Raw genomic sequence first — 253,030 nt, 5'->3', positions numbered from 1 at the left:
TCAGACAAGGGATTGAGGAATTCAAGGAGAATTTACAGGAGTGTTCCAATTAAATACTTGGGTTGAATAGCATTCTGCACTTGAACTACAGGACTGGGCAAAGACTTTGGAAGAGGAGAGGAGTCCACCAGCACTCCTGCAGCTACCATCGCTAGTCACAAGTCTGCTCCACCTGATGGTTCTGGATTTGTCCAACTTCTGCCAGACACCAATTCTGCATAACTGACTAGACCACTGATATTTCTGACTGATGCTCAGATGGTTTTTGAGGCAGGTTCCTTGGGCTTGGTAGCAGTGTCAATTCCAGTCAATACTGAGCTGAATGCACAATAGGACAAAACAATCCTTGCCACTGAAGAAGGAGTAAGACATTGATCAAGATGCCTTCATTGTCATGTCTTTGGCCACACAGACCCTCTTGCAGCATATGACTAGCTTTGTTAAATAGCTGCCACAGTGTCTCCAGTTGCTGCAGCAGTTCCCAGCTGTAGCATTAGCAAAGGACAGATGTGTTTCAGCATCAGCTGAAATAATTACCATCACTATTTGTGCAAAGCTTCCATTTCTCTTAATAAAGGAATCTAAACCGTTGGGGGAGTGCGAATTGTGTGAGACATTTTGCAAATGTTGATGCATCTATTTTTAGGTGTATTGAGTGAAGTTTCTACAGAAGCAAACTATCCAGATTGGTACTGCTATTGCACACGTCCTTCCCTCAGTCAGGGATAAGATGTAGAGGAACATATGAACTACTGCTCATGATCAAATTTCTGCTGCAGTCCACTGTTGATGCCCTTGATACTAAAAATGTGACAGTGACTTGAATAATCATACTCTGCAGATGTGTGCAGTTGAAGATATCTAGTTTTCCCAAAGAGCCTCAAAAGCAACTCTTGGGGTTAAGCTTTTAAAAATAACAATTAGGAAAGCACGTTAAGGACCCATCAGAATAATGTAAGAGCTCCCCCAATGACTTTATTAGACAAATGCATTAAACAGTGTTACTGAGCCTCACATACCAGGAAAGTCCCTGTTGACTGCTAATTTAGTTGATAACAGCCAGGGCAGAAGCATAAGTACTACATTTGGCCTCAGTGTGATTGCGGTGGTCTAAACTAACCCTCAGTTGCTAAATTGAGAAGTCCCAAAAGCTCCAGAAAATTCAGTCCAAATTGGTTCTTATGGAGCTCGAAGAGTTTTCAATTTGTTGTTGACATTTAGCCACTGTTTCCATTACTTTACTTCTCAGTCAAGTACTTTTTCCTCCATCTCCAGAAAAACTGTTCTCCCATCTGGGAAATGGCATTATAATTCGTCTCTAAAGGCAATTGCAAGCTTATCTTTCATTTGATTCCACTCCTGTAGCTATCTACGATCAATGGCCAGCTTCCTTGCTGTGGCCAAATAGATTCAACCAGTATTTCCAATTTCTCATTTGATCATTTGTGAGAACTGTAAAGGTATATTGGTTATACATCATGATGATTTCAAAAATCTGTCTTGTATTCTATTGTCTTCACTGCTCATCAATCCTGGACACTAACTGGTCATTCTAAATTTAAGACTTCTATATTTGGTACTAAAAACTTGTTTTTATTTGACAGTATATTAAACCAGTGCATCTGTTGCAGTATTTAGGAATGAGGCAAGTATTCTTGATACCTGCAAATTTTATTTTGTCTTTATGATTAAATATATCACCATTATTATGATAGTCTGCAAAAGAAATATACTGGGTCCCTCTGCCCCTTCAAGTAAGCTTATATATTATTTGTAATTATTTTTGTGGCAGTGATTTGTACCTTTGTTGGTCATACTAGTTTTTAGTACCTGCTTCTAATTTGTGACCTTTTCCTACCACTAGTGAGTCACAGGCTGTTTCTTTCTCTCCACTCCAGTCAACCTACACCAGGTCAGCTTTTGAGTTACCAAAATTTCCTTTTCACCGAGAACTGCGGAGATAAATGATTCACAGCTGGATTCACTCCTAGCTCAGCTAGATTTGGTTGAGGTAACTTCCCTTGTTCCTTAGGGTTCTGAAGATTCGTGATACCAACAAATCTGTAGAATCAATCCCTTTTTTTTGCAAATCTTTTTACATCAAAGTAGTGCGACAGCAATAAAATTCATACTGATACTCCAAGCATCAAAATCCCATGAAATGGACAATGACTGCTTGTAGATGTTAAAAGAGCTCCTCGTAATTGTAGCCTCCATCTTTTCTGACACCAGCCACTTCCCACATATTCCGACTGTCAGACCCAGGTACCTGAAGCACTAATTCAGCTCGTGGTTGTAATGCACTGGTGTTCAATTTGTAAAAATTAGCCTCCAGAACCTGCTGGGACCTCAATCTTTTGAGCAAGAGGGTCTTCATTCTTTTCTCATCAACTGCCATATATGGATACACGATATTGCTGCTCACCTTTTCCAGATATTTTACTCCTAAATTATGACTCTTGTCTCTAATTTATAATATGTTAATAGTTATATAAACTGTCCTGTGTTCTGGAATAATAGTTTCATCTTCTGCACTGACCACTCTGAAAAGAATGGCTCAGATTGGCTATGCTGATGAATACACCACTTGGTGTGGCTCAGGGCTCCAGAAACCAGAGCGAGAATTTAACCCCTGGTGGGAATGGTGCAGGCGGGTGGGATTGGCGTGGTATTTCCGCTCCCACTATTTTAACTAGCCTGAAATCAGGCATGGAACAGCTGCCTGCCTCAGAGGAGAGGGGGCCTAACTTCAATGTTGAAGTCGCGACCTGATGACATCATCAGGACATGCATGCCATTTTAACTGCGGACCCGATTAAGGCCCACACGGTCTTAACAACCCCCAGCAAAAGTTGCCGGAAACCAGGATCCTAGCCACAGGCCTCAGGTAAGCGTAAGTTTTAGTTTTTAAAGGTTTCTTGTGGGCGAGGAGGAGCAGGAGTCCTCGACGGCGGACTGACACATCACAAATTTTGACTCGCGTCCACCAGCGGTGTGTTCATTCCCATCGGCTTCAGGCAGGAGTCAGTGTCGGTATGCAAATGAGGCCCAGGAGATTTTAAACTCCCGGGCCTCATGTTCTTGGGGGGTTGCCAACTCTGGTTGAATGTATTCCTGGAGGTTTCATCACATGACCTCTTGCCTCCAACTGCCCTATCTCCCACACTCCCGCCATTGGTCGACCAACACGTCCATCCTCACTGCGCTCCGCCTTCCCATATCAATTGGACGATTCATTACCCAATTTGAATGATTCTTGACTGTCAGTCAAATGTTTTTTTTTAAAAATCGATCTCCAATATTATTATAACTAATAAACAAAAGTGTTCAAAGAAAATGAAAAAAAATTTTTTTTTTTAAATGAGATTAATCTTCAATTCCTGGAGAATCCAGGACAATCCTAAAGGATTGGCAATCCTATTTATTCGCTGCTCACTTCTGCCTTTGCACCCCCGATTCCTGCCCACAGATATAATCAGGATTCAGGAATCTGTTGAGATGCACAAAACACTTACTCAGACATGCAATGTAATTTTGACAAAAAGATGAAGTAGTTCTGAATTTTTTTAGCTTTGCACAAATTTCATAAATTCAAACATTGGTTATGTAAAAAAACTGGCTACTGTCAGAGTCATGTGCCAACTTTAACTTGCTACAAATGTTTCGTCAGTTACAAAGTTTGAGGCAGGAGCCTCGATACATTTGAGCTGACACAGACTCTGATTTGTTCAATGAAAACAGAAAAAGCTGGAAACACTCAGCAGGTCAGGCAGCATCTGTGGAGCGAGAAACAAGAGTTAACGTTTCAGGTTGACGACTGATTTGGCCAGTTGTTTTTGAATGTAGTTGGCACTTATTCGAACCTAGGCAAGTCTCAGTAACTGTTTTGGGGGATAGTCAAGGAGCTGTAGCTGTTCAAATCAGAGACAGTTAGTTTGTAACTTCCAATAGGTATAGTTCATATTAGCACATGATTTGCATTAGTAAGAAATCCAAAAGGAAACACTGCGTAAATAAAAGTTATTTACAAAAGAATATCTTAGCATTAGATTGTGATCTTTTATTGCTTTCCTTTTGAACTTGATAGGATTTCTCCTATTTGTGATATTACTGTATTTATTCATTTGTTCATCTTTTTGGTTAAATAAATTCATTTAGCAGTTTAAACTTAAAACAAAGTCTGATGCTCTATCATTTATTGAAGAGAGACCTTATGGAGGCATTGAATAAATTAGTGGCTAAAATAATGAATGGAAAGCTTGTTCTGTTTATAATCCTCAGTGGTAGCGCTTTCACCTCAGAGGTCATGGGTTCAAGCCCGACACGAGAGACTTGAGCACATAATCTAGGTTGACATTAGGCTGACGGTGAGTGCTGCACTGTCAGAGGTGCCATCTTACGAATGGAACGTTAAACTGAGGTGCCCTCAAGGTGGACGTAGAAGATCTTATGAATCTATTCGAAGAAGAGCAGCAGAGTTCCCCCTGTAACCTGACCAACATTTTGCTCTCACCAACATCACAAACCGATTATTTGGTCATTTATCACATTGCTGTTTGTGGGATCTTGCTGTACGCAAATTGGCTGCCACATTTCTCTACAATTACAACAATGACGACACTTCAAAAGTACATCATTGACTGTGAAGCATTGTGGGATGTCCTATGGTCTTGAAAGAGTCAATATAAAGCAAGTTTATTCTGTCCTTTTCACTGAAAGCTTGGTGAAGATACTCTCAAAGGTATGGGGAGTAGGGAATCACCTCAGAGTGATCTAAAATACAGAATTTAGAAATCTACAGGGGGGTCAACTTTAACTGTTTCTGCTGGGCGGGAAATGGGCGGCAGCAGGTCGGTGGCCGTTTTACACCTCACCCGATATTCCTGTCCAATGTGGTCCCCGTTTCCCACCTGGCGGGCACAGTTAAAATCAACCCCCTATGGTAAGAAGATAGAAAAGGCCTAAAGACATAACATTCATCACAAATTAAATAGCACATGATTCTTCTGGCACTTATCACTCCTCAAAATGGAGGAAGACGGTGTCTGTTTATAGCTGAAACACAATCTCTATCATATACAATCATGCGACTAGTATCTTCCCTTATGTATTTGTAACATGAAAGGATTGTTCACGTTTTTGGCCCTAGACATCATAGAAGGTAATACAGTAATAGGCTCCTGAGTGAATTGGCAATTTACTGTGGGACATCTGAAACAACCTCTGGGAATCCAGACTGTTCATACTAAAAGACCCTCTGCAGTGAGAAACAAACATGACAGTTGCTTGCGAGTGTTTTCACTGAAGGTCAGAATTTCAAATGTTTTCTTGATTGTGTTTATTTCTGTGATGTTGACTTACATGTGGCTACATTTGCTTCTTGTGGATTTGAAGCCTTAGGAGCAGGTTATAATAGCCAATCAAAAAATACAGGAGCAAGCAGAAATTGACTGTTATCTCTGTAGAATCCACTTAATCCCAACCTTCAACAAATATATAATGGAATTACCATTTGATAGGTGTGTCCAATTGTGAAGTGAACTTTTAAAATAGCCACCACCACACACAAAATAGCACTCAATCCTACCTGCGTCAATAAGCATAACGAAATGTTTGTATACTCTGTCTGTAAAAATGAAAAGCAAGGGTAAAAGCTAGCTATACAAACCATTCAATTGGTAAAAAAAACCTTTTAATCTGTCATTGTATCTGAGACTGCACCAATGGAAACAAGAATTGTCACACAACTGAATTAATACATTAATATAATGTGATTCTTTATAAAAGTCTTAAAATGTATGCACAATTGTCTCTGTGCTATTTTTTAAATTAGAAAATCTATGTTTATAGTGCTTTTATTTTTAATGTGTCCAAAATCCTGCATATTTCATAAAAATTCGCTACAGCTCTTATGTGAATTATTTTATATTCAGTTTTGTGGAGAGACTAGAAAAGCTGGGATTGTTCTATTTGGAGCAGAAAAGGTTAAGGGGAGATTTAATTGAGGCGTTCAAAATGATGACTGGTTTTGATAGAGTAATTAAGGAGAAACTTGCCACTCGCAAGAGGGTCGGTAACCAAAAGACACAGATTTAAGATAATTGGCAAAAAACAGAGGGATATGAAGAGAAATTTATTTACGCAGCAAGTTGTTAATGGCCTCCTTCTGTGCTTTATGATTCTATGAGCATTAATTTTAGTGTGAATCCAAGTGGGCTTCACTTCTGCCATTGGATGGGCTGCTTTGCCTGGTCCCACCCGGTGTACTGGCCTGTTGTTGTTCTGTCAGGTGGCACACAGGAACCCTTAGTCTACGAGTCACTGCCCCTGGCCACACTACCCACTATGCCACTGGCCTCTTTTGGGGCAGATGGAAACTCCCATGGAAGGCTGTGACCCAGTGTATTTGGATCCTGCTCTAATTTTCAGCTTTTCCACCCCACTCCCACCAGAGAATCTCATTTCACTTCACTTTCCTTCAGAGTCAAGTAAAGCCTTGACACCCAATTAATGCTCCACTGGGTAGATTTTCATCTTCACCACCTGGGTGGTAATCTGATGGGGCAGATTGCACGCCCTTTATAGAACCTGCCTGATTTTCATTCCATTGAAATTAATGTCAGTGAAAAGCCTCAAATGCTTTATACTAATGTTAAACTTGTGGTTTGAATGCACCATTGTGTAATTGAATAAATGTTATGAGGTTTCATACATTATACCACCCCTGATGACGCCTCCTCCATTATATATTTGTTGAATTTCATGTAGATGGCAACGTGGTTGAGCCAATGAAATAGCACTGTGGAAAAATATATCCCAAGTGGCATCAGAAAATTCACTTCATAGTCTGTGCATCAATTTAGGTCCCACTTAAAATGTAAATTTACATCTTAATTTTTAAAATCATCATTATTTACTTAACACGTGGCATACACAAAACACAGATAATGAGTCATATCTGATTCATGACACTGCCCGAACTCATTCAAAATTTCTTCACCGGTGAGTTATCCAGACAATCAACTACTCAAGAGCTGTATCCCTCACCTCCTTAGAATGCTTAATATTTTTCCACTTTATAACACCAATGTTAATAGTAAATGTCATGTGACAACAAATGTGTATTTCTGGAAAATGGATGCGTGAGTTAGTATTTCAGGCCTGCGAGCTGTTCTCAATCAAGTCAGATTTCTTCATAAATTCAGGCCAACCTCATCGCAAATCATATCAAATTGCTTTTCATGTAGTGAAGGTGTATTAATAATGTACATTGATTACTTATCAATATGCACATTCTAATGGAGAAAGGTAGTGGTAGATTATTGAATAGGATAGTATTAGCTAACCCGAGTCACTTCATGGCTGCATATAAAAAGTATTGCTCGACCCTTCATTAATGCATCATTTGTCAAAACTCATCTATTTAATTATGGAGAACTATAAGTTATTTATGCAGTTTAGCATTTTAGTATTTTTTTCTGCTAAGGTGTTGGATTTGCTGGCACATCTTGTATTTTAAAAGGTTTTTTTTTAGTGCAGGATAGTATAGAGTCAAATCTTATTAACAACTCATGGGCATCAACAAAATAATCCTTATCATAACTTCATCTTATCAGAGTTATACAGGCAATAATGGAACTTCAATACTGACAAAGGAAGAATTTGCTTGTCAGTAAGTTTTGTAAGCTCTTGCAATATTATGGTTTCATTTTAATTCACTGTACTTTGTGCTAGACTAAACCTCTATTGAATTTGAAAACATGAAAAATAACACTGTTTATTAATACATTGTTCTTGCATAACAGTTTAAAGTACTGGCAAAAGGTCATCGGCCTGAAACGTTAACTCTCTTTCTCTCACCGCAGATGCTGCCTGACCTGCTGAGTATTTCCAGCATTTTCTGTTTTTATTTCATATTTCCAGCATCCACAGAATTTTGCTTTTGTTAAAATATCTGTTATACTTTGGGAAAATAACTATATATTGTCTGATGGCTAGGGATCTCCTCAGAAAGTATCAGTAGGGCATCTTTGTTAAAAGTATCCAATATTGATACCTTGCTGTGAAAACAATGAAGTATTTTAGAATTAAATTTTGCAAATTATGATGTGTTGCAACAAACTTTCTGATTTTTAAAAAAAAATGTTATGTACCGTGTAAAGAACAAATTATAACTAGGTAATCATTTTCACCTAGTGTGCCAAAATTTCAAATGTTTCTTCAAAGCTTATCTATGTTGAAAAACTGCTAGTTTATTGTACTCATCTAATGATAGTCCTGGCAATATATTAATGATTAAGACCAAAACTTAGCTTAAGAGAATTAGAGAAAGAAAACCGTATCAGGTCCAAATCAGAAACTAAAACGGTGACAATTATTAACATTGATTCCAATAGTTGCAGTAATGTACATTTATCAATATCATATCCAGGACCAGTAATCACTGACGCTAATATGAAGACTATAACCAGCAGGACATTTATAATAAAACAAGATATCAAGGTTATTCATCATCAATAGAAATCGCTTCACACAGGAATGTTATCGTATGGTGGATGTCTGTTAAAACAGATAATGAATCAACAGTAGGACTGAAGTCTATTAAAAGGCTAAAGAAGCGACTGAGGAATTTCTGAAAAAATTTTATGCAGCACTGAAAATGGGGAAAAAAGACAGAAAAGTCTTTTCATTCATTCTCTGTCAATGTTTATATCTTCAGTATGTGCAATCATATGGGAATTTCTTTGGACTTCATTATTTCCAGATTTTGTTTTTCTTTTTGCATTATCTAATTACTTCAAGGTGTCTTCATCCACTATCTTGGATCATCTGTAGTTCACTTGAGAATCCACCGATTTGATGAGGACTCTTGTACTGAATTGGGACAGAAGTTAAACATTAGGAGTTATGGGTAAGAAGAGAAGTCAGGTGGAATTTTATCACCGAGAAGGTAACAGACTTCTGGAAGGCCATTAAAGCAGACAGCATGATCAGGCTGAAGGATTCACTGGAAGCATTTCTCGAGAGAGAAAGGATTGAGGGACTATGATGAGAAGGTGGGTAGATGAGGTTGATGTATGATAAATGCATAAGCTAGTTTGGACTTTCCTGTTTCTAATAGTTTTATATTATTCCATTACATGTTAGGGCTGTAAAAAAATAAATCACTGTGCTAGTATGTTAACATATTATGATGGGACTCTGTCCCTCCCACAGTGTATAGTAACTGATGGGACTCTGTCTCTCCCACAGATTGATGACTGGAATACTGTTTGTTTACCAAATATAATTATTACCACAAGTCTATATTTTCCTGAGTAGAACAATATTTTAATGCTGTTCTATTTGTAGTGCTTGATATACATTTATTCCTTCTTTCAAGTGCCTGTATAGGCCATCTGTTACAAATGATTTATTCCAAGCATGATCTAAACATCCAGTATGAAATATTGAAGTTATTCATGAGAGGTCAATTTCAGGAATGTGTGACTGGTGTCATGGTGCATTTGACCTCTATTCTTCGCTCTTGGGTCCCTGGTAATCAGGAGCCAGAACACAGGGTCAAAGATCGTAGATCTGGTGTCAGCCTTGGTTCAGTGGTAGCACTTGCCTCTAAGTCAGAAGGTTGTCAGTTCAAGCCTCACTCCAGCGACTTGAGCACATAATCTAGGCTAACACCTCAGTGCAGTACTGAGGCAGTGCTGCATTGTTGGAGGTGCTGTCTTTCGGCTGAGACGCTGGCCTGAGGCCCAATCTGCCCTCTCAGGTAGATATAAAAGACCCGTGGCACTATTTCAAAGAAGAGCTGGTGAGTTCTCCCCATTGTCCTGGCCAATATTTATCTGTATTGTTAGCACATAAAGTTTGCAGTGTTGATTTAAATTGCCACAGTGTAAGCTTGAATTGAACATAAGAACATAAAAAATAGGAGCAGGAGTAGGCCATACGGCCCCTCGAGCCTGTTCTGCCATTCAATCAGATCTTCAACTGATGGCTGATCTTCAACCTTAACTCCACTTTCCTGCCCGATCCCCATATCCCTTGATTCCCCTAGAGTCCAAAAATCTATCTATCTCAGCCTTGAATATTCTCGATGACTCATCATCCACAGCCCTCTGGGGTAGAGAATTCCAAAGATTCACAACCCTCTGAGTGAAGAAATGCCTCCTCATCTCAGTCTTAAATGGCCGACCCCAAATCCTGCGACTAAGCCCTCTAGTTCTAGACTCTCCAGCCAGGGGAAACAACCTCTCAGCCTCTACCCTGTTAAGCTCCCTCAGAATCTTGTATGTTTCAATGAGATCACCTCTCATTCTTCTAAACTCCAGAGAGTATTGGCCCATTCTACTCAATCTCTCCTTGTAGGACAACCCTCTCATCCCAGGAACTAATCTAGTGAACCTTTTGTTGCACCGCCACTAAGGCAAGTATTTCCTTCCTTACATAAGGAGACTAAAACTGTTCCTAGTACTCCAGGTATGGTCTCACCAAAGCTCTGTACAATTGTAGTAAGACTTCCTTACTCTTGTACTCCAACCCCCTTGCAATAAAGACCAATATGCCATTTGCCTTCTTAATTCCTTGCTGTACCTGCATGCTAACTTTTTGTGTTTCTTGTACCAGGACACCCAAGTCTCTCTGGACACCAACATTTAATAGTTTCTCACGATTTAAAAAATATTCTGTTTTTCTATTCTTCCTACCAAAGTGAATAACCTTACATTTCCTCACTTTATACTCCATCTGCCACCTTCTTGCCCATTCACTTAACCTGTCTATATCCCTTTGCAAACTTTTTGTGTCTTCCTTACAGCTTACTTTCCCAACTAGCTTTGTATCGTCAGCAAACTTAGATACACTACACTCGGTCCCTTCATCTAAGTCATTAATATAGATTGTAAATAGCTGAGGCCCAAACACCGATCCTTGCGGTACCCCACTAGTTACAGCCTGCCAACCTGAAAATGATCCGTTTATCCCTATTCTCTGTTTTCTGTCCGTTAACCAAATCTCTATCCATGCTAATAATTACCCCCATCCCCATGAGCCCTTATCTTGCGCAATAACCTTCTATGTGGCACCTTATCGAATGCCTTTTGAAAATCCAAATATACTACATCCACTGGTTCCCCATTATCTATGCTGCTAGTTACATCCTCAATAACTCTAATAGATTTGTCAAACACGATTTCCCTTTCATAAAACCATGTTGACTCTGCCTAATCATATTGTGATGTTCTAAGTGCCCTGTTACCACTTCTTTAATAATGGATTCCAGCATTTTCCCAACGACTGATGTCAGGCTAACTGGCCGTAGTTCCCTGTTTTCTCTCTCCCTCCTTTCTTGACTAGCAGGGTTACATTTGCTACCTTCCAATCTCCTGGGACAATCCTAGAATCTAGGGAATTTTGGAAGATCGTAACCTATGCATCCATTATCTCTGCAGCCACCTCTTTTAGAACCCTCGGATGTGGGCCATCAAGTCTAGGGGATTTATTAGCTTTTAGTCCCATTAGTTTCTCAAGTACTTTTTCTTGACTGATAATAATTACCTAAAGCTCCTCACTCTCATTAGCCCCTTGGTTCCCCAGTATTTCTGGTATGCTTTTTGTGACTTCTACTGTGAAGACAGATACAAAATATTTGTTTAACACATCTGTCATTTCCTGATTTCCCATTATAATTTCTCCTCTCTCAACCTCTTGGGGACCAACATTTACTTTTGCTACTCTCTTCCTTTTTATATACTTGTAGAAGCTCTTACAATCTGTTTTTATATTTCTTGCTAGTTTACTTTAATATTTCTATTTTCTCCATTTTTATCAATTTTTTGGTCGTCCTTTGCTGGTTTCTAAAACTCTCCCAATCCTCAGGCTTACTACTCTTCTTCGCACAATGTAGGCCTCTTCTTTCAGAATCAGAGAAAATTTATGGTACAAAAGGAAGCCATTCGACCAATCACGTCCGCGCCAGCCAAAATTGAGCCACCCAGCCTAATCCCACTTTCCAGCACTTGGTCCGTAGCCTTGTAGGTCACGGCACTTCAGGTGCACATCCAGATACTTTTTAAATGAGTTGAGGGTTTCTGCCTCTACCACCCTTTCAGGCAGTGAGTTCCAGACCCCTACCACCCTCTGGGTGAAAAAAAAATTCCTCAGCTCCCCTCTAATCCTTCTACCAATCACTTTAAATCTATGCTCCCTGGTTATTGACCTTGCTGCTAATCCAGTACTATCCTTAACTTCTTTGGCTAGCCAGAGGTGGATCACTTTTCCTGTGGAGTTTTTATTTCTCAATGGAATGTGTATTTGTTGAGAATATTTAAATATTTCTTTAAATGTTTGCCATTGCTTTTCAACCATCATACCCTTTAATTTAATTTCCCAGTCTACCTTAGCCAATTCGCCCTCATACCTATATAATTGGCTTTATTTAAGTTTAAGAATCTAGTTTCGGACTTAAGTACGTCACTCTCAAACTCAATGTGAAATTCTATCATATTATGATCACTCTTCCCCAGAGGATACTTTACTGTGAGATTACTAATTAACCCTGTCTCTACATAATACAAGATCTAAAATAGCCTGTTTCCTGGTTGGTTTGATGACATATTGCTCTAGGAAACCATCTCGAATGCATTCCATGAACTTGTCCTCCAAACTACCTTTGCCAATTTGACTTGCCCAGTCTATATGAAGATTAAAGTCCCCCATGATTACTGCATTACCTTTGTTACAAGCTCCTATTATTTCATGATTAATACTCTGCCAATGGTATCGCTAATAACTGCATACCAAATAACATTTGGTAATTTTTTTAGACAGTAGGCTTCAGCTCCTAGATGTATATTGATGAAATGTAACTGTTCCAGTGCATGTAATGGGGAAAAAGGTAATAAAGGGATGTGAAAAATAGGAAGAAATAAAGGCAGTGGAAGAAATTAAGGAACAAATAAAGAAAAGGAGAATATAGCAAAGGAAAAACATGGAAGGAATAAGACTGGAACTAAGAAGGGAAAATATGCATCAGAATGGGGCACAAACAAACAAGAGGTAACTAAAGCAAAAGGGAGAATATGACCAAAAAGTGGATGCAGAAAGAATGAATCACAGCAATGCACAAAGAAAACAAACGATACATTGTCTCTGTGCTTTAGGAATGGTTATGACGCTTTACCATGTCCTGAATTCTAGTGGATTTCGTCTCAGCCACGAGTGGAGCTGTTTGCTTTAATTTCGAGGATCAAAAAGGTGGTTTCTGATGTGAAGCGTTTCCGGAGCAACACTCGCCAATTACTGCACCACCTCCCTCCCCGGGTTGAAAGACTTGCGCTGCTGGGCTGAAAAAGAGTAGTTTTCAGGTGGAGTGACATGCCTTCGCATAGATTCGGAGAAACGCCGCGTGCCGAAAGAAGATTAATAAATAATTAAAAGTCTGGGTTGTGGTGTAATCGGGGCGGCGGTTCCTGCTGACATCGCTTTGGATTGGAAAGAGGTTGTTGCTGTTCGGGCTCTCACCGTTCAGAAGAGGTCTAATCCCCACGGGCATGGCGTCTGATTTGTGAACCCATATTAACCTCTTGGTATTTCAATGACTGTTTCAGTCAGTGGCTTGAAGAGGAGACACGTGCACAGAGAAGCTTTAGGTACAGAGGCGAAGGTAAGTGATCCATTGTGTTGGTGAAATTGATCAGCCCTTTGAAACCCACCAAATCACACCCACTGGCGGCGAATTGATCGGCTGGACAGAGATCAGACTTTTAACAGGATGTCTGCACGCTGGACACCGCTCAGCCTTTGAATTTGAATGAATATATATTTTTTCTGCTTGATTACTTTCTTCCTCCCCTCACCCCCCCACCAAAAAAAAAGTCAAAGAGAAATAAATCCTGTTTTTATTTACCCTTTTGGTTACTAATGTGTTTTGATCCCAGTAACGCGGAATATTTTTAAAAAACATATCGTGTGGTGTAAAGTTTGGTTAATTTCTTGCATTTTGACTTTCGTTTGGCTGCATCGGAATGTCGTTCGATTGAAAGCGAAAGAGGCCGGCCCAACATCTCCTCCTATGGGATTCCTTTTATTTCTTGACTTTATAAAGCAAACTACTGATTTTCCTCACTCCTAAGTAACCGACCCTTTTACAGTTAATAAAATAGGTTCACAAAGGTGACGGGAGAAGAATTTGCATCGTAAGGGACTGTTGTAGGAGCCCTTTAATATCCAAATCTCACGCTGAAACTGTCTGCAAACTTTCAACAATCTTTGTTAATCTTTTAGTTAACTATTTTATTGTAACAATATTATGAAGATATAGTGCAACGTGTCTGTTTATAATATGCACATTTTGGTACTACCTACTTGCAATCTTGACTTAAAATGATATTTATTACTATTACCAACAAAAGCACAGAGGCATACATATATATATACACACACACAATAGGCAGGAGAAATGGGCTAATCGATGTAATGATCCAGTGTGATCGAATTTAATGACGCGGTTTCCTATGAGAGATACACATTTGTCTAAGCTATGACGCTAAAGGCACTCCCAGTATCCCAGCGCAACGGGGCTGTGTCCAATGTACACGGTAACAAAGATAAAGCAGTCCGCCTCAAGTGATTCCATACGGAGGATCATTTGTACATGATTCATGTTTAAGTGCTGCGAAAAATGTTTGTGTAAACAATTTTAGATGCCCACTAAATTGAAAGGTTGAAGTTCGTCATCCTGTGAAGTCAGACACTATATTCTGCTCGCTTTTGAAGTGGTTCGTCTGGACAAGGTTGACTGCTTGTCACATTTGTCTGCAAATCACATTTGTTCATCCGTGTACAACTGGGGCTGGATTACCCGAATATCTACATCTCTGATGTATTTGATGTGTAGGTTTTCAGCTGGAGGTTTGGGGTTCCTGGGTCCTGCATAGTCAGCAGATTTCTATCCATTTTATCAAATTTTTGTTTTTGTTACCAGCACATTATTTTTGGTGCTCTATATCACAACAAACTTATGCAGTGATAGAGATGTTTTTGTTTGGGTAGCTGACGTTGCTGTTTGGAAGTGTCAATATTTGTAAGGGGTCCCCCACGTAGAGAAAAATAATAACCTCTGATTTTATTGGTTGACCAGCTTGGAGATGCTCTGTATATAAATTCCTGGTTAGCTGAAGTCCAGAGTGCGCACAGTATTTTTAGCTTTAAGCATTGATAATCAGTAACCAATGGTTCTCTCGCCTTTTGGACTACTGTGGTAGATACTGATAGCTGTGGTTATCAGTCAGTTGTTGGGTATATTTCATGAACCACTAAGAATTAAAAGTTGCACATTTTTAAATGCCAAAACTCCTTTCTTAATTTGTCTTTAACTCACCAGTTCCTGAATGAGGTCCTTTTTTATAAGGTTAAGTAGAGGTTCTTTTTGGAAATCTTACATGAAAAATGAGAGATGTAGGTTAAATCCATTGGGGAAGTTAATGGTTTTAAACTCATTCCAAAAGAGGAACCAATAATACCAGAAACTTAATAATGTAAATTTACAGCTGCTTCCACTTGGCCAACCAATGATTCATTTTTCCCATAATTTACTTTCAGAATAACTGTCACGTTCTAATGCTCATTTTGAACAAATTCTGAAGTAACATACACGGTGTAAACTGAATTAATCCCTAACCACCTGTTTACCATATCAGATAGTACACTTTGCTATGCTACAATTTTCCACTTGTGGTACTTGTGTCTCAAATGTTACTGTAAAGGCAAATGACATGTCTGAGAGTGCAATCGACACTGGAGTGTTTTTGTACTTTGGTGTCAGAAGTGTGGAGCACTAATCTGTAATGCCCATTGTGGATGTTGCTTTGGGCAGAGGTACACTGTAAATAGTAGGCCAAATGGTTCTGATCAACACGATGCAAATTGAATTTGATCCCCAATGTGAATAATGAATGAGTTTTTACCGACATAGATCAGTTGGGCTGAACGGTCTGTCTCTGTGCTAGAGATTCTATGTGATACTGATGAATTAAGAGATTTATGTTGGGAGCAGTTTAGTCAAGGGAATGTTTCCTGTTTATTTACCATGTAAAATAATAACATAAAATGTACACCCTTGTTCTTGGTTTTGAAGTGGTCATCTTGTAGCCCTTCCCCACCCCAATACTTGTTGCAGGACATTGTGAGGGGTTTTATTTTCTCTTGATGGGAAAGCTGCATTTTTATTGAAATGATGCAATATTTTGTCTCTTGTATCATAAATTTGACCTATTGGAAGTGTTGAGGGTATAGTCCAGGTTCCTAAGTTCTGTTCTCTTAAATCTGCCAATATCCTGTCCTTGGTGTTAATTGTATCCATGCAATTTATTTCAGTTAGTGTTAATTGTATTCACATGGTGCGTATCAATTGGGAACTCTCATCCATTTATAAGAGAGCTGATCTAGGCTGTGATGTATGTGTGTATATATATATATATTATAGCTCTGTGAATAAAGGTTTGGAAGCAACTGAAGACCAGGCTCTAGTATTCTAACCTTCACCACCAGGCTATCCAGTTTAGAACACTTGGATCCTTGAACGAAACTAAAATCTCCAGACAATGTGGAACATTTGCTGGACCATTTATTCGAAGAACTGAGTTAAAAATATCATTTTCAAATGAAATTGGGGTTTTAAAAAGTACAAAAAACGTGTAAAAAGGAATTATTTGCTCTGCCAATTTAAATTTTCTGTGCATTTTATCAACATAAACAGAATTGAGATTCTAATAGAATGAAAATGTTCAGAAATCAATTGTAATGAAAAAAGATTTAGAATCCAATAAAAAATGTCAAAGTTTGGATGAAAATCCAGTAAATCTATTCTAATCCTGATCTAGTGTTGCAGACTGTTGCAACAGAATTTTTGCACCATAACTAATGCAAAATGATGCACTGCAATGGTGCATCTTTCTCCAAATAATATAGTTGATGAAGAGATGTCTTAGCTACTACACAGCATTCTTTGTAAATGTTTTATGTAATGAAAGAAGTTCCTGGACTTTATGAATTGCAAAGGATGTTCAGTTGGCAAAGCACTTTAATGAAATGCACAAATAATGGTGCAACTGTTACAGAAAAATTGTGAGCTTTTGTTGGAAGCACTATTTATTGCACTAATAAAGGTGCAAGTTAACTTTTTTCATTCTTCGATTCCTTCCTCTCTAAATGTCTAAGGGTTGAAATTACCATTTGGATCTGGAGATAATAGCAACTGAATGCTTAATGCTTTTAACAACAACTTGCATTTATATAGTGCCTTTAACGTAGTAAAACATTCCAAGGCACTTCACAGGAGCGTAATCAGACAAAAATTCACACTGAGCTAAAGAAGGAGAGATTAGGACAGGTTTAAGGAGTGTCTTAAAGGAGGAGAGAGTAGTGGAGAGGTTTAAGGAGGGAATTCCAGGGCCGAGACAGCTGAAGGCATGGCCGCCAATCATATAGCACCCACATCTGCTATTTTATCAGAGGTATTAACCAAGATATGATAGTTTTAGCCCAGTGTTTGAGTATAAAGGAATTTTCAGGGTGGAAAGAGAATTCCATGTTATTTATCTAAATTAATCTTATTTCTCAATATTGATGAAGTAAATAAGATACCGAGGACAGCTGATCTTGAATTCTCATTTAGCAAAGATAACTGCAAACATCTATGAGCTATGATCACTTGCAAAAACAAAAAAAAACATCAACTGCTATGTTAACCATGCTAGAAATGTATTGGTACTACTTGAAAGAGCTCAGCATGTAAAATCACATTGAATATTTTTATCTGGAAAACCAAATTACTGATACATCTGTTGCCCTTTAGAGCCGTATTAATCATGGTGTGATCTATAGTATAACAAAACATTGCATATTCTACAATGTTCATTGTTATTGTGAAACTGACTCCCGTATATGGTTTGTAGAAAACATTATCCATATTTGTAAAGTTTCTGCTACTTTTTCATAATTGTTAAAATAACTATAACAATAGTAATGCATTAATTGCATTGAACTGACAATGACATTACTCCTATTAGATTTCTTTTGTACGGTCCTAGTCACATTTGTTCCAATTGTTCATAGTTCAATTATTATCTTGTTATAAACTGTCAAGTGATGTTATATAAATGCAGCAGTTTCATTGTATCAAATATGGTAGTGTACATCAACAATTGCCTCTTCATAAGATCTCTTTTGTGAGATGGGATGCAATGACATGGGGAGTAATTGTACCAACATTTTGACCATGAAAATGGTCAAAATGTTGTTAATCACAGGCAGAATATTGAATGGAGACAAAGAGAGTGAATCAGTGAATGAGTCACCCTGGGGATCTCTTAGCAGATAGATGCAGAGTGAAATTGACAGGTATCAGACAGAAATCCACTTGCTTGGCTTGGTAGCCAGTGAATGGTGAGTGGCATGGATGTGGTGAGAAATCTAATGAGGGAAAAAGTAATTGGAAAAAGTGACTCAACCGTGGTCATATTTATATATCTTTGAAATTCCTAAATTCTTTCTAATATGCACCTAATGAGAGTTACAGTTCCCACTTCTATTTATGTTGTTCCAGAGCAGATCTTGGTGACTCTCCTGAGTGTGGTTTTGCACAGCCATTTCATTGTATAACAGTGTAGTATGTTGTTTGCATCCCATACATTTCTAGACAATACAACCTCTAAGTAATGTCCCATTGAATAATTTTAATCCAAAACACCGATACAGAATATGTTCTCAAGCGTTTTCCTTTATCATCCCTTTTCATATTACGATTCACTTGTCCATTGAAACCAATCTTCCAAATAAGAATTCTATATTCTAGGACTGAATTAATTTTTTTACTGCCACACTCTGCCAAATGGATAGATCTTTCAAGCTTGACTAGTTTCTGTATGTTGCTGTGCACGTGGTAGTTTAATAACCTTGCTGTACTGTGCAAAAATTTGTATCCTGGAACAATGGTTGCATAACCTGAAATGACTAATTCCCTTATGTTTATGTAGAGCAAGTTAGTTGATTTGCATTCTATCATTTTTTGTTTTGAATAAATCTGATTGTTCTGTATAGTGATTGTCAGTGTTGGATGCAGGTCTCAAATTGCAGAGACTTGCATTGCAATAACAGGCTCACAGCAAGTAGCCTCATTGCCAAAATAGCTGCCGTGCTTGCCTACATAATAGTGATTCATTGGATGCAAAGTGCTTTGGGATGTCCTAAGGGCATGATAAGGCACAATACAAATGCAACTTCTATTTTTTTCTCTTTCTTTCTTTCACTGTCAGTGACTGTGTGTATTCAGAACTTGAAATGATAGTGGAGTTGGGTAGCCCAGAAACACTGACCTGTGCCAATGCATGACAGGGTGCTTTATCATCCACAGAAGGAGGGAAGAAAGTGGAAGAGACTCAATTTGGGATGCTTTTGTGCACTTTTAATTGTACAGCAGCATTGATGACATCCTAGAAAAGCACATCTACTGAATCTCTGTTTAGCTGGGGGGAGACCTAAAAAGAACTGATCCCTTGTCTCGAGCATAACACTTACCCAACATTTTAAGAAGAGGAGAAAAATGGGGACAGGAAAATAAAATTGAAATGAGAGGAGAGAGATATCATTTGTTTCTGACTAAAGAATTTGCCACTGAACTGGCAGCATGGTGATTGGGTTTGAACAATAATTCCCACCCTCCCTGCTAAAATTCTGTTGAGTCCAGACTTTGAATTTGATTTGACATTATTCCACTGCTGCATATACCAGGCATCCTTAAATATGTCGGTCTCGCACATCTGTCTTGTTTTCTACCTTCCCTCATGAACAAAAAAAAAATTGATATTTGCAGCTAACATCCAGAAAGCAAAAGCAATGAGCACTATATGTAACCATATGTATTGTGCTGACACAGTAGGACAGCATTTCAAAATAAAATAACCAGACATACTGGAGTGTTGCACAGCTTTTATCATCTGATGGCCTCATCCAAAGCGAATTCTGTTTGGCATTTCCACACAGGGAGTCCCACCATTCTTGATTGAATATTCAGACTTTGTCTGGTGTTAATTTAATCTTTGGGGGAAAAAAAATCTGCCTGGCTTTTAAAAAAAAATTATTGAGGCTACAAGCTGTTGTATGCTTTTGGAAAGAGTGTTCTGGTTAGTTTTAGGAATTCAAGAGTCCACTAAGTAGATCTTTACCTACTCAGTCAAATTTATTTAATCATTAAATGGCATCACGCAGTAAAAATCAAGATAATGTTTAGAAGATTTATAATTTTTTTTAAACCTTTTAAATTCTTACAAGAGTTCTCTTGAAGAAGCCCTGGAAAAGGGTTAAAGTAACTTGTAAAATGTGTAGTTATGATAGAGGCCCGGGAAAAAGATGAAACTATGCGATGGTCCACTGTAATCACCTTCAGTGATGTCCAACTTGTTTGTTATTGAAGTACTGACTCTATGAAAAGTGCTAATGTTTTAACTGGTGTCCTGGTCAAACTCATCACTACAGACAATTCTTAAGCACCAACCAGGAATATCCAAAATAATTTTTCCAAAGAAATTGGCAGTGTGTGAAATAAGAACAAGTGAAATTGACAAATGGGATTAAATTATAATTCATGCAATTTCCTCTTTGTTGGAACAGCTGGTGTAGTTTGTATTAGTTCAAAGAGATGATTGAATTAGGATTTCAGGTCTATATTTCAATGTTCTAACCAACACTTCTGAACCTTATTGAAAGTAGAGAGTGTGCATACAAAGATCCTCCTCTTATTGTTTGATGCTGATCTGCTCTGAATGTTATGAAACCTGATTCTACACAGAGGTGTGCAGAAGACAGTTCTCAGCCTGAAAGTGTAGAGCTGATTTTGTAATTCATGCTGGGTGTCAGGAAACAGACCAAAGTGCGACTCTCACTTGCATTTAAAACAACAACGCTTACATTCATATAGTGCCTTTAGTGTAGAAAAAATGCCCCAAAACACTTCAGAGGTATAACCAACAAGCTAAAGAAGATGATGTTAGGAAGAGTGGGAGTTGTATGGCTGAAGGAGGTTACAGAGATATGGAAGGGCAAGTCCATGAAAGGATTTAAACATGAGGATTATAAATTTGAAGCTTTGCCAATGTAGGTCAACAAGGACAGTAGTGTGCAGGGTAGGCTACAGGCTGCAGAGTTATGGATGAGGTGGAGATTAGAGGGTGGAAGGTGGGAGGCTGGCCAAGAGAGTATTGAAGTAGTTGAGTCTAGAAAAATGAAAAGACTTGCATTTATATAGCGCCTTTCAGGAACTCGGGACATCCCAAAGCAATTTACAGTCAATGAAGTTTTTTTTTGATGTAGTCATTGTTATAATGTAAGAAACGCTGCAGCTAATTTGAGCACAGCAAGGCCCCATGCGCAGCAATGTGATAATCACAAGATAATTTGTTTTTAGGCGTTGGTTGAGGGATAAATATTGTCCAGGACAGTAGGGAGAATTCCCATGCTCTTCTTTGAATAGTGCCATTGGATCATTTACGTCCGCCTGAGAGGGAAGACGGGGCCTCAGTTTAACATCTCATCCAAAGGATGGCACCTCCGACAGTGGAACACTCCCTTGGTACTGCACGGAAGTATCAGCCTGGATTATGTGCCTGGAGTGGGACTTGAACCTTGACCATACTCAGAGGGCCAGAGTGCTGCTGCTGTGCCATGGCTGACGCCTAGAAGCATGGATAAGAGTTTCAGCAGCAGATGGGATGAAGAAGGAGCAGAGGTGGCAAAGTAGACGGGTTAGAAGCTCAGCTTGGGGTCTAATAGTAAGCTGAGGTTGTGAACAATCTGGTTTTATGTTCAAGTATTGCAGTCAGTCTCTGAGTGGGCGACCAAAGTGAATCTTGGTATTATTTTGTATGCGCAGACTGGCTGTGACAGTTTCACCAGAAGTACTAATGTCATAATTGTTACTGAAGGGATCATAGAAGCATAGAAAAGTTACAGAATGGAAGGAGGCCATTCGGTCCATCGAGTCCAGGCCGGCTCTATGCAAGACCAATCCAGCTGGTCCCACTCCCCCACCCTATCCCCGTAGCCCGGCAAATGTTTTCCTTTCAAGTACTTATCCAGTTCCCTTTTGAAGGCTATGATTGAATCATCATGATGTTGACGAAACAGCGTACTGCATTGGGTCCCGCCCTTGGGATGACCCAGTAAATAGGTGTCTTCCTGGCCACCAGTCTTTTTTTATATTAAAACAAAAACTATTTGGGGAGTTTGGCTTATAAATGCCACTTTTCTCATTCACTATTATCACAATAAATGTCATTTTCTAAAAGCACTGACTCATGCTGGGCTACAGTCCACTGGTGTCAGCAATGCACCATTATCTGATCTAAGCAGTTATTTTTATATGAGCCTAACTCAGGGCTGTGGAGACTAATTATGGTGCTCCTACTACTACATTGGCTGAAATTGAACCCGGGAGCTTCCTGGTTCATGTGGCTTGCTACCATACCCATTAGTGCATTTGGGGGGGCCTGTTCTGTCGTTCACTTGTGAGTAAGACACAACAAGCAAATAAATGTGTTTTCAGCATTGTATTGATGGCTGATTTTAGGTATTTTCAGATTTATTTTCTCTCCTCTTGGGTTTGTCCAGGCCAAACACCATTCTCCAGCCAAGAAGATCACCATGCAGCCTACACCTAAATATCTGCCAATCATTTGTATTAAATTGGGAGTGGGAGAAAAAAGGGAAGTGGAAGTATTTTGCTGTTCAGAAAAGAGAATCAAGAATATATAATTTGATTTTTTTTTCCTTCCCTAAATAGGTAAGTATGCATATGTGCTGCAATGTACCCAAATACCTGTGAATTTTAGAGTTTTGACTGTTGGTTATATAATTTAAGAATCAGTTAGGACATAGTAGGGTTGCAACTTAGCTTTTTGCCTGTATTTTTACCGGTCCCCCAGCAGTCTGTGCTTTGGCCTTAATGCCAAGGCATAAGAAAGGGACAGGAAGTAAAGTCCTCTTTTAAACAGATCCTTCATCATGCCCATGAGTGTAATGGAGGTGTCAGAGCTCTGTATTTCTCCAATGATCTGAAGCAGGAGTGATTTGCTTGTGGAAGTGCAGTAAACTCGCAGACTGAAATTGTTTGAACTCCTGCCAGGGAGTCGAGGGTCTATGATAATTATCGGAAGTGCTTGAGGAGAGAAAATCTGCTGCGTTACACACACCATACTGAGATGAGATGCTCGTTAATACTGTGCTGAATTGTATAATTGGGATTTAAAATCAGCTGAAAAATTAAGCCTTGTCCCTTACTTCATTTTCTAATGGTGTAAGTATTATAAATGTAACCTATGTTGTTACAGTTGATAAGGGACTGAAGGGTATAAAACCATCAGCTGTATTTACTGGGCACTAAAATTGTAGTCTTTTGAAGTTTTTAAATAAACTTTCCTAAAGAACTATTAATTTATTTTCCATTGTCTCAAGATCAAGAGACAAGTTGTTTCTATTGATGGTTCTTTAGACAATACAACATTTCATCAGCTATAAATCACAGATTATAGAATGAATGTTCAGTTCAAATATTGGGATCTGCTTATCATTGTAGCATTTAATTGCGTGTTGTCCCTGTGGCCCATAATGAAGGCTTGTATGAAACGTAACCAGACTCTTATTTGCTGGAATCTCAAGTGACAGTTGGATTGAGATGAATGTAGAGATCCTTTGCCAAGAAATGGTAACATTTAGGGGTTCTGCTTCAGTCCAGATTTCTATATAATTGGAGCAATAGATTAGAATCTTATATTTAGATTGATGTTACTTCAGACCTGCTGTTGTTTTCAGTGTTGTCCCAGCTTTGTATCATCTTTATTAATTTCAGCTTGGCTGCAGAATGTTTCATATTTTGATGTATATTTGACAGCTGCTGCATTCTTATTTGTCTCTTTTGAATATACAGAATCTTTGTGACCAATATGTTTAAATAAAAAAGCAGTGTTGCAGAACAATGTTGATGCTTTTAAACCAAATTTATACCAAGGTGTCAATTTTTAAGACCGTGTTATTTTAAAACTACCTCAATTTTATTTAGACTCAACTATTGAAAGAGATGAATTACTGCTGCAGTCAGTCCATTTAAGAGCTGGGTGCTTTAATTTCTATTGACCAAAACTAATTAATATTCAGTCATCGTTTTATTTGCAATTAATTTCTAAAAATGTCATTGAATGTTTAAAGTCAAAACTGGATGGAATTGGTGAATAATGCAGTGTTTAGAATATTGCAGTCAAAGAGTTCTTTGGTGAACAATGGCACATTTCCTAACTGGACAAGTCAAATTAATTTGTTTCAGAAGGGATGAGTCAGACTTGTAATAATTTATTGGCTTTCTTCAGGTCTGGATTATATAGATTCTAGTAACAATTTTGTAAATATTTTTGGTAAATAACATTAAGTATGATGTGGCCTTTTTTCATTTTAACTCTCTGTTCTCCTATATGAATGCTTTGCATATACATTAATATGTTTTTATGTGAACCTACTATGAGCAAATGTTTTACCAAGTTGGTTTCTTCACAGTAGCAGTACTTCTGTTAAGTACAGACATGTTTCCCTTCTAGCTATTTCTATAAGATTACGTTATCATTTTTAAAAAAATAATAAATTATAAGGTTAGTTCATGTAATAACTTCACATAAGTTGAGATTTCAGTGAGGTACTGAGGGAGTACTGCATTGTCTGAGGTGTCATCTTTCTCCTGAGATTAAACCAAGGTCTGTTCTGGTGGTTCAGGTTGTCATAATGTTCCCTGGGCGCTAATCGAAGAAGAGCAGGGAGTTTTCTCAGTGCCTTGGCCAACATACTTCCCTCAAATACTGCCAAAAATGAATCAACTGGTCAATTCATCCCATTAGTATTTGTGGCATCTTGTTGTGCACAAAACGGTTGCTGTGTTTGCCTATGTCATAAGAGTGACTGCATGTCGAAAGTAATTCATTGGATGTGAAGTGTTTTGGGTCATCCTAAGAGATAAGATGTTATATAAATGCAAGATTGGGAAAATAAAACATTTTTCTTCCTATTTCTTTTACACCCAGTATTGGCAGCAAGCACTCCCAGTTCAGGCTAACACTGATCAGATACAGAGTAAAAAAAATCTCTCCTCACTGGCCAAACAAGGTGCCTTTATCCAAACCTCAGATTTTCTCCCTCCCTCCCCCATGCCAGTGTGACCTGTCCACTTTCAACACCAGCTGTACGCGTTGACTACCGGAATTATGAATGGTTTATTCTGTGGGCCCGTGCCCTTGAGGAACTGGATTGAGATTGATGAAGCTCATTTGACATTATGCTACGTGAATGGGACAGGTGTTGCAACACTATTTTGATAGAAATTCTTCTAGAATTTTGGTATAATATACTGCAATACTAATTGAATTAGCAATTCCAAATGATGCCACTTAAAGAGGTGGACCTATATTAATAATATCCTGTCAAGTACTCTGCCAAATTATCAATATAAAGATGAAGTATGTGCAAGGCACAAGCCTCCTTTTAATGGCCCCTCATTGAATCCAGTTGTTAAACACTGCATGCTGATTAAGAGAAATGGTGAGAGTGGTTGTCACAGGTCTGTACTTGACCGCTGTTCTCCATGTGCCCTTCTGGAAACTTTAAAACTGCCTTTAAGTTGTAGAAAGATTTTCTGGCAGCAGGTTAAATGTTATCCATAATCTCCTCATTACTTCTATGTCCCTTTGGCTATTGCATATTGCACATACACCACTGAAAAAAAGGAATACAAATGATTGATTTTCTTCCATTAGAAATTAGCCACTGATTACTTGTGCACATTTTGAACTATATTATGTAGTGGGCCCTGCTAAATGGATAGAAATGGGTTTGAAGGTTATAAGTAGAGGTGCTTAGCACTGATGGAGCACATTGCTCAGGACATGTGTAAGGAACCTTACAACACCAGGTTATAGTCCAACCTTGGACTATAACCTGGCGTTGTAAGATTCCTTACATTTGTCCACCCCAGTCCATCACCGGCATCTCCACCTCAGGACATGGGAATATGATCTCGAAATTCACAGTTTTGGTTTCTTGGAAATTTTGCCTGGGTTAATGATCTTAAATAGATCATTATTCAAATTTCTTAAGGAAATTTAAAGAAGTTAAGAGGTCATGACAATGCAAATTATACACGAACCATAGGAGAGGATGAAAAACGATTGGCGGAATGACCTTTTCCATTCCGCACTTTGTTTTAATGTTCTTAAGTATGATTTCACACACAGTATTTAAGTGTTTAGTGAAAGGTTTGCCTGTGAAACTCTTTTAGGGATTTCCACATTTTTATGAAGATTTTGCTAAGATAGAAAAAGGAAATCGGCAAGTTGCAGCGATTACAAGCACTCTTTGTAAAAGCTCAAGCCTCGTCTATTGTATGGAGCTGTGTAAAACACCGATTCATCATTTCTAATCCTTCTGGGCGGAGTAAACAATCAGCGATGTAAAGTTATTTGCTTCTTCTAACCCACTGTGGAATGCGGCAGTCTACAACCAAGAAAACAGGCAGCAACTTGCTGCTATGCCCCTCTAAAGTTGTTGCTCTGTAATTATCGGCTACAAGGTGCACAAGAGTGGCATGAGTCAACATTCTCTCTATCTTCTCCCTGCCTTTAAACCTGAATCTTCTGATAGCAAGCACTGGCTCCTCAGCAGTTTGGTTTACAGTGTACAGTTTGTATTGGAGTGGGTGCATTGTTTTTGTTGCTGCCAGCATTGGAATTTGCAGTAAAATTCAAACGGGGCAGACTCCCAAGAACTGGCAGCCAAGATTTTAAGCCTCTTTTAAACTAGTGCTTGTTTAAGTTGGGAGTCTGTCAGCCAGCTGTTGCATTTACCCTGCTAAATCCACGTCTCTTCTCTCGACAGCATACTCGTAGACCCATGAAAAATTGGGTCCACTAGTCTGCCACTGACAGAAGCGAGCCAGATTTAGTACGTTAAATAAGAGATTGGCGCATGGATGCCAGTCTCCTGGAATCTGACCTGAACAGGTGCCAGTGTAAAGATGGCTTTACATTCCAAGCTAGTAGTTTGGTTGTCTGTCTCTATATACAAAATGTGGCACATGTCCATCACACATCTGAAGTGTTGCATTTGAAAGTGTCGCACTTGGTCACACATGAAATTATTTGTTACACTGTCATCCAAATGTCATACTCGTAACACAACAAAAAATCACAACTGAGCAATTTTTAAATATATTTTCTTAGATGATTTTAGAATCTGCCTACTTGGATCACTTCCCTTTAAAGAGTAACAGAGCAGTGACCTTAAAGGGACAGACCATGTTAAACACAGCTCCATCTTAACAACTAAACATGATGACCTATGTTCCACAGGAAATCAGCTCGTCTATAATATAACTGCATCATAATAAACACTTGTAGCTTCCTATAATTCTGTCCAGCATTTCCCCGACTATAGATGTTGAGATAACAGGCCTATCATTTCCAGGTTCATGTATCACTCTGTTTTGAATATCAGGTTAACATGTGCTATCCTCCAGGCCTCAGGTACAGCTGCTCTGTTCAGAGCTTCTAAAAATACTAACCAGAGTCCTACTGACTTGTGTGTCATTTTAGGACCTATCCTAAAATGTGCCTAGATAACAGTCATTGCATTTCAAAAGTCATTCACTGTATATTGAGACATTTCAATAATAAAGCTTCATATACATTTAAGTTCAATTTTTTGATTCCATGGCATATTTTGTACTAAAAAAAATTGCACAATGGTAATTTGAAGTCGCTTAATTCAAATTATCAGTAGATTTTTCTATCTCCCTTTCTCATAAAAGGCATCATTTGATTTCTTGTGAACTATTTGATTCTCTACAGGAAATGTTGTCTTAAACTGCTCATACCTGCTTTAGTATTTCACATTCTAAACACAGTAAGCAAACTTGTTCATAGTTGTTTCTGATTTGTGCGTCTATAAGCATAATGCTGAAGTAAATCTCTCAAACCTGTTCTGGCACTGTTCTATATATTTGTCTTTTAGATATTTTTGCGAATTTTTTACGCTTTCTCGGCAGTGATATTGGACTTGGTGCAATTGACCCTCTCATGAGACATTTGATGTTTTGTACATTATGGTGATTTGTTGCTCCGTGGCTTGTTATAACTGCAATCATTTTGAGGGCAATTCAATTCAAATAGTGATTATATTTATCTCACACTCATTATGAGAAGCCCTGGGAAGAGGATTATGTGGAACAACCTTCCCCTGACTGCTGCACAATAACCACAGTAGTTTCTTAATCTATTGTCAGACACAACTCTATTAGTTGAGTCCAGGAAGATGGATTCCTTGTCATATTCAAATGCAATGTGCAAAAAGCCTGCGCATGAAATATTTAAACTTAACCAGTGAAAAGAATTTAATTTCTGGTTAACTCTTCCAACAATTAAAAATGGATTTTTCTTCTGAACAAAATGTAACAAACAATGTAGTATTTAGGTTTGTTCTGATGATTTCACTTTTTTGTACAACTGTAATAAAATTCCTGTGTTTTAACTAAGATTTCAGGAAAATGTAATGGTGACAGTGTGAAATTTTCACATTTTGGCCAGTTGAACTGTGGGGATAAAAATCAACAGCACAATCCTAGGTTCTATCCTTCCAGATTTAGATTGTCCCTTGAAGGTGCATTGTGATCTCACCAGTGAATAACCTAATACTGTATCATTAGGATACATCATTGAATTACATCGAGTCTACAGCACAGAAACAGGCCATTCAGCCCAACTGGTCAATGCCGGCGTTTATGCTCCACACGAGCCTCCTCCCTCCTTCATCGAAGCCTGTCAGCATACCCTTCTACTCTTTTCTCCTTCATGTGCTTATCTAACTTCACTTTAAATACATCTATGCTAGTCACCTCAACTACTCCTTGTGGTAGCGAGTTCCACATTCTTACCATTCTTTGAGTAAAGAAGTTTCTCCTGAATGCCCTATTGGTTTATTAGTGACTATCTTATATTTATGACCTCTAGTGGAAACATTTTCTCTTTGTCTACCCTATCAATCCTTTCGTTGTCGTTGTCTTAAAGACTTCTATCGGGTCACCCCTCAGCCTTCTCTTTTTTTCTAGAGAAAAGAGCCCCCAGCCTGTTCAGCCTTTCCTGATAAGTATATCCTCTCAATTCTGGTATCATCCTTGTGAATCTTTTTTGCACCTTTTCCAATGCCTCTATATTCTTTTTATAGTATGGAGACCAGAACTATGCACAGTACTCCAAGTGTAGTCTAACCAAGGTTCTATACAAGTTTAACATAACTTCACTGCTTTTCAATTCTATCTCTCTAGAAATGAACCCCAATGCTTGGTTTGCCTTTTTAAAGCATAGGTTATTCACTGGTGGTAGAGCAAAGATATCACAACATTGAAATATATTGTCTTAAATGTGATTTATTTTTAATGTAACATTCATACCAAAAGAAAGAACTTGCATTTATATAGTGCTTTTCGAGTCCACAGGATATCCCAAAATGCGTCATAACCACTGAATTACTTTTGAAGTGTAGTAGGCAAATCCTGCTGCTAATTTTGTGCACAGCAAGGTCATGTACATACAATGACCAATTAATATGTTTTGACAGTGAAAGAGCCTTGGAATCATTTACGTCCACCAGACAGAGCCCAGTTTAACATCCCACTGGAAAGATAGCACCTGTGACATTGCAACACTCCCTTAGTACTACACTGAGCTGTCAGGCTGATCTATATTGGTCCCTTATCCCAGAACACATTGAACTTAAACTACTTTTAAAGTTCCTCCATTACCTAGCCCTACCCTACCTTTTATGAGCTACATTAGCCTTATGTCCTCATCTGTCTTCCAACTTTGGCCTTCTGTGCAACATTCCTTCCCTTCCCACCGCCATTGGTGGCAGAGAGGTGAGCTGCCTTGGCCCTACTTTTTGCACCTCCCTCACTAAACTCCAACATCTCTCCACTCTCCCTGCCTTTTAAAAGTTTATATTTAATACCTATCTTTTCCACAAAGCTTTCCATCATCTCTCCTAACTCTCCCAGTGGAGCCTGGTGTCCATTCCTTTTTTTTGTAAAGCACATTGGTACACATTTCTATATTAAAGGTGTTCTTTAAATGCAAATTGCTAGTGATGGATGGAGGCATACAGTCAGCCTCATCCTCTTTTTGGGCAAGGGAAGTGAGTAGAAAACTTGTTCCGTAACCCTTGCTAAAGTGGATGTGTTTGGTGGGGATCAGGCTCCTTATTGTGATTTCACTCTTCCCATCTTTTCTCGCTTCCCCCTCCCCATTTGAATAGATCCCCAACATTCACTATCCAGACTCGTGTATATGTGAAGACTAACCACTTGGGTAAGCTCCTCAAGGACCACCACCCATGGAACTGCTACTCTAGCCAGAGCCACTGTCTCCAGAAAGGAGATAAGGGGAGGAAAACTGAGGAAATATTGAAGAAGGAAGGTTGGCCTGGTTGCTTCTCAGGAGGGCTCTCATGATCCTTAAATAAAAATCCCCAAATATCAAATCGCACAGCTGCTAATAATTAACCATGCAGCAAAATAAGTAAGTGATAGACTCCATCAGGAGCTATCCATATTCCAGCTGAAACTTTAAACAGCATAGTACTTTACCATGGGAAAGCTTCATTCTACAAAGCCTCGTGAATGACCTGAAGTTTCAAGCAGACTAGGCGATTTAAAAGGGGAGTGGAAGAATTAAAAAAGGATAACTAACTTTTACTAATTTTAAAAAGGGCAGTATAGGCAGAAGCAAATTTGAAAGGAGGGTGCCTGACAGAAGTAGAAGTTAAAGTTAAAGGGGAGCAGTAGAGAGATGCTAAAATGAAAAGGGGAGCATCTGTGAGAAGTCAGCCAAAATTACAATGGAGCACCTCAGGGAAGTTAAAAAATGAAAAGGAACACTTAAGGGAAGCTTAAATTACAAAGGAGAACCCAGGGGAAGCTTCAGTTTTTAAAAAAAGGGCACCCAAGGGAAGTGGAAATTAAAACGGAACACTTGAGAGAAATAAATTCAAAAATAAGCACCTGAGAGAGGATAATATTGAGAGAGAGCAAACAGGACACAGAAACTCAGAGAGACAAGGAAATGGCAGACACTGGGGGCCCATGAAGGGAGGTAAATCTCCATTAAGACTTATATGCCTGAATGCTGGACGCGTTCAAAGTAAGATGCCAGAACTGGAGGCTATTGTGGCAGCAGAGGACTACAGTGTAGTTGAAATATCAAAAACCTAACTTAACTCCAGAGGATGACCCTAAATGTAACATTCAGGGGTATAGAGCATTCAGAAAAGATGGAGGGAACAGGAATGGAGGCTGTGTAGCCCTATATGTCAGGGACACCTGGGAGGTAAATGATGTGATCCTGTGGGAGGTAGAAAGCTACATAATGAATGACTCTAGATAGACATATCTAATGCAAAAAAATCCAGGCTAACACAAGAGTTATGCTACAGACCACCAACTCAGCATAAAAGGAAGGCAATTTGATCAATCGAAAGATGGGAAGGGTAAGTAAAATCAGGAAAGTTATTTTAATGGGTGACTTCAATCAACCAAATATAAATTGGGAAAACTCAAGTGGTTTAGAGTCAGAGTTCATAAATGTAATGCATGATTGCTTCATGACCTAGTGCGTCAGGGAAGCCACAAGAGGTAGTGCTCATCTTGGTACATAAGTGATCCAGATAACATACAGAAAAAGTAAGTTGTGGCACCTTTGGTAGACAGCGACCATTAAATGATTAAACTCAACATGATCTGGGATTCAGAAATATCAAAGACCAGGACCCAGAGTCGGGGGGGGGTCCAGTTGTTGTGGTCCACGTAGGTACCAACGATATAGGTAGGACTAAGAAAGAGGTTCTGCTGAGGGAGTTTGAGCAGCCAGGGACTAAATTAAAAAGCAGAACCACAAAGGTAATAATCTCCAGATTATTACGAGCAAATTGGCACAGGGTAAATCAAATCAGAGAGATGAATGCGTGGCTCAAAGATTGGTGTGGGAGAAGTGGGTTTCGATTCATGGGGCACTGGCACCAGTACTGGGGAAGAGAGAGCTGTTCCATTGGGATGGGCTTCACCTGAATCATGCCGGGACCAGCTTTCTGGCGAACTGAATAACCAGGGTGGTAGTGAAGGCTTTAAACTAAATAGAGGTGGGGGACGGGAGGGTTCAGGTGGGGCAAAGTTTAGATTGATAAAGAGAAAAGACAAGGAAGTATACAAACGTAAGAGTGCACTAGCAAATGGAGCTGGGGTAGGAAAGAATGGTAAAAAGACAAAATGAAAGGTTCTTTATCTGAATGCGTGCAGCATTCGTAATAAGATAGATGAATTGATGGCACAAATAGAAATAAATGGATATGATCTCATGGCCATTTCAAAGACGTGGTTGCAAGGTGACCAAGGTTGGGAGCTAAATATTCAGAGTTATTTAACATTTCGGAAGGATAGGAAAAAAGGTAAAAGTGGTGGGGTAGCTCTGTTAATAAAGGATGAAATTGGTATAATAGTGAGAAATGATCTTGGCTCAGAAGATCAAGATGTCGAATCAATTTGGGTGGAGTTAAGAAATAGCAAGGGAAAGAAATCACTGGTGGGAGTAGTATATAGGCCACCTAACAGTAGCTACACTATAGGGTAAAATATGAATCAGGAAATAAGGGGGACTTGTAAAAAAGGTAATGCAATAACCATGGGCGATTTTAACTTTCACATAGATTGGACAAATCAAATTGGCAAAAGTAGCCCTGAGGAGGTGTTCATGCAATGTATTCGGGACTGTTTCTTAGACCAATACACTGGGGAACCAACCAGGGACAAGCCATTTTGGATCTGGTAATTGATAACGAAACAGGATTAATGATTTCAAAGTAAAGGATCCCTTGGGAAGCAGTGATCATAACATGATAGAATTTCACATCCAGTTTGAGAGCGAAGATCTTGGGTCTGAAACTACTGTATTAAACTTAATAAGGGCAATTACAAAGGAATGGGGGCGGAATTGGCTAAAATGGACTGGGGAAACAGATTAGATGGTATGATGGTGGATAAGCAGTGGCAAACATTTAAAAAGATATTTTACGACTCGCAACAAAAATATATCCCTGTGAGGAGGAAAGACCCCACAAAAAGGGTGAACCAACCACGGCTAACTAAGAAAGTCAAGGATGGTATCAGGTTAAAAGAAAAAGCATACAACATGGCAAAGATTACTGGTAAGCCCGAAGATTGGGAAAACTTTAAAAACCAGCAAAGAATGACTAAAAGAATAATAAAGAGGGAGAAAATAAATTACGAGAGTAAACTAGCAAGGAATATAAAAACTGACAGTAAAAGCTTCTACAAGTATATAAAAAGGAAGAGGTAGCTAAAGTAAACATTGGTCCCTTAGAGGATGAGGCTGGGGAAATAATAATAGAAAACAAGGAAATGGCAGAGGAATTGAACAGATATTTTGTATCTGTCTTCACAGTAGAAGACACTAATAACATACCAATAATAGTAGATAATCAAGGGGCAAAGGGGAGGGAGGAACTAAAAACAATCACTATCATTAGAGAAAAAGTATTAGGTAAACTAATAGGTCTAAAGGCTAACAAGTCCTCTGGACCTGATGGCTTGCATCCGAGGGTCTTAAAGGAAGTGGCTACAGAGATAGTGGATGCATTGGTTGTAATCTTCCAGAATTCACTAGATTCTGGAAAGGTCCCAGCGGATTGGAAAACCGCAAACGTAACACCCCAAATCAAGAAGGGAGTGAGACAGAAAGCAGGTAACTATAGACCAGTTAGCCTAACATCTGTCATTGGGAAAATGCACGAATCCATTATTAAGGAAGTCGTAGCAGGACATTTGAAGACTCATAATACAATCAAGGAGAATCAACATGGTTTTATGAAGGGGAAATCGTGTCTGACAAATTTATTAGAGTTCTTTGAGGAAGTAACGGGCAGGGTGGATAAAGGGGAACCAATGGATGCAGTATATTTGGATTTCCAAAAGGGATTTGATAAGGTGCCTCATAAAAGGTTACTGCACAAGATAAGAGTTCATGGTGTTGGGGGTAATATATTGGCATGGATAGAGGATTGGCTAACTAACAGAAAATAAAGAGTTGGGATAAATGGGTCAGTTTCAAAATGGCAATCTGTAACTAGTGGGGTGCCGCAGGGTTCAGTGCTGGGGCCTCAACTATTTACAACATATATCAATGATTTGGATGAAGAAACAGATTTTATTGTGGCCAAATTTGCTGATGGTAAAAGATAGGTGGAAAAGCAAATTGTGAGGAGGACACAGAGGTCAATTTTCGGATGGCCGAGTGGGTACGTTCGTGGCAAGGGTGGCTCCTAAAATTGGGGATTCCTTGAGCGGGTCCGGAGCCCGGCTCCAACTTGCCCATTTCCAGGTTCCCCAATGACGTAAATCGGTGCGCGTGCAGCCCCCGCATGCGGGGCTCCCACTGGCAATCAAAGCCGGCGGGATCCCACTGAAGATCATCATCTGGGTACTTGAGGTCATTTACAGACCTCATTAGTTGGAGATTTTAGGAGGATTCGGATTTTGGACTACCCAGAGCGTGTTTCCCATGCTGGGGAAACACTCCCTGTTTAAACAGACATGTTGCAGCCAGCAGCCAGTGGCAGCTGCAAAGGTCCATTTAACAGGTGCGGGGTAAACCCTCATTCATTGCAGCAGGGCACTCTGTCACCTCAGACAAAGTTTTGCCTGCCACACCGTTGTCTCCACACTCCAAATTAGTAAATCATACCCTAAACTCTGCTGTCCAAACACACTTACCTACTTTGTGGACCCCCTCACACTCACAGCGTCAGGATTGGGTGGTGGGGTGGGTTCCATTGCTGCATTCATCACTCCATTGGATGACGAGCAACATCACCAGCCTCGCCAGGCATGCCGTCCACCTCCGCCACGTGGAGCTACACAACACAGTGCTGCACAACAGGCACATGCACAAAGTAGTCGTGCAACTACACATACACCCACTGTAGGGTGACCCAATGGGTGGCATCAAGGGCGGTCATGGAGAACCTCATGAAAGGGCATTATTGCACAAGCCAATCAAGAATGGCCAAGACGTGGCAGTAGTGGTGACAATATAATATGTAATGTGAGTTGATCAGAAATCAAATATAAGTAAAAACCATGACAAACCCTCAAACACCCTTGTGCATCTCCTTCATGCTCACAACACGTTTGCCTTACGCTTCCTATTACACAAACGTGATACATGCCCTGTGGCTGCAGCACAGGTAGTGGCAGGTTGAGTGAGGCTGACTGTGAAAGAGATGCATGAGAGGGTGAGTATGAGACGGAGCCATGAGATTGTATGAGGATTGGGTTGAGTGGTAGTGGTGGGATGAGTACTGGCAAGGTGAGGAAGTGCAGGTAAGATGAGGATGAGCTTTGAGTGGGTGTGAGGAATGATGTGATAGAGTAGTACTGGCAGTGCAGAAGGAGATGTGGGGTGGGGGCGGTGATGTGGCAGATGGAGTGTAGGGGAATGAGTAAATGTACTCACTTCGGCTGACCTACTTAGGTCATTGAAGAGCCTCCTGAACTGTATGCAGGTGCGTGATATGTTGGTGGTACTGGTGACTTCTTCTGCCACCTCGAGCCAGGTGTTCATGGTGGCAGAGGCAGGCCACTTCCTCCCGTCCGCCGGGGAGAAGATCTCTGTCCTCCTCCTCCTCCTCCTCCTCACCCCATCCAGTAGGACCTGGAGTGAGGCCTTCCCCCGGGCTGCTCCATGCTGTAATTTTGGCTCCTTTCTGCAGCATCAGTCAGTGGAGGACTGCCCCTTTAAATAGGGCTCCTCCAGCTGACAGCCTATGATGCGGGTGCGCAGTCCACCAGCTGCGCAGCTTTCCAGCACGAAACCCGGAAGCCAAAGTAAGTGGCGTGCGGAACCCACCGATCTTTACTGGGCGGGTTACCCACGCACCCAGTCAACCCCCCGCTGGCAACCCGCCTCCCTCCTAATATCGGGCCCAAAGTGTCTGCAAAGGGATATTGACAGGTTAAGCAAATGGGCAAAAATTTGGCAGATGGAATATAATGTGGGAAAATGTGAAGTCATCCACTTTGGAAGGAAAAATAAAAAAGCAAAATATTATTTGAATGGAGAAATACTGCAAAATGCTGCGGTACAGAGGGATCTGGATGTCCTCGGACATGAAGCACAAAAAGTCAACATACAGGTGCAGCAGGTAATCCGGAAGGCAAATAGAATATTGGCCTTTATTTCTAGGGGGATGGAGTATAAAAGCAGGGATGTCATGTTAAAACTGAACAGGGTGCTGGTGAGACCACACCTGGAGTACTGCATACAGTTCTGGTGCCCTTATTTAAGGAAGAATGTACTTGCATTGGAGGCAGTTCAGAGAAGGTTCACTAGGTTGATTCCAGGTATGGAAGGGTTGTCTTATGAGGAAAGATTGAACAGGTTGGGTCTATACACATTGGAGTTTCGAAGAATGAGAGGCGATCTCATTGAAACATACAAGATTCTGAGGGATCTGGGTAGGGTAGATGCTGAGAGGATGTTACCCCTCATGGGGGAATCTAAAACTAGGGGGCATAGTCTCTGAATAAGGGGTCGCCCGTTTAAGACAGAAATGAGGAGGAATTTCTTCTCCCAGAGGGTCGTGAATCTTTGGAACTCTTTATCCCAAAAAGCTGTGGAGGCTGAGTCATTGAATACATTCAAGGCTGAGTTAGACAAATTTTTGATCAGCAAGGGAGTCAAAGGATATGGGGAAAAGGCGGGAAAGTGGAGTTGAGGTAAAAATCAGATCAGCTATGATCTCATTAAACGGCGGAGCAGGCTCGAAGGGCCAAATGGCCTATTCCTGCTCCTACCTGTTATGGTCTTATGGAGCCAGTTATATAACTTTAAAAGGGCTATATTCAAGAAATGAAGGAATGTCTTAAACAAATTAATTGGGGTAAGTTGTTCAACAGCAATTCAGTGGAGAACAAATCTACATAGAGCCATTGACATTTACATGTGAGCCATGTTTCTCTCTTTTTGCCCATCCAATGTTCAATGTCTTGTGTGATATTTTGCCTCTGATGTCACACATTTTTTTTTTCACTAGTTAATCACCGTAGCCATTTCTCTCTGACTCTAATCATGAGAAGCAGCCAGTGTATTCTACAAGATGACAGACAGTAGAGGTGAAATTTGAAGTGCTTCGGGTCCCTTGTTGATTCTGAGCTTGTGTACTAAACCAAAGTGAACTTAGAATATTATAGATATCTGAATTCACCCTGACCATCCGCATTCTATATATAGCTAAGTTATGTACATGTCAAAGATACTTGCATTACATTACAGAAATTAATTGCTGTGAAACTTCCTTGAGGGGAAGGATAGGACCAGTTCCCTCCAGCTGTAACATATGGCAAATTTGATAGGGTCTTGAAGATCAATCTTTAAATTTCATTGGAATGCGTTTTTACAGCTGACTGGAAGGCTTTGGCTCGCTTGAATTTTATTATAATTTGCTGTAAAAGAAGGGTAAAATGTTACCCTTTACAATCCAAGGCTAAAACATAATTTTAGTGCATTTGATGCACTTTTATAATAAATGAGCTTTCTTTACGTTAGGATCATATGTATCTCGAGTTCAGAGAACACAAATTTGAGATGCGACTGCAGTTATTTTTGCTAATACTTTCCTTTCTTTGCTTGTACCCAGGCTGCTTTAGTAAGAGCTAATAGTCAATAGGAGTCAAAACTTTTAGAAGTTCGACCAAAATTCTTTGAAAGTCTGGTTTAAAAAGAAACTGTTGGCAGAATGTACAGAGTCACTGGAGAAATAGATGTATGTAGATGCTAGTCAAAGGGTAAGCTGCATGTAAGGAACCCTCTGCCTCCATTGTTACACTTTCAAATATTCCAGCTTTTGATTGGGAATCCTGAAACCAGGACTGACAGAAGTTGTATTAAATATTTGATGAAAGAGGTGGCTTTCTTTTTACTAGTTACATGGAACTCTGTTTTATTTCACCTATTTTCTTAAGGTGCTAGTGAGAATTTTTTTTTGCATCCAAGCAAATGTATCACCGGATTACATTTTTGCAATAACTGAAGAGCTCTTCTGTGAAGTGGGCTGGCAGTAATGGTCAGATATTGGTTTCTGCCCACAGAGTCCTTTATATAATGACTTAGAGTAATCTTGGTTTGGTTGTTGAAGGTCCACAGTAGAGGGAAAGTTTCTACCTGCAGAAAGAGAAGGACAGAGTGATGGAAAGTTACCCAGGTCTTTCTCAAACACTCTAGGGGAATGCCACTGGCAAATGCCTTGCAAAAGGTGGCCTGCCTGCTCTCTCAGTGGGGGAATGGTATGGGGAGATCTAAAGATGGAGAGATGGTTAATAAAGCAGTAACAGCAAAATTGAAGAAACCTTTTTCATGGAGGCATCTGAGGGAGAATTTTGGATATTTAAAACCAGAACAGTTAACGGTCTTTATATTTGTGGGAACTAGATGCCTCAGTGGTTTAGGACCCTGTTATCACTGGGTGCTTAGTATTTTATGCCTCTAGATACAAAACCACGGATTCTTGGAAAATGTGATCCTTTTGCAATCTAAATGTGGAACATTAAGAATATAATTGCTTAGAGAGCCTTGTGCTGTTTAGTAAGATTTAGCCTAGAGGGAGAGGTAGTTACATATGCAACGAAAGGATTGTTGACATCACCAGACATGACCTTGAAATATTGTAAACAATTTTACAACACCAAGTTATAGTCCAGCAATTTTATTTTAAATTCACAAGCTTTCGGAGACTTCCTCCTTCCTCAGGTAAATGTTCAGGAGCTCCTCGAAGCCTACGCATTTATACATGAAATAGGAATCCAAGAGACTGAATCTTCAGTCTGTAATGGAGGCATAAGAATAAATATATGGAAGATGTGTGAGGAGCAAATGATAATAAAGATTGTTTTTGGGGTGTGTACTGTCTTACATTGAGCAAGAATTCAAACAGTATGAGGCATGACAGTTGCTTGGTGTACAGATTACTGTGAGTTTCTGTGTAATAGCACAGTGCTGTATTGCATTATTTTATTGTGGGAGGAAGGGAAACAAAACAATGATTTAAAAGAAATTGTAAAACCTAATGACAGACTGGAGCCGTTCCTAAGTGAATCTTTAACTGGAACGGAGGGCTATTTATCTTTTCCCACTATATTTCATTCTTGTATTTTAATGTTTAAAGAGATTGTGTGAAAACAATCTTTATCACAAAACAATTGCAGTTCTAGTTGGAAGGAGGAGAAGAAGGAATTGTAATTTCAGGTGGGATTTCACTAGCATTACAAGGCTGCCATTCCTATTAACAAATGTTTGGACAACTTTAATCCATTGAAGTTCATGCATTTTTTAAGGAATTCTTTTGCTTGCATATTTAATGTATGGACCTGATCCATACTTTGGCAGCTGAATTAAGTCCATGGTCTGGAGACCATTATTTTGAAAAACCTACCATGATTAATTTAGGTGGAAAAATGCTCACATTTTTTACAGAGCAGTAAAAAAGCCTCTAACTTTTCCAGCAATTTGGGGCGTTGCAATACGTTGCTATAAATAAACTGATCTCAGACTTTCCAAGTGTGTTTTTTCTCTGAATATAATGGGCTAAGGGAGGAAGCAGTGTGCACAATGATAATGAACACTGGAAAGCCTAAAGTCCTAACACTGGTGAGATAAGTGGTTGATGCCTTGCTTTGCACTGTGCACAAATGTTAAAAGATATTAAATTCACGCACATCCATCTAATGCAGTATTCCTGTTTTAAACTTATCTCGGTATCATGACTCTCTGCAACTTTTTGACAACGACAAGGTCATGCATTTTTTTAAGAAAATACACAAATTGGAAACAGTCCCATGCAATGTTTTGCTTTCACGAGGGAATTGCAGCAGCCATAATGTTAGTGTTTTTTAAGCTTGGAGTTCCAGCTGGTTTCAAATTACAAGTTGCAGGGCTTTTGGGCAGTAAACACTGAGGGCCCCAGCCAAGGCAGTAATATCTAAACAGTGAACAAGGAACCTGGCTATTCATTGTAAGAAAGAACTTGCCTTTATATAATGGCTTCAGGGCATCCCAGCCAATGAAGTACTTTTGAAGTGTAATGTGGGAAACGCAGCAGCCAATTTGCGCACAGCAAGGTCCCACAAACAGCAATGTGGTAATGTCCAGATCATCTGTTATAGTGATGTTGGTTGAGGATAAATATTAGCCAGGACATTGTGAGAACCCTCTGTTCTTCGAAATTGCGCCGTACGATCTTTTACGTTCACCTGAGAGGGCAGACAGGGCCTCGGTTTAACCTCTCATCCGAAAGACGGCACACTCCGAAGTGGTTTTTAGAAATTATTTCAAAATCAGATACTCGGCAAAGTGGAAGTTTTTGGCACTATTTTGTCTCGCTAATGGTGTACTTGCTGGCTTTTTATCCTATCGTTGCATATTTTCTTTCTTCCTCTAGCACACAATGTATGGGTTGGCTAGTATTGCACCTTTATTTGCTTTTCCACGGATGTCGGTTAAAAGTAGCAGTGCAGGCAAAATAGAAAAGTCACTAGCAGCGATTTTATAACAACTCTGAATGAGTCTTACAACACCAGGTTATAATCCAACAACTTTATTTGAAATCACAAGCTTTCTTCAAATAAAGCTGTTGGACTATAACCTGGTGTTGTAAGACTCCTTACATTTGTCCACCCCAGTCCATCACCGGCATCTCCACATCATAACTCTGAATGCGGCAGCTTGCATCCGCAAACAAAACACGAGATAAAATACAAATGCTGAAGGCCATTTAGCCCGTCTGAATTCATCCCATCCAGAAAAATCCTACAATCTCTCACCCCAGCGACTAGTTGTTTCTTACGCTGCTTTTATATTTTAACGTGAATTCGAGGAACCCAGCACTTATGAGCCACTTCCCGACTTTTATGTTAAAAGCTGTTTGCTATCCTATATGCCTCTATGAGGCCCCTTCTTAGTCATCCTTTCAAGGCTGAAAACCCCAAATGTTTCCAATTTTTCCTATCATCTTTAAATGCAGATCAGGTGCTGTAGAAGATGCCCTGTGATAGAAATGTGGCAGTTTCTACAACACTCAGAGCTGCACTGCAGAATCATTGTGCAGCCGTTCCACCTCATTACAGCTTCAAGCTCTTGGCTAGGAAATTCCAGATTGAATCCCAGCCATCATTGCTGTTCACACTTGGGTTTCCTCTCCAGTTTGTCAGCTAGTCCTGGCGTATTTTGGGGCCAGACTGAAAAACAATTTCTCTGTCTTGTCATGACAGGTGCTAGTCTGTTTGTCCAACTGCATGGATTTGTATAGGTATGAGTTCACATGGAAAACGAGCACAGCAGATGCACTACAAACTCTCCAATTGGCCTGTCGGCAGCAACTATCTGACTGCTGGTATGATTTGCACATGTGTAGATTTGGGTCATTGACTAATACATGTGTAGAATGTCTTTTCCCCCACAGTGTAGAGTTGCCACCTAGGAGAAATGGTGATTCGTGTTTTTCTCCTGTTGCTTTGCACTGTGGGAGTTGTCTGTCAGTATTCCACTTTGGGAACTGAACCTCCTGACCAAGAAAATTACTGAAACTGTGGATTCGCTGGCCCCAGTCTGCCTGAAATCATGAATGAAAGCTGAGAGAGAAGGAGCACCTTCTATCGAATGAAAGAAACAACATTCAATGCTGGATGAGCTCTTCAAAACACAGTGTTAAGAATGCAGAAGGAGAAAACAAGTAACGTTGTGAACATCCTTTATTAAAACAACAGACCTTTTTACAACAACTCTTTCCATGAAGAAAGATCTTCTGATAGTGTTTTGAAATATACCAGACAAAGAAAGCCAAATTAAAGTTTCAGATGGACAAAGACCATCTACAGGTCTGAAGCTCATCTCTGTAACCTCCTGCAGCCCTACAACCCTCCAAGATCTCTACGCTTTCTCCAATTTTTTGTCTCTTGTGCATCTCTGATTTTAATCGCTGGCGGCTGTGCCTTCAGCTGCCTAGGCCCTAAGAAGTGGAATTCCCTTCCTAAATCTGTCTGCCTCTCTACATCTCTCTCCTCCTTTAGGACGCTCCTTAAAACTTACCTCTTTGACCAAACTTTTGGTCATCTGTCCTAATACCTCCTTGTGTGACTTGGTATCAAATTTTGTTTGATAACGCTCCTGTGAAGCGCCTTGGGACATTTTACTATGTTAAAGGCGCTATATAAATGCAAGTTGTTGAGTGCAGCTCTCTTAATGTTTTCTCTTGTGTTTACGAAGGGTGACACCAACTTAAAGGAACAAAATGTGTTCTACTGGGATTTTGCTCACGTTGGGAGGCTTGCCAGAAACCACCAGTATAAAGTCCTATAACTAGGTTATGATCGCACTGTTTTGTGGTGTAATAATAGATACATACTTGCTTTTAATAACTGTAGCTTTTCACTGACCGATGCAGCAAAACTTTTCTATCCGGATTCCTGTGTGCTAGGTAAAATATGATAAAAGCACAATGAGAAACTGTGGAATATCTAATTAGCACTGTGGGTGAACAGTTGAAGACTTTCCTGGGTTTTCCCATTATTATTATGTATTCCATTTCTTTTAAAGAAAATTATTGCAAATTTCTCCTTTTACTTCTCCGTCTTCTGAAGCTGCGGACTCATGCAGTGGTACAGTTTCATGGGCTTCACCGTAACCATCCAGTACTTTGTCCAAGTGGCTATTCTTGATGTGCAGGCTTACACAGTGAGTGTCTGTAGGCTTATTTATCATGAAAGGCATCACAACTCAGCCCCACCCTGTTCTCGACAGATTTCCGCACATGGATGTTTTCTAGCAGGGTTTGCTGACTAGCAATCAGGAAAGATACGCTCACTAATTTTTCCCTTCGTAGCCCAGGGCCACTGTGTCCAATCGTAGCGCTCCTACTGCCACCCTGGCTGAGGCCAGCTAATTCAACCTGGAACCTACAGTCTGAAAGACTACATTCACCAACTGAGCAAACATACAGAATATTAAATGATCGGTAACTATTGGCAGAGGTTCCTTCAGTACATCCTTCCTTCTGTGGCAAATGGATTTCATTGTAGGCAAGTGTGAGGTTATCCACTTTGGGCCTAAAAAGGATAGATCAGAGTACCTTTCTAAATGGTGAAAAGGTTGAAATAGTGGAGGTGCAATGAGACGTAAGGGTCCATGTACATAAATCATTAAAATGTCATTGACAGGTACAGAAAATAATCAAAAAGGCTAATGGAATGCTGGCCTTTATATCTAGAGGACTAGAATATAAGGGGGTAGAAGTTATGCTACAGCTGTACAAAGCCCTGGTTAGACCACACCTGGAGTACCGTGTTTAGTTCTGGGCAGCGCACCTTAGAAAGGATATATTGACCTTAGGGGGAGTGCAGTGTAGATTTACTAGAATGATACCTGAACTCCAAGGGTTAAATTACAAGGCGAGATTACACAACTATGGTTGTATTCCTTGGAATTTAGAAGATAAAGGGGTGATTTGATTGAAGTTAAGGGGAACTGATAGTTTCTCTCTATCTACCCTATTTCTGCTGGTTGGGGAGTCTAGGACTAGGGGACATAGCCTAAAAATTAGAGCCAGGACTTTCAGGAGTAAAGTTAGGAAACGCTTCTACACGCAAAGTGTGGTAGAAGTTTGCAACTCTTTGCCGCAAATGGCAGTTGATGCAAGTTCAATTGTTAATTTTAAATCTGAGATTGATAGACTTTTATTAGCCCCGTATACCTTTGGTTAAGGCGGGTATGTGGAGTTAGGTCACAGATCAGCCATGATCTCATTGAATAGCGGAACAGGCTCGAGGCTAAACGACCTACTCCTGTTCCTATGCATTTGTGATCCATTCACTCCTCTTCTCTCCCTCACACATTCTTGTAATCCAGCCTTTTATCCTTTCCTACCCCATGCTTGTGATGTGATCCATACTTCCCTTTTCTTCCCAATACTTTGTTGTAATCCATCCCTCTCTTGTCTTTGCCCCTCAGTATTTGTGCTGTATTGTATCCTTTCCTCTTGTCCCCAATACTTATGATATGATCCATAATTGTGGTTTGATCCATCCTTCTCTCCTCTTGGCCTCCTCCCCCATCTTGGTTGTATTGTTGCCATGTTGGCCAGTAAGCCAGATGTAAGTGCAAAAATTGAGTGAGAAACAGCTTCAATGTGGTGGCTTTATTCATTTAAATACATTTTTTTTGCACAGATTTATATACCATTTCTTTTAATTGTTGCACGTCCTTTCCTGACTCATCCCTATTCAGGATTGATCTACTTTTTTCTGCTCTGTGAACCAATCTACTGGTCTCTCCCCATCATTATTGAAAGTGGCATTCCAAAGCCTAAAAATTGCACGGTTTCACTTGAAGTGCGTGGATCTTGATTTTTGTTTGTGTCGTGTATTGAAGACATTTGGAGGTTTTTGGTGACATTTAAATGCAAGACCAAAGGTCATTAGTTTGTCAATATTCTCAGAACCTGAAGTGTGTATTATGGCACCCAGCCATTTTTGTTTGTGTTCACTGTGATTTTAATATTCAGCCTTCAGCTTCGGAGAACCATTATTTCAGACCCTCCAAATAACACTTGGATTTTGATCTCCAAAAATAGACATACCCAGAAAGTAATCTATGTGGAAACCTGGAACCAAACAGGGAGACTGGATTTGGCACCACAAAATATTTTGTCTGGTGGGATTTGTGGCCTCAAAGCGTGCCTGATACATTTGTCACCTTGTTTGGAACTGGATTAGAAGACTTGGATTGCTGGCCTTGTGTGGGCCTTGTTGTTCAACCGGTTGTGATTAAGAAACAATTTGATTTAATGACACTGGATTATATCACTTTATTGACAATTCAAGTTAATCAACCAGACCAATTACAGTCAGTGCCATTGTTGGGCAATGTTAACCCATTGTGGAAATAAACCACATATGTTGTCAGAGAGCAATTCTGAAAGAACTATCAGAAACTAGTTCCAAGGCTCTGGATATTTCAGTCAGTTTAACCATTAAATAATTTGCCATACAAAGGAGAGGTTCCCAGGTTAAATGCCGGTTTGTTGTTAATAGAATCATAGAAGTTTACAACATGGAAACAGGCCCTTCGGCCCAACATGTCCATGTCGCCCAGTTTATACCACTAAGCTAGTCCCAATTGCCTGCACTTGGCCCATATCCCTCTATATCCATCTTACCCATGTAACTGTCCAAATGCTTTTTAAAAGACAAAATTGTACCTGCCTCTCCTACTGCCTCTGGCAGCTCGTTCCAGACACTCACCACCCTTTGAGTGAAAAAATTGCCCCTCTGGACCCTTTTGTATCTCTCCCCTCTCACCTTAAATCTATGTCCCCTCGTTATAGACTCCCCTACCTTTGGGAAAAGATTTTGACTATCTACCTTATCTATGCCCCTCATTATTTTATAGACTTCTATAAGATCACCCCTTAACCTCCTGCTCTCCAGGGAAAAAAGTCTCAGTCTATCCAACCTCTCCCTATAAGTCAAACCAGCTAAGTTAGCTGGTCTTAGCTGGCTCTGTAGTAGGGTTTCTATAATTGGCTTAGCACATCCGAACCAAGAAAGGTAAAAATCAGAAGGTTCCAACCCTAATCACTATCCAGTTACTTCTGTTGGAAAGTGTGAGGGTGTAGCTTGAAGGCAGGATTGTGGCCTGACTCTGAAATTCTCCGTGGTCAAATAGCCTGCTGACACTCTGGGGCCAAATTTCCTGAGGGTTCTGCCGGTCCGCCACCGTAACTTTGGTGGGTGACCAGTGGAACACCCCAACCCTCCATTCCCCACCCCCCCCCCCCCCCACCCCGCACCCTCCCGAAAATTGGCAGAGATCTGGTTGTGCCATGTCTCTGCCATTTCCAGAAGTTTCCAACTTGCCTTCTAAGGGGCAGAACCTCTCCCCCCACCTCTTACAAGGAAATTGTTATCCGGGGACACGGAACCAGGGATAGGGATTCCTTACATCAGGAGTATCGACTTCACTGGCTGTCCCAACCCATTGTATCTCAGGAGGTCAGTAAGCTAAGAATGAAGGCATGCTGATCTCCAGATGGAGGAGAGTGAGCCCCATAGGTGGGGTCTGGGTCATGGAAGTGGTCTGGACTCCCGAAGAAATGGCAGTATTTTTTTTTTAAAAAAGCAAATCATCTCCTTTACATTTAAAAAAAATTAATTCATGGAGTTTGAGCGTCGCTGGCAAGGCCAGCTTTTATTGCCCATCCCTATTGCCTTTGAAAAGGTGGTGGTGAGCCGCCTTCTTGAACCGCTGCAGTCCATGTGGTGAAGGTTCTCTCACAGTGTTGTTAGGTAGGGAGTTCTCGGATTTTGACCCAGCAACGATGAAGGAACGGCGATATATTTCCAAGTCAGGATGATGTGTGACTTGGAGGGGAACATGCAGGTGGTGCTGTTCCCAGGTGCCTGCTGCCCTTGTCCTTCTAAGTGGTGGAGGTCATGGGTTTGGGAGATGCTGTCAAAGAAGCCTTGGTGAGTTGCTGAAGTGCGTCGTGTAGGTGGTACACACTGCAGCCACGGTGCACGGTGGTGAAGGGAGTGACTGTTTAAGGTGGTGGATGGGGTGCCAATCAAGCATGCTGCTTTGTCCTGGATAGTGTGGAGCTTCTTGAGTATTGTTGGAGCTGTACTCATCCAGGCAAGTGGAGAATATTCCATCACACTCCTGACTTGTGCCTTGTAGATGGTGGAAAGGCTTTGGGGAGTCAGGAGGTGAGTCACTCGCCGCAGAATACCCAGCCTCTGACCTGCTCTTGTAGCCACAGTATTTATATGGCTGGTCCAGTTAAGTTTCTGGTCAATGGTGACTCCCAGGATGTTGATGGTGGGGGATTCGGCAATGGCAATGCTGTTGAATGTCAAGGGGAGGTGGTTAGACTCTCTCTTGTTGGAGATGGTCATTGCCTGGCACTTGTCTGGCGTGAATGTTACTTGTCACTTACCAGCCCAAGCCTGGATGTTGTCCAGGTCTTGCTGCATGTGGGTATGGACTGCTTCATTATCTGAGGGGTTGTCGGGGGCCCATAGCCTTTGCTGTATCCAATGCACTCAACTGTTTCTTGATATCACGTGGAGAGAATCGAATTGGCTGAAGATTGCCTTCTCTGATGGTGGAGATCTCGGGAGGAGGTCGAGATGGATCATCTACTTGGCACTTCCGGCTAAAGATGGTTGCAAACACTTCAGCCTTCTCTTTTGCACTCACGTGCTGGGCTCTGCCATCATTGAGGATGGGGATGTTCATGGAGCTTCCTTCTCCCTTAATTGTTTAATTGTCCACCACCATTCACGACACGGTAGCACCACTACTAACCGAGCTGGCCGAATCCTGAAGGACCTAGCTGCCCGACTGGGCCTGCGGCAGGTGGTGAGCGAACCAACACGAGGGAAAAAAACCTACTTGACCTCGTCCTCACCAATCTACTTGTCGCAGATGCTTCTGTCCATGAGAGTATTGGTAGGTGTGACCACCGCACAGTCCTCGTGGAGACGAAGTCATATCTTCGTTCTGAGGAAACTATCCAACGTGTTGTGTGGCACTATCACCGTGTTAAATGGGATAATTCAGAACAGATCTAGCAGCTCAAAACTGGGCATCCATCAGGCGCTGTGGGCCATCAGCAGCAGCAGAATTGTATTCCAGCACAATCTGTAACCTCATGGCCCGGCATATTCCTCACTCTACCATTACCAACAAGCCAGGGGTTTAACCCTGGTTCAATGAGGAATGTAGAAGAGCATGCCGGGAGCAGCACCAGGCATACCTAAAAATGAGGTGCCAACCTGGTGAAGCTACAACTCAGTCCTACATGCATGCTAAACAGCTGAACCAACATGCTATAGACAGAGCTAAGCGATTCCACAACCAAAGGATCAGATCAAAACTCTGCAGTCCTGCCACATCCAGTCGTGAATGGTGGTGGACAATTAAACAACTAACAGGAGGATGAGGCTCTGTAAACATCCCCATCCTCAATGATGGTGGAGTCCAGCACGTGAGTGCAAAAGACAAGGCTGAAGCGTTTGCAACCATCTTCAGCCAGAAGTGCCGAGTGGATGATCCATCTTGGCCTCCTCCCGATATCCCCACCATCACAGAAGCCAGTCTTCAGCCAATTCGATTCACTCCACGTGATATCAAGAAACAGCTGAGTGCACTGGATACAGCAAAGGCTATGGGCCCCGACAACATCCTGGCTGTAGTGCTGAAGACTTGTGCTCCAGAACTAGCTGCGCCTCTAGCCAAGCTGTTCCAGTACAGCTACAACACTGGCATCTACCCGACAATGTGGAAAATTGCCCAGGTATGTCCTGTCCACAAAAAGCAGGACAAATCCAACCTGGCCAATTACCGCCCCATCAGTCTACTGTCAATCATCAGCAAAGTGATGGAAGGTGTCGTCGAAGGTGTCGTCGACAGTGCTATCAAGCGGCACTTACTCACCAATAACCTGCTCACCGATGCTCAGTTTGGGTTCCACCAGGACCACTCGGCTCCAGACCTCATTACAGCCTTGATTTAAACGTGGACAAAAGAGCTGAATTCCAGAGGTGAGGCGAGAGTGACTGCCCTTGACATCAAGGCAGCATTTGACCGAGTGTGGCACCAAGGAGCCCGAGTAAAATTGAAGTCAATGGGAATCGGGGGGAAAACTCTCCAGTGGCTGGAGTCATACCTCGCACAAAGGAAGATGGTAGTGGTTGTTGGAGGCCAATCATCTCAGCCCCAGGGCATTGCTGCAGGAGTTCCTCAGGGCAGTGTCCCAGGCCCAACCATCTTCAGCTGCTTCATCAATGACCTTCCCTCCATCATAAGGTCAGAAATGGGGATGTTCGCTGATGATTGCACAGTGTTCAGTTCCATTCGCAACCCCTCAAATAATGAAGCAGTCCGAGCCCGCATGCAGCAAGACCTGGACAACATCCAGGCTTGGGCCGATAAGTGGCAAGTAACATTCGCGCCAGACAAGTGCCAGGCAATGGCCATCTCCAACAAGAGAGTCTAACCACCTCCCCTTGACATTCAACGGCATTACCATCGCCGAATCCCCCACCATCAACATCCTGGGGTTCACCATTGACCAGAAACTTAACTGGACCAGCCACATAAATACTGTGGCTACAAGAGCAGATCAGGGACTGGGTATTCTGCGGCGAGTGACTCACCTCCTGACTCCCCAAAGCCTTTCCACCATTTACAAGGTACAAGTCAGGAGTGTGATAGAATACTCTCCATTTGTTGGAGCTGCACTCATCCAAGCAACACTTAAGAAGCTCGACACCATCCAGGACAAAGCAGCCCGCTTGATTGGCACTCCATCCATCACCCTAAACACTCACTCCCTTCACCACCGACGCACTGTGGCTGCAGTGTGTACCATCCATAGGATGCACTGCAGCAACTTGCCAAGGCTTCTTCGACAGCACCTCCCAAACCCACAACCTCTACCACCTTGAAGGACAAGGGCAGCAGGCACATGGGAACAACACCACCTGCACGTTCCCCTCCAAATCACTTGGAAATATTTCGCCGATCCCTCATCGTCGCTGGGTCAAAATCCTGGAACTCCCTTCCTAACAGCACTGTGTGAGAACCTTCACCACATGGACTGCAACGGATCAAGAAGGTGGCTCACCACCACCTTCTTAACGGCAATTAGGGATGGGCAATAAATGCTGGCCTCGCCAGTGACGCCCACATCCCATGAACGAATAAAAAATAAAATGTGGCAGGACTGCAGAGCTTTGATCTGATCCGTTGGTTGTGGGATCACTTAGCTCTGCTATAGCATGCTGCTTCTGCTGTTTAGCCTGCATGTAGTCCTTTGTTGTAGCCTCATCAGGTGGGCACCTCTTTGGTGCTGCTCCTGGCATGCTCTTCTACACGCCTCATTGAACCAATGTTGATCCCCAGGCTTGTTGGTAATGGTTGATTGAGGGATATGCCGGGCCATGAGGTTACAGATTGTGGTGGAATACAATTCTGCTGCTGCTGATGGCCCACAGTGCCTCATGGATGCCCAGTTTTGTGCTGCCAGATCTGTTCTGAATCTATCCCATTTAGCACTGTGGTGGTGCCACACAACATGATGGACATTGTCCTCAGTGTGAAGACAGGACTTCGTCTCCACAAGGACTGTGCGGTGGTCACTCCTACCAATACTGTCGTGGACGGATGCATCTTCGACAGGTAGATTGGTGAGGATGAGGTCAAGTAGATTTTTCTCTCATGTTGGTTCTCTCACCACCTGCCGCAGGCCCAGTCCGGCAGCTATGTCCTTCAGGACTCGGCCAGCTCGGTCAGTAGTGGTGCGACTGAGCCAGTCTTGGTGATGGACATTGAAGTCCCCACCCAGTGTACATTCTGTGCCCTTGCTACCTTCAGTGCTTCTCCAAGTGGTGTTCAACATGGAAGAGGACTGATTCATCAGCTGAGGGAGGGCGATAGGTGGTAATCAGCAGGAAGTTTCCTTGCCCATGAGATTTCATGGGTTCCGGTGTCAATGCTGAGGACTCCCAGGGCTACTCCCTCCTGACTGTAGACCACTGTGCCACCATCTCTGGTGGGTCTGTCCTGCCGGTGGGACAGGACATACCCAGGAAAGGTGATGGAAGAGTCTGGGACGTTGGCTGAAAGGTATGATTCTGTGAGTGTGGCTGTGTCAGGCTGTTGCTTGACTCATCTGTGAAACAGCTCTCCCAATTTTGGCACAAGTCCCCAAATGTTAGTGAGGAGGACTTTGCAGGGTCGACTGGGCTTGGTTTGCCTTTGTCGTGACTGGTGCCTAGTGGTCTGATGCCGGGTGGTCCGTCCGGTTTTATTCTTATCATGACTTTTTGTCGCGGAATTGTACAACTGAGAGGCTTGCTCGGCCATTTCAGAGGGCAGTTGAGAATCAACCGCATTGCTGTGGATCTGAAGTCACATATAGGCCAGACCAGGTAAAGACAGCAAGTTTCCTTTCCTGAAGGATATTAGTGAACCAGATGAGTTTTTACGACAATCTGGTGGTTTCATGGTCACCATTACTGATTCTAGCTTTTTGTTCCAGATTTTATTAAATTAACTGAATTTAAATTCCCCGGCTGCTGTGGCGGGATTTGAACTCATGTCTCCGGATTATTAGTCCAGGCCTCTAGATTACTAGCCCAGTACCATAACACTATGCTACAGTTCCTTGTGGAGAGGGTCGAGGACAGCTTGGTTGGATTTTAGGGCTCAGGCAACCCTCTCTTCCCCACTGCCCCCCCCACCTCCATCAGTGGCAAGTCGGCACTGGCGTTTCCAGTCACATGAGGCACAGAGATGCACCTGTAGTGGTGCTTGTGCCCGACTACCCCATGTACGTTTGGTGACTGCCCATTGTGCCTACAAACTCTGGCGGTGTCTGCACCAGAGGGCACTGGTGGGCACAATCCTGACATAACCGCTGGGATCAGCACCTAAGGAATGTGAGGGCCTCTGTGTCTAGGCTCAAGCATGAAGAATGCCACTTGTGTGAGGTACTGGAGAGCTGCTAATATCTATCTGTAGACGCATGTGTGAGGATGAGTCACTGGCCAGTAACCTGGTGGAGCAGATTGCTTGTCCGTTGTAGAACCCACCCGATTTTCATTCCATTGGGACAATGTTGATTAAGGATGTTTTTTTCAGTTGATAAAATACTTTTTAGTAATGTGTTTTAGCGATGCTTAGAAAAGTTTTGTTTTGGTCTTATATCAGATTGGCGCTCCAGTATAATAGGGTCATTTTCAATTTCACCACCTGGGTGGTAAACTGGTGGAACGGTTGGTTTCAGTGGACCAAAAATTGGCCGATTTCTACAACAGGTGCGTGATCCACTCCTCCAGGTTACTGCCCAGGTCCAGAAGTTGAAAATTACCCCCATAATGTGTGTGCCACACTTCAGATTACATGCACAGTTTTTGGAGTGGGGCTTGAACCCACATCCTTCTGACTCAGAAGTGAGAGTGCTACCCATTGTGCCAAGCTGACATGTCAGGAAGACCCAGTTTTTAAAAATAAATGGGCTGCTTACGCTGCCAGCCTTTTTAAAAAAATCTGGCGCATTTAACTTTCCGTTGCCATTTGCCATGCGAAACCCACACGTAACAATAACATAAAAAGTAACTATAGAATGTTGTTCCTTTAATGACTACATTTACTACTTTGCAAACGAGTGAAATGATCCCTGCCCTGGAAAATGACGAGGGTTACAGAGGGAAGGAGATTGTAACTATGTTTGTTCCTGTAGCTGATGGAAACTTAGTCTCCTTTCTTGTGGAAGTGAGATGGACATTTCTGTTGGTGGTTAAGACCCTTTGAACAGGTCAATGATAAAGAATTGTCGGCTCTTGGTAGTTTGCATTTTTCCCTCTGGAATACATCCTACAAATATTGATACAGAATCAGGGACACCTATTCCTAATTTGAAAAGAAATTGTCGGCTTCCCACAGGAAAAGAGTGCAGAAAGTGCTTTTTATTAGTAAACAACAACAGAAATAATGTGTTAGCAAGTCGAGAAATACAGTTGGAAACCTTTGCTCTTCGTGAATGAGTATAACTCTTAGCAATGTGTGAAACTGTGGAGAATGTGGACCTGCCATATGAACTCAAAATAATTATTCCTAATGATTTGTAACTCCGGACAGAAGATACCCTTTTTTTATTTTAAATTGATGAACGTTTTAGTCAACCAAGGATAATTTGAATTTTTTTTCCTTCGCGCAATATTTACAGATAGTAATTCTTGAATTGAATTTGCAAAACATACATTTCCAGCTGCACATACTTCAGAAATGAGACGGTTAAATCATTAGCTTCCGCCCAGATGGGAGTAACATGTCACAACTTATGTAGAGCATTCTACAGCATGCAGAATATGAATGCTATGAAGTGCCTTCCAAATGCTAGATTTAATTACCTATTTATGCACTATTTTTAATAGTCATTCAAGAAGCAATCCTCCACATGATTACCATGTCAATAATCCTGGAGGGTGAATGTGTCGCCTTTCAGGATTTTGTTAATGAGCGAAGTATGGGGGTGGTGGGGGGAGGTGGGTGCGCGAGGAACAATGATGATGTGCCCTCAGCCAGGGGCATGTTTTATGTAGAGCTCATGGATTGTGAAGAATGCAGGTCGATTGCTGTGAATGTTGGCTATGAAAAGAAAAGACACACCCCGAAATTTAAATTGGCCTCACATTGCAGGGAGTCTTGAGAAGAGCTTGCATTCCTGAGATTTCCTCGTGGCAGGTTTCTGCAGTCCTTAATGAGGATTTATTTGCACAGGAAAAGCTCCTCGTTTCACAAGAAATGCTAATTTGGATTCTAATCAGCAGCAGATTGTCATTAAAGTGTGAAGTCTATGCGTAGAGAATTAAACTGAATAATTGGCAAACTCCCTGTCTCTTCCCCACTTCCCACTGCCTCCCTCCCAGATTGGTAGTGTTACTGTTATGAAAATGAAATACTGATGCCTCAGTGTCCCTTTTATGTCACAGCGTTGTCAAATTTTGTTTGATAATCGCTCCTGTGAAGTGCTTTGTGATGTTTTACTACTTTAAAGATGCTATATAAATGCAAGTTGTTGTTGCTGTACCAGACGACAACCTTGACTTTGGTGGTACTGAGACCCACTTTTACGTAGACCGATATGGAAGCCGATTTGCGTATAGCAAAGTCCCATGTACAACAAATGAGCTAAATAACTGGTGAATCTGTTTTTGGTGGTGGTGGTCTTCAAATAGTGTTGTGGGATATTTTACATCCACCTGAACAGGCAGTCATCTCATCTGAAAGCTGAGAGATGCAAATACAAATATTCTAGATGTAGAACATGCAACAGAATGACACCATATGGTTTATAAAAGTAATGTGGTCATTGGAGGACTCTCTCTGCAACAGTCACTCTTTCATTCCAAGATTGACCTGTTATTATGCAAGAATAGTTGGTTTACCTTGCTGTTATAATAAGAGCTGCTGGTTTCAGGAGGCCAATCGTATAGACCCTACTTGACTCTGCTCTTATTTTATCCACTCATCTGGTGCCTCTCTCCGAGATGCTGATTGGGAATATAGAGGCCCGTGCTCTGCACATTTCCTCTTTATGGTTCTCTGCTTCAATCTGAATATTTTGAATGGGCAGCTTTGGCGTTACTGATGTCATAATGTTAGATGTACTTAAACTGCTGTGTGTGTTTACCAGCCAGAAATGGTGTTCGTGGATCTGGCAGATTTAATTCCAGAATAACTAAGGTCAGGTCCATTATATTTCCCAGTGAAGCCGACAGTGAGAGAACTGGACTGGGAAATATATCCTATCTGAACATCATCTCTAGCAATGGTTTCTCATCCCTCCCTTGTGCTGCCACCACCAGATTCCCTAAAAGATTTACCCTTGTCCCCATATCTTCTTGCTGACCCTTGGCAACAGACATGGGGTCCATTTCCATGTGTGTACTTTGGACACCTAGCTTCTTAGGCTGAACCAATCCATTCACACCTGGGCATTCTGTTTAACCTTGAGCTGAATTTTAGACTCTATTTCCTCTTCACCATAAAGGCTACTTGCTTCCACCTCTGCAACATTTCTTGCACCCACCCCTACTTCAGTTCCATTGCCACTGAAAGCCTGAGACTTGCTGCACCAAAGTATCTCATTCCTGTTCGCTCCTATAGCTGTTATTATTACCTATATCTTGGATGTACATTGCACATTTTGTAATATTGGCTTCAGAGTAGATTTCGACCAACTAGAAGGCAGATTTTCCTGACTGAAGTATACCAAAGCTAAGCTTGTGCAGTGGAAATCCAAGTGTTAAGTTCTGCTCTGGTTCCAACGGGAAGCATAGTTTGACTATCCTCCAAGCAGTGTCTGTCAACTCTGCTCCATTCAGGTTGCATTTAGACTATATCTACAGCATCAATGCAAAGTAAGTTGTTGGAAATTGAGTAAATGATACATAGTAGCTTTCTATCCATATCTGTACAAGAGATTAAATGCAACTGGTTTCTAAATTGTCAGTTTGTAGAGTCAATTTGTGTTGCTACCTTGGGGGAAGGGAAGACTTATGGTGCAGTCATTACGAGATCTTGAGTAAGCAGTAAATAATCTTTAGGGTATTTGAACAAAAATTATAAATGTTTAATTTATTCATTTGTCAGTCTTAAGTAATTTGATTTTTAAATGTATTTCTTTCCAGGCTTAAAAATCAAGTGTAATTTGTCTCATTCAGAACAAATAAAAGGTATAACTTGTTGCTTCCTGTGCCATTGGTTGGTCTGATCTCAGCATCAACAACAACAACTTGCATTTATCTAGCGCCTTTAACATAGTCAAATGTCCCAAGGTGCTTCACACGAGCATTAACAAGCAAAATTTCACACCGAGCCACATATTAGGACAGGCGACCAAAAGCTTGGTCAAAGAGGTGCATCTTCAAGGAGGAGAGGTAGCGAGGTTTCGGGAGGGAATTCCAGAGCTTAGGGCCTAGGCAGCTGAAGGTAGTTGCAGTCTTCTGCCTGGTTTCTTTCACAAACTGTGAGTCCTGCAGCGTGCACATTTAGAATTATATAATAAGACCTGCTGAATAAAGCGACATTTTGACTTGGATTTACATAGCACCTCATCATGTTTCTCAGGAACATCTCAAAGCACATACAATCAATTACTTTGAAATGCGGTGAATGTTATGTAAGCAAATATGACAGCAATTTTGTACACACAGCAAGATCCTACAAATAGCAATGAGATGAATGACCAGTTAATTTGTTTTTGGTGGGATATATCCAATGAATACTGGATTTTTTTTCTGCTGACTTTTTTATTTGACAATGTTTTCCACCAGTATTTTTCTCTCTGTCTAACTCTCCTGCATGTATTGTCCCTTAGTGGAGTCCAGTTATATGGTTACTGGTCACCCTCCAGTATCTTGCCCAAGGGACTATTCTTCATGTGTGAGTCTTGGCAGTGAACGCAGCAGGGTGTTTGATTAACCAGGGCATAACTGCAGGACTTGATCATGTCTTTACCTGACGTGCACTTCCAGGAGACATCACTGAATACCAATCCGAAGTGAGGGTGATTTTCCCATCCCCAAACGGGGACCACTAAGCTCAGTTGTAGCACCTCCACCGGTGTCTTGTTTGAAATCAGAAGGATTGAATCTGGGACCTTTTCTGGTCTGCGCTGCACAGCTACTCACTGGATAAACCTCCAGAGCCATTTTAAGATCTGTGGATCTATTTTCTTTTTAAAAAAAATAATAATTTAGCAGTATTCAAAAACCCAATGTTACAACCATAAACATTGACCAACATTGGATCTCATTGAAACTTATTTTAATGGATCATATGATGCCATGGTTGTGGGATTAAAGGTAGCAAGTCATTCTGTTGGGGAGAACAGAGTAATTCTTAACTGCAAACTGAAAGGACAGACCACTGCTGCTGTGATTCTGGAGTGTGCACCTGGGTTGATCTTGTGATATTTTCAGTAGCAGCTGCAATTTGTATTCTCTCTCTCTCTCTCTTTATCTCTTCTTATTCTTCTCTCTCCCCACTCTCCCCTTCCTTGCCATTATCTTTCTCTTTCTCCCCTCCTTCCCTTTAATAGCTCTCTTATTTTCCCTTCCTTTCCTTTATCTCTCTCCCTTACTTTCTCTTTCTCACCCTCTTCCATCCTCCCTCTCCCCGTGTCTCTATTTCCTTTTGCCTCTTTTTCTCTCCGTTCCCTTTTCCTTGCTGTCTCTCCATAAAATGAATCTTGATTACAGTGAAAATTGAAAATGTATTTTCTGTTAATTCTATAAAGTCTATTTCTGGCCATTCTCACTGGATAATATTAGTTGTCATGTATGAGCCCCAGGAGGTCCATTTTAATTGGCAATAAATGCTTCTTGTAATTAAATTTAATTTGAATTCATGTAGGTTTATATTACTTAGTCGCACTCTCGCCTCTGAGTCAGAAGGTTGTGGGTTCAAGTCCCATTCCAAGGACATGAGCACATAAATCCAGGCTGACACTCCAGTGCAGTATGGAGGGAGTGCTGCATTGCTGCAGGTGCTGTCTTTCGGATGAGATGTTAAACCGAGGCTCCTTCTGCCCTCTCAGGAGGACGTAAAAGATCCCATGGCACTATAACAACAAAAACAACAACAACTTGCATTTGTATGGCGCATTTATAAAACGTCCCAAGGCGCTTCACAGGAGCGTTTTCAAACAAAATTTGACACCGAGCCACATCAGGAGATATTAGGACAGGGAGGTAGGCTTTGAGGAGTGTCTTAAAAGAGGAGAGAGAGGTAGGGGTGGAGAGGTTTAGAGAGGGAATTCCAGAGCTTAGAGCCTAGGCAGCTGAAGACACAGCTGTCAATGGTGGAACGATGAAAATCAGGGATGCGCAAGAGGCCAGATTTGGAAGAGTGCAGAAATCTTGGACGGTTGTAGGGTTGGAGGAGGTTAGAGGGATAGGGAGGCAAGGCCATGGAGGGATTTGAAAATAAGGATGAGAATTTTAAAATCGAGGTGTTGCCAGACCAGGAACCAATGTAGTAGGTCCAGCGAGCACAGGTGTGATGGTTGAACGGGACTTGGTGCGAGTAAGGATACGGGCAGCAGAGTTTAGAGGGTGCAAGGCGGGAGGCTGGCCAGCAGAGCATTGGAATAGTCGAGTCTAGAGGTAACAAAAGCACGAATGAGGGTTTCAGCAGCAGATGAGCTAAGGCAGGGGTGGAGACGGGCAATGTTACGGAGGTGGAAGTAGGCGGTTTTGGAGAGGATTTGGGGTTGGAAGCTCAACTCAAGGTCAAATAGGGCGCCAAGATTGCAAACGTTCTGGTTCAGCCTCAGACTGTGGCCAGCGGGAGGAATGGTGTCGGTGGCTAGGGAATGGAGTTTATGGCGGAGGCCGAAGACAATGGCTACTTTCTAACTTTGCTCAGTCCATGACATCATCTCAAAGAACAACTCCTGAGAAAAGAATCGAACAATGTAATTTGGCAACAGATGGGAAGTGTAGATCCAGGGTTTTTAGTGAGGGGTTCATTAACTTTCCTTAAGCTTGGCGTCAGTTGCAGGATATCAAAGGTCCTTTAAATTTACTGTCAGTCCAGAATTTAGTCGTCCAAACTTTCTAAATTGTGGTTGTACCACAGATTTATAAATTTCAGTATTCACTCAAGTATATGGGTGCCATAAATTTTTGGTAATAACAATGCTAGCTGAACTATTCAATTAAAATGGATATTTTGTGAGGTTTATTATCTTCCATATTTTGTTATAGTTCTCGGCAAACAACTGGGTAACCATTGGTGGAACAGTGTGAAATCTAATCAGATAAAGTTTACTTCAAGTCTTCAAACTTATTGATTCCAGTAGGATATTATGGTAAATCTGTAGAAATTCTCCAAGTGGAGTCTTTAAATATGTTGTATCTTCAGTATTGCTGGGTTTTAGAAAGGCAACAAACTTTGTTAGCTCTTTGACCAATATGCTCCTCCAGTGTCCAAAACTGATACAATGGGCCCGATGTTAGCAGGGCTGCGGGTTCTCGGCGGGGGGGCTATCGGGCGCGTGGGTAACGCGCCCGGTGAAATTAGTCAGCTTCCCGCGCGATCGTAGCATCCAATCCACTAATTGGATCCACTTACCTGGTCCTCCGGGTTCCCCACTGCTGATCTGCGCGTCGGGCGGGCTGCGCATGCGCAGTAAGATCTGTCAGCTGGAGGAGCTCTATTTAAAGGGGCAGTCCTCCACTGACAGATGCTGCAACAAATAGAAGAAATTACAGCATGGAGCAGCCCAGGGGGAAGGCTGCTCCCAGTTTAATGATGCCTCACTCCAGGTATCAATACATGGGGTGAGGAGGAGGGGGAGGACAGAGATCTTCCTCCCGGCGTGCGGGAGGAAGCGGCCTGCCCCTGCCACCAGGAAGGCCTGGCTCGAGGTGGCAGAGGAGGTCACCAGCGCAACCAACATATCGCCCAACTGCATACAGTGCAGGAGGCGCTCCAATGACCTCAGTAGGTCAGCCAAAGTGAGTACACGTAGTCTTTCCCCTACACTCCGTCTGCCACATCACTGCCCCCACCCCACATCTCCTTCAGCACTGCCAACACAACTTTGTCACATCACCCCTCATACCCACTCAAACCTCATCCTCATCTTACCTGCACCTACTCACCTCGCCAGTACTCATCCCGCCACTACCACTCAACCCAATCCTCATACAATCTCATGGCTCTATCTCATACTCACCCTCTCGTGCATCTCTTTCACGGCCAGCCTCACTCAACCTGCCACTACCTGTGCTGCAGCCACAGGGCATGCATCACATATGTGCAGTAGGCAGCGTAAGGCAAACGTGTCGTGAGCATAAAGGGGATGCACAAGGGTGTTTGAGGGTTTGTCATGGTTTTTACTTATATTGAATTTCTGACCAACTCACATTACATATTATATTGGCACCACTACTGCCATGTCTTCATGAATCCTGTCTGGTTTGTGCAATAATGCCCTCTCCTGAGGATCACTATGAGGACCCACAACTGATGCCACCCATTGTGTCACTGCAGAGTGGGTGTAGGTGTATTTGCAGGGCTCTTTTGCGCAGACGACTGAGAGACATCGGCGATGTCCCCGATTTCACCCTGGTAATAGTAGGGGACTTTAACTTTCCCAACATTGACTGGGACAGCCATAGCATTAGGGGCTTGGATGGAGAGAAATTTGTTGAGTGTATTCAGGAGGAATTTCTCATTCAGTATGTGGATGGCCCGACTAGAGAGGGGGCAAAACTTGACCTCCTCTTGGGAAATAAGGAAGGGCAGGTGACAGAAGTGTTAGTGAGGGATCACTTTGGGACCAGTGATCATAATTCCATTAGTTTTAAGATAGCTATGGAGAAGGATAGGTCTGGCCCAAAAGTTAAAATTCTAAATTGGGGAAAGGCCAATTTTGATGGTATTAGACAGGAACTTTCAGAAGTTGATTGGGAGAGTCTGTTGGCAGGCAAAGGGACGTCTGGTAAGTGGGAGGCTTTCAAAAGTGTGTTAACCAGGGTTCAGGGTAAGCACATTCCTTATAAAGTGAAGGGCAAGGCTGGTAGAAGTAGGGAACCTTGGATGACTCGGGAGATTGAGGCACTAGTCAAAAATAAGAAGGAGGCATATGACATGCATAGGCAGCTGGGATCAAGTGGATCCCTTGAAGAGTATAGAGATTGCCGGAGTAGAGTTAAGAGAGAAATCAGGAGGGCAAAAAGGGGATATGAGATTGCTTTGGCAGATCAGGCAAAGGTGAATCCAAAGAGCTTCTACAAATACATAAAGGGCAAAAGGGTAACTAGGGAGAGAGTAGGGCCTCTTAAGGATCAACAAGGTCATCTATGTGCGGAACCACAAGAGATGGGTGAGATCCTGAATGAATATTTCACATCGGTATTTACGGTTGAGAAAGGCATGGATGTTAGGGAACTTGGGGAAATAAATAGTGATGTCTTGAGGAGTGTACATATTACAGAGAGGGAGGTGCTGGAAGTCTTAACGCGCATCAAGGTAGATAAATCTCCGGGACCTGATGAAATGTATCCCAGGACGTTATGGGAGGTTAGGGAGGAAATTGCGGGTCCCCTAGCAGAGATATTTGAATCATCCACCGCTACAGGTGAGGTGCCTGAAGATTGGAGGGTAGCAAATGTTGTGCCTTTGTTTAAGAAGGGCGGCAGGGAAAAGCCTGGGAACTACAGACCAGTGAGCCTGACATCTGTAGTGGGTAAGTTGTTAGAGGGTATTCTGAGGGACAGAATCTACAGGCATTTGGAGAGGCAGGGACTAATTAGGAACAGTCAGCATGGTTTTGTGAGAGGAAAATCATGTCTCACGAATTTGATTGAGTTTTTTGAAGGGGTAACCAAGAAGATAGATGAGGGCTGTGCAGTAGACGTGGTCTACATGGACTTCAGCAAAGCATTTGACAAGGTACCGCATGGTAGGTTGTTACATAAGGTTAAATCTCATGGGATCCAAGGTGAGGTAGCCAATTGGATACAAAATTGGCTTGACGACAGAAGACAGAGGGTGGTTGTCGAGGGTTGTTTTTCAAACTGGATGCCTGTGTCCAGCGGTGTGCCTCAGGGATCGGTGCTGGGTCCGCTGTTATTTGTTATTTATATTAATGATTTGGATGAGAATTTAGGAGGCATGGTTAGTAAGTTTGCAGATGACACCAAGATTGGTGGCATTGTGGACAGTGAAGAAGGTTATCTAGGATTGCAACGGGATCTTGATAAATTGGGCCAGTGGGCCGATGAATGGCAGATGGAGTTTAATTTAGATAAATGTGAGGTGATGCATTTTGGTAGATCGAATCGGGCCAGGACCTACTCCGTTAATGGTAGGGCGTTGGGGAGAGTTATAGAACAAAGAGATCTAGGAGTACAGATTCATAGCTCCTTGAAAGTGGAGTCACAGGTGGATAGGGTGGTGAAGAAGGCATTCAGCATGCTTGGTTTCATTGGTCAGAACATTGAATGCAGGAGTTGGGATGTCTTGTTGAAGTTGTACAGGGCATTGATGAGGCCACACTTGGAGTACTGTGTACAGTTCTGGTCACCCTATTATAGAAAGGATATTATTAAACTAGAAAGAGTGCAGAAAAGATTTACTAGGATGCTACCGGGACTTGATGGTTTGACTTACAGGGAGAGGTTAGACAGACTGGGACTTTATTCCCTGGAGAGTAGGAGGTTAAGGGGTGATCTTATAGAAGTCTATAAAATAATGAGGGGCATAGATAAGGTCGATAGTCAAAATCTTTTCCCAAAGGTAGGGGAGTCTATAACGAGGGGGCACAGATTTAAGGTGAGAGGGGAGAGATACAAAAGGATCCAGAGGGGCAATTTTTTCACTCAAAGGGTGGTGAGTGTCTGGAACGAGCTGCCAGAGGCAGTAGTAGAGGCGGGTACAATTTTGTCTTTTAAAAAGCATTTGGACAGTTACATGGGGAAGATGGGTATCGAGGGATATGGGCCAAGTGCAGGCAATTGGGACTAGCTTAGTGGTATAAACTGGGCGACATGGACATGTTGGGCCGAAGGGCCTGTTTCCATGTTGTAACTTCTATGATTCTATGATTCTATGATTCTATGATGCGAAGGAGAAGTTGTTGAGGGCAGTGGTGACTTTGACAGCGACAGGTAAGAAGATGGTGCTCGGGCCAGCTGGGAGCAGCTCGGCATGAAAGAGGCTGCAGATGTCCACGACTACATGTCGAGTGACTCTGAGCCTCCGTGTGCACTGCTGCTCAGAGAGGTCCAGGAGGCTGAGCCTCGGTCTGTGTACCCTGTGGCGAGGGTAGTGCCCTCTGCGACGCATCTCTCTCTGCGGTAGCCCTCCCTCCTGCTGTGCAGGTGGATGTGTCACAGCACTCTGTTGTGGAGCTCCACGTGTCAGAGGTGGACGGTGAGGCTGGTGATGCTGTTCGCCCTCCGAGGTCATGACTGCAGCTACGGCGGCCCCCATCCGCAAGATGTACATCTGAGGGGGTCCGCAAGGTAGGTACATGTCTCTGGACCCTGGGGTAAGTGTGCAAGTTGGTGACTTTGACTGTCAGGAGGAGGGTGGTGGAGGCCAAACTTTGTCCCAAGTGACAGAGTGGCCTCCTGCAATGGGTGAGGGTCTCCCCCCCACCACCTGTCAAATGGACCTTTGCAGCTGCCACAGGCTGACAGCTGCAACACATCCATTTGACCTCGGAGTGTTTCCCCCAGTCTGGGAAACAGTCCCAGTTTGCTCTAAAATCCCATCCCTCCTCACATAATCCCTTAATCAGGTCAGTTAATGACCTGAAATACCTAAATAAACACTTTTAAGTGGCATCCCGCTGGCTTTAATTGCCTGCGGGATTCCCACCAGCGGGGGCTGCGCGCGCACGCCGGCGCTTCAGCGGGGAACCCGGAAGTGCGCGGGTTCGGGGCGGGCTCCGGTCCCTTGCTGGGATTCTCCGATTTTCGGAGCCCCCCCGCCAGGAACACACCCGATAGCGGGTGCTAAAATGACGCCCTATGTTTATGTTTTTGATCATTCAAATGATTAGATCCATGTGATTTTCTATTTACAATCATGCATGTATTGTAGTGCTTTTTGTGTATATGTTATGTGTGTAAATTGATTCCTGTTTCCTCAGGGAATATGAAGTAGCACTCATAATCCAGGCAGCTCCCCTTGCAAACTATTGTCTTGCCATTGGTGCTCAAATGTAAATAAGGCTCAAATCTGTAGCTCTTCCTGTGGTCTTTGTGAGTGCATCTGTGAGTGAGTAACTGAGCCATGCAGAGCAGAAAGAAAACTGGTTTTGACTCCTGGTCTGTGCTGTTGAGGGGAATGGGAAAATTGACTCTGGATCCCACCTTGACGTGTATCCAGTGATATCTGCTAGAAGTATTTGCATGTGTTGTTGGTTGGAGACAAGATCAGTTTCTGCTGTGATGTTTTTCCTAGTTTAATAGTTTAACAGTTTGCTGACACTCTTTGGCTAGGCTCGCACATGAATAATAGCTACGTGGATAAGAAACCAAAAGGTGACCAGTGCCCGTGGAACAGTGTATCAATTGGTAATCAATGTCTCATTTATTAATAGTCAAATCAAACGTAATTTAGATAACAAAGAGCAAAACAATATTACCCCATTTGATCTCTGGGCAGAGGTCGTAATTAAGTTGGCAACCTGGTAGATTCAAGTTTTCTGACAGTGAGGTAGGCTTCTGATTGTCAGGTGTTCTTCTGACAATGGTGTCATCTTCAGACAGCTAAGTGTTCTTTCGACAGCTGGGTGAACTTCGCTGATTCCTCTGCCCTGAGCTCAAAAGACGTTGGGTTTTTATGTCCCCCCCTCACCCCGGGCAGGAACCTCACACCATATATGGAACAACACTCATAAAACCCTTATAGATTAACAAAGTTGTTTTTCAAAGAATTCCGAATGGCAGTTTGTTCTAACATTATTCATTTAACCACAAGACCCTTTTCAAGGTAGCTTTTCAAGGTGGCCAGTTTGTGTGACTGCATTGTCTAGCTTTCTAACCATGGTCCTGGCCTTATTGCTATGTTTGGATAATTCCCTTTTTTTGGGCATTGTTCCTCTTTTATCATGCAACTGCCGTGTCTAGCAAGGAGGGTGACACGGACTAGTCAAAGGTTAACAGCTTACAATTCAGCAAAATAAGCTGCATACTCAGCAAAATATGCAGCACAGCCTGCAGAGCATGATGGTTAGTATCTTTAAGATAAAGATGTCAATTTTTCCCTATTTCCAGTATTCTTACACAGTACCACAGCAGAGGAGTCAATGTCTTCAGCATAAGGGAACAAGTTGTGACAGTAACAGAAATTAAGTGGTTACATTAGATTATAGGAAACTTAGATTAATTGCAAATTCCCAGGTGAGGCATAAACAGGGCTTTTCCTAAAGCTAAGAAGGCCACTGTGCTGTAGCTGTATTGATTTACTGGTGTGTAGTTCCATGAGAAGTTAGGACAAAGGTTCTTCTCTCTCCTCCCTCTTCTCCTTCCGTCAGTTTAATTTCCTCACATGGTGTGTTCTTAGTCTGCTCATCTAGCAGAGGCAACAGGCTTGCTTAGAGATATGGAAAAATCTGAGAGCTACTCAATCAGTTTCTCATATGTAATATCTTTTATCATGTACAGCATTGGTGGAGGACTGGTTCAAGGCTGTACATGAAAATGTGATGATCAGTGGAAGAAAATTAATTACAAAATGGGAGGGAAGAGAGTGTGAAAGTTGAGCAAGAAAATGCCATTAGCAAGTGGAATTTTGAGTTCTGTGTGTGCATACCCAGAGAACATCTGCTTTCCACCATTTTATAAAGAGCATAGTACACTGTAATATATGTAGATTGCTCTTTGAGCTGTATTGAGAGCCCATAGTCATAATGCACAGTACACAAATCCCCATTCAATTATACTAATTTAATTGTTTTTTTTCAATGAATGTTTCTTGCCATCAAAGTGGAGGATAACTTTGCATTTATATTTCTAATATCAAGCTTTTCCTTGAAATGATTTTTAGTAAGGAAAAGTTATGAATATAATTTACAGCAAAATGTCCAGTGTCACTTGTGCTGGCCCTGGTTTCACTATATTAATTCCATGGACTATTTCCCACTCCAGGTATACAAAGCAATTCTGGGTGTTCATGATGATGGGGTTGATTTTGCCATAGTATTGCACATTTCCTATGCACTGTAGTATATTCAAAGACTGGCTTGTAGAAATTAGTTAACTCTAATTCTGCTGGATAAATTGAAATTCTCTTTTCTTCTCCCTCCAATTCCCCTCTACTTCTCCCAAAGGCACTAACTCATTCTGGGGTATTGGAACATCAATGTAGACAAGTGTAAGACTGCAACCAAGTGTGTGTCTTGTTTTTTTTTCTCCTTGCGGGGGCAAATCAGATGTAGGAGCATAAGCTGTTATTGGGCCAAGCCAGCAACACATCAATAATTCAGGTGGAGGCTGCTAGGTTGTGCCATGTATATACTGAGCCAGGTCAAAGCCCTGGAATTTGTGTAGTCCATTTTTCCTCAAGTCTCTGTACATTGTCTTGGGATGTTTTTCTGCTACATGAATACAAGTGGTTGTTGTGGTGCACACGCTGGACAAATAATTTTGAGCTTCCCTCTAACACTTCTCTCCTATTCATAGCTAGACTAGAATGTCTAAAGGTATGCTGAGTATCTTGTGCACCAAACCTGTGTTGTTATCCCACATCTGGTACAGTGCAGCCCAGGTCTACCAATTAACCCCAAATGGTGGTAAACTACTGGAGAATATGAGGGATGCCCACCAGGCTCTCCGATCACCTCAGAAGGTTGAAAAAAATAATATACTGCTGGACCATGACATATAGGCTAAGAGAACATAGATATATTTACACATAAAATACTATATGGAAACTAAAACAAAGCAAAATGCTAATATAGTACAATAACCAAAACTACTCAATATATAAAATAAAAACAGAAAATGCTGGAAATACTCAGCAAGTCAGGCAGCATCTGTGGAGAAAGAAACACAGTTAACGTTTCAGGTGGATGACCTTTCGTCAATATATAAACTGGTTTGACTATTGAAAAGAAAACAAGAGTTTAAAATTCTAGCAGCTCTTTTCAACAAATTCTTAGTTATGCAGTGTTTGAGTGTTTTATGTAAAATGAATCTTCATGGAGCCTGTAGCCGTCAGCATGAATTAATGGCACAGTGAAAACTGAACGAGAGACCGGGGTAAATTTTAACATCGAGCTGGGGAGAAGGTGGGGGGAGATTTCCGGATGGGAAACCTGGAAGTATGGGATTCCCGGTTGTCCTTATGAATTTGATGTAAGGACGTCTTTCAATTTTTTCAGTAGGTTTCCCGCACGACAGCCGACCGGATTGACAGGCTGGCTGTCGGTCGGATGGGAAAGCAGCCATTGAGCGGAGGACAGCAGTTAAGTCTTGGATCGGGGGGGGGGGGGGGGGCGGCGGACGTTGGAATCGGGGTTGGCGGTTATCGGGGGGTGGGGGGGTCGGTCATCAGGGGCTCAGTCTTGGGGTGGTCGGAGATTGTGGTGGTGGGGGTGGGGGGTGGATGGCCGATCGTGTGTGGGATCGCGGCAGGTAAGTTTGTTGGGCCTGAAAGAAACACTCTTGCTCCTTCTGTCCTACAAGCAGTGCAATTTTTTTTTATATTCATTCATGGGATGTGGGCATCGCTGGCAAGGCCAGCATTTATTGCCCATCCCTAATTGCCCTCGAGAAGGTGGTGGTGAGCCGCCGCATTGAACCGCTGCAGTCCGTGTGTTGAAGGTTCTCCCACAGTGCTGTTAGGTAGGGAGTTCCAGGATTTTGACCCAGCGATGATGAAGGAACAGCGATATATTTCCAAGTTGGGATGATGTGTGACTTGGAGGGGAACGTGCAGGTGGTGTTGTTCCCATGTGCCTGCTGCTCTTGTCCTTCTAGGTGGTAGAGGTCAATACAGGTTGATCTGTTGATCTGGGCCTTCTCGCCTCCTCTTAGATGACATGAAGCAGAAGACCCGGGAACCTGTGTCCACAGGTGTTAAAAAATGAAAATGCTGTTAAAATGGAAGTCCGCAGCCTTTTTTAAAAGATTTTACTGTCCGACTCGTCTCCTGAGAGCAGATTGGTCGCTAGCCCCCCCCGACTTGCCTTTGTTAAAACTGGAAATAGGCGGATTAGGATCGGGTTTTACTTTTTTTACAATTTTTACCTTCCCCACCCCCCCCCCCCCCCCCGCCCCTAACCCACCCATCCTTGGGGTTAAAATTTACCCCCAGGAGTGGATCCTTGACTTAAAGGATATCCTTTTATTGTTGAAGAATTAGTCATCAAAGCAACAGTGGTGTCTTGGACCAGCTGGTGGTGTGGACCTTAAATCGCACTTTGCAATGGTTTTACTAACGGCCTTGCAATTGTGGAGCACAAAGCCATCTTTATCAATCAGAGGCTTTTCAATCATCCCCATCTATAATCTGGTTCCCAAGGAATCAAATTGATCAGGTAGCTGTTAACATACACACTATGACTCTTTTATGTTTTCTCAGTACGTTGCAGTGTTTTACTTGGAGCTGGTATACTTGGTCACCGCCTTTGTCCCTTCCAACATGGCATGTTTGGCCAGCTCCCCGGGTAGTAGCAGGTGTATGGCGGTCTGAATCTCCTGGGAGGTGATGGTGTGGCGCTTGTTGTAATGGGCCAGACGAGAAGCCTCACCCACGGTGCGCTTGCAAATATTGTTCACAAAAGAGCTCATGGCCTTGGAGGAGATGCCGGTGTTGGAGTGAACCTGTTTCATCACTTTGTAGATGTAGATGGGATAATTCTCCTTCCTGCACTTCTTGCCCTCTTTCTTGTCCGGTTTGGAGATGGTTTTCTTGGAGCCCTTCTTGGGCGTCACCATTTTCTTTTGCTGATTCGACATCCCCACCCACGCCAGGTTCTCGACGATCTAGCCTCATTTTTTTAAGTTTGTGAAGAAGGGCAGTCTCCATTTTTGACTATCAATTTTACATGTTTTTTTTAAATAAAGACAGAAATTTCTATTACTGTCACAACTTGTTCCTTAACCTTTGGTGTAGATGCCACACTACAGGCATTTTGCTCTTTTCAGGGGTTGTACTCACTGATCTAGGCTTTGCAACTGAGCCAAATGTTGCTAGACCAGCAGCCCTGCAATCTCTCTTTGCAATGGCTTCTCTGCGAAAAATGAAGGTTCAACTGCAAAATTCCTGGAACTAGGTAGACATGGGAAGGAAAGAAATTTGATCTTTTGAGACCCAGTTAGGGTTGCCAATTCTGGTAGGATGTCTTCCTGGAGGTTTCATCACATGACCTCCATTTTGCACATCATTGAACTTTCCCAATTCATTGATATTGCCAGTGATTTGACAATGGTTGTGGGACGAATAGTAACATCACCAGTGGCGTGGAGACCAAGTGGTAAGGCCTAGGTCTCATACCAGAAGAGCATGAGTTTGACTCCTGTCTGTGCTTCAGCTGAGATTGTATCTTTTTAACCTTACGCTTATCTTAATTGTCCAGTCACTCTATTTATTGCTATCTCAGCTCCTGTGCCTATCCTTCTGCATTAACTTAAAGATAATCTACTTTTAGGAATTTCATGCCAAAAGCAGATCAGAGAGAGAATCGAAACAGTGAAAATGGTCAGAGACAGCCGATTCAAATTGAAAGAACGGAAAAAATAGTGACACATAGGAAAGGCGAGCACAGTACAAAAAACATGTGAGAAATAGTCCTGTTATTTCAATGTTTTTGTCCAGATTTTAATTCTTCAGTGAGATTGAGAAAAGAGACAATAAACAGTGTCTGAGTTTGGAGAAATCTGGAGTCGGCTGGGAGGTCAGAGAAACCCAGCGTCCACCAGGAGGATAGAGAACTTCCAGGGTGGTTCAGGTTACAGCTAGTCATAGAACCCAGAGCAACAGATAAATAGGGTGTTGGTTATGTTACCAGACTAGTCATCCAGAGAATTGGACTAATAATCCAAGAAATAGTTTTTAAATCCCACCATGAGCTTACAATTTGAATTCAGATTTAAAAATCTAGAAATAAAAATTTGGTATCAGTAAAAGTGACCATGAAGCAGTAGGATTGTCCTAAAAACCCAGCTGCCTTGCTAATGTCCTTGAGGGAAGGAAACCTGCCCTCCTTAGCTGGTCTGGCCTATATGTGACTCCAGTTCTACACCCAACAGAGTTGACTTTCAACCGCCCTGTGAAGTTGTCTAGCAAACCACTCAGATACAAACCACATGGGTTGTAACTGTTCAAGAAGTTCAAAATATGGGATCCTGGGCTTTATTAAGAGAAGCATGGAGTACAGAAGCAAGGAAGTTATGCTAAACCTTTATAAAACACTGGTTAGGCCTCGGCTGGAGTATTGTCTTCAATTCTGGGCACCACACTTTAGGAAGGATGTCAAGGCCTTAGGGAGGGTGCAGAAGAGATTTACCAGAATGGTGCCAGGGATGAGGGACTTCAGTTATGTGGCTGACTGATGGTTCCCCTTAGAACAGAGAAGGTTAAGTGGAGATTTGATAGAGGTGTTCAAAATCATGAACGGTTTTCATAGAGTAAATAAGGAGAAACTGTTTCCAGTGGCAGAGGGTCAGTAAACAAAGGATGTAAGATGATTGGCAAAAGAGGCAGAGGTGACATGAGGAAATATTCTTTTAAGCAGCGAGTTGTAATGATCTGGAATGCACTGCCTGAAAGGGTGGTAAAAGCAGATTCAATAGTAACTTTCAAAAGGGAATTGGATAAATACTTGAAGGGAAAAAAATTACAGGGCTATGGGGAAAGAGCAGGGGAATGGGACTAAATGGATAGTTGGCCAAATGGCCTTCTCCCATGATGTACCTATTATGATACCTCCCACCTCCATCCAGTCAAACAACTTTTTTCCCCCATCTCCAATATTTTTATAACTAATCAAGAAAAGTGTTGAAAGAAAATTTTAAAACTCACTTTGCTTAATGCCCTTTCTCCCAGGTTGCTCACAGCAGGATCCGAAAGATTAATCTTTAATTTCTGGAGGGTCCAGAACAATCCTGGAAGGTTGGCAACCCGAGTGACCCTGCTCACAGGGGGAAAGCTACCCATTTTGATTTAACAAGGCAAAATATTTTGATGCAACTCACTTTGGAAAATAACCGCAGCTACGTGTGTTTTATCTGGGTTTGCACTCTTTCGCTGTCGTTGACGTGTCACTCCTATCATTTCCCCAATGGTGACAGCTGTAGGAGTGACTCATGAAGATAAGGAAGTAGGAATGGGAAAAGAAATGGAAACAGGAAGAGAAAGAGATAAAGGAGAGGATAGTGGGTGAAGGAGAGGGGGTGAGGGAAGAGAGGCTGAGCAGTTGGGAGAGTGAGCTGTGGATAAAGCCTGATTACATAAGCTGTTGTTCTTCCCTGTTACAGTGGGTACCAACAGGTTCGCAATGCCTACTGACATCCTATTTCAACATTGCTTTCTTGTAGACTATTTGGGACTTGATGCTTTCATATTTATTTTTTTCACATCTGTTCAAACCCCCTGTTATGTGCAACATGCTTCTCTATTAACCGAATAAAATGCCTGAAAAGAGGCCCTAATTGTCATTCAGCTAAAAGCTGCGTGTGTTAAGAAACTGATTTGCAGCTGCAATTGCTGATTTTCTGCACCAAAGGATCTTGACTTTACCTGTTCTCCTTTTGTCAATGGAGCTGTAATGGGGCCTAGAACTGGTGCCATGAAAACATGGTGCAGGTGCCACCATCAGTTCCATAAGCTGCACCCTACTTGGGCAGGCCACTTGTGAGGGGGGTAACATATGACCCCCCCCCCCCCATCTCCATTCAAAAACAATTTAGTAAATAAAAATGCCCTGTTTGTTCCTAAAATATTTCAGTAGTTATTGCAAAGAGCTGGGAAAATACAAAGGCAGCAACTGTATGATTAGAGTGACCAGAGGTTATTTTGTCACTATTGGGGCACTAAGGATTACTTTAATTGCAACAAATGTATTCTATGCACACATTTTACAGTTAAAGTCGCATTTATAGGTAATGTTTTCTGGCCCTCTCCTTAATAAGATTGCCCCTTAACCTAATAACCCTGAATGTCTAATTGAAGATACGTTAGTGACCAACCTCGCAAAAATTAATTTGAATTTTTAATCTAAAGAAACATTTCATCAACTGTAAAGTAAAAGAAGTGTTCAAAAATTAACCAGAATGCATCATTTTTATATAACGTACAAAATTTTCCAGGAGAAAGATTGCAATATATATAATTTGTGTGTGTGTGTGTGTGTGTATTTATTTATTTTTATATATATATATAATATTTTAAAAATATGTGTGAATGGGGAATGCTACGAATGTGCACTGGGGAGGGAGGTAGAATCATAGATAGGTTACAGCATGGAAGGAGGCCATTTGGCCCATCGAGTCCGCGCCGGCTGTATGCAAGAGCAATCCAGCTAGTCACACAACCTCATCCTTTCCCTATAGCCCTGCAGCATTTGGCAAGATTGAGTATACTTTTAATGCCCACAGTCCTATTACTGAATGTTATTAGCCTCCCTCCAACATCTTACTCAAATGGCCATTCTTAACATGTGAGCCGAAACATTGTCTATTGATGGGCTATTTTCTCATGGGGCCATCACCTCTTGAGCCTAATTCTGTCCTCATCCCACATCCTCGCAGTTTCACACTTGACATCAAGAGTCACCTATTAACCAGGAAGGGAAACCTCGGCTAATTCTCATTGTAGCACCCTTCTTGTCCTCCTGCATGTTCAACACTGACCAGCGATTGAACCCAGGATCTTCCTGGTCTATGTGGCTGATTGGACAGTGTGCAAAGCCATCAGAGGAGCTTAATAAGTTATCACCGAGGTTAGTGGGAAACAGTTGCATTATTTTGGTGGATTCACAATAACTGTTGAATTGTGTTTGGTATAAATGAGCCATACCTAACAGACTGCCACATGTTAGTTGTTCAGAGGGCTCAGGGTCCCTATTGCCATCGGTATGGCCTATTCTTGCAGATTCATTGTCAAGCTGTTAAATTTTGATATTTTCCTGAGAGCTGTGATAAGTATCTGCTTTAAATAAGGATCCTTGCTGTTTTGAGAAGACTGTGTTCATGCAAATAGCAGAGTGCAGTTAAAATGTTGAATCAGTTAGAAAAAGTTTTCCATGAAATCTTTTATCAGTGAAAATGCCCTGTGATAATCATGAATTCTGTTAGATAAAGCACGCGGCATAGCTTTTGTCGATGTTTAGCACAATTAACAAGGGTGCTGTTGCCTGGCACCTGGTTTGGAAATGAGCGTACACAGTGATGTGCTGTGCTGATCACACGTAGCACTCCATATTTAAGTTAATTAAAAAGTTTTAAAAAATTAATGTCAAAAATTCAGATAGTGTCTACTGCAGCACAACATTTCGCTGGCAGACAAAATGATGACCTTCAAGCTAGCGTTGCCAACTCTGGTTGGATGTATTCCTTGAGATTTGATCATGTGACTTCCTGCCTCCAACTACCCCAGCCAGTCAAGCAGCCTTTTTTCCCATCACCAATATTTTTATAACTAATTAAACAAAAGGTGTTCAAAAGAAAATGAAAAAAACCGCACAGACTTTTTTTTAATGCCTCTATGATTTTTCTCGAAGGTTTCCCGCAGCAGTGTCCAGGAGATTAATCTTTAATTCCCGGAGACTCCAGGACAATCCTGGAGGGCTGGCAACCCTAGTACAAGCTGAATCTTCAGAACAGGCGATTCTCTGAAGTGAAGCTGCTTGAAAAAAGATCCTTTTAAACAAGAGGAACTGATCCTAAAGGTTTGAATAAGAATCACTACTGATTTTACTATCCTTGTCAGACTGCAGATTTCTTCAAACCCAGATCATTGCGACAAATGTCGTGACCAGTTCGGTAAAAGTTTATTCCTAGTCAAATTCTAACATGTTGTGAGTACCACTTGGTGTTTGAGGCCGCAGTAATACTCTGGTAAGATTTTTGTCCAAATGACTTGTCTCAACAAAAGTAATGTGCATTACCCATGGCAGCTGCAGCTCATTCTGTTGCTAAGACATGTTGTATCTTTCAAGTTCTCTACATGTCAACTGATCACTTCATTCTGGAACTAGCATTTAAAAATATCAGAAAGCTGCAGTAAATAAAGAAGTGAGAAAGAAAACAGTCACTCCACTTCGAAAGTAATTAACTGTGTGAAGTGCAGTGAGATCTTACCCATGATAAGGCACTACCTACAGTAAATGCAAGCATTAACTGCAAACCATATCATAGTCTCAGTGAGATCAACATAAGATTTAAAAATATCATTGCTAACTGGCATATTTTAAACACGGCCAAAAGAAGACTATATTAAAACATATGTAGCTCGTTCTATAAAAGTGACTTTATTACATAAAATCTGTTGGCAAAAATTTTCAAGGGTTTTGAAAATCCCTTCTCTCAGCATTTTGACAGCTCTGGTCAAAATCACAAATGGTATTCTTTGTCACTGTGGACCCAGTGCGTTATCCCTCTTTTTGTCCCATTGGAGCCCTCCACAGCCTCCGATACAGTTAACCACAACATCCTCCTCCATCATTTCTCTCCCATTAGGCAGCGTTGTGGGGCTGTCCTTGCATGCTTCCTCCTCCCCACCTATCCAAACACAGCCAATGAATCTCCAGCAATAGCTTGTCTTCACACCCCTGTGCTATACTCTTTCTCATCTGTGTGTTGCCCCTCAGTGACATCATGTGACCTCATCTGCTGCTGGTGACCCTAAATTCTGCCCCTGGAACCATTCCTTTCAATCCTATGAACATTTCTATGGCCTGACATGAAGTCAGATGAATTACTATGAAGTCCACTTCCTTGCTCATGACTCCATCCCCATTCCTAACCATTCATTCAGGCTGAACTAGACCGTATGAAACCTAGGTGTCCTGTTTGAAGCAGAGTTCAGCCTCAAACCCATATCCTATCCGTCACTAAGATTGTTTACTTTCATCTTTGCGATATCACCCACCTCCATCCTTTTCTCAGCCCCTCTTATTCTGAAACCCTTATCAATGCATTTCTCATCTCTACACTTTATTATTCCATTGCCCCCTTTGCTATCGTCTCATCCTCCACACACCATAGACTCTAAGGTGTCCAAAACTCAGCATCTCATCCCGGGGATGAGGGGGCGGGGGGATGAGGGGGCGGACATATGAGGAGAGGCTGAGTAGATTGGGACTCTACTTATTGGAGTTCAGAAGAATGAGAGGCGATCTTATTGAAACATATAAGATTGTGAAGGGGCTTGATCGGGTGGATGCGGTAAGGATGTTCCCAAGGATGGGTGAAACTAGAACTAGCGAGCATAATCTTAGAATAAGGGGCTGCTCTTTCAAAACTGAGATGAGGAGAAACTTCTTCACTGAGGGTAGTAGGTCTGTGGAATTTGCTGCCCCAGGAAGCTGTGGAAGCTACATCATTGAATAAATTTAAAACAGAAATAGACTGTTTCCTAGAAGTAAAGGGAATTAGGGGTTACGGGGAGTGGGCAGGAAATTGGACATGAATTTAGATTTGAGGTTAGGATCAGATCAGCCATGATCTTATTGAATGGCGGAGCAGGCTCGAGGGGCCGATTGGCCTACTCCTGCTCCTATTTCTTATGTTCTTATGTGTCCCACATTAAGTCACACTTGCCAATTACCTCCGACCTTACTAACCTACCTTGGTTTCCTCTCCCCCCAATGCATTAAATTTAAAATGCTCATTCTTATCTTCATTCTCATCTTCAGATTCCTCAATGAACTTGCCCCATCTTATCTCTGCATCCTCCTCCAGTCTTGTATCGCTTCCCGCACCTTTAGGTCCTCCAATTCTGGTCTTTTGTGCATTTCCCCTAACCTTTGCCAGACCTCTGATGGCAAATTTTTAAGGCACCTAGGCTGTACTCTTTAAACCTCCCTCCCTAAATCCTGCACCTTTTTATTTCTCTCTCCACCTTAAAAAAAACTTCTCAAAACCCAACTCTTTGACCATGTTTTAGTTCACCTCTCCTAACCTCTCCTTCCATGACTTGATGTCCATTCCTCTATCTATCTAAGCATTGTGGGACATTTTTTAATATTTAAAGTGCCTCAATTATTCAAAATATTTATTAACGTCTTAGATGAAGGCATAGAAAGTCTCATATCTAAGTTTGCCGATGACACAAAGATTGGTGGCATTGTAAGCAGTGTAGATAAAAACATAAAATTACAAAGCGATATTGATAGATTAGGTGAATGGGCAAAACTGTGGCAAATGGAATTCAATGTAGACAAATGTGAGGTCATCGACTTTGGATCAAAAAAGGATAGAACAGGGTACTTTCTAAATGGTAAAAAGTTAAAAACAGTGGATGTCCAAAGGGACTTAGGGGGTTCAGGTACATAGATCATTGAAATGTCATGAACAGGTGCAGAAAATAATCAATAAGGCTAATCGAATGCTGGCCTTTATATCTAGAGGACTAGAGTATAAAGGGGCAGACGTTATGCTGCAGCTATACAAAACCCTGGTTAGACCGCACCTGGGCACCGCACCTTCGGAAGGACATATTGGCCTTGGAGGGAGTGCAGCGTAGGTTTACTAGAATGATACCCGGACTTCAAGGGTTAAGTTATGAGGAGAGATTACATAAATTGGGGTTGTATTCTCTAGAGTTTCGAAGGTTAAGGGGTGATCTGATCGAAGTTTATAAGATATTAAGGGGAACAGATAGGGTGGATAGAGAGAAACTATTTCTGCTGATTGGGGATTTTAGGAGTAGGGGGCACAGTCTAAAAATTAGAGCCAGACCTTTAAGGAGTGAGATTAGAAAACATTTCTACACACAAAGGATGGTAGAAGTTTGGAACTCTCTTCTGCAAACGGCAATTGATACTAGCTCAATTGCTAAATTTAAATCTGAGATAGATAGCTTTTTGGCAACCAAAGGTATTAAGGGATATGGGCCAAAGGCAGGTATATGGAGTTAGATCACAGATCAGCCATGATCTTATCAAATGGCAGAGCAGGCACGAGGGGCTGAATGGCCTACTCCTGTTCCTATGTTCCTATATAAATGCAAGTTGTTTCAGTTGACCGTGATGTGTGTACAATGACTGAAATGCTTATTCTATAGGTGCAGGAAGTATTATGATCCAACCGAATGAAGTTGCTTTGTGAGAGAAGAAATAAATTAAGTAAATTTGACTGGGCCATGATCTTGATTCAGTGTAAATGAGGCTTTTGTTTATTATGGCATTCAGAAAAATTGCACTTTAGACATCTGGATAAAAGCACATCCAAGTCTTCTAGAGTGCTTAATGTGCTGTTTAATTACTTGGCCAATTAACTTTTTCAGAATAAAGCAACCAAGCAAAAAGTTTGCATTTCCATTTGAACTCTTTAATGGCTATAGCTCCCCCCCCCCCCCACCCCATACCAAATATAAGCTTTCAATGGGTCAGTTAGGACATTATGTTTGGACAGCTGGTTTTGGGGTTTACGGAAAGAATCTGGAGCTTTTTCACTTTACTATTTATTGCAGCTCTCCGATATACATAAAGAACTTGCTAGACATCATAGTCTTCGTTGGCATTGAATAGTAATCTAGCTGCCTGGAGAAACCACTACAGTCGCCTGACAGATTTGCTGGCAACTGAGCAATGCGGTTGTAAAGGTGCACTGTCCATTTTCCTGGCCTTTCATTGCCTTTAACAGGATGACTACCATTTAACAGGATCTCAATCGATCAAAAATATTGTTTGCTGTTCATTTCATTTATTTTGATTTTGTTAGAATTTTATTGCAGTGACCTTTTACTGATGGGACTGTATTTCAAAAATCAGATTATGTACACAGAAACCATTGTTTTAATATGAATTAAATTGACCTTGTATGTAAAATGACAAGTGGATCATTTAGAAAAGGGTTAATGGAGCTTCGAATGGTTTTAATTGGCAACTGATGCAAACATTGCAGACTTTTTAAAAGTAATAAATAGCACATTCATTTTTCCCCTCTCTTTTCCTGACACTACAAAATCATTGCCAGGTACAGGTTACAAATATCAGCTTCACCCAAGGGACTATATTTCCTGTGTCAGCTTAGATGGTGTGTGTTGACATGGCTATTTAACTACTGTGGAGAGGGGAAGGGGAAGGGGAAGGGGAAGGGGATCATAACAAAGTCTGATTCTATCCTTGCTGACATCTATACATGCACATTTCCATCAAGAGTGGGAAGTCTGGCTATTTTTTCCCCTGCTTCCTAATCCAGGGGAACTGAGACCCATTGTAGGACCCCTTTCACCATTAAACTTGAGACATTCCTGATCAATACAGTTCTGTTTCATACTGATTGGTGCATTTACCAAGTGAGCCATTTGTTGTGCACAGTAATTTTTTTTCAAAAAAATTAGTGCATGTCATAAGTCTAAATATGTTATGGTAAAACAAGCCTATTGATGTAACATTTAGTCATTTTAGAATATAATGATGGGGTTGAGGATTTGTGCATGACTATAAATGAAAACTGTTTTGAGCATGGGGTTGATGTGTCTGGCCTCAGAGATAATAGTCAGTAGAATCGGTTTAGCATTAAGAAAGGGCAGAGTACATGCAGTTTACAGCAGTTGTTTGAAATGCTTTAAATGCAGAAGAGTAAATTCAATAATCCCAGCAGGGATCTGTTTTCAAAGTGAGCATGGATCAGACATAAGGCTACAAAATTGTAATGCTGCTTCTTTAACCTGTGCTACCTGTGAATGCAGCTCCTTGCGGGGAGTACAAGATCAGTGAATTTAACCTAAAATGTACTTTTTATTAAAGGAACCATCCTGCATAATATTGGGCTTAAAATTTTTTTTTATCCAAACATTTAAATCATATTTGCACTCTTTCAATCCTGTGTAGATGTAGAAAGTTATAAAATGTTCTAACTTTTCAATTCAAAAGTAAGTTTGAGGGTACTGGTCACTCAAATGCCTAACTCCATTCTTGTGCAGGGTCAAGAGCAAAGACAGCTGTGGTCATGAGCTTAATGGCCTGTTCCTATGTATTTGTACAATATACTAGTGGGAAGAAATCCACTTCTGTGGCTCCCTGATTTGGTTCAGGACCAAGATGGTGGGCTTAACACCAGGGCAAATAGTATTCCATTTTTTTTTGGAATAGCTAAACTAAGGCAGGTCTCATTTTTATTGTTGTATATTTGCTTTCTGTATCACGCCCTTTATCTTCCTTTAATTTTAATCTTGTGTGAAGCACTATTACACTACACAAAAGTTGCCTGCAAGCTGCTGTCTTAAACAGAATATATTCATCCTATTCCCATGCAAGTGGTAATTCCCCCTCCCAGTCCAGGCAGTGAAAGCACCTTGGCAATCATTTAAAAAAAAAGTTTCATTTCCTTGCCATTATGCACTGATGTACTAATTGGGCAGCTCTGAGGTTGATGGTGACATAAGTTCCAGTGGTAGACTACTCACGTGATACATCTTCGTCATTTCAAGTTTGGATCTTTAATTCATCTCTATTCAGATGGGCTGACTTGGATTTATTCAGAAATGTTCTGTGTCCCTCTGGTTTTGGTTTGTGCAAGTGGTGATTATTATCTTGGAGAAGTGCTGTGATTATGTGTCCATTTTATCTGTTCCTGCATCGGTGGATCTTTAATGTAGACTTCGCTTGTGAAGAATCCTTATCCACAGCCCAGATCTTTTTACTCAATCCTCTCCTAGAAGAAAGCACCTTCTGCTGAGCTATAACTTCATAGATACCAGTGGCCATTTGGTACCTCATCCTAGTGATCATTTCTCATGTGCAAACCTGGACAAGGAAAACAATATTTGGCTACGGGAATCATTATGGCCAAGCCCAATCTCATTCTCAACCCAACATCTGTACACCAGCACTGTTTTAGAAAGTCACTGGATAGCTATTAGGAACATGGCCATTTTTCATACTACTTAAGCTTGGGTTGCCAAATGAGGCTGTCTTCAATGACATCATCACAAGCACAAGATCAGCTTCCAGATGTATTCTGGTGACATCCAGCTCTACTGTCTCGACTCTATGGGTGCCTCTGTGCTATTAGACTGCTTGACTAACATCAAGTCATGGCATTCTATGTTCGATGCACTATACAAGTGCAAGTTGTTGTGGTTCTGATTATGATGGTGGTTGGTTTGTTAGCTCATCAGCAATCTCAATAGGTATTTATATTTGCTGGCTCCATTTATTATACCTGTCTAAGGGATAGTATTACTTGAAGGGGGGACTAACCAGACTTCATAGTTCTTAGGTTTGCAATATCACTTGGATGGTGGAGGCCAGGTTTTGGGATATTTTCAAGTCTGCTCTGATCTACAGTTACCAATATAGATGGAACTGATGGTTGGATTTTTGAACTTGGTGGCAGTTTAATAAAAAAAACTCTGATTCCTTGCCTTTCTGTCATTCTATTCTACAACATTCAGTGTCTCAGGGAAGAAGAAAATGTACATGGAAGGAAAGATCATAACATCTGTGTGCATGTTCTGGAAGTTGTTAAGGAAACTCAAGATTGCAAAGGTTAAAGACCTGTATGACCTTCCCATTTTGCATTTACTGTGTTTGAGACTGCTGATCAGCACAACAAACCTGCCAACATTCCAGCAGATGTGGGACTGCCTCATAACTTTGTTTTAATATTGGCTAGTTGGAAACTTGAGATTAATTTTGTTCCATCTAATAGTTTCACAATTGCACCTCCCCTGGGAGCACTTCACTTTGCTAAATACCTTTTGTGCTCTGTTGAAGAAAGAAACCACTGAAGCCTGGGATAGCCTTTTATGTTTCTCTGAAGAGCTTTCATGAGGCCTTCCATAATGCTTGATGAATAACTCATAAGTCCCTTCCAAGGCTGTTTTCATCAATCCAGATTGGTTTGCATGTAGAATGAATTGATCGGCTCCATCCCTTCTAATTTAACTACTGCTGGGTAGAAGAAAACCACCCATTAGGAGTGTTTAGCTGACCATGCAAACTGAGGTGAACTCCTGTCTAACAAACTGCTATGCAGTGAAGAACCAGTGAAGTATTGCAGTCATTACACCTAATGACACACACAGAGAAATAATCCATACTGCACATTTTGTATATCTGAGTTGGCTATTATCATCCACTTTCATTATTTTCTTATGCTCATTTCAGTAGCTGTGTGTATGGACTCCAGACACTCAATCACACTACCACTGGAAAAAGCTGAAAATTGCAGACTTTGGCAAGATATGTACCCCATGTTTGTTTCATTTTGCAGTTGTCTATCTGTAAGTGTAAATCATAAATATCTCTTCATCTTTACTACTCTGTGTTATCTACTCCCATCTCCTTGCATGTAATGGCTGAGTGAGTTTGCTTGATTTGTTTACTTCTGAGGTTTCAAGTCTCTGGCTTGCAAGACCTCCTTTTCACATCGTTCACCTGACGAAGGAGGAAGCCTCCGAAAGCTTGTGAATTTAAAATAAAATTGCTGGACTATAACTTGGTGTTGTAAAATTGTTTACAATTTGTCTGGAAAGACATTGTAGGTTGATGGGCAGCTGTAATGTAAGATTAAACGTAACTTGTGTTGCACAGCAGTCTGGGATTTGACTGCTTTCATGATGCTCAACAGTCAACCAAGGTAGCTTGACATTCACAGTAGAAATTTTTACAGTTGTAGAATTCAAGATTGTCCCCCACAGTAAGTTATGGCAAGAAAATTGCTTGACCTGCTGCAGTTGCACGTAATTTATGGGTAGAGGACATCTTTGAATTATGTACATACCAAAAAGATCCCTTTTGTCTCATTGCTGGCAGTTCTTGAAGCAGGACTGCGGTAACTAATTGGGTCCTTAACTATTATTGACAGGCCTTTACTGTCAAGGAGGAAGTTAACTATTTGCCAAAGAGAGTGATCCTATCATGCAAGAATTTGCATTATAAAAGTGAAGTAACCACACTTTACATGAAGGAAATGAAGGTTTATTATCACATCCTAGAGTTCCTTTAAAAGTATCTACTTCAGATTTGCTTTTTTGTTCCGTTTTCTGTGGTTAATTGATTTAAAACAATAAGGAAATGCTGTGTAGGATTGTTAGTATAGTTGTATTCACAACAAGGGGTGCACTGTTAGCCATATCAAGTGTCTGTAAAAGCTAACTAACAAAGAGGTTAGTCAGAGCACCACAATTAGGGCTTGTTCTTTCAAACAGCGGCTCAACTGAGAACTGCCAAATGCTGTCAGCTATTGGAGGCTTGAAGTGTCTACCGCTGTGCTGTAGTACTGGTGCTACTGAATCTGTTGTTTGAAAAATATAATCCTTGTAGAACCATACAACACTTTCCAGGTCCTTAACAGGGATGAATCCTGTAATGGTTACTTACCAACAGTTGTCATGGACTTGGAGAAACTGCTTTCTAGCTGACTTTTAACTTGGCAACCATGTTTACTAAAATCAGAAATGGGCGATGCAGTACAGGTAATTGTAGACTGTGTCCTTTCCTTGGAAATCTTTCATTCCCGAGATTTGACATACTGGATGTGTAGCCTTCCATCTCTCAGTCCTATTCTCAATCCCCCAAAGTTGGTCCTTTTGCTACACAAATATCTTGAGCTCTTGACTGTTTGCTACTTTTATTATGTTCATGATTTTAGTTTTGTTGAATGAAGGAATATTGTAGACAATGCTTTCAATTAAATGGCATGGCTTTATTAATTCATGTCAGTATAGGTTGGTAGACACGCTAGCTTCTTATTAAAAAAGCTAGCGTGTCTTTAAAAATAAATAAATAACTTTCAACTATGATAGATTTTTCAAGTCTGTGTCCCACCCTCATTCTCACCATTTTAAATGTCATTCTGTTAATTGTTCCATTTGAGCCTTGGCAATTAAAGAATGAAAAACTTGCATTTATAAAGTGCCTTTCACAACCTCAAGATGTCCCAAAGCACCTCATAGAAAATTAAATACTTTGCAGTGCAGTCACTAATGTGATGTAGGTGAACACTGAAGCCAACTTGTGCACAGCAAGATCCCACAAACAGCAATGAGATGGATGTCCAGTTAAAACCTGTGCTTTTCATTTGGTGGTGTTGGTCCAGGGTTAAATATTGGCCAGGAGAAATCTTCTGCTTTTTGTTTAGTGCCATGGGATCTTTTACATCCACCTGAACAAGTAAACAGGGCCTTACTTTAACATCTCATCTGAAAGACTGCACTTCTGACAGTACAGCACTCCTTCAGTATTACATTGAAGTGTTGGTCTAGGTTATGTGCTCAAGTCTCTGGAGTGGGGCTTGAACCCACATCCTTCTAACTCCGAGGCACTGAGCCAAAGCTGACACTTTAAACATCCTAACCATGCAATTCTTCCAATAGTTTCAAATCCCTGGATAGGGCAGGAATCCCCATCATTTTTGTATTACTGTGTACTCTTCTAATCTAGGTTTACTTTTGTAGAAAGTGCAGTCTGTATCATAAAGTTTGTTGCAAGGTGTTGTTACGAAGTTGGGATTTTAGGCCTCATGCGTAGAATGAATTTGGCCTCATTCTGAAACGTCTGCATCACATCCACCAATTTGCCAGGTACAAAAACTGAGTGGGGGGAAATGGAAAGGTCATTTCGGTAAAGTAGTGGGTGGGGTTAAGGTGCTGTGTTGGTTAATGCATAGGAAGTCCTACACGTTATTGGATTCAGTGCCAGATCTGAACTGAGAGTGCATGATACCGTCACTGGGTGAAAGATGAAAAAAACTTTTGTTGTATGCTCAATCTTTATTTTCAAAGCCCACATGCTGGGATGTTTTGAGGGGGCGTTTTGTGACAACCTGTTCCAATTTTAGAACCTACCTGTTTTGCAGTAAAATTCAATAACAAATTGATGAAAGGAGAGTCATCTGTGGCCATCTTGTCCATCAGCATTAATAACCATTCATTCTTTAATAAAATCTAGCACCTTTGAATTGTAATGGATAAAAAAGGCAGTAAAATGAAAGATTTTATTGAACAGTTCCTGAAGGGAAAAGAATCACAACACTGACTTTGATATGTGAAATGAGGTGAAAAGCTGTCAGTTCGCTAAGCAGCAAAGTGTAAAGCTGGCCATGTGTCGGGTTTTGCATCTTCACGATGATGATGGTCTCTTTTGATGGGACTCCAAAGGTTTTCACCTCTGTTCGGTGTGAACAGAAGAGCCCATGGTATATCCAGCTTGACTCTTAACAATGTGCATTAGTAGCATTAAATAGGTCAGCCCCTGGCAACACATTTTAAAGGATTGACATTTAAATGTGCATGTTTTTGCCAAAAGTGCCAAACTTGATAAATCATTAAAGGTTTGTTATTTAAAAGTTATTACAGTTATAAAATGTAACATATCATGGACAAATACAAAGTGTTGATTTTGACAGTCACATTTTTGTAATCCTTCCATATACGGAATTAGTTTTATTCTTATGGCAGTTATTCCTTGCAAATTCTGGCATAAAGTGCTGCAGCTATTTTTCCAGTTGCGCCAGGCCTAATTCCTAATGTTGATGAGTGATTACTCATTGTCTGCAGATGTGTTCTGCTTCTCTCCTGGATGGGCTGGTCTGTTTTATTAGTTCGTCTCTGCCACTGTTTCTCTATCCTCACTTCTTGTCTAGCTCTCCTTCTGCAAACAGTAAAATACCAATGGTACAAAACTGTCATCTGTCTTTTCCCTGTGTGACACAGGACACTATTAAAACAATGAGAGCAAATGATAAATCTTGCTGGCCTTTTAGTAGACGTGCTGAGTCTAGAAACAGAATTCACTGGCAAGTTGACAGCTGCACCCAGTCAATGCTGAGTACCTGCCCACCACCTTGACAAAGGAGTTATGAGTGATACAGGAAAAAGCAGAAATTACAATATGTAAAATGAAGGCCTCAGTGTTGTAAACAGAATGGATTGTGGGAGAGATTAAAATAACAGAAATTAAGTGGCTGTGATTTGACCATTGCAACTATCTTGCTTTTTAATTATGCTGATGTGGAATCATAGCATTTTACAGCACAACAGGAGTCCATTTGGCCCATTGTGCCTGTGCCACATGTCTAAAACAGCAATCTACTTAGTCCCATTTCCCCGTTCTTTCCCTAAATGCGTTTAGATGTTTCTTTTTCAGGTATTTATTAACTTCCCTTTTAAAATCTATTAAGAACTGTGCTTCCAGCATTGTTTCTGGTAGGGAATTCCATGTCCCAAGAACTCTTTGCATGAAAAACAATTCTCCTTAATCTCTCTCTTTGTTGTTTTGATGTTTTCTATTTTTGGAAAAAAAAACTGAAGTAGAATCTAAGCAACATATGTCCTGCTTAAAATGAATGCATGCTTTGAACAATGTTTTAAAAAAAAAATCAAGTGGTTTTATTGCTGGCTCTCCCAATGGTTCACCTAGTTAAGGCAGTGGGTAGCTGAGCCATACAGATCAGGAACATACAGGTTTGATTCCTGTTCCATGCTGGGTTGATCTCGACCAGCGTTGTGTTAGGGCTGCTACAAATGGTTTGCATTCGGAAAGGAAAAGTCAGCTAAGGTTCCCCCTCCTGATTGCTGTCCAGCTACCCTACTGGAAGTGCACATATGTGGATGCTGAATGAGGGCATGATCAGGCTCAGCTGTGATGCCCCTGCAGTTGCATAGCCTGCCTGTGCTCACTATCTGAACTCATGTGAGCAAATGGCCAATTGGACAAGGTGCCGGAGGGTAACTGGTGGCATGGAGCCATATCTGTCCCCTTCTCCCCTGAAAGAGTTTTGCCTCTTGCTGAGGTACAGTTCTATCAGTGCTAGTTCTCTCTGATTCCTCGCACATTCTTCATATGTCAGTCAAGACGGTGAGCGTTGGTGAGCTATTCAACTGCATGGAGACCTGTTTTCTCCTGATATTCACAAAGGCAATCACCGGATAGTGATTAGGTAGAGTAATCCTAGCCAATTTTCCTTTGCTTAGCTTAGCGGCAAGATTGAAGATCGTTAATTTTTATATCACCTATCACATCCTTGGGACACTCAAGTGTTTCACATCCAATTAGTTATGAAGTGTAGTGTTTTACGTAGGCAAACCAGGGAGCCAATTTGTGCATAAGTAGATGCCACAAGTGGCAAATATGGTTAATGACCAGTTAATCGGTTTTGAATGATGTTTATTGAGGGAGGAATCTTGGCCAGGACACCGGGAGAACTCCCTGCTCTTCTTTGACTATTACCATGGAATTTTTTTAATGCACTGGAACAGGTACACGGGATGGCTGTTTAATATCATTATTTGAATGGTGATGCTCTCAGTACTGCACTGAGATATCAGCTTAGATTATGTGCTCAAGTCCTGGAGTGGAGCTTGAATGCACAACCTTCTGACCCAGAGTCAAGACTGCTACCGAATGAGCCAAAATTACACTAACTGTTACTGATGTCCCGACTGAAATAAGTTGACTCAGCACAAGGGATCGAATCTGGGAGGTTGCTGTCTGCTTGGATCAGGGATCAGTTCCTTGTTGTGTTTACTAGCTGAGCCATTTGGGAACATTGTGAGACTTTTGAATACAATTTATTATTTATATATCCTCTTCCTTCAGTCAGGAGGGTAGAACAGTTTTGGTCATACATTTATTCTCTGTGGCTTACCTCTTCTCCCCTCCCTTAAGTATACCAGTGCATTGTATAGTGGCCCGCTGACACTAAAGGTGGAGACCGAGTTTTTCTTAATTCATTCTTGGGATGTGGGTGTCGCTGGCAAGCCTGACATTTATTGCCCATCCCTATTGCCCTTGAGAAGGTGGTGGTGAGCCATCTTCTTGACCCGTTACGCTATCAGTTAAAGATAGTATTTATGTTCGTGACTCTTTGGAAGGGGGCATTTAAGGAGTAGCCATTTAAGGAGTCAGCCATTTAGGACCGAGATGAGGAAAAATTTCTTCACTCAGAGGGTTGTGAATCTTTGGAATTCTCTTCTCTAGATGTTCAGTTATTGAGTATATTCAAGACTGAGATCAATAGATTTCTGGACTCTAGGGGAATCAAGGGATATGGGGATCGGGCGGGAAAGTGGAGTTGGGGTAGAAGATCAGCCATGATCTTATTGAATGGTGGAGCAGGCTCGAGGGGCCATAAGGCCTACTCGTGCTCCTATTTCTTATGTTCTTATTTGAAGCTACCATACTAGTGTGAAGTGTTTCCTCTGATAGGTTGCAGTGCACCCTTTTGGTATTTTCAGGTTTCCATGTGCAAAAGAAGTATGGGCAAAGGACTCTGTGCTTTTATTCCATGCTGGTGCTGCCATCTCCTGATGCACTTGTCTCACACAGGTGGCAGCAACACCAAGTTGCCAAATTTGTTAAGACCCATGTTAAGTGATGAGACCCAGTCACCAGCTTTAGCAAGTCTGACTAGGTTATCTTTTGGTGCAGCTACTGGAGCTGGCAGGACTAAACTGAAGACTAGCACAATACAAGTGTATGGATTGTCTGTCTTTCCTCCACCAAAAGCAGCCTGACCTTGAACCAAGCAGCATCAGGCAGCCTGAGGCAGTGTCTTACATTACATACTGAGCCTTGACCTCTGATAACCTATGAGTTCAAGTGGGAGTATGAAGCCACTTTTTTCTTTTCCTTCCTCCTCGCTCTTTTGTAGATATTTATTTATCAGCTGCTTTCAGTTTCAAAATGCTACCCAGTAAAGGAGAACTGGTGAGAGTGTGGCTCATTGCAACCAGGCCATGGTTACGGACATTATTGCCATTTTTGGCTATTTTTCAGGTTCGATTTATAGTCAGAAAACCAGGGGGAAACCACGGGCTGGGGAGAGAAATTGGAACCTCAAAAGCATTTGCATTTATATAGCATTTTTTGTCCTTGGGATGTCCCAAAGCACTTCAAAGCCACTGAACCCAGAAAACAAGCAAGGGATTTTTTAAAAAAAACCTTTTAAGGTATACAACACTGTGGGCAAGAACAGAAGGTCTTTATAGGATCACTAATCTATTTCTGTGTGAAGTCAAGCACTGTAAAATCTGTCTACAGTGTCTGAAATACAACTTTTCCACATTAAACATTTTTAATCTCTTTTTTTTCTCATCCCCCCCCCCGCCCGGTACTTGTGTAAAATAGGTTTTTATATTACAAAATAACCCATAAGGAATGAAAAAGGAATTTTCAGATAACCGCAGGCTGTGGAGAGGAAAAAACCCACTACTAAATAGAATTAGACAGAGGCCAAATGGATAGCAGATTTTAAAATTTTTTACATTTTTTGTTCTCTTTTAGTGCACTAATTATTAATGGTGAAGGAGGGAAGGGGAATAGTGACGGAGGGAAGAGAGAGTCACATACATGATAAACCAAGAAGAGAGTGAACATTAGGTTAAAGGACGTCCTCAACAAAAGAGAAAATATCTAGCAGTGGGTTATCTCGTTGCTGACCAGGAACCAATCTGTTAACGAAGCTCCATCTTGCTCGTGCACCATAAATTTGAACTGACCTCTATTCTCCTTTGAAAGATTTTGGGGTCGATATTAACCCACCCACAATGGACGGGAGAGGATTGGCGGGGGGAGGCGGAATTAAAAATCTGATACACTGAAAATCGAATGCCAAGATGCACTAGCGACACATTTGTGATATCATCATGTGTACGTCATGCAATGTCTATGGTGGTATCACAAATACAATTCATCTGCCTCTTGTGACTGGATTTTTAGTGCGATAACCAGGGAGAATATGAACTTTTGAATTGCAAGTTTGGAAGAAAATCAGTTTTTACCGACCTACCATCTGGAAAAAAATCTGAACTTGTGATGGAAATCAGTAAGCATCAGCTTTATTATTCCCTAGTAGAGACGCATGAGCAAGGCCATTGGTTTATGGTGACTGAATAAGTCAATTTATTTTTTTATTACAATACAGTTGAGGATTTTTATTGGTATTTTAGGGTTTGTATTCCTCAATTCTGAATGTTTTACATTTAGGGAATTTTACTGGTGTGTCAGAGATTACATTCCGCAATTCCAGCCATTTTTTCGTAAAACTGCAGGTCATGGGTCTTGTGTATGAAGAGGGAGGTGGTGATGAGGAGAGTGAGGTGGTGATGAGGAGAGTGAGGTGGTGATGAGGAGAGTGAGGTGGTGATGAGGAGAGTGAGGTGGTGATGAGGAGAGTGAGGTGGTGATGAGGAGAGTGAGGTGGTGATGAGGAGAGTGAGGTGGTGATGAGGAGAGTGAGGTGGTGATGAGGAGAGTGAGGTGGTGATGAGGAGAGTGAGGTGGTGATGAGGAGAGTGAGGTGGTGATGAGGAGAGTGAGGTGGTGATGAGGAGAGTGAGGTGGTGATGAGGAGAGTGAGGTGGTGATGAGGAGAGTGAGGTGGTGATGAGGAGAGTGAGGTGGTGATGAGGAGAGTGAGGTGGTGATGAGGAGAGTGAGGTGGTGATGAGGAGAGTGAGGTGGTGATGAGGAGAGTGAGGTGGTGATGAGGAGAGTGAGGTGGTGATGAGGAGAGTGAGGTGGTGATGAGGAGAGTGAGGTGGTGATGAGGAGAGTGAGGTGGTGATGAGGAGAGTGAGGTGGTGATGAGGAGAGTGAGGTGGTGATGAGGAGAGTGAGGTGGTGATGAGGAGAGTGAGGTGGTGATGAGGAGAGTGAGGTGGTGATGAGGAGAGTGAGGTGGTGATGAGGAGAGTGAGGTGGTGATGAGGAGAGTGAGGTGGTGATGAGGAGAGTGAGGTGGTGATGAGGAGAGTGAGGTGGTGATGAGGAGAGTGAGGTGGTGATGAGGAGAGTGAGGTGGTGATGAGGAGAGGGAGGTGGTGATGAGGAGAGGGAGGTGGTGATGAGGAGAGGGAGGTGGTGATGAGGAGAGGGAGGTGGTGATGAGGAGAGGGAGGTGGTGATGAGGAGAGGGAGGTGGTGATGAGGAGAGGGAGGTGGTGATGAGGAGAGGGAGGTGGTGATGAGGAGAGGGAGGTGGTGATGAGGAGAGGGAGGTGGTGATGAGGAGAGGGAGGTGGTGATGAGGAGAGGGAGGTGGTGATGAGGAGAGGGAGGTGGTGATGAGGAGAGGGAGGTGGTGATGAGGAGAGGGAGGTGGTGATGAGGAGAGGGAGGTGGTGATGAGGAGAGGGAGGTGGTGATGAGGAGAGGGAGGTGGTGATGAGGAGAGGGAGGTGGTGATGAGGAGAGGGAGGTGGTGATGAGGAGAGGGAGGTGGTGATGAGGAGAGGGAGGTGGTGATGAGGAGAGGGAGGTGGTGATGAGGAGAGGGAGGTGGTGATGAGGAGAGGGAGGTGGTGATGAGGAGAGGGAGGTGGTGATGAGGAGAGGGAGGTGGTGATGAGGAGAGGGAGGTGGTGATGAGGAGAGGGAGGTGGTGATGAGGAGAGGGAGGTGGTGATGAGGAGAGGGAGGTGGTGATGAGGAGAGGGAGGTGGTGATGAGGAGAGGGAGGTGGTGATGAGGAGAGGGAGGTGGTGATGAGGAGAGGGAGGTGGTGATGAGGAGAGGGAGGTGGTGATGAGGAGAGGGAGGTGGTGATGAGGAGAGGGAGGTGGTGATGAGGAGAGGGAGGTGGTGATGAGGAGAGGGAGGTGGTGATGAGGAGAGGGAGGTGGTGATGAGGAGAGGGAGGTGGTGATGAGGAGAGGGAGGTGGTGATGAGGAGAGGGAGGTGGTGATGAGGAGAGGGAGGTGGTGATGAGGAGAGGGAGGTGGTGATGAGGAGAGGGAGGTGGTGATGAGGAGAGGGAGGTGGTGATGAGGAGAGGGAGGTGGTGATGAGGAGAGGGAGGTGGTGATGAGGAGAGGGAGGTGGTGATGAGGAGAGGGAGGTGGTGATGAGGAGAGGGAGGTGGTGATGAGGAGAGGGAGGTGGTGATGAGGAGAGGGAGGTGGTGATGAGGAGAGGGAGGTGGTGATGAGGAGAGGGAGGTGGTGATGAGGAGAGGGAGGTGGTGATGAGGAGAGGGAGGTGGTGATGAGGAGAGGGAGGTGGTGATGAGGAGAGGGAGGTGGTGATGAGGAGAGGGAGGTGGTGATGAGGAGAGGGAGGTGGTGATGAGGAGAGTGAGGTGGTGATGAGGAGAGGGAGGTGGTGATGAGGAGAGGGAGGTGGTGATGAGGAGAGGGAGGTGGTGATGAGGAGAGGGAGGTGGTGATGAGGAGAGTGAGGTGGTGATGAGGAGAGTGAGGTGGTGATGAGGAGAGTGAGGTGGTGATGAGGAGAGTGAGGTGGTGATGAGGAGAGTGAGGTGGTGATGAGGAGAGTGAGGTGGTGATGAGGAGAGTGAGGTGGTGATGAGGAGAGTGAGGTGGTGATGAGGAGAGTGAGGTGATGTAGTATTCAGGCTGAAAAGTATAAATTTCACCTTACCTGTGACCCAGGTATTTAACCTTCAAAGGTAGGGTGGTGACTTAGCCTTGTATTATCACCTACTTAAAGAATTGTTGAGTCATTCCATTTCCTGAAACAGCCAGTGTGCAAGTCTACTGATTTATCATCTTGCTGATGGCTGGTCCGTTGTGTGCTGCCTCAGAAACTTTTACAATGTTTTCTTCTATTATTATAATATTTTTATTATTTTAAAGCTAAGATTAAAAATAGTGTTGTCCATATGATCAGAGAGAAAGAAGAAGGAATTTACTCTCGAGTTATTGCTCTTAAAAACTGTTCTGACTGTTACTAATTTTAATTGTTTTAACAGGTTTGACAATGGGGAGTAGTAAGAGCAAGCTAAAAGACGCTTCTCAGAAGCCAAAGGCTGGAGACAACAGTGTTTCATCCAGCACACAGAATCTACGCTATGGTCTTGATCCAATGCAAGAATCCCAGACAACTCCCGCAAAAGCTTCAGGTCTTGATAAGAACTGCTCCACTGTTGCACCATTTGGAGGAACCACAGAATTAACGCTATTCGGAGGGGTTATTTCATCAAATACATCTTCGCCATCGCAACGAACAGGCCAACTAGCAGGTTAGTATGGGGCATTGGAGCTGTGGAGTGATCGTGGGGGGAGGAGGAGGAGAGAGAGAACTTTTGATTAATTAGTAATCATAAATTAATTTAAAGAGAAGATTTGAAATCATTACCAGGAATACCAATTTATAAAAATCAGGGAGCTTGACTATGCTAAAGGCTCTGTGTAACCTAAGTAACTATTAGTGTCAGCTTGGTTCAGTTGGTAGCATTCTTACCTCTATAAGTCAGAAGGTTGTGGGATAAGCCATGATCCTGCATATAATTTTGGCTCATGCATCAGTGTGGTACTAAGGGAGTTGTGCTTTGTAGCAGTTGCTGTCCTTCAGATGAAGCGTTAAACATAGGCCCCATCTGGTGGTGCAGGTGAATAATCCCGTGGCACTATTGGAAGAAGAGCAAGGAGCTTTCCCACTGCACTGGCCAACATCCCTTCCTCAACCAACACCAGAAGCAAAAAATCAGATTAATTCAACATTTATTTCTTTGGTTTATGCGACCTTGCTTTGTGCAAAATGGTTGCTGTGGTTACCCCATAACAAGAGTAAGTGCACAGTGTAATTCATTATATGTGAATCACTTTGGGATGTTTGAGAGATATGATAAGGCATTCTATAAGTGTAAGTTTGTTCTTTTGCAACTGATTGAGTCACAAGCCACAGAGTCCCAAGTTCCATTTCTGATCTGTACTGAGGTAGCTGATCTCAGCTGGACCGGCAGTGATGGTGCTACAATTAGCTTCAGTGCTCTTAGACTCGGGAGGGAAAAATCAGTCAGGTTTGGCCATGTGGCCGTTCATGTGCAAACCTAGGCAATGGATGTCAGCAGCCTTATGAATCGTGGAAATCACAGCTGAGCCCAATCCTGTCAGCATCCAATGAACACTTTTCTGGCAACAGTCACTGGATATCAATCAGGAGTTGGAACCCTGGCTTTTTTTCTCCTTCCCTTGTGTGGGGCTGCTGAATCTTCTGATGCTAGAGCTTTATAAAAATATTTTTACTTTGTAATCAGCAGAAAACATGAAGTATCTGCAGGCCTTCCAAATGAAGGAGAGTACCTGTGGTGGTAGGCTTTTGGGAGAAGGAATAGTTCATATATAGATGTTTTTGACAAGTGCTTACAGAATATGAAGTTTACAAGCACTATCCTATAATGTTCTCACTGTCACCATGGTGACAATGGCTATAGGTTGGCTTGGATGAGAAGTGCCTTTGGAGCACACCTCGATGCTGAAACATATTGGTGCCGTGTTTCACCAAATGTTGCCTCATCACATATCTGATAAATGTCTCAAGGCTTGATGGTCTTTTCCTGCCCATCAATTTTGTATGTTCTTATGTAATTACTCTGAAGTCCAGTGACTGTTATGTAGGCAGATGTAGCAGCCATTTTGCTCACCGGAAGATCCTACGAACAGCAATGACATAAATGAGCAGTTAATCACTTTTTCATTATTGTTGATCGAGAGAGGAATATTGACCAGAACATTGGGGGAGCTTTGCTTTTTTGTAAATAGTGCCTTGGGACTTTTAATATCCACATGAACCCCTGGGAAAGATTAGCATCCCATCCAAAGGACAGCACCTTGGCAATGCAACGCTCCATCAGTACTGTGAGGATTTTTATAAATTGGTATTCCTGGTGATGATTTCAAATTTACTATTACTTTTAATGAAGCAAAATATTTGGATGGAAAACAGGAAGTAGTTTGAAGCTTCTTCAAGAATGAAAGCAAGAGAAAGGAACACTTTTACAGTCCATGTAGGGCTCTTACGGATTTTGATCAGGAATAGGAATCCTGCCTGGTGGTAATTTTCCTCTATTGCAGAAGCCATTTGTAGAACTTGCATCATCACATGAGCTGAGATTAGCTAAATCAGCACAGGCCAGAGACTGAACCTGGTACATTCCTGACCTGTTTTCTTTTAAAGTACACATAGAATTTTACAGCATAAATGGGGCCCATTGCACCTATACCAAATCTCAAAAACCTGACAGCATGGTCCCACACTTCTGCGTTTTTCCTTTTTTAAGTTTTTTTTTCAAAATATTTATCCAATTCCCTTTTAAAAAGTGTCTTTATGGTAGGAAATTCCATGTCCTAACCATCCTTGGCATATAAAGAAATTCTCCTAACATCTTCCTTCGTCTTTTGGTGCTGATGGACTAATGCCCTCTAGTTACCGACTCACGGAAATAATTTTTCCCCATTTACCTGATCAAAAGCCTTTATAATTTGAAAGATTGGAGGAACGTTTCTGTCATTGGTTATCCAAGATACATTTTCATCCTTCCAGATTCATTTTGGTCCTTGTCACCTTCAGTGTGTATCTCATTCTCATAAAATAATTCTTACTTATCATGCCATTTCTTAAATTAGCCAGTGTACAAATTCATGCTATGACTCCCTGACTCTATAAGACACGTAAAGCTCAGTACAAGTCAGTCGTTTGTGTATGCTGTGTGATAACTGATACCCGTGTGTCGTCAGTTTTGATCCATTTAGTTTGCCCTGTAGTATCAAGTGAATTTGAAATGCACAGGATGAAACCCAACTGAGTGGAGACTGCAGCTTATCTTCATTTAGGTGATCCACAATGGGAAATAATGGGCAAAGGAAAAAGAGAAGTAATTTCCCTCTGTTTCACTTGTTTTCTAATATGTCCTGCACAAATGAAGATCTGTTGTAGAGTCCTGTGCACATCAAATTGATTTTTATATTTCAAGAGATGCTCATCTGTCTGATCAATGACATAAATGTACAGCAATCAATACACAGTGCACATATTGTCCTTCACTGGCAGCCTTACTTAATATCTTGACAGAAAGGGTTTACTGTCTAGTGTACAGTTGTGGTATAATTTTTAGAAATTTTTCACCATAAAATAATAGATGTAGGGATCGGGTGGTATAGTTGATGAGCACATTGTTCTTTCACTCTAAGATCTGATTAGATGAAAATCTTCCCTCATCTGTTGGCTGTTATGCCTCTTCATTTAAGTTTCTAGTAAGCATAGTTCACAGGACAAAAACTGCTCTAATTTTGTAGCAGAGAATCAGCTTGGTTCAGTTGGTAGCACTCTCACCTGAGTCAGAAGGTTCAAGCCCCACTATGGGCTCGAGCACATAATCTACACTTCAGTGCAGTACTGTGGGAGTGCTGCATTGTCAGAGATGCTGTCTTTTGGATGATACATTAAACCGAGGTCCTGTCTGCCTGCTTAAGTGAACGTAAAAGATCTCATGGCACTATTTGAAGAGTAGCATGGAGTTCTCCCAATGTCGTGGCCAACATCCCTTCCTCAACTAACACCAACAAAAACAGATTATCTGGTCATTCATTCACTTGCTGTTTATGGGACTTTCTTTTTTGCAAATTGATTGCAGCATTTGCTTACATAACAATAAGAGACTGCACCACAAAAATTGGTTGTAAAATGCTTTGGGACATCTTGAGGACATGATAAGATGCTATTATAAATGCAAGTTCTTTATTTGCTGATCTGATGATCTGATTTAGAAAGGATGGTTAGTGTAGAATATGGAGGTGCTACACTGGTGTAGTTGGGGATTTTCTTTTTGAATTTGGGGTTAAAGCACATTGTTGAGACAGAACACAGCAAGCATTACTTTACATCTAACTCATCATACCCATGACCAGGAACTGCTTGATGGAGTTGTCTGCAATCGAAATTTGCTTTAACTCTTGGTGTTAATATCACTCAATTTGATGAGCATAAACGCACAAATATTCACGTAGAAAAAACGCATGCAAAAATTGGCTTCCGGTGATTAAGCAAACTACTCTTAATCTTTTCTCAATCTTTCTCTTTTGGATGAGGTGCTTATCATTTCTGTGTGTGTCTTCTTCATATTACCACTGGCATTTCCAAGTGGACTAAGTGCTAAGCATCTTGACCTGATTTTTGCAATGCTGTGTGCATAAATAAATTGCAGAGCAAAGTTTTAAAATTAATGATGTTGGAGGTGTGAAGGATATCGAGCCAATTTTTGGTGGAGGGGAATGAACATTCAGGTGTTGAGGATTTGATGCAGTGAGAATTAATTTGCAGCTGCTGAGCATGTCATTGAGTTAGTCGATCATCAGCAAATCGGGCAAGTAGCTTCCATATTGATTTTGTTCTCACCCTCTGGCTCTGCTGCAGTGTGTTGTGTCTCTGTGACTCAGCCTCATGTGCAGACATCTGCAACAGTTTGTTTTTGCCGGGGGATTTTGTTTTTGTGTTATCCAACTTTAAAATTCAGATACAAATGTGATATTACAGCTCACATCCAAAATGAGGTCCCTCCTGCTGCTCTTAAATGTTACCAGAATAGATATAAAGATACTTAGGGATTGGAAGTAATTATGAGAGCCGAAACAACAGGGAAACATGGCTGAAGGTCAAGAGGCCTAAGTCCTAAGGGGCAATTTTTCGAACATGCCCTCCTGATGCGGGAGCATCACCCAGTAGGAATACATATCGGGAGTTCAGGCATTCTGCTTCCCCTCCCCCCCATCCCCCCCCCGCAGACCTCTCCTTTCTCTGCAAACCTCCCCACACACAATTTTACAGCCATTACTAGACTGAAAATCATGGGGGTCACATACCAGAATTCCTGAAATGCATTCCTGCCGGGCGAAGCATTTCAAGTTATATTTCTCCAGAACTGACCGCACCTCCAGCCACACTGTTCCAGTACAGCTACAACACTGGCGTCTACCCGACAATGTGGAAAATTGCCCAGGTATGTCCTGTCCACAAATCCAATCCGGCCAATTACCGCACCATCAGTCTACTCTCAATTATCAGCAAAGTGATGGAAGGTGTCATCGGCAGTGCTATCAAGCGGCACTAACCAATAATCTGCTCATCGATGCTCAGTTTCGATTCCGCCAGGACCACTCTGCTCCAGACCTCATTACAGCCTTGGTCCAAACATGGACAAAGAGCTGAATTCCAGAGGTGAGGTGAGAGTGACTGCCCTTGACATCAAGGCAGCATGTGACCGAGTGTGGCACCAAGGAGCCCTAGTAAAATTGAAGCCAATGGGAATCGGGGGGAAACTCTCCAGTGGCTGGAGTCATACCTAGCACAAAGGAAGATGGTAGTGGTTGTTGGAGTCCAATCATCTCAGCCCCAGGACATTGCTGCAGGAGTTCCTCAGGGCAGTGTCCTAGGCCCAACCATCTTCATCTACTTCACCAATGACCTTGCCTCCAACATAAGGTCAGAAATGGGGATGTTCGCTGATGATTGCACAGTGTTCAGTTCCATTCGCAACCCCTCAGATAATGAAGCAGTCAGTGCCTGCATGCAGCAAGACCTGGACAACATCCAGGCTTGGGCTGATAAGTGGCAAGTAACATTCGCGCCAGACAAGTGCCAGGCAATGACCATCTCCAAGAGAGAATCTAACCACCTCCCTATGACATTCAACAGCATTACCATCGCTGAATCCCCCACCATCAACATCCTGGGGGTCACCATTGACCAGAAACTTAACTGGACCAGCTATATAAATACAACGGCTACAAGAGCAGGTCAGAGGCTTGGTATTCTGTGGCGAGTGACTCACCTCCTGACTCCCCAAAGCCTTTCCACCATCTACAAAGCACAAGTCTGGAGTGTGATCGAATGCTTTCCACTTTCCTGAATGAGTGCAGCTCCAACAACACTCAAGAAGCTCGACACCATCCAGGACAAAGCAGCCCGCTTGATTGGCACCCCATCCACCACCTTAAACATTCACTCCCTTCACCACCGGCGCACTGTGGCTGCAGTGTGTACCATCCACAGGATGCACTGCAGCAACTCGCCAAGGCTTCTTCAACAGGACCTCCGAAACCCACGATCTCTACCGCCTAGAAGGACCAGGGCAGCAGGTGCATGGGAACAACACCACCTGCACGTTCCCCTCCAAGTCACACACCACCCCGACTTGGAAATATATCGCCGTTCCTTCATTGTCGCTGGGTCAAAATCCTGGAACTCCCTTCCTAACAGCACTATAGGAGAACTTCACCACACGGACTGCAGCGGTTCAAGAAGGCGGCTCACCACCACCTTCTCAAGGGCAATTTGGGATGGGTAATAAATGCTGGCCTTGCCAGCAACGCCCACATCCCATGAACGAATACAAAAAAAAAAAAAATTTTCAAATAATCCCAGAACTTTCTGATGCCAATACTTGCTCTCCTTTCATAAAGTACACGTGATTTCAATGAAATTAAACTTGGGCGACTTCTACAATGGGCCGGCGATCCACTCCGCCAGATTAGCACCCAAGCTCTGAGTTTCTCTTGTAAAGAATTCCCAGTAATATTTTAGAAACTTGTCCATTGAAGATCTAATTTCCAGATCGAGACGTTGATAACCCATACTCTTTGTTAGCACCGGGTTCAGTAATATGTTGTAAAGTAAAATCACCATAGAAAGATATGCCACTGGGAAACTGTCTTTTTCACATTCAGTCCCCAAAGGATTAACCGTCTTTAATACACACCAATTGCCAATTAAAAGGCAGAAATAAGATAGGCCTGGATTTCCCATTAGCTGGTAATGTTGCTGTCCTTTTATTGCTATACATTAATGTGTCCTCTGCCATTTTGCACTGAGGCCCAAACTGATGAAAATGCCTTGCCATCTGGCCATGTCGGCAAACTGTTAATTGGGAGGGGGTGGTAGGATTGTTTCTTATCTCTGTCCAGTGTGGGTATCAGCAATACTTTGGGGGAATTAAATGTTTCTCTTACTGTCTGTAATTGGAGTCATGCACTTCATCCAGCCATATCTCGTCATGGCAACTCAGTAAAGTTTATAAAAGAGTTAGTTATCTGGACCAGATGTTCTTTCCTTCTCTTTAGTAATAGGCTAACCTCCAGAAGGACAAAACGGGTACAGCAGATGGGGTTGTAAAGCTACACCAGCCAAAGATTTGAAGTTCCAGCTTTAATTGCTTCAGGGAATAAGGATACATCCACGATGCATTTTAACCAAATGATTTGGCAGCTCTGACACATTTGCGTTCTCACCAAGAAGCTAAATGTGTGGTAATGAGTAGTAATTCAGTCATTTCACATTAATTGTATATTAACTTTTGCCCATTCTCCTACACTTGCTTCTGAGAGTAAATATTTCTCTTGCACGGACCCAATGATTATGCGTTTTGCTTGTTAACTGCTTCTTAAGTAGTAATTAAAGTGAGAAACATGCAAATTTACTTGGGGTTTACTTCATTTCCACATTTCTGCCATTTAAAAGTGGTGTTAAAGCACTGGATGTAATCAGCAGAGATCCAGTGCAGGATCAGAGCAGGAGATATTACCGGAAGGAGGAGTATTTTGGTAGACTCCGCAGCAAGGGTATCGCACCGTCAATGATAGATACTTATTGGAGAAGGAGCGACAGAAACAGCAGGAGCTGACAGCCTGGGAGGCGCAAGGCCATGGGAGGGGGACTTGCAACTGCTTAATGCAGCAGCATGAGTACCACTGACATGTCACTTATCGGACATCTGTGTGTAGCAAGACTTTGTGATCTTAGACCTGTGTAAGATCCAGGAACCAATCCTGCAGCCATGGAGAGACATATGGATGGCATTCTTGGTGAAAGTGACCATCACACTCAATTTCTACGCCATTGGGGTGCTTCCAGACACCAAGAGGAAACATCACTTGGTTCAGTCAACATCTAGTTAACCATTTCATCACTGAGATAATGGCGACATACATCAAGTTAACAGCGGCCTGCAGCACCAGCCAAGTGCAGTGGTGTTTGTTGAGTACAGGCCGCCATTACCTGTACTCACATCACTACTTGTGCATGGGAGCACTGAAAAATTGTGGAAGACAGTGGCAAAAATCGCAGGGAATTTTCCTAATTTCTTGTGGAGAAATTGCTGGTTATTGTGAATTTGTATTAATACTCTCCTCTTGCTCAATCTGGTTAACTTTCTTTCACTCCGACTCCCAGTTTATGTGGAATTCTCTCCATCCCCCCCCACTGCCAGTTCAGTTCATACTGGCAATCCTCTCCCATGCCACCCAGTTCACCCCGTTACTCCACTCTCCCCTCTGCTACCCAGTTCATACTGGCACTCTTCTCCCCCTCCATTCCTTTCACCTTTCCAAGTTCATGGAGCCAGTGTACCTCAAATTTACTGCTCACCACTGCTCCTGACTCCTCCCTGAAGGTTGCTGCTCTGGGGGATGGGGATGCTTCTGCACACTTGTGAATGAGAATTGCTCATCTCACTAGATGGAAGATAGAATGCAAGCTGTTTTCTGGGAGATATGGGTTCCCATTTCTAACCTAGCACAAGAAACAACCTACAATTATGTACATGTGAAGCAGAAACATATTACAGAGGACTTTTTGAGCCCCCCTAAAACAATATATCCAATGCTTGGACCACTCTGATGATGCCTTGCAGTATGAGCTGGAGCAAGTTGACAGAATAATTGTGGCATGCTACACAATATTGCCATTGAAAGAGGCACAGGCAGGCTTGTTGAAGAAAAACTACAACAAGGCAGCTCCCTGGAAGATGATGAAAGGAAACATGAAGCACCTGTAGCAAACCATCCAGTGCCTGAAGCAAGTTTTTTTTTTCCATTGAGGCCCTTTCTGCAAACAGGACAAAGCAGAGCTTTGTATGTATATGTAACTAAAATTGTGATCTGGTCATTATCACATTGCTATTTGTGGGACCTTTTTTTTTATTCGTTCATGGGATGTGGGCGTCGCTGGCGAGGCCGGCATTTATTGCCCATCCCTAAACCTTGTTACTGCGCAAATTGGCTGCCACGTTTCCTACATTATAACAGTGACTACATTTCAAAAGTTTTCTCTTGGACGTCCTGAGGTTGTGAAAGGTGCAATCTAAATACAAGTTCTGTATTTCTTAATAAGGCCGGTAGCCCAATTTGTTGCAGTCTGGCCGCCAACCCTATTAGCGTGCACCTCACCTGGATCGTGCCCCCACCACCCTCCCCTGTTCGGGCAAGATCCAATTTCTAGGCCACTGTATCTGTAATCCTCCCTTGACTACAATCTGCTTTTCTGCAACATTTTCAAATGGCATGGTCATGTTTTATGTATCATTATTTTTCATTTGCAAGCCAGGCAATACTGGTGATAAATATTCTTTGATAGATCCAGCCGCACTAAGGTAATAAAGTAGGTGATGAAGCATGGAAGCTCACTAAGGAACATAAAGCTATCTGATCAACAATTCTTCTGATCCTTCCTATTTTATCATTAGTGGCCATATGAGTCTAGATTACCAGAGTTCCAAGGTGCAGATGGTGACTCAGTTTTCAATGTACTCAGAGTAGTATTAGTGTAGAAAGGGAGCTTGAAGAAACACTGTGAAAGCAATCAAACTTGTTTCTTTTCTCAAAAACAAGATGTAAATAACATTGACTTTCATTAAAGCTTTCTGCAAAGCACTGATTTGATTGTATCTTTCTGTCTCTCTTTACAGGTGGAGTCACCACATTTGTGGCACTGTATGATTACGAGTCCAGGACAGCAAGTGACCTTTCCTTTAAGAAAGGGGAGCGACTGCAGATTGTTAACAACACGTAAGCATGAAATTAGCTTGCCTGACTTGCATTTGTTGTGGTTATAGCATTTGCTGAACAACAATGGATAGTTTCATTCAGATTATTTTCTCCCCCTTCCCGAAATGATCATTTTAAACTTTATTATCTGAGGGGATTCAGCTAACCTGGCTGCTGTTGGTTTGAATCTTCCAGACCAGACCAGACCAGCTCTATTAGTTTAGGATTGAGTTTTGAACTGAACATTCAGTGGCTGAATTTAGCCAATTTGCTAAAATCTAAATTTTAGCACAAATCAGAAGGCATAGATTTGACGATTCTGTCACTTTAAGAAAAGGTGCTGCTTGGGCGTAGTTGGGCTGTTTGTCAAATTCTATCCACTCTGTGGATACCGGATCAGTAGCTTGCCAGATACTTAGTATTCAACCTCAAACGTCAGATAATGCCAAAAGCACATTAAATTGTTGGATAAGTTAAGGATACTTGAAAGCTATTTTGGCATCTAAACCATTCCATTGAGGAACTGTATGTCCCCGACATGCCTTTCACTTGCCATTTGGGACTCTTTCCCAGTGACTGCAAACCTTGCAATTACAGTTTTTGAATTAATCAAAATTTCAGCGTCTTTAATCGGAACGTTCATCCCTAATGATTTTTTTTTATCCCTCTGTGCCTTTCCCAATCGTTTTATCTAAACATTCAGTCTATTAATTTCCTGTTGACCATTTGGGAAATCCATTTCAGTATTTGACTTACAGTGACAGGGTCAAACTAGTACCAGTTTTCTAACATTCTTGAATGGTTCTATTAAAGAAACATTCTTTATGTTTTTATAATTTATTTTCAAACCATATTGGCTAAAATTACAACCAAGCAGATTGGTCAATAAAAATTGTACTTGTATAGCACCTTATCATGTCTCTGAAAATGTCTCAAAGAGCTTTGCACAAAGTACTTCTGAAATGCAGACTCTATAGGCGAATGTTTCAGCCAATTTGTCCACAGCACAAACAGCAGTTAGATGAGTCATCAGTTAATCTGTTTTGGTGGTGGTGGTGATGATGAACTCCTTTCCCTTTTGAATAGTGCCTTGGGATCTTTAACCTCCACCTGAGCAGGCAGATGCGGCCTCTAATGATCGTACCTCTTGCTTCCTCAGTACTGCACTGAAATGTCAGCTTAGATTATGTGCTGGAACCCCGAGTCGGGGCTTGGACCCACAACCCTCTGACTCAGAGTTGAGAGTACTGAGCCAAGCTGGCACTAGAGTAACAGTCAGAGCCTGAGTACACTAAAAGACCTGAGTTTAGTCCCTGCCTGCCTTGCTTGGTAGGGTTGCCACCAGAAGGGAAGGAAGCCATTCTGGGAAAGGAGCTTATATTACAGCATTCAATGAGTTAACCAAGAAGAAACAGTGTTCTGTTAGTTAGGGAGATTTTGGCTGCAGCTGCCCATCCTGTCAACTGTGAAGAATTTCTGAGTATGTGTGTATGTGAGCAGATAAACGGGTAGGGTTGGCATTTTTTCTTTTAGTTCCAAGCATGTCCTCACAAGTTATACATCTTTGGTGTTCAACAGGGTGTGTGTGTAACCTACTCCTGGCACCTGCTCAAGCCACTGGGAGGTGCTTACTGATGACTCAGTTTGATTTTCCACTCTCCCTTAGGGGAGGCTTATGGCCTCTACTCAGCTCTTCCCTCTTGAAATGCTGTTGAGAATAAGAGCTCAGTAGAGTGGAAGAATCAGCCCTCTGGCAATTCATCCAGTCTGTGCTTTCAAAGATTTTTTTAGATTTATCATTCAGTATAGTATACAATAGTAGTGTACAGTTTCAAAGATAAATTTTAAGTAATGGAAAACATCTGGCTGTATAGGAAGACAAAATGAATTGAGAAATTAACAATTATAACCCTTTTTATGTAGCCATGGGTATGACTGTCAGTGAGGAGATTGTTAGTGAGAGCGCGGACACGATGGGCCGCTGTATAACTCTCTATGACTCTATGATTTTTCCATATTGTGCCTGAATTTCAACGTATGTTTAGATCATTGTCGTCTTCATTCCCAGTGTAAATCCCTTTCACTGAATTATTGGAGAGGGTAGGGAAAAATGATTGACCCCTCAGTTCCATAATCTTCATATTTTAAATCCTCAGGATTCTTCAAACACTGAGCAGTTCAGTACACATTCAGCTGGAATATAGTGAATTGAACAATTTATGTACTTTGTTACTTTATACGGCTGAAATCTCCCTTTGCAATTAGGCTTTCTGGGAGGAGTTTTTATATATATATATTTATAAATATATAATTATTAGTGCTATTCACTTTTTTTAAAAAAATAGTCCTTTTCTAAGATATAATTGCATGGTGTTGGTCTAATTGCCTCTCTTCAGATTTTATCAGAGGTCTCTGGAAGAGTCACAAAAAGAGATGCTGCCCCTTTAAGGAAAGCTTAAAGGAACATTCCAGGCTACCACCAACTGCTGCACTGCTGGCTGAAAGTCCATGAAAATAGGACTTCTGTATTTTCCCCCTCCCCCTTTTCTTACGGCAGAGAGATGATTGGCTCTTGACAAACTCTTGTAATTGCTGAAGAATATTAAGTCTTAGATTTTTTGAAAGAAAAACCCCTTAGGGATAATTTTAACTTTGGGCGATAGTGTAAAATGGGCTTTATGGATTCTGCCACCTGTTATACATCTCTCACGGTTGTTGTCAATGGAAATGAAAATCGGGAGAGATATATAACTGGTGGCTGAATCGATATTGCACATTTTACACTATTGTCCAAAGTCAAAATTACCCACCTTGTGTTGATATTTCCTAAGCAGTGTGACACCAAATTTATGATGAGAAAAGGCTGTAACTATCTGCTGGTTAATGGCTGTCCTCAGTGAATGGCAAATCCACTATCTTTATTCAATTGACAGAATTCTAACTCTGAATTATTGAGAAAAGAAGCACTCTTGAACAGTAAGCTTGGAGGCTGGAGTGTTGCTTTAATGAACGATAAATTGTAACTACTGCTTATCTTTAAACACATGACTTGTATTACATGGGTATAGTCTAATCCCCTTTTCTTTTTTCACATGCAACATTGATAAAAATTTAGGAGATTGGATGGCAGGTCTGTATTGTTGTCTCTATTTATAATTTTATAATAAGTTGTCCCTTGATATGAGTTCACATGACTGCTGAGTGTGAACACAGTAGATATATTTTTTCATGATTGTCAATGGAATTTCTAATCATATACAGTAGGTTTTCAAACTTTACTCTGTGGGTGGACCACCTGCAAGTACTGCCACACTCCCTTTGGACCCCCTTTTCCAACGTGCAATAGACAGTGGGCGAAACCTTTCAACTTTGGGGGCATAAAACAGGGGTAATGGATACCCCCTGCCCGATTTAAATCTGGTATAAGGGGCAGCCGATTAATGACTGCTCATTTTACATCCCACTGAAGTTGATGGTTTCAGCTATCTGAAGGAAAATGTTGCTATCGTTGCAGTGAACAGTGTTCATTGATGTCCAGCAACTGAAATAACTGTTGTAGTATCTCGACAAATACAGAAAATGGATAACGGGCAGGAATCTGCTGACTCTGCAGATCCTTGTGCAGCCCTTAAGTTCCAAGGACCTCAGTTTGAAAACCTATGCTGTAGAACTAATAGATTTAGTAGTTGAACTCTTAGATTCTGGAAGCATACACTTATTGCCATGGCATTCCATAAGGGATGTTGTAATTTTTAGCCAAAGCAAGGTTCCTGGGCAAAAACAAAGATTAACAATTTTGTGTAGAGCGTATTGGACAATTGGAATAATAGTATTTAGATATTAATGTCATCTCATTCATTAGGTGTGGAAAAAAACCTAGCCCATTTTTTTTTAATATGGTATACGAAAATGCATCAAAATGTATTGTGCCTCCAAATACTTAAACCTCTCCACGCCTGATGCCATTCAGGTCACAGATGATCGATTTTGAGCTGGCTGTTGGTAACATTTTCTGATGCACATGATGTCAGTGCAGTAGGATGTCAGTGCAGTAGGATCCCAGTCAGCCTGTGGCTGTGATTTACAATTATTGCAGAGCAATAAGCCTGTTTGGATTCACTTTGATCAGATGGACTGGAAACTTTTCTGTATTCACATATGGCTGCATGCCTAAAATAGTTGAGATTCACATTCTGGGTATAGAGACAATCCTGAAGAATGTGTTGAAACTTCACAAATGCTTTCATATTTCTTATAAATGGTGGTGGAAGGTCTTTTAACTCTTTCCACAAGAACATTCTGATGACTTGTGTTGGAGAGAAAGTCTTAGAAAGAAGTAGAGTTCTGACTGTTCGTGATGTGTTCTTCACATCTCATCAGACTGGTTTCTTTGAGGAAAAACCTGCAGACATTTAAAGGGGATTATTATTTATTGAATTAAATGTTTGAGGATTAAAGGGATGGACATTCTGCCTTTTTTATGATTCTGCTTGGGCGGCCCTTAAATTCATGGTTTTCACAAAGCCAAAGATCGATCCCAGTAATGCAGCCCAAAAACATCCCAAGATTGTCAGAAATAGGACTTGCCTCTATTTATGCTACTTCACTTAATAGACTACAAGGTTTACATAATGTTATTTTTTTTTAAAATACATACCTAATGTTTGTAGCACTCCTCTTCCTTCAAGGTATTTTTTAAAATAAATAGTTGCTTCTTTTTTCTTTTGCCAGTTTTCATCACCAGTTTTTCCCCTTTCTTCCTGTTTTGAAGACATTGACTCCATGCTCTTGTTTAGTTCACAGATAATGGTCACAATCCTATTGCTCACCAAAGTAACCATTGTTTACGTGTGAAATCTGACTATGACCATCAGCAGGTTATTCAACCAATGGGGGAATCACAGGCCAACCCAATCCTGTCCTTTCCTGATATCCATGCTTCCATCAAGGATCATTGGAAAGCAACTGTGATGGGAACGCTGGTTGATTATTCCCCTACTTAATCCAGGGGTAAGGAATCTTACAACACCAGGTTATAGTCCAACAGTTTTATTTGAAAATCACAAGCTTTCGGAGGCTTTCTCCTTCATCAGGTGAGTGTCAGAAAGCCTCCGAAAGCTTGTGATTTTCAAATAAAACTGTTGGACTATAACCTGGTGTTGTAAGATTCCTTACATTTGTCCACCCTAGTCCATCACCGGCATCTCCACATCATAATCCAGGGGCATAGAGACCAATTGCTGCACTCCTACCAGCTCCCTGGGTGACATCCGATAATTCAGCACGAACCGTGAATTAAATCTGCAAATTTCCCGATTTGTTTGGCTTGGGTACCAACTGCAAAAATCCATTGAGTCTCTGGGAAAACTTGTCATTTTTAATTTCACTTTTAGTGAAGAGTAGCCTTGATCATCTAGTCATCCTGCTGATGTACTTCCTGGTGATCCTTTTTTCCACACGTTGCACAAGAGATGGGATCAAGCATTGCAGGGTGAAAGTGAGACAGTGCAGAAACCCATGGGCTACAGTGACTTGCCATGGCAGAGGCTCAAGCATCTTTATGTAACAGTAGCATCACTGTATGAGCCATTCTCTTGCTAGTGACAGAATCCTGAATGGGTAGCTCCTTTTAACCCTTCTCCAGTCAAAGTCCAAGGAAACGATGTCTCCCTGGGCCAACTGGATTTGTAAGCTTTTAACATGCATGCTGTGACACTGCAGTGGACTCCAGTATTACAATAATAAAGTTATTCAAATATTAGGTGTAGATTATTACTGTTGCATTAAAAATGATTGTGTTTACCATGTGTGTTATAATGTAGATATCAGATCCTGAATATACACCACTGCTTTTATTCAGGAATGGTATTTAAAAATCTGTTTCACTTTATTGGGGCAGAGCAAGAAATCATTGAAAAAGAAAGTAGCAGATAAATGATGGATGCCCACATACTGCAACTGGGTTCACTCATATTCACATTGAGTCACAGGTCTTCACTGGTATTCAGAAGAAATCCAATATCTACAGCCACATCTGACAAGCTGATCATTGAATGTGGGAAATGTCTTGCAATGTGTAGCACACTGATTTGATAGGTGCTGAGGGAGGAGATAAGGCATTGAGCAGCTGTACAGACTGACCCAAGGCCAGGAAAGACCAGCATCTGAAGCACTTTTATGAGAGACTAGAAAACTAATTTTGTTTCTGAAGAGAAATAAACTACTACATCGAGCAGTTAACTGGTTGTTAATGCAAAGGCACATGATGTAAAACTGCATTTACGTGGCTTTGTCATGATGCAGAAATGGAGTGTTAACCAAGTTATTAAAGGGAATCTTTTTGATCTAGTTTCTGCACAACAAAAGAAAAAAATTGATGACTTAAAGGGCCAGAATCTTCATGAAACTGCGCTAGGCAAACTTTTTCCTTCTTTGTTTACAAATCGAAAGAAAGAAAAATTTGCATTTATATAGTGCCTTTTGTGACCTCAGGATGTTGCAAAGAAGCTTCACAGCCAATGAAGTAGTTTTGAAGCATAGTCACTGTTGTAATGTAGGAAACACTGCAGCCAATTTGCGCCCAGCAAGGTCCCACAAACAGCAATGTGATAATGACCAGATTATCTGTTTTAGTGATGTTGGGTGAGGGTTAAATATTGGTCAGGACACCGGGGAGAACTCCCCCGTTCATCTTCGAAATAGTGCTATAGGTTCTCTTATGCCCACCCAAGAGGGCAAATGTGGCCTTGGTTTAACATCTCATCCGACATATGGCATCTTGGACAGTGCAGCACCCCCTCAGTACTGTACTGGAGTGTCAGCCTGGATTTTGTGCTCAAGTCGCTGGAATAGGACTTGAACCCATAACCTCCTGACGCAGAGGTGAGATTGCTACTACTGAGCCATGGCTAACGCTGTGTATACACAATACAACATAAATTGAATTTGAATATATCACCATGTCACTTTTGCGTGACATTATTGTGATGTAATGGTGCATGGGTCTTTTGGCTTTTCTCTCTTCCCAAAGGGAAAATAAAAGTTTGCGGAAAACTTGTTCATGGAGGGAGTGGCCCTTTAAATCCATGCAATCCAATTTTGCTGACCTAAAAATACTGATTGTATAACAGTTCAAAAAGTGTAAGCATCCCTGGGCAATGCGCTCGAGCACTTTTTTTTCAGTTTCTTTTCTGGTGATGCCTGCATCACAGAAAATGCGGTTGTGCTAATGTTACAAGCACTGAATCAAATTTCAAAGAAACTCCGGGGAAAAGAAACCCTGATTGCATCGGTTTCTAGTGATCTGGCAGATTTTCGCTTGTTGCAAAACATGACCAGTGCCACTTGAATACCTAGTGCATTCACTGTCTGAAATCAATGATGGATATTGATGTTTAAGTTAGTTGCTCATATTTAATCAAAGCACACTTAATCCAGTCAGAGTCAAGTAGACTACATATTCCATTCATTGCAAAGATGTGTAAGCAGGTTCAGCAAATTATGAATTTTCTATGACCTTGTTAGTCTTTTCCCCTTATTGGAAGAAGGGAAAAAAAATGCATTTTCTTATGCGTGTTTAAAAGGAGAGTGGAGAGAAAAATCTCTCTTCCCTGTGGTTACGTCTGAAAGGTATTCCAGCATTTTCTGAATTTCAACACTTTCTTCAATAATGGTTTATTAAAAGCCTGCAGCTCTGACATGAATCTGGATGGTTGGCTATTTTTATGTTATCATTTACTGGAAACTTGGATAGAAATGATTAATTGCAATGTAATGCTTTTTTATTGTCTCTTTTATGTCTTGCAGGGAAGGAGATTGGTGGTTAGCTCGTTCCCTCACTACAGGAAACACCGGATATATCCCCAGCAATTATGTTGCACCTTCTGACTCCATTCAGGCTGAAGAGTAAATAATTTGCTTTAGAAATGATAAACTGTTTTTTTTTTAATAGTTCGAAACAGCATTCTTTTGAAAAGAAGAATGCTTGTGATACCTTGTGTTAATATTTTACAGACCGATCCTTGTTCTTTTCAGTTGTGATAATACACTGTGATAATGCAGTAAGCAGTCCCCTCCCAATTCTCCAGCTGCTGGCTTGAAGCTTGGCAAAGATTAGGCTCTTCTGCTTGTCTGAACTCTGGGCTAGCTGTATGATGGGTGTCTGTCTCTCTGCATCAATTCTGCGTGAAATCCGCATTCTCCACAGTATTGCCCTTTTAAATCAATAGCATTCTTCAACAAATAGAATTATTTCTGCACAGATTCTAGTTTCAAACATCTTTGTTTAGTTTTACAGATAGAAACAGAGAATGCCTACTTTATTTTAACAAGATATCTATAAAGGTGTTGTAAAGGAGCCTATCAATTTTTTTTCAATCTTTGTTCCTACTCACCTGCAAGTACTGGCTCAAGCTGGGGCATGGGTGGTGGCCACTGGTCTGATACTTCATCCAAGTAGTCTTCATCCGCAAGCCTAGCAGGCTATTCAACTAGAAGGGGTGGGGAGAGAGAGGCCATCACAGCTGATCCAGTTCATACCCTCCCCTGATATCCACACTACATTCAAAATGTAGGAGACTGGCATTTTTGAGCTGGCTCCCAGCATTTCTGGCTCTTGTGGCTCTGGCCCAGTGGCCGATTTGCAGACCAAAAAAAAAACTGGGTCCATGATTCTGCTGCTGCGATAATGCATTGGATTCAGCAGCATAGTCACAGCAACTGGCTCAATGGCAGTTTCCCAGAATCTAAATCAAATGGCACCAATATAAATGGGCATGTAAAAATTATGAAGAAGGAAAGAACTTGCATTTAAATTGCACCTCCCATATCCTTGGAATATATATATATATATATCGCACAACATTAAAATCTATTGGCTAAAGTATGATTTTTCTATAGTGTGTTGCTAGTGTACTGTTGTTCAATATCCTAAATAAACCTAGCGACAACATTGAAAATGCACAGAAACTGCTTTTCCTGATAAGAAACAGTGCACATTAGAGGGATTGCACTGTTGATAAAGGCTTTGCCCAGTACGGAGTTGAGTTATAACAGAGCAAGTTCAATCCCCTGTCTGTGATGAGTTAGCTGATGTCAATGTTGGGGCAGCACCAAGGTCTCTACAGAAAAATCAGGCAAGGTTCTCAATCCTGGTCGTTACTTTGTGACCATTGCTGCAAAATGTATATTTGTGAACTTCAGGTGAGGACGGGATTGAGCTCAGCTGTGACGCTTTCCTCATGGTCAACTAGAACAAAGGGTGTTCAAACTGTGGCCTTCGAAGCCCAGAATATCTAATTCTATTTTCCGATTTGCCCTCTTTTTTTTGTGGGGCTGGAGGTTTGCAAAGGCCTGTTTTTAGTACTGTTGCCTCATTGGTGATTACATTCCAAATCTGAACACTGAGATCTGTTAGTATTGGCAACTTGAGATATATGAAAATTAATGGGAGCATGAATTTAAACTTTAATGAGCCCAGAGGCTCTCTGCAATGAACCTATGCGGCCCTCGAAAACAAAAACCTTGGACATCCTTTAGTAAGGCAGCTGCCGCTCTCCCTGTCTTGGGCTCAGCTCAAATATGAATCATGTTAACTCGAGTAAGGCTCCAACGAGCAGCCAGTGACCTTGAGGCCATATCCAATCATCTTTAGGAGGGAGAAACTGGTGAGCAGGGGATATGTATTTTTGAGAAAATGGAGGCACAATTAAAAGGTAGAGGAACATTCAATAACAATGTAATTCAATAGCCGGAGAAGACATTTTGGTACTTTAGAGGTTAAACACAGTGAGCTGCAGCTCCTGATGAAAGATCTCTTCAGCTATTTCAACGGAGCAGATTATTGGTGCCTGCACAGCTGGCAGCCTAGGGGTTAGCACAATGGGGGTTCGGTAAGGGAATCTGCAGTACCAATCCTCAGAATGGAAGTGTTGGTAAGGGAACAAAGATTACTGAGATGCTGGTGGACACTTTATTATCTGAGTGTCTCACTGGGACCTACAGACAGGAAAATTTATGCTCTGATGTATCTCCAAATATATGCATGGAGGCAAACAACCTCCTGAATTATTGAAGCTGCTATCTAGGGGACATATGCATTATTGATGGCATGGGGTCTGCATGTAGAGCATGGTTGTTCGTTTACACATGTATATGTGAGATATGAGAATGTTCTGTAAGTTTAAGAAAGAATTTAAATGGGTTATCAATTTTAAAGGAGCAGCTCGCCTTAACTGGCATTGTTGATGGCCAAATTATGGAACCACCTGAAAAAATGTATTGGTAATGCTGATTGCCTGGGCCTTTTATTTATGAAAAACACAACCACAAAATCCATTGTTAAATATTGACGTTAGTCCTATTTAATCAGAGTACACTTTACCTTGTCAAAGTTGCACAGACGATAGATTAGAAGGCGCAGGGACTTGTATGCAGGGGCAGTAGCTTCCAGGTTTGCTGTTACCTTTCTAAAATTGCAGTTTTGCCAGCTTTTAAAACAAGAGATATCACACTACACCCTGATCCCATTCTCGGAGAGTGTGGGACAGTGACATGCAAAATGCACTCACTGTTGGGCCAGCCACTGCAGCTGACTTGGAGAGAGGTGATATTGATGAGTTAGTGGTAGAGTGGAGCAGCTATTCCCTTTTTAAAAAAGCCCACCCTCAAAAGAATAAACTGATGTTTCGGAAAAACAATTTTAAAATGGCTTTTTTGATAGAAAGAAAAAACGTGGTCCTGTCTCGTTCCTTTCACATCCTGATGGATGTCTCAAAGTGCTTCACAGTCAATGAATTATTTTTAAAGTGTAGACACTCTTGTTTTGAAGGTAAACATGGCAGCCAATTCGCACACAGCAAAGTCCCACAAATGCAATGAGATAAATGACCAGTTGGTGGTGTGGGTTAATGGCCAGAACACCAGAAGATTCCCACGATACTTCTTCAAATATTGCAATTAGACCATATTAATAGGCAGGGTGTTAGTTTAATGTCTTGTCTGATAGATGGCACCTCTGACAATGCAGCGTTCCTTCAGTACGACACTGAAGCGTTAGCTTAGATTATGCGCTCAAGTCCTGGAGTGGGACTTGGACCCACGACTCAGAGGTGAGCCAAGAAGATTGATAAAAACATCTATTCTTAAACACCTGAAACTCCCCAATTACCTAAAGACGAAAAGCATCCCAATGTAGCACCAAATCACACGCACCAATAAGCCATATGGTCTCTGAAAATGATAAAGAATCATGAAAGAAGGTCTTTTGGCCAATTCGTCCTGTTCCTTCCACACAATCACTCAAAGGATTGGCTGGCTTCTATTACAAAGACTGCCTGGGGAACAACTCTGGGGGTGAAATTTCTCCATCAACAATTTTAATGGAAAAGTCAATACACGTACAAAATGGGATTTTATATTTTGTACTGCTGACTTTTTTTGCTAAAATTATAGACAGGAGTGTTAACTCCTTAATATTTTATTATTGCGAGTTAGTAAGGCTGCTTGTTTGATCCATTTGGACAAAAAATGTTAGATCTTTGATATACAAGAGAAATGTTTCCTGAAGTAAAGATGAATTTTGAGAGCTAAAGCGAGTATAATCTTAAAATTTGAGGGGGATTCTGCTCAATTCTATATAATCTTCAGTCCATTACTTGTTTGGCTTTAAAATGACAGGCCAGGTCTTGACGCTTTTCAAAATAAAATTGTGAAAGTAATTATTAAACTGTTAATGCAGTATCAGAAAAAAGAACCTATAAAATGTACAAAAGTCTCAATAAGAACATGAGAACAGAAGAAATAGGAGCAGGAGTAGGCCATACGGCCCCTCGAGTCTGTTCCGCCATTCAATAAGATCATGGCTGATCTTCCATCTCAACTTCACTTTCCCACCCTATTCCCATATCCCTTGATTCCCTTAATGTCCAAATATCCATCAATCTCAGTCTTGTGTAGATTGAGCATCTACAGCCTTCTGCGGTAGAGAATTCCAAAGATTCACAACCCTCTGAGTGAAGACATTTTTCCTCATCTCGGTCCTAAATGGCCAACCCCTTATCTTGAGACTATGACCCCTAGTTCTAGACTCTCCAGCCAGGGGAAACAACCTCTCAGCATCTACCCTGTCAAGCCCCCTCAGAATCTTTTATGTTTCAATGAGATCACCTCTCATTCTTCTAAACTCCAGAGAATATCAGCCCATTTTACTCAATCTCTTCTCATAGGACAACCCTCTCATACCAGGAATCAATCTAGTGAACCTATGTTGCACCCCCGCTAAGTCAAGTATATCCTTCCTTAGGTAAGAAGACTAAAACTGTACACAGTACTTCAGTTGTGGTCTCACCAGAGCCCTATATAATTGCAGCAAGACCTCCTTACTCTTATACTCCAACCCCCTTGCAATAAAGGCTAACATACCATTTGCCTTCCTAATTGCTTGCTTACCTGCACGTTAACTTTCTGTAACTTTTTAAAAAATTTGTTAATGGGATGTGGGCGTCGCTGGCAAGGCCAGCATTTATTGCCCATCCCTAATTGCCCTTCATGTACAAGGACGCCCCAAAGTCCCTCTGACTACCAAAATTTCTTAGTCTCACCTTTTAAAAAATATTCTGCTTTTCTATTCTTTATACCAAAGTGGATAATTTCACATTTCCCCACATTATATTCCATTTGTCATCTTCTCACCCACACACTTAACATGGAAACGTACAAAATAGGAGCAGGAGTAGGCCATTCGCCCCTTCGAGCCTGCTCCGCTATTCAATATGATCATGGCTGATCCTCTATCTCAATATCACATTCCTGCTCTATCCCTATACCCCTTCATGCCTTCTGTCTCTAGAAATCTATCTATCTCCTTCTTAAATATATTCAGTGACTTGGCCTCCACAGCCTTCTGTGGTAGAGAATTCCACAGGTTCACCATCCTCTGAGTGAAGAAATTTCTCCTCACCTCCGTCCTATCCCCGTATCCTGAGACTGTGACCCCTCGTTCTGGACTACCTCAGCCAGGGGAAACATCCTCCCTGCATCCAGCCTGTTTAGCCCTGTCAGAATTTTATTTCAATGAGATCCCTCTCGTTCTTCTAAACTCTAGTGAATACAGGCCTAGTTGACTCAATCTCTTCTCATACGACAGTCCTGTCATCCTAGGAATCAGTCTGGTGAACCTTTGCAGCTCTCCCTCTATGGCAAGTATATCCTTTCTTAGGTAAGGAGACCAAAACTGCACACAATACTCCAGGTGTGGTCTCATCAAGGCCCTGTATAACTGCAGTAAGACATCCATGCTCCTGCACTCTCATCCTCTTGCAATGAAGACCAACATACCATTTGCCTTCCTAACTGCTTGCTGCACCTGCATGTTTGCTTTCAGTGACTGGTGTACAAGGACACCCTGGTCCCTTTTGTACATCAACATTTCCCAATCTATCACCATTTAAATAATACTCTGCCTTTCTGTTTTTCCTTCCGAAGTGGATAACTTCACATTTATCTATGTTATACTGCATCTGCCATGTATTTGCCCACTCACTCAACTTGTCTAAAGTGCCTTGAAGCCTCTTTGCATCCTCCTCACAACTCACAATCTCACCTAGTTTTATGTTGTCTGCAAACTTGGAAATATTACATTTGGTTCCCTCATCAAATCATTGATAAATATTGTGAATAACTGGGGCCCAAGCACTGATCCCTGCGGTTCCCCACTAGTCACTGCCTGCCACCCTGAAAAACACCTATTTATTCCAACTCTGTTAATCAATTTTCAATCCATGCCAGTATATTACCACCAATCCCATGTGCTTTAATTTTGCACACTAACCTCTTATTTGGAACTTTATCAAAGGCCTTCTGAAAATCCAAATACACCACATCCACTGGTTCTCCCTTATCTATTCTACCAGTTACAACTTCAATAAACTCCAGTATTTTTGTCAAATACGATTTCCCTTTCATAAATCCATGTTAACTTTGTCTATAACCTGTCTATATCCCTTTGCAGCCTCTTTGTGTCCTCCTCACAGTTTACATTCCCACTTAGCTTTGTATCGTCAGCAAACATGGATACATTATACTCAGTCCCCTCATCTAAGTCATTGATATATAATGTAAATAGCTGAGGCCCAAGCACTGATCCTTGCAGCATCGCACTAGTTACAACCTGCTATCCCTTTTATGTGGCACCTTATCGAGTGCCTTTTGAAAATCCAAATATACTACATCCACTGGTTCTTCCTTATCTACCCTGCTAGTTACATCCTCAAAAAACTTTAATAGATTTGTCAAACTTGATTTTCCTTTCATAAAACTGTGTTGACTCTGTCTAATCATACAATGAAGCTGATGAGTACAGTTGATCCCCAAAGTTGCCTGTCTCATTAGAGTACAGGACACCTCTTTGCTTAGAATGGTTTATGATTATCATTATGTGTGATAATGTTTGGATTTACAGCAAAATGGAGTAGAGGGGACCAGGTTAGTTGAAATGGCGATCAGTGAACCTGCTTTATGTTACTGTTACTGTAACTGTTTGTACTGTCTTTGTCTTTGAACTGCATCTGGTTTTAATGTTTGTCCAGTAAATGGACATGATTTTGTTTTCTGATGTGTGGGTCTTTCTCCGGAAACGCTTGGATAATTTGCGCTTACACTTAAGTTCTCAAACTGATGACCATTTTAATGTTTCCCTTTGACTATTATTCTTTCAGGTGGTACTTTGGGAAGATTACTCGAAGAGAATCAGAGCGAATGCTACTAAGTCCTGAAAATCCTAGAGGTACCTTTTTGGTCAGGGAGAGTGAGACCACAAAAGGTAATTATGACTGAAAATTAAATGAATGAAATTATTTTTTATAAATGGATGGAACTGGCTTCCTAATTTGTGAGTCCTGCTTGCTCAGCCTGTTAAAATGGATGTTACCTTTTGATATGATATGGTAGTGATGCAGCATAGAAACATAGAAAATAGGAGCAAGAGTAGGCTATTCAGCCCTTCGGGCCTGCTCCGCCATTCAAAAAGATCATGGCTGATCGTCTAACTCAGTACCCTGTTCCCACTTTTTCCCCATATCCCTTGATCCCTTTAGCATTAAGAAATATATCTATCTCCTTCTTGAATACATCTAATGACTTGGCCTCCACTGCCTTCTGTGGTAGCATGCCAGTGTATTAATGTGCCATGGAGTAGTAAGCTTAAATCTGTGATTTTCCACTTGTCGGGTTTCCGGTCCCAACAGTACCTTCAGGGCTGAGCCAAAATCAGTCTCAATCCATTCCTCACAGAGGTTGAAAAATTGGAAGGGAAACTGCTCAGGGGCATTCTCGTACATCTAGCATGCGAGTTACTGAAGAGGTCTGGGAGTAGGTCTTCTTGGCCTGTGAATAGTGTAATTGCTTGGGAAAATTGAAGGAAGAGCAGCAAATATGGTTGTCATTTGCCCAGTTTTTCACTGGCCCAGAAGGGTTTCTGAACTCGCAACTTACTGGCAAAACAGTGACCTTTATTTAAAAACACTCGTTGAAGATTTTAGCATGCAATATTTAAAATAAAATGACAACTGTGTTGCCAGCCAACGCTGTCTAGACTAATAACCAGCGGTAATTTCAAAATCCTGGCTGAGCTGGTGACAAAACAGCCAGCTGGCGACCCTAGTAACAAATCGGTTCTAAATAGGACAAAGTAGATAGCACAGTCCTGAGGTGGTATTTGTGCTACTTTCAGTACCTGAGTAAATAAGTGAGGTTGTCATGATCTCTTTCCTGTAACATCAGTGTTTTGACAACATTTTTCTGTGGCAAACTGATGTAGATGAACCCGCTTGGACTCGCCGAAGAAGAATGAGCAGTGCTTAACAACGTGAAAGTAGAAAATGAACCGGAATGAAATGGCGGCCAGTGAAGTTTAGGGGGAAGGGAAGGGAGGAATGATGCAAATTAATTTATTTGTGGTTTTTTTGGGTGATTCACCATCATTTATAATAACAACCCCATTTAAGTTGTTTATAAACTTAAAAACCCATCTGTAAACATTTTTAATTTGCCCCAACAATCTGAAATGCATTTTGCCTTCTCTGAATGAAGGAGCACAGAAACTCCTATTATAAATCTCCTGCAAGTAGTATGCAAAAAATATAGGATGTGGAAAGTGGTGTCCTCAGGCTAAGTATTGACAGCTTCTCTCCTCTGCATTCCTTTTACTTCAGTGTTGCTTTGTAAAGAGCAGAAGTGCGTTCTAGTTATTTAATATAGTGAATTGGCGATGAAAAGAACAGTGTTATGCAGAAACTGTTTGCGGTAAGAAACAAAAAGCCTTTCCACTTTGACCCATAGGATGCGTCCTGTTCCATATGCTTTTATGCGACAATTTACAAATGGCATAAAAAACAAAATAGGCCTGAGATGAGACTTGAAATGTCCCTTTGGTTTCAGTATATAGCACTGAAATACTGCTTGCAATATGGGCATCTTTTCTACATAACATGAGGACAAAATTCAAGGGATGACGGCCTAATTATACCCTATTCTCCATATCGTGCTGTCATTGGATATCATACAAAAAGTATCTTACAGAAAGGTTTTTTTTCATGGCTTCTGATGCTGAGGAGTCCTAAACAATGTGGGTTTTATATCTGAGGTTGTATTATAACTGGGAAATATTGCAACAAGAGGCTAGTACACTGCAAAGTCTGTGTGGGTAATATGAGCAGCATTTTGCACTGATTTCACCATCGGAAGATTTTAAAAATATATACTGTTTTGAAGTTAAGCCCCTGACTAGTTTTGAAACAACAAAGCTCTACTTGAACAATGATTGATTATTATAATGACATCATCCATTTAGAGCTAAAGTAAGCTTCTAGTTTGTAGCAGTAATAAGGCTTTTTAATATCCAGCCCTGGGTAAAAATCTAGAATCAGATTGAGAGGATTTATTTTATAGAAACTAAATAGTTTCTTTCATTTAAAAAAAATAAAAAAGAATGAAAGGTCATTAATGAAAATGTTGATGTTAGCTAAGTCAGACATCTGTATCTGAGAGAGAGGGATCGTGAGACACAGTCAGAATGAGAAATTCCATTGTGGCCAGAGGCAGAGCAGTGTGAAAAGTAGGTCACTGAATAGATAAAAGCTAGATCCTTTCCATGCTCTCAAGGCACTACAAAACAGACGCGCTTCAGATTCCAGCAGTAAGTTCAATTATCGGAACCCATTAAATGCCACACACAAATATTGTAACCCTTCACTGTGTAATATGGCCAAATAAGTCAGATACTTTGTTAATTGGGTGTAGCATTGCAGCTTTGTATTCAACTAAAGTGAATGGGAGATTTTCATTCCAGTGCTGGATGCTGCATTTCAGAAATAAACACTGGAAATTTGTTTTCATCCTGATTACTTATCGATTATATCTAGCTGAATGATCGAAGAATGTTAAGAACATTCACAGGAATCTCCACAGAAGCTAAATTCTGAGTGACTGGTTTCCTAACGTGTCACCTAATCAAACTATTGTGGCCAAAGGCAATGTTGCAGTCTTTCTGTACAAGATTGAGGCTCGAGCAGATGGAGGCCTCAACCTGGCTGCACCTGTTGCTTTTTGTTGTTTTGTGAATTCCTGTGCTTAACAAAATGATGGATATTAGTGCTAAAGAATGGAATACTTTCCCATTTCTTGCATCCAATGCCAGCATTGAGCACTCCCAGATGAGGAATAGCACAGCGAATTGCCGAGTAAAGCTCCTCTACTCAGTGCCAGCATCAGCGTCTCTGTCGCATTTCCAGTTTCCACACCTAAAATTTAATGACCTTTCAGTGTAAGGTTGTCAAACTAGGGATAACTTAATGGGTTGATGATATGAGCCAAGTTGAGACTCTTTATGCAGGATTCTGACAGTCAACCGAAAGAAAGAAGGCTCCGACTCATTAATGTAGTATAACGGATAAGTTACCCAAGAGGATCCCAAGTCACCTGTGTCTATTCCTGTCTCCAAATGTGAATGGGAAATTCCTACTGACCTCACTGTTGCCGACAGGACAATGGAGCCGTGCAATCGGGAAGTTTGCCTGTTGGGAGCTGTCAAAAGTGATCCTGGAATCCTTCTGGATGTCTTGTAAGGTGTGGGACAAAATCCTTCTTTCTCTTGGTTGGCTGGGAATCCTGGATAGATTGGGAGATTGGTGAGGTATAGTGTGAGGTAGATTGGGAGACTTGTAAGGTACAGTCTCAACTGTACTGAAAGGCCTGTAAGGTATAGTCTCGGCTGTATTGAGAGGCCTGTAAGGTATAGTCTTGGCTGTATTGAGAGGCCTGTAAGGTATAGTCTGGACTGGATTGGGAGTCCTGTAAAGTATAGTCTGGGCTGTATTGGGAGACCTGTAAGGTATAGTCTGGACTGGATTGGGAGGCCTGTAAGGTATAGTCTGGACTGGATTGGGAGACCTGTAAAGTATAGTCTGGGCTGAATTGGGAGACCTGTAAGGTATAGTCTGGGCTGAATTGGGAGACCTGTAAGGTATAGTCTGGACTGGATTGGGAGACCTGTAAGGTATAGTCTGGACTAGATTGGGACACCTGTTAGGTATAGTCTAGGCTGGATTGGAACTGAGGCTGCAGAGGTGAAAGGATAATGTAATGATCTATTGTATCATCCAAGCCTATATGTTCAGCTATTTGTTGATGATTCTCATACATTGTCACTGGCAATTGCATCGTTAGAAGTTCTGTAAAGTAATTAAAAAATAATAATTGCTGTCAGCAGAGAAAAGCCAGATGTCATTCTTGCAACACAATTAATACTCTGGTGTTCATGACACCATCATTACATGTAGCATTCCATTGGTGGCCGTGCCTTCAGCTGCCTAGGCCCTAAGCTCTGGAATTCCCGCCCTAAACTTCTCCGTCTCTCTACCTCTCTCTCCTCCTTTAAGATGCTCCTTAAAATGTACCTCTTTGACCATGGTTTTGGCCACCTGCCCTAATATCTCCTTATGTGGTTTGGTGCCAAATTTTGTTTGGTAACACTCCTGTGAAGCATCTTGGGACATTTTACTATGTTAAAGGCGCTATATGAATGCAAGTTGTTGTTGTAGCAAACAAAGGAAAAATGATTTTCCCTTAAGAATGTGCCCATTTAATTTTGTACATGAGAATATATCGAAAAATGGAGCTACAATTAAAGTATCCTAAAGATCATTTAAAATAGCCAAATAATTAAAACTGTCACCTAGCACATGACTGCAGTGTCACACATCTCAAAGGCATCACAGTGTGTCCATAAGACAAAAAACTATCATTGGTTCAAGTAACTACTACATGTTAAACTAACCACGGTGATTGGTTCACATTCAATGGGATACTTGAGCATTCAATAAACATTGTTTCTTGGTAGTTATCCAGTCAGCAACCACTACAGACCAACCAATTAAATCTCTCAAAAAGATTATCAAAGTCGTTTTGGCAACCATATTTCTCTCCAACCTATAGGATTATATGCTGCTGAGAATTAAATTGATAACATACTAAATACTTTAAAAAAAAAATTCAATTCTTTTAATAGAAACCTCTGTACCATTTCCCTGCATAGGCCTATCTCTGTCCCTTAGTCTAGGGTTTTAGTAATATTCTGTTCCCACTTTGGTCCTCTCCTCTTCCTCATCTACGTGTTACCACTTGCAGGCATGTGATCAGCTTCCATAATATGCTGCTGATACCCAACTATATCCCTTCACCCCATGACTACTTCTGTGCTGTCAGACGGCCTGTACAACATCAAGACAGGAATGAGTTAAACTTTTCTTCCAAATGACCATTGGGAAGATCAAGTCCTTGATTTTAGCCCCTGCCATAAACTCCACTCCCTTGCCAGTGATTCCAAACTGTCTGCAACACTCGCTCAAGCTGAACTAAACCATGCAAAACCTTGATATCCTGTACCACCCATCACCATGACCACTTCTTTTCACTTCTGCAATATCGCCCACTTCCACTTCTTCCTCAACCCCAGTGAACTCCTTATCCATATTTTGTCAGTTTGAGGCTCAATTTCTCCAATGTACTCTTTGCTGGCCTCTAATCTTCCACTCTCCATAAACTTCAACTTGTCCAAAACTCAGGTACCTGCATCCTGTCCCATAAAAAGTCCTGCTCCCCCATCATCTCTGTCCTCACTGACCTTTGTTGGCTCCCAGACCCTCAAAGGTTTGAATTTAAATGCTCAGCCTCACTTTCAAATCCCCCAATAGTTCAGCCCACCCTATCTCACTTTAACTGTTTGTAAAGAATTCAGTGCTGGTTTAGCCCGCACCAGGATCGGATACTTGGAGGAAGGAAGGAGAGATGAGTGCAAATGGGGGAGGTCAGGTTGAGGACCAAGATGTGGGGGTGGAAAGCCCAAGTGGTAGACACGAGGTTTGACCGCTACTAAGAAAGATATGAAACTGGGGTGTGAGATGGCCCCAACAACAATCTCGTTGTCAGAAACTGGGTAGGCTTAAATGCAAGGCCTGAGGCCACCCCACTACTTCTGAGGAAAGGAAATGGGACAGGAAGACAGTAGAGGAGCAGGTAGGCCATGATGTGAATTCAGAACTGGATATCAGCAAACAGGTCAAATGGGTCGGGGGTTGTGCCTGCCCCCAAAAATTATGGTAAAAGCATCTGAAAATCAGCAAAAATGGTAGATACCTGAATGACTCACAGCACAATATTATCTCGTGGTGACAGGCAAATGTTGAACATAGGTTTTTCACATTATAAAATGTTGTCATAGGGTTTTTCCTTGCTAAATGTTGACCATGTTTGACTCAGAAATAAGTAAGTTTAATGTGGAGAAAAGGTGCATATCACATATGTTTAAAATGTTGTAGATATCTGTACATTTGTATAAAGCACTATATGGTAGAAAGCTCGTCATTATAAAACAGCATTTGGTGTCACTTACAGTGACCAATGCCTATTCCTTTTGCAACATATTGATTTTTAGACTAAATGAGTACCGCCTACAAAGCCATATAGCATGAAATTCAGCATATCAGGCCTTGGCTGTTTTGAAGAATGCACAGGTCTTTGAACCAACTGTGAAGTTTATTTGTATGCAAGTCAAATCCCATTATGCATCAAAGGTTTATCCAAGTCCCAGTCTGTTTTATGGTGCTGTGTGGTAGGTCCTCTTGTATGCAAGTCATGTCTGTCCATAAATTTCTTTCAGTCTTGCATGGGTGTTATTGATGGGCCTGAACATTTATGCACCTAGGTTGGATGTTTTTATTTAAGAATGTCGGAATGTTCCAGGCATAATTATCTGAGTTAAATATTTATAGTTTTCAGTGTGGTCGTATGGTCACATGATCAAAAATATTTCACAGCTCCGTAAATGCCCCTGTTCTATCACACAGTACCTCCTAATGCTGCAATCCCGTAATGAAAACGTAAAATGTCGATGCCTGGCCCTCTCAGGACTATGATACAAGCAGATGTTTTCCGGTTTTCTTCCCTTGACTTCTCTTCTCCCTGAGTTAATTAATCTTACTGGGGTATGGATCTACGGTTGCAAAAAACTCTCCAGTGCCTCACCTATGTGGCCACTGTTCACTTGCGAACCTAGACGGTGAATGTTGGTAGGCCGTGGGGGGCATCGTAGCAATGCAACAACATCTTGATCTGACGCCACACGTGTGCGTTTCCAGCATCGGTCACTGGACGGAGATCAGCTGATTTGTTTACCACCCCCACCTCCAGCCCAGTTGTCCCCCTTCTGCTATTCCAGCTGAAATCACTTACCTCAGTGCAGTCTAGGGGTTGAACCTCAGCTCTTCCTCCTCTGCATGACTCACTATCACAGTGAAATTAAGCCATTGGGAGGGGGGAGTTAACTTAATAGACCTGATTGACAATTGAAAATGATTCCAGTTCTCAATAACCTCACACTGAACTATTTTTGTTCTAGAACAATTGATAATACTGAGCTGTATGTGGATTGCAATTTGCACAGCAAAATTAGATGTCAAATAGATAATGGGTAAAGTTGGTATGGGATATATTAAATACCATTGGAGTTTGTAAAATTTTCTTACCAATAAAAACCTACAATTCACCAAGCTGTACACTGATCACTGATTTCTTCAAAACTGTCTTTGAATATTCCAATGGAATTGTATTGAGCAAAGCCGGTACCATACGTACCAACCTAGAAAATTTGTAAAATCTGACCAACAGCTTCAAGTACAGCCAACACAGCCCCTCCCCAAAAGTCCCCAAGAACAGCCCTGAGGTGTGAAAACAAGTAGTTACACCGGCTTTGTAACTTAGTACAGAATCTCGCCATATACAGATATTCAACCATTCCCCCCCAAAAAAAACATAAGTCCCTTATTTGTCTTCTGCCAAATATCACCGAGCCAACAGAGTCCATGTATTTCCCAACCTGCAGACTGATTTGCTAATCGGCAGAGTTCTGTTTGAATGGTGACAACTTGTATGCAAAGTTTCACGTGTTAAAAGCTTGGGGCGTTCTGGGGTGATGTCTACATAAAGTACCTCAGGCTGCGAAAAGCTGACTTCCTAGGACCACGGCTGGCACCCTGATAGGGCTGAAGAAACACATAAACCACTGATGGTTGGAATGTACGTGATGCAGTCTTAAAGCTGAATTTTGCCTTGTGTTTTGAAGGTAAAGGGCCTGAAATAGGGGCCTTAATGGTTCATAATCACTCAATTTATTTATTTTTTGGTTTGGTATAATTCAGAACTTAATTCATGTAAATATCCCTGGCGATGTTTTTCTATATACAGTCTTATAGATTTCATTGTTTTAATCAGAACTTCCTATACATGTACTGTTTGTGGTGGTATCAGGAAAATGGCCCACAGTTGCAAATTTAGTTTCCTGTTTCCTAAAACCTCAAATGGACTAAGGTTACTTTGTTTAAAACCAAAATGTTCCAAGAATTTCAATTACTTTCAGGGGCTCTTTCCAACTGTTTTTGACTGTTCGATTTAATAGAACCATAGAAAGTTACAGCACAGAAGGAGGCCATTCAGTCCATCGTGTTGCTGTCAATTTTTTGCTAGAGCAATCCAGAACTAATCCCAATCTCTCCCCAGACCCTTGTGTCTTCCTCTGCTTCAAATGCTTATACAATTTTCTCTTGAAAAGATACAACCTTCTCTGCCTCAACCATTGCTTGTGGCAAATCATTCCGTGCTCCAACAGCTGTCCGAGTAAACAAGTTTCTCTTAACCTCTCTCAACTATCCATGTTGCAATTCACATGCAGCTCAGTATTATCAATTATTTTAGAAGAAAAATAAAAATTAACTCAGTTGAGATAGTTATGAATTGGAATTTTGTGCAGTCACTTTTGATTGTCCATTGGATATGTTCATTTAACACCCTGCTGCTCCCCCTCATAGCTCAGTTGCACTGCCAGTGTGGTACCAAGCTATACAGACCAGGAAGAGCCCCAGTTCAATCCTGGACTATGCTGAGACAACTGATCTACAATTGGGTCAGAGAGAGAAAATAAATCAACTAGGGTTTTCACTCCTGATCACTGTTTAATGATCTGTGCTGGAGATATGCATGTGTTGGCATCTGATGAGGCCATGAATCGCATCAGCTGTGATGCCTTCCACGGTAAAATAGATTGTTAACATTCACCGTCATAAAGAGTGGTCACTTGAATGAATAGTGGATTAATGATCATGGCCAATAAATTTTAAAGACTTTCCTTGTTAAAATCCAATGAAGCTCACTCTCTACAACCTGATTTTCATCCACAAACATGGACTCTCCCTGAAGGAGTTGATTGTCCACACAAAACTCAATATGTATGTCTGTAGACAGTGATGTTGGGGTTTCTTTTCAGATTTCTTCATGAAATACTAATTTAGAACAAGTAACTGACTTAGTGGTTTAAGGTACTGCTCAATTTGGCATTCAGCTGTACAGAGCTGGTAGCTACAAAGTTCAATCCCTGATCTGTTCTCAATTACCTGATCTAAACCCTTTAGTGATGAGGGTGCTGCAATTACTTCTAGCTGGAGTGGCAGCAGGGACACTACAATTGGGCTGGGGTTAGTGAGGGAAAAAATGAGCCAGGGTTCTGCTCTTGCTTGCTGTCTCGTGACCTTTGCTGGAAAGGATATTTGTGTGGAAGTTGGGTTAGAACATAATTCAACTTCCCTGTGATGTCCCTCCCTCAGTTAAATAGCATGCTGATATTCACTATCTAGGCTTACACATGATGAATGGCCACTTGACTGAGGTAGCTATGAGACGCTGGCACCCATGGACTCGTACCCAGCAACATGTTGACGCCATCAAGAGGGGAAAATTGAAACGGAGGTTAAACTTTTTGTACATAAGCCAGCTTTATCTGTGCAGTTTTAGATGTTTCCCAAACCTCTAGACATTGCAGAATCCTGCAGCTCCAATCTCAAAGCTTTTTCTCAGTGATTTTCCCAGTGGAGCCCTGCACATGATGAAATATTGAGCATCGAAAAATAAAAGGGTTAGACAATTTTGCTGGAGAACATTTGAAAGGAAGCCTTTCTTCAAGCCCTTTATATAAAAAAAATCCAACATCCATGGAATGACAACAGCTGCAAAAGTACTGAAAGAATGTCTGGAATCACAAATACGGTATGTTAAAAGCCTTGTGCTAGCAGGAATTTTGGCTTGAGAATTGGATTCTGTGATGATCCCGGGAAAGCAGCCAATAGAACAACATAAAAGATGGCGGCAGACAGATTCAGTCTCTAGTGATTTTTATACTAAACCAAATTTAATGCCCTTGAGAACAGCTTCTTTGCAAATACATATTGTGTTGAAAATGCTGCTTTTCAAGCAGAACATTGTTCAACATAACAATGAGTTGCCATCTTTGGTGGTACTCGGAATTCCATTATGTCTACTTTTTACTTTAATGAACAACTTAGTGACAGACATATTCTGTCTGCTGAGTTACAGGTGAGGAATCACGACTGGGAATATAATTTGTTGTTGATATTTGGGAAACTATAAAAGAAAATGTCCAACATTGTGCTTGCAGGAAGCTTCAGGCGATAAACAGAAAGATCTGTACAGGTAGTTAATCTGGAAGTCGTATCAATGATGCAAGCAGGCACATGCTGGAAATGACTTAAATGTGTAATTACAGTCCTAACCAATTATATTCAGCAAAATCAGAGTTACATAAAGTCTACAGCGCAGAAACAGGCCATTCAGCCCAACTGGTCAATGCCGGCGTTTATGCTCCACACCCTTCTCCCACCCCTCTTCATCTAATCCGATCAGCATATTCTTCTATTCCTTTCTCCCTCATGTGCTTATCTAGCTTCCCCTCAAAATGTATCTATGCTATTTGCCTCAACTACTCCTTGTGGTAGCACTTTCCACATTCTTACCACTCTTTGGGTAAATTTGTTTCTCCTGAATTCCCTATTGGATTTATTGATGACTATCTTATATTTATGACCTCTATTTTTAGACTGGTTGTAGTTTCCCAGCTCAGTAACTTTTAAATACTGAGGCCAGCGCTCCCCACAGTGTCTATCCCCCAGATTCAGGAGCAGGAGCCAATCACATTTGTGGATGTGTTAACTCAGATCTTGTTTTAAGTTGTTATATTGTTCACACACACAAATATGTTTGATTAATATGAAAATACAAATTATCCTCTCTTGGCCCCTCCAGCCTTCGTGTTTCTCTCTCCTCCCTAAACTGACTGACTAATAACAGTATCTGGTATTCTATCTATCTGTTCCATCCGATTCTGAACATTCAGAGATGGCTAGTTTCTGAATAAATCCCACACTCACACACACTGTGTAGTGCTCCCAGTTCTAAAGTTTCAATGCAAGTTGGCATGAAATGCCTTTCAGTGAGGCAGGGCAGGTGGGTTGTTGGGTCGTCTGAGCAAAGCTGAAGATTTTATGTTCGAAGCTACTTGACGTTTAGTTGCATAGGGTTTCTATTTAACTTGTGCAAGTTCATTTTTCATTCACTAACAACAGTTTGGTGAACTTTAATGTGAACCCTGGGATCTAAACATGAGGTATATTTGAAGAATTAGTCATTGGGATGGGGGAAGAGCTACAACAAGCTACAAAGGATCAGGTATAGTGAGAAAACAAATAATAAAGGAAGAAAAGATCTTTTATACGGATGAAATGTCTCCAAGCGCTTCGTGTAACTTTGAAATGCATTGATTGTTCTACATGACAACTATGAAAGATTGGAGGAAAAGCAATAAATATATAGGCGTTTTTTGCAAATGGGCAGGTTCCTTTATTTCTCAACATATCCAAACGGGAAGTTAACTTGCTCCAGGCCAGCTAAAGTGTAGGTCTTTGGTCCCTGGCTCTTATAGTGCTGGTTGTATGCAGCTGATGATGACAACATGATGTACTCACTGGATTTTTTTTTTAAGACAAGCTTTTTTTTTTAACTGGGTCCTCTTGACTGCAACTAGTCTTCCTGGGGCCAGTCAACTCACCATTGTGACGACAGTGGCACATTATAGTAGTGATGTCATGACATTGACCTGCACACAGACAGCTATTCTTTCTGTAGTGACGTCATGCTGATGTTAGTATTTTGAGCATGCGCGCTGGCTAAAATATCATGGTCAGTCTATATTTACACAGAATAGTCAACCCCCACTGCAGCTGGTTTACAGGAAGACTGGCTGCACTATCCACAACTAAATGTAGGAGAGTGGCTCAGTTAACTAACTCTCCAAAGGTTTGAGCTGCAATATAATATCAGCTGTAGAAATTTCCAGCCTTGGCCTGGTAGACACCCATTGTATTCTATGCTGGGCAAAATCAGAGTTTTTTTATCTGCTTCAGCTAAAATCAGTAGCCACAATAACTTGATGTGAATAGCACTAAATTGGAAATGCAGTGAAGCTCTTGTATAAAGCTCTTGTATGCTTATAAAGTAATATTTCACCTTTTATCCAGGTGCGTATTGCCTCTCTGTGTCTGACTATGACAATGCAAAAGGACTGAATGTGAAGCATTACAAAATTCGTAAACTTGATAAAGGTGGCTTCTACATTACCTCACGGACACAGTTTGAAAACCTGCAGCAGCTGGTAACCCACTACTCAAGTAAGTTCTAAAGAAATGCTTTTACACATAGAGATGAAAATGTCTTTCCATATCACATTGATGACTTTGAATGAAATTATTATTTTTCCTGTTTTAATTCTGATGCAACTATTCTTCAACTCCTACAGCAGTAGATAAAAAAAATTGCACCAGTCTGAATATTATTTAATGGTACACTGTCCATAAGCTGTACGCCTCACAATGCTGATGTCAAAGGTCCTGAGGCCTGCTTGCAATAGACAGCGCCAAAATTGCTGTTACTTTGTAGATACAAAGAACTTCAATTAAATTTCACTTTGGACAATGACTTAGGTATTTTCAGTTTTTAATTCATAGTTTGATTACAGTTTAAAAATCAGTAAAGGGAAATAAGAATTGCTGGTACTAGTGTAGGAATGAAACTCCCATGAAGCCCACCCACTAGGGTCTCATTACAATCATGAGTGAGTCTGTACATTCATTGGGAACACACGCCTGTGAGATCTGTAGAACAAAGCGCAGACATCTGTCTCAACTAAACAAAATGAGCTGCCTGAACCTAACCTCCTACCCATCCTCTGAGAGTATGTGTGGGGAATATCCTCTAAACGTCCCTGAAAAATAATAATGAACCTGCAATGCTGAAAGTAAATAGAAAACTGTGCTCAACAGAAATTCTTTGTATGTATAAATAAATAAAACAACTTGCATTAATATAAGAAAGAAGGAACTTGTGACTTATAGGATATCCCAAGGTGCTTTGCATCCAATGTATTTTTAAGCCATGTTGTTTTGTCGCCAAGTCTGGTAACTAATTTATGCACAGCCAGATCCCAGAAACAGCAAATGAGATGAATGACCAATTAATCTATTTTTGATGGTTTTGGTTGAGGACTGAATGCTGGCCAGGACTGCAGGAGAAATTCCTGCTCCTCTTTGAACAATGCCATTGTATCTTTAACGTCCACCTGAACAGAGAGACAGAGCCTCAGGTTAACATGCTGCCTGTGTTCTTGACCTGAGCCAGACCATGCAAGGAGGCAATGGTGTCTCCTGGGGGTGGGAGGAGAAGAAAAAAATGGATTGATTGCTCTTGCAGTGGTAAAATGTGCATATTAGTGGTTGGTCAAAGAGGACATTGACAGAGGACTGCAAAAAGATTGTCCATCCCTCTGGCTCATTGGGAGTGAAAGTTAAAAGTGAGTATTAAAATTTGAGGGTGTGTGTCCTTCAATGGAGAGGAAAATACATATTTTTAAAAAAATGATGAGGACATTACATAAATTAAAAAAGCAGCATTTTATTGCACATTTCAAGAGATGGCATAGGAAGGGATAGAAGGGATAATTTTCTGATTGCAGTCGTCTAGCGGGGAGCTTTGTTCCTGGGTGAACACATTAGAAATTTGGTGGCGGGCTGCATAACGTTCAACCAAATCTCTGATATGTGCTGCTGGCACGTTAGGCTCCCTGTTGGAATTGCCAAGTCAGAAAATGCCCCATACTGTGCATATACCTATCCTAGAAGGAATGTTGCTAAAACAAAAGAGTATAATAGCAGCACTTGTTTAGAACACTCCCATACCCCAACAATCGAATCATGTAGATAGTGGGGCGTATTTTCCTGCTCCTGCACTGGGGCATGTTGGAGCTCCTGGGGGCAGTGCATAGAGGAAAAGTGGGCATGGACCCCTCGCCACCCGATTTTCCTCTACACACCACATCTAGGCAATCCAATATGCCCAGGCGCAGGAACAGGAAAATCTGCCTTCGTTTCCTTACTTTATAAGGATGCTTTTCTTTAAATTTGTTAACTTTTATTGTGCCAAATAGAGGGTTTGAAAGCTATGACCTATGAGTGGCATGCAGCCCATAAATACCTGGCAATCCAGTCCACCAAGCCCGGACACTTTATTTCTATTCATGCCGATGGAGTAAATTTTCTGATTTAGCGCTCCAGGTACAGAGCATTGTGCGGTGGGAAAGTTTACTGGGAATTCTGGTGCTGAGGTCGGGAGGCCCGATGCACGGCCTGCATGATTTTCTTAATCCATGCTAATATATCTCTGGCACATTTTGGGTCAGACTGTAAAATGGGTTTAAGAAAAATAATGAGTGGAAAATCACGCTTTCGCAAATCAGACACAATGACCTCCAGGCCCAAATTCCCGGTTTGTACCCCCGTTGCATGAAGCTATGTGCCGGAGCACTAAAACAGACAAAATTATCCCTATATTTCTTACTTGCAGGCTTGTCCTGTTTGAATTTCATGAGCCTGGAGCTTTGAAAGGGTCTGGTGCCTTGGTGGATGAATCCTAAATCAGAATGCCAAGATCTGTCAATAACTGCAACTTGACATATATGGAAATTAATTGGAACATTGATTGGAACTTTGCATGAGGCCTGTGAAATACCACAGTATATTCTTAGGCAGCCCACAAAGATGAAAAGCTTGGCCACTCTTGTGCTAAATAATTGGAGCCGGGCTGGGTTAGTATAGCGAATGCCGAGCCAAATGCTTTGAAGGTTAATAAGATGTTTACGCTGGATTGTGGTCTTTCTTTCCAGAGCACGCTGATGGCTTGTGTCATCGGTTGACAACTGTTTGCCCAACTGTGAAACCGCAGACCCAGGGATTAGCTAAAGATGCTTGGGAGATCCCACGGGAATCATTGAGATTGGAAGTGAAGCTTGGGCAGGGTTGCTTTGGAGAAGTGTGGATGGGTAAGAGACCTGACGTTCTATCCGATAACAGAGATGGTGTATGTTACTGTATTGCTGGAAGGATTACGTTGATGGGGAAATATTATCAACTGCTTCACCTGATCGCTGGCTCAGTCATAGATTTTAAATAAGTTGCCTTTTAGAACAGCATAATGCCAGTGTCAGTCTGCTTTACTTACTGTTTTGGGATTGGATATTCCAATGCTAATACATCTCTGGTACATTTGGGTTACATTGCAACATGGGTTTAAGAAATCAGATAATACATGCCTCAAAATGTCTGCACATTTTGCAAAACTTTCCACATTCCCAATGCTTTGTCTTGCACTGGCCTGAATGCTTCACATCATCTCTGTCAGCACAAATAAAAAGAAAGTACAAATGTTGAAAATCTGAAATAATGACAGAAAATGCAGGAAATACCCAGCAGGTCCACCATAGCTTGTGAAGCGAGAAAGATGAATTAATGGTGAAAAGTTTCAACAGCAGTTTCTAGTTCTGATAAAAGGGTCTACACCCAAAATGTTGACCTGTCCTCGCTGTTTATAGATGCTGACCGAGGAGATGTTGCCAACATTTTTGGTTTTTATTTCATCTTCACTGGCCCTTTTTTTTGGTCAAAAAGATTTTTATTTTCCTAAATTATGTTAAATCCTTAGTTTATTTATAAATTATTAGAAACAGTTTTTGTTGTTTTTTTGTGTCATTTCTTGGTAATTAGATTCAGCAAAAACATGAAAACTTCATGTCTCGATTGATTGCGGGTGTCACACACTGTGATAAATGTGTGCAACACATTGTGCAGCACATTGGACCTTTAAGAGACTGAGAGATGTATAAAGCAGTATAGATATAAAGGTGCTGACTTAATAAATGGATGGTGCGGAGTGGATGTCCTATAACTGCCTGATAATCCAGTTCTTTGTGCTTTGTCAGTTCTTCACTGGATCACTAGGTGGAATCCTGTGAAACTGCCCCACTGTTAGACTTCACAAACAAAAGCGAAATACTGAGGATGCTGGAAATCTGAAAGAAAAACAGAAAATGCTAGAAACACTCAGCAGGTCAGGCAGCATCTGTAGAGAGAGAAACCGAGTTAAACTTCATTCAGTAGAGGGTATCATGAAAATGTACGGTGACTGAATATCAAATTCCATTTTGAACACATGGGATACTATGATTTGTTTTTACCGGTGATTTGGGGATCGCATTCTGTGATTCTGTCCGTGAAAAGTTAATGACCTTGTTTTGCTCATCAGTCACTTAGAATGATTGTGATGAAGTCTCTGGACTGTCACATAATCCTTGCTAAAGAAAGCATCATGTGTGCGAGAGGCCCTTGTAAGAGGAAAAGGCAGGAGTTGTGTACATTACTGTATAGCTGTATGTGTATAGAAAGAGGAGACTAGGGATGAATAAAGAGCAGAAAATATACGAGTTGGTATTCAGTTTGTACCAGTCCCTTTACATATGCTGTGCTATGTTCTAGGAACTTGGAATGGAACAACAAAGGTAGCTATTAAGACTTTAAAACCTGGTACGATGTCTCCAGAGGCTTTCCTGCAGGAGGCCCAGATCATGAAAAAACTGCGGCATGACAAACTGGTACAGCTGTATGCAGTCGTCTCTGAAGAGCCAATTTACATTGTTACCGAGTACATGAACAAAGGTAATTACATATGGAACCGAACGGGATATCCATCACTAAAGGCTAAATACTGGTGTTTGTCATTAGTGGAATAAAACCTAGCATTCTTTAAAAAAACAATTGTGCAACCTGAAGTAAATATAAATGGAATTCATTGTGCATGGGACTAAAATATGAGTTGATTTTCTCCCTCCGAGGAAAAACCCTTGACAATGCTATACTTTCTCTGTGAGAAATTTCATTTTTGCTTATATAGAGATTCATTGGAAAATGGGGCATAAAAAGGGATTTACTGCATGAATTCCAAATGGGTTTTGATACTGGCACATCTTTCTGAGATTATGGTGACCTAGATTTTGGTGCCTTTTGAAATTGTGCTCCTTTACAGTGTTGAGATAAGACATAATTGGTCTGATTGTGTTCATCATGTTATGGGCCTACCGTATTATTAAAAATAAATTGTATATAGGACTAAATAAGAGACTGATGGGAAGAATCTGCTTTTATGTTGTATTGCTGTTGTATTATATTTTATATTGCCTGTTGTGCTAGTGCCACTGGGTTTTGCCCATCTGGGAGCAACACCAAAGTAATCTTGTCAGATTCGCTAAGGCTGGCAGCTGAGAAAACCTAGTTTTTAAAAAAAAAATTATTTTGCAAACCTTGCCTTAATGAATCTAGCAATTTAATTTTGGATTTGCGACCGGCTGTGTGAGAGCAGCCGATGGCACTGAAGCACTATCTAGGGGTACTGAGTGTTCTTTCAAACTCTGCACCCCCTTTTTTGGTTCTCGTAGTATCTGGAAAATGTATTTTTGTGTAAAAAAAAAGTCCAATGATTGTTATGGAAATATGCCATCATAGAAAATCCTTGGACTCTACTGAATAAACAGATATGGTAATCCTGTTTGGTTTAAAGATTTCCTCTCAGTTCAGTGCTCTGAGGAGTTCACCTGCCTTTAGCTTCTGTTCCGTTCTGCGCCTCCATGCGACCAGTAAACGTTCCCAATTGTCCATCGTCATATGAATATGTAAAGCAGGTTCACTTCAAATAAAGTCTAGAGGAGAATTATTTAAAAAGAACTGATTGTGATAAGTCATGCATTAAACATGAATTTGCAGGCGTCTGAACTCGCTGTCGTATGTAGGTTTTGAAACCATGAGACCACAGGAGGGGAGGGGAGCAAAACATTTTGAGTGTTGAAAGACCTTTTAATTTGTCCTTTTTATTTTATATAGTATCTGTAAAAATTCTATGTTAACGAGTTACTGATAAGTACCATAAGTATTCGGATAGGATCATGCAGGTTTTAAACTGTTTTCGTATTGGGTTTGGTGGGACGCTAGGGTTGCCAGCTCCTGGCATTCGGGTATCTCATAGGCAGCACCTTAAAGTAAACTTGCTGGTTTCGCTGAGGTCAGTGGTTGGGAAGTCTGGTTCTGGAGCTGGCAGTCCTGGTACCTCACTAAACCCAATGTAAAAGCAACTTTAATTTATTGTATTCGTTGAATATAATTAGGAAATATTTCAGTACAAAAAGACTGCTACGGCCCTCAGCTGATCTGAAAAAAAAATTGTTAATATTGATTTCAGAAAGAGAAAGTTCATACATTACTGATGCTTGGGTCACATGTTGTGGTGAACTATTAAAATTATATTATAGACTGCTTTATGTATAAAGGCATTCTCTGACTCGCTAGGGAAGAGATGTCGATGGTGATCATCGTCAATTTAGAGGCCATTGAGCAATGAGGAAGGCAAGAAATTAATCATAATTATTTTTGGACTGAAATTATTAAATTGTCTTTTATGTCTTTTGACGTCTGTCTTAAAGATTTTACTTCAAGGTCTCTCAGCCTGTCACAAAAACCTGGGTTTCAACGAGATGTACTTTGCCCAAAACAGTTGGAGAGTTTCTAACCACATTTGTGCATTCTGAGCATGTGCAAGTTGCAGAATTTCCCAGCATGGGTTCAAGTAAAGGATATGTCCCCTCATCCTGTGAGGATTTATGGGTTTCTTTGCTTTTTCCAAAATACTTTGAAATGGAGATTCAATTCTCAAAACTTTATGTCAGGCACGTCTCACATTTAAAATATTAACAATTGTTTCATTTCTATTACGAACAGCCAACTTGGACAACATCTGAATTAGGAGCACCTGTGAATTCTTTGTTGACAGAAAACAAAATAAACATGTTTATCAAGAATGTATTTCTTACTTTCAGCTGAAACACTGAATCTGTTTGATTTGCAAAGTAATTTAAACCCAGTTGAAAGATGAGTTTGAATTATTGAAAGCCTTCTCATTGACTATTCACCATGTTAGTCACGGGAAGCTACTCCCCTCTTTTTATTTCATTTGCAATCTCAGTTTAAAAAAAAATCTTTTGCATCCGAACCTTTTCTGAGGCTTAAAGGTATTTTCTTTTAAAATATGAGAATTTGGAAACTGCAGAAGGTACTTTTTGTTTGGTTATGGAAATGTATATCTATTAAAGATGGTATAAGTCAGCAAACTAACTTAATAATGCATGAAGGATTCACAGTAATGCAGGAACAGGCGGATGATAAGAAAAATGTTGGGGATGCTAACGGTACAAAAAGGTCTGTAGTGACTTGTCAGGGAAGGGGAGTGTCAACTGAGGGTCCAAAAGGGCCAGGGCAGTTCAGATCCAATTCTCCTGGGCTTCATTCCCCCACAGCACTATTTGACTCTACTCCCCCAATCTTGCCAGATTTCAGCAACCCCCCCCCCCACCAATACTGTTACACTCTGCCCTTCCTAATGCTCTCGAACCCTCAATCCAGTCCTGCCTAATCCAGGGACTTTCTCTTGGTGCTTATTAACTCCTAGACTGCTTTGCCAGTGCCCCATGATCCCAGGATCACCTTTTAAGCTGAAACCTTCTCCCCAATGCTCCTAGACCCTAGGACCCTCTTCAAAATACCACTAGACCCTGAGATGTTATGCCAGTATTGCCAGACCCCAGGGGCCCTTCCCAGTGCGCCCAGATCTCAGGACCACCACCAACGCTGATAAATCAGTGTTCTTGATAATAATACTTGGCCCAACAATCCTGTGCTTATAAAATCTGACTCACTGAGAGTAACGCCGTGGGCATCTACTGGTAGCACATTGGCATGCTTTTGATGGCTTAATGAGATTATCTAGTGAGCAGCTCTACAATATAGACCAGCAAGATCCCAGTTTGATCCCTGATCTGTGCTGAGTGAGCTGATCTCAGCAAAGGTGGCAGTAGAGGCACTACAGTTGGCTTTAATGCTGCAGGGCTAGGGAAGGGAAAATTAGCCATGATTCTGCTCCTAGTTGCTGTCCTGCGACCTTTGCTGGAAGGTGTGGACATTAGGTAAAGATAGGATTGAGCTTGGCTGTGTTTCACTTGAATAGCCTGTTGATACTCATGAATATTGTCCTCTTGGGTGTGATACTGAAAGGCACCCTTAGAGATATACCCCAGCAAGGAGTCAAAGCCTTCAAGAGAGAAAGGGAGAAAACTGTTAAGAAAAAAAATTATGCTTTCACCCATGTCTAATCCAACTTTTGTGCATGAAACACTTGAGTCATTGGTATAAATGTTGTACCACTAGAATGTCGACATCAGAAATTATTGTTGTTGATAGTAACAGGTGGACACTTAACACATGCACTTGACATTCCCCTGTCCGTTTTAACAAAGAATTTAATGCATTTATTTTGCATGGGTTAACACCTCTGTTAAATAGCAAACAGGGATGCCATACAAATGCATCAAGTGTCTACGTATCAACAGGAATTTCCAGCTTTGGTTAATAAGGTCCATTAATTTAGTCTGAGTTGGAAGGTGTAATTTTTTTCACGCAGATTATGCAATTAGAGAGTATCCATGAAGAGTTTTTTTAACAACCAGTGGTGCAATCCAATATTTGTGGTTATTGTGTAATATCACAATTTGGTAAATGCAGCAGTTTCAGAAATTGCATTTCTCACATTCTGATTTTGTTAAATTTAAGATTTACTATTTTATATAATATGTAAATGAATTTGGATGTTTTTTTTTCGAAATGATCCCCATTTTTTGCCTTGTTAGCTGAAAATGTTCCTCTGGTGAACTGTGTTCAATGTTTGCTTGGCTGAACAAACCAGGAAGTGAGTGCAATTTTTGTTATGGAGAAAAGCTTCCCTTTACAAAATGAAACCAGATTTAATGTTGATTCAGCTTTAGGGAAAACCCATCGTTTTGCATTCAATTGTTTTCAAGTATTGTTGTCTGTTACTGATATCTTAACAGGTAAGGTGAATAGCAGGATATGAATACACAGTATGTCAGAAAAACTGTTTTGTGCTTTTGGCACTGGTGCTTGGTCTCTGGGAGAACGACACACAAGTGTGGACCCACGACCTCCAAGCTTTTCAATGCACCCAGTCTCTGTTATAGTGCCAAGAGAAAGAGGCCTGCATTTTCCTTACTCCTAATCTCCACCTTTCAGACCCACAAAAAGTTAGATCCTAGGTGCTGGCAGAGGTGCTGAGTTTGCCTGCTTTATTTTACCGTGTGCTGCTGTCTTCATGCTGAAAACAAACTGTAGTCCTACATATAGCATGTCTGTCAAATTCTCTTTAATGCTGAGACTGGCCCTTGTTCTATGGGATAATTTTGTAGAAGTCTGCTTTGTGGGGGAACTGGGTGGTAGTGTGGGCTAGTCACTAACCTTTCACCTCTGGAGTCTGGATTCAAATCCAGCCCAGACTCGATGGAATGAAAGTCCATTTTGTCTGTTGGCTGTAAAGGCACAATATGAAATTCAGCACTAATTGGCAATCACACCCTGAGAGGCACAGGATGCTCGGTGTGGGAAATAAAAAAAATGGTACAATGGTGGTGCTCGTCTGAGGTTGAATCTGAAGCATATGAGATAGCAAAGTGGAGTGAAACTTGGCTCTGCATCTGGATGTGCTATACCTGACCTGGCAGTGCTTGACGCTGATATCCCTCACCTCGATGAGCATAAAAAAAAGTCTGCTTTGTTGCCCAATAACCCACTTTTGTCAAGCACACAGATACTGTTTTAGAATTTCATCGAAAGTAATTCAAGTTAAAGCCTGAAGTGTTACTGCTTTCTTATGTTTTGACTGGTTTGCTATTACAGGAAGTTTATTGGATTTCCTCAAAGGGGAGATGGGCAAATACTTGAGGCTTCCACAGCTGGTTGATATGGCTGCTCAGGTTAGTGCTAACTTAATAGTAATAAAAAATGTATGGTTTTTAAAAGTCAAATGTCCTAAAGACCCTCATGGATAGATTTTTTTTTAATGCACTATACTATTAATAGCATGATGATCTATCGATAAGCATCACCCACAACAGACCTCAATACCCATAATAACATCCACCCCACACACCAAAGAACAGCCAGAAGGCGTCTGGTTTAGGCAGCTCCAGCTCAGCTGCTGTTATTGGCACAGGTACATAAACTATTAATATGAGCATGTTTTTTTTCCCAAATTAATTCACACAGCAACGTTAAGCAAAAAACTTTGCTGTAAAGCTTACTGCGATTTGCCTTTGAGAGTTTGTTTTTTATATTTGAAGCTTTATTGCATTTGGTTAATCTTGTAGCTACTGTCAGTTAAGTATAATGGTCAAAACATGGTTTAAGGGAAAATAATTTCATAAAGTAGAAGACATTGGCTTCAGACTGAATCTCATTTGTTTAATTAGCACAAGGCTTTTCTGCATTTGATCCTCATTCTCCTAATGAGCCCATGATTTTGAAAAAAGGTGGCTAGTTTTTACAGAGAATGGAAAGTACCATCACATCCCTATGAGAGCAGTGGGTTTAAAGACAGTTTATGACCTTGATCTTACCATGAGTGATTTATGAAAGCAATGTTCTTTTCCTTAAAGAAAAAGTTATAAATTTATTTTATTTCATACTGTTACTTCTTGCTCTGGGCTGGTAGGAACCATTTAATGGAAAATGTAAATCTGGGCAAGACAGGCATTCTTTGATACAATTTAGGATGTAAAAGTGTCTCAAATGATATGGCAGAATCTAGATGAGCACTAAGTCATTTGGATATGCAAGCAGCTGTATGTAGAATGTCGACTGGTTATCTCAAAGAGCTGCTGAGTGTTGAATAACTTTCCAGAGGGAGAGAGCAGTTTTGAGTTGAGAGAGAAAATAAAATATAGCCAGAGGGATGCTTGATGCATGTTGAATATCAGATAAAATATTTCAAAAATAGACTGGGTTTCTCTTCTGCAACTGGAGTTGGATCATTCTGTATAGAATGATTTGGAGTTGCTCCTTGGCATTAATTGAAAAATATGTGACAAACAGATTTTTGCTCCTTGTTCCCTATAAGCAATTGCTGTTTCTAGCTTTTAGATTGGTGGCAGGAAGATCCTGTTGAAACTCGTGGCATGAGGCAGGCAGTGTGGAGCTACTGTGCAATTACCCAATTTTTAAGAGTATTTTTAAAAAATCCCCCTGGTAGGTTTTTCTTCTCTTATCTCTTGAAGGTGTTGACTCATACTGGGGTACAATTGCATAGGCACTGGTTCCTCTTCAGTATCTCACTCAAGTGGCCATACATAATGTGTTGAGCCTAGACAGCGGGTGTTGGCAGACTATTCAACCATAGGGGAATCCGTGGCTGAGCCTAGTCCTGTCCTTACACGATGTCACGCACATACTGTTTTTTAAAGGGTCAAGGGATTGCAATCAGAGCTTGAAACACTGACCCTTCCCTGTACCATGGGCGATGAGGCCAATTGCAATGGCCCAACTGCTTCTTCAGCTGAGAACAGATAATTCAGCACAGACCAGCCTGGTATGTGTGGATAGATTCCATACCAGGCAGTGCACCTACCAACTGCACCATCAGGGGAGCTATTACCCTTTTTCAAATTCAGGTAATGGCATTGGAGATGCCTTGGAAAAGGCTAGCTTTACTTTTGTTTTCTTATTAACGTTTTGTAAGGTAACTTAAGTTACTGCACGTGACAGGGCTCCAGTTGTGAATCAAGACAACAATTCCTGGTAGGTGGGAAGGTGGAGACTCTGAGGCTGTGCTTACTTCTTGAGCAGCCTTTCTGTCCTTTTCATCATCGTCCATAGAAGCTGACATGAGTGGTATCATAATGCCCAAAGTCAATTACACTTGTTGATGTGGGCAGCTATTGGCAGATATGGAGCACAATAGTAAACAGGCAGGAATAGTTTCTATCACTATCATTAGAAACCCAAATGGAATCTTCAGTCGATGTGGTAGAAAAACCTATTCATATATTGTAAAACTAGCTAGTTAGTGGGGGAGGGGGCAGTTAAAAGATTGTTGAAATAAATAAATAAAGATTCTTCTTTGGTGTTAAAGGTAGAATAAACCCTTCAAATCCATTAGTGTAAAGGAAGCTTGAAACTGGGGGAATGACAGAAATTTTCATCATCCATTTAGCTATGAGTTTGTGAAGCCAACACCTTTTTACATAAGGAAGAAACTGTACCATGCTTGACTTGCAGCAGGAAGGCTTTTGGAACTGTATTTTATACGGTTCTTCAGTGCTCCTAATTTGCAAATATTCCTCAGGCCTGTGGAAGTGGGCAAACTGAAGCCAGAGCCCAAATGTTGACTCCTGGTTCAAATTTTTGTTGGCTTCTGAAACCAAACTGAGGTTTCTCAGTGTGAGGATCACAACTCAGCTGCACTTTGGTTTAGTGAAATTCATTCAGCTGGCCTGTGTCAATTTCAGTGAGATTTCTCCTATCTTTGTGTCAAAGAAGCAGTGATACCAATGGCACGTCCAAATTCTGAACTCCAATCAATGCAGCCAAAGGACATTCCTGCCAGTTGAGTGTTCTTTGAAGCCAAACCATCCATCCATAATTGAAGTGGGGATTAGCTGTACTGATCAAAATTTATTAAACTGGATATAATTTAGTAAACCTCAGTTTGATTTCTGGAGCCAATAATAGCCTCAGTAGACTCCAAATTTACTGCATAGCTGTGGTTTGGAACCAAAACTGTTCCTTTTTAGTTCCAGCAACAATGTTGTCCAACACAATTGGAAGATCTAATGAAAGAAGTAGTAGGTTAGATCTTTTGTTTCTGGAACCTGGGTTTGAATTTAACCCAGAAATATGAAAGTGGAGGCCTTTTTTTTGTTCCATTTTTCCCAATATTATTCCTTTTTCCCTCTCTTGAAGGTATAATTTCATGTGTCCTGGCAGTCCTATGGTACTTCGCTTAAGTGACTGTTCTTTACGTTGAGCTGAGGCAATGAGTGCCAAACAGCCTATTTGATAGTTGGGGAGGCATCACAAGGGAGTCTTGGTGGAAAGTACACACATGGACACTTAACCATCTGTGTACTTTCCACCAGGAGTCACTGGGTAGTGATCAGGAATGGAAACCCTATCTGATTTCCCCCTCCCCCACCCCACCTCACAGGTACTGATGCCAACTGTAGTAGTCCAACTGCTCTAGATGAAGTCAGCTAATCCAGCACAGATTAGGGATGGAACCAATGACCTTCCTAGTCTGTATGGCTCACAGAATGTAGATACATTCTGTTGGAGTCTGTTGGAGTTTTTAAGTTTCATTTTTCTGAAATGAATGGACTTGGGCAACTTTGTGATTTCGCACCATAAAACTGCCCTGAGATTCACCAATGGACATTAATAGAATCAACTAGATGACAATGTGGAAGCAGAAATGTCACATTTATCCAGTAAATGCTGCCATTCAGAAGAGGGAGCTGAGACGCATTAAGGGAATGTACAGTTAAGCTTTGTTTATTGTTTAACCTGTGGCCTGTATGTGCTAAATGCTGTCACAAACTGTAGAGTTGGAATGTGTTTGTTCTCCAGTACTGCTATTATGCTGATGCTGAGGTGCACCTGTACAAGGACGATAGAAATAATGTACATTATATTCCAGAAAAGAATATATTGTGAAAATAGATAAGCAGCAGGTCAGTTGGTCCCTAATTTTTTGCTGTGCACTCGATGCAAGTGGTACCTATCCACCAGCAAATCATTCTAAATGTACATCCTTCCCGCCCCCAGGCTGGAAATATTTTGTATGTTTGCCAGAAGTTATGTTGCTTTCCAATATCTAACTAACGCCAAATATACAAGAATATCTTTTCTCCCTCCTCGTACCTTAATTATTTGCTGGTTATACCATTGGTCTTGTTGCTGTCCATAGATCAAAGATATGCACAGCAGTTTGATACATATTCAATTTATTGTTTGTAAAGCTTCATACCAGCAGCTGTATGTTGTGTATTTACAAACTTGTTATAAATTCTTGGCCCCCAAACTTGATAGCAATTTTTATTTTTGCACATAGATACACAAGAGTCCATTTTCCAACAGACTTTTCACATATCTTTGTTCTTGTCCCCAGTGAGGGAGGAATATTTGGATTTACATGCTTCATGCTTCAGAACACTACAACAGATGCCACATTTCTAGAATGTTGGGTGTCTCACCAGATAAACAGGATGCAAACAAAATTTGATTCCCCTCCTTTTTTGTGTGTTGAATTCAATGCTGTATTGCTTCTGATTTTACAGATCTCAGCTGGCATGGCGTATGTGGAGAGGATGAATTATGTTCATAGAGACTTACGAGCAGCTAACATTCTCGTGGGTGAAAGCCTAGTGTGTAAGGTTGCTGACTTTGGCCTGGCTCGATTGATTGAAGACAATGAATACACAGCTCGGCAAGGTTAGTGCTGGATGATTATAAACCAGTATAACTGGCTACAATCATTGGTACATGTGAAAGATCCCATGAGGATCAAATGCTTAAAGATTTTTTTTTTCTCCATCATAGTTTGTAGTCTCAGAAGATTGTGGATGTATGCAGTATAACTGATGTAGGGTTTGAGATTCACATTTTGGGACAGTCCCATTCCCTGTTCTGAGTTTTGAGAAAACTCTGTTTCGGGAGATTATCGTTAATCTCACGAGCATTGACATTGCACTTGGGTCTAAGATTTTATAATAACACACGATGTTTCATTGATCTTGGCTCCCAGTTCCAGAAAATCATCCTCATCTAACCAATGTGAATTTTCCCTTGCTCAAACCTGCCTCTCTGTCTGAGATTCCTAATTTATTACTAGAAATGGACAGTTTATCCTTTGGGTCCACCCAAATCCATTAAGAACTTGATTGAGACTACAAAGTAATCTCATGTATAAATGTGGAGAAAGGAAACTTTAACTCATTCCACTAGTCTGGACTAGATTCAAACTCTGATTAAAGGGCACAAACCAATTTCGTCCCATATTGTTTCTGTTCTCTTGCTTTATTCCTCAGTTCCTTCTACTACAATTTCTGACTGCACTGTACTTAATCGGATCAGTTTAGTTAATATGCCAGATGAAAAAGCTGAATTTTTATTCCCATTCTCCTCAAGAGGACTCTCCTTAGCAGGACTAAACTGATAAAATCGCACATTGCTTTCAGCCATAATTTCATCTTGTTCCAATGATCTGATCTTATCGAGGTTTCACTTGTGTATTATGAAATGAATTATTAAAAATCTTGTGGATTCTGCAACTGTATTTCATATTGGCTCAGCTAATGTCTCAAAAAAAAAATAGTTGATGGTAGTTATTGCTGGATAAATAAAATAATGTATTGTGCGAAACAACATAATCAAAACCAGCAATTTTTTTGATTTAAGGAAAATCAATAATTTATATGTAATACACATTGAGAGTCTGGACAGTGCATTCCAGAATCATTTCCCCCCCCTCCTAACCTTGGTGGTGTACTGCACTATGAACCTTGGTCCCTTAGCTTGGTTTCTTAATACAAAATCTATATATCCAACCAGTAAAGTTAAACAGAGAAAGTGACAGACTCCAAAATGGCCTCCTCTTTTTAAAAATGTAGCTGCATTTCTCTCTCTTGCTACATAATGGCCCAGAATTTGCTGTAGTAGGGCAACGAATGGCGCCCACCATTAGTTAGACTTGTCCCTGGCCTCTTTAATCTCCATGATATGTTGCGCCGAAAGTTGGTGGAAGTGGGAGATGGGAACGGCGCAGTGCCCTCTACAGGGCATCTGGGGTCTGAGTGAACAAGGCAAGGAACTGTGTATCTCCTTCACCAATCAAATTGAAGGATTGTGAAATTAACAGCGCAAGGACTGAGAAGGAAGTTTAAGTTAGAATGGTGAATTCAATGTCAAATCAGGTACAGAAAGAGAAAAAGAGAGGGCAGAAAGATTGGATTAAGAGAGAGAAAAAAGAGACAAAGAAAAAGTTTTTTTAAAAATTTAAATTTAAAAAAAATCTCCAACATTTAAAACCTAAAGAAATAAGACTCAGCACTTGTAATAGTTAATTTTCAATGCCAGAGAGGTTGACGGGCAGTAATTAACACTTATCACGTCATTTTGAGATTAAAGCTTCAAATGGCTTGAAATTGTCTATTCATATGATTCTCTCACGATAGGAGTTTCATCTGGCAGGAAAACCTTCCTCCAAGTTCAACCATTATCAATCCTGGTGGAGGGCAGATGGGGCCTCGGTTTAACATCTCACCTAAAAGATGGCGCCTCTGACAGTGCAGCACTCCCTCGGTACTGTACTGGAGTGTCAGCCGAGATTATGTGCTCATATCACCTACCTGACATAATTCCTTATGCTTTTTGCATATCTCTATGGAGTCAATCAGCCTTACGGTGTGCTTAAGCAAATATAATTAAAGGGAAATATAATATCATTGGTTGCTGTGTTTTGTTTTAAACAGTTTACAATACAACATAATATAATTGTTGTCAGCAAATGGCTAATACCCCTGTGTCTTAATAGCTTGAATTGTGTGGGCAGAATACAAGTGTGTGCCCAATAATTTTCTTTATTAATTAGTTTTTATTTGACACAGGTGCCAAATTCCCTATCAAATGGACAGCTCCTGAAGCTGCACTATATGGGCGTTTTACCATAAAATCAGATGTGTGGTCATTTGGAATTCTAATGACTGAACTAGCTACAAAGGGCAGAGTGCCATATCCAGGTAAATCCCAAATTACAAAACGGTCTACATGTTAGTTGCATATAAAACAATAGTCCTGAAAGCAACACATGCAGCAAGTTGTCCTGGATACGCTATTTATGATACTTATACAGTCCTCACCGCTTATAATGATGTTAACGCAATATGCCCGCTAGACATGGTGAACAGTAAAACCAAAAAGGTAAGTAACCATCATTTTTTTTTAAAAAAACAGGAAACCCTTACTGAGCAAATGCCTCTCCTAATTGTTAGCAATTGTTTCCAGAATCACATCACTAAGGTAATCGCATTTTAACAAGGTGCGAGCAGCTGATTGAAACTGCTTAAAGATCTGACTTTTCTTGAAATCAGCACAGCCTTTTAAATTGATAAGTACAGGATAAGTACGCATTGAACTGCTCGAAATAGTCAGCGTGCTAAATTCGTTGTAAGCGACGTCTTGGTAATTGACTCCTACGGCAATGGCAAATGGTTAGTTCTACTGCCCGACATAGGCAGCTGCCCATGCTAGGCGTGAATGGTGTAAGTGGTGGAGACCATGGGGTGATTTTAGGATGGCCGAGCGGGTGCGTTGGGGGCGGGGGGGGCTTGTAAAATCGGGGAATCCCGGAGCGGGTCTGGAGCCCGGCTCCAACCCGCCCACTTTCGGGTTCCCCAGTGACGCCTTCGGGTGCATGCGGGACTCCCACCGGCAATTAAAGCCGGCGGGGTGACAATTTATATACTTACTTACCTAGTTGAGGTACTCGACAGACCTCATTGACAGGAGATATTGGCAGGGGTGCAATTTTCATGGATCCTCAGCTTGTTTCCCGTGCTGTGGGAAACACTCCCTGTTGGAGCAGACTTGTTTCAGTCAGCAACCAGTGGGAGATGCAAAGGATTTTTTGACTGTTGTGGGCGGGGAGTACCTCATTTATTGCAGCAGGGCACTCTGTCACTTCAGACGAAGTTTTGGCTGCAACACCTTTGTCTTTCCACTCAAAATTATTTATATATACCCTAAACTCTGCTGTACAAACACATTTACCTACTTTGCGGACCCCCTCAAACTCACACCGTCAGGATGGGGGGGCGCCATAGCTGCATTCATTACTTCATCCGAGGATAGCAACATCACCAGCCTCGCCAGGCATGCCATCCACCTCCGCCATGTGGAGCTCCACAACACAGTGCTGCGCCACAGGCACCTGCACAAAATTGTTGTGCAATTACACATACACCCACTGTAGGGTGACCCAATGGATGGCATCAAGTGTGGGTGTTCATGGAGAACCTCATGAAAGGGACTTATTGCACAAGCCAGTCAAGAATGGCCAAGGCGTGGCAGTAGTGGTGACAGTATAATATTTAATGTGAGTTGAACCAAAATCAAATATAAATAAAAAAACATGACAAACCGTCAAACACCCTTGTGCATCTGCTTTGTGCTCACGAAACCTTTGCCTTACGCTTCCTACTACTCATACGTGATGCATCCCCTGTGGCTGCAGCAGAGGTAATGGCAGGTTGGGTGAGGGTGACCGTGAAAGAGATGCATTAAAGGGGAGGGGAGTATGAGACAGAGCCATGAGATTGTATGAAGATTGGGTTGAGTGGTAGTGGTGGGATGAGTACTGGGGAGGTGAGTAAGTGCAGGTAAGTTGAGGATGAGGTTTGAGTGGGTGTGAGGAGTGATGTGATAGAGTAGTGTTGGCAGTGCAGAAGGAGATGTGGGGTGGGGGCAGTGATGTGGAAGACGGAGTGTAGGGGAATGAGTAAGTGTGCTCACTTTGGCTGACCTAGTTAGGTCATTGAAACACTTCCTGCACTGTATCCAGGTGTGGGATATGTTGGTGGTGCAGGTGACCTCCTCTGCCACCTCGAGCCAGGCCTTCTTGGTGGCAAAGGCAGGCCACTTCCTCCTGTCTGCCGGGTAGAAGATCTCCCTCCTCCTCCTCACCCCATCCAGTAAGACCTGGAGTGAGGCATCATTCAACCTGGGAGCAGCCTTTCCCCTGGGCTGCTCCATGCTGTAATGTTGGCTGTTTGCTGCAGGAGCAGCATTGGAGGACTGCCCCTTTAAATAGGGCTCCTCCAGCTGACAGCCTGTGATGCGGGTGCACAGTCCGCCCATTGCGCAGGTTTCCAACGGGAAACCCGGAAGCCAAGGTAAGTGGCTTCAATTTACTCACGATCGCGTGGGGAACCCACCGATTTTACTGGGCGGGCTACCCACATGCTCAATCGACATCCCGCTGCCAACCCGCCTCCCTGGTACTATTAGGGCCCATATCTCCACCAAGAGTTCTATCCACTAAGTGAACGCAACCAAATAGCACAGGAGCGCCAGCATCTGAAATGAGCTATATTAGTTGGTTTCTCCCAAGAGGAGTTCTGAGCCTTTTCTGCTTATACCTGGCCAATTGTGGAAAACATTTTTGTTGTGTTGAGTTAGGTGATCTCAGCCAAGGATGGCAGTCAGGGTGCTGCATTTGAAATCCGAGTCCCTGAGCTCAGGGAAGGAAATATCGACTCGAGTTCCTAGCCCTGATCGCTATATGGTGGCCTCTGCTGCATGTGGTGGATTCTGGGCATGAACTGGATCGGTCTCCACTCTGATGTCCTTCTACATTTAAATATCCTGCTTAACTGTCAAGGCTCAAATATGAATAATAGCAACTTGGGCATGGTACTGGAGAACAACTCGTGTCCATACAGCAAAGTACCAATACCTTGAGGAGAGAAAATGAAGGGGGAATATTTTTGAGGGAGAAAATATTGGTTTTAAAAGAAAAAATTTAAGCTGCAATTTAAAACATAAACTTATGAACATATGAAAATGATGGACAGGAAAAGACCAGCTAATCCATAAAGCTTGCTCCATATAGTCATGTTGACTTAAGCATCATGATTCACAACACCCCCCCCCCCCCACTAGCAGCCATGTAATCTTCAGGGAGAGGCAAAAAAATCATCATAAGCTGAGCTGAGGACTTTATAAAAGAAAAATAAATGAATACATCAGCCCTCAAAACTCATTGAAATTACATAGAATTTACAGCACAGAAACAGGCCATCCATCCCATCTGATCTATGCTGGACATGCATTTATGTTGTGTTTATGCTGCACATAAGTCTCCTTTCAGCCTACTTCATCTAACGCTTTCAACATATCCTTCTATTTGTTTCTTCCTCATGTACTTATCCAGTGAAATGAAGTGCTGGAACCCTCAGCTCAATTTGTGATCCTCTCGGTCACTCATGTTCTGGCCCTAGTTGGCTGGGCTACCATGTTTGAATAGTTGTAATTTTTAAATTTCAGATTTTGCATTTGTGAAATAGTAATGACTTGTGGGCAAAGCCACTGGTCTGCAATATTCATTCTGATTTGGCTGGCATGTGAACTGCACGTAAACTAAAGAACGGTTGCATTAAATTCGTTTCTGCAAAATATGTATTTCGACATCTTACAATATTGGCTTTCAATTCCATTTTTTTCACTGATTGCTGCTGACTTTAAATTTCATGGCATCACAAAGCCATGTATGTCACGGGCAATAAATCTGAAGAAGTAACACCTTCATTTGAAAATGAGTGCCATAAAAGGTAATGCCTGTGTGAGTTACCCACTTGTACAGGTGATGGTAAAGGCTGGTCACAGATTGCATGATTCAGGCCAAGATGTTTCTCAACTGCGATCACTCCCAAGTCACACCTGGACTGTTCATAATCTGAGACCAGAATCTTACCTCTCGCATCTAGCAGCCTTTTCACACCAGCAATGCAAATACATTTTTAATTTGTAAATATTCTTGTGAATTAGGAATGTTTTACAAAATATCCTCTAGGAAAGTGGGATGGGTGGTTTAGCCTAGTTGTCCAGTCAGTGCGGTGAGCAAAGAACTCTCAAGTTCTTCAAATATGTACATTAAATAAAACAAAAGGTAGCACATAATGACATAAAGTGGTGTGGAAAGGTTTGGCTGCATTTCAAATATTAGAGCACTTTATGTACAACATTAGAACTCGACTGACTCACATACTGCTCCTTTCTACTTTATAATGGCTGGTGCTTTATACATATCTTCTGTAAGTGTCCAGTCTGTGCTCTAGTTAACTCTGTGTTCAGAATCAATATCTAAGCTCCCTGCTAACGGCTTCATCCTAGAAACTTTGCCTTGTTACATAGCTGACTGAAAGTAAATAGATTGAATAAATGAAAGAAGATGGTTATTGTTCAGGTGCTGGTGAAAAATTGTACTTATTCGGCAGGGTTTTTATATTACAGCAGCAAATTTGCACTTCTGAATTTCCAGTTTATGAAAAAAAATTTGCATTTACATAATGCCTTATCACACCTCTCAGGACATCTCAAAGTGTTTCACATCCAATGAATTACTTTTTGAAATGCAATCCCTGTTATTTGGGTAAGCACAGCAGGCAATTAGTTTACAGTTGAATTTGTGTATCTGGTTAAATAGTTAACTATAAGTGACCCCAACTTACTTCTCCACACATTGTTTGGAATCTGAACTTCACTTCTTGTCCTTGTAGGTGGCCTGAGCAGTGAAGCAGGTGATTCACATCAGATTGGTATAAACCTCTGATGGAAATCTTCTGTTTTTTTTAATGCATGAAACAAAAGCTAAGCACTTTGATGGTCTGGTTATTTAATAGAGTGCACTGAACTGAATCTGGCCAGTCATTACGTATAAACCCTGGGAGACTGCAATCAGTTCAGACATATCATCGTGATTCAAGCTGAATGCAGCCTCTATTGAAGGGCGGGGGAGTTGTCGTAAAATGGATCTTTAGGGCAGCTTTGAATTAATTCTAGAACACTGCATGATGCAAGTTCATGTAACTATTGTTCTTTCCTCTATGAGAAGGAATATTTCACAAAAGCAGGTTGCTTGGATGTTCAACTCTTATTTGTTTTGATTGGCAGGAATGGTAAATCGTGAAGTGTTGGACCAAGTGGAACGTGGTTATCGAATGCCATGCCCACCTGAATGCCCCGAGTCTCTTCATGAGCTCATGATTCAGTGTTGGAAGAAGGAACCAGAAGAGAGGCCGACCTTTGAGTATTTGCAGTCTTTCCTAGAAGATTACTTTACTTCCACAGAACCTCAGTATCAGCCGGGAGAAAACCTATAGGCCCAGCCACTATATGCAGCACCAGAGACATTGTGCAGCTTTAGAATGCAGAAATTCACTAAGCCGAGCTGCACGCAGCCCCTAAATCTGCTTAATAACTGGAATTCCTGTGCACTGTGCACTAACTCATTTTTGCATATTGTTCCACAGATTGTACAGATAATGTTGTTTATGAGGCACTATAGGTATTGAATTTACATTTCATCTTCTTTTGATAGGTAAGGTTCTGACTAAAGAGGTAATGAAGAATTTCTTTGTGCAAGCAAAGCAAAGCCAAAACAGCAAATAAGGAATTCTGTCTCCATAATTACTCTTCTTCAATATTGTCTAAAGTTTATTGACAGTCCCTTCTATAGTTTAACAAAAAGAACAAATCTAGAATGACGCAAGTCTTACTTTGCAGAAGCTATTTTAAAAAAATTAAGCTTTGTAGTTTGGGAAAATATAATAACCCTACCTAGGATTAAAACACACCAGAAATATCTCTTGTGCATGTGATGCTAGGCTAGTTCATCTAGAAAAATGACATATTTATCTACAATTTACTTAACTGGAAATTGCAACAACATTCAGATATTTTGCACATTTCCTTTTCATTTATTGGTGGTACAACTTCCAATATTATTTATATTTTAATCAATTTTATATGAATCGTGGAAAATTGATTCTGATCAATATGGTGGTAAAACCTGAACCATTTCAGTGTTTTGTGTCTCCCCTGCAGTACTTTGATGTGTATATAATGTTTTTTTTTGTGAGGTACTGAAACACTGGTTAAGTTGCCATCTTTTATGACTTGATATAGCAATAATGTGAAAAGGCAAAAGAAACGTGTTGCTTTTCTTTAGAAAAAAAAGTGGGTTGGTTAATTTGCTGAGGTAGTATTACTCCTGTTGGTTAATAGAAGGTGTATTTTGCAACAGTAAGGCATGCACCACAGTTTCACTTCTATCGCCTTCTAACTTGGCCCATTGCATTAGTTGTCCTCAGGACTTCCCTCTGGTGGCCATCATGAATATGAAATGAACGGTTCTGTTTTCCAGACAGAATTACTGAGGTGCCAAACACAAATACTTATTATAGATACACAATTGATGTCACTGTAATATGAGATATTTACAAAGTGCTATAATAAGATATTTGTTTTACAAATAAACAATCCAGCTTCAATAATTTTTTGATTATTTTAAAGCCAAATTTGTAAAAGTTTGACCATTGAAATTATGTTGTATGAAATTCCATTTATTTTAAACTGGTTAATGCTGTTAAAATATGAAAGGAATTTCATATGAATGCATTAATTATTCAGCACTAATATTTGCACAGTGTGATTTCAAGGCCTTGTGTTTTAAGATGATAAAAATATCTTTCCACAGGCTATAGTATAAGTTCTGTGTTGCACGCTATAGCAGAGTTGCATATTATGTTTTTTTTCCCCATTTCCTGCAGAATGTTCTAAAATATGCTTCATGAAGTGATGAGGGTTGTTTTTCACTTGTGATTACCAGGCTCCTGGATGAGCAATGACAATTTACTTTTATGACTATCTACACATTACTGTTAGACCAGGCGAAGGTGGAGGGAGGGGGAATGAAGGGACAATAAGTCACTATTGCTTTTTGAGTACAAAAGATGCATTGGACTGCATTATAAAAACAAAGATCCGTTGCAATGCAATAATGCAGTCCCCAGCTTTATTGATGGCTCTTCAAGAAATCTCCTTTAATGTTGTGGTACTTGGCGTATCATGAGATTTATAAAGTTGCATCTATATAGTTTTGTCACTATCTGTGATGATCTCCAACAAAAAAAAACTTAACCTTTTTCCTGTCCAAAATACAAGATCCCTTTTCACTTTTGTTACATTAGTTCCTGAATTCCTCGACACTAACTCCTGGTGAAGAATGCTGTTGTAACTGCGCCTCTACCAGTGATTGTTACTGTGGATAAGTTTGTAGGTCAGTATCAACACATTGCCTACATTAATAGCTGTCTTCTTAAAAAGTGAAGTAGATATTTTCAGTAGCTTTGGCTGCAGGTTGGGAAGAACAGGCTTTGCCTTTAACTCTTTAGATGAGCACACAAACAGATGGAGACTTGGGGCTGAAATGAATAGCTGATAAAGTAGTGTTCCTGTTAAAACGAAAAATTCCTAACCTCTTTACACTTGTTATATTCACCCTTATCAACTGAGCAATCTTGTCTGTTAACTGTTTACATGCTTTAATGTGAGTTTAAGCCTGAACAGCATACATTCATCTAAATGAATAATACATTGCATAGGTTTTTGTTTCATCTTCTGACTTACTGTAAGCTAACAGTAATCATTGCATGAGAGTTTACATTTTGGAAAAGTAAGCAAGAAATTGTACAACCGAAAATTCTTGTTAATATTTCCCTGAGAATTCCTGATGAGTGTGAATAATCATTTTGTGCAAAATGAATTGTTATTTAACAGCAACTAACTGTGTTTGGCAATGCCTCCTACAATGAATCACAGGCCTATCTCTTGTCCTTCCTTCACTGTGATCACAAGACTGTACAGAATCTTGAGTATGTGTACGGAGTAAAGCAAGTGCGTAAGCAGAAAGAATAATTAAGTTTGTAATGACTAGGGGTAGAACCTTCCTCCTGTGAATTGGGGGAAAATTCCAACCTGTTTGGTAAATTAATATAAAGACACTGGAGTCAAACAGTGGAATAGTTTCAGTCTGTCCTTTGTATATAATATACAGTATTACAAGATTTTAGGGGGAAAAGTATACTGTTCAAGTTTTGAATTTCAGGCTGGGTAAACCAGCAAAACAGTTACTAAAGTGATAATTTTAATAATTTCTTTTCTTTGAATCTCTGGTTTTGTATTGCCTATGAAATATACTGAAATACCATTTTTTTCATTTTAAAAACAATGAGTCGTGTATGTACTGTTTTGGTTACTGTGGTACTTTTGACATACGGTGTACACATTCCCACGGCCTATGCAGAGAATATATTGATTTTCAGCTCTGGTTACTTTTGTTTTTTTAAATTAAAAAAAACTTGCAATCTTTGCATTTTGGAAACCTTAATAAAACTCACCTTTGTATGTAGTTGCACAAATTTCTGCTTTGTATAAATTCTATGTTCAGAATGGAATTTCTTTTTGTAATTTTGGGGAGGGGGGGGGTGGGAGGAAGTTCATTTATTTTTTGCCAGTTCATGTTCGTTTTTTTGTGCAATTAAACAAAAATGATTAAACCATACTGATATCACTACATGTTCCTATAAATGAACGAAACCATGAACTGTTTCTGTGCCTGATTACTGAAGTAATTTATTTTCCCCCACTGAATTGCAATGGTAAATGTAATGCTAATTTGCTTGATGTGTCACGTGGCTTCTTCTCTCTGCTGAATTCTACAACATCCATTTCTGCATTACTGCATTTATCCTAAGGCCTGAAAGGGAGGCCTTTTTTAGTCATTGTTTTTTTCTCTCACACCAGTTGTCCAATCTCAAAAACTCTCTTGTTTAGGCATCTTTATATTACAGGGCCAAGATCATATGTACCATAACACCACGAGTGATCTAACTGTATATTTAAAAAGTCCATGGGCCCGATATTAGGAGGGAGGCGGGTTGCCAGCGGGGGGTCGACTGGTGGCGTGGGTAACCCGCCCAGTAAAATCGGTGGGTTCCCCACACGATCGTAAGTAAATTGAAGCCACTGACCTTGGCTTCCGGGTTTCACGCTGGAAAGTTGCGCAGCGGGCGGACTGTGCACCCGCATCATAGGCTGTCAGCTGGATGAGCCCTATTTAAAGGGGCAGTCCTCCAATGCTGCTCCTGCAGAAAGGAGCCAAAATTACAGCATGGAGCAACCCAGGGGGACGGCTGCTCCAAGGTTGAATGATGGATGGTGTGAGGAGGAGGGGGAGGACAGAGATCTTCTCCCTGGTGGACGGGAGGAAGTGGCCTGCCTCTGCCACCAAGAAGGCCTGACTTGAGGTGGCAGAGGAGGTCACCAGCACCACCAACATATCACGCACCTGCATACAGTTCATGAGGCATTTCAATGACCTAAGTAGGTTAGCCAAAGTGAGTACACTTACTCATTCCCCTACATGCCATCTGCCACATCACCGCCCCCACCCCACATCTCCTTCTGCACTGCCAACACTGCTCTATCACATCACTCCTCACACCCACTCAAAGCTCATCCTCATCTTACCTGCACTTACTCACCTCGCCAGTACTCATCCCACCACTACCATTCAACCCAATCCTCATACAATCTCATGGCTCTCTCTCATACTCACCCTCTGATGCATCTCTTTCACGGTCAGCCTCATCCAACCTGCCACTACTGTGCTGCAGCCACAGGGCATGCATCACATGTGTGTAGTAGGAAGCGTAAGGCAAACGTTTCGTGAGCATGAAGGGGATGCACAAGGATGTTTGAGGATTTGTCATAGTTTTTACTTATATTTGATTTCTGATCAACTCACATTACATATTATATTGTTACCACTACTGCCACGTCTTGGCCATTTGTGACTGGCTTGTGCAATAATGCCCTTTCATGAGGTTCTGCATGACCGCCCTTGATGCCCAGTGGGTGTACGTGTAGTTGCACGACTACTTTGTGCAGGTGCCTGTTGTGCAGCACTGTGTTGTGTAGCTCCACGTGGCGGAGGTGGATGGCATGCCTGGCAAGGCTGGTGATGTTGCTTGTCCTCCAATGGAGTGATGGATGCAGCGATGGAAACCCCCTCCACCCCCACCGACAGTGTGAGTGTGAGGGGGTCTACAAAGTAGGTAAATGTGTTTGGACAGCAGAATAGGGTATGATTTAATAATTTGGAGGGCGGAGACAACGGTGTAGCAGGCAAAACTTTGTCTGAGGTGACAGAGTGCCCTGCTGCAATGAATGAGGGTTTACCCTGCACCTGTTAAATGGACCTTTGCATCTGCCACTGGCTGCAACACGTCTGTTTAAACAGGGAGTGTTTTCCCCAGCATAGGAAACATGCTCTGGGTAGTCCAAAATCCGAATCCTCCTAAAAAATCTCCAACTAATGAGGTCTGTCAACGACCTCAAGTACCCAGATGATGATGGTCAGTGGGATCCTGCCGGCTTTGATTGCCGGTGGGAGTCCCGCATGCGGGGGCTGCGTGCGCACCGATTCGCGTGATTGGGGAACCCGGAAGTGGGCGGGTTGGAGCCGGGCTCCGGACCCGCTCCGGGATTCCCCAATTTTAGGAGCCTCCCGCCATCCGAAAATTGACCCCCATATGTCACACTTTAGATGTCACAGTTCAAAGTGCTAAAAGATTTTTTTAAAATAAAAGGGCAGTCATTTCATGCTGTCAGCATTTTTGACCAGCAGCCAGACGTTTCCCACTTTGCAGCATTCACACATCAACCTCTAATGGACTGCCGGCATAACAGCAATTAGGTTTTGTGGCTTTAAAGGGACAAGCCAATTTAGCAGCAGAATAATGTATTTTGCATTACACGGATTACCGCTCTGTTATCATAAACCAGCATATCCTCCGACTGTATCAACCCGAGCAAGGAGTCAATGTCCTTCGGAGAGGGAGAAATTTGGCAAGGAAACAAAAGCACTAATGCAAACAGAGAATGTAGGTAATGTTTACAAAGACAACGTGGCTGTAGACTATGCACATGGACAGACAAACAAACAAAATGTTCATTGCGTCTGTTTCCAAACAGAAAATATCCAGTTTTCAGCTTTGATCGGTAGCTATTCTATCCAGCAAGTGATTGATGCAAATTCCAGCTCCTTCAAAAGGAAACTGTCTGCAGTACCAAAGATGGCCTTTTAAAAATGTGCATTGGTTTTTGTCCTTCAAGTTTAACAATTTTTGCTGATTTTAATCAGGCCATGATGCCAGGAGAAGAATGAGCATTAACATTCATTATTGGCTTTTAATAAATATATAGGTAGAAGCTCCTTATTTAGTATGTTTCACTGTTTCTATACATAAATTCCATTATATTTGGGGATCCCATGGGCAGAATGTAATGTTTCACTCATGGTTTCCATTATTAGTTTCTGATCTCAGCAGGTTCATTGGGAAGGGAATCATGTGGAGGCATTTGATAGGTGTTGGGCGTTTAAAAGAAAATGAATCCATTCCTACTGAAGAATTGACGTTAATTGCACCTTATCAAGCCTCAGAAATACTGCAAAGCACTTCATATATGTGATATATATATAGTTGCACATATGAAAGAGAGAGAACTGTTGTAACTGACACTTTTTTGTCGAGGATTCAGTTAAAGCTCATTGTTAAAGCTATGTGGGAAATAGGAAGAGAACCCTTACTGAGAGTTTGATTTCTACTCCAAGTTATGCTAGGATACTAGAACAAGGAACCATCGGTTAAACTTGGTTGAAGGAAAGTTTAGGACAGTTGTTTGACAAGTTCTTCCAAACAAAAGATGATCAATCGGACTGGTGTTCTGGTAGGCAAAAACCTTAGACTCATTCAAGAGTCAGTTAGATTACCAGATGGGGAATGTAGGTATTTTATTCTGAATAGATGAGCTAAGATGGGATTCCTTCATCGATATCCATCTTGTGATCTTTATTAGTGAAGCTTCAACCAGGACCAGGGAATGAAGTTTATGAGGCACTTATATTGGAAATGTTCCATGGGTATGCTTTTAAAAAAACACTTTTTAAAATATTTGTAAATTGGAATTCCCTGATCTTATTACATTAACCCGCTTAGCGTGCTTGAGATTATACAACGAACCTCACTTGCACCAGCCAGGTATGGGCTGCACACACAGAGGGCTTCAGCTCCTTTGAAAACATTACTATGGATGCACAAGCACGCAAACGCCATGATAGGTTTGTGCCTTCGTAGAGGTACAGTAAGTTTTGGAGAAAAGACTGAGCAGTCAGTGGGTGTGGGCCATGTAAAATGGCCAGGGGGTGTGTTGTTTCCTTAATGCATCTACCATTCAAACATGAGTCAGTTGCATTTTATGATTCTAGGTGTTGTAGTTGATGCCAAATAGATTCTCATTCAATGGTTTTACACTTTGGTTTCCATAGCATGATTATACTGATCAGAATAAGCCCAGCAAGAAAATATTCACAAATGAGGGCACAAATCTTGTTCTCCAGTAGCAAAAGTTTTCCTGTGTACAAACCCTGAAAGTGTGGATATCACTATTCTTCACCCAGTTTGTACCTCTGCCAATAATTTCCTTGTTGCAGTAAAGTGTTAACCTTAACAATTGAGTTTCTGAGTAACTACAAGGTACTTAAATAGTAATTGTAATATTTCACCTGTTGTGGGTAGCACATTTGCTGATACTGCAGAAATTCCCCATGCTGGCGTGGTAGGAGTCGCAGGCAAGAAAAACATGAGGTTGGTACACTTGATAGCCATTGCTGGTGCCATTCCTATGGTGTGGGTTGGTAACAGGTGTTCTTGACGCAGCTGGCTGTATGTTGACCTGGAACCTAAACAGAAATAGATAGTTTCCTAGAAGTAAAGGAAATTAGGGGTTACGGGGAGTGGGCAGGAAATTGGACATGAGTTTAAATTTGAGGTTAGGATCAGATCAGCCATGATCTTATTGAATGGTGGAGCAGGCTTGAGGGGCCGATTGGCCTACTCCTGCTCCTATTTCTTATGTTCTTATAGTTGTCCTCCATCATTACCAGATAGATGAGCCAGGCTGTATAATTGATGGCTAGATGGCCATCAGCTCTGGTGCCTGTCATGCAATCTTTTAACTATAAAGTACTGCATTCCGGACACTTTAAAGCCAAACTGCATCATTCATTTTAACTTGACTGGGCAATTGTGCCAGTAGCAGCCTGCACTTTGATTCCTTGTTTGCTCTCAGAGCTCCAGTGAAAGTGTGTTGTAATAGTCCCTTTATATGTCCCTCCTTTCAACAAGCTCTTGTTCTGTTCAAGTCTTGTAAATGCATCAATTGCTGGCGGCATTACGGTGATTTTGCAAACATTCAACGTAAGAATTTTCTATACCTGTTAGAGAAAAAAAATTCTAAAAATATAAACAAAAACCAGCACTAAAAAGCATTTTCCCCTTTAAGAGCTCTATCACACATGCAGGTTACCTTCATGCCCACTTAAGATGGACGAGCAGTGTTGGAAGCAGTGCTGTGCCTTCTATCAATTTAAAGTGATCACAATATTTAAATTAAGTTCTCATACATTTTATGTGACACTGGCCTAAAAGCCTGGCCCAAAGATCGCGCCCTGCATGAATTGGATGGGGATCCAACGAAAGGGATGCTCTACCTGATTTTCTGGTCCCTGGTCCCATGTTCCACATTGGGGTAGGGTGTAGGGAGCATGGAACACAATACCTGATAGTGGGTAGTTGAAATGGAATGTGTTACATTCCCCAATACAGTCCCCACTGCTTAGAGCAGGCGGTGGTGTTTATGGGATTAGCCTGCTATAAGTGTTGTCAGTATATCGTCTTTTAAGAGACAACGGGAACAGGAAATGTCTAAGGCTGGAATTAAAACGACCCTTTCAGAACAGGAGGTTCTTCCCCTCACAGACAGTGAGATTCTCTCCAAAGTGAGCATGTACTGCCCTGTGTTTGACTATGTCCCGTAGAATTATAGAAAGGTTACAGCACGGAAGGAGGCCATTCGGCCCATTGAGTCTGTGCCGGCTATATGCAAGAGTAATCCAGCTAGTCCCATTCCCCCGCCATATCCCTGTAGCCCTGCAAATTTATTCCTTTCAAGTACTTAAGTTCCCTTTTGAAAGCCACAATTGAATCTGCTTCAACCACCCCCTCGGGCATTGCATTCCAGATCCTAACCACTCGCTGTGTAAAAAGGTTTTTCCTCATGTCACCTTTGGTTCTTTTGCCAATCACCCTAAATCTATGTCCTCTGGTTCTTGACCCTTCCACCAATGGGAACAGTTTCTCTCCATCTATTCTGTCTAGACCCTTCATGATTTTAAATAACTATCAAATCTCCTCTCAATCTTCTCTGTTCCGAGGAGAACAACCCCAGCTTCTCCAGTCTATCCACGTAACCGAAGTCCCTCATCCCTGGAATCATTCTAGTAAATCTCTTCTGCACCCTCTCTAAGGCTTTCACATCTTTCCTAAAGTGCAGTGCCCAGAACTGGACACAATACTCCAGTTGTGGTCGAACCAGTGTTTTATAAAAGGTTCATCATGCCTTTATACCTTGCTTTTGTACTCTATGCCTCTATTTATAAAGCCCAGGATCCTGTATGCTTTCTTAACTGCTTTCTCAACCTGCCCTGCCACCTTCAACGATTTGTGTACATTTACCCCCAGATCGCTCTGTTCCTGTATCTCTTTTAGAATTGTGCCCTCTAGTTTATATTGCCTCTCCTTGTTCTTCCTATCAAAATGTATCACTTCGTATTTTTCTGCGTTAAATTTCATCTGCCATGTGTCCACCCATTCCACTAGCCTGTCTATGTCCTCTTGAAGTCTATCACTATCCCCCTCACTGTTCACTACACTTCCAAGTTTTGTGTCATCTGCAAATTTGGAAATTGTGCCCTGTACACCCAAATCCAAGTCATTGATATATATCAAGAAAAGCAATGGTCCCAGTACCGACCCCTGGGGAACACCACTGTACACCTCCCTCCAGTCCAAAAAACAACCGTTCATCACTATTCTATGCTTCCTGTCACTTAGCCAATTTTGTATCCATGCTGCTACTGCCCCCTTTATTCCATGGGCTTCAATCTTGATGACAAGCCTATTATGCGGCACTTTATCAAATGCCTTTTGAAAGTCCATATACACCACATCAACTGCATTGGCCTCATCTACCCTTTGTGTTACCTCATCAAAAAACTCCAGAACTGATTACTGTGTTCATCTCCAACAGCGAGGGAAACGACATCTACTGGCTATTGAGTGAACTCTACAACCCTGAAAACCACCAAATCTAACTGAAGAAAAATCACTGAGACCCAAAACAAAACAGACACAATCTGAATCGACTATCCTTACTAACACCATCCAATTGGCGTCCCTCCTGCCTTATAAGTCTTGCCCTCACTTCACTACAAATATTAACGTCAACACCAATTCAGTACAAAAAAATGCAACAACTCAATTCCATCTGTGTATAATATCTAACAGGAATAATTAAGAATCACCCTCGTGAAAACCTTTAGTGCCTGTCTTGTGTGCTCGTTAACCTATCCTAGTTCTCCCACGAAATGACTACAACTTCAGAGTTGAAAGGCTGCTGAGCTTCCATTGAGGACACTTCAGATGGCTATGGTGGGCAAACTCGTGCCGCTCTGGCCTTTGAGGGCGCGGCTGTAGACTGCAGGTTCTCTTGATCGCCTGCTGTGGAAGATCTGTGAAAACCAAGCCTTCGGGGAACTAGAATCAGTAATTTAATGGGAGTTCAAGTTTCCACCATGACTGCACTTACTGCTGTCCCTGCTTGTCTTTCGTTGTGCATTTTGTGCCTGATAATCTCTCTTTTGATCATTCTGCGTACAACAAAGAGTCTGTATCATTTCTCAGCACTGGTGGAGTACATTTTTAACGTGACCTTTTTCTCATTTAGGGTGTCATTCTAACTTATCATCTGAATGGAACACGATGCAAACAGATGGGAGAATAAGGACTTCTGTTAACTCACAGGCTATAGTATGTGCATCAACGAAGATTGGAAGAATTAGTGCTTGAGGCTGCTCTACCAGTACCAGTCAGTTCTACCACAGCGATTTCAGCTGTTCTTTTGTTCTGTGTTTTATCAGATAAAGGACTTGTCTTTTATTGCTCTACCCTTGCACTGTAATATTTTTCAATTTGTAATATAAAAGTATCCCAGCAAGGTAATTTCAGTGAAATCTAATTTTTTTAATATAAAAGAGCTGATAATCTGTCTAGACATAATGATTTTTTCCAAATTTGCAAAGCTCTAGATTATTGCTATTTTTGGTGCTGCAGTTATGGCTTTTAATGGACAAGAATTAGCATTTAACAAAGACGGATTATTTATAGTAAAATGTCAAAATGAACAGTAAATCATCCCTATATTAAAATTTTACATGACACCTTCCAGCTCAAACTGACAGACACTGCAAGTAAAAAGCCCCCGTCAGAGCAATTCTCTAGAGTATGGGTTCATCAGTACATTATAGATAGTCAAAACCTCTCCCCCTATTATTTACTCTCCAAAAATCTAATTTGTTGACTCATTTTAATTGGGTTTTCAGACTGTTGGCAACAGTTGGTTAAACAGATTAACATAATATCATACAGCTTCTCCTGTATTTTAGTTGCATCTGTTTCATTGTTTGTAATTCCCTGTCATTCTAATTGTTTGTGCAGCACATTAATGAACTAACCTCAGGGAAGTCTCCATCAATGCAAATGTACTGTGATTGTTACAGACCTATTTTTGCCCTTCACAATACATTTTATTTATAGTCACCTTTTGAGTCTTGAGTTTTAGTACTCCAAGACATCTTGATCCATAAAGAACTTGATGTGGAGATGCCGGTGATGGACTGGGGTTGACAATTGTAAACAATTTTACAACACCAAGTTATAGTCCAGCAATTTTATTTTAAATTCACAAGCTTTCGGAGGCTTCCTCCTTCCTCAGGTGAACTGTTTCGATGGAGCATTAGAGATTACAAGGAGAATTTTAACTTCAGGGCCGTTGATTAGCGAAACATGTGGGCCTGCCACATAGGAGGTGTTGCAAGAAGCCCAGTCCCATTTTAAATTCACCTGAGGAAGGAGGAAGCCTCCGAAAGCTTGTGAATTTAAAATAAAATTGCTGGACTATAACTTGGTGTTGTAAAATTGTTTACATAAAGAACTTGGATGATCATTGCTGATTCTGGTCAGTCAGTGGTAGCCAGCACTGAATACCCAGACTGGCCATTGGCATTTACAGAACGTGACCCCATCACAAGTCAACACCACAAGCCACTAATTAACAGTAGACTTTAAGGCATGTTTCCTGCCATAACTCTTTGAGCCCATCTAGCGGAACCAAATCCGACCTTGTTGGGAGATATATTAGGTACAGCAGTCTAGTGTTTCAGAGCAGTAAGTTAGAACAAAAATGTCATTATGACATAATTTTGCAGAAGATATGGGTTGGAACTTGTGGGGATAGCATTTAAAGTAATTAATTTTCTGTTATTTAATGACTGCAAATGTGATTCTCTTTTCTTTAATAACGCTGATTGTTTCGATGGAGCATTAGAGATTACAAGGAGAATTTTAACTTCAGGGCCGTTGATTAGCGAAACATGTGGGCCTGCCACATAGGAGGTGTTGCAAGAAGCCATTTTAATAGCAGGGCTGTTAAAACAAGCAACCAGAGTCATGTCGCCAGGTTCCAGATGGCTCAGGTAAGTTACTGAGGATGGAGGGCTCGGGAGGGTTTCGCTAACACAGAAGAGGGGGGAGCCCATTCTTTCTTTGTGGGGTCTGGAGGAGCACTCTACTGGAGGCTGACATTAGTAATGTAATAAGCTAGTACCCATACAATTTCATCAGCATTCACAATTTAAACAAAAAGATCAAGAAAATTAACAGAAAAAACACAAAAAGGAAGTTAATCATAATTCGCTCTAAAGGTGGTGACACTCCCTCATCAAGTAACAAGCAGCTGAGGAACTATAATGTTACAGCTACTGAATTCATGACAAATTGCTGACAGACATTCTCATGTGAACTTCCATTTTAGAGTCACGAACAAGGCCTCCTAAAGGAGAGGAGGAATACTGGTTCGGGGCTGGGGCTGAGGGCATGAGAGTTGGGGAGCGGTAAGGTCAACATTGCTCAATTGCGCCTCCTGCTGCCTGTGTTTAAAACTGCAAACTATCAGATCACTGTTGTTAAAGAGAAATCTTGAAGCTATTTCAAAAATTTTCACAAAAAAAATATTACTGCCAACCACAAGTACCTGCCAAATTGTAATTTCAATGTAATTCTATTTAAATTCCAATGTACACTACCTAATTACAAAATAAATTACTAGTATATATACACATGAAACAAGGATGGTTAGGTTTTCTTTCCTTCAGCAAGACAATGATCTTTAGACGGAGCGGGCACTGGGTTGGCATTACACAGGGTCCCGAGCGATGGAAGCATTGGAAAATTGTTTTCTATGATTAAATCAAATAAGCATTTAGGTGCTGTGTAAACATGAGGCATGGTTGGACATTTCATCTAAAAAATATATAAAATATTGAGGATGATAATTCTTTGCAGTTATGGGTTATTAAAATACCATGTTAATGCTGCACTGCACCAGTTACACAACCCAAATTTATTTTCCTCTCAAAAATAATGGCTGGACATGTCCAGGCATTTGTGAACAGGAGCTAAATTCAATTTAGCATTCCATTCAGCATGTTGAGTCCAATGATCAAGGTGACATACTGTATTCCCTTGAGCTGTTAAGTCTAAAGATAAAGTTGATTTTATATAAAGGGTGAAATCAGTCTTCAGCGGTAACGCAAAACGGACAATGATGAATCGGTGGCCTGTTTTACATCCCACCCAATGTTCTTTTCCATTGAAGTTAAAATCTCAGACAGGGAATTCAGTGTGTGTGAAGCGACGTAGGACGTTTTCTATGTTCAAGGCGCTATATAAATGCAAGTTGTTATTGTTGGAAGCCATTTCCATCCAATTTCTGCCTTTAAATGGCAGAAACTACATGACACTGCCATCTTTCAGAACAGCAGCACAGGCCAGACCTCCAGTCCTCCCTCATAGCACTACAGTACTGGAAAGTGGGAGACAACACAAAGCTGCTAAAGAGCAAGGTTACATGAAATGAGTGCCACCTCAGTCCCATAAGCCTTTTGCACAGCCTCAGGTTGGAAGGTTGTGTCTGAAGGATGCTTCAGGGGGATTCCAGTGTGACAGCGTAGGTGTTCAGCCAGTAATCCACCGATGGCAAGCTGTCACAACCTTGCCATCTCCTGTGGCAAGAGCTGAGTGCTGGCCCACAAGGTCTATGGCCTTCTTCTCAAAGGAGGTGAGGCACTTAAGTTTGGTGAATCCCCCTCCAGTGCCCTACCTTTGGCAGACATTGTGTACCAATTTGTCCTGCAAGAAGTGAATGAGGGTAAGGCTGGCAGTTGAGGAGTATGTGCCAAGTGGCATGGGAGAGGTGAAGTGGTAGATGTGGGGGTATGAGGCTGTTAAAGTGGAGGAAAGGGTTTTAGGGTTATGCATGTCAGTAATTGCTGTGAGGGGAGCAGGGGGTAGCCTTAGTCCAAGATGCCAAGTTATTCTCTCCCCCACCCCCCCCTTAACTAGACAGCATTTTGAAGGATTAGTTGAGCTTCGAGAGAGTGAAAAGTATAGTGATGTCCAGGAAGAAAAGGGAGAGATGTGCAGTGTGTTATCTTGCCTGCCCTACTGAGGATATAGAACTTTTTGCAGCACTGTTCTGCAATGCTGAGGGTGAAGGAATTGGCAATCAGTGCCAGTTCCACCTCCCTCTAGGTGGCAGGAGTGATAATTCTGGGTGACTTGGTGGCACCCGCACCTTATTCATCCTGCCTTCAATGGCCTCTAGGAGAACTTGGAGGTCTGAATGAGTGAAGTTGTGCGTTCTTCTTCTCTAGCTCGGTGCCATACCCTGCTGCCCTTTGGATACAGAGGGTGCCTGCGTCGTCATAATTCTGTACAAGTATAATAAAAATATTGCTAAGACATGCAGTGAAGTTATTAAGGGGTGAAGTGAAAGAGCCAAGCACTGTTCCTCTTTTAACTGCTTGCACCACCCCACCCCACCCCTCAGTCTACTACTGAAATGTGCAGTCTGAACTGTCTTTTTAAAGGCTGCACAGAAGTTTCCAGGCCATTCAGCCACTTACACTCATTTTACACAGGTTTTACACCAATGGAAATGCAAATGAGCCGACCAAGGAAACTCATGTGCAACTGGTGGGCATAACACTTTAAAAAAAATCATTGTGAGGAATTTCTAAGCCAATGTTTCAGGTAGCAGTGGTTCATGGAAAATGAAACACTCATGACACAATCAACGTATGTGGCACCTGATGGTAGTTATTTATGGAAAATAAAGGACCTATTGTGTACCTTCTACATACACAACTGTACCAACTGGATGGATGGCTTCCTCAGTAGACTGTTTCATTGCAAATAATTACAAATGCCAAGGAACAAATAAAATAAATCTTGAATTTGTCTTCATCCATGATGTCTCTAAAACTGTTAAAATCCCAAATCTTTCATATTTATGAGTGCCCTCATTTTAAAGTTTCTAATGAGAATGATTGCTAAGAATGATTGCAGTTTTCCTATAACAAATCCCATCCTTGTCATTGATCCAGGAAAACCAATTATTAATGATCTTTTACATACACGAGAGGATTCTACAATAAAGACACACATAAATCCTAGATTTAGCGTTAAGAGTGTGTGATATTGTACTCTGTCACAAATATATAGTATGTTTTTAGCTATGTTGCTTATGTAAAGCATACAATTGAATATGAAGCAGTAGAATAAACCCAGCTTGATGAGAACCACACACTGGCCCAGAAATTCAATGGTGTCGTGACATTTTTCAGGTTCAAAACAGGCGCCTAGACATCAAATGTGGCGGGCAGTACATGCCAGAAGTGCTATATTGGTAAAGGCATAAAAATTGGCATCCAGGGCCCGCTGCATTCAGGAAAACGTGGTCTACATGCGGCCTAATCAGCGGTCCTTAAGGGACCACTGGAGGTCTACGGCAAAAAAGAAAGTTTTATAAAAAAATGCTTACCTGAATATGGAGTCAGGAAGAGCACTCCTGCTTTTCCTGAGTCCACTGGAGTGCCACAGACCATTGCGGACGCCCGCTAGGACACCTCCTGATCGGCCCCATCCCTCTCCCAATCCCTACCTGAGGGCCACTGTGGGCGATGCAGTAGCCCAAAATTGAAATCATCTTCACCTGCGAGCTGCCTGGGGATGGCCAGCAGGTGTCTGTAGCTCACTTTAATCAGGTCTCATTTTAACGAGGCCCAAGGCCCAGTATCGGGTGGGCCCCGGGCCTACGAGTTCTGGACCGAATCAATTTTTAAGCTCTAGTGTTACAATTTACAATTACCCAGTTATAACAGTTAATCTCTTACCTGACCTTTTAATATAAGGACACTAGGGATTTCTGTTTCCTGAGTTTATAATACTGTTTTCAATTTCACTTCTCCTGGTGCTGAACAAAGAACGTTTCTACATCCATCTGTCCTGATTCCTTTCCTGATTAAATAATTTGGATCATGTCCATCCCATAGCTTTCTACCATGATGAAAACAGACTACGCACCCTTAACCTATGTTCTAGCTTGTTGATTTAATACTGGTCCTTCCCTCATTGTATTTCCTTGCACATCTGCAATGATTCCATGTGTTTCCAAAAATACAATGAATACTGTAGAATAATACCCAAACTGTAGTCTCACAGAATGTCAATGATTTTATATTCTACATATAATCACCCTAGCATTCTGCTTGCTTTGGCAATTGCTCCAATACAATGGGATCTTACAATATGGTGCCAACCAGTATATCCATTTTCCATTGCTGCTGAGCTGTATTAATGATATACCCTTCCTTGTGTAATCATATTTAATGTTGTTACCACTCATTTGTATTACCGTATATTTCTCAGTATTTAATGCTATTTGTCATTTATCTGCCCAGTTACTAACTATCTGTGGATCTCTTTGAATTATATACATTGTCTTGTATATCCTGCTTTCTCCTACTTTCTAACAGCACTAACACATTCTACTTACAATTCCTTTATCAAGGTAATTTAAAGCAACAAAAGAATGAAGTAGCTCACACTTAGGCCCTGAAATCATGTCATGGAAAATTGGTGTATGAATGCTTAACATCTGAAGTCCTTCTTTCCACTATTTGAGTGAGGGTTTTAACTCGTTTAATGTGGTAGATTTTCAGAGTAACACATTAACCATTTACACATGAATATCCCACAGTATAATTTCAAGAGCTTAGTTTTTTTTCTCCAAGTGCAGTGATAAATCTCAATGTTTACTGTCATTCATACTCAGGCTTGCCCAGGCAGCATAATACTGACTTCAGCTGCTTGTCGCTTGTAGCTCTGAGTCAAGGCAGGGTGGTGATTGATTCAGAATTTTTTTTAAAAAAGGACAGTCAGGCAGAGAAGAAAAGAGAGAGAAAATTGAAACAAATATAGACAAAAGCAAAATGCAGTTATAATTATAAACAGAAAACTGCATAGTAAACTGTTTGATACACTTGTATCGCATGTGTGAGGCTAAAGTACATAACCTATTCCGGAATAACCTATTCCGAAACTTGGGTCCTAAATCCAAACAAAGGAAACTACGAAGGTATGAGGAGTGAGTTGGCTATGATAGATTGGGAAGCTTCATTAAAAGGCATGACGGTGGATAGGCAATGGCTAACATTTAAGGAGTGAATGCATGAATTGCAACAATTATACATTCTTTTCTGGTGCAAAAACACAAAAAGGAAAAGCAGCCCAGCCAAGGCTAACAAAAGAAATTAAGGATAGTATTAGATCCAAAGAGGAGTCATATAAAGTTGCCGGAAAAAGTAGCAAGCCTGAGGATTGAGAGCAATTTAGAATTCAGCAAAAAAGGACCAAGAGATTGATTAAAAGGGGAAAAATAGAGTATGAGAGTAAATTTGCAAGGAACATAAAAGTGGACTGTAAAAGCTTCTACAAGTATGTAAAAAGAAAAAGATTAGTGAAGATAAATGTAGGTCCCTTACAGTCAGAAACAGGAGAATTTATAATAGGGAACAAGCAAATGGCAGAGCAATTAAACAAATACTTTGGTTCTGTCTTCACAGAAGAGAACACAAATAACTTCCCAGAAATGCTAGGGAACCAAGGGACCAGTGAGAAGGAGGAATTAAAGGAAATTAGTATTAGTAAAAAAAAATAGTACTAGAGAAATTAATGGGACTGAAAGCTGATAAATCCCCAGGGCCTGATAATCTGCATCCCAGAGTACTAAGAGGTAACCATGGAAATAGTGGATGCATTAGTTGTCATCTTCCAAAATTCTAAGATTATGGAACAGTTCCTGCAGATTGGAAGGTGGCAAATTTAACCCCACTATTTAAAAGAGGGAGAGAGAAAACAGGGAACTACAGATCGGTTAGCCTAACATCAGTAGTAGGGAAAATGCTAGTCTATTGTAAAGGATGTGATAACAGGACACTTAGAAAATATCAATGGGATTAAACAAAGTCAACATGGATTTATGAAAGGGAAATCATGTTTGACAAACCTACTAGAGTCTTTTGAGGATGTAACTGGTAGAATAGATAAGGGAGAACCAGTGGATGTGGTTTATTTGGATTTTCAGAAGGCCTTTGATAAAGTCCCAAATAAGAGGTTAGTGTGCAAAATTAAAGCACATGGGATTGGTGGTAATATACTGGCATGGATTGAAAATTGGTTAACAGACAGGAAACAGAGTGTAGGAATAAATGGGTCTTTTTTGGGGTGGCAGGCAGTGACTAGTGGGGTAACACAGGGATCAGTGCTTGGGCCCCAGCTATTCACAATATATATCAATGATTTGGATGAGGGAACCAAATGTAATATTTCCAAGTTTGCTGAAGACACAAAACTAGGTGAGATCGTGAGTTGTGAGGAGGATGCAAAGAGGCTTCAAGGTGATTTAGACAAGTTGAGTGAGTGGGCAAATACATGGCAGATGCAGTATAATGTGGATAAATGTGAAGTTATCTACTTTGGAAGGAAAAACAGAAAGGCAGAGTACTATTTAAATGGTGATAGATTGGGAAATGTTGATGTACAAAGGGACCTGGGTGTCCTTGTACACCAGTCACTGAAAGCAAACATGCAGGTGCAGCAAGCAGTTAGGAAGGCAAATGGTATGTTGGCCTTCATTGCAAGAGGATGAGAGTGCAGGAGCAAGGGTGTCTTACTGCAGTTATACAGGGCCTTGGTGAGACCACACCTGGAGTATTGTGTGCAGTTTTGGTCTCCTTACCTAAGAAAGGTTATACTTGCCATAGAGGGAGTGCTGCAAAGGTTCACCAGACTGATACCTGGGATGGCAGGACTGTCGTATGAGGAGAGATTGGGTTGACTCGGCCTGTATTCACTCGAGTTTAGAAGAATGAGAGGGGATCTCACTGAAACATATAAAATTCTGACAGGGCTAGACAGACTGGATGCAGGGAGGATGTTTCCCCAGGCTGGGGGGTGGGGGTCCAGAACGAGGGGTCACAGTCTCAGGATTTAGGACTGAGATGAGGAGAAATTTCTTCACTCAGAGGGTGGTGAACCTGTGGAATTCTCTACCACAGAAGGCTGTGGAGGCCAAGTCACTGAATATATTTAAGAAGGAGCTAGACAGATTTCTAGACACAAAAGGCATCAAGGGGTATGGGGAGAGAGCAACAATATGGTATTGAGATAGAGGATCAGCCATGATCATATTGAATGGCGGAGCAGGCTCGAAGGGCCGAATGGCCTACTTCTGCTCCTATTTTCTGTTTCTATAAGCATTGCAAAAATGCAAATTAGACAGCTTTTGCAGGAAGATAAAAATTTGCATAAAGAAATCTAGCAAAAGCTTTTTAATGAATGCCTTGGAGATTTACTTCAGTTACTTTGCTAAAACAGCTTCAAGCCTGAATCAGTATTGTAGTGTTGGGACTACTATTATCATCACTTTAGAGCGAGTGAATTCACACATTTGGAAAGAAAACAAGGAGAGTGGAAGACCTTATTTGACTTTTAACCTGCTGCAGCTTTCTTATCCTGATAATCTTTCATGTTCCTTGTTTTTGCAAGCTTCTCATACATCCTTTCATGTACATTATTACACAAAGAATACAGCAGTATAAAAGAATTTTGTTGTTCATCTGTTCACCTTCCATAAACCTGAGTTCATCCAAAACTTTACTGCCCATATCCTAACTAAGTCCCATTCACCCATCACACCCCTGTGCTTGCTGATCTACATTGGCTCCTGGTCTGGGAATGCTTCGATTTTAAAATTCTCATCTTTGTTTTCAAATCCCTCCATGGCCTTGCTCCTTCCTATCTCTGTAACCTCCTCCAGCCCTAACAACCCTCCAATTCTTGCCTCTTGTGCGTCCCAGATTTTAATTGTTCTACCATTGGCGGCCGTGCCTTTAAATCACCTAAGCCCCAAACCTCTCTGCCTCCTATAAGACGCTCCTCAAAACCTACTGCTTTGACCAAGCTTTTGGTCACCTGTCCTAATATCTCCTTCTATGGCTTGGTGTCAAATTTTGTTTGATAATGCTCCTGTGAAGAGCCTTGGGATGTTTTACTAGATTAAAGGCGCTATATAAATGCAAGTTGTGGGTGTGGTGGTGGTGGCCCAGAATTGTTTCAATTCAATTTATGTCAAAATGAAATCAGTGACAAGGAATGGTGTTTATGGCAAAGGCAAGAACAATGGCTTGGGTCTTCCCATAGTTTTGTTGGTGGAAATCTTGGCTCATCCTTTCATAAACAAAACCATTTCAATCCACTACTCTGTATCTGGGTAGTCTCTTTGATAGGTGCTACTTTGCACAGTTACTGTCCACTTGCATGACTTCCAGAAAGCAATCACAATAAGCCGAATCAAACTGTTGGTCTGTAAAGTCATGCAGTTCAGATAGAAAAGAACTATGACCCTTTTCTGGCGAGTACCACAGTTTAATCTTCAATTGAATAACACATGGGGTATGACTTTTCCAAGAGCAGTTAGAAATGGATTTATGACAAGTTGAACCAACAGAAATGCTGGGACTGGCTAAGAAATGCATTTTGCTTCAAGAGAAAAAAATATTTTAATTATTTCCTGAATAGATGTACATGGTAAATGTTTAGGGCAGACAAATGGCCAGTAGCACTGACAACCAAAACAGCTTTGGTGCCCTTTGAATTAGGTGACCTCCCCTAACCCCAGGAGCAGAGGTCACCAGTGCCCATCTATCACACTTCTGCCAGCAGAGTAATCTTAAGGATTTTCTGGGTTAGTTCCTAGTGATGCATCCTGGTTAACTATGGTCTCCTGAGCATTGCTTGAGGGCCTTTGGAAGCCCAGGAGGAATTTCCCAGACTTTTTTCTAAAACTGGCAAAAGGATTTAAAAAAAAATCTTTTCAAGAATTAACTCCCCATTAATGATTGGGGAGGAAACTGCACAAGGTTGCAAAATCTATTCTATAAAAAGTGAGAATTCATGGAGCTGATAGTCTTTTCCCATTTTTTTTGGTGCATATTTGTATGAGAGAATACTAAAGGAAATCAGAATGTGCAACCTGTACTTGGTTTAAAAATTACATTGGTTGCCTGGCATGCAATGCAGGAATAACAGGCTGGAATATAAATAAAACGTAGCTTGATCAGCTAGGCTTGTAGTTATATCTGTAATTTTGCAATCTTCTGCTTTTAAGCTTTGGCACTATTATTGTATACTGCACCACTTACTTTTGATAGCAAGTCTGTTTTAAATGGATTTTATGTCCCTTGGCAAAGAAAGTAAGTGGGCTGATCCAGGATGCAAACATTTACAATGTCTGCATTCTCACATCCATCCTGTGTTGACAGGTCTGCGCTACAATGAAAGACTGTAAAAAAAAATGAATTTTAACAGTTTACACATAAGTGAAATCCTCTGCCAAGTGTTCTGAACTACATACAGGAATGTTTTACTAAAAATTCAGCTCTTAACCTTGCAATGGCGTGGGGAAAGAGGGTGGACATTGCAGTGTGGCCTAGGTTTCCCTTTTAAGTAACTTAAATCTCCAAATCTAATTACTTCTATTAACTGGCTTCCAATTGCAACGCAAGTGAAGCAGGCACAATCTTGTAAGGGATTTCAGCCACCCAAGTGTTGTGGTGTTCACAGCACTTAATAATAGTTAAAAGGGATTGGGTGGTAATGGGGTTAGACACCAGCCTGCCACTGCTAGGAACTGGGTTTGAATTAAGCTCAGAATAGTGAGATGAAAGTCTTTCTGTCCTTTGTCTGTACCTAACCATTCATATCTGCCCTAGGAGTTTGTGATGCTGACATGGACATTAAGGTGCTCCTAACATTCTATGCCCCAGCAATAACAACTCCCACCTGGATGAACATACAATTTGCAATAAAAGTCATGAAGATATGCAAGAATAAGCACATAGCAGAATCTATAAAAGTTTTTAAAAGGGAAGTGGATACATTTTCGAAAAAGGGGTAAAGGAAAAAGGCATGGAATGGGCCTTTTAGAGAGTTGGCAGGGGGCAGATGGGCTGAATGGCCTTCATAAACTTCAGCTCCACCAAAACTCAGCTGCCTGTACCCTAAACCCACGCCAAGTCCCGTTCACCAATCACCCCCATCCTCACTGTCCTACATTGGTCTCAGCTCCCCATACGCCTCCAATTTTTAAATCCTTACATTTGTGTTTAAATCCCTTCATAGCCTCACCTCTATAACCTTCTCCAGCCTTACAAGCTCCTACCCACCCCAAACTCTCCGTTCCCGACTCTGGCTTCCGTTCAGCCTCTCTGCCCTTCACCCCACCATTGGCACTGTGCCTTCAGTCCCACGCTCTGGAATTCCCGCTCTACCTCCCTTCAAACTAATCACTTTGAACAAGCTTTTGGTCATCACTTGTAATGTTTACTTCTTTGGCTTAGTGTTATTTTTACTTACACCTCTGTGAAATGCTTTGGGATGTTTTTCTATGCTAAAGGTGCTGTATAAATGCAAGTTGTTTCTATCTTAAATGGATATGTCCAGGTACTGCTCCAAAATTTTCCCACCTTAAAGTAAAATGTTAAGACTACAGTGACATGAATTAGATTCTTTACCCATTACACCATAAACATATGCAATATTTAGATTATTTTCCCAGTGAAATTAAAATTGAGACTCTTGAAATGGTTCAAGTACAGGACAATGGCTTCCAGTTACACACCATTACCTCCAGAGTCCCCCAAGGATCCATTGTTGGACCTCTCCTCCTCTTCATCTACATGCTGCTTCTTGTTGACATCATCTGCAGACATGGACTCAGCGTCCACATATACACAAATGACACCCTGCATTATCTCTCTATACCATCTTTCTCAACTCCTTCACTCCCTGAGCTGTCGGATTGCTTGTCTGACATCCAGTTTTGCAAGTGCTGCAATTTCCTTCAACTAAACATTGGGAAGATCAAAGCAATTGTCTTTGGCTCCCCACCACAACCTCCAAACCCTTTCTACTGATTCCATTCCCATCTCTGATCACTGTCTCAAGCTAAACCAGACTGTTCACTATTTTAATGTCTTATTCAGCCCTGAGCCGAGCTTCTAACCTCCATATCCTCTTCATCATTAAGACTGCCTACTTCTAGCTTCTAACATTTGCCACCTCAGCCCATTTGCTGCTGAAACCCTCATTCATGCCTGTGTCACCTCCAATGCTCTCCTGCCTGGCCTCCCATCCTCCATAAACTTCAACTCATCCAAAACTCAGCACAGGTTTAGGATACAGGCAGTAAAGTCCCATTCACCCATCACCCCAGTCATTGCAGACCTACATTGACTGCCTGTCTGCCCCTCACACCCTGCCGTGCCTCAAATTTAAAATTCTCCTCTTGCTAAATCTCTTCATGGCCTCACTCCTCTCCATCTCTGTTTGCTCCTTCGGCCGTACAAGCTTCCCCCACGAGCTCTACATTCCTCTTACGATGGCCTCTTGTGCACCCCTCCCTCCCTTCACCCCATTGACTGCCGTGCCTTCAACTGCTTAGGTCCCATACTCAAATTCCCTCCCTAAAACTCTACCTCTCCAACTTTAAAACCACTCAAAACCCACCTTTTTAAAATTATTCGTTCATGGGATGTCGGCATCGCTGGCAAGGCCAGCATTTACTGCCCATCCCTAATTGCGCTTGAGGTGGTGGTGAGCCGCCTTCTTGAACCGCTGTAGTCCGTGGGGTGAAGGTTCTCCCACAATGCTGTTAGGTAGGGAGTTCCAGGATTTTGACCCAGCGATGAAGGAATGGAGATATATTTCCAAGCCGTGACATGTGACGTGGAGGGGAACGTGCAGGTGGTGTTGTTCTAAGTGGTAGAGGTCGCGGGTTTAGGAGGTGCTGTCGAAAAAGCCTTGGCGAGTTGCTGCAGTGCATCCTGTGGATGGTACACACTGCAGCACGATGCACCAGTGGTGAAGGGAGTGAATGTTTAGCGTGGTGGATTGAGTACCAATCATGCGGGCTGCTTTGTCCTGGATGGTGTCGAGCTTCTTGAGCGTTGTTGGAGCTGCACTCATCCAGGCAAGTGGTGAGTATTCCATCACACTCCTGAGTTGTGCCTTGTAGATGGTGGAAAGGCTTTAGGGAGTCAGGAGGGGAGTCACTCGCCACAGAATATCCAGCCTCTGACCTGCTCTTGTTACCACAGTATTTATATGGCTGGTCCAGTTACATTTCTGATAAATGGTGACCCCCAGGATGTTGATGGTGGGGGATTCGGCGATGGTAATGCCGTTGAATGTCAAGGGGAGATGGTTAGACTCTCTCTTGTTGGAGATGGTCATTGCCTAGCACGAATGTTATTTGCCACTTATCAGCCCAAGCCTGGAAGTTGTCCAGGTCTTGCCGCATGCGGGCACGGACTGCTTCCTAATATCTCCTTCTTTGGCTATGTGTCTATTTTTTGATTACACTTCTGTGAAGTACTTTTGGGCATTGCTCTATGTTAAAGGTGCTATATAAATGCAAGTTGTTGCAGTAGTCTTCAGGGATTTTTTGAAATGAGTTACAGGCACAGTGGTAAACAGCTGACAGAAATTGCTGCTCCGCTCATCTATGCAATGTACCTTATACAGAAAGGTGTTCACTGACAGTTATACACAATCTACAATCTACTAAGTCTCCCAACCTGCAGACTAACGATACTGGCTCTGCTCTAGTGACATGTTAATATCTTTTCTTGTGCCAATTTACTCCACCTCCCTTCACCTTAAGAAGGCATCAATCATTTTCAGGACAACACATACTGTAGTATCTCAACCAAGTGGCCATTCATGACATGAAGCTGGACAGTTAGCACTGGCAAGCTAGTCATTCATTCATGTAGGGCATCACAAAAGCATTGTTTCCTGCCTTCATCTACATTCACACCTTTAGAGCAAGGTCCATTGAAGTTTTTTTAAAATTAAGAAACCAAGATAAAGCAGTAAGAATCATAGTACAGGGCACCAACTAGTTTGCAAAGAGTGAAAGAGAAAATCAGGAAGTAGCATGTAGGTGACAAAGTGGCAATCGGGACTGAGAACACTGACTGATTTTCCCTTCCTTGACCAAACGGCCTTACTGCTTCTTCTGGCGAGATCAGTAATGCAACATGGGCACAGAATCAGATCTGGAATTTCCTGATCTATACGGTTCAAATGACAACTTAGCCATTGCAAAACTCAAGTGTTCACTTCAGGCACTGTTCAAGTCACATCCTAAGCCTCAATTCCACAATCAGTCATCTGTGCCCTGCACCAATTCAAATCATCTGCACAAGATGCATCGGACTGCCAAAATGACAGCTGAGCTTCAAGGCTGTGGTTTCATGTACACCAGCAACATAAAGACTAAATGTATTTGGATTTGTTCCAGGCCTGCTTTGAACCCTCTTCAGTGTACAAAGTGACCAAAATGCCTCCACACATCCATATTTGTATTTGCAATGCTATCTTCATTTCTGTACAAGCCACGTCACACTGAAAAGATCAAAGGTGCACATCAAGCAGATGCACGGAGTTCAATTACGCCAAAGAAAAATGCACGCTACAGATAAGAAAGGTCACAGCAGTTAAAGCTTAAAATCAGTAATGAGAATTTTATTGTGAAAAGGAGATTAAAAGACACTGGAGGTAAGTCAATAAGCCATCAGAAATCACAAATCTGCTATCTTAATAAAAAAAGTCCTCCAGACATTACCCAAAGTAGATGTTTCACCCCTTGGAGCAGAAAATGCACGTTTAGGAAATGCCCACTTCAGCACTTGTAAGCTACACTGTACACTCAGAAATCCAAATATCGCCTAGAGAGAAAATGGAAGGAAACTTCAAGTAACACCAAGTTAATTCCTGTGGAGAAAAAAAAATCCTTTCACTCTGCAAAAACATAGCACATTACAATTTATGACCTGTGGATGAGTCATGAAGAAAATATACCAACATTCTTTGTACTAGGCAACTAACTCCTTCATTTTTTTTTAGTCAAACCTTTATCTCATTAAGCAGCAAAATACTCCGACAGGATGCTCAGTGGAGGACGACAACACAGGTTTGTACATACAATTTCTCACACTGGTATTTTCCAAAGCGTGGTCAGGCTGAAGAGGGTATGGCACAAATGAAGGTTAGGCACTTCCTTGAAGGAGGTGAAAAACTAGCAGCAGGTAATCTCTGCTCATCATTTGAACGGATACAAGTGACAAGTATACATAAAAATTCTTCTTACTATAACTTGGTTGTGTGTGTTTGCAGCTTTTCTTTTAAAACTTACCATTTTAGAAATGGAACAGCAATATCATGCATTGCTAGTGTCAAGTCACAGTAACTCCAGACTGCCATAAATATATCAAGTTATTAAATCTGAAATGTGAGAAGTCTGCTTGACTGCACAATTTTATAGAGATGTCTTTCACAACAATGAGGACTAACAAAAGACTATAGCCATAAAATTGTGCTGTATGTCGATCAGCATATGTTTAACTTGTTCCTCAATTTGCAATTTTAAATAGAGGCATTTATTTTAAATTGGTTAAGGATCTTAAATAGGAGACCAAGAAGGTCATATATGAAGGCGTTAAGGTTTTCTGCACGCTTCACACAGCATAATCACAGGGCCTACTTATTTTCCTGCCTGCATATTCTAATTTCCATTTATTTTAATCATTTCCAGCAGGCAAACATAATACAGTATTTTTCCATTGCCTTTGTTACCACAGGGGCTTAAATGTCTATCATATTCAAGATTACTGGCCATGACTGTACTATTAGAAGTAATTATCTCAGTCCTTCAATACAATTAGCAAGTGATCTGTGGCCCAATTAGCTTCATCAGTTTAAAAAAAAAATCACTTGATTTGTCTCACTAAAGCTGACAACTGCAGCTGGGCACTAACCAGACTTAGCTACCAGGAAATTCGATGTGCGTAAATATCCGGGGAGATGGCTCCGCACGCCAAATTCGGCTTTGGGCCTCATTTAGATGCTGCCAGCGAGCTGCAGGCACCACTGTAGCTCGCTGATTGGGGAGGGTAGGAAATCGGCCGGTTCCTATAAGAAGCTGGCTGGCAAAGAGAGTCTGAAGGGACGGGGTGGGGGAGCGATCCCCGGAGGGTCCCAAATGCAACGGCAGCATGCTGCAGTTGTTTTTACGGGCTCAAGAAAAAAACACGAACTTGCATTTACATAGTGCCTTTCAAGACCTCAGGACATCCTAAAGTGCTTTAGAGCCAATGTCGCACTTTTGAAGCATAGACACTGTTGTAATATAGGGAAATGCAGCAACCAATTTGCACACAGCAAGGTCTCACAAACAGCAATGTGATAATAACCAGATAATCGTGAGTTTTCTCATGCTGTAAATCTGGAAAAAAAAACAGCAGCTAGACGCCTCTCTGTTTTAGTGATGTTGGTTGAGGGATAAATATTAACCAGGACACCTGGATAGCGTCCCCCCCCTTCTGCTTCATACAGTGCCTTTTACGTCCACCTGAAAGGGCATACGGGGCCATGGTTTAGTGTCTCATCTGAAAGACAGCACCTCCAACAGGGCTCCCTCAGTACTGCACCGAAGTGTCAGCCCAGAATTTGTTCTCAAATCTCTGGAGTGGGACTTGAACCCACAACCTTCTGACCCAGAGGACAGAGTGCTACCACTGAGCTACAGGTACTGGGAGGTGCACTCCTCCTCCTGGGACCACAAAAATAAAAACTGAAAATTTGCAGGGCCTATTTGAGCATCCACCTTAAGGACCACTGGTTAAGCTGCTCAACCAGGTACAAGTAGGTACAGCATACGCACCACGAGCTCCGTTCATTTGTAACGGAATTTAGCATTTGGGGGGTTTTACAACCAGCATATTTAAGGAGTCCATGCCTATTTCTGGCAGGCACCCTGGACAACCAAAAGTCACCCAAGTCAACACGGCAGCCATCACACTTCTGGCGTAATTCGGAGGTTTTATGCTGGAAAAACAGGTGGCTGAGTTGAATTTCTCCCAATGCAAAATATTAAATATCACAGCAGCCATTGCTTCCTATAACTTAGAAAGTGTTAATCATTCCTGGTCTAGTCAGACATCTGACATTTTTCAATAATGCAATTCATAATTGAATTTCTAGCAGCTGTGAGTGGCACCAGGATTAAACTTGCTGATGTTTTGCATTGCTAAACCGGGCTGAACAGGAACATCAAGGCATGTAAATATTGTGGAGATATATCTGCACCCTTTGAAGGGCTAGCCATTTTGAAGTTCCAAACAGAAGTGTGAAACTGCTTTCTGGCTCAAGGTTTGCTGAATTTAATCTCATGCCCCACCTTTTAAGTGGCAAATACCCTGATTATCGATAGAAAGTGTTGAGTTTTCTCTCATGCTGTAAATCTGAAAAAAATCCACATATTAAAAAAAAAACAGCAGTTAGACCCATCTCCGATTTCAAACAGAATCTTAAATTTCACCTAGAAGTCCAGCATTTCTAATTCAAGTCATTAAAACAAAAACTAACCTTTGTGATTGTCAAAAAAGTATAAAACCCATTCGAACACCATTGTTAGATCCAGAAGTTCTGTAGCTAGTTTATCGACCTAAAACATTAACACTGTTTCTTTTCCCACAGATGCTGCCTGACTTGCTGGGTATTTCAGCATCTGCATTATTTTGCTTTTGAACTAGTTTATTTGCCGAGTTAGCTGACCTCAGTTGGAGAAATTATGTGGGCACTACTCTCTACCTCATTTTCCCTTCTAGGGAAGGGGGGAAAAATATCCAGGCAAAGTTCCTGCTCGAGCGATTATTGCCAGTAAGCCCCATGGGAAAGTAGATTTACATGAAGATTGCATGAGGACAAGCTTGGTTTTGACGGCTCTCCATGGTCAGAATAGCCTACCAACTTTCATTGTCTAAGTTCACAAAAAGAATGGTCATTTGGGACACAGGAGGGGGAAAAAAATTTGGAAAAAGTAACCTACTACATCTCAGATCAAACTGATTTTCAGCTTGAACCAGAAAGAAACCATGCAACCTAATTTAGAAATTCAGATCATTGTTAAAACAGACAGTCCTATCAGGAATAAAAAAAACATAACTCATTTTGTACCTTGTAAAATGTGCCACTTTCTGAAATGGTTACTGGGTTCAGTAATCAGGAAGCTAGTAGATTTCCCAATAACCACATATTTGACTAATCAAATTGGAGGGATACACTAACCTGAACAAAATTAAAGGCAGCACATACCATGTCAGCCATTTCCTTCAAATTATTTAAAAATCAGAAAAGAAACAATTCAAATAATGCTGTAAACCCGTTTTATTTTCTGAAGCTCACTTTAAAAACATTTGGTGCTATAGACTGCATCATGCAACACGCTTGCACATCACAGACGCAGATGGAAGTGCACTAGTGGGTTCAAACATGATCAACAAAGAGTGAAGTGGAATTATCACAACTGAACAGATCTTTTATCCTGCAGTTTGTTTAGATCTATAACCATGAAAGAGATAACATAACAATCAACAATTAATGGGCTTTGTGCTGGCACAAAGAAAAGAGATAATCAACTGGAGGTGTAATACCTGTATTGCCAACAGTATTTATATTATCTGATCAATACTTATTCTTTTGTAAAATCTCAAACCCACTGTGCAAAAATAAACTGGATATGTAAACTGTGAAACATTTGCATATTTAAATCACAACCTACACTAAAATCCCTGCATTTTGAAACACAAAAGCGATACTATTTCAGCTAACAAAATTGTGCAAAAATAGCATCATTCTCATAAAGACCAGGAAACAAATGAACACCAAAAAAATGGTACATGGGTATGATGCCCTAAATTAATCACTACAAAACACTAAGACCTCCCATTGAATGAAGTCATACACATTATTAGCCATAAGATATTTTCTAAGTCATCCTTAAGAACTTCAGAAGACAGTTGATAAACAATAGGTCTGTTACAGAGGTTCATTATTTACGACTTAAATTTGAAAACCGATAACAAACGCTTCCACTGTACAGGAACTGCAAAAAGGCCACTTCTTCTGAGGGCTTGGAAAAACAGTGGAAATACTGAACTTAGTTCCTGTAATCATACACAGTGCAGGCTCTAAATACAAATCCATGCAATATTCTTGCTCCACATCCGCACGTTATCCTTTGCAATAGAAACTGGGTTCTGCAGACGAAATCCCATTTCGACCAACAGTTTGGATGCAACGTAGTACAAGAATGCAGAGAAAAGGATCCTTCAAAGAGTCAGAGATCATCGCGTCCACTTGACTGAAGGAACACCACGCAGGAAGGGGGAGGAAAAGGGAGACGCGGCGATCAGGAAGATGAAAATAATTTAAAGAGAGATGGGAGACCATTGCAGACGAGTTGATCAAGATTGTCTCAATAAAGCCGGCAGGGCTGCATTAGGTGCCCACAATGCTGGGATCGTGAGCCGAATCGGGAAGCGGGGCGCCGCCGCAGTGGTAGAGGAAGCAGTTGCCCCAACAGCTGTAGCAGATGAGAAACAAGGCGGCCAGAAAGACCAGGGCGCAGATGGTGCAGGGCTTCCTCTCCAGCAGGAAGCTCAGCAGGTAGAAGCCCATAAACATGGAGTGGTTGAACCACAGGGCCGGGTTGAGCGGCTTGGGGATGAGCAGGACGGGCAGTAACCACTGGAGACAGTACATGGTGTATCCTGAGTGCGGCTCGAACGGCCGGACCAGGCCAGGCCAGGCCAGCGGCGGTCCGAGTCCAAGCAGCTCCGAGCAAATCCCTCCCCCCTCACCTTATAGTCGGTGCTTACAGAGCCTTCGTTCCCGGTGCAGTGAAGCCCCAGGGCCGCCGCCTGTACTGACTGACAACAGCCCCCAAAACACTGACTCTCACTACAGCCAAAACCCCACTGCCTGCGCAGCCGCATTTATACGGCAAGACCCCTGCAACCAGGCGTCCAAACACATCTCCTGTTTCCCATTATACCCACAACGATCATTCACAATGAACCAATGCAAACTTGTTCAATTTTAAGTCTATATTTTTAGATAAATGTTATATTTGATTTATATATACACATTTTTTTAAAAAAAAATCAACCCGGCTCACTGGGACCCACTGTCATACTGGAGGGTTGTTTTTTTTCCCATCCGGCGGACGGTGGTTACCTGGGGCGGGGGCCTCAGGATGCTGCCCGCGGTGCAGGGCGGGAAGTTCGGAGTGGTAACCTGGGCAACGGAGGGTTCGGAGCCGCTGGAGCTGGATTGAGGACAGGTAGGAGTGTCCCGGGGGGGGGGGGATTGAGGACAGGTAGGAGTGTCCCGGGGGGGGGGATTGAGGACAGGTAGGAGTGTCCCGGGGGGGGGGATTGAGGACAGGTAGGAGTGTCCCGGGGGGGGATTGAGGACAGGTAGGAGTGTCCCGGGGGGGGTGGATTGAGGACAGGTAGGAGTGCCCCGGGGGGGGGATTGAGGACAGGTAGGAGTGTCCCGGGGGGGGGATTGAGGACAGGTAGGAGTGTCCCGGGGGGGGGATTGAGGACAGGTAGGAGTGTCCCGGGGGGGGATTGAGGACAGGTAGGAGTGTCCCGGGGGGGGGGGATTGAGGACAGGTAGGAGTGCCCCGGGGGGGGGATTGAGGACAGGTAGGAGTGTCCCGGGGGGGGGGGGGAGGATTGAGGACAGGTAGGAGTGTCCCGGGGGGGGTGGATTGAGGACAGGTAGGAGTGTCCCGGGGGGGGATTGAGGACAGGTAGGAGTGTCCCGGGGGGGTGGATTGAGGACAGGTAGGAGTGTCCCGGGGGGGTGGATTGAGGACAGGTAGGAGTGTCCCGGGGGGGTGGATTGAGGACAGGTAGGAGTGTCCCGGGGGGGGGGTGGATTGAGGAGAGGTAGGAGTGTCCCGGGGGGGTGGATTGAGGACAGGTAGGAGTGTCCCGGGGGGGTGGATTGAGGACAGGTAGGAGTGTCCCGGGGGGGTGGATTGAGGACAGGTAGGAGTGTCCCGGGGGGGTGGATTGAGGACAGGTAGGAGTGTCCCGGGGGGGGGGTGGATTGAGGAGAGGTAGGAGTGTCCCGGGGGGGGGGGGTGGATTGAGGAGAGGTAGGAGTGTCCCGGGGGGGGGGTGGATTGAGGAGAGGTCGGAGTGTCCTGGGGGGGGGGGGTGGATTGAGGACAGGTCGGAGTGTCCTGGGGGGGGGTGGATTGAGGACAGGTCGGAGTGTCCCGGGGGGGGGGGGGGTGGATTGAGGAGAGGTAGGAGTGTCCCGGGGGGGGGGGGGGGTGGATTGAGGAGAGGTAGGAGTGTCCCGGGGGGGGGTGGATTGAGGAGAGGTCGGAGTGTCCCGGGGGGGGGGGGTGGATTGAGGAGAGGTCGGAGTGTCCCGGGTGGGGTGGATTGAGGACAGGTAGGAGTGCCCCGGGGGGGGGGGCGGATTGAGGACAGGTAGGAGTGTCCCGGGGGGGGGGGTGGATTGAGGGCAGGTCGGAGTGTCCCGGGGGCCGGGTTGAGGACAGGTGGGAGTGTCCCGGGGGGGTGGATTGTGGACAGGTAGGAGTGTCCTGGGGAGGGTGGATTGAGGACAGGTAGGAGTGTCCCGGGGGGGGGTGGATTGAGGACAGGTAGGAGTGTCCCGGGGGGGGTGGATTGAGGACAGGTAGGAGTGTCCCGGGGGGGGTGGATTGTGGACAGGTAGGAGTGTCCCGGGGAGGGTGGATTGAGGACAGGTAGGAGTGTCCCGGGGGGGGTGGATTGAGGACAGGTAGGAGTGTCCCGGGGGGGGTGGATTGAGGACAGGTAGGAGTGTCCTGGGGAGGGTGGATTGAGGACAGGTAGGAGTGTCCCGGGGGGGTGGGTGGATTGAGGGCAGGCCGGAGTGCCCCGGGGGGGCGGATTGAGGACAGGTAGGAGTGCCCCGGGGGGGGGGGGGGGGGCGGATTGAGGACAGGTAGGAGTGTCTCGGGGGGGGGGGGGGGGGTGGATTGAGGGCAGGTCGGAGTGTCCCGGGGGCCGGGTTGAGGACAGGTGGGAGTGTCCCGGTGGGGGGGGGTGGGGGGTGGATTGAGGACAGGTAGGAGTGTCCCGGGGGGTGTGTGTGGATTGAGGACAGGTAGGAGTGTCCCGGGGCGGGGGGCGGGGGGTGGGGGTGGATTGAGGACGGGTAGGAGTGCCCTGGGGGGGTGGATTGTGGACAGGTAGGAGTGTCCTGGGGAGGGTGGATTGAGGACAGGTAGGAGTGTCCCGGGGGGGGTGGATTGAGGACAGGTAGGAGTGTCCCGGGGGGGGTGGATTGAGGACAGGTAGGAGCGTCCCGGGGGGGGTGGATTGAGGACAGGTAGGAGTATCCCGGGGGGGGGGGGGGTGGATTGAGGACAGTTAGGAGTGTCCCGGGGGGGGGGGGGGGGGGTGGGTGGATTGAGGACAGTTAGGAGTGTCCCGGGGGGGGTGGATTGAGGACAGGTAGGAGTGTCCCGGGGGGGGGGGGTGGATTGGGGACAGGTAGGAGTGTCCCGGGGGGTGGATTGAGGACAGGTAGGAGTGTCCCGGGGGGGGGGGGGGTGGATTGAGGACAGTTAGGAGTGTCCCGGGGGGGGGGGGGGGGTGGATTGAGGACAGTTAGGAGTGTCCCGGGGGGGGGGGGGTGGATTGGGGACAGGTAGGAGTGTCCCGGGGGGGTGGATTGAGGACAGGTAGGAGTGTCCCGGGGGGTGGATTGAGGACAGGTAGGAGTGTCCCGGGGGGGTGGGTGGATTGAGGGCAGGTCGGAGTGCCCCGGGGGGGCGGATTGAGGACAGGTAGGAGTGTCCCGGGGGGGGGGGGGGGGGGGGGTGGATTGAGGACAGTTAGGAGTGTCCCGGGGGGGGGGGGGGGGGGGGTGGATTGAGGACAGTTAGGAGTGTCCCGGGGGGGGGGGGGGGTGGATTGGGGACAGGTAGGAGTGTCCCGGGGGGTGGATTGAGGACAGGTAGGAGTGTCCCGGGGGGGGGGATTGAGGACAGGTAGGAGTGTCCCGGGGGGGGGATTGAGGACAGGTAGGAGTGTCCCGGGGGGGGGGGGGGGGGGATTGAGGACAGGTAGGAGTGCCCCGGGGGGGGGATTGAGGACAGGTAGGAGTGTCCCGGGGGGGGGGGGGGGGGGATTGAGGACAGGTAGGAGTGTCCCCGGGGGGGGGGGGGGGGATTGAGGACAGGTAGGAGTGCCCCGGGGGGGGGATTGAGGACAGGTAGGAGTGTCCCGGGGGGGGGGGGGGGGGGGGAGGATTGAGGACAGGTAGGAGTGTCCCGGGGGGGGTGGATTGAGGACAGGTAGGAGTGTCCCGGGGGGGGATTGAGGACAGGTAGGAGTGTCCCGGGGGGGTGGATTGAGGACAGGTAGGAGTGTCCCGGGGGGGTGGATTGAGGACAGGTAGGAGTGTCCCGGGGGGGTGGATTGAGGACAGGTAGGAGTGTCCCGGGGGGGTGGATTGAGGACAGGTAGGAGTGTCCCGGGGGGGTGGATTGAGGACAGGTAGGAGTGTCCCGGGGGGGGGGTGGATTGAGGAGAGGTAGGAGTGTCCCGGGGGGGGGGGTGGATTGAGGAGAGGTAGGAGTGTCCCGGGGGGGGGGGGTGGATTGAGGAGAGGTCGGAGTGTCCTGGGGGGGGGGGGTGGATTGAGGACAGGTCGGAGTGTCCTGGGGGGGGGTGGATTGAGGACAGGTCGGAGTGTCCCGGGGGGGGGGGGGTGGATTGAGGAGAGGTAGGAGTGTCCCGGGGGGGGGTGGATTGAGGAGAGGTCGGAGTGTCCCGGGGGGGGGGGTGGATTGAGGAGAGGTCGGAGTGTCCCGGGTGGGGTGGATTGAGGACAGGTAGGAGTGCCCCGGGGGGGGGGGCGGATTGAGGACAGGTAGGAGTGTCCCGGGGGGGGGGGTGGATTGAGGGCAGGTCGGAGTGTCCCGGGGGCCGGGTTGAGGACAGGTGGGAGTGTCCCGGGGGGGTGGATTGTGGACAGGTAGGAGTGTCCTGGGGAGGGTGGATTGAGGACAGGTAGGAGTGTCCCGGGGGGGGTGGATTGAGGACAGGTAGGAGTGTCCCGGGGGGGGTGGATTGAGGACAGGTAGGAGTGTCCCGGGGGGGGTGGATTGTGGACAGGTAGGAGTGTCCCGGGGAGGGTGGATTGAGGACAGGTAGGAGTGTCCCGGGGGGGGTGGATTGAGGACAGGTAGGAGTGTCCCGGGGGGGGTGGATTGAGGACAGGTAGGAGTGTCCTGGGGAGGGTGGATTGAGGACAGGTAGGAGTGTCCCGGGGGGGTGGGTGGATTGAGGGCAGGCCGGAGTGCCCCGGGGGGGCGGATTGAGGACAGGTAGGAGTGCCCCGGGGGGGGGGGGGGGGGGGCGGATTGAGGACAGGTAGGAGTGTCTCGGGGGGGGGGTGGGGGGGGTGGATTGAGGGCAGGTCGGAGTGTCCCGGGGGCCGGGTTGAGGACAGGTGGGAGTGTCCCGGTGGGGGGGGGTGGGGGGTGGATTGAGGACAGGTAGGAGTGTCCCGGGGGGTGTGTGTGGATTGAGGACAGGTAGGAGTGTCCCGGGGCGGGGGGCGGGGGGTGGGGGTGGATTGAGGACGGGTAGGAGTGCCCTGGGGGGGTGGATTGTGGACAGGTAGGAGTGTCCTGGGGAGGGTGGATTGAGGACAGGTAGGAGTGTCCCGGGGGGGGTGGATTGAGGACAGGTAGGAGTGTCCCGGGGGGGGTGGATTGAGGACAGGTAGGAGTGTCCCGGGGGGGGTGGATTGAGGACAGGTAGGAGTGTCCCGGGGGGGGTGGATTGAGGACAGGTAGGAGTGTCCCGGGGGGGGGGGGGGGGTGGGTGGATTGAGGACAGTTAGGAGTGTCCCGGGGGGGGTGGATTGAGGACAGGTAGGAGTGTCCCGGGGGGGGGGGGGTGGATTGGGGACAGGTAGGAGTGTCCCGGGGGGTGGATTGAGGACAGGTAGGAGTGTCCCGGGGGGGGGGGGGGTGGATTGAGGACAGTTAGGAGTGTCCCGGGGGGGGGGGGGGGGGTGGATTGAGGACAGTTAGGAGTGTCCCGGGGGGGGGGGGGTGGATTGGGGACAGGTAGGAGTGTCCCGGGGGGGTGGATTGAGGACAGGTAGGAGTGTCCCGGGGGGTGGATTGAGGACAGGTAGGAGTGTCCCGGGGGGGTGGGTGGATTGAGGGCAGGTCGGAGTGCCCCGGGGGGGCGGATTGAGGACAGGTAGGAGTGTCCCGGGGGGGGGGGGGGGGGGGGGTGGATTGAGGACAGTTAGGAGTGTCCCGGGGGGGGGGGTGGGGGTGGATTGAGGACAGTTAGGAGTGTCCCGGGGGGGGGGGGGGTGGATTGGGGACAGGTAGGAGTGTCCCGGGGGGTGGATTGAGGACAGGTAGGAGTGTCCCGGGGGGGTGGGTGGATTGAGGGCAGGTCGGAGTGTCCCGGGGGGGGGGGGGTGGGGGGTGGATTGAGGACAGGTAGGAGTGTCCCGGGCGGTGTGTGGATTGAGGACAGGTAGGAGTGCCCTGGGGGGGTGGATTGTGGACAGGTAGGAGTGTCCCGGGGGGGGGGGGGGGGGGGGGGTGGGGGGTGGATTGAGGACAGGTAGGAGTGTCCCGGGGGAGGGGGGGTGGATTGAGGACAGGTAGGAGTGTCCCGGGGGGGGGTGGACTGAGGACAGGTTGGAGTGTCCCGGGGGGGGGTGGACTGAGGACAGGTAGGAGTGTCCCGGGGGGGGGGGTGGATTGAGGACAGGTTGGAGTGTCCCGGGGGGGGTGGATTGAGGACAGGTTGGAGTGTCCCGGGGGGGGGTGGACTGAGGACAGGTAGGAGTGTCCCGGGGGGGGGGTGGATTGAGGACAGGTTGGAGTGTCCCGGGGGGGGTGGATTGAGGACAGGTAGGAGTGTCCCCGGGGGGGGGGGGTGGATTGAGGACAGGTAGGAGTGTCCCGGGGGGGGGGGGGGGTGGATTGAGGACAGGTAGGAGTGTCCCGGGGGGGGTGGTGGTGGATTGAGGACAGGTCGGAGCGTCCCGGGGGGGGGGGGGGGGGGGGTGGATTGAGGAGAGGTCGGAGTGTTGGGGGGGGGGGGGGTGGATTGAGCAGAGGTCGGAGTGTCCCGGGGGGGGGGGGGGGGTGGAGGGGTGGATTGAGGACAGGTAGGAGTGTCCCGGGGGGGGGGGGGTGGATTGAGGACAGGTAGGAGTGTCCCGGGGGGGGGTGGACTGAGGACAGGTTGGAGTGTCCCGGGGGGGGGGGGGGGGCGGGGTGGATTGAGGACAGGTAGGAGTGTCCCGGGGGGGGTGGACTGAGGACAGGTTGGAGTGTCCCGGGGGTGGGGGGGTGGATTGAGGACAGGTAGGAGTGTCCCGGGGGGGGGTGGTGGATTGAGGAGAGGTCGGAGTGTCCCAGGGGGGGTAGATTGAGGACAGGTAGGAGTGTCCCGGGGGGGGGTGGATTGAGGAGAGGTCGGAGTGTCCCAGGGGGGGTGGATTGAGGACAGGTAGGAGTGTCCCGGGGGGGGGGTGGATTGAGGACAGGTCGGAGTGTCCCGGGGGGGGTGGATTGAGGACAGGTAGGAGTATCCCGGGGGGGGGGGGTGGATTGAGGACAGGTCGGAGTGTCCCGGGGGGGGGGGTGGATTGAGGACAGGTAGGAGTGTCCCGGGGGGGGGGGGGTGGATTGAGGACAGTTTGGAGTGTCCCGGGGGGGGGGGGTGGATTGAGGACAGTTAGGAGTGTCCCGGGGGGGGGGGGGGGCGGATTGAGGACAGGTAGGAGTGTCCCGGGGGGGGGGGGATTGAGGGCAGGTCGGAGTGTCCCGGGGGCCGGGTTGAGGACAGGTGGGAGTGTCCCGGTGGGGGGGGTGGGGGGTGGATTGAGGACAGGTAGGAGTGTCCCGGGGCGGGGGGAGGGGGGTGGGGTTGGATTGAGGATGGGTAGGAGTGCCCTGGGGGGGTGGATTGTGGACAGGTAGGAGTGTCCTGGGGGGGTGGATTGTGGACAGGTAGGAGTGTCCCGGGGGGGGGGCGGGTTGAGGACAGGTGGGAGTGTCCCGGGGGGTGGGTTGAGGACAGGTAGGAGTGTCCCGGGGGGGGGGGGGTGGGGCGGGTTGAGGACAGGTAGGTGTGTCCCGGGGGGGTGGATTGAGGACAGGTAGGAGTGCCCCGGCGGGGCGGATTGAGGACAGGTAGGAGTGTCCCGGGGGGGGGTGGATTGAGGACAGGTAGGAGTGTCCCGGGGGGTGTGGATTGAGGACAGATAGGAGTGTCCCGGGGGGTGTGGATTGAGGACAGATAGGAGTGTCCTGGGGGGTGTGGATTGAGGACAGATAGGAGTGTCCCGGGGGGGGCGGATTGAGGACAGGTAGGAGTGTCCCGGGGCGGGTGGATTGAGGACAGGTAGGAGTGTCCCGGGGGGTGTGGATTGAGGACAGATAGGAGTGTCCCGGGGGGTGTGGATTGAGGACAGATAGGAGTGTCCGGGGGGGGCGGATTGAGGACAGGTAGGAGTGCCCCGGGGGGGGGGGGGGCGGATTGAGGACAGGTAGGAGTGTCTCGGGGGGGGGGGGGGGTGGATTGAGGGCAGGTCGGAGTGCCCCGGGGGGTGTGGATTGAGGACAGATAGGAGTGTCCCGGTGGGGGGTGGATTGAGGACAGGTAGGAGTGTCCCGGGGGGGGGTGGATTGAGGACAGGTAGGAGTGTCCCGGGGGGGGGGGGGGGGGGTGGATTGAGGACAGTTAGGAGTGTCCCGGGGGGGGGGGGGGTGGATTGAGGACAGTTAGGAGTGTCCCTGGGGGGGGGGGGTGGATTGGGGACAGGTAGGAGTGTCCCGGGGGGTGGATTGAGGACAGGTAGGAGTGTCCCGGGGGGGTGGGTGGATTGAGGGCAGGTCGGAGTGCCCCGGGGGGGCGGATTGAGGACAGGTAGGAGTGCCCCGGGGGGGGGGGCGGATTGAGGACAGGTAGGAGTGTCCCGGGGGGGGGGGGCGGATTGAGGACAGGTCGGAGTGTCCCGGGGGCCGTGTTGAGGACAGGTGGGAGTGTCCCGGTGGTGGGGGGTGGATTGAGGACAGTTAGGAGTGTCCCGGGGGGTGTGTGTGGATTGAGGACAGGTAGGAGTGTCCCGGGGCGGGGGGCGGGGGGAGGGGGGTGGGGGTGGATTGAGGACGGGTAGGAGTGCCCTGGGGGGGTGGATTGTGGACAGGTAGGAGTGTCCCGGGGGGGGGGGGTGGATTGAGGACAGGTAGGAGTGTCCCGGGGGGGGGGTGGATTGAGGACAGGTAGGAGTGTCCCGGGGGGGGGGGTGGACTGAGGACAGGTTGGAGTGTCCCGGGGGGGGGGGGTGGTGGATTGAGGACAGGTCGGAGTGTCCCGGGGGGGGGGGGGGGGTGGATTGAGGAGAGGTCGGAGTGTCCCGGGGGGGGGGGGGGGGTGGATTGAGCAGAGGTCGGGAGTGTCCCGGGGGGGGGGGGGGGTGGATTGAGGACAGGTCGGAGTGTCCCGGGGGGGGGGGGGGGGGGGGGTGGATTGAGGACAGGTAGGAGTGTCCCGGGGGGGGGGGGGGGGGTGGATTGAGGACAGGTAGGAGTGTCCCGGGGGGGGGGTGGTGGATTGAGGACAGGTCGGAGTGTCCCGGGGGGGGGGGGGGGGGGTGGTGGATTGAGGAGAGGTAGGAGTGTCCCAGGGGGGGGTGGATTGAGGAGAGGTTGGAGTGTCCCGGGGGGGGCGGGGGGGGGTGGATTGAGGAGAGGTCGGAGTGTCCCGGGGGGGGGGGGTGGATTGAGGAGAGGTCGGAGTGTCCCGGGGGGGGTGGATTGAGGACAGGTAGGAGTGTCCCGGGGGGGGGTGGATTGAGGACAGGTAGGAGTATCCCGGGGGGGGGGGGGGGGGGGGTGGATTGAGGACAGGTCGGAGTGTCCCGGGGGGGGGGGTGGATTGAGGACAGGTAGGAGTGTCCCGGGGAGGGTTGGGGGGGGTGGATTGAGGACAGTTAGGAGTGTCCCGGGGGGGGGGGGGCGGATTGAGGACAGGTAGGAGTGTCCGGGGGGGGGGGGGGGGGGTGGATTGAGGGCAGGTCGGAGTGTCCCGGGGGCCGGGTTGAGGACAGGTGGGAGTGTCCCGGTGGGGCGTGGATTGAGGACAGGTAGGAGTGTCCCGGGGCGGGGGGAGGGGGGTGGGGGTGGATTGAGGATGGGTAGGAGTGCCCTGGGGGGGTGGATTGTGGACAGGTAGGAGTGTCCCGGGGGGGGGGGGCGGGTTGAGGACAGGTGGGAGTGTCCCGGGGGGGGGGGGGGTGGGGCGGGTTGAGGACAGGTAGGTGTGTCCCGGGGGGGTGGATTGAGGACAGGTAGGAGTGTCCCGGGGGGTGGATTGAGGACAGGTGGGAGTGTCCCGGGGGGTGGGTTGAGGACAGGTAGGAGTGTCCCGGGGGGGGGGGGGTGGGGCGGGTTGAGGACAGGTAGGTGTGCCCCGGCGGGGCGGATTGAGGACAGGTAGGAGTGTCCCGGGGGGTGTGGATTGAGGACAGATAGGAGTGTCCCGGGGCGGGGGCTGGATTGAGGACGGGTAGGAGTGTCCCGGGGCAGGGGGGGGGGGTGTGGATTGAGGACGGGTAGGAGTGCCCCGGGGGGTGGATTGAGGACAGGTTGGAGTGTCCCGGGGTTGGGGGGGTGGGGGGGGGGGGGGGGGATTGAGGACAGGTCGGGGGGGGGTGGGGGGGGGGGGGGGATTGAGGACAGGTCGGAGTGTCCTGGGGTGGTGGATTGTGGACAGGTAGGAGTGTCCCGGGGGGGGCGGGTTGAGGACAGGTGGGAGTGTCCCGGGGGGGCGGGGGCGGGGGGGGGGGGGGGGGGTGGATTGAGTACAGGTGGGAGTGTCCCGGGGGGGGGTGGATTGAGGACAGGTCGGAGTGTCCTGGGGGGTGGGTTGAGGACAGGCAGGAGTGTCCCGGGGGGGCGGATTGAGGACAGGTAGGAGTGTCCCGGGGGGTGTGGATTGAGGACAGATCGGAGTGTCCCGGGGCGGGGGCTGGATTGAGGACGGGTAGGAGTGTCCCGGGGCAGGGGGGGGGGTGTGGATTGAGGACGGGTAGGAGTGCCCCGGGGGGTGGATTGAGGACAGGTCGGAGTGCCCCGGGGGGGCAGGTTGAGGACAGGTCGGAGTGTCCCGGGGGGGGCGGGTTGAGGACAGGTCGGAGTGTCCCGGGGGGGCGGGTTGAGGACAGGCAGGAGTGTCCCGGGGGGGCGGGTTGAGGACAGGCAGGAGTGTCCCGGGGGGGGCGGGTTGAGGACAGGCAGGAGTGTCCCGGGGGGGGCGGGTTGAGGACAGGCAGGAGTGTCCCGGGGGGGGCGGGTTGAGGACAGGCAGGAGTGTCCCGGGGGGGGCGGGTTGAGGACAGGCAGGAGTGCCCCGGGGGGGGCAGGTTGAGGACAGGTCGGAGTGCCCCGGGGGGGGCAGGTTGAGGACAGGTAGGAGTGCCCCGGGGGGGTGGATTGAGGACAGGTCGGAGTGCCCCGGGGGGGCAGGTTGAGGACAGGTAGGAGTGCCCCGGGGTGGGGTGGATTAAGGACAGGTCGGAGTGCCCTGGGGTGGGTGGATTGAGGATAGGTAGGAGTGCCCCGGGGGGGCAGGTTGAGGACAGGGAGGAGTGCCCCGGGGGGGGTGGATTGAGGACAGGTCGGAGTGCCCCGGGGTGGGGTGGATTGAGGACAGGTCGGAGTGCCCGGGGATGGGTGGATTGAGGACAGGTCGGAGTGCCCGGGCGTGGGCAGCGGAGGCAGCTGCTCTGTGTTGTGTCTGGATAGCAGTTGGCAGGTGTTTGCCCTCGGCTACATTCCCCCCCCCCTCCCGCCCACGCACCCACCCAAAATGCCCGTTTTGGCAGCAAGTGTTTGCCAGTGGAGCCAAGCTCGATTCACCCCCCTCTCTCCTTCAGCAGCCTTCCTGCAGGGGGTCACTGGATAGCGATCAGGGGCATGAGCCCAGCCTCTCTCAAGGGCACTTAACCCCAATCGCTGCTACTGCCCCAGGTGAGAACACCTAACTCGGCACAGACAGGGGATCGAACCTGGGACCTTCTGTGCTTCATCGGGCTGAAAGCGGACCCGCACTAAACCAATTGGAAGAGAAGTGCAGAACTGTCAACATCAGTGAAATGAGGAGGAGTGAAATTGCGGCTGTCACCCTTGTGCCAAATCCCAAAACATATAGAGGAAACGATTCAGATTACCACCTGCCTGTTTTTTTCAGTCTGGAAATTTTTTTAAAAAGTTAATTGAACTAAGGTCAAACAGAGGCCCATTGTTTCCATTTGCTCAGGTGTCTAATGATGTGGAGGAGTCAGTTATTAACATTTTTTTTTAACGGTGTGAAGCACGTTGGGACGTTGCTTCCTATGTTAAAGGTGTTGTATAAATGTATGATATGTTGTTAAGGTTGTAATTAAATGTTATCAGCAAAACAAACATAATTCAAGTCATAATCTCACCCACGCACTTCCCTGTTCTGCTCCATGTCTGCTTTTGGACATAGGAATCAACGACAACCATAGGCAGAAAGGACAAGGCAAGGATGAGATCATGAATTCAATTTTAATGTTTTTTTTGTTGTCGATCAGAATTCGCTGTTAGACTGGGTTTCCTTCTTGTTGCTAGGCTGATTCATGACCTCACCGATAAATGATGACTCTGTTGAAGTTATGGAGGCTGCAATTTTGGATCAGCCTGCGAACAGTTCCAAAATAACCCAACCCTGAGGAATAATTGTGCTGGATGAATCTCTGCATACTTGGAGTATTTAAATCAGAAAACATGAGGAAAAAATGCTGAGAAAAGAAAACTCTAAACAAGAATGGAAAAGAGAAATCAAGATTAATGGGAAAGATTGTAAAGTAAATGAGGGAAAAATAAGAGAATGCAAATAAAAATAAACAGACAGTGAAAAAAGAAACACATCTTACCTGAAAAACACAAACAAGTTGCAACAAGTAAGCTGTGAGGAGCACACAAAGAGTCTGCAAAGGGATATGGACAGGTTAAGTGAGTGGCAAGAAGGTGGCAGATGGAGTATAATGTGAGGAAATGTGAGGTTATTCACTTTGGTAGGAAGAATAGAAAAACAGAATATTTTTTAAGTGGTGAGAAATTAGTAAATATTGATGTTCAGAGAGACTTGGGTGTCCTCGTACAAGAAACACAAAAAGTTAGTATGCAGGTACAGCAAGCAATTGGGAAACCAAATGGCATGTTGGCCTTTATTGCAAGGGGGTTGGAGTACAAGAGTAAGGACGTCTTACTACAATTGTACAAAGCTTTGGTGAGACCTCACCTGGAGTACTGCATACAGTTTTGGTCTCCTTATCTAAGGAAGGATATAATTGCCTTAAGACGGTGCAACGAAGGTTCACTAGATGAATTCCTGGGATGAGAGGGTTGTCCTATGAGGAGAGGTTGAGTAGAAGGGGCCTATACACTGGAGTTTAGAAGAATGAATGGTAATCTCATTGAATCATATAAGATCCTGAGGGGGCTTGACAGGGTAGATGCTGGGAGTTTTTTTCTCCTGGCTGGAGAGTAGAACTGGGGGCATAGTCGCAGGATAAGGGATTGGCCATTTAAGATTGAGATGAGGAGGAATTTCTTCACTCGGAGGGTTGTGAATCTTTGGAATTCTCTACCCCAGAGATCTGTGGATGCTGAGACATTGAGTATATTCAAGGCTGAGATAGATAGATTTTTGGACTCTGGAGGAATCAAGGGATATGGGGATCAGGCAGGAAAGTGGAGCTGAGTTCGAAGATCAGCCATGATCTGATTGAATGGCGGAGCAGGCTCGTGGGGCCGTTTGGCCTACTCCGGCTCCTATTTCTTGTGTTCTTATGTAACTTCTTCCTCCCCCTCCCAACAGCTAGGAGAGATTAACGATCAGTATGTATATTAAACAGTCAGAGGACATACAGATGAATGTTATCGGTAGGGAATGCATGTTCAGTTCGTTCGGTGCAAGATTGATTTTTTTTCAGTACTCAGCATAAATCAAGATTTCTGTAACTTATTAGCAAATATTTAACAGATAGGAAAAGAAACACATTTTCAGTTTAGACACCAATCAAATTTTGACCCCCCCCCTCCAATTTGTCCTTTTACTCTTCATTACCTGAAGATTGCAACTCTTACACTGGGGTATAGTTCCACAGGCAATTCTGGTTCTCTGGGATCCTATCTAAATGGATATTCTTCACATGTGTGGCACTGGACTACTCACATATGGGGCTGTTGCAACCTGGTCCACGCACACATTTCTGATGGGCCCTGGGAAGGCATTGAGGAGGAGTTGCTATTTTTTCTCCCGTTAGCCTGGATGCATTGAGGCCAATTGTAGTGCCTTCACTGCTGAGACTAACTAAGTTAACAGAAAGATAAGGGATTGGATCTGAGGTTTTTCTGAGCTCTATGGTTCAGGGCTACACTATGTGGTGCATTTACTGATAATTTGCGATACAATATACTTGCATATTTGTTTGACTTCTACCAAATTTTGGATTATTATGTTCAAATATCTTTTATTAGTGACCAATTAGAAATCTAGTCAAAAAAATCCAAGAGAAGAACCATTCTGTGGTGTTTAAGAACAGTTTCTATTTTTTCATAATTGTATTTTAGAGTTTATACCAAAACCAAAATATAATAGATGTTAGGTATACCACCAGATTTCAATTGTAAACGAATGTGAACCAACCGAAAACCACAAGTCATTTTGAGTGTTGAGGTCATCAGACTCCAACATGCATACAAAATTCTCAGAAATCAAAGACCAAGTTCCTCCTGTTTGATATGTGGGGAAGGCAGCCCAGGGGTGAACCCTCAACTATGGGGGGTGGATAGGGAAGGTTGAAAACACAGGCCCCTAAACACGTAACCCTCTGACCCTTGTAGCCATCTTACTAAGAACAGAACAGCGATAACAGAAATATTGTATGTTAAAATATGGGATACGGTAATGAGACAACAACAAAACTAAATTCTTGTTCTTTCAACGCCTTGAGGGTCAGTTAAACATTGGGAAGACGGAAATCATCATCTTCGGCTCTTGTCATATACTCTACCCTCGCCACTGATTTCACCTCCCTCCTGGGCCACTGTCTCAGATTAAAACTCTGTTCGCACTCTCGGCATCCTATCTTATCCCGAGCTGAGCTTCCAACCCCATATCCTCTCCATCACAAAGACCACCTACTTACATATCTGTAACAGCACCCATCCCTGCCCCTACCTCAGCCCATCTGCTGGCGAAACCCTCATCCATGCCTTTGTCACCTCCAGACTCGACTATTCCAATCCTCTCATGGCTGGCCTCCCATCACCTACTTCCCTAAACTTAAACTCATTCAAAACTCTGCTGCCTGTATCCTAATCTGCAGCAAGTCCCACTCACCCATCACCCGTGTTGGCCAGCCTACATTACCTCTCGGTCACCCACCGCCTCCAATATAAAATTCTCATTCTTGTGTTCAAATCCCTTCACAGCCTCACTCATCACTATCACCCTCCCCCAGCCCTATACCCCTCTGAGAACTCTGCCTTCTTCCAACTCTGGCCTTTTGTGCATCTGCATCTCTCTTCACCGCAAAATTGGCCCTGCCTTCAGCTGTCTAAGCCCTAAACTCTGGAATTGCCTCTCCACCGCTCTCTCCTCCTTTAAGAACCCCCTTAAAACCTCTTTCACTAAGTTTTTAGTCTTATTAGCTTGGAATTTGCTCTGAGCGGTGAATGAACAGTGCCCACCACTCATTAAATTTAAACTTGCCCACAAACAATGTACAGGCTTTAGTGCGAGAACTTCCTCTAATGGTGAACTGCAAAAAGCGCAATGTCCTCTCCTGGGAATCTGTGAGTGGGGAAAGGATCGCTCTGTCCCCATAACCAAACAGATTATGGGGACAGAGTCAGAACCAGAAGTGCAAGCTACAACAGTTAATTCAATGTAAAATCAGTTAGAGAAAACAAAAAAAAGGGAGGGTCAGAAATATTGAATTAAAAGACAGAGATGAAAGAGACAGAAAGAAAAAGTAAAAAAAAATAAAAAATCTCCAACAACAATTAAAATCAGAAGGAATGAAACTCCACATTTTTAAAAGATAATTTTCAGTGCCAGAGGGGTTGTTTGGCAGTCATTATGACTTACCACGCTGTTAAAAGTTAGTTTAGACCTAAAAAAAACCCAGTGCACCTTTTACTGTATCAGTTAGTTCGTTTCCAGCTGGGCAGCACAGCAACTTCGTGTTGGTCTATTCATTTCACTAGCGAGCTGTCCTTCCCATGCATCTTTCAGACGAGCAGGAATTCTTGTAGAGCAACTTCTGGATTTGCACTCGCCAGAAGTTGCTCTTCCATTTGCCCTTCAGTAACAGTGAGCACTGTTTGGCTCGCCATTATTTTTGGAGCAAATTCCGGGCAATATCTCCTTTGGTTCATACGAAAAATGATGAACAGGAACAGACCTACTGGTTCATCCATCCTGTCCCATATAATCATGTATCTTGTGCATCACAATACATCCCTCCTCACCTCACCTGGAAGCCATGTAATCTCCTGGGAGAGGCGGAAAACCAGATTAATAACCCAGGCCAATTAGGGTAAAAATAATCTAGAAAATTCCTCTCCAACCCCACCACCCCCACTTTTAGGCAATTGAAACTAGTCCAGAAGACCATTCTGGCCCTGATTAACATTATACGGTACCTAGCTCTTGTACGAGGTGATCTCCACCTCAGTCAGAAACAGGTCTAGCTCTCGCTTGAAGGAATTCAGCAAATCAGCGTTCACCGCACGGGCCAGCAACTTGTTCCGCAGTTCTACTATTCTCTGGGAAAAGAACCACCTCCTAACATCTAAGCTAGTTCTGCTTTTACATAACTTGACATTGTGAGCCCGATCCTCCCTAAACTAATAGCTGATACAAACGGTCTACATAAACACAGTCTAATTTCTTCATTATCTAATAAACCTCGATAAAATCACCCGTCTATGCTCCTCTAAAGTGTAGAGACGCAGCTCTTTGAGCCTTTCTTGATAACTAAGATGCAATAAACAGGGAATTAATCTTGTGGCCTACTTCTGCACCCTTTCCAAAGCCTCAATATCACCAACCATGTGAGGAGACTAAAACGGAACACAGTATTCTAACCGATGCCTAACCAAGGTCTTGTACAAGGACAGAACAGTATGTTTTGTGTTATCGTAAATTGTCCAGTACACTCTATTCGCTCTAGATATTGCATCACTGCATTGGCTATGAACCTTTAGAGATCTATGTACTGGAATGCCCAGGTCTCTTTCTTTCTCCACTGGCTTTACTTCTTTTTCTTGAAGGGTGTATGTATGTTCAGCATTTGCCCTGCCCACATGCTTAACACTGCATCTTTCTCAGTTAAACATTATTTGCCAGCCACGGGTCCAATCCCCCAGCACATCTAGATCTGCTTGTAGTAGTCGAGCATCACCTAAAGTCCTGACTTGCAGATCATTCCCCCACCACCTACATCTAGATCATTAATGAAAATAGTAATTCCTAACACGGATCCCTGCGGGACACCACTGGTGATTGGTCTCTCAACAGATTTAAATCCATCAACAACCACTTTCTGCCTACGGGCATTGAGCCAGTTCTCAATACAGCACGGTAGATTGCCATTAATATATGAGGCTTCAGTCTGCTGGAGAAGCCTCTTATGTGCTACCTTATCAAAAGCTTTTTGAAAGTACATAGGCAATGGCCCAGAATTTGCTCTGAGCGGCAAACGAATGGTACCTGCCACTCACTAGATTTAAACTTGCCCACAAACGATCCACGAGCTTTAGTGTGGGAACTTCCTCTAATGATGAGCTGCAAAAAGTACAGCGTCCTCTCCCGGGAATCTGTGAGCTGTGTGAGAGGGGAAAGGAGCACTCTGTCCCCCTCAACCAATCAGATTGAAGCATCCCTGACAAGCTCCGCAGAGTCAGAACCAGGAAGTGCAAGTTACAACAATAAATTAATGTAAAATCAGTTCGAGAAAGCAAAATATTGAATTAAAAGAGAGATAAAAGACATAAATACAAAGTAAAAAAGAAATTAAATTTTTAAAAGTATCTCCAATAACAATTAAAATCAGAAGGAATGAGACTCCACATTTTTAAAAAGTTAATTTTCAGTGTCAGAGAGGTTGTTTGACAGTCATTAAGACTTACCATGCCATTTAAAGTTGGTTTAGACTTAAAAAATCCAGCATTCCTTTTACTGTGTAGATTAGTTCTTTTCCAGCTGGGCAGTGCAGCAACTTTGCGCTGGTCTGTTCATTTCACCGGCGAGATCTCCTTCCCACACAGCTTTCAAATGAGCAGGGAATCTTGTAGAGCAACTTCCTGATTTGTGCGTTTGTGCATGCATGCTCGCCAGAAGTTGCTCTTCCATTTGCCCTTCAATAACGGTGAGCACTGTTCGGCTCTCTGTTATTTTTGGAGCAAAGTCCTGGGCAACGTCTACCTGGTTTCACTCAACCACCATCTTGGTGAATTTTTCAAAAAAATACAACCTAATTAGTAAGTCAAGAACTCCTTTTTCTGAAGCCATGTAAGGTGTCTCTGTCAATTTGTGTCACTTTTCATTTAATTACACTTCTGTGAAGCACCTTGGGACTTTTTCTATGTTAAAGGTGCTACATAAATGTAAGATGTTGTAAAATTGACTGATGATTTTAATAATATTGTATCACAAAGTAACTTAATTACAAATGTTTTGATTATTAAGAAAAACTGCACAAGACACTTTTGTAGTTCCATATTATGCTCAAATTATGTTTTACATCAAAATAAATTTTTACAGATATTGTGTTACTTATGTATTTCAAAATTGACAAAACCCATGGAAGAAATGGGTTTGATGCATTTGCAATGTGGAATGTGGAATGGGGCAGATCTAAGAGCACTAGAGGCCTCAGCAAATTGCAGAACCACTTCAAAAGGAATTGGTTCTGCAATGTAAACTGGATCTACATGTTTACATTGTGGCATTGAGGAGGAGGATCACTTGTACAGGCATTGGCTAGTTATAGCTATTGAAATGCAAATTGTTCTTCTTGTTGTTAAAAACCTTTCCATTTATGGTACAGAAAAATCTTATTGGCCACAGTCTGACTGGCTAAGGCCCTGTCCTCCCCGCCTCTCATTCCTTCTTTAAGACAGTCCTTAAAAACCTACCTATTTAACCAAGCTTTTGGTCATCTCATGTGGCTCGGTGTCAAATTTTGTTTGATAATCGCTCCTGTGAAGTGTCTTGGGATGTTTTACCACGTTAAAGGTGCTATATAAATGCAAGTTGTTGCTTCTCTTCCAATAACGGTCATCCAATTTTGGTTCTGAGCAGGCTGTCTGGAAGATTTCTAAAAAGGTTGACCACATACCAAAGGTTTGTTTTTATAGAAATTAATTCTGTTTATTATCATGTGAAGCTATTGGCCCGGAATTTGCTCATAAAATAACAGTGAGGCTAACAGCGCTCACTGTTATTTCTGTGCATCTGGTACAGCAACTTCTGGAGAGCGCACATGTGCAGTTAAATGCGGAAATCCAGAAGTTGCTCTATCACATGCCTTGCGCCTCTGAAAACTGTGCAGGATGGACAGCTTGCCGCTGGATCTCTGTTGGAATGAACGGACCAGCGTGAAGTTGCTCTCCTGCCCAGCTGGAAATGAACTAATATACACAGAAAAAAAGTACACTCAGTTTTTTTAGGTCTAAACTAACTTTTAACAGTGTGTTAGTTCTTAATGATTGCCAAACATCCTCTCTGGCACTGAAAATTAACTTCTAAAAATGTGGAGTCTCATTCCTTCTGATTTTAATTGTTGTTGGACATTTTAAAAAATAAAATTTTAAAGTTTTATTTTTTCTTTGTCTTTTATCTTTTTCTTTTAATTCATATTTCTTACCTTCTCTATTTTGCTTTCTATTACTGCTGTAGCTTGCACATCCTGGTTCTCACTCTGCATGGCTTGTCTTTTTCTTTATTTAAGCCCCTTAAAAAAGGCAGGGAGTGGGGGGTTGATGGTTAGGTATAAACGTGACCCATTTTTTTGATGACACTGGGCCATCCATGTCATTCCGACACAAAAGAACCAAATTAAGTCATAATTTTATTGTCTGTACCTATTATGCACTCCAGTGTCTTGTCAAATATGCTTCAGTCTGATCGGTTGAGGGGACAGACAGTTCCTTGCCCTGCTCACACAGCTCACAGATGCCCAGGAGAGGATGCTGCATTTTTTTCTGCTCCCCATTTCAGCAAGTTGGTGTCCAAAAGTCCATGGATAGTTTGTGGGTAAGTTTAAATCTAATGAGCGACGTGTGCCATTCGTTCGCTGCTCAGCGCAAATTCTGGGCCATTAGTTGTTAAGATCACAAAGGTGTTCAAAATTACGAGGGGGTTTGATAAGGTAAATTGAGAAAAATTCAATTCCTTGGTCAGTGAGTCGGTAATTGAAAGACATAAATTTAGGATCATCGGCAAACGAAGGGAGGGAGAAGTTAGGAGAATCTTTTCCTGAAGAGGGTTGTTAGGACAGTGGTGGAAGCAGAATCCATAATAGCTTTCAAAAATGGATAAATATTTGAAAAAGAAAAATTTGAAAGCGAATGAGGAAAGGATGGGGAAATGGCACTAAGTTCTTTCAGAGAGCCTACACAGCTTGTTTCTTTCTGTGGTGTTAAAATTCTATGATTCTAATGAATTTACATGAATAGCAGAAGACTCAAGCCATAACGTCACTCCTACAGTTATCCTTCCCAATGCTCAATTTTGGACTCAGTCCCTTATAGCAAAAATGTGATGGGCTCACTTGCATATTCTGATATGGTGTGAGAAGTTTTCGCAAAATAGTTAAACGACGGGAGAACTACATGTTAGATAACAGTTGGGTACCTGCAGATTGCAATTTTCTGCCAACAGGCCTAAGTTACACTGCCAGCTCCACTCGTGGCTGATTAATTGTTACTATTTGGAGAGTGTGGGCTGGATAGTGTAGTATCTGCAAGCATTAAAATTTAAAGTTGAAATGGTTTCCTGGGCCCACCCAGTGGTTGGCTCGGGAACTATTTAAACTCGGCCTTGCACTGGGATATAGTTACACTGCAACCAGTGTGAAGCCTAATGCCATAGAGCCTGATTGCTGACCTGACTCATGAGAAGTGCATTTGAAACCACTTGGCATTGATGCAGAAACAGTACCGTAAGTAAATAAATAATGAAATAAAAGAATATGAGACTGCAGCCGATCCCAATTTGGAACACCTTCAGCAGGCCCATGGACCAGCCACTGTCATTAATCTGAATTGGTTCTGTACCTCGGGTTGGACGTGGCCCATGGGGGCGGTCGCTCTGACTGTCTGCCTCGCTTTCACGGCTTTTTCCATGCCCGGGTGGCACGCGGTGTCCGCTGGTACGCTTGAGGTCTTCCGCGACCGGTCGGCACCACAGGGACTGGAGTGTATAGTGACAATAAGATAATTTAATTTGATGAGTTTCCTTTTTCTTTTGTATGGTTTGGGTGTTTACTGTTTGTTTAAAAGGGGGTATTTTTGTTAGTTTTCTTTACTTTGGATTGATGACACTGGGGCAACCCCATGTCTCCTTACAGATTCATTAAAAGAGACCTAATTACACCAGCCCTGCAAAATCTTCCCATCTATATAAAGAGAAATTGCGTGTGTGTCCAATTTCAGCAATATCATTGGATCATTGGGCAACATGACCTTGTGACTTCTCAACCGTTCCCGATGCTTTTCAGCAATAGCACATGACCATTCTGCCAGTGTAATTTTCTAATAATCTCATTGGCCACTGGTGAGCACATGATTAACCTGATTGCTCCTTATTGGATTGACAAGGTTCCGGATCAAAGGCGGACCAGGTGGGGTTTTAGCCTCTATAGAAATGGTGACTCCCAGCCCATACGAACACTGTGGCCTTTAGCTCTATGGACAGCCCTGGATAAGATGGACAAATGTAAGGAGTTTTACAACACCAGGTTATAGTCCAACAGCTTTATTTGAAAAAAAAGCTGTTGGACTATAACCTGGTGTTGTAAGACTCCTTACATTAGCTCTGCTCTACTATCTGACCACCATCTGCTCCATTACTAGGCATTGGGTCTGCCTCTACTATTTGACTGTCGATGTAACAAATTTCAGGTCTGCTTTAGATATTCTCTTGGGTTCAGTGGCACTGATCACTTGCAATAAATGGGCTCTGCATTTCCCACGTTTAGGAGTTCACCCATACTACCCATTGTATAATTAAGCCAGAGGTGCATGTTTTGCACGTGTGCTTCTCCATTTTTGTGGCAGGCGGGTTGATAACATTTTAGTAAGACAAGGTCAGATATAAATCGTTGAGCTGCTTTATCTGATAGACAGGTCAACATACAGAGTAACAGTAATAATGAAATATCACTTACTTCATTTAACTTCAAACCCCTCCTCGTAATTTTTTTTAAAAAGCTCTCCCACGCTGCCCAGCGTTAGCGGGTTGATTAATACTTGCTTTTGGTTGGTCTATCAGTAAAAGAAACGCAAGGCTGACACGAGTTTGTTTGATACTCGTCTTACAATAAACCGTCTATACCTTTCTAGTTTTCTCTCAGCTCCTGACTTTTTCCACCTGTGATCACAGGAAGTGTTGAGTTTATAAGTCATTGACAAAGAAAGCTACTGGCTCAACCAGTCTTTTTTTTTGAAAAAAATGACTGAAGCCATGGTCCAGCCCATACCTGGTCATCCAGTCACACCCTCTGTGGTTACCATCAATAAAGTACCACTTAAGGTCACGGTCAAATTCTGCTACCTGGGTAGTGTTCTCTCATACCGCCATAACCAGATTGCAGGTCTAAACTCCGCCTTTGGCAAACTCGACGCTGGCACGAACGAGAGGCTAGTCTGCCAAAAGTTGCTCTCTCCACCCTACAAAATGGATTGGAATCATGCATCTGCTACCGCCGTCACATCAAGAAACTTGACCGTTTCCACTTGCCCTGTCTACAATGTATCGCTGGCATCATCAGCACTGGAATTGAGGCCACGATCAAAAAGGTCCAGTCGCGCTGGTTTGGACACGTTCACATGACTTTTTTTGGATTCCCAAAGCCATTTCCTACGGCCAGCTGCAGTTTGGGTATGGTAGAACAAGTGAGCAGATGAAGCGTTATAAAGACACATTAAAGGCCACTTTAAAATCTTGCAAAATTAACCCCGACAGCTGGGAAGACACGTCGGCCAAATCGGTGTGAATGAATTTGAGTTTGCGAGATCTGTCGGCCTGACACGCAAGGCAACTTATCTATCCGTCTTATCTGGCTCTCAGTGCGATAACCGTATATGTGCGTCCATGATTGGGGTCTTCTCCCATCAACGCACCCACAGCAACTGAGACTCATCCGTCCACTCCATTATCACTGCCTTGAACCAAATGATTTACTTATACTATTAAACGTTTTATGTCTAGCCCTTATGCCTATGTTTCTGTCTGGGGTCTTGAGTTGGAAATTTTTACTAGTGTGGGTGTATAAATCCACATAGTTGTATTAAATTGCACATGGAAATACAAGGACATGTGAATCATTCTAAATCTTAATTGCAGTCTCTTAAATGTCTACTTTTTTCACATCTACATTCATTATAACATCCTTGTAACAAAATTTAGCAGTTACATTCTGTATTTGTTTACAATATTTCTCTATTAAAAAGTAATAGTCTAGCCTGCTCCAACATGAACTATAGTGAAAGACGATTCATGCATGGAGATTGCAAGTTGCACTAAACATGAGCACTGCACGTATCAAATTAACTTGTTTAGCCCAGCACAAAAAGAACTACCAAATGGATTATTTTTTCTCCTGTAATGGTGGCTCATTACTGAAATTACCAGGCATCTCGATGTATTTTTGTCTGTAGATTAAGTCTTGCTGGGAACCATCCTTTATTTCCCTCGTTATCCAAAAGATGGACTGTAAAAATTCAAATAAGTACCTTTATGTAGATTAAACAGTCCTTTTTAATAGTTTTTTGGTGTATATATTTTCCATGTTTTTGAAAAAAAGACTGAGGCCATTGCAATGTACCCTAAATAAGGGATTGGGTCACATCAGTGAACTGAAAAGCTTCTCTGAAAGCAAACACGTGCTAAGAGAAGTAACTGATTTTGTTATTAGGAAATTCAGACCAGTAGAGTTGAAGTGTTATTGGGAAGTGCAAGCTGGACAGGCTCGCCAAACATGTTCCTTTCACATTATTTTCTTCGATATGTAGTACATATTAGGTGCATTTACTAATGCAGTATAAAATTATGCTGCCTACTATAGCCCATATCGACTTACCACTTTAGCAGTGAAGACTGGGGGGAATTTTGACGATAGTGTAAAATGGGTGATATCAGATCAGCCGTCTGTTATATATCTTTTCTGATTTTCATTTCCACAATGAGATTTATAATGGGCAGTTGATCAGATATCACCCATTTTACACTATCGTCCAAAGTCAAAATTACCCCCAGTGGGTCCACAATCTCTGGGGCTTTGCTCCTCTATTGGAAATGAAGTAGGATGTGACTTCTGGCTACCAGACTGTTGAGGCACTGACCCTATCCCAAATCCCAGAGATTGGGATCAGTTGCAGAGGGGCTAGTGGCCACTCATTTTTGGTATTACAGGGGTGCCTGCTGTAGTAGGGAGCCAGGAATTTCACAATGGTAATTTACTGTTACATCTCGGAACTGGCCTGTTCCAGCCAAAGAAACTTTAAATTTTTAATAAGAATCAAATTTAAAATTGCTTCTTTCCCAACAGCAAGCAGTCGGTTGCTATATTGCATTTGGCGCAGTTATCTGCTCTGCTTCTGCCAGGATCTGGTCCTAGCATGCCAGCTTCAGGATTTCTGATAGATGATATATACCATTCCACCAGTCCCATCTTTTCTGATGATGCCGCATAGAGGTGGGCAGACGCATGAAGGATTCAGCCCCACTTCCAGCAGAATTTGACAACTGCTATGAGAAAAGAGGCAGAGACCTGGCAGAACCAGGTTCCACCCCAAATTCCAATTGTTCCAGCCACCCCGATTGTGCCGTTGATGCATTCCTTCACCCCCCAGGCATAGGAATTTCAGGCCCAGTGAGTATGTTGTATTCTTTTGGGACTAAAAATTACAGTCAAAACTAGACCAGGAAGTAAGCCTATTATTCACATTTATATAATCCAAATCGTTAGACATCACAATTTGTCCATAGAAATGGTACTGGTAGTATCCAACTGGATTATATAAAACTTGCCCTATTTCTGCAGAATAATTTCTCATGATGCCACAAGGTGGCGCCAAAGGTAAACTTGATATTTGCATAAATAGGGAATTGTTAACCTGGATTAGTGATGTATACCAATATAACTGCCTAGAGACAAGAGATTCCTAACAAAAATTAAAAATTGAGAGTCCAATTAGAGAAGTCACAGCACTAGCAAGTTATGAGATGGTGGGTTACGTTTTGTGAGGCACTTGGTATGACGTGCAGAATCCAACCAGTCACAAACTCTGTTCCCTAGCCACCAACTCCATCCCTCTCCCTGGCCACTGTCTGAAGCTGAACAAGACTTTTTGCAACTGTGGCATCCTACTTGAACCTGAGATGAGCTTCCGACCCATATTCGCTCCATCACCAAGACTGCCGACTTCCACCTCCGTAACATCGCCTGTCTCCGCCCCTGCCTCAGCTCATCCGTTGCTGAAACCTTCATCCAAGCCTTTGTTACCTCTAGACTTGACTATTCCAATGCTCTCCTGGCCAGCCTCCCATCTTCCACCCTCCATAAACTTGAGCTCGTCCAAAACTCTGCTGCCCGTATCTTAACTCGCGCCAAGTTCCGTTCACCCATCACTCCTGTGCTCGCTAATCTACGTTGGCTCCTGGTCTGGCACCATTTCGATTTCAAAATTCTCATCCTAGTTTTCAAATCCCTCCACGGCCTCGACCCTTCCTATATCTGTGACTGCCTCCAGCCCTTCAACCCTCCGAGATCTCTGCACTCCTCCAATTCTGGCCTCGTGCACATCCCCGATTTTAATCACTCCCCCATTGGTGGCCGTGCCTTCAGCTGTCTAGGCCCTAAGCTCTGGAATTCCCCCCTAAACCTCTCCGCCTCTCTACCTCTCTTCTCCTTTAAGACGCGCCTTAAAACCCACCTCTTTGACCAAGCTTTTGGTCACCTGTCCTAATATCTCCTTATGTGGCTCGGTGTCAAATCTTATTTGATAACGCTCCTGTGAAGCGCCTTGGGACAATTTATGACATTAAAGGCGTTAAGAAAGATTATACAGTCACCTGTTGAATCTGTATTGAACATGTAGTTTGATTAATTCACCTTTCGTATTAATCAAACATATATCCGATAACTGTTAACCAATGTATTGCTGTAATCACCCATGTACCTTGACTCATTGTACCTCATGTATTGGTGATATGTACCTTTTGCTGTCCTTGTATGAGCACCTTTCTCTCTTTGGTACTAACTAAGCAAGTATACTGTAATCAACCAAAAATTTAAAATCTGTCAAGCTTTACAAAAACTCTTAAAAATCCCTTAATAAAACTAATAAAAATATGAAATTGCCAGCACAGCACACAAACTATAACCATAGCTACAGTAACAAGTCACTCAGTCATACCCATGAGGCAAGAACATAACTGTCCAAATGAGACAACAGACCCTTGGAGTTATCAGCCTGGGACCCAGACAGGAGTATAAGATAATAGACGTGGAAATTGCTAAAAGTGGCCTTGAGAGAAACACAACAGGATAAGATGAGGGGCCAGTCCCGTGGGAATGATAGCAACTGGTGATTGGTCAATCTAAGGAGTATGGAATTGGGGGGACTACTCCATCACCCCCTGTCCATTAAAGAAAGAGATAAGGAGTAGGCACACTCTTCCTCCTTTGGTCTGAAAGATACTCGACTCTCAATTGGCCACCACGCCTTTTGGCAAGATCTCCATAGGTCAAAGTGCACTGGATACAGCAAAGGCTATGGGCCCCGACAACATCCCGGCTGTAGTACTGAAGACTTGTGCTCCAGAACGAGCTGCGCCTCTAGCCAAGCTGTTCCAGTACAGCTACAACACTGGCATCTATCGGACAATGTGGAAAATTTCCCAGGTATGTCCTGTCCACAAAAAGCAGGACAAATCCAATCCGGCCAATTACTGCACCATCAGTCTACTCTCAATCATCAGCAAAGTGATGGAAGGTGTCGTTGACAGTGCTATCAAGCGGCACTTACTCACCAATAACCTGCTCACCGATGCTCAGTTCGGGTTCCGCCAGGACCACTCGGCTCCAGACCTCATTACAGCCTTGGTCCAAACATGGACAAAAGAGCTGAATTCCAGAGGTGAGGTGAGAGTGACTGCCCTTGACATCAAGGCAGCATTTGACCAAGTGTGGCACCAAGGAGCCCGAGTAAAATTGAAGTCAATGGGAATCAGGGGGAAAACTCTCCAGTGGCTGGAATCATACCTAGCACAAAGGAAGATGGTACTGGTTGTTGGAGGCCAATCATCTCAGCCCCAGGACATTGCTGCAGGAGTTCCTCAGGGTAGTGTCCTAGGCCCAACCATCTTCAGCTGCTTCATCAATGACCTTCCCTCCATCATAAGGTCAGAAATGGGGATGTTCACTGATGATTGCACAGTGTTCAGTTCCATTCGCAACCCCTCAGATAATGTAGCAGTCCGAGCCCGCATGCAGCAAGACCTGGACAACATCCAGGCTTGGGCTGATAACTGGCAAGTAACATTCACGTCAGACAAGTGCCAGGCAATGACCATCTCCAATAAGAGAGCGTATAACCACCTCCCCTTGACATTCAATGGCATTACCATCGCCGAATCCCCCACCATCAACATCCTGGGGGTCACCATTGACCAGAAACTTAACTGGACCAGCCGTATAAATACTGTGGCGACAAGAGCAGGTCAGAGGCTGGTTATTCTGCGGCAAGTGACTCACCTCCTGATTCCCCAAAGCCTTTCCACCATCTACAAGGCACAAGTCAGGAGTGTGATTGAATACTCTCCACTTGCCTGGATGAGTGCAGCTCCAACAACACTCCAGAAGCTCAACACCATCCAGGACAAAGCAGCCCGCTTGATTGGCACCCCATCCACCACCCTAAACATTCTCTCCCTTCACCACCGGCGCACAGTGGCTGCAGTGTGTACCATCCACAGGATGCACTGCAGCACCTCCCAAACCCGCAACCTCTACCACCTAGAAGGACAAGAGCAGCAGGCACATGGGAACAACACCACCTGCACGTTCCCCTCCAAATCACACACCACCCCGACTTGGAAATATATCGCTGCTCCTTCATTGTCGCTGGGTCAAAATTGTGGAACTCCCTTCCTAATAGCACTGTGGGAGAACCTTCACCACACGGACTGCAGCGGTTCAAGGCAGCGGCTCACCATCACCTTCTCAAGGGCAATTAGGGATGGGCAATAAATGCCGGCCTCGCCAGCAACGCGTCAATAATAGACCCTGTAACCGTCCTCAAAAGTGGCATAAGAGAGACCCCGCACGAGAGTCAGGTTGTAGAGAACACGGACGGGAATAAGGGTTGACCCTGGAGCGAAACCGGGCATCCCTGAGGTGAAGAGAATCCGGATCCAAAAAGGTCAGAGGCCAATAACTCAGAGATCCATAAAGGGAACCTTGTCCCGATTGCGGGGCAGAACCAGAGGAAACCTTAGGTGAGGTAAGGCCACGAGCCTACAATGGTATCATTGAAGAGACCCCAGGCGGGATGACTGTCAAGACTCTTGTACGAAGTGGGCACAACCTCTACCTGGAGCAAGACGGGTGATATAATTTTTGTTCTGCACTGTTGACTACTGCTTACGTGCACATGGTGCTGACCCTTGTGTGAATCTTAATAAAACTCCACTGTACCATGGTGGTGTCACGTCAATCATTGGCAAGAGGGGTAGAGTTACCCTACAGCTATATAAATGCAAGTTGTGGTGTTATCTGTAATGCGGACTGCTGTTGAGGGACGAGCTTTGCTTTCCAAAGTTTAATCTTGTGATTTTAAGTTTAGTCTACTGGGTTTTTTTGTGGTTAGGGATTTCAGTGCTGAGGAAAAGATTTTTTTACTCTCACCATTTTGTGCACCCGAGGGTAAATTTAGTGAGCTTGTACTCTTGCTGTGGATCCTCACTAGATGGGAGCATGGAGCACAGAACCATCCCTATAGTGTTATAGTCTCATCTCTGAACCATGCTTCTGAAAAGCAATGCACCACATCGGGAGTGCAGCCTTGCTGAATTTACTTTTTAATGTCAGCGTTCCACGTAAGACATAGTAACGGTTCAGTGCAGAGTTCAAAGGGAGCCTTTACTTCATCTCAACTCCCACCCTGAGAAGTCTTTTACAATGTGAAATTTTCCACGTGTGCGTCAATCAATGTCCCTTTCGGTGAGAGTCTTAGGTGGGCGATCGATTGAGGATTAGCATTATAAGCATAAATGGAGAGCTTAGAAGAAACATTTTTCATGTAAGGGGTTTCTAGAATATGGAAAGTATTATCACAAGTGACTATTCAACAGACTGCTTAGAGGGCAGACTTTCATTTCAGCCTTTACAGCTGGCAGAAAATGGAGCCTTTTATCCTTTTAATCTGGTTTCAATGTAAACCAAGTTCTCATTTTGGCAGCACATACTAAAATTGGGTGCAAACTAAGATCCCAGAGGTGAAAGGACTGTGTGCCAATTCACTGGGCCACCTAGCCTCCTTATGAACTACTGTTTAATTTCATATGCTGATATACTACCTGTGTTAAAGATGGTTCACATAGAACTAAATTATGAAAGTTTATGTGAAACTTGCAACTTTTGTATTTCTGAAACAATCTGGGAACATGGTACAGTTTAATGAATTGTTACTAACTCAAGACATATTGGCCTAGAAATTCATTTGCACTGGCGGAATCCAGGTGTGGAAGCAGTTAAAATGGAGTGGGGAGCTTACCCACTCCTTTCCCGCCCTGATCTGGCCGACTGTAATTTTAAATTGCAGGCGGCAAGTACAGTCCGCCCAAGCTGGCAGGTTCCTCTTTAAATATGAAGATTGGGCTCCGATAATATCATCGGGGCCCGATCTGCTATTTTAACCTGAGGCCTGAGTGATGGTGACTTCCCCGCCAGGTCATACCCGCTGGGAATAGCGGCCAGGTTCAGAAGAGAGCCAGCAAACCAAGTTTAGATTTTTTTAAAAAGTTTCCTTGTGAGCCAAGAGGAGCAAGAGTGCCCCTCTGGGTCCCACAAGGAAATGTTGGGCCTCTCCATCCCAGGCTTCCTCCTACCTCTCCCAATCAGGATTCCCCTCCTGGGGCATTTACTTTGTGCCGTGGACCGAACCCTTGTATTTATAATATGCACAACAACATTTTTCATCCGAGACTTAGATCATTTTAAGAACTTGGGGTTGGAGTTTATAATCTTCCCAGAGTTATCATCCTTTCTGCTGAAGAGACAATGGGGGTAATTTTGACATTGGGTGATAGTGTAAAACAAGAAATATCGGATCACTGCCCGTTATACATCTCTCCTGATTTTCATTTCAAGTCTGGAAATGAAAATCGGGAGAGATGTATAATGGGCAGCTGATCCAATATTGCCCAAAGTCAAAGTTAACTCCAAAAACTTCAAACAATCACCTGTGCCTACATTCTTTAGCATGATACAGTCTGAGCATATTCACTGTGCATTAATATTAATTTCGATGGTAGAAGTTGAACCAGATGAAAGACAGACCACAAACAACAACTCTGAGTTGCTTTTTAATGAAAATTTCAAAACATAGTGAAGCATGAACTTTGGAACTTTGAGAGGAAAATGATTTCTAGAGGTTGTCTACTGACTGACATATAGAAAGATAGAGAAACAAAAAGAGAGAGAGAGAGAGAGAAACCTGCATACAGGTTGTTGCTAATGTTTATCCATGAGCATTGCCACTTGAGATCAAATATAATTAATGCAAGTGATTTGGTGCAGCAAAACTTGCTGAAAATCATGGGGTTGTTGTGGGGGAAATGGCTAAAATCTGAGGTAATTATGAGTGTTACTTATAAGAACATAAGCAATAGGAGTAGGCCATACGGCCCTTGGAGCCTGCTCTGCCATTCAATAAGATCATGGCTGATCTTCTACCTCAACTCCACTTTCCTGCCCTATCCCCATATCCCTTGATTCCCTAAGAGTCCAAAAATCCATCTATCTCAGACCTGAATATACTCAATGACTGAGCATCTACAGCCCTCTGGGGTAGAGAATTCCAAAGATTCACAACCCTCTGAGCGAAGAAATGTTTCCTCATCTTGGTCCTAAATGGCCAACCCCCTTATCTTGAGACTACGACCCCTATTCTAGACTCTCCAGCCAAGGGAAACAGCCTCCCAGCATCTACCCTGTCAAGCCCTCTAAGAATTTTATATGAATCAATGAGATCACCTTTCATTCTTCTAAACTCCAGAGAATATAGGACCATTCTACTCAATCTCTCCTCATAGGACAACACTCTCATCCCAGGAAACAATCTAGTGAACCTTCATTGCACCCCTTCTAAGGCATTAATATCCTTTCTTCGGTAAGGAGACCAAAACTGTACACAGTACTCCAGATATGGTCTCACCAGAGCTCTATATAATTGCAGCAAGACCTCCTTACTCTTATACTCCAACCCCCTTGCAATAAAGGCTAACATAACATTTGCCTTCCTAATTGCTTGCCGTACCTGCGTGTTAACAGTTTCCGTCACTTGTACCACTCTCTGACACCTTAATTTTAATCAGCAGCGTGTTTAAAGATTCTTGAGTTATACCTCCCTTAATCCACCTATTGTTAAAGGAAGTTTCCAGCTGGTTATTGTCACAGCTGTCTGTACAGTCAGCAAACATGTACTCTGACAATGGGCCTCACCTGAAATATTAACTTTTTTTTTCATTCAGATGCTGATTGATCTGTTGTTTGTTTCCAGCATCTGCAATTTTTCTTTTTTTTAAAATCTCTCCCGCAATCAGTAACACTTTCAATAATTCCGTCAGTTGTTCAGTGTTGCCGTGCCATACTCGAGATACCATCTTATTTTACTTTGTGCTTAGATTTAATAAATCTGCTTCTCTCTCTCATTAGATCTGAAGAATAGACAAAAAGGAAGACCTAGAAATGTTCAAAGGGGGTTCAAGGATCTTCCCTATTACTGAGTGCCAGCTGCGGCCATCACATCAGCAGTAGAACTTTTATATCAGATCAATGGATTCAGTAAGACAGAAACAAGTAGTTGCAATAAAAAGGAAAAAATGTGCATCTTTGATATTTAAAATAAAAAGGGAAAAACGGTGAACATGGACAGCAGATTGATCAGTATCTGAAAGAGAATGGTGGCTTATTGTTCTGGATCACACCACTGGTAGGACAATATAGAGTATGCATTGGATTTTATACCCTTTACGTTGCATCTGACCACTCTCTCACTCATAAAAAGTCATCTTTTGCTGAACAGTTTGGAGTCAATTTTCTGAAGTAATCTAGCAATCGTTACCAGTATCCTTGATCCATAGTACCTAACTGATTGTCATTTGCTGGGTTACAGCGGTCGTTAGCCTTCATGACATAAATGTACTGTTAACACGCAGTTTCAATCTAAATATAGCAGTATAAATGTTATTACTTAACATATGTTCATTTAAGCAATCCAGAAGAGACTAGCACAATTAATTTAAAAGATGTACAGCAATGGAAGTTGGCTAATCATGCAGACATTTTGCATATGGTATTCAGTTTAAAATATTGCAAATGGTTGATTTTACATAAGAGGTTAAATACACTAACCAGAAGATGGAGCTAAGACATGGAAATATTTTATCTCATATTGATTTTGTTATAACATTACAAAATTGCATTGTTTTAAAACAGATCAAAGAAACTGGATGGCACAGTGAGTTATCTTCGATTGAAATCTTTCCCAGAATAATGGAATAAAAGGCTTAGCCCAGTGCCCAGTGTGCACAAGTTCACAGCACAAAGTCTCACCCAGAGAGGACATGATAGTGGCTGGTGCAAGAAATGGAAATGTCACATTGATGCAGAATGGGCTGATTCTCTGTGATTAGGAATACAACACATTATTGAATGGAACAGAGGGTGTCTTACCATATATCTAACGTGTTTAAAAGAGGGTAAAAATAATCAAAGATAAAGAAGGAACCTGAAGAAAGTATTTCATGATAAATTTATATTTAGCCAGTGTGACTGCATCCTTGTGTAATCACATCAGCTTCCACGTAAAGGCACCACTATCTGTTAACCCTTTCTTCTTTAACACCACAGATTTTAGCTTCAGAAACGAAGGTAACGATACAATGACAATTTGATAATAACAATGATGGTAGGGAATAGTAACTTGTAATCACTTCTATGCTACACTGGCAGGGATCGAATAACAGGGACCAGGATGAAATCAGGGATCATATAGAGAACCCAATCAGTCGCTCACCTTCACCAGATAAATGGGCACATTCCTTATTGTACTTCATCTGGGGAAAAGAGCACAGACTTTGGCACAAGATCACCAGGAACCGGACCCAGCATCCTATTAAATTGATAGGAAGCAATCAGTGTTCCCACTCCTGATCACTATACAGCGACCTCAGCTAGAAAGTTTATGTGTGGACACATTGGGTGAAAGTACGACTGGGTTCAGCTGTGATTCCTTCACAGTTGAAACAGCCTTGTGCTATTCACTGGCTAGGCTCACATATGAAGAATGACCACTTGGGTGAGGTAAGAGAGCTGCCAGCAATTGTGGAATCACACCCAGCAAGAGTAAATAGCCTGGATTTTAAGAAGTGCATTAATCAGAAAAAGGAATGTTATATTATGATTATGCTTAGTAAAATCTGCTAACATTTGGACACCAATAAACCTTCATAGATAAGGAACGAACATAAAAAAAATCTCAGTTCCATGTATTTGTCTAGTACATCCATGTTTTGCATGCAAATTTGTGCTAACAATTTTTTCTCTTAAAAATGTTATTTTACTTCAACAGCGACACAGATGAAATATTCATTCTGCCAAATACTGTTCGATCAGGAATGCATTACACTTTTTATAGCACCCGATTTTACCTTTAACAAAAAATAAGTGGAAAGCACCAAAAAAAGTCAGATTTAGTGCAATCAAAAAAATGACTAAAACAAGAACTAAAAAGCATAAAAAATAAACACCAAAAATGGAAACTCTAATCATAAGTAGCTGCATTTCCGTATATACAAAAGAGGCAAGTGCTATGTATTCTCTGCACAAACGCACTAGATTTGTGCAGAAAGGAAAATCTATTCCATTTCTGAGAGCTGCCTTAATGAGCCAATATGGACAAATAATCTAGAGCTTATTATCCTTGCCCAGGAGTGTCAAAAAAAAAATTGGAACAGTAGATGTGAGTAAAAATGAGTGCTGTTTGGCCAACAACTTACAATTATTAATTTGTTCAGTGAATTTTAGGAGAAAGTTGGGAGAAAGATCCAATGGATGTTCTAAGCATTTCCAGCGCTCAAGGCAAACCAATTTTGATGTGGGGACCTCAAACAGGCGTTAGGCCCCTTATTTGCACATGCAAAGGGTCTAACGCCTGTTTCAGGTGTGGGTAAAGGACATCTTTTTTTCCCCCCCCTTTCTCAATATGGTGGGCGGTGCAATTCTGGCCAGAAATATTCGTGCGCTTCCTGCCTGCCATATTAGGAGCTTAGTAGACCAGTTAGTGCCTGCATTTATAGGCCAGAAACACTCACAGGCAGTCAGATTTTTAAACAAAATGCTGTGAGGATAACTTTCACCAGGTTCAGAAGGTTAAGATGCAGGATGGTAGTTAGAAATTGTTTTGTTTAAGCTAAGCAAGATGACCCACTAATGTAGGAAAGTGTAGCATGTTCACTATTTTGTATTATTATGCAAAGACAAGTTTTACTGATTAAATTAAGTGAGTCTGAACATAACTTTTGCTCTATATGTTCAGTTACTGTGTGTGAGATAAAACAATTTAACAATTTGTATCTAACCTAATTTTAAAAATTTGATTCTTGGTCCGTCTTAGAAAAGAATGAAGAAATACATGTGAGTGCACATGCGAAAGACACGATATCCAGTTTGCATGTCAAGGGGGAATGTGTTGTTACATTCCCTAGGTTATGCCTTCGTATAAGTAGATATTAGGGAGTATGTGTCAACTTTGACGCCACTGAACGCAAGAAGGTATCTGTGGCAGGCCTGAATTTATAACATCTTGCAATAGCTCATTTTCACTGCTAATTTACTTTTTGTAAGGAATGTTTAATATTTTAAACACTATTATTCTGCTTTGATGATTTGAGTTCTTAACAATTATAGAACCACAGTTTTCAGCACAGATGTAATCCATTCAGCTCTGTGCTAATCCCACTGCCCTGCTCTCTCCCCGTAGCTCTGTATCTTCCTCTCTGCTTCAAATATTTGTTCAATTTTCTTTTCAAATATACAATGGTCTCTGCCTCAACCATTCCCTGTGGCAAAGCATTCAAAGCTCCAACAATGCTCTGTATAAAAAACTTTCTCCTAACTTCTCTCCTCACTCTCTCAGTGACAATATTAAATTGATGACCCCGCACACTCACTCCCCAACCACAGGAAATAATCTTTTAGAGTCTACTCTATCAAAATACTTCATTATTTTATAAACCTCTGCAATTAGAACTATTTGCTTGCTTAGAGGGTAAATGCCGACTCGGACTGGTGGAGCCAAATGGCCTATTTTGTGTTGTAACTTTTATGTATCTATGTAAATCTCCTCTTAGTCTTCTCTGCTCTAGTGGAAATAGTTTTAGTATCTGAAGTCTCTCCTCATAGGCATCATTCAGAACCTATTATTAATCATAATCAAGTTTAACAAAATACCACTTAAACTAGGGAGTTTAGTTTTAGTATGAAATACGGCACTAATCTGTTTTCTTCCAGTTAACATTAATTGCAATTTTACTGTAAGAATTTGGAAGACTAAGATGAAAACGCAAGAGGTGTAACATTAATGACTTTCAAACCTATAATTATAAGAGCCATAAAATATAGAAACCTAACACTGACAGCCAGCTCCTTGGGAAATTAGCTTACATTTGTAAAATTTAGACTTACTGGCCCAGAAATCAGCTGGTGCCAGGAATCGGTTACGCAGGGGGTGGAGCGTGCACTGTGTGCACCTTTTGCAAGTGACTCAGGCAGCACGAAAGATGCAGGTGTGCAGCCAGTCATACTCATGCTACTCATCAGCTGCATAGTTGTCGTCGGATATCGGGGTCTATGATGCCACTTAATGGCAGTAAGTACTTCTTAAAGTGGAGGTGCATTCTGGCTGCAGACATTGGGGAAACACTTCTGATTGAAGAAATGACTGAAGGAAGTAATGAGATGGCACCAAGGTTCTCTAATACTGTCTTGGAGGCCCTGGTTTAGGCAGTGGACAGGAGAAGGGACATACTCTTCCCGCTAGGGGACAGGAAGCCCTCCAGGCATTAATTCAGGAGACAGTGGGAACAAATTGTATTAGCATGTCAATGCCAGGAGCATTGCACCCAGGACATGGCAAGCAATGCCGCAAGTAATTTAATAATCTAACTAGAGTTGCTCTCATACTCTCTGCTTACAGATGCACCATTTACAGTCATTAATTACAACACTGACAAGATCCCCTCCTCCACCCTCCTATAATCACTGCACCACACTTCAGTACACCTCATACTCTCACACTCACCACTATTACAGCCCTCACTTATCCACAACTCACATCTCACACACTGACTATCAACTATTCCGCCTTGTCCTTGTTGTCAATGTGCGCTCCTGCTGCCAATGCATCTACCTTAACCAATATGGTGGGCTGCGCACTGCAGGCCGGAAATGTGCACGTTCTTCCTGCCCGCCACATTGGGACCTCAGTAAGCCGTTAGCACACGAGAAACAGACGCTGCATGGCCCAGTTTCTAGGCCACCAATTTTTTTAGTAAGGGTGGTAAGATTCTGGATTATTATGTTGCAATTCACCAGATAAATGAGACTTCAATTAGTTCTGCAATGTAGAATTCTCTACAAAAAATGACCAATGGTGCAGTAACCAGGTTTAACATTTACATCAGCACATTGACCTGAGTTTGTCTTTTGTGTCTATTACAATTTCAGGCATTTTAAAGTACTTTTTCACTCTCAAAGGTTTCACAACAGTCACTTTAGGCAGACCTCACTCCAATCCAGAAGCTGGAGCTTTCTTTATCGTCTTTCCTTGCAGACAGGTTCCTGACCTGTCGGATTAGCAATTATCCTGTTTGCAATAATTGAAGTACTAGAATATACTTAATCTTGTGCACCACTATCAATCACTTAGATGTAGCAGAATATGAAACGCAGCCAAGAACATTTGCAGGTCAAAATAGTTAGCATATTTCTTTACAATTAAATGGAAAGAAATTGAACATGGTGTGCTAATTGAACATCAGAATTCAGCAATACTGAAGTCCAAAACTAGGGGTCATAAATATAAGATAGTCACTAATAAATCCAATAGGGAATTCAGGATAAACCTCTTTACCCAGACAGTGGTTAGAATGTGGAACTTGCTACCACATGGGGTGGTTGAGATGAATAGCATAAATGCATTTAAGGGGAAGCTGGATAAATGAGGGAGAAAGGAAAAGAAGGATATGCAGATAGGATTAGATGAAGTAGGGCAGGAGGAAGCTTGTGGGGAGCACAAAACACCGGCATGGACCAGATGGGCTGAATGACCTGTTTCTGTGCTATAAATTCTATGTAAAGTAGTACATTAATCAAAGGTAGATGTGATGAGCAACATCCATAAGAAGTTAATTTACTTTTTTCCATTGATAATAAGCACACATCTCCCTTATTTTCCCGACAGCAGGCAACATTTTTTTTTAATCAGTTTCTGGTTCTTCTTATCTCTGTTATAATGGTTTTATAAAAATTTAAAATCAGAATACTATAGAGAGAATATAATGTCAACACATATTATAATTATATATTTCTGAGAGACAATCAAAAAAACTTGTATTTATATAGTACCTTTCATATCCTCAGGAGGCCCCAAAGTGCTTCATAGCTAATTAAGTACTTTTGAATTATAGTCATTGTTGTAATGTTGAGAAATGTGGCAGTTAATTTGCACCACAAGGTCCAAGAAATAACAAGATAAATGTCTAGATAATCTGTTTGAGATATTTATGAGGGATAATATTGGGCAGGACACCAGGAGAACTCCCCTGCTTTTCTTTAAAAGGTGCCATGGGATCATTTATGTCCACCTGAGAGGGCAGACAGGGCCTTGCATTAACATCACATCCAAAAGACAGCACCTGTGACAGTGTAGAACTCTCTCAATACTGCTCTGAAGTGACATCTTAGATCATGTGTTCAAGTCTCTGACTCTACCACTGAGCCAAGGCTGTCACCTTCAAGCTCACTCCAGGATTTCAGCATCGAATGTAGGCCGACACTTCAGTGCAGTGCTGTTGGAGGTGCTGCCTTTGGAAGAGACGTCAAACTGCGTCTTTGTCTGTCTGTTCAGATGGACATAAAAGATCCAATATCAAGTAGATATAAAAGGTCCAATTTGAAGAAGAACTGGGAGTTTACCTGATGTACTGGTCAACATTCATCCCTCAACCAACACCACAAAAACAGATTAACTGGTCATTCATTTCAATGCTGTTCCTGGGTCTTTGCTGTGCACAAATAGGTTGCAGCATTTGCCAAAAAAACTCCAACAGTGATTATACCCAAAAGTAATTCATTAGCTGCAAAGCACTTTGGGACTTCCTGAGGATGTGAAAGGCGCTACATAAATGTAAATTCTATATTTTCAGACTGGAAAATGGGTTTAACTCCTTCTGAAAAAATGCTTCATAGTGACAAAACAGTGTACCGCAGCCTTACGTAGCTAAATTATAGGCCAGAAATTGCTCCTGAAATAACAGAGGAGCTCAATAGCACTCTCCGTTTTTTGTGGTGAATTAAAGTTCGCACACGCGCAGCGAAATGCGGAAATTCGGAACTTGCTCCTAGTGGTTCGGAGGTGATATAACAGCTTCGAATTAAAGGGCCATTGCATGCTGCAATCAGAGAAATCACTGAAAAAGCACCAATTTGCTTATCTGCCCAGCTGGAAAGTAACTAATTAAGCTACCAACAGATACTCTGACAAACACCAGGTCTAAACTAAGTTTTGACAGCGCAGTAAGTCTTAATAACTGTCAAACAACTAAAAATTAACTTTTAAAAATATGGAGTCTCATCACTCCTTATTTTAATAGGTTTTGTTCATTAAAAAAAACTTATTTATAAAATCAAAAAAATAAAAATGTTGTTTTTTCTTTTGTTTTCCCTTCTGTCTCTTTAATTCAATTATCTCTTTAGCTTTTTAATTAAAAAAATAAGTTTTTAGTTATAATGACAAACTATAAGTATAATACTAACTTTAAATGAATGAATGTAAGGAATCTTACAACACCAGGTTATAGTCCAACAATTTTATTTTAAAATCACAAGCTTTCGGAGATTATCCCCTTCGTCAGGTGAATGAGTGAAAGGTTCTCAAATCGCATATCTTATATTAGGCTGGGACAGCATCACACCAATCAAAAGGTGTCGTTGGTGTTCAAACAGGCCAGTCATGGAGAACAGTACGTCCCAGTACACTGAATATACATTGTGTCAATTACACAGACAGAGAGAAAGAGACCCAAATGGCAGAGAGAGAGTATTAAAAACAGATAACTTTTTTTCCCCTTTTGCTGGTGGGGTTACGTGTAGCGTGATATGAACCCAAGATCTCGGTTGAGGCCGTCCTCATGGGTGCGGAACTTGGCTATCAACTTCTGCTCGACGATTTTGCGTCGTCATGTGTCTCGAAGGCCGCCTTGGAGAACGCTTACCCGAAGATCGGTGGCTGAATGTCCTTGACTGCTAAAGTGTTCCCCGACTGGGAGGGAACACTCCTGTCTGGCGATTGTTGCGCTGTGTCCATTCATCCGTTGTTGCAGTGTCTGCATGGTCTCGCCAATGTACCATGCTCCGGGGCATCCTTTCCTGCAACGTATGAGGTAGACAACGTTGGCTGAGTCACAGGAGTATGAACCATGTACCTGGTGGGTGGTGTCCTCTCGTGTGATGGTGGTATCTGTGTCGATGATCTGGCATGTCTTGCAGAGATTGCCGTGGCAGGGTTGTGTGGTGTCGTGGATGCTGTTCTCCTGAAAGCTGGGTAATTTGCTGCGAACGATGGTCTGTTTGAGGTTGGGTGGCTGTTTAAAGGCGAGTAGTGGAGGCGTGGGGACGGCCTTAGCGAGGTGTTCGTCATCATTGATGACATGTTGAAGGCTGCGGAGAACATGGTGTAGTTTCTCCGCTCCGGGGAAGTACTGGACGACGAAGGGTACTCTGTTGGTTGTGTCCCGTGTTAGTCTTCTGAGGAGGTCTATGCGATTTTTTGCTGTGGCCCGTCGGAACTGTCGATCGACAAGTCGAGCGTCATATCCCGTTCTTACGAGGGCGTCTTTCAGCGTCTGTAGGTGTCCATCGCATTCCTCCTCGTCTGAGCAGATCCTGTGTATTCGCAGGGCCTGTCCATAGGGGATGGCCTCTTTGACGTGGTTGGGGTGGAAGCTGGAAAAGTGGAGCATCGTGAGGTTGTCCGTGGGCTTGCGGTAGAGTGAGGTGCTGAGGTGCCCGTCTTTGATGGAGATTTGTGTGTCCAAGAAAGAAACCGATTCTGAGGAGTAGTCCATGGTGAGTTTGATGGTGGGATGGAACTTGTTGATGTTATCGTGTAGTCTCTTCAGTGATTCTTCGTCGTGGGTCCATAGGAAGAAAATGTCGTCGATGTATCTGGTGTATAGCGTTGGTTGGAGGTCCTGTGCAGTGAAGAAGTCGTGCTCGAACTTGTGCATGAAAATGTTGGCGTATTGGGGTGCGAATTTGGTCCCCATGGCTGTTCCGTGTGTTTGGGTAAAGAACTGGTTATCGAAGGTGAAGACATTGTGATCCAGGATGAAGCGGATGAGTTGTAGGATGGCGTCTGGAGATTGGCTGTTGTTGGTGTTGAGTACTGAGGCTGTTGCTTGCGATGCCGTCATCGTGGGGGATACTAAAATTAAATGAATGAAAGTCTGCTTGCCTGCTTGACCAATGCAGCCTGAACCTGTGGGTGTGACTCCTCTTCCTGACAGATTTTGTGGGCGTGTCTGCTCCTCACATACTTTTCCAGCCATGCGACAACTCATGCTGCTTGGAGGCTGGGTTGAAGGTGCACAACATTTTTAAAGTTCAAATTCAAGCAATTCGATGCCACACAGCCTGCAGTAAGTATTTTTGGGGATTTGTGGGAGCTGTGGTGAATGTTGCCTCGGGTCTCAGAGCGATTTCTGGCCCTATGTTTTTGGATTTCCATTCTTGTAATCCCTGGGAGGGAGACAAGGCCGGGGCTGGCGAGGCCCAACGACTCCTTGCGGGGCTCCGGGGAGAATTCCTGCTCCCCCGGCCCACAAGGATTCCACAGAAAAGTTATATTTTTAAACTTACCTTGGCCTCTTCTGGCTCCACACTGTGACTCCAGCCATGGCTTGGTTATCTGTGTTGGGCCTCCCAAATCTGGAAGTTAAAATCCTTTTGCAGCACTGATGAAATGGTTGGGATGTAACTTTCCAATGTACAGTAGGCACTAGCCTGCCAGGGGCCGGGTGGCCCTCCCATGCCTGTTCTCAGGTAAGTTAAAATGGTGGGGGGGGTGGGATCGCATTGGGAACGTTGCGCAACCCCCTCTCCCAACATCTTATCCGCTCCTGCCGGGGTTTGATGGGGGTGGGGTGTTATCTACCCCATTGTATATTTTAGGATAACTGTTGTTAGCCTTTATCTATTTGACCCTCTTGTCTGTCCATTGTGGCCTTGGTCTATCTATTTTTCTCACAAGAATATAGTTCCTAGCCACATCCTGTACTTGTTCCAAGTCGATGAGGTATGATATATACACAGGTAGTAGTGAAGCAACGTAGAGAGACAGACTGTTGACATAAATGAGAAATATGGGGAGATCAGGAAATTTTGCTCCTTCTGCCCTCACAAAAATCTTTTTTAAAAAAACCAAAAACTTACCTTTTCCTTTAAGGATGATTGGTTAGACCTCTCAACACCCAGTAAAACTGGAACTTGTATCACAGTGCATGCTCCACCCACTTGTACATTAAATTGCACTCAGGGGTCCTACAACCAGCATAGGACCCTGATTTGCATATTTAAACAGCTACTCATCTGTTTTGGGCGGGAGTACCAGGTACCCATTTAAAGGCCTGCCTGAAAATTGAATCAGGTAGACAAATGGGTGTCCAGATTTTCTGCTGCTGGTCACTTGTTTTTCAAACGTGAAACAGATGGTCAGCAGTTGAAAACTACCCCCCCACCTCATCATAAAAACAAAACTCTTGTCTGTTCTGTTTAACAGTTGTTGTGATTTTTTTTTTGTCACTCCCCAAGGCTTTGTTTAAAATGATTGTGGTCAACTAACTCCAGGAAACTTTTCCAAGGTATATATTTCTTACTGTATTTATTAAGTCTTAATCTACAAACTACCTTAAATAAAGGAGTTGCAATACGTGAGTGAATTCGTTAAGGAAAAATCAATTGCTCTAATTAACAATATCCCGATGATGTCGGCATTTTATAAAATGATTTTATGAAATTAGTCACTTGTTTTCTCTGGTTGATGGCTTACATTTGACTTTTGTGTATCATCTTTCAAAGTTCTCTAGATTCAGGAACTGTCCCTCTAGATTGGAAAATTGCACACGTCACTCCGCTTTTTAAGAAAGGAGAGGGAAACCAGGGAATTATAGACCAGTTAGCCTAACATCTGTTGTGGGAAAATGTCGGAGTCTATAATTAAGGATAGGGTGACTGAACACCTTGAGAATTTTCAGTTAATCAGAGAGAGCCAGCATGGATTTGTAAAAGGTAGGTCGTGCCTGACAAACCTGATTGAATTTTTTGAAGAGCTGACTAAAGTAGTGGACAGGGGAATGTCAATGGATGTTATTTATATGGACTTCCAGAAGGCATTTGATAAGGTCCCATATAAGAGACTGTTAGCTAAGATAGAAGCCCATGGAATCGAGGGAAAAGTACGGACTTGGTTAAGAAGTTGGCTGAGCGAAAGGCGACAGAGAGTAGGGATAATGGGTAGGTACTCACATTGGCAGGATGTGATTAGTGGAGTCCCGCAGGGATCTGTCTTGGGGCCTCAATTATTCACAATATTTATTAACGACTTAGATGAAGGAATAGAAAGTCTCATATCTAAGTTTGCCGATGACACAAAGATTGGTGGCATTGTAAGCAGTGTAGATGAAAACATAAGATTACAAAGGGATATTGATAGATTAGGTGAATGGGCAAAACTGTGGCAAATGGAATTCAATGTAGACAAATGTGAGGTCATCCACTTTGGATCAAAAAAGGATAGAACAGGGTACTTTCTAAATGGTGAAAAGTTAAAAACAATGGATGTCCAAAGGGACTTAGGGGTTCAGGTACATAGATCATTGAAGTGTCATGAACAGGTGCAGAAAAGAATCAATAAGGCTAATGGAATGCTGGCCGTTATATCTAGAGGACTAGAGTACAAGGGGGCAGAAGTTATGCTGCAGCTATACAAAATCCTGGTTAGACCGCACCTGGAGTACTGTGAGCAGTTCTGGGCACCGCACCTTCGCAAAGAAATATTAACCTTGGAGGGAGTGCAGCGTAGGTTTACTAGAATGATACCCAGATTTCAAGGGTTAAGTTACAAGGAGAGATTACACAAATTGGGGTTGTATTCTCTAGAGTTTCGAAGGTTAAGGGGTGATCTGATCGAAGTTTATAAGATATTAAAGGGGAACGGATAGGGTGGATAGAGAGAAACTATTTCCGCTGGTTGGGGATTCTAGGAGTAGGGGGCACAGTCTAAAAATTAGAGCCAGACCTTTCAGGAGCGAGATTAGAAAACATTTCTACACACAAAGGGTGGTAGAAGTTTGGAACTCTCTTCTGCAAACGGCAATTGATGCTAGCTCAATTGCTAAATTTAAATCTGAGATAGATAGCTTTTTGGCAACCAAAGGTATTAAGGGATATGGGCCAAAGGCAGGTATATGGAGTTAGATCACAGATCAGCCATGATCTTATCAAATGGCAGAGCAGGCATGAGGGGCTGAATGGCCTACTCCTGTTCCTATGTTCCTATCTTCCATGATTTACCAGCTGCCGAGACTATATCACACTTCTTAATGAAGGTCAAGTAGTTTATTTTCAGTTAGTAACATTGTAAAATTGTATGGTTTCATTTGACATATCAGTGGATGGCTTAACAGTGGGTGGTAAATTATTATGTGGACATACAGAGAACTCCCTTACAATGTGCCTTCAGCAGTGTGCAGATATACACAAAGATATATTTACCAGCAAAAAGAAAGAAAGACTTGCATTTTATATAGCACCTTTGACAATCTCAAAGCACTTTACAGCCAAAAGAGTACTGTTGAAGTGTAGTCATTGTTGTAATGCAGGAAACATGGCAGCCTATTTGCGCACAGTAAAGTCCTACGGACAGATGACCAGATCATTTGTTTTAAGTGTTGATTTCCAGATAAATATTGGCCAGGATCAAGGATCTTTTATGTCCACCCAAGAGGGCAGATGGGGCCTCAGTTTAATGTCTCAACCGAAAGATGGCACCTCTGACAATGTAGCACTTCCTCAATACTGCACTGGAGTGTCAGCCTAGATTATGTGATCAGTCTCTGGAGTGGGACTTGAACCCACAATCTTCTGACTCAAAATCTTAGAAGTGCTTTAGTGTCGATACACAGAGGGTGACTCCTCCAATATTGCTATGTATAGCTGAGATGTTCTTACACAACTTCACTAAATATATACATAGTTTAGGATTTCTGCTCCACTTGTGTTCTCAATAGAATCACTTGTACTCTGCTGGTAACAAAGGAAGAGTCTTGATTAATTTGTCACTCACTGGACTGGGAAATTATGGCTACCTGTGTGAAGATGCTGTGGATTAATACCTACACAAAGGATCTCCTACCATCTCCCATCTCTTTAATTTATTCCTTTTCTCTGTTACTTGAACTAAAATGAAAGTAAGAGCTGGCTTGTGCTGTGGCTTAAGACTGTCCTATTCAGGTCTAGTATTGAGCTGATGATTCTTATGGAGTAAACAGCCAGAAAGAATTGGGTACCAGTAATATAAGTACTAGAACTCAGGTGCATTAGCAATCTATTGATCTCAAATATTATTCAATTTCCAAAAAAAAACTAAACAATAAAAAAGGAGGTGGAGTGGCAATATTGGTAAACGATACAGTTAACTCAGGACTTTCCACATTATGTAGTGAATGGGAATGGTACATTGGAATTCTGGACCATATTTTCCTCCCTTTTCCAAAAATGTGTACATTTCCTGTTTTTCATGATGACTTATGATCTGCTAAATACATGACAGGAACGAATGGTTTTGGAACATGTGCTTTCTGAAAATATGATTTGCTTAATGTTAACAAAAATTGGCAGCCAAACACGTAACAATGATCCTTTAATATTTCTCAAGCAGCTATCAAACTGCTTAACCAGAATAAATTTCAGAGTTCTTTAATACAGCAATATTTGTGAATAATGGCTCAATGACAAGTTCAAATTAGTAGTAGAGCCCTGGATGTATTGATAACTGCATCATAGAGCAATATGATCACATGGAGAACAGCCCTCAAATATACTAAGGAAACAACAAATGTGGCAGTTTGTTACTCAAAGACTGAATGCAGTATCAACAACTTGGAGAGCTTTTGCAGAAGAAGTCGTATGAGTTTAAAAAAAGAGCTTGATGATAAGAGATGAATATTACAATAAAGTAACAGCATGGTACCTATAAAGGAAAGTAGCAGTTGTTAAGATATATGCAATTGTAAACAATTTTACAACACCAAGTTATAGTCCAGCAATTTTATTTTAAATTCACAAGCTTTCGGAGGCTTCCTCCTTCCTCAGGTGAACGTTGTTGGAAATGAAATCCTCGAAATTTTCATTTCGAGGATTTCATTTCCAACAACGTTCACCTGAGGAAGGAGGTAGCCTCCGAAAGCTTGTGAATTTAAAATAAAATTGCTGGACTATAACTTGGTGTTGTAAAATTGTTTACAATTGTCAACCCCAGTCCATCACCGGCATCTCCACATCAAAGATATATGCAGAAATTGTTATTATGACACAGATAAATATCAGCAAGGATGTTGGAAGTAAGGCAGTAGTGGTTAAAATAGCAGGGTTATGCAAATGTTGTTATATTTTCTATTGCATCATGGAATATATACGGCACAAAAGAAATTTCATACATCAAATCGCCCTTCAATCTCTGCTGCTGTTATGTTTAAAGGCAAAAAACTAGCACATCATAACTGCACATAGCCTGGGACAGCTGCTGGACCTTATGATCAGAAATAACTCAGTTGATATGCGGAAAGAACTGTTTACTTATTTGGGAGTGAAATTGGAAAGCATTGAGGCTCAGGAGATTGGAGGGTTCTGCAGAACTATTGTTACGTATTATGTTAATCATATATTCCATGCTTTAGATAATATATCAGGTCCACACTGATTATGCACAAGTACGTAATAGTGCATGTAATTATAGTACAGCACCCTAATGGATAAGTTTGGTTATGTATTCATAACTTCTCACTTTCTCCCTTCTTACAGCAAGGAGAACCCAATGGTATGCAAGAGGTAGTCAAAGAGTACCAGTCACCCGAGCACCAACGATTACACATTGAAGGAGAAGATCATCATGAAGCTGAAGAGGAAGCACAAAGTGAGGCACTGAGGATTGTTGATGAAGGGATCACTTGGTGGGGATTGATGAGTGGCCAATTGGCAGAGGGTAGAGCCTAGCAGTCTGATTGCCCATCATGAGGTGTATGGGGGTTTTAGTAGTCCTGCAGCCACTTACTCCACACTGGAAGGTGGTACAGGTTGGGTGAACCATTGTCTGCACTCTAGTTTGCCTCTGGATGGTCAATTTTACTTATGGAGATCATAAGCACAGTAGCAGGAACTTACCTGAATGTTCTCATTACTGCTTTGGTGTATTTGGGTCCAAAGTCCTAGATGGAGACATTACTGGCTTCATCTTGCTTAGAGAACATTTAATTTTCTAACTTTAGACTTCTGACAGGAAGTCTCACTTGGCTGGAGTGTGTTTTAGAAATTTGGGCATGCACTGCACATTATTTTTCCAACCATTTAAATTAATCATCAGAGAATGATGTGAATTTCCAATATGTGGAGCAACAGGCAAAGCTCTCCATTGGGAGCACGGTTGGAAAATTACTGTTTTGGAGTTAATCATTAGGGAGGAATTTGGACACCCTATATATGCCCACTGTTTTATGTACATTCAGAGCAGTGGGCATTCTGAGAAGGCAGCTTCACCATGGGGCATGCATGGAGTAGCACAGAAGCAACTTGTTGGTATTATGTGTAGGCAGCAGTTCTGTGTAATAATGTAGCTCTGCACAAGTGACAGCAAATGTCATCTCTGAAAGCAACGAGCCTGTAATGACTTCAGTAAAGGAGATTTCTGGCAATGATCCAGAGCCATCAGTGTTAGTCACATGTATCTTTTGCAGTTCGTTAGTTGGCTATGCTGCCTTCCACCTATGATACTCTCTTAGCGAAGAGAGCACTCAGTAGTTGTATATATGCACAAGGAACATTGAGAGGTTTATGACAAAGGTGGGGCAGAAGAGATTAAACATATGCACCATACGCACTGAAAACATAGTAAAAGTAATTCACTTCTAATATATCTTAAGTCCATCATTCTTTCATTGTGCAGAAAATGTCAGATTTTCAAAAGCCAAACAAAGTGCCTGACTCCTCTGATGTTCCCCATGGATGCCTGGAAATTCCCTGTAGTGATACTTCAAAGTCGCCTCCTTTGTTAAGCTCACTAATTCCAGTTCTGGAGAATATTATTCACCTTTCAATTTGACTGTGCAGATGTCAGATGCTGTATGAGTACATTACTTATGACCTTAACAATGTGCTAAGAAGCAAAACTTGGCATCTGACACCTTTTGCTAGCCTTTTATAGTCTTTTTTGAGAAGTAGAAATCCACAGAACAGCTCTAAGCAGAGACCAAAAGGGACTGATAATGTGGCCTCAGCACATTGGACACTGGCTGAGCTGCAGAGCAAAGAGCTGACCTCATAGTACAAGCTGAGCTCAGCCAATTTAAATCAATTCTGTGTGCTCTCAGGGCTTAGCCTTTTATTTTTCTTTAAAAAAATATCGTCAGGGTTTCCAAGGGCTGCATATTGGCAACAAAGTGGCACGGCAAAGACAACCAATGTTGAGGCATAAAATGGAGTCTGTGGGCAAGTGATTTAATGGCTGTTGATGTTTGAGGTGAGGACAAAGGGGCATTCCAGAGCACCCTCCCCACAAGGCAGCAGTACACCATGCCTGACAGAAGGTGACAGGCAGGCTGAATGCTGTGTACAGTATCTGGAAGACCTAGAAACAGATACAGGAGGAGGTGGCATAAAGAACCTGATGAAGAAAAACTACCATGTACCAAGTTGATGGTGCAAGATTACGTGCTACTGAATATTGCCTTTCAACTTGTCTCACGTACCACTCACCTATGCAAAGTCCACATACAACCTTATAGCTCTTTTATTGTATCATAGGTGTGCCCATATTTCACCAGGGCAACTTACAATGGAAAGCCTCACCACACTCACATCTTCTAAAGATTTCATATTAAACCATTGTAACATAAACGTGGTCACTTATTGACACCTAGACTGGTCTTTAGGTTGGGCATCTGGTAGCCATCAATAACCTCTTGTACTTTGGGAATTGCAGCAGTGCAGTGACACTGGGCAACTGTCATACTATTCAATGGGAAAGGAAATGAAAGTGAAGACCACATTGACCGATGCATCTGGCATCTGTTTGATTTGTGAGCAGCATATTAGTTGATGTGCTAACCGGCAGTGAGTCACAAATGTAACACTTGAGGGAAGTACTGTCCCTGTACTGTGATCCAATGGCACTATTTAAGGAGGAACATGGAGCTCGTCTAGTGTCCAGGCTAACATTCTTCCCTCAACATCACCGTCAAAAATGGACTAGCTGGCCATTCATCAAACTTCTATGTGCAAAATGGCTGCCACAGTAATATATATAATGACAGTGACTGCACTTAAAAAAAAGCAATTCATTGTATGGGAAATACTTGGATGTTTTTGAGAGACACAATAAGGTGCTATCTAAATTCAAATTCTTTCTTTTTTAATTTAGCAATAATAATACCAGGCTCACCTATAAAGAAAAATAGATTTGAGTTCCAAAGCTGTCTGACACATAAAGATGTCCCATTGTGTTGGAATTAGTTTCACCAGACTTTGGCTAGAATACTTGGCAGACAGAGAACTCAAACCTTGTCTGATATTAGTTATATTGTCCTCCCCTCAGGGTTGAGCACAGAGCATCACCTATGAAGACATTAGAGAAAGTAATAGCCTAGATTGTTCCACTCTCTTTATAAAGAAAGATTACATGTAGGTAGGGTTGCTATGCGGCTTAATTATTTTACATTCTTTATTAAGTAACTAGAAAGATTTGACAGAGCCATCACAACTGTGATTTGTGTGATTTTCCTTAAGAAAAGCCATTAGAACCTTTGATAACATTGGAAATGATTCCTCGCAATATTTATGACATTCTTTTGTTTACTATTTTAGTAAAAGTCTTAATCCATTTAAAGTGAATGGTAATGTCCATGTTAAAATAGCTGATGGAAGAATATCATAAAAAGGTGTCAGCATTCATCCATCAATATTGCCAACAATAACTCCTAGGCTATTATTTTCTGTTCAAAGTTTTACACAGTGATGAGGATTGCTGTGCTTGACACATTCAAGGAACTCGCTAGTGCACAGAAAGGGGACATCAATGATATGTCCTTTGGGTCAGTACACAGTCAATTCAATTAATTTCTGTAGATTGTTGACTTTGTTGCAATTCCACTTCTCCTGGAACAGCTGCCCTTGGGTCATTAGGCAAAAGATCTTAACTTGGTCAAAAACTTTTGTTTTCAGTGGTGACTATTTGTTCTATATTAAGTTGTTAATTCACTCAGAAAGGCTAAGAATGGTTGGTGAGGGAAATGGAAAAATGTTATGCTGGTGCAATAGGGGGGTTCTCTTCTGAGGTTGAAGCTGAGGTAAATTGGTGGTGCAGAACACAGGGAGCTTTACTCAGCATGTGTTCATACACTAACTAGTCTGAAAGTGCTTGATGCTGACCCTATAGGTAGTGGTGAAGGAAGGCATTTCATTCTCCAGTATTAATGTCGCTCATCTTGATGACCATAAAAATTCAAATAAAAAACATATTGAAGTTTAATAATTGAAAAAAAGACATCCATTGTTCAAAGGAATTATTGTGGGGACCTTTAAATTGTTTTGAGGCCTAGATGCTCTGCATCCTCCTCAGTAGGTGCTTAGGAGGCAGTTGGATCTGAGTGGTGAATAATGCACATCTTCCATTTCTACAGCAATACTTCATACACTTCCTCTTACATTTTTCCTGATTATGGTTGCTGTCTCATTAAAGAAGTACATTCAATCACAAAATCATTCTGAACCGTGCAGCTGACATTTCCACAGCTTGGCTCCCATATCTGCTCCGTATGAATGAAAACCTAACACAAACTAACAATGGTGATTGACAGAGGATCTGATACATCAATGTCTCAAGGTCTGGACTAATAAATGTTAATATCCTTTTCCGTGGAGCTTTTTTAAAGATTAATCTAATTAAATTATATGTTGATATAGATAGTACAGTTCAACTATAATTTTTTATAACAGAAGGAAAGCTAGTCTTGTGCCTATTTCACTTGCAAACATTTCTATCTAAGAGCAATCATTTGTTGGTTGCAGTATGAAACAATAAAGATTATGACTTGGGCTTTACTCGCTGGAGTTAAAAATTGTAATTCCATTTCTAGCAAATGTTTCAATTTAGCATTTTATTGCTGACCTGGATATGGTTAATACAAAGGGAATGATTGTAAAATTCACCAGTAAGAACCTGATAAATATTTGATACAGTTGATTTAAAAAATGCGATCGCAGAGCAATGAAACTGAGGCTCTCTAGATTGCTTATGTGCTGCATTTTATTGTTAAAAATCAACATTTGTGTTGCACTATTGTAAAAGTTAATTCTATGTCTTTCTGTGACAAAGGGTAAAAGAGAAAGATTTGGAATTTTAATCCTTTTATTTAAAACAGTGACTTTTTTTGTGTGTATTTATATCAAATATCATAATTCAGGCCAGATTGAACTGAAATCTTCTTCTGACAAATTCCACCTCCCCCCCCCACCCAGTTTGTTCCTGTTACGCCATCACTGCTTAAGGCAATGACTCAAGTAGGAGTATTGTTCCTCAGCTACCAAACTTGGAGATAAGCCACCAACACCCTCTTGTAGATCTTGCATGAAAATGTTGAAGAGTACTGGTCTCAACACCAAGCCCTGCAGGACTGCACTTGTCACATTCCAACACCCAGAATACTTCCCATTTACAAAGACCCTCTGTTTCCTTTGACCCAGTCATAGTTTGAACAATCTCAGCACACGGACGCCAATACCATGCCTGCAAATGTTCTCAACTACTTTTCCACGAGACAACTTACCAAAAGTTTTACTAGAGCCCCGATTTTAACTGGGACTGAGGCGCTCTCCCTGGCTCACCAATGTGAGGCACGAGCCATTTTAACTCCCAAGCCTCATTTAATAAGTTAGGCCCAACTCCCAACCGAACCCAGCATCAATGACGTGGCGCCAGCAGGTAGGAGCAAGTGAACGCAGTAGATGTCCGCCACCTTGGGAGCAATCCCTGGAAAAGACAAGTCTAGGTGGGAGTGGTTCCAGAGGCGATTGCGGTGGGGTGGGGGGAGGGAAGCCCGGGCAAGGGAGTCCTTAGGTTTTTCTTGCTCCTCCAGGCTCACAAGGAAAGCAAATAAAAGAAACACTTTTACTCCAGTGGGCCTGCTGCTCCTTGGCGCCGGGTCTGATTGACGTCATCGCCTGCCTGGGGTGAGAGCCTCCCTGGCTGGTCAAAATGCACCTGCTAAAATGTTGCATAGCATGAGGTCGGCACATACCTGGTGAGTTTAACTCCATGCATGCTCCATTCTCGTCAGGTGCAGGCAGTTAAAATTGGGCCTTAAAATCCAAATGAACCACATCTAAGTTGTCACCCCAGCCAGATCCTTAGTAACTTTATCAAAAAAAGTTCTATTAAATTGGTTTAGTACGCCTTTTCTTTTGTAAATTCATGCTGACCCTACCAATTAGTTTATATCTTCCCAAATGTTCCACCAGCTTATCCTTGAGAACGCCTTGGAGAACGCTTACCCGAAGATCGGAGGCTGAATGTCCTTGACTGCTGAAGTGTTCCCCGACTGGGAGGGAACCCTCCTGTCTGGCGATTGTTACGCGGTGTCCGTTCATCCGTTGTCACAGTGTCTGCATGGTCTCGCCGATGTACCATGCTCCGGGGCATCCTTTCCTGCAGCGTATGAGGTAGACAACGTTGGCCGAGTCATAGGAGTATGAACCATGTACCTGGTGGGTGGTGTCCTCTCGTGTGATGGTGGTATCTGTGTCGATGATCTGGCATGTCTTGCAGAGGTTGCCGTGGCAGGGTTGTGTGGTGTCGTGGACGCTGTTCTCCTGAAAGCTGGGTAATTTGCTGCGAACGATGGTCTGTTTGAGGTTGGGTGGCTGTTTGAAGGCGAGTAGTGGAGGCGTGGGGACGGCCTTAGCGAGGTGTTCGTCATCATTGATGACATGTTGAAGGCTGCGAAGAACATGGCGTAATTTCTCCGCTCCGGGGAAGTACTGGACGACGAAGGGTACTCTGTTGGTTGTGTTCCGTGTTTGTCTTCTGAGGAGGTCTATGCGATTTTTCGCTGTGGCCCGTTGGAACTGTCGATCGACGAGTCGAGCGTCATATCCCGTTCTTACGAGGGCGTCTTTCAGCGTCTGTAGGTGTCCATCGCGTTCCTCCTCGTCTGAGTAGATACTGTGTATTCGCAGGGCCTGTCCATAGGGGATGGCCTCTTTGACGTAGCTAGGGTGGAAGCTGGAGAAATGGAGCATCGTGAGGTTATCCGTGGGCTTGCGGTAGAGTGAGGTGCTGAGGTGCCCGTCTTTGATGGAGATTCGTGTGTCCAAGAATGAAACCGATTCTGAGGAGTAGTCCATGGTGAGTTTGATGGTGGGATGGAACTTGTTGATGTTATCGTGTCGTCTCTTCAGTGATTCTTCGCCGTGGGTCCATAGGAAGAAAATGTCGTCGATGTATCTGGTGTATAGCGTTGGTTGGAGGTCCTGTGCAGTGAAGAAGTCGTGCTCAAACTTGTGCATGAAAATGTTGGCGTATTGGGGTGCGAATTTGGTCCCCATGGCTGTTCCGTGTGTTTGGGTAAAGAACTGGTTGTCGAAGGTGAAGACATTGTGATCCAGGATGAAGCGGATACTACAACTCATGTCACGCTACATGTAACCCCACCAGAGAAAAAAAGTTATCTGTTTTTAATACAAATGATCATTCTTTCTCTGTCTTTCTGGTCTCTCTCTCTGTCTTTGTGATTTGACCCCTTGTGTATTCAGTATTCTTGGATGTAATGTTTCCCTGACTAACCTGTCTGAACACCATCCACTCCTTTGATTGCTGTGATTATCTCTCTGCCGAGGTGTGATAAAGGGCAGTTAGAAAGATTATCTGTAATCATCAGGCATTGTTCTCTGACTATATATGCTGTGCCTTTATGGAATCCTTCACTCACCTGACGAAGGAGCAAAGCTCCGAAAGCTTGTGATTTCAAATAAAGCTGTTGGACTATAACCTGGTGTTGTGTGACTCCTTACATTTGTCCGCCCCAGTCCATCACCAGCATCTCCACATCATGACCAATCTTAACACCTTTTTCAGAAGCCAGTGTTCCTATTCTCTCGTGTTTTTTCCTTTTATCCTGACATACTTGGAAAATGTCTTTCTCATATGTCTTCATTTCCCTAACAATTCTAAATTCATATGCCTTTTGCATTCTCTAAGTTTTTCCTTCTACTGGTTCCTAATATCTTCTGTTGCAGACAAATTACAGTATTTGAATGCCTTTGTCTTATTCTAAATAGCTATAATTACCTTCATTTATCTAGGCTGGCTCTGGTCACCTATTGCTTTTCGCTGACTCCTAGTTATATACTGCCATTACTTTCTCAATTATCTTTTTAAATTGGTTCCAACGCCAGGTCTCAAAGTGTCGCACAGCATGAAAATTCTGATATTCAAAGTCCCTGCCTCCGGCCTTGCACCCGTTTATGACCTCACAAGGCCATCTTAGAAACTTAGATACAAGGCCGGGACCTGATGATTCTGGATCCTAGCCTAGTTTCTGACAGTTCTGGCAGACTCCCACCAGTGTTTCAGGCTTGGAAGCAAAAGGGAGAAGTGGAGATGAAACAAACAGGTTTGTTTTTTGGTAGATTTTGAAAATGCGATATTGCACATGGATAACGTGTGATCCAGTTCACCCACTGAACTCGGATACTGTTGCCTAAATTAAAGATTAGCAACCCAAGCAGTGATTTAAGACATGAAACTTCTTTCATGTTACAACCAATTTCTTCAAAATAAACAAACAAGCGAAGAGGTTAACAGCCTCTACACCTTGTGAGGTGAAATCTAACTGATGTTTCCTTCATATATTGTCCCTAGATGAGATCCCATTCTTTACAGTAGATTCCCCATGTGCCTCAGGATTCAGATAGAATAAAGTTGTGTTCTTCAATGTCTGTCAAGCTGCACAGAATGTCACTTTCTAGGGGTAGATTTTGTCTTTGTGTAACTGTGTAACCTGAATGATAGCGAATCAGCAGCTTGTTTTACATTTCCCCCCGGATCCTGGGGTCCTTCTTTAAATATGCAGAAGTCACTGGGCCCTGACTGCAATCAGGCCTGAGCAGGGAAGTCGCTGGTGTTCAGGTACATATCAGTCATAATCTAATTGAATGGTGGAACAGGTTTGAGGGGCTGAATGGCCTACTCCTGCTCCTATGTTCCTATGTTTTTTCCCTCCAGACTAGAGAGTCGAGACCCGCCAGGAAGATGAAGAGGCCCAAACAAATAAATGTTTAAACTTTCCTTTGTGGGGCCAGGAGGATCAGGTGTCCTTCTTCCGACCCCACAAGGAAAGTCGTGGACTCCCCTCTCCTAGACTCCCCCACATCCCTCTCAAACGACCTTCCGGGAATCCCATTCCTCATACATACCTTCATACTGGTTAGTGGTTAAAGGTCGCTTGATTTCTCAGAGGCTGGCAGCAACTTCCTGCCCGTCTCAAATTTTCTCCAGCGGGTGCAGTTTGCACTTCCCCTGTGCCCCACACCTGCCTGAAATCAACCCAGAGTTAAAATCGACCCCAGCATTTACCTATACATCTGTATATGTATATAACACAAATTTTTGTGAGAGCAGGAGAGCAATTTGCTGACCCAACTAAACATCTCATAAATAAAATGTTTAGAATGAAACTTAACTACTTTGAACAATTCAATGTCCCAGAGTGACAAAAACAATAAAGCATGATTTGAAACATCATTTTTATAGAATTTCAAATACGGGTCTACTTGAAACTGTAAAATCTTTCTCAGCATTCCTGTCAATTTTATTTCCCTTAATTGTTACCTTTTACTCCCCCCTCCCAGGAAAATAAGAATTGATAAGTTACCTAGTGGTACTCTATGTAATGTTATGTAGTATGATAATAGGAATATACAGGACTAAAAAAGACTTTCTGGCTGGTCCCACCGTTCACAAAGTACTACACTGTGCTGATCTCTAAATTGCTTCACCAAAAAAATTTAGTTCCCTCTTGAATTACTGACATTATCTGCCCTCCGCTGTGCCTCTGTGAAGTCTGTTCCACTTATTGAAAATTGTTATTCAAATAGACATATAGCATCAGCCACTCAAATGGTGTTGCGAAATACAGCAAAGAAATGGAGAGAGCATCCCTGTTAAGGTAAAAGCCAATTATCTTTTCACACAAGAAGAAATGGTTTTCAATTTATTACTTGCTACCGTATCCTGTCCCGTACTAATCCATCACCCTTGTCCTCACTAACCTACATTGGCCCCTCCATTAACCAATGCATTAAATGTTAAATCCTCGTAGTCATCTTTAAATCTCTCTATGGCCTCTCCCACCTTATCACTGCAATCTTCTGGTTCCTATATCCCCCCTCACTGAACAACTCTATTTCTTGACACTGGCCTTTACTGCATCCCTCCCTTTCTTCACTCCACTAAAAGAACAAAGGAAGAGGTTAGGAGAATTTTTTTTTGCAGAGGGAATGTTAGGACACAGAATGCCCTATCAGAAGTAACGCTGGAAGCAGAATCCATGATAACTTTTAAAAGTGAGCTAGATAAATATTTGAAAAAGAAAAATGTAAAAGGATACAGGGGAATGGAATTAAGTGAATAGCTTTCAGAAAGCCAGCACAGGTGCGTTGGGCCAAATAACTTCTTTCTGTGTGGTAATAATCTATGCTTCCTCAGTAGAATATTTTAGCTTCTTGAATCCTTCTGTACAGTGTGATACTATATATATTTGTCATAAAGTATCATATAATTTCATCTATTGTGATAATTTACCAGGAATAGGTATAACTACCAATTATTATTGATTGCCTCTGTTTTATTATATTAAATAGATAAGAATAATATGTACACAGTAATGTACAATTATAAGTAATAGAGGCATTACAAATGGCATTCCAGTCCAGACAAGAAGGTTTCTTATACATTCAGACCTGGAATCTAATGATGTTGCTATGAATACTAAATTATTTCTTATTTCATTGCATTTTGTGATGTAAATGTATGTCACCATCAAAAAAGGAAGCTGTTAATGTGCCGATAGATACTTTAATTAGCCGGCAGTTTTGGCTAATTGGCACCTTATAAAATTACATGAAATGGAACCATCTGCCGTACAGGGCAAGTAATGCCCTTTGCCACATATGCTGTCTCATTGCATTCGTGCCCTGACACAAGAGGAAGGGAAGGGATAAACTGCAGTGTTGCACAATATACATAAGTGCTGTACCAATAGTGGGCAACACAGAAACTCATAGCTCACCCATGCATCTCTGGATTGAATGAGAGCAGATAAGAAATTCTGAACAAGAAAAATCCATTTGCCATCAAACTTATTTCTTTTGAAGACCATTTACAATCTGCTCCATCTGCAATGGACTCTATTGAACTCATGTATTCTCATGAGGAAAGGTTCTGCAAAGGTTCTCTTTGCCCCTCAGAGATAGATAAACATCACATTATACGGCTGATGTCCTGAATGGGTGATGCCGACAGGCAAAGCTCCCAACAGACAGCACACATTTGGAAAATTAGCCCTTATATATCCTGGGCCAGTTAGGCTAGTAGCTTTCCTTGACATAACATTTTCTTAGACCCAGTACATCAGGGACAAAAATGTGATAATTACTGTATGTATTTAGCCTTATGACATTCAATCCCATTCATAACCAGATGTTCATCCAGCACTTTTTTAAATGTGCTGATACAGCGTTAACTGCTTCAGATGGGAATCATTTCTACATATCCACTGCTTTGTGCTCATATTTGCATCTATCTATTCCTCTCAATGTAATAAAAACATGGATCTTGTCTCTTTTCAATCTTATTTTCTCAGATGGAAACAAGCTCACTTTTTCGAGACTTTCTTCATAAGACAAACATCAGAGTTTTAAGAGCCTTAAATTCAACAATTATCCTTGCCATTCTTCTGTGAACTCTCTCCAACTCATTAATAAGCTTTTGAAACTATGATGCCTGTAACTGTACACAATATACCAAATTTTGCCTGACCAGTGATTTATATAAAGTCAGTTCATTTGTTTTAACTCAGTCAAATACCTTGAAGAAGCATTCCTGGGAGCTAATAAGTTTTGTTGATAACAGCTTCATGTTGGCTGGTCACATCATTCTTCTAAACCTGAGTGATCTGCAATGAATGTGCATATCACTGATATTGTGGTTTATAAATGATTGGCCTGCCACACTTACTATAAGACCATATATATTATGTAAAAACACCGATAATGGTGGCTTATCTTGAACAAACACCTTGCTTTGTCTCTGTATGCGTGTGTAACAGTAGCTCAAAAGAACATGGGCCCTTCTTGGAAACATTCCTTCTTTATTGTCTGAAAAAGAAGCAAAAGATTTAGCCGCTACTTGGTAAAATCTAAAGTGCCATTTTAAAACATTTAAAGCTGTTCCAAAACACATTGTGAGTTACATGCAATAGAATAACATTTCATTGATGTTCTCACCTGGGAAGCAATAAAAAAAGTTGAAAACTGTGGGATAGTGGAGGGCATTTTAGATGAACCTGCTATACAGTGTGATTTCTCCAATAGTCAAAAAGCAACATGACGGCTCACTTTGAGTTTCTGAACTGATAAACCAATTTCTATAGAAAACCATGGAAACTTTGTCACTCTAAAATGCTTCTACATAAATAAAAGTCTTGAAAATGCATGCAGTGTACCTACTTCAAAATATCACATGGTCACAGTTGAAAGTGTTACACTTTGTCACACATGTGTACATCACACTCAAAGTTTATAACCATAAAAAAGCAACAAATCCCAACTGGACAGGTAGAGAACCTATCACTGAATAAGTAGCAAGGCAGTGCAAAAACTAATCATCAACGACCAACAGTCAGCAAAGGGCTATCAGTCAGACAAGAGGAGGGTGGCAATTAAATCACTCAATGGGTGGGATTTTGCTCTAAAAATAATGGCGAGCCTAACAATGCTCCCCATTATTTCAGTGCCAATGGTATAGGAACTTCCGGCGAGCGCAAATGTGCAGTTAAATGTGGAAATCTGGAAGCTCCTCTACTAGATGCCCTGTTCCTCCAGAAGCTTCATGGAAAGAAGATCTTGCTGGCTGACTCAACGTTGAAATGACTGCAACAGGTGAGGTGCCTGAAGATTGGAGGGTAGCAAATGTTGTGCCTTTGTTTAAAAAGGGCGTCAGGGAAAAGCCTGGGAACTACAGACCGGTGAGCCTGACATCTGTAGTGGGTAAGTTGTTAGAGCGTATTCTGAGAGACAGGATCTACAGGCATTTGGAGAGGCAGGGACTGATTAGGAACAGTCAGCATGGTTTTGTGAGAGGAAAATCATGTCTCACGAATTTGATTGAGTTTTTTGAAGGGGTAACCAAGAAGATAGATGAGGGCTGTGCAGTAGACGTGGTCTACATGGACTTTAGCAAAGCCTTTGACAAGGTACCGCATGGTAGGTTGTTACATAAGGTTAAATCTCACGGGATCCAAGGTGAGGTAGCCAATTGGATACAAAATTGGATTGACGACATAAGACAGAGGGTGGTTGTAGAGGGTTGTTTTTCAGACTGGAGGCCTGTGACCAGCGGTGTGCCTCAGGGATCGGTGCTGGGTCCGCTGTTATTTTTTATTTATATTAATGATTTGGATGAGAATTTAGGAGGCATGGTTAGTAAGTTTGCAGATTACACCAAGATTGGTGGCATTGTGGACAGTGAAGAAGGTTATCTAGGATTGCAACGGGATCTTGATAAATTGGGCCAGTGGGCCGATGAATGGCAGATGGAGTTTAATTTAGATAAATGTGAGGTGATGCATTTTGGTAGATCGAATCGGGCCAGGACCTACTCCGTTAATGGTAGGACGTTGGGGAGAGTTATAGAACAAAGAGATCTAGGAGTACAGGTTCATAGCTGCTTGAAAGTGGAGTCACAGGTGGATAGGGTGGTGAAGAATGCATTCGGCATGCTTGGTTTCATTGGTCAGAACATTGAATACAGGGGTTGGGATGTCTTGTTGAAGTTGTACAAGACATTGTAAGGCCACACTTGGAATACTGTGTACAGTTCTGGTCACCCTATTATAGAAAGGATATTATTAAACTAGAAAGAGTGCAGAAAAGATTTACTAGGATGCTACCGGGACTTGATGGTTTGACTTATAGGGAGAGGTTAGATAGACTGGGACTTTTTTCCCTGGAGAGTAGGAGGTTAAGGGGTGATCTTATAGAAGTCTATAAAATAATGAGGGGCATAGATAAGGTAGATAGTCAAAATCTTTTCCCAAAGGTAGGGGAGTCTATAACGAGGGGACATAGATTTAAGGTGAGAGGGGAGAGATACAAAAGGGTCCAGAGGGGCAATTTTTTCACTCAAAGGGTGGTGAGTGTCTGGAACGAGCTGCCAGAGGCAGTAGTAGAGGCGGGTACAATTTTGTCTTTTAAAAAGCATTTGGACAGTTACATGGGTAAGATGGGTATAGAGGGATATGGGCCAAGTGCAGGCAATTAGAACTAGCTTAGTGGTATAAACTGGGCGACATGGACATGTTGGGCCGAAGGGCCTATTTCCATGTTGTAAACTTCTATGATTCTATGATTCTAACAGCGCCAAGTTCCTCTTCTGCCTTGATGGAAACTAAACAATCTCGCCAGAAAAACGTATGTCAACTTTTTTAAATGTAACCAAAATTTTAACAGTATAGTAAGTCTTAATGACTGCCAAACAACCTCTCTGGCACTGAAAATTTAAGTTTACAAATGTGGAGTCTCATTCCTTCATATTTTAATTGTTGTTGGCATTTAAACAATTTTTTTTAGTTTTTTTACTTTTTCTTTGTCTCTTTTATCCGTCTTTTAATTCAATATTTCTTACTCTCTCTTTATTTTGCTTTCTGTAACTGATTTTACATTGAATTTACTATTCTAACTTACACTTCTTGGTTCTGTGTCTGCCCTGCTTATTAATGATACTTCAATCTGATAGATTAAGGGGATATACAGCAGCTTGCCCCATTCACAGAGGTCCCAGATGCCCAGGAGAGGGCGCCGTGCTGGATTGAGGACCTGATAAGAGGAACTTGCAGTGCAAAAGCTCATGAAAAGTCCATGAGCAAGTCCAAGTCTAATGAGCAACAGGCACCATTGGTTCGCCACTCAGAGCAAAATCCAGCCCAATATGTTTTTTGAAAATGCTTGTAGCCACTATTTTGTTTTGACAGGAACCTGAGGGCAATGTACTAAAATAAGGATTCTGACACAGTAACCACATACAAAACAACATAACTCACAAATATTTCCTGCCAGAAGTCTGACCCTTTTACAGGAGTCTGTAACTTCTGTTCCCTGAATGAAAGAGCTGACCAGTTAGCACAGTACAACTCCCAGAATGCATGAGCGCCATTCGTTGCAAATACTTTGTGGAATACGACTTTCAGAATGCAATTAAGGCTGCCTTCCTTATAAGTCTAATGAACATCATCCCATTTTGGAGTGGGAGGAAGCAAAACCATTCATAGAACATGCTAGGACTTACTGCTTGTAAGCAACCTCCCCTTTACCCTCCCCCACCCAGCAATGGAAAAGGACTGACAACACTAAAACACATTATTAGGACGGGCAAACACTTTGAAGGTAGCTGTGAATATATTTTTGTATAAAAATAAAACAGGCATCTGTACCCAAAGTATTTTGATAAGAAACATGTGATATATTATACAGAATTGACCCTGCTGCTCTCACCAACCTTCATCCCAGCCTCAAAAACCCAGGAATGCCTTGGTTCTCATCCTCAGTGTTAGGAACTCCTCCATCCTTGGTCTTAGTCCTAGGAACATCTCTGACATCCTCAGACCCCAGATTTTGCCATTCTCAGTTGTCAGATAACAATAAACTGACCTTGCTCAATACCTGCTTCATTGTAGGCCTTGTGTCCTGCTCCATCTTAGGACTCATGTCCTACTCCAGCTCCCATTTCCTCGAACTACTCTGCTTCTTGAATTCCCCACTTAAGTGTCCTGGTTCCTTCTCTGTCATAAGAACATAAAAACATAAGAAATAGGAGCAGGAGTTGGCCATACGGCTCCTCAAGCTTGCTCCACCATTCAATAAGATCATGGCAGATCTTCTTCCCTAACTCCACTTTCCTGCCCAATCACAATATTCCTTGATTCCCTTAGAGTCCAAAAATCTATCAATCTCAGTCTTGACTATACTGAACGACTCAGCATCCACTGCCCTCTGGGGTAGAGAATTCCAAAGATTCACCACCCTCTAAGTGAAGAAATTCCTCCTCATCTCAGTCCTAAATCGTCCACCCCTTATCCTGAGACTATGGGGTTGATTTTAGCACCTGCGATCGGGTGCGTTCCTGGCGGGGGGGCCACGAAAATTGGCGATTCCCGGGGCGGGTCAGGAGCCCGGCTCCAACTCGCCCACTTCCGGGTTTCCCACAGACGCGCTGACATGCGCGCGCAGCCCCCGCATGTGGGACTCCCGCCGGCAATTAAAGTCGGCGGGGTGCCACTTAAGCTATTTATTTTGGTATTTCAGGTCGTTTAGAGACCTGATTAACGAGATATTTTAGGAGGGTTGGGATTTTACATACAACTGGGACTGTTTCCCGTAATTGGGGGAAACACTCCCGGTTCAAATGGACGTGTTGCAGCCATCAGCCTGTGGCAGCTGCAAAGGTCCATTTGACAGGTGGGGGGGGAGACCCTCACTCATTGCAGGAGGCCACTCTGTCACTTTGGACAAAGTTTGGCCTTCACCACCCTTCTCCTAACAATAAAATTCACAAACTTGCACACTTACCCCGGTGTCCAGATACATGTGCATCTCAGATGTGCATCTTCCGGATGGGGGCTGCCGTAGCTGCAGTCATGACTTGGAGGGCGAACAGCATCACCGGCCATGCCGTCCACCTCTGACACGTGGAGCTTCACAACACAGTGCTGTGACACATCCACCTGCACAGCAGGAGGGAGGGCTACCGCAGAGAGAGATGCGTTGCAGAGGGCACTACCCTCGCCACAGGGTCCACAGACCGAGGCTCAGCTTCCTGGACCTCTCTGAGCAGCAGTGCACACGGAGGCTCAGAGTCACTCGACATGTAGTCGTGGACATCTGCAGCCTCTTTCATGCCGAGCTGCTCCCGGCTGGCCCGAGCACCATCTTCTTACCTGTCGCTGTCAAAGTCACCACTGCCCTCAACAACTTCTCCTCCGCATCCTTCCAGGGTGCCACTGGGGACATCGCCGACGTCTCTCAGTCGTCTGCACAAAAGAGCCCTGCAAATACACCTGCACCCACTCCGCAGTGACACAATGGGTGGCGTCAGTTGTGTGTCTTCATTGTGATCCTCAGGAAAGGGCATTATTGCACAAACCAGACAAGATTCGCAAAGACGTGGCAGTAGTGGTGCCAATATAATATGTAATGTGAGTTGATCAGAAATTAAATATAAGTAAAAACCATGACAAACCCTCAAACACCCTTGTGCATCCCCTTCATGCTCACGACACCTTTGCCTTATGCTTCCTACTGCACATATGTGATGCATGCCCTGTGGCTGCAGCACAGGTAGTGGCAGGTTGAGTGAGGCTGACTGTGAAAGAGATGCATGAGAAGGTGAGTATGAGATAGAGCCATGAGATTGTATGAGGATTGGGTTGAGTGGTAGTGGCGGGATGAGTACTGGCGAGGTGAGTAAGTGCAGGTAAGATGAGGATGAGGTTTGAGTGGGTGTGAGGGGTGATGTGACAGAGTAGTGTTGGCGGTGCAGAAGGAGATGTGGGGTGGGGGCGGTGATGTGGCAGACGGAGTGTAGGATAATGAGTAAGTGTACTCACTTTGGCTGACCGACTTAGGTCATTGCAGCGCCTCCTGCACTGTATGCAGGTGGGTGATATATTGGTGGTGCAGGTGACCTCCTCTGCCACCTCGAGCCAGGCCTTCTTGGTGACAGAGGCAGGCCGCTTCCTCTCGCCTGCTGGGGGGACAATCTCTGTCCTCCCCCTCCTCCTCACCCCATCCAATGATACCTCGAGTGAGGCATCATTAACCTGGGAGCAGCCTTCCCCCTGGGCTGCTCCATGCTGTAATTTTTCCTATTTCTTGCAGGATCAGTCAGTGGAGGACTGCCCCTTTAAATAGAGCTCCTCCAGCTGACAGACCTTACTGCGCATGCGCAGTCCGCCTGCCGCGCAGCTTAGCAGCGGGGAACCCGGAACAAGAGGTAAGTGGATCCAATCAGCCTGCGATTGCGTTCGGGGCAGACTGATTTCACCGGGCGCGTTACCCACGTGCCCAATCGCCCCCCCCCCACCCACCGCCGCGAACCCACCGCCCTGGTAATATCGGGCCCCATGACTCCTAGTTCTAGACTCTCCAGCCAGGGGAAATAGCCTCTCAGTATCTACCCTGTCAAGCCCTCTAAGAAATTTTAATGTTTCAATGAGATTACCTCTCATTCTTCTAAACTCCAGAAAATATAGGCCCATTCTACTCAACCTCTCCTCACAGGACAACCCTCTTATCCCAAGAATTAATCTAATGAACATTCATTGCACTGCCTCTAAAGCAAGTATATCCTTCCTTAGGAAAGGAGACCAAAACTGTACACAATACTCCAGGTGTGGACTCACCAGAGCCTTCCGATCCACTGGGACCGTTCCAGAATCTAGGGAATTTTGGAAGATCACTACCCTCCATTCCCTCGCCCCACTGACTACTTCATTTTCTGGCTCTCTACCCGTGTGCAATGCCATAATATAGGGGCATCTAACATTTGGCTTTAGGGCCAAATGTTGCTCGAAACCCAGGCAATCAAGCCCTTGAAGTTCAGGCAATTCAGTCCTAATCACACTTCTAATTTTTACCTGCTCTTTTGTCCTGTTTCATGTGTGACACAGGTCATTTTTACTGTTTGGCCTATCAATCTTAAAGCAGAGCCCAAAGATCTGTTGGTAGCAGCAACTTGAGGTATATGCAACTTAATGGGGGACATTGATTTAAACTTTATATGTGGTCTGTGAGGTTCTATGGTACAAACCTATGTGGTACATGAAGACACTGTTGAGATCTATTGACATATCAAAAGTTATTAAAAAATGTGGTTACTGCTGGTCATATTTCCCTTAGATCATGAGTCACATACTATAAGTGAATAGGCATGGTTGGTTATATTTTTTTATACAATTAATAAAACCATTTTCTTACTTTAGAGTCTGAGCTGGCAGAACCTCACTGACCCTGAAACAGTGCACATAATCGATGGGCTTTTAGTATTGAAAGTACCAAGTTATTTGCCTGCTGCTTGAGTTTGTCAACTGTGGACAAGGCTGAAACTGCAGGAGCAAAACCAGGAATCTGTAAACTCCAGGGAAATAAGTCAGGAAATATGTGCCCGCAATTAGATAGTTCCCTAAAACTGGTTGAAGGAAATTCTCTGCATAGGTAAATAGAAGCTGAATTGCTGTTCTTTATAATGGGCGAGAATCTTAAGTGATAAGTAAAGAATTTTGATGCATCGAAATAAATAATTTATATTATATCATTTTCAAAACAAGTTTTTGCTTGAAATTTTCAGACATCTTCATTTACAAAGTCTACTATTTCAAGATGTAACTGTCAGCTGTTTTAGAAATATAAGGCATTGACCTTTCTGTAAGGTAAGGGACAAGTTGCTCCTGTCTAGCTCCTTAGAAACTACAAAGATGGATTTCTGGGACAATGAGTATATGGGGCGAATATATTCATTATTCATTTGCCTGTATAAATTTTGTTATTCATAAAACTTAACAGTGTGCAGTTAAGAGCAGGTATTTATTGCTTATGCCTGGTTTTGCTTTGAATTCGGTATGAAATACAAAGGACCACTGCTGGTGAGGACTGTCAGAACCAGCTGCATTTCATAGTCTCCAAGAGCCTGTCTGAATTTAGGTTCTTAACCCTGACATGTTCACATATTTTTGTCTTTTGAACGAACAGATGTATGTCTACACGGGGTGCATTAATTAAATGCTAGATTCGTAATTATAGACTGAAATAATCCGTTCAACAATTACTTTACATCCCATAATTATTTCTACAGACAAGTAAATTCATTATAAACCTAGAATGCAGTTCTAACCTTTATATTTACTAACCTTTTTGTGCTCTTGAAGTTGGGGGATGTTAATGCTGGGGATTGAGATTCTTCCCATTTCAGGCAACCAGTGTCAACATCTAGCACTCCCAAACATGGTATAGTACAGCTGGATGCAGTGTAAAGTTTTCTCTGCTCTGCCATGACAATATGCCTCAGTCCCAATCTAATGAGATTTTCATCTCATTAGTCTGGGCTGGATTTGAACCCAGGTCCCAGAGGTGAAAGCCAGTGTTTAACCCACTGCACATCCCAGTTCTCTAAAGCTTCTACATTCTCAAAAATTATTTCTCTTTTAGCTTATTTTAATCATCATACCATATTAGTCTATTTAGTCAAATAACTATGTAGGAACAGTTCGATCATTAAGAGACTGTGGCCTAGAAATTCAATGGCGTGCGCCTGTTTTTCAGGTGCTAGGAAAGCGCCTAAGCTTCCAATATGGCAGGCAAGTTCATTGCGCACTGGAAATGCACCATCCACCATATTGATATAGGCAAAAAAACAGGTGTCCAGAGCTCGTGCCTGAAGCAGGCGTTAGGCCCTATGCATTTGCAAATAAGTGTTTCATTCTATCATTCAAAACAGTCAAAATCATACTCTCACTTCAGACAGCAATGTTTTAAATTGGTTGTAACAACATGGCTGAAATTACTAAATTAGTATCAGCTTGGTTCAGTTGGTAGCACTTTAAGTTAGAAAGCTAACATCACCAAAAACAGCCTATATGGTCATTCATTCATTTATTCTTTGTTGGATCTTGCTATGTGTAAATTGGCTGCTGTTTGTTGCACTTCAAAGAAAATTAATCCATTGGCTGTAATGGACCTTGAGATGTCCTTAGGATGTGATAAGGTGCTATATAAATGCAAGTTTTTTCTTTACGATGCAAAGGTACATTTACTGATACTGACTTAACTATTCCAATAATGTATAATACTCTGTCCCTACTTGTGCTTTGTGAAATAGCACATGTATTGATGATAATGATTCTCCTTTAGTATTGAGTCTTCAAAACCTGAGAGAGTTTTGGTTAAACATTTTCAGTTTAGCTTTTGTTCTCCATGTTCTGGCAAAATATAATTAGCAGAAATTCTAGGATTACATTAAACCTCCAAAAGATTGCACTATTTTCTTCGAAACACTTCATTGAACAATTAGTATGTTTCCAACCGTGCACTATTTCTGTACGAACCATTAATGTGCTTGTACTAAATTCCTGTGTGCTTTTGTAGTGAGGAATCCATTTTCCATTTTCTTCCACCATAAAAGCCTGAAAGCCAAAAAATGAAAAATGGAGAATGGTAACAAAACTCTATAGTCCAGATATTAATGCACGAATCCTTAAATTAAGCAGGTTAATGTCTCTATTAAAATAATTATAAAAGAATTTGATACAAATGCTTTAAATGTTTAGATGATAATACTGCACATAGTAATTTCTGGGCTTAAATGCTATACGGCACAAAATATCATGGACTGAAAGGTTTAATTTGCTCTTCATACTTTAAATGAGAGTTAATTTGTCTCCTTTTTAGAATATTCACAGGAATACCCAGATTTATTCAACTTTCTTGGAGCTAGGATGCATTGCATCTAATGCAGAACTGAGCAGCCAATCACAGAAAACCTGCATTGACAGTGATGAATGATGTAAGTACTTTAATAGGCCTGCAAGAATAGAAAAGGATAAAAAAGGTCTGAAAAAGGCAACATTCAGCAAGAAGAGACCGGACCCAAATTAACTGGGCAGAAAAGTTAGCAAACAGATTGGTTAATCTGTAATGAGAAATCTTCAAATGTGAGATGGATAGAGTAAAAATACATTGGGAGTAATTTTGACTTTGGGCGATAGTGTAATACAGGCGATAGCGAATCGGCAGCCCATTTTACATCTCCCCCGATTTTTATTTCCATTGACTTTAATGGAAATAAAAATCATGAGTTCTAAAATGGGCAGCCGATTCGCTCTCACCTGTTTTACACTATCACGCAAAGTCAAAATGACCCTTTTGTGTCGTGGTGAAGCTGAAACTGCTTTGGAGTGTTGCAAAATCTGCACTATAATTCTCCAACTATTAATCAGTTAGTGCTGTAACAAAAAGGGAGCTGGATGAATGCAGCAACAACTTACATTTCTTCAACACTCGTCACATCCATAGAGACGTCACAGAGTGCTTTAGGTGGTATTGAATAATATGGGGAATAGAAGTTGTACTGAGGACTTTAAGGAAAGTACAGATTTTGATCATTAACACCAAGTGGAAGAGTTTTATTTAAATTCATTCATGGGGTTTGAGCGTCGCTGGCGAGGCCATCCCAAATTGCCCATATGAAGGTGGTGGTGAGCCGCCTTCTTGAACCGCTGTAGTCCGTGTGGTGAAAGTTCTCCCACAGTGCTGTTAGGAAGGGAGTTCCAGGATTTTGACCCAGCGACGATGAAGGAACGGCGATATATTTCCAAGTCAGGATGGTGTGTGACTTGGAGGGGAACGTGCAGGTGGTGGTGTTCCCAGTACCTGATGAATGGTCTTCACCCGAAATGTTAAGATATCTTTTTTGCAGATGCTGATGGACTTGTGTATTCTCAGTATTCTGTTTTTAATTTCAGATTCACAGCATTTAGCAGTTTTCTTTTTCTTTTTTATATTTTGCATTGATTACTTTTTTGTTTTAAACAGCAAATGATGGGGGAACTGAATTAGCATTAACGGGCGCCTTTATTAACCCAGGGAAATCAACAGTTGCTGCTGTACCAACTTTGTCTGTTAACTCAGCTCCCTCACACCGTCAGGTCCAATAACTCTCCACCGAGGTGTGTGTATCTGCGCTGGTGGATGGCTGGTTCAGATGTGATGATGGACCCTCAGACGCCGGCAGGTCCTCTAAGGAATCACCCTCCACAGTCACGACGGTCACAGATGGCCCTGCAAGAGAATAGAAAGTAATATTAAGCATGTGGACAGATATTGAGGTGCTGCAGATGCCAATTGATGCTAAGATCATTCGCTATCATGAGTGCTGAGTGTTTCTGTCACCAGCCGCTTGTGCACTCCCAGTCTTGGCATCCGCCACGGACAGGCACTCCAGCATCCGGCCTATTCCAAGTGCCTGCTGCTCCTCATCTGTTAATGCCACTTGGTGTGGCGGGCCCCCTCCGGTCCTTGCCCTCTCCTGGGCATTCTGGCATCTCTTCTCCTATCAAGGCAAAACACAGAGGCGTGATTGAGTGACGGTTGCATGGTGACCCGCTGCATGCATTGGTGTGGGTGGGATTGAGCGTGAGGGAGATGCATGGGAGGGTGCGTGTGAGACATAGCCATGAGATTGTATGAGTATTGGGTTGCGTGGTAGCGTTCGAATGGGAACTGGGGCGGTGAGTACGTGCAGGCAAGGTGAGGATGATAGTTGAGTGGATGTGAGGAGTGATGCGAGAGCATTGTGGTGGCAGTGCAGAAGGAGTTGTGTGGTGGTGGAGGTTATGTGGAAGACGGAGTGTGCGAGAATGCGTAAGTATACTCACTTTGGCTGACCTGGTTATGTCATTAAATCTCTTCCTGCACTGCACCCAGGTTCTGGACACATTGCCACTGCTGGTGACCTCCTCGGCCACCTCCAGCCAGGTCTTCTTGGTGGTGGAGGGAGGACACTTCCTCCCATCCGATGGGAAAAAAATTTCCCTCCTGCTCACCCCATCGAGCAGCACCTGGAGTGAGGAGTCAGAGCACCTTGGAGCAGCTTTGCCTCTGCCTGCTCCTTGCTCCTAAATTGGTTGTTTGCTGCAGGAGGAGCTTTGGAGGACTGCCCCTTTAAATATGGCTCCTTCTGCTGACAGCTGGTGAGGTGGGTGTGCAGTGCGCCTGCTGCGCAGATCTAGAACGGGAAACCCGGAAGCCAATGTAAGTGCCTTCAATTAGGCTGCGATCGCGTGCGGAGCACCCCGAATTCACTGGGTGCGTTACCCACGCGCCCAGTCGACCCCCCGCTGCCAACCCGCCTCCCTCCTAATATCGAGCCCATAATCTTTATTTTACTGGAAATATCACTTTTTAACCTGGCAATATAACTGCTTGATCATTGAACTAATTATTTTGATAATTACAAGAACTAGGTAAGAAATACCTTTACACGTGGCAGGGAATCCACCATCTGGAACATTGTAAACACTCTTGTAACTAATTACGGTATTGGCTGTTTGCCAGGTTTGATTATTCACGGGTTTTTATGAAGAATACAGATCAGAACTATCCTGCCTCTAGGACTACAGGCTATTTTGCCATTAACAGTGTATAGGAACATAGGAATTGCTAGATACAAAAAGACCAAGGTCCATTCCACACGTAGTTGTCATTGCATTGTTAGTATGATATTTTCTGCATGGTCATTTATTGCTGGCAGTAATCCTGCACTTAATGACTACAGTCCTGACTTCTGTAGTAACCCTGATGAGGTGCTCATGCCTCCACCATTGTGTTTACTCCAGGAGCAGCAAATCTAAACAACTGAACTTGGCCATACATGCAATTTCTCCAACTGGTCTTTACGGGCTGCCCTGTGACCAAAGGACTGCACGTGTACAGTTGTTTTTGTGTTACTTCCAACACTGTAAAAGCTGCCACTCAATGCATTCCAGAGCACTAGGAGCCCAGGTAAACATCGTTTATTTTTGAAAGCATAGAAAATAAAAAGAATAAAAACAGAAAATGATGGAGGTACGCAGCAGGCTGTCAGCATCTCATACGATAAAAGACAGATTAACATCTGATGAAGGGCCTGTACCCAAAACGATAAGCTTTTATTCTCTTTTTAGATGCTGAGAAGCCTGCTGTGTATTTCCAGCATTTTCTCTTTTTACTTCAGATTTCCATCATTTGCAGTTGCTTTTCTTTTTGTTTGTCATTTAAATAAGGTAAAAACTAAGCCATCCAATCCCTCTAGTTATTAATATTAGGGGCTGATTTTCTAAGTTCAGACTGCAGGCTGGAGCCTTGCCCATGGGCCACACATCATGGGTGCGATGCCCTTGATTTTCCAACACGCATAGCTGACAGGCAAGGCTTCCAGCTGGCAGTATGAACTCAGAAAATTATCTTACAAATGCCATAGAAGAGAAATCCAGAATTCCAAAACCCTATCTAATAAATGTTCAACTATTCAAAGGCACAATTAATTCTGTGGTAAACGTGTTGAAAGCCTACAGAAATAATCTACTGACTTTAACCATCTATTAGGTGCAGAAATAATAAATGAACCATCTATATTATTAAATGCTTTATCTTCAACATTACAAATACAATGTTTTATAAAAACCCATGCCTGTTGAATTATGCTGGCTGCTTCATCTTCAAGCATTCAGCGCAATGACCATGCAGAACAAAAGAAAAGCACAGCAGCTACTTGAATAAACCGGAATAATTATGATGCCAATTAATAATACTGTGTATACATTTGCCATTTCATTTTCAAATCGATCATGCCAAGGGCTTATTCCAATCTCTTAAGCAGTCATGTGTGTGGCGCATTGGTCAAAAAACTAAGGCCCAGAAATTTCTTAGAAAAGAACGTTGAGCTCAACATCGCTCACCGCTGTTAGTGGCAAAATCAAGGAGCAAGTTCCGGCGTTTGCACATGTACAGTCAAACGCGGAAATCCGGAACTTGCTCCTTCTGGTGTGCCGGCGATATGACAGCTTCGAATTAAATGGATATTGCCGGCTGGAATCAGTGGAAACAATGGACCAGCGCCAACTTGGTCATCTGCCCATCTGGAAAGTAACCAATATTGCCACAAAACAGGTACGCTTAAAAATACCAGGTCTAAACTAAGTTTTAACGGTGTGGGAAATCTTAGTGACTGTCAAACAACTAAAAATTAACTTGTAAAAATGTGAAGTCTCATTACTCCTTCAAATTTTTTTTAAATTAAAAAATTAAAAACGTTTTTTCCCTTTTGTCTCTTTTATTTAATTTGATTATTTCTTTCCCTCTCTTTATTTTGTTGTCTATAACTATTGTTACAAATGATTTTAGTGTTGTACCTTTCACTTCCTGGATTTTACGTTGCACCTTGCAGAAACTCTTTACTGCTTGTCACAAATGCTGCAATCTGATTGGTCAAGGGGAGAGAGTCATCCTCTTGCTTCTCCCATGGGTCCTAGCTTCGCTGGAGCTAACGCTGGGCTCTTCTCCGTTTCCTGTTACAGGAGATGCACCCAGTAAAGGCCGCGGTAAGTTAGTGGGTTAGTATCAATCTATGGTGCAGCGAGCACGGTTGGTTTGCCGCTCCGAGCAATTTCTGGGCCTATATGTCAATTTATTCTGTCTCCATGACAGTGAAAGTAAATTGAGCCCTGTCATTAGAATAAAGTCATGTCCTGATTAAGAGGAGGCTTCACCGACTTAGAAAAGTGTGAAACCATGAGAATAATCAATTATTGCACAATCCCTCACTTAGAATGGTCCTGGAGAGAAGGATTTGGACAATTTCAGTATCTGCACACAAACACAAGATTCACTGACACACATTCTCTGGTGAAACCTTGCTGAGAGGTTAGCCTAACTTTCCGCTCAGGCCTTTAATCTCCCTCACCTACCAATCTTAGCATTTTGTTTGCGGTAGTTGGAGATAAAACATTGCAGGACCACTTCTTAGGTATCCTCGTTAGTATCTCTGAGGGAATGTGGCCACCAAGGCATTTATTCCGACCATTACACACTGACATCAGTGTTTTG

At 42.7% G+C, this 253,030-nt stretch overlaps 3 protein-coding genes across 4 annotated transcripts; 1 reads left to right on the top strand and 2 right to left on the bottom strand.

Annotated features, from left to right (window-relative positions):
* Positions 1-13,277: 13,277 nt before the first annotated feature.
* Positions 13,278-152,700, top strand: LOC137335186 (proto-oncogene tyrosine-protein kinase Src-like). Of its 2 annotated transcripts, XM_068000376.1 has the most exons (13): positions 13,278-13,660; positions 73,009-73,176; positions 91,116-91,385; positions 100,881-100,980; positions 108,766-108,864; positions 115,674-115,777; positions 127,929-128,078; positions 130,625-130,780; positions 132,270-132,449; positions 137,580-137,656; positions 142,013-142,166; positions 144,341-144,472; positions 149,403-152,700. In XM_068000376.1, the coding sequence occupies exons 3-13, from the start codon at positions 91,124-91,126 to the stop codon at positions 149,609-149,611; spliced, it is 1,623 nt and encodes a 540-aa protein (XP_067856477.1). In that variant the 5' UTR covers positions 13,278-13,660; positions 73,009-73,176; positions 91,116-91,123; the 3' UTR covers positions 149,612-152,700. The 2 variants fall into 2 exon arrangements, with proteins under 2 accessions (XP_067856477.1, XP_067856476.1); XM_068000375.1 differs by lacking the exon at positions 73,009-73,176.
* Positions 67,883-68,245, bottom strand: LOC137335437 (histone H2B type 1-B-like). Its single transcript, XM_068000786.1, has one exon. The coding sequence runs from the start codon at positions 68,243-68,245 to the stop codon at positions 67,883-67,885; it is 363 nt and encodes a 120-aa protein (XP_067856887.1).
* A 26,506-nt stretch (positions 152,701-179,206) lies between the features above and the next one.
* Positions 179,207-180,871, bottom strand: blcap (bladder cancer associated protein). Its single transcript, XM_068000374.1, has one exon. It carries the CDS (start codon positions 180,599-180,601, stop codon positions 180,338-180,340), a length of 264 nt encoding a protein of 87 aa, XP_067856475.1. The 5' UTR covers positions 180,602-180,871; the 3' UTR covers positions 179,207-180,337.
* Positions 180,872-253,030: the final 72,159 nt, after the last annotated feature.

Source organism: Heptranchias perlo, chromosome 19, assembly GCF_035084215.1.
Source record: "Heptranchias perlo isolate sHepPer1 chromosome 19, sHepPer1.hap1, whole genome shotgun sequence".
NCBI classification, from domain to species: Eukaryota; Metazoa; Chordata; class Chondrichthyes; order Hexanchiformes; family Hexanchidae; genus Heptranchias; species Heptranchias perlo.
Note: the sequence above shows the minus strand (reverse complement) of the source record. Positions and strands in the feature narration are given on the sequence as shown.

What these genes read in the sequence shown, in the direction of transcription:
- LOC137335437 (XM_068000786.1), bottom strand. Translation starts at nt 68,245, where the DNA reads ATGTCGAATCAGCAAAAGAAAATGGTGACGCCCAAGAAGGGCTCCAAG.
- LOC137335186 (XM_068000375.1), top strand. Translation starts at nt 91,124, where the DNA reads ATGGGGAGTAGTAAGAGCAAGCTAAAAGACGCTTCTCAGAAGCCAAAG. An exon ending in GGAGAGTGAGACCACAAAAG is followed by an intron (nt 115,778 to 127,928) that starts GTAATTATGACT and finishes CCTTTTATCCAG; the next exon opens with GTGCGTATTGCCTCTCTGTG. An exon ending in GGGCAGAGTGCCATATCCAG is followed by an intron (nt 144,473 to 149,402) that starts GTAAATCCCAAA and finishes TTTGATTGGCAG; the next exon opens with GAATGGTAAATCGTGAAGTG.
- blcap (XM_068000374.1), bottom strand. Translation starts at nt 180,601, where the DNA reads ATGTACTGTCTCCAGTGGTTACTGCCCGTCCTGCTCATCCCCAAGCCG.